This window comes from Candoia aspera, chromosome 2 (genome assembly GCF_035149785.1).
Source record: "Candoia aspera isolate rCanAsp1 chromosome 2, rCanAsp1.hap2, whole genome shotgun sequence".
In the NCBI taxonomy this organism is placed as follows: domain Eukaryota; kingdom Metazoa; phylum Chordata; class Lepidosauria; order Squamata; family Boidae; genus Candoia; species Candoia aspera.
In genome coordinates, this window is record NC_086154.1 from 39,673,044 (window position 1) to 39,907,336 (window position 234,293).

The 234,293-nt window shown below is 39.4% G+C and overlaps 9 protein-coding genes and 1 non-coding gene across 20 annotated transcripts; 5 read left to right on the top strand and 5 right to left on the bottom strand.

Annotated features, from left to right (window-relative positions):
* The first annotated feature begins 3,383 nt into the window (after positions 1-3,383).
* IRAK2 (interleukin 1 receptor associated kinase 2) lies at positions 3,384-27,284 on the top strand. 2 transcript variants are annotated; one of them, XM_063291627.1, is made up of 13 exons: positions 3,384-3,654; positions 5,846-6,025; positions 11,704-11,868; positions 13,234-13,343; positions 14,210-14,404; positions 15,279-15,325; positions 19,521-19,635; positions 21,412-21,521; positions 22,781-22,976; positions 23,473-23,535; positions 24,074-24,274; positions 24,448-24,898; positions 27,112-27,284. In XM_063291627.1, the coding sequence occupies exons 1-13, from the start codon at positions 3,450-3,452 to the stop codon at positions 27,222-27,224; spliced, it is 2,151 nt and encodes a 716-aa protein (XP_063147697.1). In that variant the 5' UTR covers positions 3,384-3,449; the 3' UTR covers positions 27,225-27,284. The 2 variants fall into 2 exon arrangements, with proteins under 2 accessions (XP_063147697.1, XP_063147698.1); XM_063291628.1 differs by having other exon boundaries at positions 24,448-24,905; positions 27,112-27,258.
* Positions 27,285-35,078: 7,794 nt separating this feature from the next.
* Positions 35,079-47,348, top strand: TATDN2 (TatD DNase domain containing 2). 3 transcript variants are annotated; one of them, XM_063291630.1, is made up of 7 exons: positions 35,083-35,190; positions 35,359-35,744; positions 36,569-38,635; positions 40,788-41,657; positions 42,754-42,881; positions 43,389-43,572; positions 45,864-47,348. In XM_063291630.1, the coding sequence occupies exons 2-7, from the start codon at positions 35,373-35,375 to the stop codon at positions 46,002-46,004; spliced, it is 3,762 nt and encodes a 1,253-aa protein (XP_063147700.1). In that variant the 5' UTR covers positions 35,083-35,190; positions 35,359-35,372; the 3' UTR covers positions 46,005-47,348. The 3 variants fall into 3 exon arrangements, with proteins under 3 accessions (XP_063147701.1, XP_063147700.1, XP_063147699.1); XM_063291629.1 differs by having other exon boundaries at positions 35,086-35,744; XM_063291631.1 differs by lacking the exons at positions 43,389-43,572; positions 45,864-47,348 and having other exon boundaries at positions 35,079-35,744; positions 42,706-42,881.
* A 9,207-nt stretch (positions 47,349-56,555) lies between these two features.
* SEC13 (SEC13 homolog, nuclear pore and COPII coat complex component) lies at positions 56,556-66,208 on the bottom strand. Its single transcript, XM_063291632.1, has 9 exons — positions 66,075-66,208; positions 64,888-64,932; positions 62,231-62,346; positions 61,430-61,581; positions 60,826-60,959; positions 60,394-60,527; positions 58,865-58,985; positions 58,232-58,378; positions 56,556-57,464 (listed from the first exon to the last, which is right to left on the bottom strand). Exons 1-9 carry the CDS (start codon positions 66,075-66,077, stop codon positions 57,354-57,356), a joined length of 963 nt encoding a protein of 320 aa, XP_063147702.1. The 5' UTR covers positions 66,078-66,208; the 3' UTR covers positions 56,556-57,353.
* A 1,863-nt stretch (positions 66,209-68,071) lies between these two features.
* On the top strand, positions 68,072-94,155 carry LOC134489143 (cullin-associated NEDD8-dissociated protein 1-like). Its single transcript, XM_063291635.1, has 15 exons — positions 68,072-68,363; positions 71,479-71,622; positions 73,594-73,748; positions 77,809-77,932; positions 79,688-79,944; positions 80,959-81,064; positions 82,131-82,279; positions 83,371-83,663; positions 84,788-84,929; positions 86,138-87,643; positions 88,016-88,111; positions 88,884-89,053; positions 89,429-89,593; positions 89,971-90,078; positions 93,445-94,155. The coding sequence occupies exons 1-15, from the start codon at positions 68,296-68,298 to the stop codon at positions 93,667-93,669; spliced, it is 3,708 nt and encodes a 1,235-aa protein (XP_063147705.1). The 5' UTR covers positions 68,072-68,295; the 3' UTR covers positions 93,670-94,155.
* A 1,779-nt stretch (positions 94,156-95,934) lies between these two features.
* On the bottom strand, positions 95,935-175,476 carry RPL32 (ribosomal protein L32). 2 transcript variants are annotated; one of them, XM_063291642.1, is made up of 4 exons: positions 175,471-175,476; positions 97,370-97,470; positions 97,043-97,224; positions 95,935-96,112 (listed from the first exon to the last, which is right to left on the bottom strand). In XM_063291642.1, the coding sequence occupies exons 2-4, from the start codon at positions 97,463-97,465 to the stop codon at positions 95,983-95,985; spliced, it is 408 nt and encodes a 135-aa protein (XP_063147712.1). In that variant the 5' UTR covers positions 97,466-97,470; positions 175,471-175,476; the 3' UTR covers positions 95,935-95,982. The 2 variants fall into 2 exon arrangements, with proteins under 2 accessions (XP_063147712.1, XP_063147711.1); XM_063291641.1 differs by lacking the exon at positions 175,471-175,476 and adding an exon at positions 100,837-100,941.
* LOC134492610 (small nucleolar RNA SNORA7) lies at positions 97,525-97,661 on the bottom strand. Its single transcript, XR_010067486.1, has one exon. It is a non-coding gene; the product is annotated as a small nucleolar RNA SNORA7 (small nucleolar RNA).
* Positions 102,664-122,556, bottom strand: EFCAB12 (EF-hand calcium binding domain 12). The gene is made up of 11 exons (XM_063292840.1): positions 122,204-122,556; positions 120,610-121,111; positions 117,751-117,936; positions 115,982-116,135; positions 115,185-115,399; positions 114,433-114,646; positions 110,386-110,527; positions 108,740-108,794; positions 107,525-107,715; positions 105,996-106,103; positions 102,664-104,270 (listed from the first exon to the last, which is right to left on the bottom strand). The coding sequence occupies exons 1-11, from the start codon at positions 122,554-122,556 to the stop codon at positions 104,012-104,014; spliced, it is 2,379 nt and encodes a 792-aa protein (XP_063148910.1). The 3' UTR covers positions 102,664-104,011.
* On the bottom strand, positions 123,826-131,979 carry MBD4 (methyl-CpG binding domain 4, DNA glycosylase). Of its 2 annotated transcripts, XM_063291633.1 has the most exons (8): positions 131,811-131,975; positions 129,786-130,043; positions 127,963-128,810; positions 127,117-127,191; positions 126,128-126,262; positions 125,331-125,480; positions 124,562-124,665; positions 123,826-124,026 (listed from the first exon to the last, which is right to left on the bottom strand). In XM_063291633.1, the coding sequence occupies exons 1-8, from the start codon at positions 131,846-131,848 to the stop codon at positions 123,946-123,948; spliced, it is 1,689 nt and encodes a 562-aa protein (XP_063147703.1). In that variant the 5' UTR covers positions 131,849-131,975; the 3' UTR covers positions 123,826-123,945. The 2 variants fall into 2 exon arrangements, with proteins under 2 accessions (XP_063147703.1, XP_063147704.1); XM_063291634.1 differs by lacking the exons at positions 123,826-124,026; positions 124,562-124,665 and having other exon boundaries at positions 125,337-125,475; positions 131,811-131,979.
* Positions 132,198-214,256, top strand: IFT122 (intraflagellar transport 122). Of its 6 annotated transcripts, XM_063291640.1 has the most exons (30): positions 132,203-132,355; positions 133,055-133,121; positions 134,723-134,807; positions 136,203-136,281; positions 138,230-138,306; positions 141,308-141,374; positions 141,681-141,827; positions 143,103-143,270; positions 145,876-145,951; positions 146,668-146,859; positions 148,074-148,212; positions 150,036-150,238; positions 151,198-151,335; positions 154,857-155,021; positions 159,357-159,554; positions 162,596-162,736; positions 165,736-165,789; positions 169,520-169,681; positions 173,286-173,452; positions 178,166-178,337; positions 180,266-180,368; positions 185,562-185,702; positions 186,744-186,841; positions 187,114-187,214; positions 198,585-198,750; positions 208,753-208,864; positions 209,544-209,672; positions 210,470-210,549; positions 212,110-212,274; positions 213,655-214,256. In XM_063291640.1, exons 1-30 carry the CDS (start codon positions 132,315-132,317, stop codon positions 213,739-213,741), a joined length of 3,720 nt encoding a protein of 1,239 aa, XP_063147710.1. In that variant the 5' UTR covers positions 132,203-132,314; the 3' UTR covers positions 213,742-214,256. The 6 variants fall into 6 exon arrangements, 4 of the variants coding, with proteins under 4 accessions (XP_063147709.1, XP_063147710.1, XP_063147707.1 ...); XM_063291637.1 differs by lacking the exon at positions 143,103-143,270 and having other exon boundaries at positions 132,204-132,355; positions 145,873-145,951; XM_063291638.1 differs by lacking the exon at positions 143,103-143,270 and having other exon boundaries at positions 132,204-132,355.
* A 10,537-nt stretch (positions 214,257-224,793) lies between these two features.
* RHO (rhodopsin) lies at positions 224,794-232,496 on the top strand. The gene is made up of 5 exons (XM_063291643.1): positions 224,794-225,154; positions 228,463-228,631; positions 229,270-229,435; positions 230,469-230,708; positions 232,374-232,496. Exons 1-5 carry the CDS (start codon positions 224,794-224,796, stop codon positions 232,494-232,496), a joined length of 1,059 nt encoding a protein of 352 aa, XP_063147713.1.
* The last annotated feature ends 1,797 nt before the right edge of the window (positions 232,497-234,293 follow it).

The window sequence follows — 234,293 nt, forward strand, 5'->3', positions numbered from 1 at the left end:
ATACTCCCTAGCCTCTTTCTCCCCACTTTGTCATTAAGAGAGTGTGAAAAAAATGAAAGTCAAGTGGGGCAGGGAGTTAGATGTGTTAACAGGCGTGGGGGGCACATTGGCACCCATCCTTTTAAGCAATGAAGTTACAGTATATCCAGGAGCACATCTAAAACAATCACACTGGCATCCATAGTGTCTTTCCACCCAGGACATACCTGGATTGGAACTGTAATTTTACTGATTTTAAGTATGAAAATGACATGCAGAAGCAATGTGTAATGTTTTACCAATTGTCTTAAAATTTTAAAATGTTTAAATACTAAGTAACTAAGTAATCTGTAATCTTACATTAGTTACACAGATGAAAACAAGATTATATTATATTCTGATGGATGGACCTTTTTTTTTTTTTGCTTTTGTATGTATATGCTTGTTCTTACAGTTGCTCCTACAAATGAACTTTGGACTCTACACTTGGGGAACTGTTACAATAATAAACTGTTTTCCTAGAGTTTGTTACAGATTCTTGCAGGGGGGGCACTGTCAGGGGAGATAGGCGTTCTGCTATTTTAGTGAATAGCATCGAATAGCATCGAAAAAAGAACAACTCCGCTAGCAGATAAGAAACTTCCTAAGGCTCTTCCCTCCCCTAGTTAGCTCTCTGCAGCTGGTATAAAAGGTATGATGGATTCCTTCTGAGAGACAAGACACATGCATCTTCCAAAGAACTGTCACTGGAACTGAATACTATTTCCATGTTCTATATCCCAGAGTCCATGAAGAAACTTTGGTATTCTCTAAAAAATTCAGGATCCTGAGAATCCCAGGATCTCCATCCAAGTTGTTTGTGGGATTTCAAAACATGTTGGGCTGACAATTCAGGTTCCCCTAGCTTGTCCTCCTCCTGAGATGACCGTTGAGAACAAGGGTGGGGTGTGTTGTCCAATACTTCTTGCAAAGGTTGCTTATGAACATGAACACCAGACAATTCCTGTTGGCCCTGCCACCTCTACCACAGTGCTCTCACTCAGCTCAATCCTCCTCCACATACAGGAAGGGTATCTTCCACAATGAAAAACCAGCTTCTCCTGTAGGCTCCCAGAGTGCCATAGAGTCTCTAGAGCTCAAATTTCAGGAGCCTTTCTGTAAGCTGCACAACAGGATTTTGGAATTTTTCAACCAACCATTGCATGTACTTTTAGGGTGAAGTGAGAGTGGAGATGTGCTTTGTGTCCTTCTAGAGGCAAAGATACACACCACCAGATGTACTGATCAGGCAATTCTTCCTCATGAAGCCATTGGCTGCAGTGAAGCATCTGCCATTGGTTCCTCTAATACCAGCCCAAGGAGCAAATGCTACTGGCAGTTCCTGGGGCTGAAAAATGTTTTTTAAATGTGTAGAACTGGAAGATTTTGCAATCCCCTAGACTGCAAGACCCTGTAGGCTATTAAAGTCTGTTGAGTTCTCCTTATCTTTAGAGTGCTGGTACTTCACCTGGCATTGCCACCGACCATTCATAGCTTTTATGTTAAGCAACTGGCGGCCTCCCATTGTGCTCCTCCACAGGCTGCAGAACACAATCTTCAGGTCTTGTTCTGGACCTGGTTACCCATCCCAAGAAAGTTCTACTCTGCAGCTTCCATGCTATCTTGTACAGGCTGCTGAAAGCAGGCAGTTGCTGGTGATAAGCATCTCTACCTTTTGGGATGCTAAGACCAGACTTAGCACGACCTCCACCTTATCCTGATACACCCCAGCAGAGGCAGCCATGCTTGCTTGGATGTGAGCATAGTGAAGGACTGTGGGCAGAAGGTCATTCCATGTCAGAGATCAAAGCTCATTAATAACTGGTTGACCAGAAAACAGGGCAATCTTTGCAACCAGAGGCACAGCAACACCCAGCAGCAAGGAAACGTATTTTGAGTCTCCAAGAATTTCTTCTCTGTCCCCAAAAACCACTGCCCCCATTCAGTCTTGCACACTGCAATTTCATCTGATTCTGCTGAATTTTATAGCTGGATTCCTTGCTGTTAAATTGATAATCCTGCTTTTTTTTTTTTTAAACCAATTGGACAGAATACCCAGAGTCACCAAGCAGTGGCCCACCAAACATTTTGGATAGCAGTTGGTGGATATTTTCTGCCACCTGGTGAGGATGGGCAGGAGTAAAATCAGCCAGGAAAATCACCAGTTGCTGCCCAGAGCGTGTTGCAAGGCATAGTGGTACTGTATAGGAGAACATCTCTAGGCCCATTCTAGATGCACATTAAGGACATGGCATGAGGGCAGCAGAATTTAGGTTGACACAATTTCCTCTTGGAGGAAAGCACAGCTCTTGTTCCCTTTTTGCCCACCACCAGTGTTAAAATCTTACATCTCTTATTTTGCTTGCCAGGGACAGAATCGAGTGGTGCAATATCCTTGTTGCGGTTAAGGCAGGAGTACATAAATTTGCAGAGGCAGCTGTCAACCACTAATCGATAAACCTAACCCTAATCCATGGGGGGGGGGGCATGACACTGCTGAAATAAGCAGATGTAATCGATTGGTATGCAAAACTCACTGGGGAATAAAAAGGTACATGAGCCGAGAACAAATTAAAACACCCTGTGGATCAGCTCTAAATCATTCTGCAATGTTTTTCCATTTATCTTCGTCATTCAAAGACTTAGATACTTCTTAAGAAACACGCAGTTTGACTCAGAAATAAACCCCGCTGCCTTCCTTCCTCGGGACTTATTCTCAGGGAAGTAAGACTGCAGCCCTACCGCCCTTGTTTGCTTTTTTTCCATTATCTAAGTAATGTTCAAGGCATGGAGAAATTTATTCAGAAATGTTAGGCTCCAGCCTTTTCCCAGGGGCCAAAAACAGCTTTTAGTTGGCACCTAATACGATCATTTGTTGTAAGTGAAGCGTCCTGCCCCAAATTCTGGCCACACGGAAGTGTTTCCTACCACGCCCTCGCCTCCTTTTCAACAAGAGATGACGTAGAAACGGTGGCGATCAAGACTTCCTCTGATGTTTTGCAATGCCCCACTTTGCTAAAAGCCAGAGGCTTGACGCACCGTTCTGCCAAGATCCGCACACAAACGCTGCCCTCGGGCCAGTCGGGGGCAAACCGTGGAAAGAGAAACCAGCTTGCGTCACGTGTAGAAACTGACGTCGGGGAGCTTGGGTGGAGTGGAGCGGAGCAGAGTCTCAGCCAGCAGCCTCTCTGCAAGCCGCGATCCGCGCGAAGAGCGGAGCTGGAGCCGGAGCCTCGCCTCGTCCAGCACCGTAGCGGTAGAGGTCGGCAAGGTGGAAGAAGCGGCTCTCGGCTTTCTTCACCACCGCCCGCCTTCCCGCCCGCGCCCTGAAGGGAAGTAAGCCCAGCGCTGCGGGGTCTCGGTGTCCGGGGAAAAAGCGCCAAGTTCATCTCCCCTTCCCACTTGAACCTCTCGCCCGGTAGCTCCTGTGGATGGCTAAAGGGAAAGAGACGGGGATTTCCAGGCCTGTGGCACGAGCGGAGAGCGAAATGGCTCGGCCGGCGCCGCCCTACCCGTTGTCCTCGTTGGACGGGTCCAGCCCCTCCTCTCCGTACATCCACAGCTTGCCCTCCTGGGTGCTGGAGGACTTTTGCCAGAAGATGGACTGTCTCAACGATTACGACTGGATGCGCTTTGGTGAGCCAACCGAGTGCGAGTGGAGGCGGGGGAGAGCCAGGGCGGAGGGCGGTCCCGAGCCCACCGCGGCCGAGGGAATGGAAGACGCTGTCCGAAGGGCCCTTTAGCAGCTGTACAGAACAAGGGGAATAGTTTTCACACACACACACACGCTGTAAAAACTCACACAAGTATATTATCGATTATATATCCACTGTAGATAATCGCTCTAGTTAACTACAATATTTGGTCTGGCAAATTCTGGCAGTGTGGTCCCATTCCTGAAGGAATCTGGCCTGACATAGTACAACAGTGAGGGAATCTCTAAAAGATTTAGAATCTACTAAAATAAATGTCCCTGGGCATTTCTCAAGAAGATGCAGCATCTATATGAGATGATGAGAGTTCATCTGATCTGTCAGTGAAAGCAGCTTACAGTAATATGATTTATGACTCCTTTGTCAGTCATTTTGACAAAAGGCATTTCCTGTAGAAAATTATTCACTTATTATGATCATGGTCTTGTTGCTTAACCCTACTGATAAAAGGCTTCTTGAAAGAATTGTACCTCTTCTTCCATCTATTGAAATAAAAAAGCTTAATGAAGGAGTGAACTCTGTGCGTCTGCAGGTATGTTCTGGCTACAAGGGTCCTCAGAATCTTTGGGTGCAAACCATTTTTTCAGTTTTGCCACATGGTTTTCCATGAATGAAAGTATTTCAAGAGATACGTCATACATTAGAAAGCCGGTCTTATCACTAGCTTTCTTGTTCATTCACAAACAATTGTGAGTCATGGTTATGAGTTGCTGGGTTGCATTCCTGAAGAATATGGGATTAACAGTCTGCTATGCAGTGATTTCCTATCAGTACAGCAGTTCAGATAAATGAGGACGAGTGCAGCTGTTCTGTGCATGGTGTTGCACAATGCAGGCATGGCAGGGAAAAAACACCTCTGTGGCTCCTAGATAGTCCCCCTTGCACTGACGCATGTTGAATCCCAATCTGTAAGGAACTACTTTCCTGGTCACCTATGGCAAGAATTACCTTCAAATAAACAGCAAAACTTGAAAATTATTTGAATAGTGGGAATAATATTTATTGTCTTTCAGTATCCCCTGGAAAGGCAAGAAATGTGTGTAGTTGGCCACTTGATGCACCACAAATGACTGTTTGTAAACATTAGCAGACAAAATGAAGAAACATTTAGCAACACTTACCAACTTCTTTGTAGTTGATTGTAAGCACAAAACGAATACAATGCTGCATTTGAGGCCCCTCCCTCAAACAGCTTTTCTCTCTTCCAAATCCTGTAGTAGCAGTAATTTATAGATTGCCAATCTCCTCCATCTTCATGGAGCAGTAAGTAGGGTATTGTATGGGCAATGAAGAGACTTGCAGAGAACTTTGGCCAAACCCTGTTTCCTTGCATTTGCCAATCATATGCCAAAAGGATGAGGAACTGTGGCGAGACCAACATAGTTACTACTACCTATAACCTTTCTGTTGCATTATACAGCCTAATGTTAAGCTGGAGTTGGATAGCATATGGCCTTCCAGATGATGTTGCCCTCCAGTTCCCATCAATTTTGGCCAGCATTATCAGAGTTGAGGGAAGATTAATGTTCAAGTCAAACAAAATCTGAAGAGCTGCATGTTCTTTTTTCTGGACACCCACAGGATTAGCTGACCACTGTTCTGTTGCATGGCTTTAAGCATTATTATTCTGTTTCATATTGTACCTTCTGAATTGTTAATGTGCAGGCCTGTGTCATCATCCAGAGAATGTCCGTAATTGAATAAGCTAAAAATAAAATAAATTCAGATACCTAAGTTACGCTATACGAAACCTCTCCAATCTAAGGAGCATCAAAACTGATTTCATGGCCTGAGAAAATAAAAAATTATCACAGTCAAAACTATCCCCTTTGGTCATGGTGGGGAACTTGTTGCATGACAGATGTTGCTGAACTTCAAATCCCAGCTTTCCTCATGATTGGCCATCCTGGTTTTAGTTGAGATTTGTAGTTAAGCAGCATCTAGAGGAAGTAGGTTCCCCATCCACAGCTCGATGATATAAAGCTGTGGATTGAACTCTGAGGTAAAATCGTATGAGTTTTCATGTCTTTCAAATTTAACAAGTTCAACCAGATGATAAATGTGTGTGAAAGGGAAGTGACCTGTTAATCAAAATTGTTTTGTTTTGCTTCCAGCATCCCATGTGATAACTGACCAGACTGAGCTGAGAAAAATCAAATGCATGGAAAAAGCAGGAATTAGTATAACAAGAGAACTGATGTGGTGGTGGGGAGTGAGGCTTGCAACGGTCCATCAATTGTTGGAACTTCTGCAGGAATTGGAGTTCTATAGAGCAGCACAAGTGATTGCAGATTGTGAGTGCCTTCTCTCTTTTCTTGAGCTTGGTAGCAGTAGTTCATAACCAGTCAGTCGAAATGTTGCTTGTCATTTCTTCTAATGGTCAGCTCAGTTTACCCACAGCTTTATAATCAAAACGGGGTAATGGAGCAAAATAAGTGCACCCCTCCCCCAACATCAGGAAGACCGTCCATGGCTTGCAATTGTGCAGAAAGAAGAGGAGGGCAATTGGATGGACAACCTCAGCAAGGCAATCAACTGAAGGCATTAAAGGTCTGATGAGGGCAAAACAACACCAGACAGTTTCCAGATTTTTCTCTTATGTCATTCTCTTATGTCATTCAAAAACAAAGACAAACGGTGTAGCCACTTTGGATATAAGCTCAGCTTTATCAGAGTAATACTTCACAGAATGCTGTAGCTTCACTTTTCACCAGCTTCAGTGGTGCTCGATGTTTGCATTCTGTAGAGGACACTGACCCCCTCTGAACTAAAAGAACCAAACAAGCATTTTTTTTCTAGACCTGCATTTCGTCTCAAAAGCATTCTAAGTAAGCAAATCTTAACACAGTATGATGTGTGCCTCAGGTAGATCTTCCTAATGTATATGTATCCTCCACCCTGGCCCCTTATTACAAGTCCTACTCCTATTTATCCTTCTAGGACTTGAAAGTGCTTGTGAAATTAATTTCATTTTAGCATCCACTCTCAAACTGTGGAGCTCTTGGTGACTGGCTGCTTAATTCTCTGGCAAGTAGACTTTTGATCTTTTTATTTTCCATCATGTTCAGTGCTAGTCAAACCTTAGGGTCATCTAGCTATGTGTCCTCCTCATCCCCTTTCTGTGTTCTTCTTTCCAGGGTTGAGCCCTCAAATGCTTTGGTGAGTCTTCTCCTGATTTCACCCAGCATCCTATAAATCCTAATTAGTGTCAGTCGTTCAGTCCACTATAGATTTCCCAGCCAACCTTTCTCTGGATAGAAATTACCATACTCTAACAGCAACTAGAGTTGCCTAGTCCATTTTAGCCACTGTGGAACTCCATCACTCAGCTCAAGGAAGTGTGTGTTTGGGTTACTTTCCTTCTTTCCCACACTTGTTCCAGAGTTGACACAGGTGTGCATAACTGCTGCCTTGTCACATTAATGTTAATATATCGCTCTTTGACCTAAAGATGCTCACAGCAGTACACAGAACAATACAAAATAAAATACAAAAAAGGTACATTTAGCTATGTAAGAATTAAGCATTTATTAACATTAAAGCAGAGAATAACAACAAACCCTAACATAACAAATATCTGTTAGGTAGTATTTTGGCAGTATTTTGGGTGAAAAGTCATGTCTTCAGCTGTTATCTAAAACTGGACAACTTGGGGGCCAGGGAGAAATGTCCACAGTGAAGGAGAGAAAGAGGCAGCAAAGAGGGGGTGACTGAAATAGAATGAAGGATGATGGAGAAAGAACAATGTGGATGTGTTGGAAAGGCAGGGGTGGGGAGACAGTTAATTGGGAGGAAGCAGGAATGGGAGAGAAGGGATGGGATGGATGGACAAGTGACATTACCTAGAATACAGAAGAAGGATGAGGGAGGCATAAAGCAGAAATGAGAACAGATGAGGATGGCAGGGGATGGGGAAGAAAAGTGGTGAAGGAGTCAAGGAAAGGTGGGAAAACAAGTGGAGGTAGGAAGGACAATTTTCATAAAGGGAAGGAAGCTGTTGTGGAGGGAGAAGAAAGCTGGATGAAATGAGGGGGTGGTGGCCAAGACCAGAGTGAGGAGCTGAGAGCCCAACATGAAAGAGCAGGGAGAAGAAAGAAAAGGAGATACAGGAATGGAAGTTGATGTGGAACACCGAGTCCTTCCATTATTTCAAGCAACATTTTATTGTGAGTCCATTTATGTTCTCAAAGAGTGAGAGGTTGAGTGCCAACAGAAGCACCCAGGAACCTGCCGGGGTCATTGCTTTTCCCTGTTGCGGGTTGTGGATTTCATTTGGTTGGCTATATTTCCTAATTAGTGCTTTTTCTATAGTTGTTTTTATTCTATAATTATTCTGTTTATTTTGTAATATTTAATGTTACTAAATGTCTTGAATACTTAATAGTGCAGCAAAATAAGATGGAACTTTAAACGCAACACATAAATACATAATAAAAAATGCTTAACCTGCACTGTGCTATACAAACATAAATGCTAAGCTGTATTCAAACTCACTGAAAAAGAAAGGGAGGGAGGAGAAATGACAGTGGAAGGGGGGAAAAAGACTTGAATTCACCAGAATTAACATAGCCATTGGAGGTGAGGAACCTGAAATATAAAATCAAGAAAAAATGAGTTTTTAAAGATATCTTAAGATGAATTTTTATGAGCTATTATTTAAAATGTTGCTGTTCTTATATTGTCAGCTCTGTAAGTGAAAATTGCTCTGTTCAGGTTTTTTAATATCCATCATATTGTATTTTTAATTTTTAATTGTATCCATTGATCTGGAATCCCTGTTTCATCCTTATGGCATTCTCTTACAGATTATAATCTGCATTTCACATAAGATACATTAAAAGATAAGTGCCCCTTCAACGTGCTGGTTGAGTATAAGTGAGCAAGAAACCACTTTTAAAAGTATAGTAACAGGGGGTGGGTGTAGTCTGTGAGTTTATAAACACATGTGAACAGGGAGAAAGACAGGAAGTCTTGTCTTTCACCAGCATCCAGGACATCTGCATCCACACCCTGGAATCTCCACCCTCCTGCTCCTTCTCTTTGTGGCTCCGGATGTGATTCTTCTCCCAGATCAGAGAGGCGCCGGGTGTGATTTTGCTGCCACCACCTCTTCTTGATTGAAGAGATGCTTCCCCCAAATATGGATGGAGCAAAACCAAAAATTCCCCTTCCCCAAACAACACTTTCCTGGGTTTTTTTACCAGGTTACCAGGCCCAAGCTTGTTTGGGGTATGTAGTGCTCGATTACAAACTCAAGAAAAAAAAATATTTATAATAATATTAATATTTATACACAGCCATTATGTTATTATCTGTGGGGGTAAGTGAAGATATGCAAAGAGCAGAAAAGAAGTAAGAATCACTAAGTACTAAGCTAAATAAAGACATCAGATAAGAGAATGGGAATACAGCTAAATCTAGTTTATACTAACATGTTTCTGTCCTTGCAAATCATCCTTGCTTCTGCCTCATTCACATACCTTGATACCTTGCCTTTTGTTCTTTAAACTTCTCACCTCACTGCTGCATTCCACTCTAGCAGATTCCACACCTTCTCAGTAGTATGAAATTTCTTTCTTCTGCATTTTTTTCAACAGATGATTGAACATGAACATGGTAGAAAGGATATGAATTTCCTGAAATACAATAGCAGCATCTGCAGTATTTCGGAATGTTTCCCTGAGGTCATATAAAGTTTAGCAAAAGAAGTATCAGTCCCTCCCACAATATTTCGGGATGTCTGTTGTTCCTATTTAATTTTCTCAAAGGAAATTTAGTTGGAATTGAATTGAATCAGTTCAGTTAAGCTGGGCTTTTCTGTTTAAGATACAGGGGGTACAAGGACGTGCTGATTCTTAATTATTGTTCATCTCGGTATTTTTAAACCTCTGGTGACAGAAGTGTTATGGTTGGAATGTACTTTGAGGTTTCCATAGGCATCTGGAATAAGCCACAATGATGTCACTAGCAATTTAATATGTTATTAAAAGAAAGTTTAAGCAAAAAACTGTCAGATCCACAAGTAAAACCCACAGAGTAGAAACAGAAGTTTAGAAGAAACAGTTAAAAAAGGAAAGGAAAGAACATGGGAAAAAATTGACTGAAAAAGCTCTTGAGCTAATGTTGGCCTGCCTGGATGCTGTACAAAGCAGGCCTTTCCAGGCCTTTTCAGTAATGTGTCCTAGGGAGTCCAGTGAGATTCACTGCTAAATCAATGACCCAGGATTCCAGTAATAAGAGCAAAACCATCACTAATGACAAGGTGACAAATTGTTATAGTCATTTGTTGACTATAATATCTGATTTTTTTCTCTCCAGCCACTAGGATTAGAAATTTGGTATGAGTCATTTGCATTTTTTATTTTAATTTATCTCCCTCTCCCCCTTCCATCACCAAATATGCAGAAATTTCAGCCATTGCTTCCATGATGCAATTCTGGGATTTCTGAAGTATGCTCGGTTTGGTCTCTTATTTCAGGAAAGAATGAGTCTTACAGCTGTTTGTACTCTCACATATCCTTTCCCTATAATTTTATTTATAAATACTTATTTAAATCACCTCCTTTACTTTTCTTCTTAATTTTCTAAAATGGCTTTTTTATACTGCATTATAATGTAAGATTGTGAAAAATATATAGCAGAGCTAAAAACAGTAAGTTAATTAAAACAGTGGATTCAGTCATAACTATTTTCGGGGCTAGTTTATGTGGTGAACTGAATTCCTGTTATTTACTACAGAGAATTCAGATATTTGTCTTAATGCATCTTACCTTGTTTTAGAAGTGGCCTTTTGTTTGCACTTAGTGTCCCACCCAGAAAGAAATGAAATTTAACTGAAAATTTTAAAAGATTGTTATAGAGAAAAAATAGATCTTGAAATCTGTATATTGTTATGGATGGTTCTTCATCTTCCTGCATACAACTTCTGAATCAGTTATTCAAACTTTTTAAGAGAATTAGGGTCTGCTGTCAGGGCCACAACTAGGGTCTGTGTCACCAGGGGCAAACATGGATTCCGCACCCATTTTGGCACCCCCCCCCCAACGCTCATTTTGGCACCTCCCCAGCACGGCGCCCAGGGCACATGCCCCTCTTGCCCCACCCTAGTTGCGGCCCTGTCTGCTCTAGATAAAATGAATTCCTTGCAAGCACCACTGATTTTGATGGACAGTTAAAAAAATACCTATTTTCAGCAAAACATCATCTAACTGGATCACTGTATATCTGATTCTCTTTTACTCCTAACATTGTACAGTAATTAGATAAGTAGCTTGCAAGAATCTGTTTGGTATAGTGGTTAAAGGTGCTGGACCCAGAGTGAGAAACCAGAGTAGATCCCTGAGCTCCTTGGGCTACAAGTATTAATGGGTAAACAGTGAGTACAATCTTATTCTGAATCTGAAGGAATGACACCACTTTGAGGATGCCACTAGTGGGTCTTCTTTATCAGGAAACATTCTCCAGGCAGGTATTGTCACATTTTTTGGTTGCCATTAAAGGAATGAGGTATCCCTTACCGAGAATGCCTTGTTCTCTAATGCAAGAGAAATTATCCTTGCACTGGGGTGAGAAAGGAATCATTTCCATTGGCATTGAACTTTCTGAAGTACAGTAGTCCCCTTTTAGCAACTGTCTTGTTTAACAATCGTTCACAGTTACGACAGTGATGAAAAGCAACTTCTCGACCAATACTCACATTTACAACCTTCAACGGTCTGTAAAGCAAAGGAAAGCTAAAGTAAAATCATAAGCACAGTCATGGTTTCACTCAATGATTGCTTCGCTTAATGACAGAGTTGCCAGTCCCAATTGTAGTCATTAAACGAGGACTACCTGTACGAGAGTAGAGGCAAGTATTCTGAGCAGAGAACCCATCTGAATTGGACTTGCAAGCCTCAATATCCTACCACTCTGGCTCTGCATGTGTACAATTAGGTATTTTCTATTCCATCAATGTGTTTTATTTTTACAGGGAAGTCACTCAATCATGATTCTGCCAGGGCTTCTTTAAAGCCCCCTGAACAGGAAGAGGAATTGCCACATCCAAGTGGGAAGAAAAATAGAGAGAAAATAGGAAATGGGATGGAAATACCACCGCTATTGCCAAACTTGAGACAGATGCATAGAAGACAGAATGGTACAGTACAAAAAGCATTTAGAATTTTTACAAAAACATCTTTAAGTTTTGTTTAGTTAACAAAGAGAAGTTCTCAGCCACTGCTAAGTGTGTATATGCAACTTATTTCTTAAATGTGCTATTTTGTAATGTTTCCTTTCTACAAGAAAGGAGGTGGTTTATTGTTTTCTTGATTCAGTCAAAAGTATTTAATCTCTTTTCCATAATGGTAATGGTCAGGCTTATCTCGCATAACCACTATCACCCAGATTCATCTGTTTCCTAGGCCACAGGAGAGTGATTAGACTCATGCATCATACCATCCCATGATTAATTCCACATAGTTTGTTGAACTATTCATAATGGCCTGATTCACACATAATACTAAGCTATAAGTTACTCTTTATAAAACACACTTTATAAACCATCCACCTGATGGCTTGATGTAATGCTCAAAGACATAGATGGCCAGGCACGTAGTAGTAGTGGGAAAGAGAACATTTCAGCAGTAGAATACAGAGTGGACTTAGTTCCATCTTCTGAAGGTCTTTGCAACTGGTAAAGGCATTAGGAGCCCTGCCTATAGTAGCATCTGGGTTCCCTTCAGAGTTGATTCATTCTCCTGTGCACAAAGAAGCCTTGAACTAGTTTTGTAAGACTTAAAAGTAGTGTAATTTTTTTCTCCAACTTACATCCCTGAAAGCTGTAAAAAGGACTGCATTATTGGTAGTCATGTTGGTCCCAGAAAATAATAAAAGCTGTGCTCTCTGCACACATACTTTAGAGAATATCCCACTCACTTCAACTAAACAAAATAAGATCACTAGAAAAGCAGTGAATCTGCTCTCCCAGGGCAATTTTCCCCATATTGGTGTCTGTCAAATATATTGGATTTCAGCTCCCATAAATTCTAAGTAGCATGACAATACTATCTATAGATAATTGAAATTTGAACTCCAAGATATCTGGAGAGCAGCAGGACGAGTGGATCTGCTTTCTAGCACAAAGAAGTAACGTCTTCATTGAGTTGAGCTCAACCTCTGATGACTATGTAAACACATCCACATAGTTTTCTTTACAATAATGTAGAAGTGAATTTACTATTTCTTCCTTCCATGATGTTTCATCACGTTCCCAGTCTAGCCTATAGGCCAGAATTGCTTAGCGGTCTCCTGTCTAAGTAGTAACCAGGTCCAATCCTGCATAGCCTTGTCAAGATCAGCCACGATTGGCTAGGGGCTGCAACCCAACTTAAAATGCTAGAAGATTTGTAACTCTGTTGATTTTCACTGAGCACAGATATCTAGAATGAAACAAATGTGTTTCTCCTGTGATTCCAAAGCTTCAGAAATAGCCTCTAATGTATTTTATTTTTGTCATTTTCAGATCCTCTTTTAAGAATAGATGCAGACATACTTCCTTTATCTCTACCACCAACTTCCATGGACCTCCCACATTCTTTACATTCAAATTTCTCAGATTTATCAAATGGAAAGGTAAAGAGCAGGAGAAGTTACCACTAATTTAAATGGTTTTCTGTGGATCATATTTATTGCATTTAGCTAAAGTCTTCTGCAAACAGTACACTTAAGAGCATACACAGTCAAAATAAAAATTAAGCTTCTGCAATATTTTTTACTTAATTGGCTAAGATGACCTGATGCCTGGAGCTGAGGTACCCTGCTTGCTATCCTGAAATTTTTTCTGACTTCCTGTAAATTTTCCTTTTATTAAGTTATTTCATAAAAGACAGCTTGTGTAAATATTATCTTCCCCATGTTCTAACTAGTCGCATTCAGCCATAATGCATAACAAAATAAAGAATTTCTAAATCAGAAAAGGGTTTAGTGATGTCAGCAAGATAAACAGACCCTGTAAAGAACTTGCAGAGAGTTTACGGGACTTCATTTAATATTAAAGAACAAAAAAGAATTAAAAAGGGAATGCCCACAACCAGGAGGGTATGTGACACAAAATAACTTTAAAAACCTAGCAGATTTGCAGCTACATCCAATATTATGCAGATGAACATATAACCTCTTCCAGTGGGACTTTTCTTTGCTTAATGCTCTGCCACGTGGCCCTAAGTGGCCATTAAACCTACTCCCCACAAACCACCTGGAAGACATTGTGAATGCACAGGATAATAGTGGAGAACCAATTCTATTGTTTCCCTAATAGAATTGATACCACTAATCAAATCAAATCAAAATGTACAGTTTTTGATGTGCAGTTCTAGTGGTAACCAGAATTAGGTATAGTTGTATTGTAACGGCAGCCTGTGGTCTGGCTTGGGATTGAATGTAATTTTTCTGATGTTTACCAAAATAACGAAGTCACGTCTTTTCTCTTAAATGTCTAGTTCTACTGTTCTTCCATTCCTCAGGAGGAGGCTTCTCCTAATCATGACACTGCAAGCCTTTTGTGGACGCCAAGGGAAGTGGAAATTGCCACCAGTGGCTTCAGTGAGGAAAACCAAATTAGTGAAGGCATTTTTGCTACTACTTACAGAGGTCAGAGAGACAATACTCACTGTGTTGTTAAAAAGCTAAAAGAGGTAGGTGTCTTTCTTCATTTATCTCATGAACTGAACAAAATTAGAAAGGCATGTGCAATGCTGATTAACAATAGAGGTGGCACTGAATTCCCATATTGGATTCCTGACACCGCCACTCCCACCCCTAGCAGTGTGTCTTTGGAAGAAGGCTCTTGGGGGACATCCCCCAAACTCTGGAAAAGCTCTGGAACAATTTCACAGGGCATCTCCTGTTTATCTGTCATGAACCCAGACTGGCTGAGTCAGAGGACAAGTTCAAAAATCTGATCCCCCAGTTATTGTTAGGAGTTCTGATAAATAATTTGGTGGGCTTGGATTATTATGATGGGGTTAATTTTTCTAAGCTAGAACCAAATAGCATTAGATTGTTGAACCTATCTATATTGGTGAAAGTTATGAAAGCCTTGTCGTTACTTTCTAGCCATCTTTTCTACTAAAAATTATTTATAACAAATTTAATACAATACAAATATAGACTAGAATTAACCTCCCACTTAAATCAGTAAAGCAATCTGATTTAAAATAGCAGAATTAAAAACACAGAAGCAAAAAAGAACTCTTCGAAAAGTATATTATTGAAAATGCAGGTATAATAATATAAAGGGATTTCATTCTACACAGGTAAATAGTGTTAGTGAAATGCAATGTATGAGCATATTGGGAGAGATCTCTTGGAGCTTGAACTACTGATGAAATCGGAGTATAGCAGAATAAACATACTGGCCTCACCTTCTCCAATCCTAATTGCCATTTTGAGTACAATAGATCTTTAATTACCTGTTTAAGAAAATGGCCAGTATATACTGTATACAGTATAGTATGTGTAATTATGCACTTGCTGTTCTGAAAAATAATAGGATTCTCTTTATTCCAGAATGAGACAAACATATTTTTTCATACAGAAGTACAAATCTGCTTTCGGTAAGTAGTCAGGCAACTGTTAAGGGGGAGGGGGGAAGCAGCAGATAACAGTGTTAGTTTACCTTGTGAGCTTTAGCATTACTTTCTGTTGAATTGTTTATCTTATGCTTGATATTAAAGTAATGGGCTTTTACTTGTAATTTAAATTAAAACATGAGAGTGTGTGGTGATATTGTTATTCCTAACCCCATGTATCGCCCTGAGGACAATTTACATTATCATTTTATCCTATTATTGTAAAGTCTAGCTCTCTCATTTACATAGGATATTCTCCGCAACCCATTCTTCTTTTTCTGTCCATATGTCCTAGATTTATTCAGATTATGTTTATTACTTTTTTCAGTTCTTTGTGGAGAATATACCAACATAAGTTGGTGTTGCTAACTTTGAAGTATTGTAATGGTATGGAAATTTTATACAGGTAGTCCTCTCTTAACAACCCTAATTGGGACCATCAACTCCATCACTAAGTGATGTGGTCATTAAGCGAAATGTCATGTGACCGCCCTGCTTAGCAATGGCAGTTCCAGCAGTCCTAGTTGCTGTCGTTGAGCAAATCCCACGTGGTGGTTAGGCAAGGAGCCACCCAGATCCAAGCCATTCTTGGAAGATGGTAAGGGGCTGCGTCCACTTCAACTCCCCCCCTGTCCCACCCCCATCTCTGCCCTTTTGGCTGCCCACCTACCTGCCGCTAGTTCCACCAGCCAGGGCCTTCTTTCACACCATTTTCTTTCGCCCCAGGGCAACCAGGTCCTTCTTTCGTGCGCCAGCCGGGTCCTTCTTTCATGCGCCAGCCAGGTCCTTCTTTCATGCGCCAGCTGGGTCCTTCTTTTGCAAAAGGCAGCCCCAGCCAGCACGTGAAAGAAGGCCAATGCGAAAGAAGGTCCTGGCTGCGCTGCGATGAAAGAAAGACCCAGCCAGTGCGTGAAAGAAGGACCTGGCCATGCAAAAGAAGGACCCAATTTTTTTCCTTCTCAATCCAGTCAAGCGAGATAGATTTTACACAATGCAGATCCACTTCAAAAAATATTACTAACTTAGGGTTTATATCAGAGAGCCCAGAATATTGATGGATCATGAGGGATACTTGCATTGTAAATGACCTCAAAAAAGTAATTTTGGGGTTAGTTAAGGGCAACTGCACCTCAAGGTTCAGAGAGATTAACAAACACATATACCTGCACAAACACAAATGCCAATATTCCCTTAGTTATGTTTTACCCTTTTCCAGAGTCAAATTCAACCACCAGGATTTTCTTGAGATCTAAATCCAAGTTCCTGGAATTTTCCAGGTCTGCTTTCTTGCCTGACCAAAAACTGCTAGCAATCTTCGACTTCTTACAAGCCTGACACCTTTAAACCTTAAATTTAAAATGCTCGTTCCTGTTACTATGATTGCTTAAATATTTATACTGCAAAAAAAATAATTGCTCTACAAATTTACCAAGGAAAGTTGCCTGGAATCCTTGTGAAATACACACTCCTGTCATCTGAAAGGGAAAAAAAGGTCTCCCTTTAATTAAGTGGCCACACAAGAGCAAAAATTTGCTAGACACAATAAAACTTCTTGTTTATATAACAGGCAAATCCCAGTGAATAAATCAATATAAGTAGCACAGCAATGAAAGGAAAAAGTAAAAGAAGGGAAAATGAAAAATGGATTTTCTTTTTAAAGCTATAGTAACAAAAAGGTAGTGGAATAAAAGATTCAGAAATACATAATTTCCACAGCAGAAGCACTTCCTAATGAGAATTATGAAAGCATGTAGAATCAGGAAGTGAATTTTTAATCTAGGGGAGAATTCTTAATTTAGTTGTGGCTTTGTGATGGAATGTCTAACAGACCATGAGAACATGGAGGAGGGAGTCCAGATTGTTACAGGAGAAAGGAGGGCCATTACAGAAGAGATTCTTGAGTCTAGGGGAGGGGAAAAACACAAGCAATTCATAGTAACTCTGCCTTAATTATGCTAGGTGTAAGTTGATCTGGAGAATTGCTTTGGCAGGCTTGCTAGATTCTGTTACAGTACCCTACTTTTCCTTTTTTTATTTTTGTTGTTTAAATCAAGGGCATCTGTGAGTAAAAAAAATCAAGATGGCAGCCATGATTGCAATTAAAGCCCTGCCTCTTGTTTATATGTACAATAAACAGTATTAATAGAGTGAAAAAAAGCTAAACATACTAGAACTAAACATAACTCAAAAAGCAACTTAATAAAAATCCATATGAAAAGTATACATACCTGTATGGAATTCAGTCATTGAGTTTATCATTAAAGGTGGACCACATAGGAACACAATGTGTCATCTAATTTTTTAGTGCAGAAAGGCTTTTTAAAAACAGGTAACAAAGGCATATCAAGGATCCGTTCCTTAAAAACAGAAGAATTACTTTCTTTCCAATTACGTAGGATTATCCTCTTTGTTGTGCCCCAAGATTGATAGCCAAAGCTCTTCATAAGATGACAAGTTCCATATTTTAGGAATATAATTCAACATCACATTTGTCATGGGTTCTTTTCTGAACCACAAACAATTAGATTGACCCAGACTCCATTACAACACAAAGCACTGCAAACGAACAGCTGGTTTGTTTTGCTTTTATATTTCCCTTCAATGGGTGGGGGAGACTTTTATTTTACAAACAAGGAAAGCTTACAAAAAATATTATAAATATAAATGCCTTCAACTATTTCAGAAATTAATATCTTATTGCTAAAACTATATTTTATTTTAACCATTACCTATAGGCTCTTTCTTTATGCTATATTGTTTAAAGTCCAATTTCATGGAATCTTTGTATCTGTTTCATATCTGTAATATATTTATTGCTGACCTCTATATTTATTTTGTCTTAAACCCTATATGTTGGCATTGTTACTCTTTATAGTCCTTTTCTGTAGGGTTCAGATTGTTTGTTTCTGTTTCCTATTCCTGTTCTGTCAAAGTCTTTGCTTTTTCTTTGCCTTTTCTGCCTGTTTGTTCCTAGCTGGGCTTCTGAGCTCTTTTCCTCTTCAGCTGAACTTTCAGCTCCATCTGAGGGAAAGGGCTAGAAGAACTTCTCCCTCGTACCAGGTCAGAGGGAAGGAAATAAAAAACCTCTCTCTCCCCGGTTTTCTCAGCTGCTGCCTCCTTTCCTGTGACCTCTTTCTCAGTAGGGCTGCCTATCCTTTAGTTTCATGCTTTACTTTGACTCCTGGGTTTTGACTGTTTATTCAGCCTCTTCTTCATGAGGCCTGTGGCTGAGCTCCCAGGTAGCCATCTTCTCTTCCCTCCTCCTTGCCCGCCTCCCCAGTGATGCTGTTTGATTGGCGGCTGCTGTTTAATTGGCAGGTGGGTCATGCTGACAATGGGGGAGGGTTGAAAAGAGAGAGGCAGGAAGGCACACAGGTGCTTATAATTTGCCCCGGGGAGTCTGTCTTTCCACAATATTGAGATCCTTAAATATTGTATTTTTTCCCAGAATTATGGTAACATATTAACTTGAATCCAAAAGGAAGCTATAACACAACAAGACCAAGTAATGTGAATTAAAGAACCTTCAAATTTCTTTCTTCACCAACATAAGAAGTCTAAAGTTCATCCTCTTTTAAACATTCTTTGTTACATTAAGCTCCTAGTAATAAAGATCTTTCCAGAAATCCAAATTTGCTGAGTTGTTTCCTAAGTTTGCCTGTTTCAATGGCTTGATATACTTTTTACATGCAGGAAGCAGCAGCAGAGAAATAAGGAAGTATATGAATTATAAATGTACAATGAATGTAGAGGAAGTATATACATGTGAGGCTTCACTCATGTTTGTGGCATGTGTTGGTGGGCATAAACACTGGATTGTAATTATAGTGCTAGTAAAAAGAATTAAAATGCTCTAGTTTAAATTGCTTATTAAGTCACATAACATTATCATGTATGTTTTTGATGTGGTTGATGCTGCATGATGCGGTTTTAGTTTCTTACCAAGGTTCATATGATATGGTTATGATTATTGTTGTGTGCTGGCAACAAATCAGCAATGTACGTATCATTTTTTCTGGATTGTTTCTCCTTTTTTTTGGATTTTTGGTTTGTTTTACGTTTTTTGTATCGGGTTGGATTGTGTATGTTATAATGTTTGAATTCTTGGAAGATTGTTGAGATTGCGATGGAGTATAATTGTAATAAATGAATAAATACAATTTCTTCAACCGCTTTTTAGATGTTGCCATCCTAATATTCTGCAGTTGTTGGGTTTCTGTGTAGAAAGTGGACTTCACTGCTTGATTTACCCCTACATGGAAAATGGATCACTGCTGGACAGGCTACAGTGTCAGGTAAACAACAAGGATGCATGTTCACATACCACATCTGTCAAAAGGAAGTACTTCTGTCAACTCAGCCAGCATGGGAGGAATTATGGGAGTTACATTCCAACTAACAACATTTGGAAGACCTCAGATTGCTCATTGTGGTTGCAGAGAAGAGGGAAAGGACGCCTTGGCTGCATCATTGACAGGAAGGCAAAGGGCTAATGAGGGATCACTCACTCCCAAGTACAGGGACATCAGTTTGACTCTAGCTATTGTTTAGCCTCAAGAATTTGCTTTCCTAACCCTTGCAAAAAAACCTTGGTTGCAGTAGTAACCCAGTGGATACTGTAGCTCTGTAACTCTGGTTGTGTTCAGACAACATGTTGTGCCAAAATACTTACCTAAAACTGTGTGTGCTTGACCATATGACCCTGTTAGTATTGCTCTTTGGCTTACTCAGTTATCCAAACTCAGTATGACTGTCAATAAATTTCCTAAAGTATGTAAGTAATACAGTATTTTATAAGCCACTTAGAGTTGTTATTGTGATTGAAGCAGCCTGAGAATTTAAATAAGACAGAAAGACAGACAGACCCCACAACTGAGGGGTTATACAATGGAGGATTTGTCTTGGCATGTTATTTTGAGGGCAGATTCTCTGGTGGGGGTGTGTATTATACATCTGTGCACAGACTGTATGTATGCGAATTGCTCAGAGTCTTTCCAAATGAAATGGAATATCGAAAAAGTGAATAAATAATATTATATTTCCAAGTGTTTCAAGAATTAATCCACATTAAGCTGTATTCTTGCTGAAAGTCAAATATATAGAGGCTTTTCTTCTTTTTTTTCTGATTTTTTCTGATTATTCTGATCTATTAGTCATAGATCTCTGAGCAATAGGAGTGAAGGGAAAATGAGTAAAAGTGTGTATCTACATCAGGTTGTAGGTATACGTTTAGAACAAATTTTCAGCTACAAAATTAATCAAAAGAGGATTATCTGCTTTTCAGTTTCTTTGTATGTTTTAAGAATCTGAATCTAAATTATTAGTTGCATAAATACTCTTGGGTGGCTTTAGCTTTGTGTTCTGTAAAAACAGTTTCAAAAGCAGTTGATGATATAAAATAGCAATCTGCTGACACAAAGAAAAATAAAGCTTAGAAGTCCCTTTGGCACTCATAAAGTTACCTTCCCCATCCAAGTACCCTCCTCATATATTGGGCTTCAGCATCTATAATTCTCTAAAAACCATTCTTGCTGTGGGACTGTGGGAGTTGGATAACCAAATTCTGGAAGGCTGTTATTAGATTTTGGGTACCTCAAACATGTTGTTTTTTTTAACCTGCTTGTGAGATCTGCCTAGGTATTGTAGTTATCTGCCAGACATGAAAATCTATTTTACACAGTGAGACATGACATCAAACCATATATAATAATTTTAGTTGTCTTCAGTATGTTTAGCTGTTGCTATATAGTTAGTTTTGACTTTTTTTTCCTAAGGGCCCAACAGTACCATTTCCACATCCTGTAATTCTGTTTAGGAAGAAAGTATGAAAGCTTTTCCAGAGCCTGGTGTCCTCCAAATATATTGAACTACGATTTCCATCCCCAATTGTCATGGAGATGATGGTAGTTGCAGTCCAGTATCAGGCTCAAAAAGGCTGAAATACATGGCTGCAGAGGAGTATGTGAGAATTATTCCCAATACATTATTCCTTTTCTGCAACAAAAGAGTTTTGACGTTCATTGCTAAACAGTCATGATCTTTTCAAAGAGCTGTTTATCTTTCTGTTGTAGGATGGTTCTGAAGCATTAACCTGGGAGAAACGCACCAGAATATCTTTGGGACTAATTAAAGCCATTCAACATTTACATCACTTTGGAATTATTCATGGGAATGTAAAAAGGTGAGGATCTGTATTTAAAATACCACTTACTTCTTCTTTATGCATCCCATTGTAAATTATTTAATGAACTACTTAAACTTTTATCTGATTAAAAATGTGCTTTCATAGGATGGCAATTAGCTCAACATTTATGCATGATCCTTCCTAGCAAGTTCCCTTACACACACACATTGCTTTTTAAAATATTTTTTTATTAAAAGTTTTACAAAGCACATAAAAACTAGCACAAACGAAATGGTAAAAAAAGAAAGAAAAAAAGAAAAAGTGCAGAAAGAATAAAAAAGAAAAAAATAGAAGCTTCTGATTTCCTTTGCAGCAAATATAAGTACTGTTACAAAGTTATCTCTTACTCTGTGATTACAAAAAAAGCTCATTTTTTCTATTATCCAGGGTTTTTTCCCCTAATAATCAAAATCACAAATCATAAGTGCATTTTTTTCCATTTCATGCAAAAAGTCTATAAGGGGGCTGCCAAAAGCATGTAGATAATTGCTTTTTCTCTAATTAAAGAATACAAACACACGTTGCTAGATTGGCCTTCATGACTGAAAAAGGAGAATGCAAAATATAACTGCAATGCATCAAGCCAGAACTAACGTTTAGAAGTGATTCGAAGTGTCAGATAAAAAATCCTCAAGAGGCATGAAGTTGTTAGTAATAAATGTAATCTTTTCCTACCTGCTGAATCTACAGTACAGCTATCCCCTCAACTGGTTTTGGCTCTCTTTCCCCTATCATAAGTAGGAGCAAGTAGGAGCAGAATAACTAGAAGAGAGCATTTGAAGGAAAGAATTTGTTTGTAACTCTGTTCTTCTGCCCATTTATTTTGCCTACGAACACCCAGCCTCATTGTTTTACCTCCAGATGCATGTTTGTGAATACATATTTTTAGAAGAAAGTCACTTGTCTGCCCTAATTTAAGAAATTGCCACTGTAAATAAAATATTGTTGGCTGACAATATTGGCATAATTTATACTTTGGAGTACCTTCTTAGCATTATGCTGTGTTAGAATTCAAATTTTTGTATTAAAGGTCTGAATTAGCTGCCATTGCTTATAGCGTAGGCTTGCCTTTTCAGATCAAGTTTTGGTCACAGGTGGGTCTGAGAGACCCATTTCCTGTTTGTTTGTTTAACTGCTGTTTATATTTGAATAATGACTGTGGTGTTTGACCTGTTTAAGATGAAGCTGTAATTCACATTCAAAGATCAATGTAGTAGCTGATCTTTTGTTGGTATTTTTGTCTCCTTTACAAACAGTTCCAATGTTTTGTTGGATGCAAACTTTGTACCACAACTTGGACATTCTGGTCTTAGGCTTCATCCTGTGGAAAAGAAATCAGAATATACTGTGATAAAAACTAAAGTCTTGCAAGCTTCACTAGCTTATTTCCCAGAAGATTTTGTCAGGCATGGGCAGCTAACTGAAAAAGTGGACATATTTGCTTGTGGAATTGTAAGTTGTTCTTCATGAATAATCTTACATAACTCTGATGCCAAGAATCAGACATGTTTTCATTTAATTAAGTTTGATATATTGCTTCCAGTGTATAGATTAGTAAAATGTCAAGGTATTATTTCATAAAATTATGTTTGGGGACTGAAAATCTATAAATAAACCCATATTTCCATGCCAGGGCACATTCTTTGCATGGCAGGCAAAACATTTGTGTTGGGTTCTGTCTAGGTGTCTTGAGGAAAAAGATTTTTGGATTATAAGACGAGGAAAGACCTCTGCCTAAGCTTGAAGAGAGAAGCTGCCTGTCAGCATAGGCAGTACTGGTCTCTATACACTTGGTTAAAAGCTGGCTTGTATCTGTTAGCAAGATCTTCTTCTATAATAGGACTGGATTGCACCTAGATAGTACCAGATGAACTATATAAATAGTCTGAAGGTCAGGATGCTCAGCTGGCAATTCTAAATTTAAAAAAAATTGTAATTATTTTTCTAGGTTTTAGCAGAAATACTGACTGGCATGAAAGCAATGGATGAAAGAAGAAATCCTATTTTTCTGGTATGTAGAAAATATATTTTTGGTGATTTAAATGCTTGAAGAAAGGCCCTAAAAATGGAAATTCCTCAGGAATCAGTTTTAGAATCAGTGCTATTATTTCATGCAGCTCACTTGTGCCACATGTACTGCTTCTTGTCTACTAGTAGGAATGAATCATCACTTCCAAAAACTTAGGCTTGCAGGTCCAAATGTCAGTTTTCCCAACATGATGCTGTCCAGATATGTTAGCCTTCAGTTCCCACAAATATTTGACCATGTTTACTGGGGTTTATGGGAAATGAGATTTTTAGATATTTGGAAGGCACAATATTAGGAAGGCTGCTCTACACAGTGATTTAATTTTTTCAGAAAATTTTGAAAATATCCAGAACATGTTTTTATGCATTGTTACGTTTGATTTGACTATGTTGATTTTGCTCCTGTGTAATAAGTTAAATTAAATTAGTATACCATAGTAATTTAAATGCTATATAAATTCTATGAATTTTTGTTCCTGCCTTAAAATATGTGGTGGTGAGGGTCCCTTTTTCTTCAACAGAAGGATGCCTTGCTTGAAGAGCTCAGAGTGGCAAAAGAATTGTCTTGTGCTAAGGAGAAAAACTTTGAAAATCTTGCTGCCATGGAAATATGTCACAAATATCAAGATAAGCGAACAGATTGTTTGCCGGAAACAACCGCTTTATGTTTGGCCACTTCTATCTGCATTTGCCTGCGGAAAAAGAATGCAGACACAACAGAGGTAAATATAATCAGCCTCCTAGTGGAGGTACCCTAGTCCTTGTCACTTAGTGCTTTTATTTTCTTTATTTTATTGTATGTAAGAGTCTGTTAGTAAAAGTAGAAAATAGGGAAACTGTGTTATTTCAATGAGGAAAGCAGAAACAATCTGTTTAACATTCTTGTCAAAAACAGGTGAATGAAATGATGGAAATTGCAGATCGTCAAACAAGGTCTCAGAACACGTCTGAAAGCAGAAATCTTGGACTCTTCATCAATACTCCAGAAGAAACCAATGATGAACCAGCTAGTCCCTTCAATGTTGACTTCTATAGTCACAGCTGTGAGGGTTGGGCCAATTCTGGATCTCTAAACTGTGCAACTACATTACCACCTGCAATAAACGTTTTGCCTCCTGAAACATACTCTGAGCAGATGTTAAGGGTCCCTTGTGAGTCAGATGAATCATGTAACTTTTCATGGGACCCTGTAGAACATACTCCCTGTTGTCCCTCAACCAAAAGCAATCTGGAGCCAGAAAATGTTTCTTTCACTAAGCCTGTGATGTTCACAGCAAAAAATACAGAGACTGACAGGAAAACAAATCAGGAGAGAAAAAATGATGGTGCTGCTTGTTCCTCACAAGGTAAAAGGTAATATTTAAATATTCTTTGAGGCTGATAGGAATTAATAATGTAGGAGATTCTATGGAAAGTTTGATATAGCATCATAGAAATAACGATGACACACAACTCGGTTTCTCCTCAGATCCAAGTTGGGAGAGTCTGAAACAATGCCTGCAATCAGCAATAGCTTAGAAAGGGTAAATAAGGTGAAGTAAATGGAAATACAGTACTGTATACTGGGAATATATTCACTCCAGTATATACTTATACTTGTGCTGATGGAATAGCACTCATATTTAAAAACCTACATAGTGCTGGATGCTCAGATGGCAGATATAGTGAAGAATATATTTTACCACCTTGGCTAGTTTGCCAGCTGTATTATTTCATGAGGATGCTTGCATTAGTGACATCCACATTAGATTTTAAAAGTGGTTGGAAATACCAGAATATGCTTGATAAAATTTTGATCAGAGCTGTCCATACAGAACATGTATTGATAATTTTATAACAGTTTGGCTAACTGGTTGGTTTCCAGGTCTATTGATTGGGATTATATCCTGCCCTTCCTCCAAGAGCTCAAAGCAGCTTGAGAGATTTCCACTCATTTTATCCCTATCATGGTAATCCTACATGTCAGGTTTAGTTGAAAGAAAGGGACTAGTACAAAGTCATGCAAGTCAGTTTCCATTGCTGAAAATAGACTTCAACCTAGGTCTCACCAGTCCTACTCCAGTACCTTAACCATTATACAACAGAGAGTTTAAAACGTAAAGTATTAATTTTGATTTTAAAATTCTAAACAGTTTGAGTCGTGAATACTCCAGGATCTGTCTGCTCTTATAGGCACCTACACAGACCATAAGATTTCTGTGGAATCCTTGATTTTGTGCTTTTTCCCTGGTGGTGCTCAAGCACCAGAGTTCTTCCCATATGGATATTCCCTTTGCTTTTTGCATTATTTGGCTTTAAAAAGCAAACTAGGGCCACTCTTTTTCCAGGAAGCTTCAGCTGTCTTGGGCTGGTCTTTTATGACAACTTCTGGATTCTTTTAATCGATGTTTGCATTTTTTAGTATTTTGTCTTTACATGGTAGTTTTCTTATGAATTTTTAAGCTGTTTTAGAAATTGTGTTGAAAAGCATCTTAATGAAATGGAGCCAAATGGGGTTTCTTGGAGCTTCTTGTTAACATGCCTCTAGTTCTCATTATTTCATATGCTTGTCATTCTATTTATTTTAAAGTTATTTTTGCAATTATAAATTAAGAAGCATTATTTTACATGAATGCTTCAGGATTCTAATTCTGCAAAATGCCTGTGCATTATTCACTTTTGCTCAGATATCTACAAAAGGAATTATGTGTCTTTCCTTAACTTTTGTTCTAATTTGTACATTAGGCTTTTGCAGATAGCTTTAGTGAGGGGAATTTTTATAGCGTCCACTCATATTTCACTGGACAGGTTACAGAATAAAAGCATCAACATAAAATCAAACATTCCAAACCAAAGCTTCTCCCTACCCCCAATTAAAATAACATAAAAACATTCCTAAATCTATTAGGTTGTTGTTGTTGTTATTGAAGGCACACTGAAAAAGAAGTATCTTAAGTGCCTTTTGGAATGCAAGGAATGAAGGAGCCAGTCACATCCCTGGGGACATTGGGGCCACTACCAAGAAGACCTAGCTTCAAGTACAGTTGAATGCATATTATTCCAATAACTACTTAAACTGTGCTTAACAGCAAGCATGGATCCTGGAGATTCAGTTCACTGTAGGTCCTTATAAAACAAAATTCACTGTAAAATTACACTGAATCATTCTGGGAATTTTAGAATGGATCAAAAAGACAAAATCTTATTTTTGTAACTCCATTTTTCCCATAATTTCCCCCATAATTTTTATTTCCAGATAAAACTTATTTTGGAAGATGGAATAACTGCACGATTGCTTTTGGCTGCTTGGACTTGGAGCCCTTTGTTTGGAAGTATTCTTAATTAAATAAAAAAGATTTTTAATATGTATTGGTTTATAGGATCTTTCCCTGAGAAGCCAGTTTTCAACATTCCCTGCCCTTCTAAAATAGAACATTAATCTGGAAAAGAAAAGTTTCACAGTAGTTCAAAGTAATTTTTTTATTTATTTGTTCCTTGAAAGGGATTTGTTTTTGATAGTGATAATTTGAAAGCAAGTGTATTTATTATGTCAGTGATACTACTTTGTCTTTTATTTCAGCTTTAATGAAAGAAATAAAGATCAATGATAAAAAGAAGCAGCTAATGGAAAAAATAGCATTATATGATGAAAATAAGATAAACAGTTATGACCTCTTTGAGTCTTCAATATAAATAAATTTCCATCAATTACGTCTTCAGAAGATGGGGCATTATTCAGCAGCAAAATACATTTTATACACGTAACCGCCCAAAGTTGCTCCTTGAGTAAGATGGGCTGTGAATAAATTTGAAGTATAAATAAATAAATACTTTTTTAAAAAAATGACTGTTGTACTTACTATATATACAAGAAAGCTAAATTGATGTTACATAATGAGATAGCATCAGTTTCAAATTGTATATCGGTTTCTCTTATTTTCTTGCTCTGATTGAAATTATTTTGATGGATCTAGCCAAAATAGTAGCTTAAGCAAAAGGAAGAAGAGATAATAGAACAGCATCTTGCAGTTGCGACTGATTGCTGGCTGGTGTTTTCTCTGAAAAATATTGTATTTTTCTTGTTTTGTACATGGTATTGAATTGGATGATTGCTAGGCCTACTGTGCTTGTAAGATAATGACTCAAAACCTGGGGTATGTATATGTGTATATATTTCTTGCTGCTTAAGGACTTATTGCTTGAGGAAAAGCATTCCACTAAAAGTATTAAGATGAAGGAACAGCAATAAAGAAGTTTTATCTGTTGTGCTTAATATATAAAAGTTCATTAGATAGTCCTCACTGCACTATGATAAGCACTGTAAAACATTTAATCATAATAGAAGGAATTCCTCAATTGGAAGGTAATACACATCTGAAAGGCAGATACTGGGGGTAAAAATATATGGTTTCTTTCTGCCATGTGGATGATTCAGTGGGCTTAGAAAATTCTCCTGCTGTTGAGATACTTCCCAAAGTCAGGATAGACAATTTTTTTCCTTCCATGTAGATTCTCTGTTATGGGCATAGATGGCCTTCAAAAAGTCCCTGCCAAAATTCTAAAAACTTACTGAGTTTCTTGCAACAATTTTCTGGTCCCGTAACAAAATTCCTTTCTAAATGAAAGAATGTCATTTAGAACAAGCACACCACCAAAAAGTGCTGGTTTCATATAATTTAGCTTTGGTAATTTCAGAATTCAGCTCCTCATATTCTCTACCCTGATTAAAATCCTAGCACGTATTGCACAGAAAATTGGCTTTAAGCAGGCCAACTTTGTTGCAGCAAAGAAAACTGGATGGCTATGAAGTGTTTCACATATTTAATGTATTTTCTGATGCTTTGGGGGGTTTTGTAGACAATATATAATACTGCAACTTCACGTCCATATTTGGAGAATTTGGGGATGGTTGAATGGTGTGATGGGCTCTCCTGACACTGACATGAATAGCCGGTGAATGAGTTTTATCTCATGAATAAATTCACAAATCTTATGAATATTGGAGCTCTTTTGGGGGATGGGGATGGGATGGGGGTTATATTAATAACATCCTATTTGTCTGGTTTAGTCCCATCAGTCTTTGTGTCTAGTCTCAGGTCATTCATCTCTTTCACTTGTCTGCCTACCTGCCAACACAAAACAAGAAGAAATCCTGTTATCTGCTAAATACTTTGCAGTTGACTGAAGACAGCACGACGTAATAGAATTTAGTCTATTTTTTATATTATGCATTATAACACACACACACACACACACAATTTGCCCAGCTCTGTGGACTTCTGGGGAAGCAATGGCAGACTGAAGATGGCTCTGCTTTCAGCGGAGCTGATGACAGCAGCAGAACAAGGATCACACCTCAAAATTCCTCTCCAGATAAAGGGGAGGCCTGGGATCACCCACAAGCACTCCATGCAGAGGCTCCCCTCAATGAGACTGTAAAACAGTCTCTGGCGTGTTTTAGAGCAGGGTTCCTCAACCTTGGTGACTCTAAGCTGTGTGGACTTCAACTCCCAGAATTCCCCAGCCAGCTTTGCCAAGGTTGAGAAATCCTGTTTTAGAGCTTTGGGAGCTGAGGGAAAGTCTGTTTTGCCCAAGCCGTAGTTCAGAGCCCTCAAACAAACACTGGGTTTCCCTACTTCTTTTCCTAATCCTTTCTGGAAATTGCTTGTTAACTGGTTTTTAGATATTAAGAACCTTCAGAATGACAAGTTTTATCACACTGGTGATTCTCCTTCAATCCTCAGCAAAAGAAGTTTCATGTAAGTTTAAGCAAGCTGGCTAGGGAATTCTGAGAGCTGAAGTCCACACATCTTCAAGCTGCCAAGATTGAGAAACACTGCTCTAATGCTAACCCTTCTGCAGGGCTGTGGTGTGTAATCTGGAACTGGTATTCCTTAATGTTTATTGTATCTCTTATTTTGATTTAGGAAATTCTATTATATAATTTAATAAATAATATCTATATGTAATAATGATAATTCAGAGGTTTTTAAAACTAGTTGCAGAAGCATCAAGAATGTACTACTAATCTACTTATTCTTCTATATCAGTGTTTCTTGAAGTGTGGTCTGAGTGTTGGAAGTCCTGGCAAATCCAGCATGCCTGTCATGAGTAAGGATGGCGAGCAGGGGGCTCCCATCCAGGCTGTAAGGCGCATGCGTAGTACTGAGGAATTAGGTATCCATTCAAAGAGACACAGATCGGGCCCGCCTTAGTCTTTGGGGTTTATATGTCTGGGTTTTTCCCACGCTTCTTCAGTTTGTTAGGATTTTCTGTTATGTAGCAGTAATAAAACACTAGAGACCTATTCCTTGTCTCAGCGTGGTTCCTGGCTGTTAGGACAATGCCTCATTAACATGTAAATTGAGTTGTCCCACAATGCAACTCTGAGGAAGCTGTTTGTTGCCACTCCCACTTCCTTTCCCTCTCTTCCTTCTTCTCTACCAGAAGCAAGCACAGGGATGTGTGCTGTTCTCCTCCATTCTGGGCACCATGTGGTGGGCCTGGAATTCCCCTTTCTTCCACACAGCTCTTTGCAGCTGTAGGGCTGAGAGTTTAGGGCAAAACTAAGTATTTAGAAAGAAAAGAAGAACAAAGGAACTTCATCTTTTCACCAAGATGGATGTACAGAAGCAACAATAAACTCAGTAAGAAATGCTTTTTCTTCTTAACCTATATGTCTAAGCGTGTGATTCTTTATGCTTGGGAGGGCTGAGTGTGTAAGATCCATAACCTGTATTTCTCTGACATGCTCATTGAAGCTATTTTAAAGATAATCTTTTTCTGTGCCAGCTTCTCAGCTGTGTTATTGTCATGAGTAAGGATGGCGAGCAGGGGGCTCCCATCCAGACTGTCAAGCGCATGCGTAGCACTGAGGAATTGTTCAGCCATTCAAAGAGACACAGATCGGGACTGCCTTAACCCTTGGGGGTTATATGTCTGGGTTTTTCCCACGCGTCTTCAGTTTGTTAGGATTCCTGTTAAGTACTAGCAATAAATATTAGAGACCAGTTCATTGTCTCAGTGTGTTTCCTGGTTGTTAGGACATCAATCCTAACAAACTCCTACTCCCATCGAAAGAGGGAGGAACAAGCAATTAAGGAGATACGTTTAGAAATGTCTTCAGAAAACCAAGAAATGCGGCTCGCCATCCAACAATTAGCAACAGCCCTCAACCCCAGGCTTGCATTTCCCAGGGGGGAGGGGGGCTGACCCTGCTAACTCTCTAGATGTTTTCCAGCAGCAGCCACCTGGCCCGAAGGCGTTATCGGATTGGGAGGGCAGCACTGCTTCGTCCTTGGAGGAGTTGTCCTTTGAAGACTTGCCTTCCTTGCCCAGTTCCCATGGGACTTTAGAAGCAGACGGCGAATCTTATCAAGACTCTGGAGGGGAGGGGGCTGAAATGGAATATGAATCTGGAGGGGAGGGTGATGTCATGAGTAAGGATGGCGAGCAGGGGGCTCCCATCCAGACTGTCAAGCGCATGCGTAGCACTGAGGAATTGTTCAGCCATTCAAAGAGACACAGATCGGGACCGCCTTAACCCTTGGGGGTTATATGTCTGGGTTTTTCCCACGCGTCTTCAGTTTGTTAGGATTCCTGTTAAGTACTAGCAATAAATATTAGAGACCAGTTCATTGTCTCAGTGTGTTTCCTGGTTGTTAGGACAGTTATAAGCTCTGCTCCATTTCAGTGGTTCCAGCAGGCCACTAAATTGGCTTCACTGAGGACCCCTGGGGGTCCCCAAGACCCTCTCAGGGGTCCATGAAATCAAAATCATTTGCCAAATATTGAAGATATTTGCAAAAATTTAAAATAATGTCACTCTTCTCACTTCTGTTTTTTGTTTTAAAAAATGCAGGCTTTTTCATGAAAAATATGTTATTCTAATAGTTTTAATATTTTTATTTTTTACATGATTCAATAAATAAATATTCTACAAATGCTTCAATTTTTTTAATATGGTAAATATTGATAAGTATAACCCCTACAAAAAAAACTATTTTGTGGTTCTCCATAATTTTTAAAAATGGGAAGGGATCCTGAGAGCAAAATGTTTAAGAAACTGTTCTACATGGCTTTCTCTTTTTTTCATTAAAGCTTTATTTTTTTTGAACATATACGTGAAAACTAGAAATGAAATAAAGAAAATGAAATAAAGAATACTACAAGAAAAAAACCCTAAAAAGTGTGAAAGTACGAAGACTGCTTCATACTATATACATAACGACTTCCAACATTCTACAGCAAAGATATACATAACTCAATCTCTTACTCTAATTTAAACTGAAATAAACATTACTTCTATAAAGCATTTCCGTTCTCAATATAACATTTCCTCTAAAGCAAACTATTTTTCCCTCAAGAAGAATATATAAAGAAAATGTGTTTACAATGTTTTTCCCACCTAATAAACAGATAATCAAATATCCTTCACTACAATTTTACTCCTCTCTGCTAAAATAACAAAGATCATTCTAACAAACCTATTTATACAATTAACCAAAGCATTTATATAGTTAAACATTATATCTCCACCATTACATATTTAAACAATAAACTTATTAGTATCCTTTTACCCAAAATAGATTCATTGTCCCCAAAACAAAAACATCTGTCTAAACCTTTAAAAAAACATCCTAATAAAACAAACAATTACCCCACTTCAAAATAAAAGTACCCCGAAGGGAGGAGATGGGCGGGGACAAATTGGATGGATGGATGGATGGTTGGATGGATGGATAAATAAATAAAGGCATTTACATCTCTCAGTGTTACAAACAGGACTTTCTCCTTGCAAACCTCATATCCAACCTGCCTTGTAAAGTCCAACTCATCTTCAATGACCTTCCATCCCTTGAAGCTTAAATCTTTTCTTCTGTCTTGATATTCCAGGAATGAGCCATTTCCATTCCCTTTACACCCAAAGCTATTCCTTCTTCAAAATTGACATTCCAGAGGTGACTTTTCTTCCCTTCACTTTTTGGTTTTGAGATGTTAATCCTCATTTTCTTCTTTAACAGGAACATTATTCTCGAAATAATTTTCACCCTTGTCATCCTTTTCAATTTGTTGGTAGACTTTAGTTTCCACAAGTCTGAAAAGTGTTCCAGAGTATGAATAACCTTGAGATAAAGTTCCTTGAAGATAGCTTTGATATCCTCCATGTCCCTCTACAGAACATTATGTTGCCCTCCAGTGCCTCAGGAATGTATTAGGCAAGAGACTGAAGAAGTCCTTTTATCAGGAAATGTTGAATAAACATGAAAGCAAGAGTGAAAATAAACAGAGCAGTTCCCACGGGAAAGTGAAAGCAGATAGATCAAAATTCAGCTCCACAGATTCAACAAAGTAGGTAATTCTTTTGTGATCCTTAAAACTTTAAAAAAAATAACAGTAAACAGGCAAAAATCTTTAAATCCCAACAATACAATTTAAATATTTAAACAAGCCAAATTGACAAATTAATAAATTCCAAAAATAATGAAAATCACCAAGAGGTTCCGCATTTCTTCGTTACAAAAAGCCTCTCCTTAATAACAAACAAACAAAAATTGGTGTTTTAGAAATGGAATGGGCAACTTTTGATTCTGTTTTCAGTTTCAGCAGTTTAGGAAAAGATGGCAACTTGCCTCCCAGCTGCTAACTCACCAGTTGATCACGAAACGCTGTTTTGTGGCCTTCTGGCTGCAACCAGCCATCCTGAGAACAGATGGGGCGATTCCTGGGGTTTTCCTTAATCTGGAGAACACTTCTGGGCTCTAAGGAGACCTGCCTGAGCCCAAAATCCAGTCTGTGCCATGCTGGCCGGTCTACTACAGAGATCGTGGAGACACGTCTCAAGTCACCAATCCCCCACCGCAGGTCTCTACATGGCTTCCTCTTATTCTAAATTATTAAACTCAAAATAAACCACACTGGCAGTCATGGGGCAGGATTGAGAAGGGAAAATCATGATAAAGCTGTTGCTCGCAAGCTCATCTGCCACTGGTTCTTCTGTCACCTTCATTAGAGACCTGAAATAAGTGCTGTGACAGACAATTCCCCTTATCTCAGTGCCAGCCGGAGGCATCATTAGTCCTATGGCACTGAGGGAGGCAGAAGAGCTTCCGGTAGGGGAGGACAACATTGCAGAAATAGAGAAACAGTGCTTGGAAGAAGAGGAGGAGGAGGAACTCTGAAATCTCCTTTTACTCCTGCATTTGGCAGTAGTGGAGTTCTTCCCATTCAACCTGCAGCATTTAGTGGCACCGAGGGCACAGAGGAGGCAGCAGGATTGAGGAAGCATGTACATATGAACTGATTTAGATCTTTTACTGCCATCTGGATTTATTTTTTATTTTTCTATATTTATATTTTGTATTTGTATTTACATTTTATATACTATTTATGGTTTTATTGTTCTTAACTTGTTAATTATATTGTAAACCACCCAGAGTCCCTCTTCTGGGGGGAGATGGGCGGTGGCAAAATTTGAAAAATAAATACATAAATAAATAAATAATACGATTACATGGGATTTCATAAAGCAGAAAGAGGATCCCTGCTTTCTTATATGTACCCACAGCAAGAGCAAGATTAGCTGGTGCAAAGATGCCCAGTGTTTGGGCCTAACATCCATGATGTGTGGAGGAGGAGGCTGGGTCTGAACAGAGAGACTCCCCACCCCGTTTTTATGTGGAACATACTGAACAAATAAAAGTACAAATTCTAGGGACTGAACACATTCCTTATGGTTTTTTGATGGCTGGGTTCCTACTGAACCCCAGCCAGCCAAACACATTTTATCTTAGCACGCTGTGCAGGTTCAGCCTTTCTCATAGTTAAGTTAATCGCAACTGCGTCTTAGGGGTCTTATTTTAAGCCTACCCTCTTGCCCTTTTAAGTCACATTCAGTTCCTTGGGGGAAGAACAGCAAAAGCATGTCACATACTGGACTCTCAAACTGACGCAAACAGAAGGCTTCCGACGTTTTCGTCTTCTAAACGACCATTACTTTCCCCTTCCAAGAAACCAGTTCCGGACCGGCAGCTCGGCTCACACCCATTTCCATTCAAGCACCCACGTGACCTGAATTTGAGCCCCGCCTTCCAGGGTCAGGCCTCCAGTCACGCGAGCTTCTCCAGCTTCGCGGCTTCCGAGCCGCCTCTGCCCAATCGGATGCCGTTCTGTCGGCAGCCTCCTCCCGACGCTTTGGGAGACGCTCCCCAGGCCCCGCGCGAGAGCGCGGGATGGTGCGCGGCGGGAGGAGGGCCCGAGAAGGGATCGAAAGCAGATCTAGCAGGGAGTCGCCAAGGGGAAGGTATGAAGGGCGGGCTCTCGGCGGAGAAGGCTTGAATCAGCCAATGGGCGGCACAGCTTAGCAGCGAGGGAGGCCTCCTCCAGGGCCTGGGAGAAGGTTCTCTACCCCGCCTCTTTTCCTTTCGGGCTCGGCCGCGAGGTACCTTTCCGGGTTTCCCTGGGAAGCCGGGGGCCTCGGCTTGTCTCCCCCTGCGGTTGCTGTTCTCGCAGAAGGAGGCTGGAGGGCGGCTGCGCGTGGCGCCCCGAGGTGGGGCGGCCTGTTAAGCGCTGCTGAGCAGGTCCGCGCTCCGTTTCCTGTATTTTGGCGTTGGAGGTGGCCTTTGTTGGCAATCGTTCATGTGAGGGCATGCGTATGAAGGTGGGAGAACTTTGGTGGAATATTCTGCAATATTCCTTTATTTGCATTTTCAGCGCGTGCAAGGTTTTTTTAAAAAAAATCCGTAGCATTTTTAAAATAAAACGACTGCAGTATTCAAGGCAGAAATGCGTTAAAACTTGACTTCCTTTTTTCTCTTTTAATGTTCAGATAATTTAGTCTCGATGCAGCCTAGCAGGAGACGCAAAATCGAGTGGGACAGCTTCGCTGTAAGCTCGCCTGCAAAATTCTGCAGGCTCACCGAAGCGCCGCCCCAGCCGTCTCCCGCTAGCCCTGGCGGCGGCGAGGCGGCTGCGTTCGGGAAGACTCAAGTCGTCTTCTCCCCGGCATCTTCGTGCAGGGAGTTCTCGCGAACTTCATTCGCTGCAGTGGACTCTTCCTCTGATGAATTTGAAGTAGATGATGGCATCAGTAGTGGAACTAAGCAAGGCCAAGACCATCCTGCCCTTAGCAAAAGCTTTCTTGTAAAGCCCACCGCTTCTGATATGTCTGTGAAAAATGTGGCATCTTCCTCTCAGAAATCTGTGAAACAGAAGGTATGTAAGCGGCAACCAAAACTGAGGTGTAAAAATAGTTGCAGGGGGAATTATAACATAGATCTGTGTTGATTCCGAGGTTTTTTTTGTTACTCTGCAATTACTTGTTATACAGTGCTACTTTGTAAGGACTTACTGATGAATGTAAGTCCTTACAAAATCCCTTATTTGACTAAATATATATTATGCTATGTGTATTTTGATAACATTTTCCTTTTGAGAAGGATTTTATTTTATTTTATTTTGAAGTATTTTTCTATAATTAATGACAGTTATGCAACCCCCCCACCCCACCCACATTTAGCTTTTAAAAATATTCTTAGCAATATATTTCCTGGATATTTTCTTTTTTTTACAATTGATAAATACTAGGTTATTTTTTCATGACTCCACTCCTCTCTTTGTAACAACTTTGTTCCCACCAGCAGAAACATTTAACTTAACCAGAATTTGATAGCTTATGATATCATCTAAATTATTTTGGCTGGTTACAGCCCTTGTAGTAAGGAATTATAAACTAGGAACAAATGCTTCCTTGCAGTTTTCGTTTGTAAGAGGTTGCCGGGAGTCCTGGTTCAGATGACATGGCAAGCTTTCAGTTTCTAGCAGGCTTAGTCCTGATGGTGTGAGGAGCCAAGTGAGAGGAGAAAGCATTTCTGTACCACCATATAACTTGTGGTCTGTAAATGAGAATTCATTCAAATCTCAGTTTATTATTGCTGATGAACATGGCCATTGCTACCTAACCTGGTGTCGGGTTAATATTTCTGTGAGTTGGCTTCTACTTAAAATTTATGAAGCTTGTGTTACTCTTTATTATTTAGATTAAGCAAGAAGATTACAGTGATACAGGAGCAAACATTGCACCAGTTCCTGAAAGAAAAAGTGCTTCAAAAGAAAGGTGGACTGAATGTGGCCAGAAGAGAATAAAAGACCATGATCAGGACCAGGGATCTCGAATAATATATCGTAAAGCTCTGCTAGGTATATTTGGGGGACAATTACTAGCTCAAAGAAAAACTGCATCTATAAATGGAATTCATAAAGAAAGGCCTTACAGAAAAGAGGAAATTGGATCAGTTAACAACCTGAGGCAACTTTCAGTAGTATCAAAAATTAAAGAGCAACAAACTGGAAACAATTCACATTGCTTGAAAACTACGCCAAAGAAACATATTAATATTTCTGTCAAGCAAGATAGTGAAGAGTCATGTTGGTCAGATGGCAATTCAAGACACATATCTGTAATCTCAAGTTCAGGAGAAGAAGAACAAGAGCCCAACATTCAGAAAGTTCCTTCAAAATCAGAAAATAACAATTCTAGGCACAGTGTAAAAGCAATTTCTGGGCCTCAGCCTAATTTAAGACACAGCTCTGCAGTACTGGGAATTGAAAAAAAATCAGAACTTCAGCAGGATACCAACTTTGAAAAAGCTACTACAAAAAAGGAAAATAAAACTTTGAAATACAGTATAAAAGAGATTTCCAAACCAGGAGTTGGTTCAAGACAAACCCCTACAGAATCAAGACTTGAGGATGAAACAGATCTTCAACAGGAGTCCAACATTCGGAAACTTTCCTCAAAATCAGAAATTAATACTCAATTCAGACATCGCGTGAACAAGATTTCTAGATCAGAATCTGATTTAAGACAGAGCTCTGCACTATCAAATTTGGAAAAGGACTTAGAAGTTCAACAGGATTCCGACTTTCAAAAAGCCAGTATAAAAACAGAAAATAAAATCTCTAGGCATAGCATAAGAGAAGCTTCCAAATTGATGGGTAATTCACAACATATCCATGCAGTATCAAAAACCAAAGATGAATTAGAACTTCAACAGGATCCCAATATTGAGAAAGCTGTTACAAAAACAAACAATAAAATTTCTGGGTATAGCGTAAAAGAAGTTTCCAAACCAAGGGTTAGTTCAAAACATAAACTATCAAGATCCGAACATGAATTAGAGCTTCAACAGGTTTCCAACTTTAAGAAAGCTGCTACAGAAACAGAAAACAAAACTTCTAAGTATAGCATAAGAGAAGCTTTCAAACCAGTGGTTAGTTCAAAATACGTTCATACAGTATCAAGATATGAAGATGAACTAGAACTTCAACAGGATCCTAGCTTTGAGAAAACTGGTATGGAGACAGAAAAAAAAACTTCAAGGTATCACGTAAGAGAAGTTTCTAAGCCAGTGGTCAGTTCAAAGCATAGTCATAGACTGTCAAGATTTGAGGATGAACATGAAGTGCAAGCAGATTCCAGTGTTGAGAAAGCCGCTACAAAAACAGAAAACAAAAATTCTAAGCATAGCATAAGAGAAGTTTCCAAACCAGTGCTTAGTTCCAAATATATCAATACAATATCAGGATTTGAAGATGAACTAGAACTTGATCAGGGATCAGATGACTTGCAGGATTCAGTAGAAGAGAAAACTGATGCTTCTGTTGGACAGAGTAAAAGGTTTTGGAAAGAAAATTGCCAATCAGAGCACAGATTTAAAAGCAAGCCTAACTTTTCACAAGTTGGAGAGCAAAAAGATAGGCAAGTCTCTCCTAAACAGCGAAGTAAAACCTCTGATGAGGATATTTTTGCTAGCCAAAGTAGAAAAGAATATTGGAACTCAGAAACCCACTTGAGATGTGTGTCTGAAGATTCAAAATATGAAGGTGAACAGACCAAGCAGAATAGCAACAATCAGAAAGCTCTTGTGAAAGGTGTTATTACTGGTACAAAACAAAGAAACGTAGCGAAAGACAAATGCATTTCCTCCACTTCATCTAATGCACAAAGTGATGCCGCAGAGAAGTTTGTGAACTTCCAGAGGACAGTTATTGTTGAACCCTCTCCAGAACCAGTGTTAATGGATGATTCAGAGACAGATAAAAAGGTGAAACATTAACCAATAGAGGGATATTTCTAAAAGGAAATAATTAATAAATAGTATTAATGCCACTGTTTTAATCAAAGTAAACTGTCAGAAACCTAAATTGAATGAAAGCACATTTACAACTTAGTCTGGAAATAGGCTAAATTGCCCTTAGATTGTCATTAATCTTTACATTGATAGGGCAAGAATTGTAGCAGTCTTAAATATCAAGGGAATCATTTTAATTGACAAAATATTTAGGAATTCTAATTGCATAGACTTTTAGAAGTGGCAACATTGTGGGAGATTTAAGTGATGGATGGAAATTTGATCTTCAAGAGTTTTTAATATGTGATTCCAGATATGCAGAAGATCTATATTTCTCAATGAAATATTTCACTGCTTTGCAAACATTCACATTTAATTTCATAACTTTTGAGGTTATGTTAGCTTTTCTGTTGTGCTTTTAACAAGTTGCATAATTTTTAACGTTTTCTGATACAGAAGTTATTAAGAACACATATATTTTAGTCTTGCAGACGTTTCATTGCCAGACTAAGCAACATCTTCAGTACAAAAAGAGAGTGGGCCTTGCTCTCTCTTTATATACTGTGGCTTGCCCTGCTTGTGCTAGTGAAGGTGGTGTTCTCTCCTTAGGAGTTCCTTGATTGGGCTGTTGTTTGCTGCTTGGTTGACTGACTGAGTTAATAGTTCCTTGATTAAGGTGTATTGTGTTGTTTGATGGTTCATCTGTTCCTTGATTAAGGTGTATTGTGTTTGATGGTTCATCTGGTGTTAATCCTAGTGTTGATTTTTGCATATCTGGGTGTTGATTGCTGGTGAGGAGGTGTTCTGGTCTTTTGGCTTTTCTATGGTCTCTTTTGAATGGTATGTAAATGCTGTTTACCTCTATGTGTCTGTTGATGGCTGCTTTGTCTGAGTGCCAAACTTCTAGGAATTCTCTAGCATTTTGGATTTGGCTTGGTTTAGGATGCTCATAGTTTCCCAGTTGAAAGTATGGTTGAGGCTGTCCATGTGTTTTGAGATTAAGGAATTTTCATCGTGCCTTCTGACCGCTAGTTGGTGTTTGTGGATGCACTCTGTTAGTCTTCTGCCTGTCTGTCCTACATAGTGGCTGCTACAGTCCTTACACTGGGTTGTAGTGGGTTGACTGGTGAGGCACTTTTTGATAAAGTTGAGGGGGTATCCATTTTGCTGGAAGATGCTGTATAGATGATCTGTTTCCTTTTTCTGATGTTCTGGGTTGCTGCAGTGAAACATCTGCAAGAAAACAAGGCTCAGAGAGCATCAAGAACTTCACAGTTGAACCCTGAGCTACAAATATTCTCTTTGATGGATAGATACATCTTCCTTATCACAGAACTATGGCAAGCCTAATAAATTAAAGATAGCTGTGTGCAAAATCAGCTGTAAAGAGCAGCTGGTTTTAGGTGCTTAGTGTAAACCAGCAGCTCAGGTGAGAGAGGAAAGGGAGGCAATGAGAAGATTGTGCTGGCCTGCTGGTAGAATGTGTTGCTCTGGGACATTGGGAGAAAGCCAAGGCTTTGGGAAGGTTAGGGGCAAGGCAGGTGGACCAGTGGAATACATTACACTGGAAGCTGCTAAGCGGGGAGAAGTTACAGACACCAACCTTACCTTCTTGTCCATTTGTATTTTGTTTCATCTGAAGCCAGGAACAAGAAAAGCATTCCAACATAGAATATTTTATACTCTTGTTTATCTCACTTTCTTGTCCTGTATGATAGACAGAGAGCCAGTTTGGTCTATTGGTTAAGGCAACGGGCTAGAAACCAGGAGTCTGTGAGTTCTAGCCCTGCCTTAGGCACGAAAGCTGGCTGGGTGACCTTGGGCCTGTCACTCTCTCTCAGCCCAATTCACCACACAGGGTGGTTGTTGTGGGAAAAAGAGGAGGAGGAAGGAGTATTAGGAATGTTCCCTGCCTTGAGTTATTTATAAAAATAATAAAGGGAGGATAAAAATTAAATAAATAAATAATAGACATAAATACATACAAAGGGAGATGGCTGTCATTTTAAATATAGTCAGAGAAAAAGAACTGGACTGGACTTTTGAGTAAGTCTCCTCATTAAGTTATTTTTATGCTCATCTTAATGTTTTTATACTCATCTTACCATTTCTCTCTTTTTTGCAGTGTATGGAGGACAAACAGCTTTCAGCTGAAAATGATTGGTCTAACATGGAGGATGGAGAATCTCTGGTTTCTTTTTCACAAGAAGATTCCATCCCTAACCACCATCTTTCAGAAATGATGGAAACATCACTGTCAAGAACAGAATTTGTGATGTATCCTCCTCATTTGTACAGTCAGAAAATGAGTGATTATGCAAAATACTGGACAAGCAGTCCAAAGCCAACACATTCTTTTTCAAGCACCACTGAAAACACTTCGTATTCTAATAGTCTCTGTGATATTTCTTTGGATACCCCAATAAATACACCAAAGGATAAAAAACGTTCAGTGGAAAGTACACAAGAGAGAGAGTGGTCATATGGTTCTCTACTGAACTATAAAGAGAGAAACAGACGCTGGGGTACAGAAATAGGAACATACGTTCCTATCTTCTCTTCATTGCGCAAGTCAGATTCTTTCACTAATAATTGTATAAACCAGGATTTGCCTAGGAGCTTGCCCAGATATTTAGAAGAGGGGTTTATTGATACGCACTGCCATTTGGACATGTTATATTCAAAAACAGCTTTCAGGGGCACCTTTTCTGAATTTAGGAAAACGTATAGTAGCACCTTTCCTGAAGAATTTCAAGGCTGTATAGCTGACTTTTGTAACCCTCGTACTTTGAACAACAACTTATGGGAAGATTTATTAAAGGAAGACATGGTTTGGGGGGCGTTTGGCTGCCACCCCCACTTTGCTCGTTATTACACAGACCTTCATGAAAGAAAGCTCTTGCAGGCAATGAGACACCCCAAAGCTATTGCCTTTGGTGAAATAGGACTGGATTACTCTTACAAGTGTAGTACAGAAATCTCAAAGCAGCATACGGTAAATTTTTATGCTACAGTGTATTAAATATTTTATAGTTGTGTAGTACTAAACAGTAGTTGAGTCGGTTAACTGGCTTAGAGAAAATACCTTGTCAGACCACTGACAAGGTGGTCTGTTCATCAGACAAGATAGTCTGATGAACAGAATGAGTGGTGGATTGTAGAAGTGTGCAAAATGTTTTGAACTCAAATGCCAAATTTTGAAATCAAATTGCTCTGCTCCAAGTTCAGAACAGCTGTTCTGGTCTTGCTAGAAGTGCCCAACATTGTTCAGTCAATTCAGGGAGTGTTCTGAGCTTGAAACGGTCCCTGTTCCAGCTCAAGCTACCAGTTTCAAATGTAAGGTAAGAACGTTACAAATTCAGAACATTTTGTACACCTGAGTGGGTTGCTGCATCTTTGCGAAGTGCTGCTACCAAACAAATGTATGCAGTGCTGTCCTAAAATGTTGAAAGTGATAGATAACTGAAAACAGCCTAGTTTTTCTTGTATCTAAATACACATAATATGCTTCGATTTGGATATATTTGTAAAATAAAGACATTTTGTCATTTGTAATGTTTATAGAATGTAAGCAGTACATTATTTCTGTATCCTGGAGGCAGTGTGTTAATACGAGCTCCGTACACATCACTTAGTTTTGTGAGGTTTGGTCAGTCTCATTTAAGTAATCAGAAGAGGAATATGTGTCAAGAATAGTATCAGCTGTATGGTTTAGTCTGTTAGGATTGTGCAAAATATTTGGCAGGACTGGCTGTCGTCAATGCAAAGCAGTGGTGTATGCACACTCATTCATTGATAACCTGCCGAAACCTTTGAAGCAGCCAGGGGTTTTCCAGAAGATGTGGCTGCCTCAGTGCATGAAAGAATGTTCTTTTGTAAATCACCTCTTTGTGCATAGTTTTTAGTGCGGTTGCTATGAAAACTAAGTGGAATCTGTGCTGCTAGAGAAGGCTTTTGTGTTTTGGAATGGATTTTGGAGTATAAATCATAAAGTCTCTGCTTAATGCTAGCATATTTCCCCCATGTCTTGCTTTTGTTCTCAGGGCATTTGTAATGGCCTTTGAAGATGTGCTGCTTTTTACTTGCTTCAGGTTTTTGAGAGGCAACTGCATCTAGCTGTTTCCTTAAGGAAGCCATTGGTCATTCACTGCAGAGATGCTGATGCTGATCTGTTAGAAATCATGAAAAAATGTGTACCAAAAGACTACAAAATACACAGGTAATTGTACTATGTTCCAAAGTTGTACCATTCCTTTTATTTTAAAAAACAGTAATAGAATGCTGAAGGCAATAATAGTCTGCCTGATTAGAACATTACAATGAGGTGTAGACCACAACATCTTGAACAAACTCTAGAAGCTAAAAAGAGATTTCAGTTCCCCAGATTTTAGAATTATGGACAGCTGAACAATACCTAATCATTTTTCAACGGAATCTTCTAACCAATAAATCAGAGCAAAAATGAAGCCATAATCTGAATGAAAGAATTCAATTTCACTGAAGTAAGATTCCATAAATGATTTATTTCATTCGAGATCATTTTGGCTAAAGCATTTGTATTGGAGTTTTTCACACCCAAAAAAAAAAAAAAGAATTACCAAAACGGCAACTATCATGCTGAATAACTGTTTTGTCAAGTCTTCAGTATAATCTTCCTTAATGTTTTCTTGTTACTGGTTATTTGTCTGACACTGTAGGATGACTGTTATTTTTGCTCTCTTCACAGGCATTGTTTCACCGGCAGTTACAGTGTCATTGAACCACTTTTAGACTACTTCCCAAATCTAACTGTTGGATTCACGGCGTTGCTGACTTACCCATCAGCAAATGAGGCTAGAGAGGCTGTTCGAAAAATCCCATTAAGTAGAATAGTGGTAGAAACAGATGCACCTTATTTCCTTCCTCGGCAGGTAAGATTGTTCAAAAAATAAATCCATTATCTTTCACTGTTTAATACTGTAGTAACATAAGTGGGTTTTTTGTTTTGTTTTTGAAAGGGAAGGTTTTAGGAATAGGAAAGGAGACTTTGAAATGTGTAAAAGCTGACCTGTTGTTACCTTTCCTTGTGACTTGGGATAAAATAGATGATGCATGTGATGTCTTGGAAAACTGTAACAAAAGATTAATAGTAAAGATACTACAAAATTAAAGGTACCAAAAGATTCCATTAGTTCAAAGTTTTGCATATTCAGTAAAACTGAATTCAGTGTTTTGTAAAACTTCTAAGTAGATCTAATTTAATTCTGTCTTCACTGCTGTATTTTTTATGATATGCAAAAGAAAAGAAATAAAGCAGAGGAAAAGTAGCCCTTAACAACTACATATTTTATGTATTAAAATTGTTCCTAGTTCGTGTTATAAATTCACTCATGCTGTTACTTTAGTTATTCATGTTATGTTACATAATTATTAAGTCAATTTACATAGTAGGAAAAAGAATTAAACATATCAACTAGTATTGGCAGTCCAAATTTCTGAATACTTCTCCAGGTGGGACACTTACCAATAGAATGCAAGCATTATTGGTGAAAGAACGTACAGTAGTCCTTGGTTAACAGTAGTAATTGGGACCAGAATTTCCATCGCTAAGTGATGCAGTTGTAAAGTAAGATGTCATGTGACTGCATCACTTAGTGACAGCAATCCTGGCAGGCCCTGTTGCTGTTGTTAACCGTATCCCACCAGTTGTTAGGCAAGGACCCACCCCGATCCAAGCCATTTCTGGCTTGGTCCGTCCCAGCCCCAAGCCTTGGTAAGGTAAGGGACTGCCTCCTCTTCAACTCCCCCCACCCACCTATCTCCCCCCCGCCATCTCAGCCTTCTGAAGCATTGTGAGGAAGCATCGTGTGGTTTGGAGAAGTGTGCGTGCAGCCTTGGGAAGAAAGCCTGGTGAGGCCAGCAGCTGCCTCACATAGGGCCAGTCAGCAGCAGGTAGAAGGGTCACTGTATAGGGCGGCCAAAAGGGAAGAGATGGGGAGATAGGTGGGGTGAGTTGAAGTGCCCCTGTGGTTGTAAGTGCAGGCAGGCTGCCAAGTGCCCAAATTTTGATCACATCATGAGGGTGCTGCAACAGCCATAACTTTGGGACCAGGCATAACTATCAATCGTTCAGCACCACTGTAACTTTGAATGGTCGCTGAACAAATGGTGGTTAACCAAGAGCTACCTGTAAGTGTTTTCTAAAACTAATGAGTCTTGAAGAACAAAAGTAGTATGCGAAATAACATCTATCAAAGACAGCCATGTAGTATGTACCACATCATATGAAGCTATGTTGCATTTTGAGCACCACATCTCTTAATGATTTCTTTCTAAAAAGACACATAGATATAATTATGAATCATAGTAACAATATAGTAGTAATAATATAGTAGTAATATAACATACCAGAATTTCCAATTCCTTATTCCATGCTTCTGTATACTGTTAAATATTTAATGTGTTCCAAAGCCCTTACAAAGGTTACACAAAGAAACTATTATAGGCTTCTTCGTTAGTAGAGAACAGGTTAACTACTGTATGCTCCTGCTAGAGGGGATCCCAAAGCACGTTTAGAATCCAGTCCATTTCTGGACTTCAAAACTATTTTAACTTAATACATTGCTATTACACTTTTTAGCAAATTATGCCTATACTGCAGCTCCTCAAATGGCATGCTATGTTAAGGCAGAATTTCAGCTGGAATAAGGAGAGGTTAATGTCTTGGAAGTAATAGTTGGATGACAAGCTATTTTGTGGTCTTAGGAGTGATGACTGTTCTAGCCGTGCTGTATATAGGAGATCTGGATTTTATAGGGATTGTGGGGGCTGAGAAATACAGAGAAGTTGGGGGTAACTGAATGTTGTAAGAGAAGTAAAACTTGAGGCTGAAAATGCTACCAGTTGCACATCTGTTTATTGATAATAACTTTTTTGGAGGAATGAAGAAAGGTAGACATCACTCTCTCTCCCAGATTAGGAGTAAATGAGATGTGTAGATCTGTCAGCAACTGCGTCCTTTTTTAGACTCTCCAGTGTTGCTAGACACATCGTTAGTCAAAGCAACTGTTTGTTTGCAGCAGTAGGAAGACATAACTTACAAAAGGTCTACATCTAGCACAAGATGTAGTAATTCTTGACTTCTTAAATCTACATTCTGATTGTATCTTGTGTATAAAATAGAAACCTGCTTTTTGTCTAAAGCTCCTTTTTTCCCCGCTAGGTGCCAAAAAGTGTAAGCCGGTTTTCTCATCCTGGAGTAGCTCTGCACACAGTGAAAGAGATTGCCTGTCTCAAGGAGGTGTCATTACCTGTCATGTTAGCTGCTCTAAGGCGAAACACCAACAAAATGTATAACTTGTAAGAAGATGCAAAAGAGGAGGAGGAAGAGCTGAAGAGGAAATGCTTCTGTAAAGTGATCTGATCCTTTTAAATTTATTTTGTAATGTAAATATAGATTTGGACTTCTATGCTAATACTGATACCCCTTTAATAGCTTTTTTTTAATTCCTCCAGTTCCATTTTTTGTTCCTGCTGTTTAAGGTGCCTCAGTGTTGATTTTAATTCTAATAGCTTTGTTTTTTAGTTGTTAATCCTTGGGGGCAAGAGGACAAACTATCAGTATTTGAATTTTTAAAAAAAGAAAATAGAGACAAACCTAAAGTGCTCTTAAAACTATCAAGCTAAATCTAAGTATTTCTTCTGAGCAGCAAACCACCTAAATGCTGCAATATTTTCTTCATTGTATACCACAGTTAAAACATTTCCCATTTATGTAACGTGTATATAGAAATAGCTTCAAAGAAGTAATGAAGTGTATTTCCTGTTTCTGATTGGGTTTTTTCAGTGTATTAACATGGTTCTTTTCACAGGATGGAAGTAAATGATGAATCATTTTTAAAGAGAAATTAATATTGTACAATACACCAATATTATTTACAGCACTGTTTGTGAAAGTCACAGATATTCTCTAGATGCATTATGTTGTAGTGAAAAACCCCCACATGCATGCAGGATAGTGAAACAAAGTTAAGGGAGTAAAGTAGGATGTTGAGATTATTCATGGAAAACTGGTTGACTTTTAATTTCCATTTGGGTTTGGTCATTTTTAATCTCTTCAGAGTTCTTAATTAGGGAAGTGATTATATGTTTCTATAATTTTATGTATTATTTTGACTTTCAACAACTTATTTGTAAATAAATTATTTTTACATCAGTATTCTTACAGTTATCTCAGTGAAGAAATTAATCTTGTAGTCGGTAACACTGAAAAGAAACATTCCATATCCTTCCTTTGTCTTCAAAATAGCTGTGTGTTTTATTAAAACTTATTTCTGTAGATACTTGTGCTCATGTTATTAAATATGTTCCCCAGTGTTTGTGAAAGTAGGTTTTTAAATAGTTTTTCCTTTTGCACACATGCTCAGGGTGTATGCTTTAAGAAAGAATAACAATATGATACTATCATCTTGCAAATGCTAAAGAAATGGCAAAAGATTAGGAACAAAATTGTCCTTTAAGGTCATACTTACCCCTTTGATTTTGTTGGCTTCCTGTTGAGCAGATACTTTTTTGATGTAATTGTTACCAGCATAATTGTTTCTACAAAGAATATGGGTATACTCACCTTTATATTATATACTTGCACGTAGATGTATACCATTGGGATTTGTAATAAACTAATACATTTTCCCTTTTTGGAACTAAAGATGAGGCAGGCATTATCCAGATAAATTCATTTTATAATCTTGTTTAATGGCTGCTTAGGGGGTTATCCCCTTCCTTTTCTGTCCTCCCCCTCCCCTCAATATTTGCTTTAATTTTTTGGCTTTCAAGAGTTAAGCTCCTGGGTTTATCATCACAAATCTTAGTTGCCAAATACATAGTTTTGCATTCTGGAATCAGATGATTTATTAGATGTTAAATAGCATAGAGCAAGATTTTGAGCAATTTAATTTAAAAACATTCAGTTTATTTTATGCTGAATCTTGTGCTTCCCAATTCATTTCTCGGGGGGTTGCTTGGCTGAGAGGTGAAAAGAGATGTAGTTAAATATTTTTACATTTTGCCTATGTACCCAGAGTTGTCAGTGTTACGTCAATATAAATATCTTACAGGAATATGCCATAAAAAAGCCAGCAATGTAGAAATAAGTAGTGATGGAAGGTTTGTTTATTAGTATGAGCAAGAGGTCAAACTTTAGTGCAATATGGCAGTAAAATTAGGTGATTTTGTGGTTCACAAGATAATTTTTTTTCTGAAGTTAGGTCCGATCAAAGGCCCTTTTATTCAAGCATCTTTCTCTTTTTAGTTGCCTATCAGAAACTGATGAAGCAGGGATTAGGAGATAACTCTGATTGTTGCTGTCTTGAAACTGGTATTCTGTAAAATGCTGGCTCTGAAGTGGCCCTCATAGTGATGCTCAAACAAAAGGGCCATTCAAAAGCAAATTCAGTGAGAATGGAAAAAAACATGTAAGTTAGCAATCATCAGTACTTATTATTATGCAATAAATTCCTGCATGAATGATGAGTTGGATCCAGTTTAAGTAAGTTGCACTTTGTTCCTTATTGGGATTGCAGATTGTAAAAGGAGCAAATGTGTCAATTGCTGTCTTCACCTTCCTGAACTGAGGTGGGCAAACCACAGACCAGTACTCAAGAAAACATTGTTTATTTTGCAGAGTTAGACCATGCCTTTGTTTTTAAAAAATTGAAAACTTAAAATTTGATACATAAAATATATGAGTCTTAACCAAAAGACAGTAGACCTGAGAAGAAAATAAACATTCTAACCTGGTGCCAAACATTTGTGCCTGTCATACCATCATCCCTTTTCAGAAGGATGCCTTCTGATTTTTTTTTTTTAACACACAGGTTAATATTAGGGCAGGTTTTCAGTTATCTGGGCTTAGAGTATCTTGGTGTTTAAAAGGTAAGAACTAATTCTTTGAATTGGGCTCAACAGTGAATAGTTTGGTCCTTCACAATTGGTAAAAAGCCATTTCACCAAGGCAAACTAGCTAGAATTGTAGCGGTTGAGTATTACAGTATATTGAATTTCTGAAGCTGTTTTTCTAGAATAGCATTGCAAAACCAAAGAGCAAGGTGATAGGTCAGCTCAAAATCCTTGGTTAAGAGTATTAGAAGAGGAACCCAGATATCTCATCAGTCATCTTACATCACTGTCTCATGCCAGCACCGTTCCCCTCTGCATGACTAATGAAATAGGTGAACACCACTTTTCTTGGCAACCTCACTTTCAGGGATTGTGGGATAAGGGTAAAAATGGGAACTTATAAGTATGTATATTTTGCCCCTTTAATCTGGCAAAATCCAATCCCACCCCACCCCAAATAGTATAAATGTGCCTGCCTGCTCCACTGAGGTTACATCTTGCCCTCTGCTGTCCCCAGGCCAAAACAAGCTGCCCGTTCCTGCCTTGGGTCTCCTGAAAATACCAGAACTATAATTGTAACTCTCAAATGTGAAACCAAAGTAGTTTAAGAATCTCAACAATCCCCAACCTGGGAAATTATGGAAAATCTGAAACCGCACCCCACTCCGCTTTGTATTACTGCCTCAACTCCTGTGCCCCTTAATTTTAAATAAAAAGACAGTTTGGTCTAGTGGTTAAGGTGCTGGGCTAGAAACCAGGAGGCTGGGAGTTCTAGTCCTGCCTTAGGCACGAAAGCCAGCTGGGTGACCTTGGGCCAGTCAGTCTCTCTCAGCCCAACTCATCTCACAGGGTGGTGGTTGTGGGGAAAATAGGAGGAGGAAGGAGTATTAGGTATGTTCGCCGCCTTATTTATAAAAATAATAAAGGCAGGATAGAAAATAAAATAAAAATAAATACGGCCATGTGCTATCAAAAACCGTTGTTCTAGAATCACAGGTAAAGATTATTCTAAAGTATGCTTCAGTTTCTATGTAAAAGCCCCATAGGTTGCCCTGAATTAGTAATACCCAAAGGAACTATCCCACTACTGAGTGTCCTGTTGGCAATAACACCTCCCAGGCCATTTTCCGTATTCTACCAATAGTGCAACTAAAAAAAGTTGTTGGGGAAAAAAAAAATACACACACACACTGCAATACTGAACAATCACAGTATTTACAGCTAACCAAACTGTTTCTTACCTATTCTGAGCCCCCACTTGAGTGTGTAGCAATGATTTACAGAGCAATGATTTACAGAGCTGGGAAGAGCTAGATCATAAAAGCAATAAAATTCCCATGATTACATTGTAATTGGGCCTTGGGTACAGTTTTGGTCTCCTTGAGACCTCATCTTGCTTTGCTAATTTTTATTGAAGAAATTTTCAACACCGTAAAAACCACAAAAGAAAATAAAGACAATAAAGAGAAGGAAGGAAGGAAGGAAGGAAGGAAGGAAGGAAGGAAGGAAGGAAGGAAGGAAGGAAGGAAGGAAGGAAGGGGCTTCTGATCTTCTTGACAGCAGTTATAAATACGTTTATATTTTGCCCTCTCTAAAGTTACATAATCATTTCCTTCTTTCCATAAGATACCCTTTCTAAACTTGAAACCCATAAATCACAAGTCTGTTTTTCTCTTCTTTCAGCAAAAAGTCCATAAGGGGTTTTCAGTCACTGATAAATGTAGTTGTTGACCTTTCTCTAATCAAACAAGTTAATTTTGCCATCTCTGCTAGTTCTGTCATCTTCACCAACCATTCCTCCATTGTGGGTATTTCAGAGCCTTTCCATTTTTGCTCATATAATGGTCTCACAGCAGTAATCATATATAAAAATAATCTTCCATGGCTCTTTTCTAATTGCTGTCCATTAACCCCAGCAAGAAAAGTTCTGGTTTTAATTAAATGTTGATCTTTAAAATTCTTTGTATCATTATATAAATTTGAACCCAGAAGCTTTTTTACAAGTCCACCAGGCACGATAAAATAACCCTTCATGTTGTCCACATTTCCAACATAAATTTGAAGGACCTTTATCCATTCTAGACAATTTTTCTGGAGTCATATACCAATGGTACATCATTTTATAAAAGTTCTCTTTTAGATTATAACTATGTAAATTTCAATCCTTTTAACCATATATTTTTCCACTGTTCCATCAGTATATTGTGTCCAAAGTTCTTAGCCCATTTTATCATACAGTCTTTCAGTTGACTTGTTCTTCCATTTCAAATTTCAATAAAAGTTTATACATTTTAGCAATTACATATTCATCATTTGTACATCCATTTGCACAGTATTCTAACTGGAATTTATTTAAGTACAATCACATCTGCATTGTTTATCTTCAGTCTGGTAGTAAAATACTGCTGCAAAACTTGACCTCTGGTCTTCTTCCTGACAAAGTGCACAAGAATATCCCTTGGTACATTTTTTAATTTTGCAAATCACGTATTAATTCTATAAATGTTATCAATTTCTGCCTCCATATCATCTTCATCCCATTCCAGAAAGTTTGTAAAAAGAACAACTTTTTCTCTAGTGCAGCATGGTGGGGAATTCTGATTTGGGAATTCTGGGAGTTGAAGTCCACACAGCTTAAAGTTGCCAAGGTTGAGAAACACGGCTCTAGTGTCTTCTCCAGGATCCTCTGGAACTGCTCTAAGTCTCAAGGAGAATTCTTTTTCTCTCAATTCCAGTAATGCCAGATTGTCTACATCCTTTCCCCCCGCTCTGTTTATTATTTCTGTTTTATTTTCTAACATTTCCACTTCATCATTAATTTATTTAACTTCTCCTGTCGGGTGCCCTATAGATTCTTCAACTTTTCTGTAACTTCTTCTTTCATCTCCTCTTTCATCTTTACAAACCATTTTTCAATTCTCTCTTCAAATGCAACCAGCTCACTTTTAACAGATTTGACAGATTCAGATACCTGCTTTCCCATCTCTTCAAACAACTTTTGTAATATTTCTGGAGTGATTCCCTTTTTGATTGGTTGCTCTAATGAACCTCTTCTTCCTTCACCCTGCTTTGCTACTTTTCTGGTGGTCATCATTTTTTTATTTATAATCCAAATGTCGAAGTAAATCAATTACAAAGCTGAAGGTAAAAGGCAGGCTCCTCTTATTTTTCCTTTGTTTGCTTTCTTTATACCCTCAAGGTTTTAGTCCATTCTGTCTTTCCATAGTTTTATTGACACAGTCCGTCTCCTGTTACACTTATCTCGTTTTGTAAATTCCACCAATTATCTTTTTCCTTTGACGTCAGACAATCAACGTTCCCGGGAAGATCTGGTCTGTTTAATTTATTTAATTAAGGTCTGGTCTGTTTAATTAATTAATTAAATTAATTCCATGTAATGCCAAAAGCACTTTGGTCAAAATCTTTATCTTTCAAATTAATACTGTCCCCTTTATCCATTTATAACTTTCTTAGTTAAAATCTTAAGCTCTTTGCTGTTGTTTTAAAGTCTTTTAAAAGTATTATTTTCCTCTTTATTTTACTTTCTGGAATTCAGAAGGAAAGCTGACTGTCCCCACTGCTTTCAAAGACCTCTTTTCAACTGTAAATTGATTATATCTCAAAGTAATTAAAAAAGTGAGAGCTGGCTGAACTTAGTATCCTTTAAAAAGCTGTGTGTTGTGAGTGTGAGCGAGATGTTTCTCCTGTGGCCCCCAGCCACTCTACTCAGGAGAAAACAGCAAGACTTCCATCCTGCAGTCTCATCCCAAGGAGCAGCTGTCCAGGGTGCAGGTGGGCAATCTCATTCTCTCCTTTATCTGGAAAGACTTGCTGGCCGGAAATCACCACTGGCTGGTGTTCGCTGTGCTATCTCTGCTACTTTGGAGACCTCTAGTCCACCACAGAACCTCACCCAGAAGCTCCTTGAAGGAAGACAACTTTATTATAAAATCCTCCGGCAGCTTTTCCTGTAGTTGTCCATACTGACCTTCAGATATATTCAAAAGGAACAGTACAGTGTGAAAATTGACAGAAAGTGATCTCCTACTCAATATTTTTACATTTAATAGGGTGAGATCATATATTTTAATAGTTCAATCATGTTTTTGGGAAACTAGAGCAGAGAATTATCAGAGTCATACAATATGTGAGTTGTGACTCAGAAATAAAAGTGATAATGTGAGATTCTAATTTAGGGATGAAATGTGAGAAAATGAATGACATACTGAAGCTTCTAATTATTATTTTTTAATTTGTTTTATTATATTATTATAAGACAGATTCTAATTATTAAGGAAAAAGTTGTATGTTGAGTGTTCCTTAACATTTGGTGCTTGATTTTTAGAATATAATCTGACATTTATTCAGAGTGTATAAAGATTGGATGAATCTTTATATATGAATACAACTAATGAAATGTGCACCTTTTTTATTTACTACAGTTTTGATAACGTGATCCATTAAGATCCTTGCATATATCAAGATACTAACAGACTTAATACTAAAGTTTATAAGGATGAAATTTGTTGTGATATTTAACAAGTTAGTTAGCTTGCTTACAACTTACAGAAAAAATGCAGACCATAAAATAATAGAGTTGGATGGAGCCACCTAAGCCAGCAAGTCCAACCTCCAATTTAGTGAAAGAAACCAAATGACAGTGTGTGTAGCCTCTGCTTAAATGCCTCCAGCAAATGGAAGCCCACCATTACTCTAGATAAGCATTTCTATGGTTGAACCACAATCATGATTAGGAAGATTTTTCTAACATTCAATCAGGATCTGCTGTCCTGTAGCTTAAATCGATTATTCCATGTTTTGCATTCTGGAACAACACAGAACAGGTCTTGACTGTCTGTGCAGCATCCTTTCAGATATTTAAGAACTGTGATCATATCTATCTTCTCAAGGCTAAACATTTCTAATTCCTTCACTCTCTTCCCAGAGGAATTTGTTTCCTTGATTACCACTTTTGTCCTCTGAATCTCTTCAAATTTCTCTGAGTCCCCCTTAAAGTGTGGTACCCAAGGCTGGAAAAAGTCCTTTGAGTAGGTTCTGGTCAGTGTAGAATAAAGTACAGTTATTACTTCCTTTGTCTGAAAGGTATATATGTACTGTACTTCTGCTGATGCAGTTTAATACTGCATTTGCTTTTTTTTTTTTGGCAAATCACTTAGCTTTCAGTATGTAGTCATCAATTATTCCAATACCTTATTAAGAAGTATTAATATAACCCAAGTATTCCCTATTTGATACCTGTGCATTGTATTATTTATTTATGTGCAGCCACATTGCCATTTTCTACTGTCCTCCAGTCTTTCTTCAGTGGCATTATTATAATACCACCTCCTTTAGGAATTCCTACCCATTTTTAGCTCCTTTTTCTATGAATTTGTCCTACTGTAGAATTCCTCTTATAATTACTCCAGTGACTGTGCTCAGTTAAAGTTTCCCTTAAAATCAAGAACTCCAGCATAGCATGGTTACTTTCACCCATTTTTCCTACTACTTCCACCTCAATTAAATTGTCCCTATGCATTAGTTTCAGGATGAAGATAGCTGAATCCTCTTGTGTTTTTCTCCACCTCTGAAGGAGAAAATATCAGCAAAACAAGTAAGGAATTTCCTGGAAGGACCCATGCTTGACAGAATTTGTCTCCCAACCTATGTCAGGGTAATTAAAGTCCCCCATAACTACTACATTAATCTAGAAATCTAAATCTGAACTTATATATCTTAATATTGTCTCCTAAATCTGCTTAATTCTAAACATTTATATAAGCATAATAGAGCAGCATTTACCAGGAGGAAAAACACACAAAACCCTTAAGAAGCAATACTTTTATAAAAATGATATTTATAAAATATTAGCAAATATTCTGTGTATCTAAAACTGACAAAAAATGATCCCATAGTAGAAGTGCCTAATACAAGGATGTAATTTTTGAGTAACAACATTAATAAGAAAATTACTCAAATCATATGATATCAAGTTACTGGAAAGAAATTACCTTTATTTCTAATTCTTTGCTCTGTTTTATGAATGTCCCAAAATGCTTCTGCGTCTTGGCAATGGAACTTCGCTGCAGATTTTTGGGGTAGTTTTTACTTGAAGTAAAGCAGATGTGACTCATAATATTCTAGAATAAAGTGTGTAAATAAAGTGTTGTTGAGGTGTTTTTTAATTACCTGTACCTTTGTTTAGGACTTAAAAAACTGGAGCCAGCTATTGTGATTTTGTCCAACCTAAAGAGATAAGAGCACTCCAGCTAATGTCATGGTTGTCTGAAAGATATCCCAGCTCACTCACCTGTACAGGTAAAACAAAGTTTTGAAGATGTTACTAAAAATGTAGATATGGTATCAATTAGCCTTTCACATAAACCTGTTTGTAAATTATTTTCTGAAGTTGTATATCTTAATGCGCATACCTTAATGTGTTCCATGTAAAGTGTTTATTCTATTGAGTTAATAGATTAAGTGAAAAACCGAACTAAGATTGAGACTTGTATGTGAGGCAACAGAAATAGCAGATGGAAAATACTCTTAATGTTTCCTATATGAATCAGTAGAATGGTATAGAAAGGCTTTATAGTCTTATCAGTAACATTTGCTTTGTGCATGTAACATCTTTTAATCCAAGTAATACTCAACATTTCTTGGATTAAAAGGATACTGTATATTCCAATGGTGTAAAAATAAAGATGAGGGAGAAAGCATTTTAATTTGGAGTGGGATCAGTTTTTGATAAAACTGATTGCTTACATTTTAAAGCATGGGTAGCAAGCATTGAATGAAGTCCCTTTATGGATAGGAAGTTACACATTGAAGGATAACACAAGCTATTGTCTCACCATTGTGCTCCAAATGTCATCCTTCTGAACCATAAAATGCTGGTTGATAATATTTGAAAATCCAGTTAAATGTTTATATTCTGGAAAAATGTATTTGAAATACTGCAAGATAAGATAAGCATCTCTTAATGCTGAAGCAACCCAAATCTGGACTTTTTCTTCCCTTTTATTTTTTTCTTTTCCTTTCCCAGCACTGATATGATGCTGTAATCTTCAATGAGGTATGACTGAAAGCTGAGGCTGTTGAGGCAAGGACCAGCAGATCCTAGGCTAAATAGAGCTGTTATGTCAACATTTTGCTTCCCAAGGCCACTAAGAAACCTGTCAAATATCCATTAATTCACAACGGTAGGAGGCAGAAGCCTGGAGTGTACGACCGCATGCTGGCTAGGGAATTTTGGGAGTTGAAGTCCACGTATCTTAAAGTTGCCAAGGATGAGAAAGGCTGCTCTACACAAACATCTCCAGTATGAGGACATACATGATGTTTAAACTTATGAACTTCAGAACTGGTATTTCAGCATGGCTCAGTACAGAACCTTGACGGAGTTATGCGAGTTCCATTACCAAAGCAACAAGTAATAAAACAAGTCCACAACATCAGACAGTGTTCATAAGCAGCTCTTAAGGTTGTGTTATTATAGCCAATCTCAAGAAAAGGAGTTATAGCCTTCCTGTGGAATTAATTTCTTAGTCTGGTCTAGTGGGGTTGACATCAACCTTACAAGTCATTGTGCTGTACATCCTCCCCTTCTTATACTTCAGTGAATTAGGGAGGTATTTGTCTGAGCTGCTCATAAACACTAATTTAAAAATTTTAAGTAAATAAAAAAGATATAACATCTGCTAACATAATCTAGCATAGGAAAAGCAATATGCTTTTGAATGCTTTTCTTTATTCTGGCACTATTTAAGAGCTGTCCCATTCCTCCTCATACATACTGCATCACATTTTGTTCCTATTACTTTAATTATCTAATCCTCTTAAGCCACAATCTGTAATCCATAGTTTGTTGAACAAGCCGTAATGATTTGATTTGTGATACTGCTGTATCGTAAACCAAACGCAAACAAACCACATTCTGCATTATAAACAAAGCAGATCAATAATTTCTTCCTGTTCTATCTACTGTTTTTAAGACAGGAGTGAATATGAGCCCAACTTAAACAACCTTTTGAATTTATTACAACTTACTGGAAAAGGTGTACAAAAAATTATACCAAATAGCATCGTTTGTTTTGAACAATTTAATGAATTTTAATTGGCCTTTATTTAATTCTCTTTCTGAACCAAAAGAAGAACAAAATGTTTATTAGGTATGCAGTATTTTAGAGATCAAATTTACATTTTCGGTTAAACACATGAAGGCAAACCAAAAGCAAAGATGATTCTGTATTGGATCATAGTGTGCATGAATTTCAGCTCCCATCTCTCCCTCTTAGATTCAAATTATCAAGTAGTTCTTGATGGAACAGAAAATGTCACATTTTAAAAATGTAATTACTAAAACATGTCCTCTGAGGAACTCTTAGACTTTTAACAGAGAAGTACTCACTGAAAGGTTGCCAAAATTTTCAAATAAAATGATGAAACTGGTATTTAAAAAAAAAATCACACCAAAAGGAACAGTACCTTTTCATGTCAATTTTGCCTTGAATTTTAAAAGTATCAATTAAGGCAAATTGTTACAGGGGCTTTCCCTAATCTGGTACCTTCTAAATGTGTTAGTTCACCCTTCTCATAATTCCCAGACAGTGCCTCAAGGAATTATGGAAGCTATAATCCAACGAACTATTGAATACCAGATTGGTGAAGGCATTCCATAGTACATTAATTCATCGAGAGAATATTCATAACAAATTAAATTTTACATGGTCCAGATTCAGTAAACCTGGATTACTAAGAAAAATAGAAAAAAATCATGTCTGTTTCTTTAAACTGAAAATCTTAATGACATGTATCACTGTTCATTCTGTTGTCCTTCTGTAATGGCAGATACTGCTCCTTGGCCCTTATTCACATCACTAATGCATGCCCACTGTCCATCTACTGATTCTTTCCATAGCGTTACCTAGAAAAGAACGAGAACATTTATTTTAGAATTCACTCTACAAACAACATGAATCTTGTCCTGAACACTTTTTCTTCATTAGCAGTCCTAGATTCTGTAGCTATCAATCAGCCTTATTATCTCTGCTTTTAAATGTAATTAAGTATATTTTGGTCAAGAAAAGCAATTCTTGCTGGCAGAACACAGACAAGGCATCCTGCAGCTTCTTCTCCTCCATTCCACAGCACTCTCAAACTCTGGTTTGGAGGCTTCCCCAGATTAGTAGAATCCATTTTGAGAGGATGGTGCAGGAAGGAAGAAATGCTGTTGCTAGACTGGATTTTTCCTCATCCAATATTGGATTCTGCTAAATATATTCAGTAAAATACACATTTAAATATGGTTGGATTTGTTGCCATTTATACTTGTTTATACTTCTCTACAGAAGTGTAGGCATGTGACAGAAGTTATGAAATTTATGAATGATATGGAGAGAGTAGGTAATGATCTCTTTCTTTATAAAAGGAAGATAATAATTTCGGTTAGATTTAGTTACCTCAGTCTAATAAACTAGGAACGTACATTACATAGCTCCCACTTTCTCACACCCTCATTAGAAACTTCCACAGAAACTGATTTACTTCCAACTATAAAACAGGCTGTCACTGAGCACTTGCTTCAGCTAAAACATTTGGAACTCTTAAGTAAATGAATCTATGAAACAGGTAACAGCAAAAGACCACTTGGACTGATAAAAGGGTTTAGGTATAAGCTGCTTTAATACTTACTTTATTATCTCCTCCAGACACAGCAAGAATATTTGCAGTAATGGACCAGCTAACATGCCAGACTACATCACTGAACTTATGGAGTAATTTTGGTGACCATGAGTTTCCAGAGGCATCATCACACATCCAGATAAACACTCTGCCATCCTAGAAGACGACAAACAAAACTGTCAAGACAAGGGCAAGGGTACATTCAGCATCTCCTATGGCAGAATGATACTGACATTCTAACAAGGAAATCCTCCCGTCAGAGCCGCAGGTACAACCACCCCATGACACATGGAGCTGATTCAAATCGTTCCTCAAGTCGGCAATTGCCAATCCGTAAGCATATCATACTTCTAACGTTAGCAGTTAAAACACCTTGATGCAGGTCTCATCTGGATGTACTTCTTCAGATTACAAATAGGGAACTGGGATTCTAAGTGCCTCTATCCACTCAAAAAATTCTACCACTCCAGTCATTTTACTAACGGTTGACTAAACAACAACTTTGCTAAAAACAAATGTGCCAGACAAGGTGAAGTTCAACACCTTCTCCTCGATAAGCTGCTTTTTCACAGCATGGTAGGTATTATATAATCAGACAATAACAGATCTGTCTTCACTGGCTAAACTTTAAAGTAAAATTACCTGTGAACAGCTGGCAATGGTACTTGTTGGCAAACCTATTGAAGGAGCCCAGGCTACATCTCTGACCCAATCACTGTGAGCTTCCAGTTTTTGTTCTTCTTTCCACTGGCCATCTTCTTCTCTGGAAATATTGGGAGGGGGGAAGATGAAGATTCAGAAAAAGCTGCCGCCACCCCCCAAAAAGGTAAATACGTTGTGATAAAGGAAATGGTCATCTTATAAAATCAGCAGCATTAGTACAGATGAGTGTTGCAACTATAGGGTTGGCCTGCTTGCTTTCTGATCAAAGTATGCAGTGGAGAAGAGTTTCAAATGGCTATGCTTTGTAAGCTATGCTTACAGATGTAAGTTTTTGCACCCTTTGCAAGGTATTATTTTATGTCTGCTTCGAACAACAATAATTCACAGACACTCACAGTTACAAGAGATCCGTTAGGCAGTTAACATCAATTCCCAGCAGAGTGCAGGAATCAAAGAGAAGCTTCCCCAGTAGAGGGCTGTCAAGCCTGTACTTGAACACATCCAGGGAAAGTGAACTTATCACTGCTCTGGGTAATTGGTTCTACTATTACAAAACTTGTACTGTTGGAAGTTTTTCTAAAATTCAGTTGGAATCTGCCTCCCTGTGTCACCCTTTCAGATATTTGAAAACACCTATCATATCACACCTCATTCTTTTCTTCTGAAGACAAAAAAAAAAGTCCAATTCTATTTGAAGCTTCTTGTGACTATCAAGGGAATTTTTGTAAGATTCCTTTGAAAAGGATCCAGAAGAACTGGTATTTGAATCACCAAAGGAAAAGTGGTTCTGCTGCATACCCATAGTTTTCTTCATTTAGGCACTGAATCATAACCACCCTAGGCCAACAAATGAATGCAGAATAAAATGGGAAAAATATAAAATAACTATTGGAGACAAACTAGGAAAGCTTTTAAACTATTTAATAATTTGGCAGGTGTAAGAAGCAAAGACGGTAGCTTTGTAACAAGGATAAGCAAAAAAAGTTCTCCCTCTTTTTTTACAAGAAACTATTAGATAATTTTGGGGGGCTAACATGTCAGTTTAAAAACAAAGGTGCGTCTGACTCATGCCATGGTCTTCTCAATTGCCACATATGCCTGTGAAAGCTGGACATTAAAAAAGGAAGATGGAAGAAGAATTGATGCATTCGAATTGAGGTGTTGGCGAAGATTATTGAAAATACCATGGACTGCCAGAGGAACAAACAAATCAGTTTTAGAAGAAATACAACCAGAGGCGAAGATAACTAGGCTTAGACTCTCATACTTCGGGCACATTGTCAGGAAAGACCAACTGCTTGAAAAGGACATCATGTTTGGTAAAGTCAAGGGCCAGCGGAAAAGAGGAAGACCTTCAATGTGACAGATTAATACAATTACAGCAACAGTGGATGCAAACATTGGAACAGTCAGGCATATGGCGCAAGACCAAACAGCATTTCGTTCTGTTGTACATAGGTCACCATGAGTCATAAATGACTCTACGGCAACTAACAACAACAACTTACCTCCAGATTTTGATAAGATTATCACAGCCACCCGATGCAAATCGTTTGATGTAGTTTGGTTTTTGGTTTGAAGGTTGATCTATAAGGCTTCCTGGTACAACAGCAGGTGCCCAGCTAACCGCATTGCAACCAATCTATGCAAAAAAAAATCTTTGCATTTCATTTCTAAAAGCCTCCTAGGGTAGCATGCTAAAATAATCCCTCTCTTATTATGTCATGAACAATAAAAATATTCCCTCTGTTTAATGGTGCATGGAACTGCTTATGCAATTAAAGAGGCATTATCTTTCTTTCCCTACACACATAAACGTTTATTTTGACTCAGGTTGTTCCAACTTGAGATTCTAGTGAAAAAAAAGGGGATTCTGCATGCTTTAAATCTTCCCATTCCTTTGCCACATAAATTGTTCAATAAAATGACTCTATACTCACTGTATGTGCATTGCTGATTTTTTTCACTTCCCACTGTCCATCACCAGTATAGTTCAACAAAGAGATAGCCCCATCAGAGCTGCCACAAGCCAGAATCAACCCATAGTCTTGTGGTGCCCAACATACAGAATTGACTGTTAGAAAATGTAGAAATAGATTACATTATTATATGAATCACTCAACTAAAAGGGGAAAACACAGAGATCTTGACTTTTTAGTCTAGACTACTTAAATGGGATGAAAGCCTACTACGCTATGGCAACAGCCTCTTTTTTTAAAAAACCTGCAGCTACCAAGCATTAAAAATTCTAATGGTACCAACAGCACAAATGCCTCCGAGGGCTGGTATTTAGTTTGTGTATCCCTAGGCTGCTTTATCCCAACAGGCAATAATATTATATTACTATACGGTATCATATTTACAATACTGGTGATGGCAACAAAATTGGTTTGAGCAGGGATGCACTTAAAAGTTGAAGTGCATGCACCATAAAAAGATGAGAAAGCAAGAAACAAACATAAACAAAGTAGCAGGTAAACTACTGCTGAAACATGGAAGCAATCTGTTCCTGTACCCAAATAGCTCGTAGAGGCATATCCCTACCTGAGGAATCATGCCCTGTATATTCATATGTCTTCTCCCATGTACCATTCTCTTCTTTCCAGACAATAACCTTTCTGTCATAGGAACAGGAAGCCAGGATGTTTCCATACATGGGATGAGCCCAGGCAACCTGCCACACAGGGCCTTCATGCCTATAAATAGCATAGAATTAAAAAAAAAGAAAAAAGAAATAATTACTGGATCAAGACCTTCCTTTTAGTTATTATATATTGAGAGCGTTTTGAAACCACTTTAATATCATGCATTATTTTAAGTGATTTATATCCTAAAATATCACACTAAAAGCCATCCTGATCTTTACTGACATATCAGCCTTCTTATCAAAGGCTTCAAAGCAGGCATCAGCATACTTTTTTTTAAAAAAAGAAAAAGTTATAAAATCTCCAGCTGCGAAGAAGATTCACTTCTAAAGTTTACACATCCTATCTGGAGTATCCTCCTAAAGAAAGACAGGATATAAATCAAACAAACTGTTGTCATGGTAACCAACATTTTTATCAATTAGTGTGTACAGAACTCAAGCTTACTGCTTAGTGTGTTTGTGAGCCCAACCAATTGTTGTTTAGTTAAATCACTATTTACATGAGATGACGCCTAAGAAATTGGATAACACAGAATATAGGATAGGCCAGATAAAAGTTTATTCACAAAAGCTGTCAAGTTAATTAAACATCAGATATGTAAAAAAAAAGCATCCTGCCCCAAAAGCCAGCAATTGTGCCTGTAACCAAAATGTAGAAATGGCTCATGCAACAAAGAACAATCTTGCCTTCAACTCACCCTCTTAAGTCAGCTATGAGAATTTGCCCTCCATTCCGGACATCAAATATTTTCACAGATCTGTCTGAAGAGCAGGTTGCCAATCGTGTGCCATAGTAATCCATCTGAGCATCATGCTAGGAAGTAATATAATAAGCTTTCACTAATCTCACAGTTCTGGTTCTATTACAACCATTTTTAAATCTTTAAAAATGTAATATTCATTCATTCAGTTTGTATGGCTGCCGACCTCAGCAAGTGACTCTGGGCAGCAAACAATCTTAAAATAAATTAAAAACAAATTCCCATCAAATACAAAAAAATTAAAATACACAGCAGCAGAGGAAGATGTCATAATCAATGGTTGTTAGCACAACCAGGATATATTATATTTATATACACACACATCTGAATCCGTATCCATATACAAGTTCAAGCATGGAACTACCATCAGGCACCTCTTCTACATGGATGACATCAAGCTCTATGCTAAGAGCGAACGAGTCATTGACTCACTGATCCACCTGACAACAGATCTACAGTGCGGACATTGGGATGTGATTTGGACAGGAGAAGTGTGGCTGGATAACAGTAAAGAGAGGGAAGGTAGTCAAGACTGATGGGGTGGAACTACCAGCAGGCCACATAGCTGACATACAGACCAGCTACAAGTACCTTGGTATCCCACAGACACATGGGAATCACGAGGGGGAGTCAATGAAGATAGCAACATCCAAGTACCACCAAAGGATAAGAGAGGACCTGAAGAGTCAGCTCAATGGGAAGAACAAGATCCATGCATATGCCCTGCCAGCCATCAGATACTCTGCTGGTATAGTGAGCTGGCCAAAGGAGGACATGGAGGCTGCCAGTGTGAAGACCCAGAAGCTCCTCACAATGTACAGAGGTTTCCACCCCAAGTCCAACATCCAGAGACTGTACACCAACCAAAAAGAGGGCAGACAGGGTCTGGTGAGTGTCAAAGCCACCGTCCTGAATGAAACCCAGAGCATCCAGGGGTATATCAGTAAGATGGCATCCAAAGATGAGCTGCTGACAGAATGCCTGAGGCAGCAGCAGACATGGGAGGAAGATCAAGCAGAGGAAGTGCCATGGAAAATCCTACCAGTGGCTGGAAATGGCTAGACTAAATCATAACAGCCCAAGAACAGGCACCAAGCACCAGATCCATAGAAGCAGGGGTCTACCACACTAGACAGGACCCGAGGTGCCGATTATGCAGAGAGGCTTCCGAGACAGTCCAATAACATAGTGGCAGGGTGTAAGATGCAGGCAGGAACAGCATACACTGAATGGTACAACCAAGTAGCTAGCGTTGTGTTCAGGAACATCTGCAAAGCTAGATGGGCTAGATGGGCTAGATCCTCCCAAGTCCAGATGGGGGATTCCACAGGTGGTCATGGAAAATAACAGGGCTAAGATCCTGTGGGACTTCCAGATCCAGACAGACAGGCAGGTACTGGCCAATCAACCAGACATCGGAGTAGTAGACAAGGACCAGAAGACAGCAGTGGTGATAGATGTAGCAGTGCCAAGTGACAGCAACATTGGGAAGAAGGAATATGAGAAGCTGGAGAAGTACCAGGGCCTGAAGGAGGAACTAGAAAGAATGTGGAAAGTGAACACCAAAGTGGTCCCAGAGAATGTGGAAAGTAAAGGCGAAAGTGGTCCCAGTGGTAGCAATCACTTGGGGCTGTGACTCCAAAGCTGAGAGAGCAGCTCCAACAAATCCCAGGAGCAACATCAGAGCTCTCTGTCCAGAAGAGTGCAGTGCTAGGAACAGCTAAGATACTGAGCAGAACCCTCAAACTCCCAGGCCTCTGGTAGAGGACCTGAGGTTGAGGAAGACACATACCACCCATAGAGGTGAGAAGGGAATTTTTTTTAAATATATAATATAAACTCTTTGGCATCAATGAGTTTTACTGGAAGAGAAGTTATAGGCAACAATACATCATCTTAGCAGCTAAAATTATAGCCAGGGAACCAGAAAAATGTGACTAGACTCCCAAGAAGAAAAAAGCAATCATACTGTCACAGCTCCCTGTGCTAAATTTTCACTGGGAAAGCATTTCATTTGCCTTAGATATATGGCTAGTATATATCTAAGGCAAATGAAATGTCATAACATTTTTCAAAACCTAGTAACATTCCAATATAAATTGTTACAGTGGATCTTTTTTGAAAAATCGTTTTATTTCAGTGCAAATTCCAGGGTATTTATTTATTTAAGGGATTTATAAGACCACCCAACTCATAATTTATGACTATGGGCTGTGTATATCGATTTTTTAAAAATTAAAACAACTAAGAACATAAAAGCTGAGTCTGGGCATAACAAGCACTTACTCTCACAGCAGAATGTGCTCAATTATGACTGAACAGCTGCCTTACTTAGAGCATGTTCATCATCTAATGCCACCTTTCTTGGATTCAACTATGTCATTCTATCTTTCCAAAGGAAGGGGAAAACTTTCAGCCTTAGCATCAACTTTTACCTTCCAAGTGAAAAGTAGTTGCAGCATATAGGTGTTCCTTTGAAGTTTTCTACAGAATATCAGACAACATCCATTCTTTGCATTATCCTACTAAAATCAACCTCGTTGTACTTGTTTTTTGGAGAGGAACATATTTTTAAAAAGAGACAAAATACTTACTATCATGTCCTCATGGGAAGTGTCCACTGTGTTAATTACAGACACCTAATAGGAAATACACAAAAACTGTAATGACACTAATAGATCCTGACCTTATATTTATAGTCAAATATTAAAATATGTAGGATTGTTTACAGTAGTATATGTACATGAACATGATTAATTGTCAGATAATTCTGCAGCATCCTGTATGCATTTTGACTTCTTTATCCTCAGTTAATCTCTAGAATCTCATTGACATATTGAAACTGATGCTGGTATAAGGTAACACAAGGAGCTGATCCTTGTGCCTCCTTTAGCTGACAGGAAAAAAAAAGTGGTAACAGAACATCTGGTTTGAAAACTTGATTCTTATCCTTGCTGACCACCTTGCCTGCAAGTCCATGGCTAGCTTAGGATGCAAATGTATTTTAGGCCCAGGGCAAAGGCTTCTGTGAACAGACAGTTTAATTTTAATAGTTTTATGGGCCGTTTAAGCACATCTATTAGTACTATAATCTGTCCTGGTCTCCAGCATAGTCAACATGGGTTAAGTGTCCAAAAGGCTAGTATAGCATTTAGCATAAATATACCTGAATGAAAAAAGGAACCTGCCTTTGCCCTGGGTGCTACCCAGCTTCCCATCTGTCCTCCACAAGATCAAATTAGGTCTGTCACCAAATCCTAATAACTGGTCTGGATCAGAAACATCTAAAATCAATAAGTAGACCTTTGATGTGGCCTGCTCTTGAGAAATACCTGCTTCTGTTTTCAGTTCAGTGCAAGACAACCCCCCAGAATTAAAAACAAAATTAAATGAAAAACAGGAGGTGAGTGAATTGATTAGACACATCTCCTGCAAAGCGTTCAGCAATTCAGGACGGGCGCTTTCAGGGTCCCAAAGGAATGGCTTGTAACAACTGCAGGAGTCTTAGACGTGGCCGGGATCAGAGAGGAGCTGGGGTGGGGGAATGGGCCTCGACCCCGCCTCACTCGACCTTCGGCATTCCCGGGAAAATGTCCAGCTCGGTGCCCAGCTCAGCCCTTCACGAACTGGCGAAGGAACCACCACCACCCGCTACCCCCGCGCTCCTCACGCCCGAAAGACCGGAGGGAGCACCAGGTACACCGGGGCGCCAATCCGAATACCCTACGCAAAGGGAGCGAAGCCTGAGCGTCCCCCCGGTCCTCACCCCTCTCAATCTCACCATGGTGGCGACGACAGAAGAATCCCCGCGGGACTAGCCCAGCTCCGCGATCTGTTCCCCCAGCCGACCGCTCTCAGACGTGGCAAGCTACCACAACCCGGCTGCGCGTACGACAGGCAAAGCCTCCCGGCCGGAAAAATCCTCTTCCTGCGAGGCGCATAAAAGTTCCCGCTGCTGCTGACGCCTCCTTCGTTCCTACCTTCCTTCTCCCGGGCGAGGGGCGCGGCGAGTTTCGGGCCCTCCGCCTCCGTTTTGTAAGCTTAAAGTCTGACACATCTGGAGGTTCCAAGTTTGATAAAGATGCACTATTGCATAGTAGTATCGAAAAGTTAATAGGTTACAGGGCTGTTGAGAGGTTCAGCAAGCTAAATCGTGATTTTACTGCAAGTAAAATGCTTCCCGCCCCCAACATTAAAAATGATTATGCATTTGTAGTGTTACGTGTTACGGTTATACCATGTTACCAATGTTGACATGTATCAATATTGTCTACCAGTTTCCTTCAAAGCAATAAAATTTTAGATAAGAATTTGGGAACAGGACAAAGCTGAAAAATAATTTCGTTCTGTGAGCTGTGTGGCAAACACATGTCTGGAGCGGAGAAGGATTTTAATACAATCGTTACAGATCCAACTCTCACGTTGATGGTGGTGCTGCTTTCTTTCTCTCCCTTTGCCAGAGCTTGGTAGAATGACTATTGAAATCTGAGTTTGTAAATACTTTTTTCTTTAAATAAAGTGGTTTGACTCTTGCATGTGGAGGGATCTAGTGATAGATTAGTTACTGTTACTTAATGCTTGTTACATTGAATGTATTGATTGTGTCAATCATTAAACAGTTCTCATTTGGTAGCTGTAAATTGCAGTGAGAGAAAAAGTCCTGAAAGTGCTGGAAAAGAACATTCTTGTACAGGAATTATATACAGCACCTGATGCCAGTTAATAAGGTTCTAGAAATATCTAAAATTGATTTCAGAGACCTTGGGTGTGTCATTGCTAAAAAATCAGACTGGCTGCAATTTTGTGTCATCATCTAGCAGTAATTTTAAACAGAACTCAAGCAGACTTATTTTTTAGTAGATATGCATTGACTTGTCCTGTAGTTCTGCATCTGCCCTAGATGCATTGGCTGTATTCACATGACACATGGAAACAAACCACATTTCAATCTAGTATATTGTGTGAACCCAGCCTGGATGTGTGTTGTGTTGTGCAAATAGTTCAGTTAACCAGGAATAAATGTGTCATGGAACATAACTATTATGCAGCAGTGGGAATTCTTTTAACCTTGTTCATTGGAAATAATACTGTAAAGTTATGAGTAAAAGCAAACTGACCTAACAGCAGTTTTAGATGTTATGAAGAGCATTTGGTAGCCAGAACAAATTTACTGTAACAATTCCAGTTCCTGTAAGTGAGAAGTTAAAGCTTTTGTAATAAGCTGTTTTCTCAAAAATGAATACATGCTTATCCAGCATATATTTTAGAATTTATGATGCTGCATAAACCTCAAATTAATTTGCATGCCATTCTTCAAAATTGAAAAGTACTCTGCAAGCAATAACCGCCCAGCGTCACCCTTTTGAGGGGAGATGGGCCGTAATAGAAATTTGAATGAATAAATAAATAATAAGTAGGAACAGCTGCTCTTACGCTTGGGGGTGGGTTGGTGAATTTGAGAGAACTTTGCCAACGAACTGATGCTCTTCTATGTTGAGTGTTGATATCAGCTGTCCACAGCCAGAAAGAGATGACTCATCACTGGTCTCTCTTTCATTTCAGGGTGATTTGCCACTTGATTGCAGTGTGTCAGCAAACACCTGCAGTTCTGCTGCAGCACTGGCCAAATAGCCGCTGGGATGGGGTGAGAAGAAAAGCAGCTGCCGCTGCACGGTCCCTCCCAGAAAACTTGAGAGGCTGTAGATGTCTGCCAGTAGGGGGTGCCATTAGCTCAGCCACAGCTCCAACTACAGGCTATATATATCCTATGATAACAGTCCAGGGGCTTAGCTTTTCCAGTGACTTCTAACCAAGGGGTGGGGGGAGAGGAAAAACACTACCCCAGTCTCACTGTGTCCCTTCTGTCGCCATATTCTCCATGCAGATTTCCAATAGGCAGTGCCCCCTGATTAGGGCAGCGACAAACTTGAACTCTTTCTTGAAATCTCTGTATTAAAGCAGGCTGTGTAGAAGAGATCATCTTCCAAGACCAGCTGTTCAAGATGACCAACATATCCTATCATATCTCCAACCTCCTGGAGAAGATGACTTCCACTGACAAAGATTTTAGGTAGGATCTCGGGTTTTTTGGAGGGAGGGCTGGGTGTGAGAGCTGCAATGCCCAGTTTGGAGGTTTGTGTTGCTTTCGTGGACTGTTTGGTGAATTGCACACATGTGTCTGTATTTGCAAAGGGGAGGTGGGGGGAGAGGCAGTTACGGAGGAAGGGGTGATATTTTTAATAACGGCAGCTAAAAAAGGAAACCTTTATCATGAAAAAGATACTTAAGCTTAGCTGGAATTGATAGCGTACAGGAGGCAGGCAATGCTAGCCGTAGTTGTTTTTATAGATAAGGCAGATAGGAAATTTACTGCAGGCTTCCACACGGGGGGGGGGAGGGAAAAGATTACGTTCTGCAATTTCTCATGCGGCTAACATTATGGTAACCTTTTATGCCCTCCTCTGAGACGGAGTGGAAACACGTAGGGAAAGAAAACCATCTTCAGCTGTTACAGACTGGTTAACTTCACTGGGTTGTTTAAAGAAAAACAAAAGTAATCTCTGCTAATAAACTGGAAAGCTAGAGTGGTCACTAGGCACTATTTTGCTGCATTGGTGAAACAATTCAAGTATAATCCTCTTTAAAAGGAGCTGCATTTAACTGGAAATATTTATTCCAAAATGAGTAGCTGTAACCTATGAATTAGATGTACTGGTATATGTTGTACATTTGGAGGTTATCGAATGGTGAAATTAAAGAAGGTGAAATAGTGCTGTCAAATATATTAAAGTGGATAAACTCAGAACAATCTAATGTTTCCCAATCTACTTTCTTCCAGATGTTCAGGGTGGGGGAGTGTAAATCCCAGAATTAGCAGCCAGGAATTCTGGGAATTGCAATCCCAACACATCTGGACAGCAGCAAGTGAAGAAGGTTGAATTAGACAAGAAGTACAGAAACTGATAGAGTTCATTGTTTCAAGATGTTAAACTCCTTTTGATTTCACAGCATATATGGCTTACACTGGCTTAAATCTAAGCACATTGAGTCTGTTTTACTCTGCTTGTGGACTGAACTGTAACAAGATCACTGACTTGCTAGACACAAATGTGTTGCTTTTGTCCCTTGTTTGAAATGTGGACATATCTCTATGTCACTACAAAAACCGTCAAATTCTTACCAGAGAATATAAAGCTTTCAGGGATCAAAAGATTGTGAGATCAGGCAGATATTACTGATCTAGTTAAAACATGTCTCCCTAATTTCTTACAACATTCGGGAACTCATAACTTTTTCTTTTTTGTATCCCATACCAGATAGGTTTGCTTTGAATAGGCAGTAAATGCAATTGAAATAAGTTATTATTAATCTCTGTGATGATCTAATGTATATTACATGTGACAAAAACTCAGGAACATCTATTTTATTTTTAATTTTTTTACAAATATGTCTCATATTTTTTAAAATGTTCTTATTCTACAGATCAGTCTTTATAAAATCTTTAAGAATATGTCACTGATAAGATCCTTAGTTAACTACCCCATATTTTCTGAATATTGTTTTAAGTATAAGGGAAGACAATAGAAAAAGAAACTAAGTAGGAAGTGGCTTACAGTAAGACAGGATTTTAACCATATTTTATTGATTAAACCATAAAGGTAAGGCAAGCCTTGATTAAGGTAAGCTCATAGATCATACTAAATTGAAAGCAAAGAAACCACATTAGAGTTTGGGATCTGCGTGAATCATAGTGGCACAGATCAAATATTGGGAATTCACAAGCCAGATATGGCTTATGATTCTTAGCCTGAGCTACTTCATTACAAGTCCCTAATTAGTGACTGACTTCATAGATAATGCTATACTATTTTTTAAACGTGGATTACTGAACAAACCATACATATAATTAAGCTATAAACCATGATTTATAAACCATAATGGTTGATTTCACACATTACACTGAGGTAAATCTAAGGAAATCACATTATGGCTTAGGAATAGGTTGAACCCAGGAAAGGTGGCAGGCAAAGATATAGTTATAAAAGTTTGGTGTTCCTGTCCCTGCTCTTGTACCTCATGATTCTGTTTTTACAGTGCAAACTCTTACGGGAGTCTGAAGGACTTTTCCCCATTCCAGACATGTAGAGAATCTTGTCCCGATACTCAAGGTTGATCTGACATATCCGAGTCTGCCAAGTATTGATGACTAGCTCTGCCCCAATCTTATGCTAATGAGATCCAAGACAAGATAGATCTGTATTAAAATTTGCCTTGTAAGTGCATGACAATTGTGCTCATAGTTTTGGGGTAGCAATTTGGAGTACTGAAATCTACAAGCTCTACAGTTGTCTCTGAAATGTGTTCCTAGGCAAATAATATTTTGGAGTCAGTAGGGTTAAATCTAGGATAGTCCCCCCCATCCTTCCAAAATTGTTGAACTACAGTTTCTTTCATGCCCAGCTAATATAGTTAATGACCATGCAGGCTGGAAAAGTTGGGAGTTTGGGTCCAACTTATCTGTAAGGGCAGCAAGGTAGAGAAGGATCATTTAGAGGGATGTCAATTTTAAATTCTGAGGATGTATGTGTGTTTCTGCTTTGAATTTACTCTCAGAAGATGAGCTTAGAAACAAAGTAATAAAGATTTTCTGGGCTTGGGTGCCATAGGCTGAGAACATCAGTTGTTCCATTGGTGTTTGCTGTTGTCAATGATTAAGTCCAGAATGGCATGCAAAAAGTGGTTATGGGAATCTACCAAGCACAGGCTTGGGGGATGTGGGCCATACCTGCTTAGCATGGTGAAAACTCTCCTCACTCCCAGATACATAATGAATGAAGCGCTTCTCTGGAGAACAACTAACAATCTTCCTGGCCATACATTGCTGGGAGCAAAAGATATTCTTCACCTTCAAGTCAGATGACTTGCAGGGCCTTTGAAAAACAAGGAGTTCCTGGAACAAGCAAAAATTGAGTGACTCTTCAAATGTTTTCATATTTCCATATTGTATTTTAGTTAAGAGGATTCTTATTCCACATTTAACTGTCAAATTATTAATTCATTACTCCTAGTAAAGAGTTAGTTTTACTTATACTTTGGGTCGATAGATGTTGATCTTGCTTTCTTCCACAGAACATGGATTTATGACTCCCCACTGGCCAACTTATTACTGATATTCATTCTTCCAGATTTATGGCTACCAATGACTTGATGATGGAACTGCAGAAAGACTCCATAAAGCTAGATGAAGACAGTGAGAAAAAGGTTGTGAAAATGCTCCTAAAATTGCTTGAGGATAAAAATGGAGAAGTGCAAAACCTGGCTGTCAAATGGTAAGATCTTTTTACATTAGCTATGAGAGAACTCAACACTGCTCCGGTCGGACCCCAGTTGAAATACTGTGCCCAGTTCTGGGCAATTCAAAAGAAGATTGTGATGAAACTCTGCCATGGCCCCTACTGTCTCGAACAGCATCCCCCCAGAGAACAGTATCCCCCCAGAGATACAGACAACTGTCTCTCTTTTAGGGTTCCAAAAGGCCTGAAGACCTGACTTTGGATTCAAGCTTGGGGTGAATGTATTTGTGGGGGCCCTGGTCTAGTTTGTTATTGTTATGACGGTTTTAGTCCTGGTGTATGTTTTTCACTGTTTTTATTGTTTTTGTATTTGTAAGCCACCCAGAGTCTACTGGAGTGGGGTGGCTATAATAAAGTTAAAATAACAACAATAATTTACTAGGAACAAGTCCAGAGGAGGGCTACAAAGGTGGTCAAGAGTGTGGAAACCAAGTTTTGTGAGGAACAATTATTTTTGTCATTTTGGCAAAAGCAATGGATCAAAAGACTATCTCTACAAGTTTGTTCAGTATTTGGTGGGCTTACGAATTTTGAAAGAGTACTGAACCTATGCTTTCCTAGCTGAAAGCAGGAGACCATAGAACTAGCATCTTTCAAAACTTGCCACCTCCCCAAGAATGCTAGACTTGCAGAATTGATGAGTAGATCTTCTCTCTTTTGCATTGCTGCACAATGTGACAGAGGAGAGATGAGTTGAGCCACTGGGCAAAACTTGCCATCTTCCCAGCTCCTGTCTGACCCCATCCTTGCATTGCTATCATGATTGGTAATGGTTTCCTGTAGTTAGGTGGCATTTGGAAAAGGGAGGGCAACAAAGCCAGAGTGATCGAGCAGTCACTTTGTATAAAACACCTTGCACATGAAAAGTCCTGATGCCCACCGTTTAGGAGCAAACCAAGCCACTTAAACTCAGCAATGGAGAAAGGTCCTTAATAAAAATATTGAGATAACCTTTTTGTTTGAAAAAGGTTGTGTGTCCAGGGTTAGGATCTGAGATAGAAAGGCTAAGATGCGAGGAAGCTGTTTTGAAAGGATTTGTAATTACTGGGTATTCTGATTCCTTCCGTAAGAACTTCAATTTCACACTGTGCAGGTTTAATTTCTGTTTTTTGACTTTGCTGCTTGTTAGAGTGCTGGAAAGCGTTTGGCCCGAGAGATCAGAAAAACACACACACCGGGCATTTCTATAAAAATAAATGTATTTACAGAAAGCATAAAAACATAAACAGTTTCATATCCAGATATCCTGGATAGGCACAAAAGCTTTATAAGCTCATACGCGCACACACGCTCTGAGTAGGACTGAAAGGAAGGCTGTGTAAAAGGAAACTAAACAAGTCCAGGCAAGCTCCCTTCCAGGCAATTTCCCCAAACAGTAGCTTTTCCTTATATGGTCATTCTTTTCACACACCAACCTGAGGATACTTAAGTTTGACCTGTTCACCCTGCCAAAGTGATTTGTTACCGTAGTAACTTAGTGGCTTGCTCTTTTCAAAACAACCAAATATCAACACTGCTGACTAGCCAACAGACTCATATCTGGGAAGAAAGGGACCAAGTTATTAGAAAAGCACTGTTATGTGTGAGTAGGCTTGATTGGCAGGGCAGAATATCTTTCATCCTGGCCCACAAAGGCAGCAGAGACCCACTTGAAGTGCCAAGAGAGAAGGATATATTTTTAAGAGATCAGCTTCAGTGTTAAAACCTTTCCAGTGGTGTGGGCTTCCACAGCAAAGGATAAGACACCAGGACGTGGGTCTGTACTCCTTTCCCTTGATCATTACTTTCCAGTCTTGTATTGTGGAGGATATCTGTCAGCTGAGAGACATCTGTGCAAGGCGGGAAGGGGCAGGTTGGTTTGTATTTAGTCACAATTCCTAACTTCTATTGGGAAGGCCTTCTTTGTTTTTATATGGGATTTCTCTCTCTCTCTCTCTCTCTCTCCAGTTTAGGTCCTTTGGTGAGCAAAGTGAAAGAATATCAGGTGGAAACTATTGTTGATACATTGTGTACAAACATGCTGTCAGATAAGGAACAGCTTCGGGACATTTCTAGCATTGGGTTGAAGACGGTCATTTCTGAGCTGCCTCCCCCATCTACAGGTAAAAGCCTTGACCCTCCGTTCAAACAGTGAGGCTGATTCTTCCTTTGCAGTCAGGCTATACATTGTTGAATAATTCAGCCTGCCAGCCTCCAAATGTGATTGGGAAGCCTATGCTGGGTGGAGCTTGTTTTGTGGGTTTTATTTTCCAAGTGCTGTTGATTATTAAAGACAAAAATTTCCATATCTAGACTGTAGATGGTTTTTTAAATCAGTAAGTTAAAAATCATGTCAAATGAGTTGAGTTTCATACTGAGAAATACAGCTAATCTCATTAGAAACATAAGAGAGGAAGCAGTCTAAATGAAATGAAATTCACATTTTGCAAATAAATTCTGACCTTGTTCTGAAGAGAATGCTATGGTGAAATGATTTATAAATGGTGCAAGTTATGTTTTTATTTATTTATTGCTCAAATTTAGCCACCGCCCATCTCCCCCAAAAGAGGGGAGAATGTTCTAGTGATGGCAGATGCAAGTGTAGATTTAAAGGGATGGTCGCTGTCTGGTCGAAGTCAATTTTATCAGTACAGTGCCCTGTCAACATATACATGCACACAGTGCTTTTGACAATATGAATAACCTGTTTAGCACTGTGATTGAAAGAATGCTACACGTGCATCCCTGATATAAGGGCCCTCCTTTCTCATCACAGACACAGAAGTTGTTTTACTAGTGATGGGAGCATTCTGGATGATAATCTATTTTTGTGTGTGAGTTGTGATCCTGTGACTGACTTGGTGAGGGTACCATGTGGAAAGAAGTTTGTTTCAATGCCTCCTTCAACCTAGTCATTCTCATGTAGTTCTTCCACAAATGTACTTCATATTGAGTTGGCTATTCACTTGATGAGCATTGGAACTGAATTCTACCAGACTCATCAGATCAGATTATTTTTCTTTAATTTACTGTTATTTTTTCTTTAACTCTGACATGAGTTAGAGAGAAACCAGCTCTGGTAGACATGAGTAAAAAATCCAAAATTGCAGATTCACAAAGGTAATAATGTATTTGTCTGAAGTGGCAAAAAGAATCTGACCAGCCCTAAGGGGCATACAGTCAACAGTACATGCAACATACAATAAAAATAGCAATTACAACTTACAATAATATGTTAAATGTCAATCTCCAATACAGCGTTTCTGCTTGTTATCTCATCTAGGCAGCAAATCGATACAACTAGTCTCTGAGTGCCTTCAGAAATAACCAGGTCTTGACAGTATTTTGGAAGATAATGAGGGAATGGGTCACCCTTGCCTCAGGGAGAAATTGTTCTGTAAGAGGGAGCCCCTGTCAACTTTCAGGCACCTCCAGCTGGATTTCCCAGTAGGAGGAAACCTCATTAGATACCTTCTGTTTGTGTGGGTGCATTCTATCTAGAATAGGTAGTTTCAAAGATATCCAGGTTCCAAGCCATATAGGGCTCTACAGATGATATCACGGGCCTTGAATTGTGTTTGGAAACAAACCAGTAACAAATGTAGCTCCCAAAGCAGAGACATAACTGATCAGAGCCATTATTGCTATGTTATCAGATGGGCAGCTGCAATCTGAGCCAGTTAAAGTTTCCAGGTGGTCTTCAAGGGCAGCCCCTTATAGAGTGAATTATAGTAATCTAATTAACAGGTGACAAGGGTGTGAGAGGCTATACTATAGTGCCTCCGGTTCCAGGAAAGTTTGCAACTGGTGCACTAGCTGCAGCTGGGTAAAGACATTCCTGGCCATGGCCTCCACCTGTTCTTTGAGCTGGAGCCATGAATCAAGGAAGACTCCAAGATTGTGAACTTGCTCTTACAGGGGGAGAACAACCCTTCCAGAGTTAAAATTGGTACAGAGCTGGAACTGGCTGGCTTCTTGGGTTGAGTCGGAGCCTGTTTTTTTCCTGCCCAGAGCCTGACAGGCTCCAGACACTGAGTCATGACTTCAGCTGCATATCCAGCTCAGCTCAATGTAGAGATATATAGCTAGACATCACTTGTATATTGATGATACCTCAACCTGTGCCAACAGATGGCCTCCCCCAGTGGCTTTTTGTAGATTCTAAAGAAAACTGGGGGGAGAACTGAATCCTAGGCTGAATTGCTTGACAGTTCAGTCTCTTTTCTGGTACAACCACCAACTGGAACTGCCTACTCAGGAAGAATCACCATAGCATAGTGCTCTCCACTCTCAAACCTTGTAGGTGACTCAGATTACTACGATTGATGGTGTTAAAGGCTGCTGAACAATCCAGCAAGAGAAAGATGCATCATACTCCCATCATAAGTCATCCATGATTGTGACCAATGCTGCTTCTGTCCCAGGCCCAAATTCTGATTGCCAAGGGTCCTGATAATCTACTTTTCCACGGTTTTTGGAACTGTTGTCCTACCATCTTTACCACCTTCCCCAAAACTGGAAGGTTGGAGATAGGGTGACAATTATCAAATTTTGCTGGGATTTACTTTATTAGGCCAATTAAAATAATCAAAATTTTATAATTAATATAATGTCACAGCAGGTAGGGACGCGGTGGCGCTGCGGGTTAAACCGCTGCGCTGCTGAGCTTGCCGATCGGAAGGTCGGCGGTTCGAAACCGCGCAGCGGGGTGAGCGCCCGTTGCTAGTCCCAGCTCCTGCTCACCTAGCAGTTCGAAAGCATGCAAATGTGAGTAGATCAATAGGTACCGCTTTGGCGGGAAGGTAACGGCGTTCCGAGTTGTCATGCTGGCCACATGACCCGGAAGTGTCTATGACAACGCCGGCTCCAAGGCTTAGAAACGGAGATGAGCACCGCCCCCTAGAGTCGGACACGACTGGACTTTACGTTGAGGGAAACCTTTACCTTTACCTTTTACACAGCAGGTAACAGGTCCTAGCTAATCTTGGATAAAAAAAAGCTAAGTAGGTGCTTTCATATTGTTACCAACATTGCAAGATGGATGTTTCCGAAAAACACTATCAAGCTGAAGTCTGAGGAATCTTTATTTTAAGTGCTATATAACTAATTTATAAAAGGTAGCATGGGAGACAACGGCAAAAAGTTTAGGTAGGGCTATGGTTGAAGGGAGGAAGAAGGGTCAGAACATGGCACCCTGAATGTCATTGTTTCTGCAGACACCTTCCTTGGCGTTCTACCTGATTTTCTATGGGTTCAGAAAATGGGAAGGTGTGATGCTGTAAAGATATGCATTAGCCTCTGATAGCATCATTTCCAAAAATTTCCTTGAGATTCATATGGATCTCATAATTTTTGTCAAAAAATCAAAATGATGATCGGCTGCGGTTCAGGGCTTCTTAGAACTGTACCCACCTGCCCTGAAAAAGAACAGAGGGAGCAGGAATAGAAAGAAGCTTCCTGGGAGGAAGTAGAATTGTTTGAAGCATGAATCAGTAATAGGTTGCACTGTAGCATTTGGTCCATCCACATTTTGTAACTGGTTATGTCCCAATGGGATCTCTTTTGTGAACCAAGAAGTCTTCCTAGGAGGCCTTTTATGAGAACACTGACAGAAAGCAAGCTAGGTGACCTTGGGCCAGTCACTCTCTCTCAGCCCAACTCACCTCACAGGGTTGCTATTGTGGGGAAAGGAGGAGGAGGAAGGCATATTAGCTGTGTTGGCCACCTTGAGTTATTTATAAAAATAATAAAGGCAGGATAGAAAATATCTTTTAAATCTGTTTAATAAATACTAATATTTCGATTGCTGAAATCTTGTGTAACAGGTCTGGCAAACATTCCTCTGTAGTTTTAGAGAACGCCACGTGTTGTGATAATTGCACATTGTGCTGCCTTCTTCAATCTGATGCCTTCCATGTACTTTAGAACTGAACTTCCTAGTTTCTAAGCAGCATGACTCTTGGTTGTATTTACTGAGGAATTTGGGGACTGTAACCCTAGCCCACCTGGAGGGTGTCACTTTGGGAAGACTGATATAATATGACCATCCCTGTTGCCTGAGAACAGTCTATAACTTGAACCACTGCTAGTTAAAGTTGCTTGATCTTGATCAAAACATTGCAAGCAGTAAGGATTTGGTTGAAACTGCCACTCCTTTTTCTCTCGAAATTCCCATCTTGACAGGTTCCACCATGACAGCCAATGTTTGCAAAAAAATCACTGCTCAATTGACTGGAGCTATTGGAAAGCAAGAAGATGTGTCAGTACAACTTGAGGCGCTTGACATTTTGTCAGACATCTTGAGCAGGTACAGAAAAAAAAGTTGTTTTCAAACCATGTTACTTAAAAAAGCTTTAACGTGTTCTTCCCTGGTGGTTCTCTCTAGATCAAGGTTTCTCAACCTCAACAACTTCAAGATATGTGGACTTCAATTCCCAGAATTCCCTAGCCAACTTGCTGGGGAAAGCCAACGTAGCCTTCCCCACCACTGGTCCTTTGAGATTAAATAGCCAGGAGTTTGTTGGAGGCTTTTGTTCTTAGATTCATCCTGAGAGAGCAGCAGCTAACAGCCAGGAAAGGGAAAGGGAGAATTTGAGCTGCTCTGCCTTATCAAGTGGATCCTTCCAGGATTTAGGAAGTAAAATCTAAGAAGCAGTAAGTAATCAGTGAGAGTATGTTAGAGATTTTTATTTTATTTTAGATACACTCACAATTCTGCCCCTTTCTTTAAAATGAGGGTCAGTCTTCATTTTTGATGAGCCGACCTATTTTACCCACCTATCCGCTTATAGACAATAACTGCTGAATCCTACTGGGCTACTCTGGTTGGGTAGAACTGGTCAGCATGGCCAAGAGCCATAATTGCTAAAAGTGAAAGTCCAGCACCTCTGGAGGTCATTAAGTTGGGGAAGGTTGCTTTATGAACTTTTAACATTTCTGGGTTCAACTTCTAAAAAATAAGTGTCATTAATTCAGTCAGCCTTACTCCTGTCCATATCAAAACACTAGATTATAGTTGAACATGTTGATTGACAGCTTTGTGCCAAATGTGCAATCAGAAACAAATGCCTTGATATTTGGTGTGTAAATCACCTTGATCACCTTGATTGACCAGACGATCGCCAGACAGAGTCCTGCTAGTCGCAACTCGCTTTCCATTCGCCTCGAATCCTGGCTTTTCTTCTTCAGGTTCGGCCAAAGTCCCTGACTATTGGATCTTCCCATCTCTTTGGAGGTCGGCTGATCAGTCTTTTTACTTCTCTTGGATACCATTCAGCAACTGCTGCTGTCCAACAGCCATCTGACATGCGCGCGACGTGTCCTGCCCAGCATAGCTTCCGTTTTCAGTATTTGACAATGACATCATTTATTCCACTTCGTGTTCTAATCTGGCTGCTTGGGATGTGGTCTCGGAGAGAAACTTTCAGCATGGATCTTTCCATAGCCCTTACTACTCTTGAAAGCTCTTCCTCTTCTGCCTTTGTTAGTGACCAAGTTTCACTTCCATATAGCACTGCCGATAAGACACTCATATTAAAAAGATTAATAAAATTTATTAAAAATATTAACAAATATTCTTAGATATTTTCTAAGAAGTTTATTTAGATTTGCAGGTGAAGCTTTGCTTGCACTAAATGGAGAACTGCATATTGATGATGGAAAGTCTTATTTCAGATCCCTCTTTTTGCATTACAAAATGTATTGAGTTCCCAACGTCTTCTTTTAGCTGGATATATTAGATGTGGGGCTCACGTGCACTAAGGATGTGTTTTTATCAGCCTCCTGAGCCTTTAAAGGGAAAACAGCATTAATATAAACTGTAGCTTTTGGGTTATACTGTGCTGTACAAATAGCTTATTTTTTGCAGTGTTCTCTCTCTCATATACATCCCGCATGGTCCGAAAAGCTTATTCTTGTACACGACAGAGCGTGTTTTCATTTGTTTTAATCATGGAAGAGAAGCAAAGAAATGTATTGAAATGGCTTCCTTAGGAAATTAACGGTTAAGTCCATCTCTGTCTGGAGAACATTTGGTTGAAGTAAGCTTTGTCTATGGTTTCAGGTTAGGGGGAACTCTGTATTCCTTCCACTCCTCCATCCTGAACTGCCTCCTTCCTCAGCTCGTCAGTCCCAGGTTGGCTGTGCGGAAGAGGGCCATCCTTGCTCTAGGTCACCTGGTCTTGACGTGCAACGGGAACATCTTTGCAGAGCTTATGGAACATCTCTTGTCAGAACTGAAGAGGAACGATTCCACTTCTAGTACAAGGACGTATATCCAGTGTATCGCTGGTATCAGCAAGCAGGCTGGACACCGCATAGGTAAGTCCTGTGCTTTGGATTTTTGTCTTGCTTTGATCTGTGACAGCTGTTACCACCACTGCTGTTTTATGCCTGTTGCTTATCCCAAGAATCTCCCTCCAGTCCCCCCTTGTATTTTTAGCGAGGTGTTCACCTTATTCTGTCCTTAGTGCACATTTTGCTTTAAATTTCTACTGTTGCAGAAAATCTTTGGAGTTCCTTAGAGGGTGAGCTTAGTTGGGTACATTAAGAACTTTTTATATACGGTGATTGGCGGGTCTTAATGAGGGCCAAGCATAAGAATGCCCAGAATTGTGGCCTAAAATAATTCTCCAGAGATGGACCTCCTCCATAATCAATATAATGCTTATTCTGATAGGCCACAAGTTAAGAATAGAAGTGAAGAAGGTATTCCCTTCCAAAGGTATCTGCAGAATAGATCCATCCAGATGGCTCGAGGCAGTGAGCCCAACCGTGGGTGATAGGGAAAATCTTCATGTGGAAAATGGTAGGGCTTAAGAACACCTATGGGAGACTTCAGGTGGAACTAAAAGCGGTCTTCTTTCTCTCCTGTTGACACTATTTTCTTGGGTGTCTTGGGTCTTGAGCTTTTACCTTCCAAGACGCAAATTATGGCTCCACCCTTGGATGTGGATATGGGCTTTCATATCAGAGAAATTAAGTCATATTATAATATTTTTGATATGCTGGATGTTTCTTCCAATCCTGCTTTGTAAAGGAATAGAAAAACACTGTGGTGGATTTCCTATGCTGCAACCTCCACGTTCCGACTGAAACACAAGTATATTAACTGAGTCCATCAAGCAGCTCTAAGTGGAAAGGGCGTTTCTTTACCAAAACAGAACCTGAGCAGACATTCTGCTCTTCTGTGATGCTGCTTGTGATCTCTTTCCTGTGGGACAATTGGGTCCATGCCCACCTCACTTCAAAAGTGTTATGTTTTCAGGAGCCCCGGTTGTTCAGTGGACCTGGGAAAGTATTTTGTGGATGGCTTACTCTGTCCCTGTCTTCTAGGGGACTACCTAGAGAAGATGATCCCATTGATAATTCAGTACTGCAATGTAGAGGATGATGAGCTGAGGGAGTACTGCTTCCAGGCCTTTGAGTCTTTTGTAAGAAGGTTTGTACCTTTTACTCCAGTGTTATATGCTGTAGACTTGGCTCTCATGTTTTTGTTCTAACGTTTGGAAGGGAATCTGTTTTCTTGTCACCTGTGATCTGCTCCAACTATCTGTACTTGATCATAATTACCAGAAAAGTGCAGTTTTATCTATAGGCATCATGGTTTCTTAGGTGATAGACCTGCATCTGCTAGAAGAGTGACCTATCTCTAAGTGAGGACCTGTAAGGATTAGTAGGATTCTAGGGGGATTTAGAGGGCCTGGGCAAGCCTGTAGCATCTTGTAACACTTTCTTAAGTCAACTGTAGCTTTTCATAGGGTCATATGGAAGCAACTGCACAAAACCCAGAAGAATTTGCAGTAAGTTTATGAGTTGCCAATAGATGCAACACTGTGTTGTCCATCACACTCCACATCCCCCTTTCCTTCCAAATCTGGATTGCTGTACGCTCCTGATAAAGAAGTCTCATCTAGTGGCTCTGGACCATTGAAATTATCATTACCATTTTCTGCAGTTGGGATTCTTGAGATTGTGACTTTTTAAAATGGGATTTTAATTTTTTTAAGGGTCATAATAAATAAATGAAAGGGTTACTTCTGTTAGAGAGGACGAATAAGTGTAAATTGAGTAATGGGGGATGGAACATAGCTGTTGCAAGGAAAAGCAATATGATTAGATTAGCTGCTTCTGGGCTCTTGTCCTAAATCTGGCCTGGATCATGATTTTATGGGAACCCCAGGCTTCAGATGTATTTCAGTAGAATTATCCAGATTGCCTGTATAATTTTTTCAATAAGCTTTGATAAGGAGCTTTAACAGAAATAAATGAAAGATTACATGGCGATGATTACGTGTGTATTTAGGACTCCATACTTGTAAACACTCACTACAACACAATTAAAGCATTGGGAAGTATGCTAAATCTTGAGACTGATGCATCACTGTGTGCTGAACCTGGGGATTATCTCCAGAGATGAATCATCAGTTAATTGTTTAGAAAACACGATTAACAGAATTAAGGATTATATTCTATGCTAATCTATGATTATCTTGCTGTTTCTAAAGGTGTCCAAAAGAAATTGGTCCTCATCTTCCTAGTGTGACAGGATTGTGCCTCAAGTACATAACATACGATCCAAATTACAACTATGATAATGAAGAGGAGGATGAAGAAGAAATGATGGAAACTGAAAATGGAGAGGATGAGGAACAAGGTGTCGCACAATTAGGATTATGATGATATTTAGTAAAGCTGGGTCTTCTCTGCCACCAGTTCAGGCAGCTCTTTCAAACCATTCTGCTTCTTTCCTGAACCAAAATTTCTGGGACAGAAGAGCATGTAAATTATACAGACATCCATTTAACAATTAGTGAAAATCTCAAAAATATGTTCAGATAGCACTCTGATACATATAAAAGTTGGGTTTAAATGAACTGGTAAGGGTATGTGATAAAAGTTGGCAATCGTTTTAGGCAGTGGCCACCACTGTGTGATCTAAGGTTTCTATACATTAAAAAAAGGGTTCTGAGGGTACTGTTTGTGGCTGTCATATTATCATTCTCTACTATAAATGCTACTTAAATAGGAGAAGCACTGTGACCTGACTTAAGGAAGACATGGGGCAATTTCCTCTTCCCACTCCCCACTTTAAATTTGTAAAATGAAATATGGCAGCATGGCTCTCCATCCTTTGTTCTTGTCATTCTGAGAAGAAAATGCAACTCTCATAGGAGCCAAGGGCTGCATTTGACATTGGATTGGCATGCTAGGAGGAGAGCTGAGCCACAGTCCCAAAATTAAAGGAATCCAGGACAAAACCAAGTTGGAGTTAATTTACATTTAATTAAAATCGCTATCCTGTCCCACCAGAAGTACTTTGCTAATGTTTCTGAAACAAATTGTTTATATTTCAGTGAGCCTTTAGCCCTGGTTGACTGGTTGTGGAGCACCTATCTTGAGTTTGCTTTTGCTTTTGACAATGTTTTAGTGGGATATGAGATCTCTGTTTTTGTCATTTAATGCTGTCAAGAGTCCTCCATGATTGGGCAGGTTATAAGTACTGTTAAAGTAATAGATAAGGTTCATTAATAAATATAGTTAATATGCCTTTGCATCATACTCAAAGCTTTGGAGGTGAGCTGCATAAGGTTTATGGCAGTGTTATGTGAGAATTTGACCACATAGCCAACCTGCAAAATAGCCACACTAGAGTTTTCTTTTGAAAGAAGAAAATGAGCTCTGTCAGTTTGTGTGCCTACAACAACTCTCCTTTCCTCCCCTTTGTATTTGCCTCTTCCTCCTCAGAAAGTGATGATGAGTATAGTGATGATGATGACATCAGCTGGAAAGTTCGTAGGTCTGCTGCAAAGTGCCTTGAGGCCATTGTCAGCACCAGGCATGACCTTCTGCAGGATTTCTACAAAACACTATCACCAGCTTTAATAAGCAGGTTCAAGGAAAGAGAAGAGAATGTTAAGGCGGACATCTTCTCGGCGTATATATCTTTGCTGAAGCAAACTCTGCCCATTCAGAGCTGGCTGCAAGCTTCAGATGAAGCAAGCAAAAAAGACATACCTCTTACCATGCTTCAGAACCAGGTGAGTTGACCTTAATCACATGTCACTGTTTTGCGTGATAAAGACGCAACTGCTGTCTCAAATATTGTTTCAACTGCTCCAAATTGAGTTATTCTGTAAGATATCATGGCTCTTTCATGAAGTCTCATGAGGTTTTGATCATTTTAACTCTTCGTTGATAGACTTGGCATTATGCAGCTACTTGAAAAGGTTGCTGACCCTTGTCCTATTTGGTGTTCTGAAGGGATAGCTGTACCTAGTAGATAGGACTAAGAAAATATGCCTGACCTGCAAGATGCTGGGTCCACAAGACATCTTCTTGTCTTAACCTTCAATTATTGTTTCTGGCTCTGTTGCCCTTAAAAAGGGAAGGGGAACCGATCTTGCAAAATGACCGCCATATTAGGGAGAATTCTTCAATCAGCAGTGAAACACTCAGTGCTGAAAGAAACAGGTGAGCCACTCCTTGTCACCTCTGTAAATGCTCTGTATTGTCCCAGATTATCTTAGTGTTTTGTGGCTGACATCAGGAGCCTCGCAGATGTGAGCGGCAATATTTGTAGGCATCATTGCCTGTCCAGATTTGTTTTTGTCGCTCATCTGTTGTGACTTTTACAGTGATGTTCTGGGTTGCTGAAAGCTGATAAAATACTTTCTGGACCAATTCTAAATAGCCATCCAAATATTGGGTAGGATATAAGATTATGTGAATAATCCTAACTAGGTGGTAGTAATTTGCTCAGTGGTTTGACTGCACTGTGTGGGTTTTGGAGAGCGTGGTGCTTGTCTGCCCATTAAAAATAGTGGTTGCTTAAGTAAAGGTCCCAACACTAATTGTTAGAAATCATTACAGAGTCCACTGGAGTTGGGCAGCCAATGAATTTAAATAAATAAATAAAATAATAGGCTGTTGGGGGAAAAAATTCTTGCCTGAAGACAAAAATATTACAGGGTGACCATTTCTTCCCTTAAAAAAAACTCACACGATTTTGTGTGCCTATCAGTCTTCATTTATAACTGAACGCATTTTCCAAATGGATGATGTTTCTTTTTTGTACCAAATAATCAGTACAGATTTAGGCTTGGATTTCAAGTTCTTTTAGTTTTGAATCAGATTACTAGTGAGCTTCTTTCTAACCTCATAGGTTCCAAATATTATTAAGGCTTTGCACAAGCAGCTTAAAGAGAAGAGTGTCAGGTCAAGACAGGGATGCTTCACCCTTCTGACGGAACTGGCGAATGTCCTCCCCGGTTGCCTTGCGGATCACATTCCTGCGCTCGTGCCTGGTAAAGTTTGTCTCTTGGCTAAACAATCACAGGACAGTTTTCAGCAAGGAACACTTTTCAGTCTCAGAAGCCGAGCAGTGAATAATAAAGCAGCTTCTGCACTACTTGTATTTTCTTCTCTATATCTTCCTGTTCCTCTGCACACATCAGTGGATGTTATGCCATTGGTTTAACTGAGGCTAATGGCTGTGGATGCTGGGTCATGTTTTTCATCTTTAAAAAATCCATTTGAGCAGCCAAAGACTGGCTGAATTGAACTTGTGCATCTGCTTTGCTTAATTTCCACATACCAGAATAAGGAGAATTCTGAAAGATCGTATCTGTTTTTCTTTTCAAGCCAGTATTCTACAGAATTCTGTTAACTGAGGTACACTATTCTTCTGTGGGAAATACTGGAACACATAACTTTTTCTGCAGAATATCATCTGTTCTTAATTTAATATCATCTTAAGGTCTCATATTGGCCTCTATTGAAATGAATGAGAAAGTGACTAACTGGGGTTTATTCTGTCACCTGCAATTTCTCAAAATATGACAGAAAAAGTATGCTAGTATTTTAAGTCTATATGATTTCTGGTTATTTGCAGTTTTCCTTTTCTTTTTGTAGTTCTGTATTCCTAGGTATGTTATATAAAATAATAATTGCAAAGTACTGCAGAGGTTCAGTGAAAAGCTACTCCAAACTGGCTTTCTCTTGACCCAGAGGTAAACTCTACGCAAATGTGCGACACGAACTTTTTATTTGATAATATCCTTTTCAAACAGACCTTGTAATTCATAACCACTTTCTGAAGTCAGTGGAGTTTTTTGAGCCCCAGCAGCCATCTGAAACTTCTGTAAAGCTTCTTAAAATAAATCTGAACCACTCAATAATCACTTTGAAGATGCTGTGAATGGTATCCAGTGGCATCTGTCTACCAGTGTAGTAGATACCGCTGAGGAAATAGATCCCTGTCCCCAGTGTAACCTCTTGCAGGTACCCTAATCTTTTATTTATTAGATTTTTTAAAAAAGAAGGTGATTACGAAAGTTTCTTGGCAGCTTACAATGCTCCAGAAGTTTGGGAAATCCTCTGGAGCAGATCTGAGGGAAACATGGGATGTGCAGAGTGTGGAGATAGCAAACCTTCTATTGTATAAAAGTCTGTCTGTCTGAGGTTGGATGAGGTGCAACTGCAAAGCAAGCTGACCAATATCTTCTTGGCACAGGTATTGTTTTCTCCTTGACGGATAAATCCAGCTCCTCCAATATGAAGATAGATACGCTGTCTTTCCTTCATGTTGTTCTTTGCAACCACTCCCAAGAAGTGTTCCATCCCCATGTTAAAGCACTACTACCACCAGTTGTGATTTGCATCGGGGATCCTTTTTATAAGATAACTTCAGAAGCTTTGTTAGTTACTCTGCAGCTTGTGAAAGTAATTCGTCCCCTGGGTGTGCCTTGTACGTTTGATGCCAAGCCTTACGTAACAGACTTGTTTTCTGCAACTTTGAAGAGGCTGAAAGCAGCCGACATTGACCAGGAGGTGAAGGAACGGGCTATCGCTTGTATGGGACAGATTGTTTGCAATCTGGGGGACTACTTAAGCAGCGATCTTCAGCCAACCCTGAAGATTTTCCTGGAGAGACTGAAAAATGAAATAACTAGGTTGACTACAGTCAAAGCACTTACTCTGATTGCAAATTCTCCACTCAAAATAGACTTGAGGCCCATTCTGGCAGAAGGCTTCCCCATTTTGGCTTCCTTCTTGCGTAAGAATCAGCGTGCCTTGAAACTGAGTACTTTGACAGCTCTGGATGTCTTGATCAAAAACTATAGTGATAGTCTCAAGCCAGCCATGATTGAATGTGTTCTAATGGAGCTTCCTGATTTAATTAGTGAGAATGATATGCACGTTTCTCAGGTGGCCATTGTGTTCCTTACTACCTTAGCTAAGGTCTATCCCTCATCCTTGTCCAAGATCAGTGGTACAGTTTTGTCAGAGCTTTTCCAGCTTGTTTACTCGCCTTTGATGCAAGGAGGGGCCCTGAATGCCATTGTGGACTTCTTCCAAGCACTGGTTGTAATTAAGGCAGTCAACATGAGCTATGCTGACCTGATGAAGCAGCTAACTAGTCCTATATACTCCTCAGACCCTAGTGGAGTCTCCACCACTTTGCACAAGCAGGCTTTTCACTCTGTTGCAAAATGTGTGGCGGCTCTTTCTTCTGTGTGTCCCAAAGAAATCCCTGGCATAGTAAACCAGTTCATCCAGGATGTGAAGAATCCAAAGTCCAGCGCTGCTATCAAAATGTTGGCTTTCCTCTCGCTAGCAGAAATAGGTCGCACCACAAACCTGAGTGCTCAGAAGGAACTCAAAGCTGTGATCCTGGATGCATTTGCGTCGCCCAGTGAAGAGGTGAAATCAGCAGCCTCCTATGCTTTGGGCAACATCAGCGTGGGCAACCTGAAAGAATACCTTCCCTTCATGCTGAAGGAGATTAGTGGCCAGCCTAAGCGGCAGTACTTGCTGCTTCACTCCCTGAAAGAAGTCATCAGCTCCTCCCCAGCAGAGAGCCTGAAACCTTACGGGGAGGACATTTGGGCCCTGCTTTTCAAGCACTGCGAATACACAGAGGAAGGAACCCGCAATGTAGTTGCTGAATGCTTGGGGAAACTGACCGTGGTAAACCCTTCTCAGTTGCTGCCCAGGCTGAGAAAACAGCTGTTTTCAGGTAAGGGAAGGGAAAGGACAGGACTGGGGCAATTGCTCAGCTGAGTTGAGGGCTGTGCTCTTCTCCTTGAGCCATGCTGTAGATGTATGGGATCTTGTAGAGTATGTTCACCTTCCAATGTCCATCCTTACCAAGCTGCTTTTGGGAGATGGTTTGTATTCTGCTATGGGCTCCTTCAAGAGGATGAGCAGTATAAAAAGAGAGCTTATAATAATAACTTCCACACAACGTGTGCTGGTGTTGTTTGTGCTTCTTCGCTATTGTCTGTGTTCTGGAGAAAATGAAGAAAAGCGATCTTAAGGGGAGAAAAGGCAGTTGGAATGATCTGTGTTCTTTTTAAGGTAAACCATTCTTTCCCACTTCTCATTGTAGGCTCCCCGTATGCTCGGAGTACAGTTGTTACTGCAATAAAATTCACCATCTCGGATCACCCACAACCCATTGATTCCCTTCTTAAAGGATGCATAGGTAATTCTGTGTTTTGATAGAGAATTCCCTGGGAAGTCGGAATAGTGGGCCTTGTTAAATTTTTAAAAAACATACACAGAGTTACAAAGTAGAATTAATGAAAAAGAGAAATGACCCAGGGTATTGCTATAAGAACACGATAATTAACTTGTAGCTGCATTCTGTGGCTTTAGTATCACTGTTGCAACCATATCATCCAACCCTTTTCTGCTGCAGTCTGGAAACTGTTCAAATTCTAAATTGTTATCTGATGTTATCTTGTTACCAAAATGGATTGGGCGAGGGCAAACAAATTGAAGTTGAACCCAAAGAAGAGCTGCTTCTGACCAGTTAAAAGGAAAAACCAATATGTATCCAATGTATGGAGAGTTACTCTTCCAGTTACTGAGAATTAAAATCCAAGCAGATCTTTAACCAATTCCATTCTCAATAAGCATATTGGCATTGCCATACTGAACTGAACACACAGTTGTGCTCTAAAATAATTAATTAGAGAACATATCTGTTAAATCACCTGTATTGTTTCTACATTGCTATCTTGAAAGACCTGTATCTATGACTGAGTCCAGATGTTAATGCAACTTGAGTGTTGATGCAGGCTCTAGGGAAAAGATGACAGAATAGCATATCCATTTGCTGTCTCCTACTTGGTTTGAAAATATGAAAATTTTTATCTTCTTTCTGCTTTTTGAGAAATATTATGTGCATCTCATAATGTATTTAAAGCTAATTTTGCTGCCTTTTATACTGTTGTCATGCTATAATCATGCAGGTGACTTCTTGAAAACACTTCAGGATCCTGATCTGAATGTTCGTCGTGTTGCTTTAGCAATGTTTAATTCTGCTGCTCACAACAAACCTTCCCTAATCCGAGATCAACTCAGTACAGTCCTACCCCACCTATACAATGAAACCAAGATTAGAAGGGAACTCATACGAGAGGTATGAACCATGTTCTGTTTCAGTATGATCCCTTGCTGAGGTTGGGAGGTTCCCCCAGTACTCCTAACCTATGGTGGTGGTTATGAACGAGGCCCAGAGATAGCACTGCTTGACCAGATCAAATGGGAATGATAAGCAACATAGATATAGACGTGTGTGAATATAATTGAGCCAATGTTCTTATGAGATCTGAAAGTAAACTAATCCCACAAGTGTATGAAAATTATTACTGAGCCTATAATTTAAAGCCTGAAATTGGAATTTAACTGGGAATGAACCAAGCAATTCTGTGGTTTCACGCTGGGCCAGATAAAGTTGGCATGTGAATGTTTTCCTTCTTTGGAATTTCCAGCTACTTTGAATTTCCCCTTTTAGGTAGAAATGGGGCCATTCAAACACACAGTAGATGATGGCCTTGATGTGAGAAAAGCTGCTTTTGAATGCATGTACACACTTTTGGAAAGCTGCCTTGATCGACTGGACATCTATGAATACTTAAATCATGTGGAAGATGGCTTGAAAGACCACTATGATATCAGGGTAACATTTATTTTTTTCATTAACTTTGGAGCTCCTAATTTCATTATTTCACTGAACGTAGGGCTGTTTTGGATTAGGCAGTTACCCTCGTGCAGTGAGGCCAGGCTTTTCTTCTTCCACGTACAGAATGCCTGAACTGGATGGGTCCTGTACGAGCTAAATAATGCCCTTCTATGTTATGTTCTCCTGCAATGTAATCCAGGGGGAAGAGCAACTCTTTTAAGATGAAGGAAGCGTTGTTGCACTGTTGTTAACAGTCCATGTTAAAGCTGAAAGTTGTCACAATAAAAGTGATCATGAGTTAGTGGAAAGCCTGAAAGTCTTGCTTGAAAAAAAATACTACTAATGTGAACCTTTTTCCTCTCTTCATTATGAAGATGCTGACTTTCATTATGTTGGCTCGCCTGTCCACACTCTGCCCTAATGCCGTTCTGCAAAGATTAGAACGGCTTGTTGAACCACTGCGAGCAACATGTTCGACTAAGGTAATTTATTTTTTGTTTTTCGAATTTTGCCACTGCCCATCTCCCCCCAGAAGAGGGACGCCGGGCGGTTTACAGTCGGATGCCCTGGGAAGGCTTGAACGTATCTATATCTGGACAGTCCTCCTCCTCTTTCTTCTCTGGGGTACCTAATCATTCATGTTCTAAGACCCAGGGGATTATTGTTATGTGTGTATACATAAACACAGCTACCTGGGTTAATAACTGCATAACCACTGTTATTTAGGAACTACTGGCATAACCACTGTTATTTAGGAACTACTGTGTGCTTGCCTTCTTACTGCAGCAAGACATTGAACAGTGTGCTTGGGGTCAGCTGATGTTCAGCATATTTTAAACTTTTTCATGGTCCTGATGATTCGTTTGTTCTCCTGAAAGGTGAGCCAGATGAAGAGCCTATCAGTTCTAGTGTACAGAAAAGGGAAACCTTGCATCAAGCTGCACGTGATACAATTCTGTCTTTGAAACTATTACCTACATGGGTATTCCCTCTTCCTTTCCCCCTGCCCCTGTTACTTTTTGAGAGAAAATAAACAATTTTCCTTTGATGGAACGTATTTAAATATCACTATTGGTACGCAAGCTCTTTCTATATACATTTGTATGCAAAACTTTAGGCCCACCTGATCAAACAGTATGTTTCAGTAAATCCCATAGTTAACAGAAGTTAACACAACTTCTCCATGGTACAAAGTAAAATATGAGATTGTTCTGCAAATTGGAATGCACACTTTGGTTGGAAACAAACATCAGCAAAATCTTGCTCTTTTCAACTGAAAATTCTGTTCAGCTTTGCCCTTTCCTGTTTACTTCTTTTAAACTTTAGGGTATGGGTAAGTCAACACTATATTCACTTTCTTCATGAATCTGAATTAGAGTATGCATTACTTTGTGCACTTTTCATCCCTTTAATATGTAATGCATTGAAGGAACTGAATTAAACATTGCACTGAGGGTTTTTCTTCTATATATATATGCCAAAGCACACTCCTTTGAGTCAAGGTCTGGTGTGCAAAGGCTGCACTCTATGGATCACCATAGCTGTTGCTCCTCTCCTTAATTATTGTACAGGTGAGCCCTCACCAACAAAAGTGCTTGAAACAACACTGGAAGAATGCACACCTTTTTAATGTGGTTTGTTTGGGACAGCAGTTATGGAAATTTTTTTAAAGGACTGCAGTCCATTGCATCCAAGATAGCTGGCCAGCAGTTCTGTTTCAGGTGCCCAGATCCCTTCTTGGTAAGAAGTGGTTGGGGGAACACTTACAGGACCAATCTAGGCATCTGTTGAACAAAGTTACATGAATCCACTTGGAGTTGGACTCTAGCTGGGCAGGTCCTGTGGAAGTGACTGAGGTACAGTCTTACCTGATTATCTGGGATGAATTTCACCTGATTAGTCCAGAGAAAGTGGACAGGGTCCTCAAAACTGTGAACTCTGCCATCTGTGTTTTTGAACTGTCTCCCCTGGTTGGTCAAGACTGGTGGCATGTAGTTGGGACCAAATGGTGGTGAACACTTCTTTGCGAGCAGGGGTAGTCTACCCCTCCTTAAGAAGCCATACTTGGACTCAATAGCATTGGACAATATTTGCCCAGTCTCCAACCTTCTCTTTTTAGAGAGGATTGTTGAGAAGGTGGTGGTATGCAGCTTCAGGGGCCCTTGAAAAAGTGGATTATCGGGAGCTTTTAAAGTTGCTTTTCAGGATGGGTTGTAGTACCAAGACAATATTGGTCATGAGTGTGGATGACCTTTGGAGGCCTCAAAATGGAGGTCGTACATCCATCCTAGCTCTCTTGGATCTCTCAGCAGCTTTCAGTACCATTGACCATGATATCCTTCTTGATCAGCTTTGGGGACTTGGAGTTGGGGGACTCTGTTTTGCAGTGGTTCTCCTTCCTCCAAGGCTGATTCCAGTAGGTGTTGGGTGTGGAGGGAACAGCCCCAGCACTGGACCTCTCATATCTGGGATACCTCAAGGCTTAACTGTCTACTCACTCTTATTTAACAATTATTAAATGATCTCACCTAGCAGTTTTGTCAGCACTGGGTGAAAAACCATCAATATGGTGATGATACTCAGCTATACATCTCTACCCCTAGCTATAGAAGCAATGCTCTTGAGGCTCTTACCAGGCCTGGTGGCTTTGAGAGTCTGGATGGGGAAGAACAGATTGTGACTCAACCCTTACAAGACTGGGTGACTCTGGGTTTTTCACCCCCTTGGATCTAAAGATTTTTCATCTTTAACTCTTAATAGGGTTGCACCCCCCTAGAGGGTGTTGGTGCTCAATCTGGGGGTCCTTCTGATCTCATAGCTCCTACTTAGAGAGCAGGTGGCAATGGCTAGGGGTGGCCTTTGTACAGATACGTCTTGTGCACTAGTTGTGCCTGTTTCTGGAGCAGGAGGCTCTGCTGTCACTCTTGCCTTGTATCACTTCCCAACTGGGTTACTGCAATGTGTTCTACATGGGGCTGTTCTTGAAGAACACTCAGAAGCTTCAACTAGTCCAGAATGTACATGAAGTTTTGTGTGCTTCAAAGTTCACCCATGTGACATTACTGCTTCCAGTATGCTTCTGGGTGCAATTCAAGATGATGGCCATCACCTTTAAAGTCCTGCAAGGCATGGGGCTTGGTTACTTGTGGGACCACCAGTCTCTGAGGGTTTCTACCTTTTCCACCAGATCTGACAAAATGGGGCGTGATCAAGGTCCCATCTATTAAACAGTGTCATCTTGCAGAACTGAGGAGACATGACTTCTGTCACAGCATCTGCTCTATGAAACAGCCTTCCCACCAAGATTTGGAGTGGCCCAATTCTCTTGGCCTTCTGGAAGGTTGTTATGGCTAGAATGTTAGGGGAATCCAATATGCACACATTTTTTCTGTGAATTTGTTATATGGTTCCCCCCCCTGTAGTGGATTATTTTAACTTTAGTTATAGGGTTCTTTTGGTTTTTTTGTGTGTGGGGGGGTTAAAATTGTGTTAGCTGTCCAGTTACATATGTATTTAAGATTGGCAATCTAGAGAGACTACAGTACTTAAATTGCTGTGTGACTTCCAGAAATAGGTGCAAAACAATTAGAAATTTGATTTTGTATTTGTGAGCTTCTAAGTGCAGTGTTTAATAAATGTGGTTGTTCTATTTAGACTGATGTAACATTTCCTAAGTGTTCTACACATGGGAAGATATGTAGTCATATTTCCTTTTCTTGACAACACAAAAGGTCCCCAAACACAGGCTTATTAGTATGATTAATTGACTGGTATTTTAATTTTGCCTGAGGATCATTAGAGGTACCTTACAGCATTCTAATCACATTCTTCATTTTTTTTTTTGGTAGGTAAAGGCTGGTTCTGTGAAACAGGAATTTGAGAAGCAAGATGAACTGAAGCGTTCAGCAATGAGGGCAGTAGCTGCTCTACTGACCATCCCAGATGTAGATAAAAGCCCTGTAATGGCTGAATTTTCTTCCCAAATCAGAGCCAACCCAGAAATGTCTTCCCTCTTTGAAAGCATTCAAAAGGATCCCACTTCATTATCAACAGAATTAATGGACCTCAGTTAGAACTCCTGGACATTTTTGTTGGCTTCCTACAATCCACTGTGTTTCCAGCGCAGAAGCTAGAAATGATTTTAGAGACAGGTGTCATTTTAAAAATGACACCTATTTCTATTGAAACAAGCAAGGTTTCAGATATGATAAAGTAACAGCAACCTTATTTTTCAGTTATCACTTATTCCTTAGTTCCAAAACACAATCATGCCAAAAGATGAGTCAATCTAATGACAGCACTGACAAATATATTTTACTGTACCTTCTATTATTGTTAAAGTGAAAACAACATGAATTCTTAAAGCAGCGATGACAGACTGTCATACTATACCCCCAAATAAATCAATAGCTAAAGCATGGCAATTACATCAGTTAAATACTGGCGTTCATGCGTGCTAATATTACAATTAAGTGATTTTTCATAGTGATATAAGGAGATTTTACAGCTATTGCCCTGCCTCCCTCCTTTAAAATTATTAAATTACAGAAGTATCTCAACTGTCTTCCAAGATAGAATGCCTTATGCTTGATTAGTGTGGTTTGTCTGCCACTATATCGTTTTTTTCTTGTATGGACCCTCTTGTTACAAGTCAGTTTTTTTAAAGAGGAGCTAATACCAAAGCATTGATTATTTCAAAGTATATAAAGTTAGCATGTTATTATCAAGAGCCATTCATCTGATGTGAAGTATGTAGTAATGAACTGGCACCGTTCATTTATCAAAATGGAAATACAGTTGTAGTGTTCTCAACAAGCATATTACTACTAGATTTTTCTGTTCAGCAAAGATCATGTTGCCGCCTTGCAATTGCTGATTACTCCACTTCATTGGGGGGGGGGGTGTATTCCACTTAATCTGTGAATCACTTAAGTGCTCTATTTATAAAACAGGGTGTCACCTTTGCTCTACATGTGTCAAAAATAAAAATAAAAAGTCATAAATATGTAAGCGATGGTATTTGATTAGTTACTGGTAAAGATCTTTTCTATCCAACTAAACCTTTGTGTGGACAAATGTAACTCATGAGAATTAACTTACTTTGAAAACTCTGAATGAACACAGACAAGGAAACGTTAAGGTTACTAATATTCTAACCAACTGACTAGCTGGACCCTGGTGTCATTCTTCTATCTGGTCCTGTGGGGTAATTTTTAAGAAGTTGTATGATTTTACTTTCCTCTTCTAAACATCCTTAGTATTAATCCCTTAGATGCTCAAGTAAACAAAAGCAAGAATGGTAACATACAGGAGCCAAACAATGACAGTGAAGCCTAATTGCTTCTAAGGCTGAAATTGCATCAAGTACCTGAGTTACAGCAAAATAACCCATGTGGCACAATTCACAATACCTTCAGGTATAGGAACATTGCATATATGCTTTATATGAATTTGAACTTGCTACTCTATACAAAGTAATTTTAAAATCTCTGATTTTAAGCACGTATTTAAATGTTAATGAAGCTATTTTGAGAGTATAGAATCCTAATTGGCAGGAGGCATTTAGGTAATTGAGTTCAATGCACAGCTCCATCATCTTTGCAAATACCATTGCCAAGCCAGGCACCCCCCATGCTATAAGCACATTTCATTTCTGTTCTCTAAATGAAGCATTTTTCATTCATGTATATTCATTTTATTTATTTACTGCCATAGCTGTTTTCAGGCCAGTTCTCTAAGGTATCAAGAACATATTAAGTTTTATTTCTGCCTTCCAGGGCTTTGGCTTCTAGGGTTTTGGCTATACTCCAATTTGTGTCACCTGCACAGTGAGTCAACATTTCCTTCAAATCTTCATCCAGGTAAGTAAAATGTTGAGCAGAGGACCCAGGTCTGAACCCTGTAGTACTTCCATCAATAACTCTCCTATCACTCACAGTACAGTTTTCAAACCAGCTATATATCTGTTTAATTGTAATTCCACTAAGCCCACACTAAACTAGCTTGCTAATCAAAACAATGGGATGTTGTCAAATGATTTCTGGAAATCAAGATAAATTATGTTCTATAGCATTCCTACAATCTATTGGAACTTAAATCAATGAAAACTGGGAAGATTTTCTCTTGACAGATTCATGCTGACATCTGGTAATTACTGATTTCCAACTGCATGCTTGACAATGCATTCTTTTTCAATATTTACAACAAATTATGATCATATATTTGTGGGAATGCATTGCTTATTAACAATTTCGCTAATTTTAGAGTTGCTTCCCTTCAGAAATTAGGACTTCTTTCATGGGTACACCACCTAATTCAATTCATGTCAGGAACATAAATTTTCCAACAAATGTCGTACTTTATTAAATATAGTTGTACAAGTCCAACTATTCATTTTCTTCGCTGCGCAGTCTGGCATTTGGATTGGTAACTTTGATAGCAAGCTGAGCTGCTCTCTCCACAATTATCTTCCGATTCTTGGATGAAACATTATGAGCAATTTCAGCACAATATGACCTAAAAGCAACCACAAGAGGATGTTACAAGCTCTTTATTAACACGCTATATCTATTTTTAAGGAAATTTTCCTCAATGTGACTTTCACATTCTAGGCAGTGAACAAGTGCTTATTCCGTCTACCCTAAGCAGATCATAAACTCATCTGTGTCTCTGGGAGAATCATGTCCTCAAGTGAGCATACTACTGGTGCAGCTTCATGGTATCCTTGCCCTGCCCTTGACAGGCGTGAAGGCAGCAGTGGATATGGCTTGGGCACTGCAGCTAATGTACTGCAGCCTTGGCTACAAGCTCTGTAATGAGGAAACTTGCTGTTCAGCTGCTCTTTTTCCTTAGTTTTTCTTGGAGAATTAGGTATGCAGAATGGGCCAACTGCCTGGATTCAGTATGCCCACAGTACAACTGACTGCACGGAGCCAATCCTATACTGTGCCGGACTGGACCTGTTTGGGGTAAATACATCCCCCACCGCCCCTGGGATTACTCTTCTAGATCATGTGGAATATAGCAATAGGAGCTGGTGAAGAAAATAGAGTAAAATGCAGTCACAGTCCAGGATTTTTAGTTTTCATTTGTATTTTTCCATTTTTTAAATAAGTTCAGTCAACAATGATGATACAAAGACTGAATCTTTCCATTTTTCTCAGCCATCTACTTTTATGGTATTATTTATCTTGCAGTAACACTAATGGATTCTGTAAAGTTAGTGAAGCTTTCAACAGTAACAGAAAAAGGACTAATCTTAAGGCAGGAAGAACAAAACATTCTGAGGAAGAGAATAATAAAAAAGGATATCTAAAAAGAGGCTTAAACCAAAAAGCCTGATTTGGTTGATTTAATCTTTTATTTCAGAATGACTTAATTTTACCATATAGCAACACAACATGGCAGATCCTAAAGAACAATTACAAAATACTTTTTCCAACTTACTTGTTGCTCATCATTAACACCTCCAGCTCTTTGACATTATGGACAAGAAACTTTCGGAATCCCGATGGCAGCATGTGCTTTGTCTTCTTATTGCTACCATAGCCAATGTTGGGCATCAAAATTTGGCCCTTAAATCTTCTGCGAACTCTGTTATCAATACCTCTTGGCTTGCGCCAGTTACGCTACAAGAATTCAAAGGCAATGGAAGAACTTCAATATAATGTTTTCAGAGACTGTCAATTTACAGTGTTGAAGACCCACTATAAGCTACCAACCAGGCTATTTTAAAGTTAACTGAGGATTTACATTCACCAAAAGAATATCTACCTTGATTTTGACATAGCGATCAGATTGATGACGGATGAACTTCTTGGTCCTCTTTTTGACAATATTAGGTTTGATGAGAGGCCTAAGAGCCGGCATAGTAACTACAAAAAAAAAAAGTAAGGAATCATGGACAATAGGCAATAAATGAAGTATAAGCTTGTTGCAGAGTATCTTCCATTTGCTAGCAAGTTTCAGAGCCAGAAACAGAATGGGTATTTTCTGCAACTTATATCCCTCCTGTGTCCAAAGCTGGAAGAGTACAAAAACTCTCCAGATGCGATCCTGGGAGGTTACTGGTTTAAAATTTAAGCTTCTGATCTATTGTTCTTCCATATCTCTTTAATGCACTGCACTCTTAAAAATTATACAAAATGTCCATTATATAAAGCAACTAATAGCAAAACCAAAGGGCGATCTATTACAAGTGGACTCATCACCAGTAATGGAAAGTGGAAGGGTTGTGTAAGTCTGTCAACTGGACTTGCCTTTGGAATTGTGAGGCTTTCAACTGCACAAAACATATATACTTGGAATCCATTTTCATCTCATGCTAAATATGCAGATATTGGGGAGATCAGGAAATAATAATTCTACATTCTTTCATAGCTGACTGAAAGATAGGAATATGAAAATAATCTTTATATATAGTACATAGATATATAAAAGGAAGAAGCCCTATAAAGTTAATATTTCATAGAAGGGACCAACTGGTTTCTATAAGCTAAGGCTATGAATAAAAATTTTGCTACTGCTTTTCAAACACCATTGGTCATTTAATAAGAATACCTGCTTTCTCCCCAATCCTTTTTTTCATTCTAGTTCTGCTAACTTTTCTGGGTCAACCTCAGTTGGACAGATCCAACACCTAGAATGTGTTGATTCCTTGAAGTTTCAGATGAAACAAAATCCAGATAGAGAAAGGAAGACAAGGAAAGGGCACTTTATGCCATCTCTCCTCTCCATATCTCCCAGTGTTATACAGCCAATAGGCCACCCACTCCTAAACTTCCATTGCATTCCGTCATTCCTTCATCATTCCCTTGATTTTCCCAGAGCCTTCTCTTCTTTCCTTCCTTCTTCTAGCCACCAATGACCTGGGATTCTCCCCACCCCACACCCCAAATCACTTCATATGGACCAAAACAGACACATTTTGCTCTGCACATGGACCAGTTTGTGCATGGATCATTTTGCACATCTTGTAGTAATAAAACTCATAGTCTCTAGCCAACCTTCTCTGTATGCCCAGTAAGAAATCTTATAAAATGTAGGCAGTTTATATTGCTCTCAAATGATATTATCTGTTCCTTCCTTGCTAACTACTGGAGATTTTAGCTGTTACAATATAAGTTATTACAGCTTCCTTTGGAAAACCAATTAGTTGCCTTAATTAGGCAATGTCAAAAATCACAATAGCAAACTGTCGCTTGTCCAAAAACAAGGCCAGATATCTCATACATCTAAGAGTGTGCTTCCCAATATGGAAGTCAAAAAGCATAAATGATTAGGTAGATGATACTCCAAGTGTGTAAGTGAACTGTATTTCATTTAAGCAGAGGCAAATGAAATGAGTCATTACGGTCAAGTTCAACTCCTGGGGACATGACAAATCATATAGGTTTTTGGCAACAATACAGAAGTCTTTCCCATTTTCTTCTTATGGGATTATTTCTGATTTTCAGGTCCAACCTAAAACTAGGAGGCACAGAACAAGGAGTTCACTTCTTTTCTCTTGCCCACGAAGGCAGGACCAGAACCAGTGGGTTAAAACTACAAGGCTAGACTTTAGAAGGAATTTCCTGACTGTATGAACTGTCAATAGTGGAACAGGCCGCTACATGAAGTGTTGAGTTTTCCTTCATTTAGGGTCTTCAGAGATTGGGGGCCATCTGTCAGAAATGCTGCAATGGACCTTGTACTGAGCAAGGGATTTGACTAGATGGCCTCAACGGATTCCTAACTAAGCCCCAAGCAGGCCTTATCCTGATTAGCCTTTTCAAAATTTCATTCATTTTACACAATTTATTAAATTTCTAAGGTAGTCTGGCTCCAATGCAACTCTGGGTGGGTGGCATACAATATTAAAACAGTTGTTCCAGAAGAGAGGTGCTGCAACAAAGGTGGCAGACTCCCCAGGTTCCATCAGATGACACTGTTTAATGGATGGGGCCTGGCACGTGCCAACTCTAACTGTACAAGATGGGCAGAAACTATGGAAGACAGATGGTTCCTCAGACAACCAGGCCCTATGCCGTGAAGGGATTTATACGTAATATAGATTATTATAGGTAATAGCTACCAACTTGAATTGCACTTGGAAGCCCAATGCCAACAAGCACAGCTCATGAAGGAGAAGTGTTACAAGGGCATGCCATGGCATACCCTTAATTGCTCATGCCACTGCATTCTGGACCAGCTGGACCATTCTGGACTTTGGAGTGTTCTTCAGGATGGAACATCTCTAATACCCATAGCCCCTTGGGTCTTGTCAGAGTTAACCAAAAGTCTGTTCCTACCTATCCAGATCCCCACAGCCTCCAGACATCAAGATAAGACCATGGATCGAGATGTACAACTAGATATCATCAGTGTACTGATGGTTCCTGATCCCAAACCAACAGATGACCTCACCCAGCCACCTCATGTAAATGTTAAACTGAGACCATGAGACTGGGGCTTCATGCTTGAGGTCTCCCCCTCTGCCAACACCAAATGGACCCAACCACAGAGAAAGGAGAACTACCATTCTTAATCCCATAGACGGTCCAGAATACTATGGATGGTGCTGAAAACTGCTGAGAGAATGAGAACCAGAACAACTGCATTAACCCTATTCTGGTTCTGCTACTTCATCCCTAAAGACATGAATTTCTGGCTCTGCGAGAGGACATTTGGGGAATGTTAGTCTTTTTAGGATCTAGCCCCACTGGTTAGCACCAGTGTAATGTATGCTTTTTGCTCCCTTTTCTGTGTTTTCGACCCTTGTTTTCTGCTGTAGGCTGGCTGGGGAATTCTGGGAGTTGAAGTCCACACATCTTAAAGTTGCTGAGGTTGAGAAGCACTGGTTTAGAGTAGGGCGAAACAGAAAAGTCACAAATACAGAGATAGGACTCGGGCCTCTTCAACTCCACAAGGCAGCCGCCCAGTGTAGCCTCAAGCTCTCCTGCCGCCTCTGAAACAGCAGATCCAAAATATCGTTTTCCAGCCTCTCAGCAAGGAAGGATCCAGGCCGGCAACAACTGCGCTTGTCTGCCTGCTTCAGTTCCATTCCTCTGCACGGGCTGCCCGGCAGGAGAAACCGAGCCCCGCAACCACCCTCTGCAAAATGCAAGAAAACCCGCCGTTTACTCCCGCGCCGAAAAAGAGCGGCAGGAGTTAACGGGGACAGTCTCCGAGCAGCCCCGAAAAGGAGCAAAACTTTCCTGCAACTCCCCCCCACCCAGGATGGCACCGGATTCCCGCCTTACCGACTAGCGAAGTACCACACGAACGCACCCAGAAGGGACCAAAGGAAAGAGAGAAGCCGGAAGCCGCAACGCTTGATGGGACGCTCGTGGAAAGTCCTGGAAGGTCGGTTGAGAACTTTTCGGAATGGATGAAGAGCCAACGGAAAGCTATGCCTCCTATCCAGTCAGTCTCATTAACGGACGATCAAAAGAAGTGCAGCATAACATAAATCATTATTTAAGCAGAAGTCACATTTAAATTCAATAACAGCATATGATGTCGGTTGGCTATAGCGAGGACCTGTACACATCACTTCCGCCAATAGGTGCAAATTGTAGACGAGGAAAGTAGCCCACGGAAATAAGAAAATGTAGAGGGAGTCATACCAGCTGCCATAGCGGGTCAACTGAGAGCTCCTTCTAGAATTTAATAGAGAATGCCGGACTGTGACTGGGCAGCGGCAGAGCCGTCCGGAAACAAAGTGTCGCTCCCAAGCTCTTGTAACTCGCAATTTCTTAATGCTTTTTATAGATTTTTAAGTTAATTGCGTTTAAAGTAATTACATTTAAATAATATAATAATTAATTACAGCGGCGCGGGAGGAAAAGAGTGGATGATCTTAGTATGAATTTCACCATAGAAAAAACTCTTCTGATTGCAAGTAACTTTTCCCCTCACGGTTTCTCAAACTCCAGGTTCAGTGCAAGCCAAGATCCGGTGTGTGCGATTGAATCACGTGCAAGCCAATTTGAAAGCATTATGATTATTAAAATGAAGTAAGACTGGATTGGATGGAAACATTTTTGTCGCCTTCTCGATTACTGTCTTGTATTGTTGGTTTTATTAAAAGAGTGGCAGGGTTGGAAGAGGATTGATTTTCTATCTGTTTTCTCCTGGAACTCAAGGCGATGCATGTATGTAAAGAGACGCGATTTCCTGTAATTATATTTGGTGGACGGTTCTGCAGGGAGGATCTCAGTGGAAGAGGGGCGCTAGAAGCTGCAAGCGACTGGCGCTTTTGTGAGCAGGTGACACCCTTATTTTGAGCCCCTAGAAAAAAAGATTAAGCTGGCCGAGGAGGAGGGGCGGGGCGAAGATCTGTGCCCAAGCAGGTCTTGTAATCTTGCAAGTTCCATTAGGGTTTCTCAATCAGGGTGCCTGAAATTGACAAGACCTTAATCAGTTACACGCTGGTGAAGGCTTTTGCCTCCTAGCCGGCTCTAGCACATTCCTGCGATTGAAAAAGCAGTCTTTCTGATGCTGGAAAAAGTAATTTCATATACATTTAGGTCTAAGTACATTTTTTTGCAGTTTTTCACTGTAATTTTTGTTGTGGATGCCAAGAAAGTTAAACAGTGTGTCTTCCTTCCCCCCATCCCATTTGTCCTCCTTTCCAGTTATCCATGTCCTCCTTTGCCTGTTCAGGCACCTGGTAACCCTAGACATCAACACATTGAGATATGTAAATAACAACACTTCTTTAGCTGAAAGTAGAAAAGATTCAGGAGACCTCATTATGAAATTTTTTTTAAAAAGTGAAAAATCTAGTTATCCACAAGACAATCATTTATGGTTAAATATCAAGAAGACAAAGTTGGCCACCTACACATGCTTAGTGACTTTACCATTGATGGCAAACAGGCCTGAGGGAAGATGGAGAAGACAGCAGATGAGGTGGACAGGACCTTTTTAAAGAGATTATTGGCGTTACAAGTTACTGTTGCCTAGAAACTCAGGCACCCTAAGTTTGGTGTGGGGCTGATAAAAATTTGGTCCCTGAATTTGGGAAAAAGACTAACTTTGCAAAGTGGCTTTTTGCCTACCTGAAAACATGAATCACACAGTAATTCAGGCAAAAGCAAAAACATTTATTAAAGGGGGGGGGTCAAGTCCTTTTACAGGGTACAGAAACAAATGATACATTCAGTATACGTGATACATCATAAAGCAAGTAATCAAACAATAAAAGACATTGCTTACATGTGAGAATTGAATGGAAAACATTGATTCTAGATAACATTCCAGATGTGGCAAATTTATGGGCTATGTCACTCCCTTTCCCAGCCTGGTTTGCATCATCTTAAAACTTGCAAGTGTATTCAAGGACTTTCAGAATATGCCTTCTATTGTTTAGTTGCTGAAAAGGTTAGTTTTTGCACATAAAAGAAAGAAATGGTTTTGGGTAAAAGGAAAACATGGTTTCCTGAACTTCAAAAGAAGGCATGGATGCCTGCTAAAATGCTAATACCACCTTTATTAAAAAGCTAATAATGAAGCCTAAAATTCCAGGTAACAATTATAAACACAAAACAATTGTTCAGAGATCTGATGAAACCCATGATGCATTTTAAACCAAACACTGAAAGAACTTTTAGGCATGCATTGCATAGTGTTAAAAATGAAAAAGATCTTAAAGCTATAGCAAGATTTTTTTTTTTTGGTGAATAATTTGCCACTGACAAGGGTGGAATATGACATAGGTTTATAAAACTATCTGCAGTGTAGGAAGATTATAAACAAGGGAATTTCCTCTCTTCACGTAAAGGGAGAGACCAGGGCAGCTTAGAGGCTTTCCAGATGCTTCTTGCTGATCGCACTGGAAACAGAATGCTTAGCCAGGGTCCTGTGGCTTGATCCAGCATAGCTCTTTTGCCTGAAGATGCTAGGACGTGGAATTGGGACATACTGCAACAAACAAAATATGTCTTCTCCCACACAGCTCTTGCCTCTCCCTTAACCTTCTCAGCAGCACTGTTGTTATAGTGTCTACACAACTCCTGCAATAACAGTGGGGAATGTGCAACCAAACTGGAAGAGCGTGTTTGACTGTCAAAGCTAATGGGAACGGTAATCCCACATTTTAGAAAGCTACCAATTTCCCACATAATGAAGATTTTGCATATTCCCTGTCTTTTGTGCCTCTCAGTGCTTTTAAAGAGGTAATAGAAGCAAAGCTGTTCTTGTACTTCCATAATACAGATTTTCAAACCTTTCACTGAAAATCTGTAGTATAGCAATTCACACAACATGCTGACAGTATATACTAATAGATTTTTTGAAAACCCCTTTTGGCAAGTCATAATTTTGTCATATATAGGTGACAATGACTTCTTTCTCTGTGTGTGATCATTTTCTTTTGCTTACGTTACTAGCTCAATGGAGCTGACCTACTGGTCAAGTTCTTAAAAAATGCCATCAAATATAATAGTAATGCTTGCGAGATTCTGAATCCCCAAAGGTCATGTATCCCCTGTTGCTGACTGGCCAGTTGCGGTGAGGATAGTAAATACCAGGACAGGCCGGGCGTGTGTGAGAAACACGGCTGAACAGAACTTCACTTCCATCCTGTCTTGATTCAGGTAGACACAGGCACAGCTTATCAAGAAGATGCCCTGGCCAGAAATTATTGGGGTTGGTCAAGGGATTCAGCAAGCAAAACATTCTCCTGAGTTCTCTGCAAAGAAATAATATTATAATGAAAACAATATACAGGAAAAACAAGGTAGAGGTTTAATAAAATGAAGATTTGTCATTTTGCCAAAACAGAGAGAAAAGGTTTGCACATAAGCTACAATGTAGCTCATCTTATTTCAAATTAGCCTGATGTGACAACTCAGCCACTATGCCTTGCAAACCATGGCTTAGGTTTAATATGTTGTGTTAATGCAATTAATATGAAATTCCTATATGTGCACAAATGAAAAAATCAAAGGGGAACTGACATTTCACTACTGTCAACTTAATAAGAACAAACCCTAAGTCAAAAGAAAAAGAAAAACCTAAAACTTAGGTGCAAAGTAAAAGGCTCAGGCCCAGTTGATCTGAAGGAGTGTCTCCTGCTGGAGCTCACTTGCATCTGCACTTGTTATGTATCATGAGAAATTTGATTGCTGAAGCAGAAACTGCTTGAAAAGATAATATAAGTACATTTTAAATTATGTTTTAATTTAAAAAATATATGCCAAGAAAAGCAACAAAAATAATTTCCTTTTATGAACTATAAGAATAGGCAATTCTTTGCATGTATGGATTGATTAAGCAAAAGGCCCAACTTCTAATACAATACACAGGTTTACATTTGCTTTTACTACCTTACATCTATTTGGGTGCTGGATTTGAATTTCTTTAGTAAATATTTTTGATGTGTGTGATTCTTAATAATTAGGTTTAAATAAACTTTCCCAAATCTGGGCATTATCCAGAGATATAGACTAACTTCCCAGAATTCTCCTGCCAGCATAGCCATGGATGAGAATTCTGGGAGTTCAAAGGAATCTAGGTTGAGAAAGTCTAGGTTAAATAAATCAGATTTAATTACTGTCTATATGCCATTAAAATATATTATTTCATAAATGACTGCCATATGAAAAAAAAACATCTCTTTCTCTGTATTAAGCTCTAGAATTCAGAAAGATAAATGTTTGTCAATTGAATCTGACTTCTTCAGAGCTTTGTAGCTGATTTATACAATTCAGTGCTAAAGATGAGATGAAAATAACTGTCTTTGTGAGTTTATGAATGTCTTAGGCAAAGAAGATAAATTTATCAATGGCTAATAGTCATGAGAAATTGAATGGAGCTTTTTCTGTTTATTTGGGGGGTGTTTAAGGGCAAAATGGTTGCCTTAAAAGGGAGGGGGAAATTGGCCTTTTCAGATGTTCATGGCTTTGAAATGGCACTATAAGTGTCCTGTAACGCTAAGGGCAGCTATTCTGCCCCTTAAAACCCACCCCAAATACCACAAAATTGGGAGGGAGGGAGGGAGGGAGGGAGGGAGGGAGGGAGGAAACAAATCTAGAATCTCCCCGCCCACTGTAAGAGGACTGCAGGGTGTGCAATCAGGCATTACATACTTGATTCTTAGCATTGTCCACTATGGCCTACCTGATATTAAGAAACAGAACATAATGCTGAAGTCCTCAGACTCATAATCTTTTGTTTAAAAATATTATTTAAGAGGAGAAGGGAAGGGAGTTGAAAGAAATGAGATTAAAAACAGAAGCTGGGGGTGGGGGAAGGAGGAAAGGGTTAAAAAAACAGTAATGAACAGAAGAACAGGAAGAAAGTGAAGTATCACATGAAAAAGAAGAACCAAGAATTTCTAATAATCTCTGGGCCAGTTTCTAGATAGGTACAGATTTTTAATGCCAAATTCAACCAAAGAAATGTGGTGTCATACCTTTCCACATATTGTTTTGCAAGCACATCTGGACTCTCAAGCAAGCTGTCATCAAGAAATTTCTCATTCCAAATCTCCGGTGGAGGAAGTATTTTTTTGGAGTGTTTACTGTAAAGTGTAATGCATTTCAAATTTAGAACCTATCAAGCAGTATATAAAAAAGCTGATGCTACAAAGCTGGATAGCAAAAAAAGTAATGCCATACTGGCTGAATGTATATTGGTGAATGAAAATAACGGGCTAGAGCAGTGTTCTTCAACCTCAACATCTTTAAGATGTGTGGACTTCAACTCCCAGAATTCCCCAGCCAGCATGTTAGCATGCTGGCTGGGGAATTCTGGGAGTTGTAGTCCACTCATCTTAAAGTTGTTGAGGTTGAGGAACACTGGGCTAGAGTAATAGCCTCTGCTGTCAACATAAAGTTGCTGCTAAGCCATCACTGCCAATGTCTGTGCTAGTGATGAAAACAAACCCTCAAAAATAGAGGATGGAAGAAAATTGATTCGGATCAATGACAGACTTCCAAGTAACTTGCAGTGGATTCCTAATTATTTAACAGTGGCAAAACTAAAAAGCTTTTCCACCTCTTTCCCCAAATTAGGTAGCTCAAAAAGAATTTTAGCACAACTAGACTTCGAATAAAAGCACTATAAGCTAAAGTCAGTCCTGATGCTAGCTCTTATCACACTGAACTGGGACAATGAGGATGTATTTTTCACAATATGTTGTGAAAAAACTAAAAAAGAGTCAATGGACCCTGCCAGTTAATCACCAAGGATTACATTTAACTAAGCCATGGACAAGCTTAAACTAACTCCACCCAGGATTGTGGGAACACTTAAAACTTACACAAAGCCACTCAACCCATTTTATATATCTGGTTTGGTGGACCATACTGTGGGAACTGGGCCTTTGTTTTTAAATTCTACGTGCATCCGCTTTTCATCTCTGTGGATCTCATGAGTCTATCTCATGGAAAGATCTCCCCACCTTCTCTAAGTGCCCTTCACATGGAAGAATAAGCCAAATATTTAAGGTGTTGGGAGTTTTTAATAGATGAAATGGGTAATTCAGATGCTCTAAAACAGTGTTTTTCAAACTGGGCAACTTTAAGATGTGTGGACTTCCCTATGCTGGCTGGGGAATTCTGGGAGTTGAAGTCCACACATCTTAAAGTTGCCCAGTTTGAAACACACTGCTCTAAAACCTCCAAAATGCAAAAATAGGCTGAAAACTGGAAAATAGTCCACCCTACCAGGGGTTTCTGGGGGCTATAAAGAAACTCCTGGAGGGTACATGTTGCCTGTGGGCTCTGATGTTTCTTGACACAAAGTTATAGTCAATTATTTGCTCTCTCCCCAAATCCAAGTTTAGAACTGAATATCCCAACAGCAGAGACTACTCTTAATTTTCTCTCCATCTGTAGGGAAGATCTGCAGAAGGGCACCTTTGTATGCCCTTAAGGTACATCATCCCAAGAGCTTTTCAGATAATACTCTATTTCCTTATTTAACCTACTGAACACATACCTCATCAGTTGCTTAAATTCCTTAAATGATCCCCAGCGGCAGGTCAGAGCCTGTTTTTTGACTTGTTTCTTAATAGCCACTGGTTTTGGCTTTCTAGAAGAAAGAAACAAACAAACAAAACGGTAAACAGGAATCAAGAGAGAAAAATCAGACCAGCTCTCCCCAAACTGATGTTTTTTAGATGTGTTGGACTATAATTCCCAGAATTCTTAGATATTAATGGGGATGGAGGCACTGCATATGTTCAGGAAAGCTGGGGCGGGGATCACCTATTTGTGGGTTCCTGAACAAATAAACAACAAAAGACCAGATAAGAAAAAGCAAAACGATGTTGAATCAGAATTTTAAAAATGTATATATGTGAACTTTAAAAAATTAGCAAAAAAAGAGCATATTCCATGTTGTTAGAACTTATCACCTGATGCAAGGAAACAAAATCTGCACAGATGAATGCATTGCATGTTTTCTTAAGCACTTCTAGTCCAGCATTATGTTTCTATAGTGGCCAGTCAGATGTCTCTGGGGAAACATACAGACAAGGCATGACAGGTAGCAGCCAATCCCAATTTGTTCCCACTATACTGTTTACCTCTGAACACTGTGGTTTATTCAGTTATTATTACCACTACCTCCATCTACGAAAGTTTCCTCATGCCACACTGAGGAAATGAGGGCACTGAGGGAATGTGAACTGCCCAGAGTTCCTCTTTTGGGGGAGATGGGTGGTAATTAAATTTGAATAATAAATAAATAAATAAAATAAACAAAACTTCAACTCCTGAGGGAAAGAGCAGATACATTCGTTAGGATTTAAGCCAGTCTTGATCTCAAGCAAAAGGATCCTTACTAGAAAAATAGCTGGATCAGAGGGTGGTTAGTGGAACTTGAGGAAACAATCAATTAAGCATTAATGTGTTGGGAACTTGGAGCGTGCAGGTATATCTCAGTTGTGGTAAATCAATGGCAGGAGGCACTGGAGCAGCCATTAAAAACTTTGGTCCCCAGTTCTAATCTGGTTACCTCATACTGGCTCTTGGGGGGTCAGACTGCTAATGAGCTTTGCCTGAAGCTGCTGATGATAAATGTCAGGTTCATATGCAGGAAGACCTTGTTTATCCATGACTTGGTACTGGGTGCACATATGGACGTGACATGTACTACCAAGACCTGGTTAGATTAGGGTGGCAATGATGTCTTCTTGGGCTTGTTCATCACCTTAGAGAAGGCCAAAGAGGAGTGGCAGTGGTCTTCAGAGACACCTTGTCCGCTCCTGAGGTGGTAGAGTGTGAATGGGCTACAGGATCAAACTGGGAGTCGTGTTGATACATTGGCTGCCCTCCTGCATGACAGGTTCCCTCCCTGAGCTGCTCAGTCTCTCTCCAGGAAGGTTTTAGAGTCCCCTCATCTAAGCTTCACTTAGTCCCAAATACAGCAATCTTATTGGTTGACACTTGTCATCGTATGGATGTTATGTTGGTGCTTCAGGCCCTGCACTGGCCTTCTATTGCCTCTGGGTGCTATTCAAAATATGATTTTAATGTGTAAAGCCCAATATGGCTTGGCAGTGAGGTATCAGCAGGACTGCCTTCTCCAGCCAGAACTGACACACCCGATCCATGCATCCTGGGGGAAACTGCTTGAGGTCCCCACTATTGCCAGGTGAGGAGGGCCAAGGGTTGCAGATGCTGCTTTTTGGTGGCTGGGCCTATGTTACGGAAGTGCTTCCCAGCTGACATCAGACTGGCCTTCTGAAAGTTGTTAAGGATCAATTGTTTTAGAAGGCCTATGGTGACAGATGAAGCCTACGTGAGGTTGGTGGTTCTTAGTGTTATTTTATAGTTGTGTTGATTTATGATCTATTTTATCTATTTTTACAGTGCATGTCTTATGACATTAATATGTTTGCTATGAAGTGCCAAGAGTCCGGGTGATGGGTACATAAGTAAATTAGCATCCCTTCTGCCCAGTTTTTAATAACTGCAGTGGCTGAGAAGAGAAGCAGTTATCTTACACAAGTGGGGTAGCCGAAGTCCTCAAGATATTGCTGGACTATAATTCCCAGCATCTTTTACCACTGTCCAAACTGGGGAAGGTTACTAGGAATTGTAGTTAACAACATCAGGAGGACGTGTGCTCTCTGCCAGTGAGGGCACATACCTATTTTGGGCCTGAAGGCTGCACTTGCCTTTTGAAAAGTGTGTGTTCCCCTTCTGTCCCATTAAAAATTATAATTTCCTGACAAGTTCTGGAGGCTTCTGAGGACCACATTCAAAGCTTGGGAGGGGCCGCATGACATCTCATTTTTTGTATACCTACCCACAGAGGCCATTTGCTCTATGTCAGGTTTCTTATGAAACTTAAATAAATGAGGACTTGGAGATTTCTAAATAAAAATAAAGCATGAACATGAAGAGGAAATGCTAAAGAGAGAAAATTGCAGTTGGTTTGCTATTGTAGAGGAAGTTCACAGCTAAAGTAAAAGCAAATCCCATCAAACTTCCAGCTCTGTATCCTACTAAATTATGCCAGCTGTGGTATAATTATATACCATAGAGAATACTAAATTACGTTCTCTGTGGTAAGATGTATACCAAATATACCGGTGATACCTTAATTTTAGATTATCAAAAAATTAGCCACTGACTGGTCCACAATAAGCATATTTGTTTGCCTACATGTACCCAACTGGAAAATAATTACTGTAATAGGAGAGTAATCCACAGGTTTATTTCTGCTCTTAAAAAAACTAATTCTGGTTTTAACAATGATGTGCTAGACCAAGGATTTGTGTGAACATGTATGCTGGTTATATCTGTTTATCCCTGTGTGTGTGTGTGCAATACACGATACATTAAACAAACCTTTTCTCAACCTTGGAAGGGCTTTCCCCGTCAAATGATTCTCTCAGGCTATGAGCAAAAGTGTCCCCGTGACCTCCAGGCTGCCTCAGCTTCCGAACGTTCTTCCCGAGTCTCAGGAGCCTGTCTCCTGGGTAAAGCAGACCTAAGGGGACAGGGTGCTTTGTTTTAAAAGGAGATCAACGGTCACATACCACACGGTCTAATAGCTTTGGACTTTGTATCCAGGCAGGACTTCAGACATCCAAATGGGACTGGAAAGGCTCAGACAGCTGCCTGACGGGTTGCCTTCACTCACAGCTATATGCATGGTTTATTGACTGAACCAGCCAGTCAGTTGTGCAGATGAGCAAGACAATGTATGTGACAAACAGAAATCAGGTTGCAGCTACTCCTTTTACCAGCAACTGGCAAACTGCTGATAATGAGGAAGCTAAAGAAAGATGCAACATCTGCTGAGTACAGTCTGAATAGCCTGCTACCTTGGAACCCACGCGGGAAGCAAAAACTGGCAGGGTGAATTGGAGATAAGCCCTGTCCAATTTATCTTAACAAGAGATCCAGAAAGAAAGAAATCAGTCAGCTGCAGAGAGCTACTTCCTTATGGCTACAGCAACTCCTATAATTCAAACTACAAAACTCAAAACTTGAAAAAAAAAACAAACACCCTCTTGCTTCTCATATTGTCCCGTCCACATGCCTCTCTGTTCTGCCTGATCATCAATGCATAGAAACTATACAGTAGCCCAGTTGGTGTTTACTCAGAAAACTACCATGTACTTCAATGGGACGTTGCAGGTGTATGTTTAGACTAGTGTTTCTCAACCTCAGCAACTTTAAGATGCGTGGACTTCAACTCCCAGAATTCCCAAGCCAGCATGTAGGCTGGGGGATTCTGGGAGTTGAAGTCCATGCATCTTAAAGTTGCTGAGGTTGAGAAATGCAGGTTTAGAGGATTATAGCCTTAACTTCAGAGCCTACTCCTCCAAAACAAAACAAAACAAACCCTGACATATCAGCAAACTGGATAAACAGAATGGGCTAGTACACTGGAAGCATATTCTATCCTACTCTCTTTCCTAGTAACATGGAAATGCATTGTTATTCCCACCATTCTTTTGGATTGTACTGTACTCTAACATCTGAGAAACAGAGGAAGACTTCTGGGGAAGAAATGGTGAACTGAAGACGTCTCCACAAAAAGTGGGGCTGACAGCCATGGCGGAAAGAAGAGCCGGCGAGTAGACTGGCTGTTTGGTAATTCCTCTCTGGACAAGGAGAGGACCTAAGATCGCTCACAAGTGCTCCAGACAGTTGCTCCTTGCAAGGAGACCACAAGACAGTGGTCTCTGGCAGGTTTAGAACTCGGGGGGATGAGGGAATAGCCATCTTGCTCAAACAGTGGCTGGCGCCTTTGAAAGGACACTGGGTTCACATACTGCCTTTTCAATCACTTTTGGAAATTGCTTGTTAACTGATTTCAGCAATTAGGAACCTTTGGATCAACAGGTTTTACAGCACTGGGTGAGTTTCCTTCAATCCTCAGTAAATGAAGTTTTAAATACAAGTTTAAGGACTTAATTTTTTTTTTAATAAACAGCAAAAGCAGTTAAAGCAAATAAAACGTTGATTTTAGAAAATTATAAACAGACTAAGGGTCCAGATAAATTTAAAATAAGATTTTGGAATTAATTATAAAGTATCCTTCCTGTGGGAAAATGCTTTTGTTTTGAATTCTTAAAAAAAATACATAGTAAAACTAAAAATTGGACACTAGAGGGAACTAGAAGGAAATAAAGATTGCTATTAAAGAATGCTTAAACTTGACTTACAATTACAGAATGAACAAACACATTTTAACATTAGACATACTGACAGATATTTTCAAACCATGGACCCAGAAGTTAATTTTAAGAGTGTCTGCCTCTGTAGATGGACTGTGTTTAAAAGATGTTATGAAAGAGGAACAAGTTTTACCAGACAAGACTGAGACTGATCTGAAAGTAGATTAAAAATGACAGGCTACAAGATTGATATGGAAGAAGATGCTACACTGGATATACAAATGAAACCACCTGATGTCTTAATAATTAAAATAATTTAAAAAAACACCAAAAGAGTGACCTGGATAACATTCCTATATTGGATTTACAAAAGAGACTTTTAAAGCTTTGAAGAATTTTGTGAGAAGGGACAAAGAAAAAATGAAAAGAAATAAAGCTCTAGGACATAATTTGAAGGAATTAAAGATCAAGATTGTTAAAAGGAAGGTATATAAAATTGGTTTATTTGATCAAGGTTAAAATAGATAAGTTATCATCTCTGGTAACCCTTAATGGACTTTTGCTGACATCAGGACCAAAGCTGACAAGGCTTTAAGGATTTGTTTATAGATAAAAGATGGGATATGGGAAGGAGAGATCATTTGTTGTATTATAAGAGAAGGTGATAAAATACTAAAATTTTTTATACTTGTGATGAAGGGGGAAGTTATTTCTTTATATATTTCTTTTCTTTTTCTTTATTGTATTTTTTCCCTTTCTTTTCTATTTTTTTTTCTTTTCTGCACCTTCTATTTTTTCTTTTTAGTATTTTCTTTTTTTAGTTTGTATTAGTTTGTATTGTTGTAATTGTAATTTTTAATAAAATTACTATAAAAAAAAGAGGAGAGATTAAACGTTATTCTCCTACACAGCTGCATAACCTATGGTTACAGCTGAGGTGATGATGATGAAAGGTCCCCTGTGCAAGCACCGAGTCATGTCTGACCCTTTGGGGGGACGCTGCTTTCGCGACATTTTCTTGGCAGACTATAGCGGGGTGGTTTGCCACTGCCTTCCCCACTCATCACCTTCCTGAGCAAGCTGGGTACTCATTTTACCGACCTCGGAAGGGTGGAAGGCTGAGTCGACCTGAGCTGCCTGCCTGAGAATCCAGCTTCCGCTGGGATTGAACTCGGGTCTTGGGAAGAGTTTTTGGTTGCAATCCTGCCGCCTACCACTCTGTGCCACACGAGGCTCATGGTTACAGCTACACTAGAATTTTGAGTTACACTGTTGTTTTCTTAGAGCAGCAATCACTGCTTCTGAAGAACAGACCAGCAGCTGGATTCACAATCGCCCAAGATCATCTTCCTGCAGACCAATGGGTCATTCTAAACTTATCTTTATAGATAGCATCACTTACAAACTGTAAATTTTATCCACAATTTCGCCAGTTAGCACACTGATTAGCAGAAAGATTCTCCAAAAATAATGGAGCAGAATAATGTCTATGTATAATAGACAATCTGCAGCATGGATTACACATTTATTCTTTTGTATATGATAGCTGGGACGTGGGGTTACTTATTGGGTCTAAGGAAATGAGCCTGGGACAGCAGCTTCAACTCAGTGTTTGAGACAAGGCCACAAGACAAATCCTGGTTAGAGTTATGTACAAGCTGAGATTGAGCTGTAGAAATCTAGAGAAATGATGAAAATATCGGAAGGAGCCCAACATGCGGTAGATTCTTTTCTTATCAGTGTCCTTTTGGTTAACAAGCCTTTTCCTCTATTTAGGTGGATGTTGCTAATGCAACTTTATAGGAGGGTAACATTTCATCTTGGTTTTTCTCAGATGTTGGACTATTAGGTACTGCCCATGTCCTTTAGCCAGCCAGCCTGCCTGCCTGCCTTTCTTTCTTTCTTTAATTCAATTTCTAAGGCTGCCCTTCTCAGCAAGAGACTCAGAGCGTGCTTTTGAAATCGTACGGGCTAAAAAATTATTTTTATTTAAATTCACAGTCCTGCACTGAGCTATACAATCTTTAGCATCCTTATTTAGACATGTCATGAAATTTAATGAGGCTTGATTTCTAGACACTATCACAACACTACTAGACGTAGTTTCCCTGAATTTAGAAATACAAAATAGTCTTCCACTTAAGCATTTTGACTTTTGTCTGCTAGCGGCTTCTGTACTGAGTCTATACAGCTGGAACACAAAGTAGAACTTTGACGGCGCTGTTTGATATAAGGCACTCCCTCCAATTCCCTGGTTTTATCATACCCCTTTTCAGCACTTTTTCCGAAATTGGAATCCCATATTTTTCGCAAAGCTTGACACACTGAACGTAGACATAGTGGCAAGCCAGTCGATGCTGGTCCACCAATTCTCCCATTTCACCCTCTAGCGTGCTTGGCAAGCAGTGACCATCCACAACTGGGTCTCCGGACCTCACCAGTCTACATTGTTCTGCAAAGGCTAATGGATTAGTTTTCCTCTGCAAAAATAAGACAATGTTTCTGTTATAAAACAATACTGTTATGCAAAGTTGTAACATACAGGTAGTCCTTGACCTATGACCATTTGTTCAGTGACCGTTTGAAGTTATGACAGTGCTGAACAAAGAGACTTACGACAGTTCCCCAAAGTTACGGTTGTTGCAGTGCCCCCAATCGCTACATGATTGTGATCTGGAGCTTGGCAACCCATTCACACTTAAGAACCGGTTGCCAAGCACCCCGCGATCATGTGATGGCCATTTGCAATCTTCCCTGCTGACTTCACCAGAAAATCAGTGGGGAGAAGAAGCTGGCAGGGAAGATTGCAAGTCTCTGGTGTAAATCTCTCCCACCCACACACCATTCCCAGCTCCTTGTGTACCTTCCCTGACCCACACAGTGCCTCTTGCAGACCCTTCCTGACCTGTGCTGCACCCCCACGCATTCACCCTTACTTTATGCAACCAGCTAGTAGTCAGTTCCTATGATCCAAAGCAAATGACTCGAGGGTAGAATCACGCCACAAAAATACAGTACCCTCAGCCGTCGTCTCATTTCCTTGTATCTCTTCCCAGCTACTTCCATTTGGTTATAAGTTAGGTGCATGCGATCTGGTTCAGTGTTGACAGGAGGAACTTGCAAATGGTTTGACTTGGGTTGACATGCTACATAAGAAGTTACACTGGGCTTGGTATGATGAGTTAAATCTCCTTTTGCAGTGGTGGATGCAGTTTTTACCATAGGTAATGGCTCTTCAGCATCATTATTAAAACAGGGAAGGGGAAGAAAACAGACACCACATTACAAAGCCATCAATACTTCTTTCTCACCAACCGCCCCATCCACACCCAAGCAGCTATTGGTTTTATCATGCTGGCTTCTACTCTTAGTTCAGGAAATACAGTACTTCCTTAGAAATTAGAAAAAATGTACTGTCTTATGTTGATTTTCAACACCGAAATTCACAATAATTACTAATCTCCACTGTTTTTAGACCTCTATTAACGTAACCAAAGTAAAAAAATACATATGAATATATATGGCTGTGGCTTATTTTCTTGTATATCTTAAATTACCAAGCTATAGCCAATCCTATAGCATTATGTTACTGACCGGAATGTCAATTTTTCTTAAGCTATTTAAGTATTTCCCAACTTGATATCCTTTAAATATGTTGGGATTACCACTCCAGAATTTCCAACTAACTTCAGAAAACCTTAGATATTTCTTTAGGATGCCATCAGCAACTAAACCTGTAAATTAGATCTTCAGGGTTAAAGATATCATGATCAAAAAACTATTCAATCATTTGTATTGATTTGTTTCCTTATTACCTTGCTTTGGCTGTTTCCAGTTCTCCCTTACATTATCCATCCATATTCTCTGACATTCAGCCAAATCATCAGCAGTTATAATATGCCCTTTCTTTGAAACGGTGAGATAGACAATGATTTCTTCCAAGTCAGTTTTACTGATAGGCACCTTGGTCTGGAAACAAATAGAGAATAAAAATTGCAATCAGGTCTGGGACTCGAGATGGTGATAAACATCCAAGGGGAGAAAGCTGTTTCAAAGATAATGATTCCTGACATTGGTATCTTCTCAGTGTAGCAAGATATGTACAGACCAGGGCCCAGTTTCAGCTATTACTATGTGCGTAGGCCCTGATTTAATGAGCAATATGCGTATGGAAACAGAACATGCAGTCTCCTATGAGAAATCATATAGTCCAATGATTGCAATACAAGCAATGTGCACCTTGGACTTCAGCATGTTGCAAGATGGTGATTCTCATGTGATTCCCTTAACTAAAAAGTATTATGAAGCAGCTGGAATTATTACTTTTTACTGAGACTCCCATGCACATACTATATTTGCACACACAAATATCCTCATCCAGGTAGGGACATGTGAGTGGAAAGCTAGTTTCATATTACATGTTTCTAAAGAATTAGGGTTTATAAGTATTCGTTTAAATGTAATGAATGATCAATTATCTCTTGTCAACCATAGATGACAAGAAGGTGAAATGTTACATCAAAGGTCTAGTTAAGGATCCCAAGAATTAAGATTTCAACTTCAATTTTTTTCATCAGACTTCTCTTTACTGTCCACATGTATTTATTTTTTCTCTTAATCTATCTGCAGGAAGCCAACTCAGGAACAAACTTTACAAGATTAATAAGTAAATAATAAAATCCTCTAGTCATAGAAAATGTATTTGTCTTATACCAGTCTACACAAAGCTTTTAGAACTTTTTAGGTTTTTCAAATATATGAAGCCAGTTATTGTATTTGTAAACTATGAATTTAGGACATTATACAAACCAAACTAATTGCGATGTATTCAATGAACTACAGTTAAACAACCATGCAACCACATTTTAAAATGCTTAAATTGTTCTCTGAAGGCTAGTATTAAGCCTTGTTATACACATTATGAAACTTATAAGCCACTGAAATGCACCCCCCCAAATCACAAAGCTGAAAATTGGTGGCTTTACTGTTGTATTTTGGCAACGTGACATGGAATTGAATTGGAGACTGCAAAATGGGGGTTGTATGTGTCCCATAGGCTTCCCACAATAGTGTAGCACTTCTGAATAAATTACAGTGGATGGGCGTTCAATGTACTAAGCTAAAATGCCCCTTCCCCTCAAATCCCAATTTGAGAACTAAGCCTTTGCATTTATCCTTAGCCAATTTCACTATCTAGGGAATAAAAAAAAAAATACTGTCAATGAAGAGAATGACCAAATAAAGCACTTTCCCCCCAATGGACAATTTTCCCCTATTAAGAAAGAATCCCTATATTTACACTTATCTAATTAGGGATGAGAGTCAGCTGGGGGTAGTGGTCACAGCACTACTCTAGAAACTGGGAGACCGCAAGTTCTAGTCCTGCCTTAGGCATGAAGCCAGCTGAGTGACCTTGGGCCAGTCACTCTCTCTCAGCCCTAGGAAGCAGGCAATGGCAAACCACTTCCAAAATTTTGCCAAGAAAACTGCAGGGACTTGTCCAGGCAGTCGCCAGAGTCAACAGTGACTCAAAGGGACCAAAAAACCCAAAAACAACTAGGGACTATAAGATTTCTCCACCTACCTCCTGTATAATTCTAAGGAAGTCCGTTCTTTTGAATTTCATTGTCCTGCTCTTGTCGGCTTTTTTGAAGAGATCCATAAGCTTGAGTTTTTGCTTGTGCAGAAGATTTTGTAGTGTAATAATAGATGGAGGATATGGAGCATGAATCAAAGGTGTGCTTTTCAATGGTTCACTCTTTGGTACCTCCTGCGGAAAGACATCCAACATTTTAAAGGATTGTACTCAACTTTGTTTTGATGAAGAAGAAATGCAAAGGCTCGCTTAGTTCTTCAGTCAATCAACTATCAGTTGTATTGCAAAACACAAAACAGATTGGTGAACATATTACTGAAGGCAAAAAACGAACAGACAAGTGGTCTGACATATGTCCTATTTCTACCTCACTCTTCTGGCTTCATTGGCTGCATTCACAGGTCAGACTTGCCAATCTTACCAAGTTAAACTATAATCTACTCAATAAATCTAATTTTCTGAGTTTCTATGACACATTGAACACTAAACTAACCATACGAGCTGGGTTTGAACAACATGCAAGGCTATAATGTGCCACTGATTGCCAGTGTTGCAAGCATCTTTTGTCATAATCCAGCTATGATTATGTCTTATTCAGGCAGATTCTGGATGGAGATGTAACTAACTCTCTATCTCACAATAATGTACCATGACTGAACAATTTCTATCTCTAGATGTATATAAAAAAACACGTCTATCTGTATTACCTGACCTTCACAGTATGCATGACCCCATCTGCATTCTAAAAGATTCTTCAGTTAGTTAACTACATATGGGACAGATCTGGCCCAGTTGCATTGCTGATGCAGAAACATGAAGTGTTCCTCTATTTAAAATTTTAATCCTTTGGGCCACTGCTCCACTTTAGTTCAGCACTAATTTTGGAACTCAAGTGGCCAAAATGCAGAGGAAAACTATGCTTTTAAGTGGCAGTGTGTGTATCTAAATTTCATCTCCTTAAGCAAGCCATTCCAAACCTGGTGCCTTCAAGAGGTTCTCCAGACTGCAGTTTTCAGAATTCCTAGCTGTAGACCCACATGGCTGGAGAACATCAGACTGGAGAACCTGATTTAAGTATCCTGAAAAATGGAAGTTTGCAATGCCTCAGTTCTTTTAACAATCATTGCATCTGATCAAAACAGAGAGCTGAATGAAAATGTGCAGCTCCCGAGTCTAAGAGGCAACAGTAAAAAAAATTATATATATCCTAAACCCTGTAAAAGAGTTGAATAATTGAGGTAAGTGAATGAGTTCTTAAACAAACTGTTTAGTTATAGTAATAACAAAAAAAGAAGCCTCATCCCATATTCTTTTATTTTTACATTTTATTTATTTATTTTATAAATTTATTCACCGCCCGTCTCTCCCCTATTATACTGATGGTCTAAGAACATTGCCAGAAGTGTTGTTACATATGTACAAGGAGAAAATGTGAGCTCATTCTGATACTGAAAAACTATATCCAGCTTTGATCATTTTTTAAGATTAATTCGATGATCTTTGTTTCAGACTTCATTCAGTGGATCTCAAAGTTCTAGCACCCCCTCCCCCCAAAACCCTGGGACCTGTGAGCCTGAAGAGAGATAACACATAATGTACCTACATATATGAACGTGAGCACGGAAACTGTCAAGACAGTAATTTTCAGGCCAGATAGAACCATTATATAAACACCAACACTATGTAGAGTGTATTTGCTCTCAAGACCAGGAACAGAATATTCCAGTCTGTTGACTCAAAAAGGCAGGAGGAAAAGGCTTTAAACTCTGGAATAGGCACTACATAAGGCTTGATCCCTGGATTCTGCAATAGACAGATATTCTCTGCATGTATGACTTCTTTCTTGTCTGCAATAAAGTAATTTATGTAACCATGTCTGTACAGCTGCTGCTATCAGCAAGTTCCAGAATCCAGTGCCCATAGTGCCAAGATTTATTGCTGTGCCTGGTGTGAAGCACCAGGCTGACTGAGAAGCAAGGTTTATTTTTCAGGCATGACGACAATCCAAAGGATTTGAGTTCCTGGGATATTGTAATCATCTATGTATTAGATTTTTATCCTGTCCTTCCTCTAAAGAGTTCAAGGCATTTCATGTTCTTCTTGCCTTATCCCCACTACAGCACTCAGAGGTAGGTTGGGCCAAGAAAGAGATTGGATATGCAGCTGGCTCAAAGTCACCTCATGAACATCAGGGATAGCAAGGACTTTTAACTGGCTCTCCCCCATTATAGGGCACGTTACGGACCCTGTACATGAAGGATTGCTGATTGGCACGGTTCAGGAGGGCCTTCTCTGCCATGGCCCCCGCCCTTTGGAATAACTTACCCTCAGAGGTGAGGCTGGCCCCCACTCCCAGCCTTTAGAAAGGGAGATAAGACCTGGCTTTGCCACCGTGCTTGGGGCGAGAGGGAGGACAGTAGATCGTGGAGGTGGCTGGTGCAGTGATGTGGCCCCTGTAAATTCCATCATGACCATCTTGGATTTTATATTTTATATTTTATATTTTATATTTTATATGTTATATGTTATATTTTACATTTTATATTTATTATATTATATTATATTGTATAATGAATTTTTATTCTTTTCTGTATTGTAAGCTGCCCAGAGTTGTCACTGAACAAGACTGGGCAGTGGATTGATTGATTGAATAAATAAATAAACAAACAAACAGTCCCAAGCTCTAATCCACAAGTGGAGAACCTCTAGCCTTCCAGATGTTGAAGAATAACTTACATCATTCTTCCTACTGGATGGGCCTGCTTGCAAATGCAGTTTAGAAACATCTGGAGGGTCAAGTCATAGATTCTGCACCATGACACAATGCTGACTTCCTGCTAGGCTTACCTTAACACTGTGGAGAGCCAGCAAGTCGGCTTGAATTTTAGCCTTCTTCTCTTCCCTTTCTTCTTTTATTTTTCTCAAGATGCTTTCTTCCTGCAGAGTGACAGCCTTCTTTTCACTCAACCATTCCTCAAGATTTACACAGTTGTCCAACAGATAATGCAGTTGTTTTCTCTCCTCAATCCAAGCTTCCAACTTTAGCAGGTCACTCTCCTCAGTGGAGGTGCTGTCCTGGTCCTCTGGAAGTACTGTCAAGTCCTGAACCTGCTTGACATCACTGGGAACAGGTGGCTGAGGCTTGCGACTGCTAGAGGCCACCCCACTCATGGGTGGTGCAATAAGAATACGTCGTCTAGATTTAGGTGGGCCAAACCTATTTGCTTTCAATTTAAGGGAAAAATATGGATATGCATTTCTGAGTTTGTACTGTTTAAAGCAATGACTTAAAATTCCATCTAAGGATTCTTCTTTACACAAGTCTTCATTAGAGGTGGAGTCACTTTTACTGAAAAGAATAAATTTGTGATAGAGTCAAAATCAATATCACTCATCCATCCATCATTTTTTTAAAAAATAAAAATACCTAACTGTACATCTAGCAATATAAAATTTTTGTAAATATTATTTTTGGTTTTCTTGAGGATAGAAAAAAATAATATAGTCAACCTAAGTTTTCAGCAAGATATTGCAGACCTTTACAGATATGAAATTTTTCAGAAAATATACAGATAAAATAAAATCTATGAGAAGGCAGCTTTCATTTCTTAGGTAAATGGGAGGCCAGAATACAAAAGTGATGATTTGCATATTTCTCCCAATGACCAAGTGAGAAAGGGACACAGCTTATGGGACACAGCATTTAAAAGAGCCCAGGTAGATTCCAGAACAGTGTTTCTCAACCTTGGCAACTTTCAGATGTGTGGACGTCAAGGCTGGCTGGGGATTTCTGGGAGTTGAAGTCCACACACCTGAAAGTCGCCAAGATTGGGAAACACTGTTCCAGAGTGTCTCTCTGGCAGGACTGGGACAGAAGCCTAGGGAAAGTTCCTGCTCTGGCATTGAACTTGATGGGTCCAAGCATATGGGCTGTGGCTAACAGAATGCTTCCAATCTTGGTTGGCAGGGTCTGAAATTACAGTCTCCCACAGATAGAGGGCATCTGGTCAGAGGCAGAACATTCTAACCTTTTGCTACCATCTAGCGACCGTTCCGATTTCTGTACCCCACATCTGATAGCCCTACATATTACCCCTCAGAAAACAAAGGAAAATCTCCCTGACGGCCTATTTTCTACAGCTATGTAAACCCGGAGCCCTTTACTGCATTCTACAAACCAGGAAATCGAAGAAGTGGGGTCGAAAAAGGGTTGTGATGTAAAACTAGTTCCTGTAATTTCACTCCGGTTTACTGTACTTTGGGATAACCAGCTAAATTGGTCCATTGTGGTCGACACTGGAACGTTCTAGCGCAGAAACTTCACCGTCGGCGTCTTCGGACCAGAAAAAAAGGTTGCCTGGTGGGCCCTGCACAAGACAGGAAGAGCCCTCCGTTCTATGCAAATCTGGAATCGGAATAAAAGAAGCAGGGAGGGAAGAACCCGTTTTCCTTTCTCCAGCGCTTAAACACTCCCCTTCTCTCACAGCTGCGAGGCGAAAGGACCTCACAGCGATTCCCCGCTCTCGGCTTACGCAGCACCATTAGACCACTCGGCAAAATCTGGTTCTGGCGGGCACCAAGGCAACAGGCGGGCTCTCTTGCAGCTGATTGGCGCAGCGGGAGCAGATCGAACGTCGTGTCGCAAAGCAGGAGGCCGTCGGTGTCAATTTTGTGCCGGCCATTCGCGCGTCGGCATCCGGCAAGAGACCTGCTGTTGCGCCTGCTTGTAACCCTTTTTGGGATGGGGCGAGGATTAATAGCAGCACAGCAGTAATGGAGTAAATAGTAGCTCATGCGTTGATGACCCTCCATTCATGACGTGTGCAGCTGGATCTTAGCGAATAGTCATTTATGGGGTGGCTATGGATACCGCGCTAACCAAGGTTCGTCTAAACCATGGTTTTACTTCCAGTGCCAAGAGATAGCTTTCTAGCCGTCTTAAATCATGGCTTACAAGCCACAATGGCCGGTTGGTACTATACTGTATAACCTGACACAGTGTGAACCTAGTAAAGGTAAAGGTTTCCCTGACATTAAGTCCAGGCGTGTCCGACTCTAGGGGGCGGTGCTCATCTCCGTTTCAAAGCCGAAGAGCTGGTGTTTGTCCGTAGACAGTTCCGTGGTCATGTGGTGGGCATGACTACATGGAATGCTGTTACCTGCCCGCCGAAGCGGTACCTATTAATCTACTCACATTTGCATGTTTTCGAACTGCTAGGTTGGCAGGAGCTGGGTCTAGCAATGGGAGCTCACCCCATCATGCGGATTCGAACCTCTGACCTTCCGATTGGCAAGCTCAGCGGTTTAACCCACAGCGCCACTGCGTTCCTAGTAACTGGATCAAAATTTACCACAAATCTCTTGTCTTACTTAAACTAAGCTTTTCCTGGTTACTGCCAAACCATTAAGCTAAATGCCTTTTATTTTAGGGCAAAGTTGGCTGAAATAATAAATCACACCTAAAGACAAGATGCGGCATGAAGTTAGAGATTTAAATACTTTTGCTGCTCAAAATGGTGGTAAATACGAAAGAAATATTTGATTTGATACCTATATAGGAGATTAAAATGAGGACAAAGCTAATTTGGCATTTCATCAATCCTCCCACTTCTTAAGAAACAGACAGTATTGAATTGTGATGCTTTCTCCCACAAGCCACAGAATAAAAACCCTGTTTTACATTCAACATGGCTTTCTATCTTTAATGTGATTTGCTGTCAGAAATCCCATGAGTTATAGTCCTATCACAGAGAACACCAGATTTGGGTGGGGGCTGTCACGATGGCTGGGTTCACACATTGTGGTTGGTTTCTGTTTACTGTCACCACCTTCCTGACCAGTCTGACCTAGAAACGGCAACCAGGAATCAGTAGAGGGGGCCTCCTTTGGAGGGGGTGGTTCGGCAACCCGAATTTGAATCCCTAAAGTCAGACAATTTGTAAATTGTATACTGCCCTGGATTATTGTGCTCTGCAGTATTACACTAAACAAGTTTAGGCATTTAATATTTTTTTATGATCAAAGGAGTGAAGATGAGAAGCAAAATTAGATAAATAGAACAATGGCATTTAATAGATTCTAAACAGGCATATAAAAAGAACATTTATATTTATAGTATCCAAATGAGATAGGAAAAAAAGCAGTTTAAAAATGAGAAAGGAGATGCCAAGAGATTATAGAGAGCTAATAATTAAGATTTAATTTCTCATGATTTTCCCACAGCCAGGAATGATAAATGTTCAGTTTATGGTCTTGCGGCTGTACCTGAAAGAGAAATGAACGTGTTTTACATAATCAGTGCATCAGTGATCTATTATCACCCTAGTGTATTTTCACACACAGCTGAAGTCCATTTTGCACTTTTTATTGTAATTCCCCATGTATTTATTGAAGTATAAAAAATCTCCCTCCCCTCTATCATAGAGCAAAAGTGTTTATTAGCACAAGACCTCCCAGATAAATCTGAGGATTATGGAGGATCCTGTTTTATTTCTTAGTCCGTGATCTTAAAAATGCCTTGTAGAGTTAATTGATGCTGCATTTTAAGACGTAACAAGGACAAATGGCAACAAGGCAGCAAGGATATTCAAGTCTCATAATAGTTTAAAAAATTTTGCTATCTAGAAGAGTGTAAGATCTTGTTGTTTTCTGCAGCTCTAATTCATATGAACTAAGAAGGCAGCTGCAGTTATAACTCTTGCATCATTTCTAGGTTATGGACCATTTCTTTGACACTGCTGAATTTATATTAGGCTCTCAGTAATTTTCATGAAATTAAGAACATGTTAGTCTCTGTTACCTCTTTCCATTCATTGACACAGAAGATTCTATAAGAATCATTTCCGTATTTTCCAATCCCATGTAATTCAATAGGATATTTCCACTGCTTAACCAAATATTCACCTAAGGAACAAAAGATCATGTCATAATAAAAAGCTATTTATTTTAAGTTTGTGAAGAATGACTTAGAAGACTTAAAGATGAATTGCTCATTTATAAAAATGAAAACAACAAGGAATCAAAACCTTGATAAATCACTTTGATTTATCATGAGCTTTCTCTACTAACAATAACTGAAGTGAACAAAAACAAAATACTCATAAGTAACACATGTGGCTTTGGCACTTCTTCTGTATCAAAGCAGTTATTTCTAAGTAAATCCAAAAAGGATGCATTGCTAAAATATTCAACTGCAAATTCTCCAAACTGTTTTAAGACTGGCAAAAGAATCAATCTTAAAGGTATGAATACGGAAATAAAACAAAAATCAAAAGAAAAATAAGTTCATGAATAGAGATTATAGAGCTTGTGTATACATATTCCTTTAGATCACAACCTACAATGAGAGGTGCTATATGGTAATGGAAGCAAATTTCCACTTCTTTCGCTCAATCATGAATTTATTAAGAGGTCCTTGGCAAACTATCATCCCTCAGTTTTGGTCCCCAACCACAATAAGGAATAAAAATATTGATGTATATCAAAGAACTGCATTAAGGATTTAAGAGACAATGTACATGAAGCATTTGGAATATTGATTGATTAATTGATAGATAGATAAAAATTACCTGAGAATTTGACAATGGTCTTTGCTCTGAGTTCATATAGACCAAGAGGTTTAAGCAATTCTGACATCTCTTTCCAGTTGGCAATTCTTGCTACATTTGGTGAAGGATATTTCTTAAAAAATTCCCACAGCACAGGGATAGCCATCTTTCCTAGGCAGAAATAAGAAACTGTGAACAACAACATTTGCATTGAATTTGCTAAATTGGCTGCAATTTCTCAAAAGACAGATTTTCCTGCATAAAAGTAACTTGGCACAAACCTGTTGACAGTTTTAAGCCATATCGATACATGTTACAACTTAGGTACAGGATTCACACAGCTTTCTACATGCAAGTAATTCCAGTGACAGAAAATCAGTGTTGTGCGAAGCAGCCCTACAGTTTGTATTATCAATATGGTCATACCTTCATCAGCTAATTTTTAAACCATATGTATGATCCTACCAAATGTGCATGATACATTCAGCAAATGTCATTGTTGAATGTCTCTACCATTTTAGTAGCATTAATTCACTTTGCATAACTTAAGTTCAATTCTACCCTCTTTCTGGTTCTCATCATCCAGCTGCATGATAGCCACCTTCTTAGGGAGCAAACCCATATTCCCTAGCAATACATCAAATCATAATTTGGATAGAGCCGCTTACATGAGTCTTTACAGCCTGATTAGCACTCCCTGGGAAACTTATGTTTGAACTTCTCTGCAAAACAAATTGTACATGCCCCAACAGCATTGGACTGTACTACAGGGAAGCAATTCGAACTCAAGAAGTGGCCAGGATTGGTTCCTTATTTACCTGAGGTTTTGTTCAGAAAAATGGTTGCAATCAGAAGTTTCCATGGATCATGGAACAGTGTTTCCTGAACCAGATTAAAAGGAGAGCGAGGTGGAGTCCATTTCCTAAAGGCTTTCCTTCTTGGTGGACTTGGAGCTAAACATGCACACAAACAAAATGTGACCATAATTTGCTTTTATTGTCTGCAATTATTACATTCTACAGAGGCAAAGACAGTCTGGGTTGCATTTTCAAGTTCTAAAGAGACCAGGTACATCAACAAATCTGCTTCCCTCTGACAGTGTTTAGAAGCTTGTTAGACTAGCAATACATGAAGCAAAATACGCCTGACAGTGTTGAAAACTTCCTTTTTCTCTTGTAAAGGGTAAAAGTATTAAGAACTATGGGTTGTTAAATTTGGCTTAATGAGAACAATCACAAGCTATGGTCTAATCCTCAGTCAAGCTCAGTAGCTACAATTTTACATAAATCACAGTTCCCAAAAGTTTTTGATTAGTAGAGAATGATAGTTTGTTTAAAATCAAAATAAAAGTTTTCTATGTTCTCATAATTCATGCAAAAAGAGTACATATGCCAGTGGATTACTCATGTTGGAAACAATGGTTTTCCATTACATCTGAACCCAATCAATGTAAGCCTGACCAAATCTCTTTAGGAGGCATGACTTAATACTCAGAAAGAGATTACTCCCTTAATTCTATCTTCACTGGAAACTGAACAGCTATTGATAATAGTGTAACGCACTTCGAAATTATTGTTGTTGCTTATAAGTCATTCATCCTTTAAACTTAATTTATCCATAAAGAAGACGACAGGTATTCGTATTTCTTCCAGAGCAACTATGCATAAATTTTACTGTGCAAGTATAAAAAGTTTAATTTTCTTCCATGTAAATATAGTTAATATCAGACTGCAAATGCTGTTAGAAAAGCTCTTTAAAAAACCTGCTAGTTTTCCACAAAACATTTTCATATAAAACATTTTTTTACCTCCTTTAATTAATTTTCTGGAAAAATATGGACTGGTTTTCCTCCTTTCCACTTGGGTTCTTTGAGTATGGTTCTCTAATTGTTAAAAGGCAAAATGAAAAACAAAAGCAAGTAAAAAATGTAACATTTCCAGTTATGCTCTTTGAGGGCAGAAGGTCTGCACAGAACAATGTTCCGTTCTTCCTGCAATACTAGCATCGCCCCTTTGACTGCATGGAGGTTTTCCAGATCTGGTTTTCAGGAAGATGGGCTATGGGGGAAAAAATGATAAATATTGCTTCCCCTCTCTTCAATCCATGCAAGCAGAACTCCTACTAAGTATACCCAGCCTCTGTAGAGTATAAGAGCAAAGAACCAGGAAGATCCTTTCTCTTTTTTTATCAATAATTGTATTAGTGTTATAAAAGAACCTGACTATGAAATACTATTAATGCTCTACATGGCTGGGCTCTAGGTTACCTTACAGATCATTTCCCCCAGGTGGAATCTTCTTGGCCTATACAGTACATTCTGAAGGGGTGAGTGGTTGTTTAGGGTCCCACCGCCACAAGGGATCAAAGGGACGTGGACCTAAAGGTAATCCTTCTTCGTAGCAACCCTCCACCCTCAGGAACAACTTTTGCTTTTTCCCTGAAAACGCAGCAAGCATCATCTTTACTAGCTTTTCACAGAGCTAAAAAGAACAGCTGTTCTTTTTATATGAGGGATTTATATGTGGTTTTAGATGGCTATTTTTTATTTATACATGTAATGCTACATTAGATATTTGTTTTTAATTTGTAAATCAACTGAAGGGGGTAGGTGATGTAGACATTCTTGAAAATAAATAAATGCATAAACACATACCTTTCACTGCTGTAAAATGTCCCTCCTCACACATCTGGGGAACAGCAACATCCGTAGTGGAAGCGCTCGGTTCACTTTGACTCTCTGAAGTCATCCAGTTTCTTTGCATTTCCACTACTGAAAGGTTTTTATTAGCAGCTGCAGTGTCTCTGCTACTAGAACTCTCGTTACATTCTAACATTTCCCTGCTTGTCTGGTGTTTTAAGAAAGCTACAATCTGCTTGTCATTCTGCTCTGTTTTTGGTTCAAACAACAGTTCATCCTTAAAGCATATCTTCCTTTTCCTTGAGCTTCTTCGGCATACTTTGTTGTCACTGGCATCACTATTAAGTACACACATGTCATTCTCACGCATGGCATGTTTACTGTTTTCTGTCTGTTCTTTACACGATGATATGCTCTGTATTTTGTTTTGACCATCAGTGAAATTCCTTATTTCAAAACAGTTTTTAGGTTTTCTAATTTGAATCTTCCTTGTAACAGTACTGCTTTTATCACTTTGGAAAAAACAACGCTTAGAATTATCTCCAGTAGTGGGCTCATCCTGCAAACAGGTAGCAGGATTTTCTGGTTCTCTAATATTGGATTGAAGTTCCAAGTTATTTTGTAGAGAAGGTCTATAATCTCCTTCACTGTTTTCTAATCCCGGGAGGGAAACTGGACTCCTAGAAATGCAACTCTCAACTTCTGTACCTCCATTTCTGGTAGAAGATCTTTGGGTTCTGAACTGTGTATTCTTCTGAACAGATGCAGTAAAATCAAAATCCTCTGCTGTAAGAATAATTTCTCTGTTCTCTTTAAAGTAATTCAAAAGAGCACGTTTGGATCTGAACTTCAGTCCCTGAGGACTAAGAGAAAAACAGTGTCACCAACAAATTAAGTTTATAATTGTAAAAAAAAGAGAGACAATTTTGTAAACAAAAACAATCTAAGCTTCATCGTGTTTGCCATCTTTTATCTTTATCTTTAGGTAAAGGTAAAGGTTTCCCTTGACGTAAAGTCCAGTCGTGTCCGACTCTAGGGGGCGGTGCTCATCTCCGTTTCAAAGCCTTGGAGCCGGCGTTGTCCATAGGACACTTCCGGGTCATGTGGCCAGCATGACTCACGGAACGCCGTTACCTTCCCGCCGAAGCGGTACCAATTAATCTACTCACATTTGCATGTTTTCGAACTGCTTGGTGTGCAGGAGCTGGGACGAGCAACGGGAGCTCACCCCGCCGCGCGGTTTCGAACCGCCGACCTTCCGATCGACAGCTCAGCGGTTTAACCCGCAGCGCCACCGCGTCCCATCTTTATCTTTAACCTTATGTTTATTGATTTTATTCTAATTCCTTTGTTTTGTTGTGAGCCACCCAGATTCATTGAGTCAGGTGGCATACAAATTTTAAAAAGTATTTTTAATAATCATAGTCATTATGGAAAGGATATATATATATATATATATATATCAATAAACTACTATTTTGGAAAAAATAAAACTGAAACAGTAATATTAGAGCAATTTATAAGCACATTTACCAAATAGTAGTGGTGCCGGGGGAGTAGCCTTGAGAAGCACAATTAAAAGATAAAATGTATATTTTGCAAACAATCAAAGAGAAATGGAATATTTGCAAGTATTACATTTGTGAGTATATTATGAAGCACAGAATGGAACACCTTAAACAATATTCCTGAAACACACACTTTTTTAAAAGTAGCATTACATTTTAATTATACTGTACATAGTTTTCTGTAGAGAGTACTTGCAACATTAAATGCTTCCTCTACACTGCAACAGGCTCTATCAGAAGTACAAATGCAAGAGAGGCAATTGGTATTACCTGACAAAGCAAACATCATATTTTCCTGCAGTTCTACCATTTCGTCTTTGCTTTATTATCTTCTCCCATCCTTCTGGAAGTGCTTGATGATACACTGGAAATTCTAAAGGTACTGCTGCTTCCTGCTGATTACCTTTTACTGGACTTTCAACGTTGGCTTCAGGCTCTTTCCTGGGACCAAAGCTTTCTTCTACTACTGTTGTAAGTAATTCTTTTTCTTTGCTTGTATCTTTGGTCATGTATGTATCACTTATATCACTGTCAATAAATATAAGAAATCATAACAGACCCTATTTTTGTAACCTTTCTTTTGTATGGAATCTTATTTTAATCTTTTCATAATTTAAATTGCATTTTTGGGTACTTCTTTCCATCCTCCTCCTCCTCTACAGTATTTTTTTCCATTCCAAGTAAAAGCATTCACTGATAAAATGTAAGTTCCTGTGTGGTCACCTATGCTTATGGCAGAAGGTTCTCTTCCCTTCTCTAATGCAAACTCAAGATTACCTAGTGAATTCCATAGCAACACACTCTAAGTGAAAAAAATAGTTTTCCATACAATATATAAACAATGCACCACTGTGATCATAATCAAATAAAATGATTTTAAACAAAGGATTAGACAAATCAATAAATCAATAGTAGCACCAATGGCTAAAAGGGGGGCCTCTGATAACCAGATACTAGATTACTATACCCATCCACCCAGCCTTGTAAACTTCTCAGGGCTATGTGGATGGTACTCATTAGACCGTGTATCAATTTTAAGCCTGTAAGAGTTATTTCGTTTTTTACTAGAATCCAGTGGTCTGCTGACAGTGGCTGATGCAAGAAAGGAACATGTCTGATGCCCAAATAGAATATTAGAAAACATACTTTACAGTTTTATGAGCACATTTGCAGCCTGGAAACTTATGATCAGAAGTGGATCCTTTCACCCACATTTTTCCTTCCAAACATTTGTCAACATGTTTCTATGACACAGGCGTCATAGAAAATTACCTAGCTCTAATAAGAGATCCTGATCTAGTTTTATTGATTTCATTATCTCCCTCTGTGACTGTGTTTCCCAACCTGGATGCCCCCATGGACTTCAGCTCCCCAAAATCCTTTGCCAGTATGGCCATTGCTGAGAATTCTGGGAGTTGAAATTCAGATATGGAACAAGCCAAGGTGAGGAAACACTGTTCTAAGGAATTCAAGGTAATTATGAGGGGACATGGTCTCTCCTATCATTTTTCTCTCAGCTCAACCTTAACAATTCTGTTAAGGCTGAGCTGAAAGAAAATGACTAGCTCAAAGTTGCACCGTGAGCTCCATGGCCATGCTGACACTTGAATTGGGTTCCCTACTCCTATACAATATTTGTTCTAACTACATTATACTGGCTTTCTGCCCAGGGCTGACTGACTCTTAGGCTCTATGAGTTTTGGTCAGATCAATCTCAGAGTGCAATTCCTACTTTTTAAGGGCAAGCAACTTAGCTTCTATCTTCCAGCATCTTGCATTCTCATATATAAATATAGACATGCAGCCCAATTCTATGCATTTCTGCTGGCAGAAAAAAATATTTTGTTGAATGGGGCTGTTATACGAAAATGATCACAGGAATTGCCGCTTATTTTACAGTTTTAGCCGTACACAGCATTTTTGCCACGCTGCAGCTTCAGCTCTCTCCCCTTCGGGAAATCGAGAAGTACTTTGCAAAACAAACAGGCAGTCTTTTCTGAAAGGGCTGCCTTTTATCAGTACAAGACTGAGCGCCACAGACTAACAAGTAATCTATTAAATAAGAGTTTTTAACCCCAAAACGACCTGGGAAAACGGCATCCAAGAGGCCACCACAGCACAACATGGTACGCGGGGAAAGATAACACGCATCATTGTCAAGGTATCAGTTGACAGAACGTAGACGGGTTCCACTTTTATTATGACATCACTGAGGCCAAACCAATAGAACAAACAGATTGGCACAATCTAATGACTGTTCTAAAATCCCATCAATCTCCAATGAAAAATCCTTACCTGATCTCAAAGAGTTCCGTTTTTTCCTGTTCTAACATCCTGAATTACTTCCCACAGAAGGCGCCAATTCTTATCATACATATTCATTAAACGCATGCGCATTCTAAACTCTAGCAACCCCCGTCCCGGAAAATAGAAGAGTCTAACGAGATTTTCATTGGAAGGTGATAGGAAACCCCCCCCCACAGCTTCTATTGACCACGCCCCCGGTGACGCACGCGCACTTTTGATGTCGTCTCCACCCCTTTTCGCGGCACTAACTTTCCCCTCTTCCACGGGACGTTGGAAACTAGCTGAAAAGCACGGCGAAGAAGTGAAGACATGCGCAGACTAGGCTGCGGAGCTGAAAGCGCGTGCGCACGGGGCACCTCCTGGGTCTTCGCGGGCGCTCAAAGAGGAGTGCGCATGCGTGTTGCCTTGGGAGGCCGGCTGGCGTCTTATGTCAATAAAAAGGAAGAGTGAGAGTTGGGTGCTGGTGAGGTGGAGGCGTAGAAAGGGGACAACATGCGAGCTGCGTTGACTTGGAGGGATAAGGTTGAGCAGTGGTAAGATGCGGTCCTCTCTCAGTAACCGGGCCGGGGAGGATAGCAGGGAAGAGGGTTGTATTTAGCAGAAGGATTCTGAGGGGCCGCTGCCACAGTGTGTTCTTTCATCTGACGCATTTTCCTTTTCCAGTCTTTATTCTGTTATAGCTTACTTTAAATAATAATTTCAATAGAGGAGAATATATATAGCTCAGGGTTGAACTGCAGAGACTTTGGTGCTCTCTGAGCTTGGTTGTTTGCTTGCAGACATTTAATTACCCAACTATGTAACATCATCAGTGTGAGTGAGTGTGGGGTTTGCTCCCTGTTTATATACATAGCTTAAATAATAATGTATGCCTCTCCTGATCTTCTGTTACATGACAGAAGCATAACTGTAAGGCTATAGAATAAATGGCTGAGAGTTGCAAGATTTCAGCAGGGTAATCGAATAAATACATTAAAAAATGGAAAGGTATGCCTAATGCAGTATGCTAATCCATGATTTGCTTAAACAGAATGAATAAACTATTGGTTAGTTATACAACACTAAGCCATGTATCATAATTTGCCACCATGCTTGTTGGGTCCATACAGTATCCTGAACCAAAACCAACCATACCACACTGACGCAGTGTGGAACTGATGACTTATCTCTTGAAAAAACCAAATAAGTAGATAAGAGAACTTGCCTTTTAACAGTATTCTTTGTTTTCACAGTGTCTATGACCTTGCCTTTAAGCCTGATGGAACACAACTAATAATTGCATCTGGAAACAGATTACTGGTATGAGGTTTTTAAAAATACAGTATGTGACCTAAAACAGATTTCAATCAGGAAAATCATTTAAAATGTTGGTTAATAAGAGACCAAGAAATTCTTTGCTTGGGAAGTGGGGATGGGGAGGTGGTTCAACTGACAGCAGTCGAGAGATATTACAAAACATCCTAGAAAAAGTGGCTTATCTGGATGTTGAATTCAGTCAGAATTCAGGCCTAGGCACATGATGGAGATGGCATTGATTGTGCTAGTGGATTACCTCTGAAGGGATTGGGGTGAGGGTAATTCTCAGTCTGCCAGGGTTGGAGATCGGAATCATTGTTCTGCAGTGGGTCCATTCCTTTTTAGCAGGTGGTTTCAGTTAGTAGTTTTAGGGAATGTGAGATCAGCCCAGTGGACATTACTATGTGGTACCACAGGGCTTGGTCATTTCTCTGTTTGTTGAACATCTATATCAGGGTTTCTCAACCAGGGTTCCATGGAACCCTTGGGTTCCATGAGAGGTCACTAGGGGTTCCCTGGGAGATCATGATTTATTTAAAAAATTATTTCAAATTCAGGCAACTTCACATTAAAGAGCTAAGTTTCATTCTTTATTTTTAGTTTAAGAACACTGTTAATGCATATACAGTGAACTACACATGAAACGAATATAATTTTGTAACTTCTGGCCTATATTTGAGCCTGAATGTGCAGGAGTTCCCTGAGGCCTGAAAAATATTTCAAGGGTTCCTTCAGGGTCAGTGGTTGAGAAAGGCTGATCTGAATGCAGCCATTGAGAGAAGTTATCTGTCAGTTCAGGATGTAGTGTCCTCAGTATGCTGATGACCTTTACATTGCTACCCTGAGCTACTCTTGGCCATGATGTGGAAGTGTTGTCCTGATGTCAAAAGGCTATTCGGATTTGAATGAGACAAAATGGGCTGAAGATGAACCCAAGCAAGATATTGTTGTTTGTTCTCCAGGTTTCTGGTTGTTTCCAGTGTTGTCTCTCAAGTGGGAGATGCTGCCCCTCAAGAAGCAAGCCTGCAAGCTGGGAAGTCTCTTGGATTTGTGGCTACTGCTAGATGAGCAAGTGGACATCTGTAATGTGCTTTGCATGGGGCTGTCTTTGAAGACCTCCAGAAGCTACAATTGATACTTTTGTTTTGCTGGCAGGTCTTAACCACCAGAGCATATTACACTTGTGCTCAAGGCCCTGTACTGGTAGCCAATAAATTTCTGAGTACAAGTTGGAATATAAAACAGATGAACAAAGAATGTGGAACTGTGAATTGTGCAGTTGTGCAATTTTAGTGTATGATTATTTGAATTAATGATTGAATTATTGATTAATGTTTTGTATTATACTCTTACTATGAGTTTTATTGTTTCATATTGTGTACCATAGGTGTCATTGTTTATAATATTTACGGTGGATGTTTTGGGGTATTATGTTGTTATGGTGGACCTTTGCTGCCATGTAGGGCCACTGGAATTTTGCAATATAGAAATGGAGACCTAAGAGCATTCTTGTGCAGGTTATCTTTGTTTTAAAAGTGGCTTGTCTTGAAATATTATTTTTATGCACCTGTACCATTATACTTCCCTTTTTATTCTATCTATAGGTATATGATACTTCTGATGGGACATTAATCCAGCCCTTGAAAGCACACAAGGATACAGTATATTGTGTAGCGTATGCAAAAGACGGTAATATGAAATCCACTGTTTCCATTTTCTGTAATTACATTTGCCTTTATTTATGTCACCAATACAAGATCTATATAATCTCTGTTGTTGTCCGAGGCAAGGAATTGACCCAAATTTCTTAAGAAGTAAAGTTGTTTGGGGTGTTCAAAACATTGTTCATAGTTTCATTTCCAAGCAGTACAGTATTGGAATTATTGTTGTTAGCATGTTTCACCAGACAGAATCTGCTACATTTGAATAAACCATCATTGGGGACGGTTAAACCTGTATTTGAAATGATGTGCAGAAATGATCTGGTCACAGGTGTCTCTACCTGTTTTATTAAAATAAAATGCTAACAATCCTAGTCTCAGATTTCATAATTATTATTTTTTTAATTAAAAAAACCCTTACCGCTTCTTTTTTCTTTGACATATAAAAACCAAAAATACTGCTCTTGATAGTTGGGGGTTTGTGTAGAAGGTACTCAGGACTTGTCAAATTTATTTTACTTTAGCACATAGCCAAGACTTTTCATAGCTAAGCTGCTGACTAGCAATACAAAAGAATATAATAAATATTAATAGTTATTGTATGCTTTTCATAATCATATAAAAGTTACTTTCTCAACCAGTTTTGAGTTACTGGGTACGTCCAGTAACAAAAATGTACGATAGCTCTCAAGAACACATCTTTTAAAGTTCTTTCAGTGAACTGAGAAAAGGATTGATTTAACAAACCTTGTTTGAGAAATTTTTAAATCTGGTAGACTGCTAAACAGAGATAGGTGCTTGCCAACATTAGTAGGTGCATTTGAGATCATAGTCATTACTAATATATTTGTACAAATTGTACTCCAATGAAAACAATTCCAATTAAAAAGACAATTGGAACATTTGTTTTTTTACAAAATGATGTAAATTATGGTTATACCATAAATGTTCCTGTAAAATATGGTTAAATAGTGGTAAACCCTGGTCCCATTTATAGCAAGATTAAGAAAATGATAATCTAAATTATCACAGAAGACAAAATACTGCATTTTTCACTATATAAACTAGATGTTTTATGACATATTATGAATGAGGACTACCTGGACTTTGTAATTATAGAAGAATAGTACAACAGTTTTAGATTTCCTGCCAAACTTTTGGAATGTATTTGACTTCCTTCAAAGTGACAAAACAATAAAGAAGAAAATACTATGGTAGCTGCCAATACTTGACATAGCTCATAGTAAAGGCAACTGAGCATCATGTTGGGTCATAGCATATGAAGATTGTTACATAGAGAGTGTTTTGATTTTGAGTAATCTGAGAGCACTCAGTTAATAGAAAATAATGTCATTACATTTCTGTGTTTAACCGTTGGCTGTTAATCTACTTCATAATTACTGGCTTCTACAAATTTTCCTAGGAAAACGCTTTGCATCAGGAGCTGCAGACAAAACTGTCATTATCTGGACTTCAAAGTTAGAAGGTATCCTGAAGTACACGTAAGTGATTATGGTTTTGATATAGGAGCTCTTAAGAATTGCTCTTAATATAAACAGAAGGAATCTGAGCACAGAGAAGAAAATAGTTTTACAGAGGCTGGATATATTTGAAAAAGACACTCAACATAGTAAGGTCTTAAACTGAGGACGGTGGAGGGCATACCAGTGGCAGGCATAGAACATGGGGCAGCCTGTGCAATCCTGGCCTTCTCCCCATAGCAGCTTGCACCCCTCACATGGTCAAGTAGATATCTGAAGAAGGCTTTAAAAATTCAGTATGGGATTTGTGATGCTATGCTTCTTGTCAAGCAATATTACAGAAGGTGATTAGCTCAATATTGCCATGATATAGGATTCAACTATTCAAGGGCTTTTTATGTGCTTCCATTTCATCACTAAAAGGAAAAGCTGTTGAGCTTGGTAAGTGTGCATGGCCCACAGGTGACCCTCAGGATATAACCCCTACACATTTTTTTTTTGCTGGCCAGTTGGTGGCTGCTTTTTAGCCAGTTGACTGGCAGGAATAGCACCTGGCACACGTTTTTCACCACTAGCTAAGCAACCTAATAAACTTGCTGATGGGAACAGGTAGTTAATTTCCTGCTGGGAGTTGGGATGGGGAATGGTGGTCCTGAGCAAAATCGGTGGGAGAAAGAAACACAAAGCTGCCCTCCCTAAATTCTTTAGAAGAGGGAAACAGGGAGCTGAGTTGCTTCCTTCTTTCTCCCAACAACCCTGATTAAGATCACTGAAGAGACGGATTCAGTGACTATGCAAGTGGGTCTCCTGGAAAAGATTATGGATTCCTGTCCTACCTAAAATGTGAGTGTAGACAGCATTACACATATTAAGTCCATGTGAAGGGCCATGGAACTGCACAAAATAAACAGTTCAGAGGAGATTCTTGAAGTTTTGTTGACTAACACCTGAATTGCTTTATCTCAGAAGTATCCCATTACTTTTCAAAGAGAAGGAAAAATTTTCTATTGCTTGTTAATGAGTTGAACATATAGCCTGAATATCAGCATTCATAATTCTCATTCAACATAGGCTAAGCCATGTTTCAGCATTTGTGGAAGGCATCTGTGTTGTCAATGCCTGAAACACGTTCTCAGTATAACATCTATGAACAGAGCTAGCTACAGCCTTGTCACAAGTACAGTAAAACTTCTGGATGCAACAGACCAAATTTATGGCAAATATCCACACATACCCCCCCCCCAAATAACAGACAAGTCCACTGTATTCAGAGTAGTTGGATGAGGCGGTTAAATTTGTATAAATATTCCATTATTTGCAGCAATTATTCAAATTATGTAAATTGTTGAGAAGTACGTAGTTTGCAGTTTAACAGATATTCTAGGAATAACAAACACTCTTTCCCCTCAGTTGGCCTGTTAAATTGAGATTTCACTGTCTGTTCACTGATACAGTGTGGAGGGTCAAAATTTACAAAATATTTGAACATTCACCAAATCCTTAAATAAAAACATAAGCTCATGAGCAGTTTCCTGCTGGATCAGACCTCTGACCCATCTAGTCCCGCAGTCTGTTCTTCTAGTGGCCAACCAACTCCTCAAGGACGTCCACTGGTTTCCCAGCAGATGGTCTCCAGAGGCAGTCAAACTGCCATCAAGGCTAATAGCTACCTAAATGTTTAGACAGAATCCAATTGAATCCTTCCACTAATGTAACTTTTGTCAGTGGACTAGATAGGGGATATTACCCCCTTCTTTCTGCAGCTGCCACATGAATCAAAATCTAGATTAATGGCAGCAAAGAGATATAGCAAATCCTTACTTACTGCTGCTGTCTAGGGATTGTCCAGATTTCTGCAGCCCATATTTATACCTTTACTTATAAAAAGCTGACATAGCTATTCCATATTGATTAAGCTTGCCATTCTTCCAATGCGTCTGTTTCACTGTTGTTTATTAATGTATTTTAGGCACAATGATTCTATACAGTGTGTGTCTTATAATCCTGTTACACATCAACTGGCATCCTGCTCTTCCAGTGATTTTGGTATGTTTTCCCCATGGCTGAATTCTTTTTTCTGATTTTTTAAAATAAGAATTTTATTAAGTTTCAAGCAAAAATAAAAGCTACAGAAAAACGAAAAACTACAAAGAAAACAAAACTAAAAAGGTGTGAAAACACAAGAGAAAATGTTTTCAAAGTTACAAAAAGAGGTGACTTCAACTTTTAATAGCAAGGATATACAAAAATTTCCAAAATCAATCCCTTACTCTATATTAAACCAAAATCACATTATTTCTATAAATCAGTCCATTGGCACATTGTAAAAATCACTAGATACAGTTGTTCCCTCCCCTTATATTAAAAGAAAAAAAGAAAAATTACATAAACCAGTTTGAAAAAATGCTAATGTGAGTAGATTAATAGGTACCGCTTCAGCGGGCAGGTAACAGCGTTCCATTTAGTCATGCTGGCCCCATGACCACAGAAGTATCTACGGAAAAACACCGGCTCTTCGGCTTTGAAACGGAGATGAGCACCGCCCCCTAGAGTCGGACACAACTGGACTTAATGTCGAGGGAAACTTTTACCTTTACCTTAAACAACTCCCCCCCCAAGATAACATTTATTTATTTTCTTCTTACCACTATTCTATACATTTCTGTCTACTATAATAAAGATCAAACTAAAAAACATATAAATTGTCTGCCATTATACTTGATAATACAACAGTCTTAATAATCTTAATTATATTAAACCTAAAACCATCCAAATAGACATTTATTTTTTTCTACCTTAATAATCTTAATCCAAATTATTAAAGATAAATGAAATCAATCCAGATAAATATTCTTTAACCTTTATCCCACTTCAAAGTAAACCAGAGCATTTACATATCCCCACAATGAACACAGAGCTTTTTTCTTGAAAAGATTAAACAGCCCAACTGCCCCCCTCAAAAAAACTGACTTCTCTTCAGGGAACCTCCCATACATAATACCCCCTTCTTTTTCCTGGCATTCCACCAGAAAAGCAATTTCACTTGTGGCTTGCAACTTGCTCTCTCCCTTAAATTTCTTCAACTCGACTATCCAATCTTCATCCAGCATTTCAATAGAAATCCTGATCTCACTCTCAGAAGAGACATTTCTGTCACTATTAAAATATTATATTTCTATTTTTATTGTATTATTGTATTTGTAATTGTTCTGAATTTTAATCCTGTTTTACTGTAAACCGCCCAGAGTCCACCTGTGTGGGGGAGATGGGCGATGATAAAGTTTGATAAATAAAAAATTAAAATTAAAAAAAAATCCTTAGTTTCATCCATGATATCCCCAACCAGATGACACATTTTAGACCTCATATTTTCCACAATGTCCTGAATTTCTTGCATAAAAACTTGGTAAGAGTCAGAAAGAATCTGTTTAAAATCTCAGTGGAAGTCAGAGAAAGTCTGTTTAAAATCTTCTATGTCTCAAGCAGTAGATTATGGCGCCCCCTAGGAGCTAAACCAGTGAAAGTCAAAGGTATGACTTTTGCCACTTGGACTTTTTATCTTTACTCTTATTTATATTATTTATTTTATGATTGTTGTTTTAACTGATTGTTGTAAACCACCCACAGTCCCCCGATGGGAGGAGATGGGTGGGGACAAATTGGATAAATAAATAAATAAAATAGGAAAGAATTCCAGAATATGTTTACGTAAGCAAAAGTGAGGTATGCAGACAGTTTCCCAGGGAAAGTAGAAGTGGAAAGCTGAAGGTTCAAATCAGCTGATTCAGTGTGTAGGGAAATACCAATATCTTCAAATTTATTACAAAAATAATAACAGGGAGAAAATTATTTACTCCCAATCCTTCTTAATATTTAGAGGGAAAACAGTCCAAAACTTAGAAAGAATTTTTAGAAAGTAATCCCAAAAGTAATGATAAGTACCAAGAGAACCAGCTTCTCCTTGCTGTAGAAAGTCTCTCTTAGGGTACATGTATTTAAAAGAAATATAAATTGGGTGATTTTGGAATGGAGTGGCCGGTCTTAGTGTCCCTTTAAGGCTACAGCGCAGCTTGGAAATGGTGACGTCCCAGCCTCCTGGCTAGGTCTTACCAATTGAACGCGAACACTGTTTCCAATCTTCTGGCTGCAAGCAGCTGTCCGAAGGACAGATGGGGTGATTCCAAGTGTTTTCCTTTTTTCTGGAAAATGCTCCTGGGCTTCAGGAAAACCTGCCTGAACCCGAAAAAACTGCTGCGTTGTCAGTTCTGCCCGCTTAGCTCACGGGCACAGCTGTTCAGTCTGCCATGTCCCCACCGGAAGCCCCCATGGCTGAATTCTTAGTATCAAATTCTAATGCTTCATGTAGCAAAAGAAAGAAATCCAGCAAGAGTTGCAGTCATTACTGTAATATTGGTTTAAGCAATCCAAAGTTGAAATGTGATATGTGAGTAAAACTTCCCCCTCCTTTCTCCTGCTTGTAGTTCTCTACGTGACAGAATCTGCTCTGATATTTCCCAAACTCCAGAGCAGATTTTGAATACAAAAGTGGGAGCTATCTTCCTCCTTGCTCTTCTGACAGGAATTGTTTGTTAGTGGGAAGGGCAGATTGGATAAAATTCCAAGATACTGTAATATTTTATTAGCAATGTAGGAGGTCGGTTTCCAGCAGGTCACACTGCTTGTGCATCTGGCCCAGTCTTGTTGTTTAGCATCAGGCTCTCAGGTTCTCATATAACTGGCAATGCCAGAGGTTGAACCTGAATGTTGTGCATTTGAAGCAGTACCACTGAGTTACAGTCCTCCCTGACCATTGTAGCCCCTTCCTTGCAGATGGTGGGTGATGACATTATGAAATGCTATTATGCAGTGCAGAAACGAGTACAGATAACGGTGAGGACAGTCAGATTGAAAGAAATCTTACTAATTAAGATGAATAACGCAACTAATATGATGAAAATTAATAACATTATTTTTAGCAGTTATTGTATAGCTGCCTTTGAATTATAACAACTTTATTTCTCTGTTTTGATTCTCTGTTGTTTTTAAGGATTGTGGTCTCCTGAACAGAAGTCAGTCAACAAACATAAAGTTAGCAATAAGATCACTTGTTGTAGGTATGTAACTACTTGGCTCAAAGATTATTATTTTGGTTTTCAAATGATAGATACTTAAGTTTATGAGTTGCCGCTCCACACAAAACATGATGCAGTTGAAGTAGGAATGGGGCATTACTTGTGGTCTTGGAATAGGAACTAGTCCTTCCTGCCTGAGTGGCCAGATTATATTGGAGGCAGAACTGGAGGAAGGGTGGCCTTTCTCCCTCAGCAAAATCTCTACCCCCCAAATATCCTCCATTTCATGCTGTTAGTTCCCTCCAGCACTGAGAAACATTTAGCCTACTGTGTTGTACTTTTTTTCAGTTGGACAAATGATGGACAGTATCTTGCTTTGGGAATGTACAATGGCATTGTCAGCATCAGAAATAAAAATGGTGAAGAGAAAGTCAAAATTGAAAGACCAGGAGGATCTTTATCTCCAGTTTGGTCTATTTCTTGGAATCCATCAAGGTAACATTTTTGTGTCTTGAGTGAAAACAAAGTTTCAGTCATTCGGTGTGTTCTTTTTATCTTTAATAAGTATCATTGCAGCCTAGACTGTAGATTTCAGGTGGAAGCGTATTACTGCAGATCTGTGATTAATTTTGGAAATAAATTGTATGGGTTTTTTTAAATGTAAGAAACAAGATACTGTATTTCCATATTACATTTGGGCATATGTGTGAAAGACCATATTTTTCTTCACTCGGTTTGGATTGCTTAACATACAGATTTTCTGTTTCTAAGAGCTGAATGGTTAAGTTGCTCATGATTGCTACTAATTTCACTCTGGCATTTTCTTTTTTTTGCTTAACCCAAAACAGTCAAATATAGGAGGCATCACAATAATTAATGTTCATTATTTTTTTATTTATTAGTTTATACTTTTTAATCATTTATGTGGTGTATGAATGTCCTCCAAAGGTGTTTATAAAATAACCACAAAATCCTTATCACTGTACAGTAAAACCATTACAAACCAAGCAGAAAAAGAACACTTTTGCTGCAGGGGCGGGAATTTCATGCACAGGAGAGACCTTTACAGAGAAAGCTATATGCCATTTTTCCCATTCCCCATACCCCAAGGAAAACATGATAAATATTTAAGAACTGTTTTACATAGTATATGGTAGCATATTCATCTACTTATATAGTAGTTCTATATATACATGCTACCAGTGTCTAAAAACATGTAAAATGAATACCTGATCAAGCTTCTTGGAAGGAAAAATATTTTTTTAGAGACAGGCTGCTTAAGAGTCTAAGAAGCTAGGAGGCAGGATGCTTATCTGAACTTCCCCCCATTCTTCTCACTGTATCCTATGCCAATACACTTACTTTGTTCACTGATTTCAGTGGCCCAATAAATGGGCCTGTATGGGAAAACTTTGTGGGAAAGTATTGTAATGATAATGTTGGAACTCTATATTAATTGATTGGTTTTACTATTGACTGAGAAGTATTGATCCACCTGATCATTTCAAATGATGTATGTGTCCAGTGGTTTCTATTACCCTTCTCCCTAAAGTCTCTGATTTGAAGAACTGTTTTTTCTACAGCCTGATAAAAGTTTTTTTTTTTTGCATGGAACAGTGCATTCTGTATATTCTAGAAAATTTAAGGGAAATTTCAAAGTCTGTGTGGGAAAAATTCTTTAATTCCAGGGCAGCAGATCTTGAACTAATATCTTTTGAAAGTTGACTTTTGTGGCAGTAGTTCATGTGAACAAACAATTGGTATTTGCAGTCGCTGGGAGAATCTCTGGAGTGCTAGAGACAGCGAAGAAGAGGAGGAGGCAGGTCACACCTGTTTAGAGGATATACCAGTTCTGAAGTCCATCACATGCAGTAGTCAGGGTAGTGAGGCAGAGGAAGAAGAACATGAGGAAGATGAGAGCCCTAGGAATGCCAGCTCGTGAGTGAAATATCAAGGACATAAAGCTATACTATTTTAGGATTAATATAGATATGTATAGAATCCTAGCTCAATGACATTTCATTATCAAGTAATCTATTTCGTAATGTAAGAGTGGTATGATGACTCACAAAAATTGCCCATACTGATTTTTGCCAACCAGTCTCTCCCTCTCTAATCTGGCATGGTATACTAAAAGTTGGGTTCAGCACAAGCTTCTGCAAGAGGCAGATGTTTTCCCATACTCAAGAAATTTGTTACCACAAATTCTCAGAGCTGAAGGAAGTTGGGAAAATATTCACTGTGTACGATTGCTTGCTTCTAGGGAACTGCAATCTACCACTTGGTGTTGCTGTAAAAGCTCCCTAAAGTTCCAGAAAATGGTTGAATGGGAAGGGTCATGCAGGTCAACAGTGCTACTAACTTAATCTGGCTAATCCAATACTCTTTGTTTTGAATAGATTGATCTCATAGTAACATGCAAGAGGACAGCAGTGTATGCCTAATGGTCAAACAAAAGCAATTTATTTATGTGTAACTGAAAGGTGTAATCAGAAAAGTCTGACTTGGAAAAAATGGTAATCTTCTGAAGATGGTGAGATAGAAAATATATTTCAGTTGCAGAGTAATATACAGATGTGAGTTATGCTCTGTGACAGAAAATATATAGAGAGGAATAAATGAATCAGGGAAGTATTTTACAGACAGAAAGATGAAGAGCTGGGGATTCCAAAATATTAGTTAATAGAAGATTAGGCTGACTGGTAGACAGAATATACTACAGAAAAAAGAGTGGACTTTTTTTAATAGCCCAATATATGGACAAGAAATAGAGAATGTTATAAAATAGCAATTTACAGAAATATGGATCTGCACATCCAACCATTTATAACATCACCAGTGACTATTAAATCAAACTTTTCACTATTAATATAAATAAGAATATTTCAAAGTAAAATGCAGCCTGCTCTTTTCAGAATGAATAGAACAGTGTTTTTTAACCTTGGCAACCTTCAGATGTGTGGACTACAGCTCCCAGAATTCTTCAGCAAGCCTTGCTGCCTGGAGAATTCTGGGAGTTGAAGTCCACACATCTTAAAATGGCCAAGGTTGAGACACACTGGACTAGAATAATATATAAGCTAAAATGTTGTTATAGCTCAGTAGTAAAACACATGGTTTAAAGCAATTCCTCTTCAGAGAGAGTGGGGAATGCATATTCGGAAAATCTGAAAAGCTATTGTGAACTATTATAGACAATGCTGAGCTAGATGCACCAAGCATTTCAGGCAGCTACAATGGATCAAGTCATCAGGTCAAGCATCTAAGAAATAATGAACACGAAAGCTGTCCCAGAGAAGGTTTTGATATTACTCTCTGGGCAACAAAATGTGTTATTTTAGTACATAAGAACATTTGATGTGATTATTAAACTTAAATTTATTTATGAAAGTAGAATAAGAAAAAAGTTACATGAATATTCATCCCTGACCAACTGTTCAGTTAGTCTTACAGATACGCTTATATGCATTTAGTCTGTTTACATTTAAGTTAATTTACCTAATATTAAAAGAGGGAAACAATAGAAGATTTTACTCTCTCTCTCTCTCTCTCACACACACACACACACACCCACTCTCTCTCTCACACTCACTCACACGCACACATATATATAAATAAAATGCAGACCAAATTTCTAAATAGTCCTCCACTCAAGACTCCTGATAATAAAAATGCTTGTTCAGTTTTGACAAGAATAGTGAGTTTTTCAGGCTGTTGTGTAACTGACAGTTTTTCAGGCTGTTGTGTAATGTCTGTCCTTCCATTTCTATAATATTAATCCCTTCACAATCCTCAGAGCATGCAGTGTCTGTTTCCTTTGACATCTTGTTAGTTATCATACCATTGGGTATACAGCTGAAAAAAACATGATAACCTACAAAAAACAGTGAGGCTTCCATGAAAAAATTAATATAACTTCTAGCCAAAAAGGAGCTGCCGTGGCACAAGATCAAACTGTAAGAACCAGTACTGTGTTTTGAAGACATTTCCAGCTATTGGCTAAATCTCTTTTAACTTTTTCCTGAAAACATGCATAGGCATCCAATGTACATGACATAATAATTTTTGTTCAGTTAGTTGACTCATGAATGCAAATTAGTTTTCCATTGGCAAGGATATGTTAGACACTCCAGTTTTCTAGTAAAATCTTCCCTATACTTTTATAAGGACGTATAATTTAACCAATGTTTTTAAACAATATTTGTAGGCTTATTATTTTGTAGATGTTCTGTTGAATCCTCTATGAATCAAAGAGGCCCTAAAGCCCTTAGAGCTGCTGGCCTATATCTAGATTTCAGAAGATGTTTTCACTGGAGATACTGCCACTGACAAATGACATTTATGTTGCAGCTCCCCAAATGGTGAAATTCAGTGTCTGGTCTGATTAAGTGATCTAAAGTATCTTCAAAGCTTAAAGATCTTAATATTTTCCCCAACGTATGTCACCAAAGTAGAAAATAACAGAACCAGCTAAGGTTGTACTTTAAGCGAACTGCTTGCTGCACTGTTGCTACATAATTGCTTTTCCTTTTATATTCAGTAGAGATGAGCATAATGATATTTTAGCAGTGGCAGACTGGGGACAAAGGCTTTCTTTTTATCAACTGAGCGGCAAGCAAGTAAGTTACTTGTTAATTGAAAAGTGTGTATATTTTTTCTTCCTCCAGAAATACCGAGTTTCTTTTTTCTGAATTTTTTAAAGCCAGTAGTATATTCTTCAAAATCAGAGACCCCTTTATTTGTCTTTTTGTAGAAAAGCAGGCATATATATGTATGTCTATGTATGTATGTATGTATATGTGGGTGTTGGTATGTATACACACACATATACACACACACACGTATATAAACTAAACTTGTATGCCGCCCATCTCTCAATGACTGGGTGGTTCACAACAATCAAACAACTGGGTGCTAACAACGATCAAAGATAATACAATAAAATCAATAAAACATAAAAGAGAAAGAGAAAAGATGACAAGCATGACCGACAAGATGGAATGAAGTGAGGGGTCTGTACCAGTATTACAATTTATGTCTGAACCAAAAACTGTTAAACAGAATTATTCTGGCTGAGCTTCCTTCTTTTTCTTGAATAATAGAAATGGGCTAATATGTAAATATCATATACTGTTAGACCTAATACTAACCATAATATTTCATTTTTATAGCACATTTTCTGAAAATGAAGGAGCTGTAGTAGCTCAAATGAAGATCTATGACAAATCAAATACAAAAATATATGTAATTACTTTCCTGTCTACAGATGAGATTTCTTATTACAAAATCAAATGTTATTAACTTTTTTTAAACATATTTGTCCATATTCTTATAGATTGGAAAAGACAGAGTCCTGAACTTTGATCCATGTTGTGTTAGCTATTTTTCGAAAGGAGAATACATCTTAATGGGAGGCTCAGACAAACAAGTGTCCCTTTATACAAAGGATGGAGTGCGTCTTGGCACCATAGGGGAACAGAGCACTTGGGTGTGGACATGTAAAGCTAAGCCAGATTCCAATTATGTGGTAAGGGTGAATTTCTAAAAGCCTTTCAAATAGGTATGCTCAGGTATTTTCAGATACTTTTTCTCTCACAAATATCTATTTCTGGCCTCCATCTTCTCCATATGGCAAAGCTATCCAAATGTGTCCAAATCTGCTGTTGTTTTGCTAGGAAATTACTTTTTACAGCTTTTAGAACTCTGTCTTTGCCAGGTTACATTTTGTGCATCACAGAGAGGCAAATCTATGTCTATAGCTGGGACTTACTTAGAATTGCATTGTTGGGTGTACACCTAAAAACATAATGTGAAAACTGATGCTGAGAAGCAGTTAAATCAGTGCACTTGAGTTGGGTTGAGGCTTAAACCTCTTTGCTTCATTGTTTGTCAGCTGCCTACCCATCACTCCAAGTTCCCTGTTTCTTCTTCACTTGTTCTTGTCTCTATTCATCTTCTTCTCCCCTCATTTACTGTTAGTGGTTCACATGCCCTTTCTCATCTTAATTTCCCCATATTTCCTCACAGTGTATATATTATAATACCTGTGATTGGGCTATGTAAAGCGTCTTTGTATTGAGATAATCAGAATAAATTTACTTCATCAAAATAATTGCAAAGGGTGTTATATGTGAATTATAATTTCATAGGGCAGGCTTGTGCAGAGTTAATAACAATGCACATTTTGTCAAGTACAGCTGACAGCCAGAGTATGTAGTATTTGCTAAGAAAAATGACTGACTTCTGGAGCAATTTTCTTTATTAATATTGATTCAAGGCTCATTTCTCAAGTGCATAAGAATAAATATATAAATCATGTCTTAAACTCCTTTGTCTTTCTTTTTTAAAGTAAAGTTACTGTATATTTAAAAAAATTCTTTTAGTTAGTATTGTGACCTTTAAATAAAATGCAAGTAATCTTACTGTTGTTACCTGATAAAAAACTATTGTAAACAGTGAAATGATATCTAGCAGAAGTATTAAACTGTAAATAACTAGTTCCTACCATGACATTTGTGAATTTTGATTTATATGGCTTTGCTGTGGCAGAAGGAACAGGCCAAAATCTTACGCATGTGAAGGAAAAAAGTTCCCTCAGATGCACATTTTCCAACTGTAGAAATTAGAATAAATTAAAATTAAAATTCCAGCAAGACTCCAACCCCTTTTTAATCTACATTTCTACTTATGGTCATTCAGGTAAATAGACACACTTTTGGTTAATTCTTCTTTTCTCTTCAGGCAGTAGGAAGCCAGGATGGAACCATTTCATTGTATCAGCTGATTTTCAGCACAGTCCATGGCCTTTATAAGGATCGCTATGCTTACAGAGACAGCATGACAGATGTTATTGTCCAACATCTTATCACTGAACAAAAAGGTAGTATTGAATTATGTCTTCAGATAACCCAGTGGCCATCTCTTTCCTGCTCCAGTAAACAATGTTTGTCCACATATTGAACTAGGCATGATATCTTTACAGCAGAAAGACTGCTGTGCCTTTTTGCCAGAAACACTAAGTGTGTCTTCAGAAATGCTTCATATAGAATTTTTGATGTGGAGAATGTTGTGATGACAACCTGTTTGATGGCCTTTTGTCAGCAGTCAAAAATATATTGATGTAGCTGGCATTTTGTCTTTTTGTTGTTGCCCTTGGTGATTGTTCATTAATCGTTTTGATTAGTTTAATTGCTATGTAAATGTAAATGGCTATGTAAATTGCTGTGAAGCATAATGGAAGCTGCAGCCTTAACTTGTAGAATAGGATTTATTCATACATTTATTCATTTGATTTATATCCTGCTAGAAATTGAAGGCAGTGTATCTAGCACTCTTTCTTCCAATTTTATCCCCATAATTAGTGTGAGATAGCTTGGGATGAGAGAGTGACTAGCTCAAAATCATTTTGCAGGCCTCTATGGTACAGCAAGATTTGAACGTAGGATTTCTGAGGCCTAATTTAATACCTCAACCACTACAGTTGATCTAGTTAAGTATTTGCTGGTGGTGGCCTTCCTCCCTGTTGTAAGAGAAAAGAGATTGGAGAGAAGACTCCAGAAGACTCAGTGAAATGGAAGAAAAAAAATAGTGGGGAGAAAGAGATACAGTAGTAAAAAATAATTAGAGGGTGCGATGGAGAGTTGGTAGAAATTTAGCTAGTTCTGTTTATCTAAAGCAGACTTTCTCAATCTTTTGACCTTGGAGGAACCCTTGAAATATTTTTCAGGCCTCAGGGAATCCCTGCACACTTAGGCTCAAATATAGACTGGAAGTTAACAAAATTATTGTATTCGTTTCCTGTGTAGGCCTGTATATATGCATTAACAGTGTTCTTAAACTAAAAATAATGAAACTTAGCTCTTTAATGTGAAGTTGCCCAAATCTGAAATAATTTTTTAAATAAATCGTTATCTCCCAGGGAACCCCTAGTGACCTTTCGCAGAACCCTAGGGTTCCATGGAACCCTGGTTGAGAAACCCTGATCTAAAGGCTATTCTTTCAAAGTTACAACAGGTGGCAGCATGTAGCCATCCTTGGCTGAAGTAAAAAAAAAAAAAACTAAGCAAGAATGGAGATACTTACTTTTTTGGATGGAAGATCACCAGGAAATCCCCAGGCTATAAACTGCATGTGGAAGTTGAAAAAACATCCTGGAAGAAGGCAGAACAGTTTCATATTGTTGCTAAAATAATTATGTGTTAATTGTAGTCCTCAGAATCAAACTGACCTAGTGGAGTGTTTACTTTAATTAAGTAATAATGAGTACTAATAATATATTAGGATGGTTGTGGAGCCCCTGTTGACTTTCTGCATGTTTGGGAGTATTGTTTTGATCCAGGCAATTATGTGATTTTTAATGTGTTTTTTAACCTACGTATTGGACTTACTGTGTGCTACCCAGAGTCTTCCTGGAGTTGGATGGCCTTAATAAAGCCAATAAACAAACAAACAAACATTTATTTATCTATCTATATATTTATTTATTTTGCAGGGCTTATATGGCCACCTATCTCATGTGATGACTCTAGGCGGCTTACAACAATCCATAAGAAACTTAGTGAAAAACAAAAGTACCCTTCCCCCAGGTGAAAAATGATTCCTGCCAACCAGCAACCCAAAAAAATCAGCTTTGTTATTTCTAAACATTGATAAATCTTGTAATACCATTTTAAGCATTTTAGTTTAAACTTGTATTTTTCACAGTCAGAATAAAAAACCGAGAGCTTGTAAAGAAAATTGCAATCTACAAGAACAGATTAGCAATCCAGTTGCCAGAGAAAATCCAGATTTTTGAACTGTATTCTGATGATTCATCAGATATGCACTACCGAGTGAAGGAAAAGATAGCAAAAAAATTTGAATGTAACTTACTAGTTGTGTGTTCTGAACACATTATCTTATGCCAGGTAAGTAACTGATAATTACATTTAAAAATAAAATAATTATGTCTAATAATGAAATTATGTTTTCTAATACTACACTTAGAAAGAGTAAGGAAAAGGTTCCCTGTTTAAGATAATTTAAGGTGTTTCACATAATAAGGGTAGGTCCACAGAAGCAACTGTTACATCAGGTGCATATGCATTGTTTACCTGTTTTCAGATTTCATATCAGGAATTAAAACTACTAGAGCAAATATTAGAGCACAGTTGTCCCCAATTCTGCATGGTTCTGTAGGCTGCATGGTTCTATTTGAGAATTGTGGCCACTGAACTGTGTACACATGAAGGTTGCCTAGAGTGGGGACGGCTCTTCTAGAGGTTTGCATTCCTTATCATCTTTCCTGTCACAGCAGGGTGAGCATCATTCTCAATTCTACCGGCATTAGCTAAAGATTGAATTTAGAGGTTCCTAGAAGAAACTCAATTTTCTCCATGGGGAATGGTATTTCCTGAGTTCTTACAACATATAACATACTCACTTTCATTTGATAATTGGAATAAATTGCTTCCAATAAATCACCTGTCCTTGTTTTGGCATACCATTACCCATTACATAATAACGTAGTTTGCATTTTAAAAAGAAGTTACCGAAAGTCTGAAATGTTGAATAAAATATTCTAGAAAGTACAATAAAAAATAGTTGATAGCACTTTTATTTAGATTCTTTAATGGTTGATGACTTTTCTGAGCAGCCACATTTCATTAATGCACTCTTGGATATTAAAGTATAAGGTGTGGTTGTAAACAGTAGACATGAACATTGGTAAGAAATTAGACTTTTTTGTTTGGTATTATAAAATGTTTACCACTTGCTTATGTCTTGTGCCATGGAAACCTAATAATAAAAAAGATTTGTTAAATATGCATCAGATATATGAAAACTGCTTATAGCAGAATGTGATGGGTTTTTTTCTGCTTTTTAGGAGAAAAGACTCCAGTGTCTCTCTTTCAGTGGTACAAAAGAACGGGAATGGCTGATGGAATCTCTCATTCGATATATAAAAGTAATTGGAGGACCTCCAGGCAGAGAAGGCCTTTTAGTGGGTTTAAAGAATGGTCAGGTGAGGTTTTCTGATAAAGCAAAAAGGATTTTTTTGTAGTGATGATTCAGATGCTGTTAAGACTATTAAAAAAAACAGCATTTGAAAGAAAATTATAATCAAAAGCATCTTTTATAGACATCATGAAAAATGGGATTGATAGCAATTATTATTCTGTACACACATACATACCCATCACATTATTCCCTTCTGTGGTATGCAACATTATGCACACCACAGAAAATTAATAAAAAAATAGTAAGCCAAAGAAATTAAAGGCAAGAGATAAGGAAAAAAGGAAATAGAGATAAATCACTTCCAAACCATTCTACTATGTCTACACACTGCTTTATACATTACCTTTTGTTATTTAAACTTTTCACTTTATTAGTTTTTTTGGGGGGGTGTCTCATCAACTCCATTAACTACAATTTTCTTGATATTCCTATTTCTCTTAACCTTTCTATTCTTCCAAACTGTACTTGTTTACATTGCCTTTTGTTCTTTAAATTCTTCACCTCAGTTTTTTGAGTATCTTGTCAACTCCATTGATCCACAATTTTCTTGATATTCCCATTCCTCTGAATCCATTCACTTTCCCTTAATATATCTGTTTTGCAATTTGATCCTCATTCATTGTTTTTATGTGATGATATCACCTCAACGTACTTGTTTCATACTGCCACTCACTTTTTTTTCCAATCCAGATTTGTTCAGCACTCATTTATTTTTTACCCTATTTCTTCCCATTTTACACTTTTCACTTCTTTCAATCACTGTTCATACCTTACAACAGACCATATACTATCCACTATGTTTCCACCAGCATTTGCACATTTTAAAAATTCTCAGTTTTCCCATTTTTAGTGAACGTTCTGAAAGGTAAACAAATCATCTACTTGTTCAGGTTTTTCACATTTATGTAGAACTTGAAATTGTTCATTCCATTTTCCCAAGGTCTTTGATACATTAATACATACTCCTTGTTGCATCACGCAGTCTGTCTAACATTTGCTGCAAATCATTTTAGATTCTCAGCCAGCAACATGATATCATCTGCAATCACAGCTGCATGTACCTTTATGTGCCAAACCGACAACCCTCTAACATCACCAAAAGTATTCCTTATACCTATAAGTTAATTAAATAATCAAAGTGAAATGGCACAACCTAGGCTTATTCCATGCTCTAAATTGAACCATTCACTAAGCATTCAATTTATTTTCATGTATGTTTTATTTCCATCGTGCCATTCTTATAACATTCATCAACCATTCTTCATATTGTGCAAAACAATTCAAACCTATTCATTTTATCATATGCTTCTCCAAAGCAACAAATATTCAATAAACTTTTTTCTCATATTCATACATTTATCATTGACCTACTGAAGAGCAAAAATATGGTCTGCACATAAAGCCACATTCCACTTCTGAAATTTTTCTGACTGTAATCTCTTATATTCTTTCAGTCAGAATTCTTGCACTCATAAGCATATGTAACAAATTAATCCTCTTGCAGTGTTTACAGTCATTCTTGCTACCTTTCTCTTTGCATAGTGGAACAATAAATATTCTTCCAATTTTCAGGCATGAATGCAGTCATCACATACACATTAAACAAATTGCACAGCTATTCCATAAACAAACTACATATATATTTTAATATTTCTCAAATGATACTCTCCACATTTGCAGCAGCATTCTTTTTCACCTTCTCACAGCATTTGTGATTATTTTTATTGCTATTTTCTTAGACACAAGGATTTGTAGCATTCACTTCTACTTTTTAAAAGTATTACTATAATTCCCATATTGATCTCTGAAATATTCTTTCTGGCATTCCCTTATTTCACTCTAAATAATTTCCTCACTCATACTTTTATTTCATTCACTGTGCTGAAAGTTATTTGTTTAGTCCTTATTACCCATTTTCATAACAATCTTTTTATTTCCATAAAAATTGTTCTGCATTTTCTTTGCCTCTTTTAATCTTAACTATTCCTTGGTCTCTTTGCACGTTTCTTTTTGTCTTTATACACAAAAATATCTCATTTTTTGCAGCAGTATTTTCTAACATGCATTTTTCCTCATCCACAATCTTGTTCATTTCATTGTTCTTCCAAGCTTAATGTAATTCCACACACTACTCACATTCTGCAGTGTAATACTTTTCATTCTATTCCAAAGAGTTTCCACATTCTCTTTCCCTGTATACATTTTTCCATTCACTTTTTCGGGAGTTTCATCTTCTAATACTTTTTCATACAGAACTTGAACAGTCTGTTCCTGTAGTCCTTTTATTTTTATTTTAATCTCTTCTTACATCTTTCCTTTTCTTTCTTATCTGTTTTATTCCCAAGATCTTCTCTTGACACTATCAAAAAAATTGTCTTTTTTTTGGAGGGGGGTGTTGCATTATTCAGAATATTGCACAACCTTTTCCAGCCCTGCTTCTTAACTATCATCATTAATTGGAGTGTACGTATAACTGTCCAACTTATAGATTCTTACTTCCATATAAAGTATACCAAAATAGCTTAGATAACACCAATTCATACCAATAGATCCCTACTTACATACTGTATATACCAAAATAACAATAGATAATTGATATGATGTTAGCCCTTTGGTTGATAATTAAACATATACCTTGTCCATGTATTCCGTCCTTCATATCTGTTACATCCTTCAGTTTTCTGTTAATTTCATAAACACACAGGATATCTATTTTTCTTTCTTTTCACTTTTCATGCTATTTACCATTTACTCCTCATGCATTCCAAGTTGCAGTTTTTGATGTCTTGGTTGTCATCTGCTGTTCTTCATGGCTTTGGTTAATCAAGACTTATTAAATATTTTCTGGTAAGATAGAGAAAGGGTAGATTAGGTTTCCAGTCATACCAGTACCACATGCAGCGTTCCTTTTAATAGCGAGAACAATACTGGTTGATTTCGGCACATTCTTACCAATTTGCCACAAGCACAGCCAAAATCCAGATCTGGAGATGACCACACAAAGCAACATACTGTTGCTACATCCTATCAACCTGGGGTAGATGTTGTGTATTGACACACACTTGGCACGTATCATTCTGTAAACTGGAAAAAAGAGTTTAAATAAGATATTTGATGAACAATATAGAAAGTGAGGCATCTAGGATTATTTATGAATTTGATAAAATTAATCAATAGAACAGTGTACTTTATGGGCTTTTTAGAGACCATATTGTTATATTCTGGTTTAATATACAGTATTTGAAAAAGACCATAGAGTTAAATGTTGCTCATGTTTTTTATGGAATAAGCTCTATGACTGTCCTTTCAGTCAACCATTATTTGTCCCCATGTCTTTTATATATAATCATGTATACAGAAGTAATTGAGGCAGAAGCAGTCAATTTATTTAATTTGTCTGAATGATTATTCCCTGGGGTCTGAATTCCATAAAATTATAACTGCTGTATTTCTTCTGACTAGCAAATGAGAACTGTAGTTTTCCAATATGGGCTTTATTAACTCTCTGGATGTAATTATATCCAGATTCTAAAGATCTTTGTGGACAATCCCTTTGCAATAGTCTTGCTGAAACAATCTACAGCCGTGCGTTGCCTGGATATGAGTGCATCTCGAAACAAACTGGCAGTAGTTGATGAAAATGACACCTGTCTGGTCTATGATATTAACACCAAAGAATTACTGTTTCAGGTAAACTTTCTAAACATTCATACGTCACCCTGCATTTCAAAGAAAATATAAGAAAAGGTTTTCTAAAACAGTGAGAAAGGAGCCATTGGCTCTTGTTCCTTTTTTGCCTGCCAAACATTTTTATCCACCAGTGAGTTTTGCACAGCAATTGATTATACTTGATTATTTTGGCTGTCTCATGCCTTTTCCTCCCACCAAATGGGTTAGGGAGAGGGCTATTGTTTGATGGGTGACTGTTGTTGTTGTTAGTTGCTGTCGAGTCGTTTACAACTCGTGGCGACCCTATGTATAACAGAACGAAATGCTGTTCAGTCTTGCGCCATAATGCCTGACTGTTCCAACGTTTGCATCCATTGTTGCTGTAACGGTATCAGTCCGTCACATTGAAGGTCTTCCTCTTTTCCGCTGGCCCTCGACTTTAGCAAACATGATGTCCTTTTCAAGCGGTCGGTTTTTCCTGACGATGTGCCCAAAGTATGAGAGTCTAAGCCTAGTTATCTTCGCCTCTAGGGAACATTCTGGTTGTATTTCTTCTAAAACTGATTTGTTTGTTCTGGCAGCCCATGGCATTTTCAATACTCTTCGCCAACCCCACAATTAGAATGCATCAATTCTTCTTCTATCTTTCTTTTTTAATGTCCAACTTTCACAGGCATATGTGGCAATTGAGAAGACCATGGCATGAGTCAGATGCACCTTTGACAGTTGATAGTTACCGCTGCTAATTTATATACTCACATCACACTCACAACAAGGATATTGCATCAATCAGTTATGTTCATGGCTGGCAAAACCTTTTCAGGCATGAGATTTTAACACTAGCTGCAGGCAAAGAAGGAACAAGAGCTGAAGTATCTTCCTTCCAACTATCCAGTAGTTGCACACTGAGTGGGATTAGTATCTGCTTATAAATCAAACTTTTCAGGAAAACAAGGAATTGACTATATAGGACTATAAATCTGAAAGAAATCTTAATATGGACAAACCGAAAACTGGAAAATGTATAATTGTGGGAAAAAATGTAAATTTTTAAAAGAAGCACTAACTGTGTAAGAGATGCTGCGTAAGTTGGAGGGAGGGAGAAAAATGGAACCTTGTACATACCAGGTCATCTCTGTGTGTGTTTAATTATTATGACTGAATAGGATTTTAAATGTTTTATTTTTTATTTTTTTATTTTAAATGGTTATTTTCCAAGTTGTTGTAAGGAAGCATACCTCCTCCATCATGCAGATAAAGCTGGAATTGTGGGCTGTTTTTGCACAGCCGAGTACCACAGGCTCTTCATCTGTTACTCTCTGTCTTTTCCCAGGACAGGACTTTCCTGTCTCTCCTGCTCCTTTACATATCATCTACTTGATTGAAATTACTTCTCTTGCCGTGATTCTTGCTATTAAGTCTCACCTTCCTTTATAACCTTCTCTTCCTAATGAAAAAGCTTGTTTCTGTTGTTTGTTCTTTTCTGCTTTTAAAACATCCATTTACTCCTACTTCCTTCACTTTGCTCAGTCACTTGATCTGAAGCCTGGAAGCAGAAAGAAAACTAAATTAGTTCTATAGCACCACCAGAAGATCAGGAACACCCACCACACAAACAGGAACTTATGTGGCACAGCAGCTAAAAGTTGCAACGGGAGTGTGCCCATTACTGCTGTTCAGCATCAGGTGTTTTGGCCGTGCTGCAGTGGCAATCCTCTGAATCCAATTTAGCATCAATATATGGAGACTTCTCTGCAACCTATTAGTGCAGGTAGATGCTGCTGCTGCTGCTAAGAATAACTATCAGATGCACAGCGGTTGCTACGTAGACCTACTGGGATTATTCAGGCTGACCAGTTTAGCAGGAATGCAAAACAGGGCTGCTCAGTCTGCCAGTTCTTCCACAGCCTTTTTCCTTTTGTATTGAAACAAGTACCATTTTGAGATCAGGAGGTTCTTTGTGAGGTGATATATGGCCAGCAGGTGGTGCTATTTAGCAGGGAATATGAGCACAAAAGGCCTACTGGAGAAAACTTTGTCTTTTCTCATTCTACTCTACTCATTACTGATCTCCCAAGGCTTTCCTCTAGGCTTCAGATGATTAAACAGGCAGCTTTCATTGAATTAGCCAATCTGTTGTTAGAGCAGAACAAAGCAGACACTACTATAATAGACCGACGTCTCCTTTCCTTAGACAAAGAAGCTAAATCAAGAGGTTTGCTTCTTGGGGAAAAGACCCTAACCAATACAGGGCAATTTCTGTCCATTCCTTCGATGAATCTGTCACTGAATTCCTTCAACTAGCAGCATAACCAAAAAAAAGGGATCAAACTACAGTAGCCTTTTGGATTCTTCACAGGCTCTCAGGTGCTTTCCAAGAATGCATATCCTCAAAAAACCTGTCACAAGGAAGTTAACAGTTGTGATTCAAATAAAAGCAAGTATTTGGGAGACTATTTTCCTTTATTCATATCTTGGTGACAAACCTCCAAGCTCTAAGTACCACTGCAGAAGACTGAGTCATAAAATTTGAGAGTCAGATTCCTGCCATCTCGTCCTCCTGATTCTGGACAAAAGAAAACATCAGCAAATAAGCCTTAAGCCACCTTTTAGCAACTAGAGTTAAAAAACCAGTTTCTTCCTAGAAAGTATGCAGTCTGCTGAATTTTCTCTGTCAGTCTGAAGAAAGAAATTACATCCTAAAGTTGAAGCAGTTCAACAAATTGTTGAATGGAAATTCTCCTCTCAGAGGTCTTTTTCCATGAATCTGTAGTGGGTCCATAGAAGAGATATCTGATACATGGTTACTAATAGATCTAGCCTTGGTATAACACCATCCCAGAACTGCTTTATGCCTCCCTTGATTCTCCACCGTTCTAAGGAAAATCAAGGAATCCTTAGACATTCTCATTGCTGTCACTGAGGCTGTGGCTTTTGGAGATCCTGCACATGCCACAGGCATTTCCTCTGTGGGAAGGGTTAATCATCCAGACCCACAATGACTGCCTAGCTATCAGGCATCTAAACAGGAAGCTTACATCAGGATCAAGTAAAGGTAATGACAGATTTTGCTTTTTTCAAAAACAATCCATGCCAAAGATATACAAAACAGTTCGGAAGACATTCATATATGGATGTAAATGCAAAACAATAGATTTCTAGAGAATGGGCAGAAAAGAACTACTGCCTTTTCAAATAGGTCACAACAACAGCCCTCACCCCAATGCTCTGAAGCTTCTCAGTGTTGTCCCATTATACACTAATTCCCTTCAGATTCCCTCAGGGTTGTCCCATTATACACTAATTCCCTTTCTACAAGGCCTTCATAATCTCACTCAGGATGCTTTCACCGAAAGTGGACTTTATAGTGGCAATTACAACTGCTCAAGAATCTTCAAGCTAAATTGTGGTTTCTAAAGAATCTGTTATGTTGTTCAAAGACACTCTAGTATTCTCTTGGTATTTTAAGATTCCTTACCAGTTTGGTCATTGGATATTGACACACAGTAATAAAAAGATCTGTATCTCATATTCCCTGCTTTTAATGAGCAATTAGAAGGAATTAATCACAATTTCATGTCAGGTGTTCAGGTTCCATTTTTAATGATCACTTGCTTATGCCGTATATGTATTTTAGTAATGATAGAATCAAACATCATGCAATTCTACTAATTTTGAAGTAGTGTTCTAACAAGTCAAAACAATGACACAATAGAAACAGAGCTTCTATATCAACCCCTCTGAAATGGAAATAATGCTTTTTATAACTACTATTCATTTCATTGGTGTTTTAGCCAATAAATTTTTATTACTGCAAATAGTTTCTGTTTTGTTTTTTAGAATCTAGTTGACCAAAAGTTAGGTGTTTTGCAATATAAAACTCAAGAACACACAGAAGTGTTTTAGGCTCTGTTGCGCATGCTAATAATCTTCCCTAACCCTGGTCCTCTAGATCAGCCTTTTTCCACCTTTTCACCCTGGAGGAACCCTTGAAATATTTTTCAGGCCTTGCAGAACCCCTGCACATTCAGGCTCAAATATAGGCCAGAAGTTTCAAAATTATTATATTCGTTTTATGTGTAGTCCTGTATATATGCATTAACAATGTTCTTAAACTAAAAATAAAGAACGAAACTTACCTCTTTAATGTGAAGCTGCCCGAATTTGAAATAATTTTTAAAATAAATTGTGATCTCCCAGAGAACCCCTAGTGACCTCTTGCGGAACCCCGGTTGAGAAACCCTGCTCTAGTTATATTAGTGTACCAAATTGGGGGAGGTTGTTTTAGATTAATGTCTGCTTCTTTTAAAAATAAGTTTATTGCATAATTAATAGTTTGTTCAACATTTCCATTAGGAACCCAATGCTAACAGTGTGGCTTGGAACACACAGTGTGAGGACATGCTTTGTTTCTCTGGAGGGGGATATCTCAATATCAAAGCTAGTAATTTTCCTGTCCATCAGCAAAAACTTCAGGGATTTGTTGTAGGATACAATGGCTCCAAAATTTTTTGTCTTCATGTTTTTTCTATGACTGCTGTTGAAGTTCCCCAGGTAATGTTACCTCGTTAATTTCTTATTTGCACTGTTGATATCAACATTATTTTGTCTAATGTTCCTAAAACATTTCTAAGTTATATTCCAAAATATACTATAGTCCCACTAGTTTGTTTTTTTCTCATATGACTCATGCCTATAGTAGTATGTTTGGGGGAGAAAGCAGAATGTGATGTGTTTAATTTAATTTAATAGACCAAAAACTGTTTATCATTTTATTTATTTATTTATTTAAATTTGTATTACCACCCATCTTCCCCAATGGGGGACTCCGCAAATTTCTATCATATTTCCTATTTGATAATCCTATAGTGTATTTATTACTGTTTCCTCTATTTTATGTTTAAAAAATTGAACCCTAGGAAATCAATTAACACTTTATTCTCCCAACACATGTTTTTATCCTGGTGAAACACCAGCCAAGTACTGATTCTCTGCAAGTTTTTGCTTACTGATTTGTTCAGATAACAGGTGTTAAACATTTTAGGGCAATAAAAAATATTTGTTTCCAAGAAACTTACATTGTGAACAAAACAATTGTTTAGGCATGGTTGGGAATACCAGAATCAAAACAGCTAGCATATTTAGCTGATTAGCCAAACCTAATGGTGACAGTAATTATTTGTTTCCCAGTTCAGGTGAGTATATCATGGCTTAATAACAAAACAGGTTAGGATTCTCAATCATGATTAAAATTGTTTTTGAGATTCTGACTTGTCCAGATTATTTCAGGAAACTAAGTTAATTCAAGATTGCCAACATTTATTGTGACACGCTGAATAAATAAGAGCTAGCTGGCACAATGAGACTGGAACACAGAGGCACAATGGTCTTTGTATTAAGTCTAGTTATGAATATTTCAACCAGACAACTTATTTCTATGAAACCATGAAGTCATGTTAAATGATTCATGCACATATTTAGAGTTTTTTGTTAAAATACCACTTCTGCTGGACCTTTTATTCCACACATGAATGTATATTTTGTGTCCATTCACAACTGACAAGGACTAGCAGAAGGTATTTAAATTTTAGCTGCTTTGAATATACAGGATGTTATTCTTAGACCAAATAGAATTTGGAATTCACTTATGCCCCACTTGTCTTTTACTCAAAAGAAGAGAAACCAAGGAGATATAGCAAGGTTTATAAAAGATTTGGGTTGAATCTGGCTTAAATTGGCTTGGCTTAAAAAATAGTTCAATTAAGAACAAGATACTGCCTTACAAAAATTACTGATGACCCAAAAGTCGGGATTACAAGCACTTTAAAGTAAATGAAGATACTCTGTTGTAAGACTGCACAGCATTTTAGACTCAAAGGCAGACAGGTGCTGTGGAGCATGCAGGGCATGCACCTAACACTAATCTGCAGCTCCATGAACCAAATACATCTTTTCCTGGGATTGCATTGCAGTCATAGAGGGCAGTAGCACAAACCTAGGAACAGACAGCTACTCTAAGGGGTTACAGAAAAATGCTATGTAAGTGCCCCTATGTATTCCAAAAATCCTGTCTTTAAATTCCAAAATGCTGCACAAACATTACTGTCATCTCTTAGTAGAACATTTGTTCTCCATTCTGCATATCCCACAAGTTGCTTGAAAAAGTTAAACCTTTCATAAGAATTTTGAGAGGTGTGCTAGGAAAGTGAAAATATGAGAGTATGGTGCCTCCTGTTGGATAAATAGAATGCTGCTCACTTAATTTTGGATGTAACTTGATGATAAATTTGGTAAAATTCAGCAACACTGGATTATTTGTGGTTGAGGAGAAGCGTGTACAGTGGTGCTTAAAAATTTGTGAACCCTTTTGAATTTTCAATATTTCTGCATAAATATGACCTAAAATGTGATCTGTTCTCCACACAAGTCCTAAAACTACACAGAGAAAACCAAATTAAATGAATGAGTCAAAAACATTCGTACTCATTTATTTATTGAGGAAAATGATACAAAGTACTAGAAGGATACATGTTAAGTTTTGAAAATCATCTTTAAAACTGTCACACAGAAGATAGTAAAATTCAGTAGAGATGAAATAAGAGAATGCAGGAGGCAAGAAAAAATGTTGACTGTAATGGGCTGCATTCATATTTTCCATTCTACCAATTTATTCTCTCTCTCTTCCATCCTACACCATAACCATCAGGAGCAAATTTTGGGCATGTGGGGGAGGGAAGCTTGCATTCCATTGACAGATGCCATTTCATCATTGGAACATACACTGTTGGATACAGGTTAATGTCTTTATTAGATTAGAGAATATTCAGACTTTATAAAATTAATTTCCTGCTATTACCTAAATAATGGACTTGATATAGCACAAGAATGATGGGGTGTTTGATAAAAGCAGTAAGGCAGTAAGTCCAAGAAAATATGGATATAATTAAGGATCGGTGCAATCATGGCCTTAAGATTAAAAAGGATAAATATGTGGGAATCATTTTTAAACGTTAAAAGGCTGCTGTAAATGAGGATAGAGTAATTACATTCTGTTGCTTGTATGAAGGAGAAAACAAACTGCCATCTGTAAGAACAGTTTGGCAAAAGAACAAGATAGCCAAGGGATAACATTGTGGAATTCATTCAGTTTTTCTACAAAGCTCAGTTTATAAGAAATGGCTGTCAAAAATATGTTTTTAGTGACAATTGCTACCAGAAAAAGATAACCTGATCTAATGAGGCACATATAACAATATGATTTACTATTCCAAAATCTTGACAGAGATCGACATTCAGATATGCATCCAGGATTTCAGTGATGTACAAACTACATCATCAACCTTTGTATTCCACTGGGATTTCCTTGAGTTGATCAAGGGCTTTAGTTGAGTTACATACTGTAGTTTTACATGCAAAAGTAATAATGACTGTCATATTATTTATGTTGCTTCTACATTTCTGATGGGAAGGGCAGAAAAATCATTTTGCATTATACTCATATAACCAGATATGAAGGTGTTATTTTGCTTCTTAAAATATTTGAAAACAGAAGTAACATCTTAATATTTTATTTTGCTTTAAATGAAAATTTGCAGTCAGCACCTATGTATCAATACCTGGAAAGAAAAATGTTCAAAGAAGCATATAAGATTGCTTGTTTAGGTGTAACTGATACAGATTGGAAAGAACTGGCTATGGAGGCTTTAGAAGGACTTGAGTTTGAAACAGCGAAAAAGGTAAAGCCTCATCTGTGCATTTGTATCTTCAGTAATTTCTGTTAATAGAGTGCATGTAACTATTGTGTCATTATGAACTGAGTGCGGTATCTTTTTGAATTACAAATGATCTTTTCTAAACTTAAAAAGTTCATGATAAATATTTATAATTTGTTCTCTTTCGGTTCAGAATGTAGAAGAAATATTTGACTGTCCAGTAACGAGACATATATTTTATTCTCAGTCCCTAAAATGCAAATCAATTCTCTTAATTCTAATCAGTAGCTACTTCTGCAGTTTAGATAGTTAAATCAAGTAATGTTTTTCACTATGGGAAAAATTACCTATATTAGTCTATGTTGATCGCTATGGGGCAGAATATATTTTATTTTGCTCTTATGTGTAGTAAGGCCGCTTCATTTATTAACTGTAGATTTGCTAATCAACCTTCTGCCTTGTGAATTCTTTTAAGCTTTGAAAACTCACATTCTACTTTTACTACTTACTTATCCAGAATAGCTTTGAACATCCCCTTTCAAGCGTCTTGTTGACACACAGGTTTCACATGTTGAGCCAGTATGTGCCTTTTCACATCTGGAGCACAGGTGTTTCCCGCAGTAAAGAGGTACATGGACACAACAGTGGACATTCTAAACACACCTGAGGAGAGAAAGAACACTGCTTTTTCCTTGCTATTAGAATGTGATAGGATGTTTATAACTTTTACACAGGCCTCTGTTCTCTAATTAACATTGAAATAGCTGGGAAAAGATATTTTTTACGTGACACTGAATATTGTGACATTGCTAGGAGTTTCCCATCACAGGCACTGCTCAGGCTTAGAGCTGCTCAGCTTTATCGGAGTTGCTATAATCTATCCCTTCAAACCACATCCATGATCATTTATTAATTATTGGTCTTTCACCTTTGATAGGCTTAAAAAAAAGATTCAAAATTATTGCTAGGTATTATTTAAAATATAGAGCTTAAGTGAACTGAGATACACATCCTTACTTCTAAACTGCCCATTTAGGCAAGCTGAGAACAACCACTTTTAACTAAAGCTTTCTTACACTTTAGAAATAGCCTTCCTCCAGATAGTTTGGGACTATAATTCCCAACATTTCTGGATAGGATATCCATTTCCCTATCAGAGGGGTATTCTGAGAATCATCATTCTTTCTTCTCTCAACTGCTTCAGGTTCAAGAAGGCTATTTTGGAGTTCATAGAAACTGTGTAACCCAGAAGCACCCAGCTGTTGGACTTGTGCATCCCATAGGCTTTGCTTCAGCTACCAGATCCCCATCCCATGCCCACAGTTCTTTCTATGTTTTTTTCCCTTCCTTTTGAGCAACTGTAGTTATAGGAAGACAAAGTAGAATTTTTTTCCAAAATAACTTTCCTTCTAAAATGAGATGGTAATGGAGACAAAGAAGGGTGGTTGTTTTTTTTTGGTCTAATATTCTTTTGAAGGGAGAGGGGATTTAGGGGTGGCTTCTTTTTCGGGATATCATACTTATTTTGCCACAACTTCCTGGTCTAGCTTCTTCACTCAGTTTCCCTCTGCAGCAATCCGTGAAGAATGCTGAAAATTCACAAATGGCTTTGCTGCTATCTTGGTGCAAAAGAACAGGGCAACACTTCCTCCCCCTGTTACGCCGCAGGAACATTGCTATGTGGAAGCCCAGCCATTCCTTTCCTTCAGTTATTTTCCTGCTTTAGATCCCTCTCCTACACCCTGCAATCTTGCCAGTCTTCTGCCTTGGTGCTTCTGACCAGGAGAGAAGATGATCTGTGTGTGTGTCTGTGTCTGTCTGTCTGTGTGTGCGCTTCCCACCCTTGTCATAGCAGGAGTGATTGCCAAACCCTAAATTCCTTTTTCCTGTTTTGAAAAGATGCATGGCTTTCTATATCGGCTGGCTGATTAGGATGAAGGGGGGTGGACCTCGCTTCCATCCTCCACTACATCGATTCTGATTGCAAAATGTCAGGTTTCCAACAATGTATGAGCAGCGCCAAGTACTGCTGCCCTTTGCCCAATTTATTTTAAAACCGGGGGAATGCTGGAAGTGGCTGGGAGGAGGGAAAGAACAGTTTCATTATTCTAAGGATAAGAGATTCAAGATTTGAGGAGAAATCAGTTTATCTGAATAATTTTAATGAACTTATTTTTCTTGCTTCCCATCCATGTCTTCCTCTTGTTCTGTTCACTCTTTAGAATTTAATCCTCAGTCTACCATATAAAGTCTAATGTTGCCCTACTATTTGACAAAGGTTATATATCCAACTTTTATACATAAAGAATAATATTACTAATTGACCACCTGTAGTGGTCCATTTGAGCTATCAGAAATGATTTATATTTATTCAAAGTGAGGGACCCAATGTTACCAATTTGTACTCCTAACACCCTCATACATACCTGTAGTGCAACTGCCATCCTACTTAATTTCTGGGCACACCCCAACAATATTTTGGTGGCACACAGGGCTATTCTGCCAAAGAGCTAATAGTTGTACTGCTGCTGAGAATCTTTTCTTTTATTACAAAGCTATCACTAAATAAACCTCAGCAACTTGCTTGTATCCTCAGCCCTGATGCTGATCAGGCTGCTGAAAAATTTGCATTTCCTTTTTTCAGTTTCTGTGTAGCTAGTTGCCTTTCAAATTATAATGACAAAAACAGCATTGTGCTCTCTACCTCCATTCCCAATTGAACATGTACAATGCATAGCTTTTGGTAGTGCTAATGCAACTTTTTAAGCTGCTCACCATAACCTGAATCTGTGATTCACCTTACATACAGTAGTCATACAGATATGTGGCTAATAACTGCATTTTGTCTAATTAAAAAAAAGGTGAAGAGCATAGAATATAATCTTAGTTATTGCCAACTGCATCTAATAGTAATTTTTGTTTCGTATTCATAATAATAGTTGTGAGATGTAAGGAACTGTGATTGATTATTTACTATACATGATATTATATTATTGATATATTTTCTTCCTGTGTTTCAATAGGCATTTACTAGAATGCGAGATCTTCAGTATCTAGAACTGATAAGCAGTATTGAGGTAAAAAATAATAATGGCAATATAAAGATGAGTTATGGTCTTACATGCTGAGTATAGAATTGATCTAGTAGAATGTTGAAGGGAGAATAGGTCTTTTCAGGGTAAAAAAGGGTTAAGAATGTTTTGATTTGTGGTAATGATTGATATATACAAATAAAATGGTGAAAAAAAGGAAGAGGCTTTGAAGGATTCTTTGAAGCGGACAACTGACCGCCTTTAATCTGTGTCCTATTTTTCTCATGGGGAAAGGGTTGCCTTTCATTTCCCGTGAATGATTACTTCTGCGTATCTGGATTTTTTTTTCTTGTTGTAGAGGGTAAAAGGAAGAAAGAGAGAAGGAATTTGACAGTTTTCAGAACCAAATAGTTGTTGCTGCCGAAAACACAAAAAAAGGAAAAGAGAATAGGAGTTGTTGGTGCTGGGTGGATAATTGTGCTAAAGAGGGATCTCTGTTTCGATCTCTAATGTCCAATAATAGGACATTCACTTCATGGCAGATCACGACTAGTTAAGATTTCCATTTCTTTCACTGTGGAGAATGCTGGTGTTTGACGGTTTTTGTAAATTTGTTTCCTTCAATTGAGGTGGAGGGTGAAATCCAACCCAAGAAGGAGGGTAATTCTTCCTTCTTCTTCAACCCCAGTTGCCCCCAGAATCTGGACCCTCCTAACTTCTAATGCAAATCTTAAGTATGCATGGGGAAATTTTAGGGGAAGGAGAGGGAAAACAAGTGGTTGTGTAAGTGGAACTCTGCTCATACAATGTTGTATTTTACTTGTTTTGTTTCCATTATAGTAAATTTGAAAATTCCTCATTGATATTTATTCTTTGCTGTCTGCCAGAGATGATTTAAAATTATGTTTGCTTCCATGCTTTTGAACAAGAAAATAATTTTTAATGTACTCAATTAAAAATTATGAAAATTTCTATGGGGTTGAATGCCATAATCACAAAGAAACAAAGCCGTCACAGACAGTAACTGTTAAATTTAACATCCACTATTTATAGAGTTTATAATCTTGGTATAGTAAAAGTAAAGCCTCTTTTGACTTGTGCTTGACCCCCGGTGACTTCATGGATGTGTCTGTGCAGTTTTCTTTGCAGCAGTATAGAAGTGGTTTGCCACTGCCTTGTCCATCATGGTCGTTTCCTGGCCATTTGTTTTTCAAGAGTTGTTTCTTCCCTATTGTTTTTCCTTATCCTGCCAGAAAACACATTTTACTGTATATGGTTGAGGGATATTTTAAAGAAGTGTTACTGATATGTGTGACAAAACAAATACATGAACCCCCAGAGAAAAGGAAATTGCAGTGCCTGGTAGTCTTAGATTTTAGAGCATTACATGGAAATTATAATTATTGGCTGCCCAACTCCAGTGACTCTGAATGTGAACAATGAAGGTGGAATTGTTTAAGGTTTTTTTTTTTTGACAACTAAAATGGCTGATAGGAGAAGACAATGAGGACACAAGCCTGATGGATCAGTATTTTTGCTTTAATGGTTATTCTGGCATTCTTCCAGGAACATTGCCCAACTGTGCCAAATTAAGCCATGGTCACTTTCAAGTGTGAGTATTTAATCTCCTGATTAGAGTACAAGTTATCAGCTACAGTTGATCTTAGGAAATAGTTGATGAACTCCTGGAATCCTGTGGTCCAGTTTTCTCCCTGGCTATTGTGTAACATGTGAGATTGACTGAGAAGAATTTGGTTCAGGGGTATGTTCCACCAAGTATCACGTGTCTGTTTATTGGTGATCCATTCACCATGAAGTGCCTTCAAGGAGTTGACACTGAATATTGTCTTAAATCCGTCATTTAAATCAGACCATTTGTGTTTCATGGTACATGGTGTTGAACTGCAAAGCATCAAACTCTTCTGTATTATACTCTTCACTGATGAGTTTCTCAAGTATTTTTGATATATAGCTGCTTCTGCCCATGGCTGTTTTAAAAGGGCTTTAAAAACTTGTGTTCTCTCTGGCTAGTTTTTAAAAAAGTTTTTAATTATTTTTGTTCCCTTAGATATTTCTATTTTTAATGGACTTATTTTGAAATCGTTTAAAGGTGATTTTGTGATTTGGCATTCATTTTTACTCACTTATATTATAAATCACCAGGGAAAGATCATAGTCATGAAATGGATGGTAAATAAATAAAAAAATCAAATGCATTAAGGAGAGTGTCAAACCAGTTTTTGTGACTTTTTTAAAAAAAACCTGATGGCTTACTCTTAAAACCTAGTTTGTGAAAAATGCTTAGATGGCTGAAACCATTCTCTTCTTAGTTAGTCAATAGTTCTGAATATTTTTCAGCCTTTCATGTTCAGTCAGTTAATACATATATATCATGTATATCAGTGTGGATCATATTTCTTTTCAGATTCCCCTTGGACTCTGTTGTAGACAGGATCAGCATTTCACAAGGGCAAATTGGCTGGAGAGTTATATTTCTGATTACTGCTAATATTGAGCTGATGTTTTTCCTTAGGGCTTAACTATCATTAATAAACCTACATAGGCTGATTACCTATAGTTTTACACATAATTTATATGAATACATTGTCTACACATATACCAGTGCTAGGCTGTAGTTCATTCCATATGATAAGTGATGAAATTGTTGATCCCAGAGGGACAGAGATTGAGACAGCCTCTGAATCCTTTTCTCCAGTCAATATCTTTTACTCCAGATAAAATTGGTGCCTGAAATTCATGTTTCAGGTAACAATTCTATTTATATATTGCATATGCTGTTGAAAAAGGAATATATTTGGACTCCATTATTTTTTTGGCATTTAGATTTCAGCTATACCGAAACTAAAAACATTTTCAAAATGAAATTGAGATATTTTGTTATAATAGGACATCAAGCATTCCTTTAGTCTAAAAAGTATTTGTTTCTGACTCTTAGCTCAGGTGAACCCATGGTTTTATTAACAGAAGATTTGTAATGCTTTTTGATCTGTTATGTTGGAATATGATGCAGGTTAACATTTATTAGGATTGCAGCTTAAAATTAGTGAATTTTAAGGGAAATATATAGGCTTCCTAATTAATATTGAATGTCAGCTCCCATCTATCAGCCTTACTGGCATGGCTAGCAGAGAAGAAAGCTGGAAGTTGTGGTTAGCAATTTCTGGAGGGCAACAGATTTTCCAGCCCTGACTTGACTTAAAGAAGTTCACAAAAGGGTATTTTCTATTCATACTCTCCACTGCAATCTCCAGACAGCTTCCTAAAACTATTAGGTCTAGTAGAATATAGAAGACTGCTGAGAGAAGGGAATTCCTAAATGCATAGTATTTATTCATTTTGTTAAAGAAATAATATTGCTAATAAAATCCTCTGAAATATATATAGATTGGACCAAATATTTGAAAGTATTGTTGCATAATTAGTAATATGTAAATTAAATGTAATTTGAATTTTCTTATAAAAAATGTTTCAAATAAGTTTCTTTTTTGCATTTTCCTTATTTTTATAGTGGGGTGTTTTATGAGTTTTTCTGGAATGTTATGGGTAGGTGAAAAGAGCTGGAAGACTTAGTATGAAAAGCTTTCAGGCAGTGCTGTTGATGTCAAAAGGTCTAAGTTGGTTTAAACGCAAGTAATCAGTTTAAAAGCTTTGTGAAACATAGCTTAATATTTTCAGACACTCTAGCCTGTCATGTTTCCTGCCTGATTATGTTTGCTAAACTATTTCTGTCCTTTATTGTTTTATTTTTTTTAAGGAAAGGAAGAAGCGTGGTGAGAACAACAATGACCTGTTTCTAGCAGATATTTATGCATACCAAGGAAAGTTCCATGAGGCAGCCAAATTGTACAAAAGAAGTAGCCATGAAAACCTGGCACTTGATATGTATACAGACTTGCGCATGTTTGAGTATGCGAAGGTATGTGAACGTTCTTTCCTGAATGTTTATTCTTACTTGGGGTCCAAGAATCAAACTGCTTGGTTCTGTTGCGCACATCTTCTCTTATGGCTATTCAAAACTCTAAAGGAATAACGTTGACCTCTAAGGGTTGATACGGTTGTATTATTGTTTCATATGCATCACATAATATTTGCATCATTGTTATAGCATGAGTACAAGACCACTGTTGCAGTCCACTGCCTAGGACAACACGTGACAGAGAAGCATTGTCACTTCATCAGTTGAATGAGATTTTGCCTTAGGAAGGCCGGGGCTGGGACCACACTTTTTAAAATTTTTGATGCCAAGGCCTTTAAAGATTGGAGCCAGACCAGGACTTTTGGAGGGTTTGAAAGGGTATTATAAAGAATTCTGTAGAATTCTGTAGCACACGTTCCCACCAAAGAACACCCAGCTTTTGCCCCTAAAGAGTTCACTTATATGTATGTCTGTTGATTATTATATATGAAGGCTAAATTTTACTTATTTATTTCACAAGCAGGAATTTAAGAAAAAACAGGACCTGAAATATTATTACATTCCCACTTTATACCCCAACACAATTGCTTTTGTTCAAGGTGTCAATAGGCATATTTTGTCCATCTAGGATACTATACCCAAGCTCACCCATCTTGAAGCCTTTTAGACAGCTCCCAAAATTCTCACTAAAGCAGATTAAGAAAAAAAGATCTCTGCATTGTCTATGTTTTTTTCTTCACTTTCATTTCATCTTGATATGTGTAAACAAGATTTGTCACAAATCATGATTCATAGCTCTGCTGGACATTGTAAACTCGTCTTTGAAGGTGTGACAATCCATAGCACTGTGAGCTTACCTAGAAATACTTCGCAAACAGAAGTTGCTCTGTGGTCTTCTGCATTGACGTTTGTGCTATACAGGCATCTTTATTGCATTTGAAGCATATTCTCTATACTTAGGTGAATAAAGACCTAGATTTGCATGCAACTGTATGTATGCAACAGAGTTAGATGAACTGACTTCATTTGCTTTTCCTGAAGTATTCCAAAATGAAATTATTCTTCGTTTTCCCCATTACAGTAAACTCTGCAGTGCACTTCTCAATTATAGCATTTTAAGAAAAGACTGTATCAAAACGTGTGTACTTTTTCATGCAGAATATATAAAAAGTGGGGAAAACTTGGTTGAAAAAATATGAAGAAAGTATTCAAAGTATTGATGAAAACATTTGTATTATTACACAAAAGTGTAGTTAAACACACAAGAATGTACTTAAAATCCCAATGTATCTCATGCAGTTTTGCAATAGCAACTTTGAATTAACAGTCTGCAATGATTTTTGTTTCCTGTAAATAAGCCCTGAAGTTGTTTTTATGTATGTCTGAAAATTGAATTCCTAGGGACAAATAAAATTGTAAGGTATTTGAAAAATGTGACAGTTTTATGTGTGGATGAAGGGACTTTGGAAGTTTTCCATGATATTTTCCTTATCAGAATCTGTAAAAAGCTGTCCACTGGATAGTATCACTAATCACTCATTAAAGATTAAGCTTATCCATTACTGAACAAAAGCATTTCCATGACACACATAGATTACTGAATTTTGTTTCTAGGGGAAAAGAAAACTGACATTTGAAATGCAAATTGCAGTTATATATTGGAATAACATTAACTTCTTACAAGTTCCTTTTAAAAGTTTGGCTTAAAATTAACAGGTCTGTATATGGTGAAACATAAATTTAATTCATGAACTAGAAATCTTCCATTATGCTAATATAGGAATGTTAGCTTTTCTAATGTCCACTGAAATTTTACACACATTTGTAAGCTTCATTCAGCTCAGAGAAGCTTAACTCTTGGCAGACATGTTTAGGATGTAAAATGAAATATTCTGGAAGGTCTTGCAAATAAAGTTTCATATAGGAACTAATGATACATTATATGTATGAAAAACTGAGTACTGGACAGGAGATATTATTTATTATTAAAGAAAAAGACACAGTTTGACCATTCTCTGTATTTTTCATTCTCCAGACCTAATTGGAGCTTAGTATATAGATTTGCATATAATAGGTGCTGAATTTTAGAGCCTCGTGTGGCACAGAGTGGTAGGCGGCAGTATTGCAACCGAAACTCTCCCCACGACCCGAGTTCGATCCCAGCGGAAGCTGGATTCTCGGGTAGCCAGCTCAGGCCGACTCAGCTTTCCATCCTTCCGAGGTCGGTGAAATGAGTACCCAGCTTGCTAGGGAAGGTGACGACTGGGGAAGGCAATGGCAAACCACCCTGCTATAGTCTTCCAAGAAAACGTCGCGAAAGCGGTGTCCCCCCAAAGGGTCAGACTTGACTTGGTGCTTGCACGGGGGACTTTTCACCTTTCACAGGTGCTTAATTGTAATTTTGGGGCCAATTTAGAATTACCTCTGCATAGTTGGATCAAAGTTCATCTGTTCTTTCAAATTTTGTACCGTTATTTATTTATTATTTTGCCAGCTAGTCCTAGGCTGCTGAGATTCGGTGGTTACAAATGTCCCTGGTCAGTGGGATATCCTTTAATCTGGATATAGCTCCAGAGACTATGTATGCATGTGACTTCAGTTTATTTAGCAATATCAATTACACGTTATTTTCAACTCACAAGTAATTGTAGTCCATGAAAGTGACATTTCTCCTTGTAATTTATTTGATAACCTCAGCTACCAAATCCAATTATACAAAATAAACATTGTGTCTCATTTCTTGATTTAGCTTTCTGACAGTCAAAGAAAGGCAAATGCACTTATCCTTGTTAAGTGGACCTCTCAGAACATCAAAATCTGCTAAGCAAAAATCAATTTTGCAAAAACTTTTCTATAGTTACTTGGATCAAAGGTGCTCCATAGGGTTATACTTGATTAAGTCACAGGGTTCTCTCCAGTGTTTGAGCAAGGTGTGCTTCCCATTCCATCCCTGGGTATGGTAGAGATTGCATTTGAGACTTTGGCAAGCTCTATTTTTGAGCTACCATCTTTTGGGGAAAAATATTCCCCCTCACAGTCCCAGTACTCTTTTGAATCACTGTTAAAAGCACATCAGTGAAACATTACATTACCCTAAAATTCATGGGTCAGATAGAACATTCCAGTCCTCTTAGTTTGCTAATCCTTTCCATAAGTTGTATTGAATATGCTGTTAAGTAAGCAATGTGTTTTTATTCAGATTCATGATAAATCCATGGGCATATTGTGAGATTGAGCATTCTAAAGGAAAATATCACCAGTCTTAACTTTACTCAGAAAAGTCATCTTTGGCAAATTACTGAAAATAATCAAAAACTGATGTTTCATTTGCATTTTCCCCCTCTAGCATCAAAATGAGATCCTGCTTTTCTATAGATGAATTTTCTTCTCTGTGTCTCAACTTTGAAAGGCCCCCCACTCCTTGCTTTATGATATAAGTCATGCTTAAATCTATGTAATCAAATGATTTAGACATTTCAGCTTTTCTTGTTTGCCCTGGTATATTGTAAATTCCAGTTTAGTTACCAAAAAAATTGAAACTGTGTTGCAACTGCTAATTGATGCAAATGCTTAATTAAGAATATCATTTTGTGTACTTCCACAGGAATTCCTTGGGTCTGGAGACCCCAAAGATACAAAGATGCTAATCACAAAACAAGCAGACTGGGCCAAGAACATCAATGAACCAAAAGCAGCAGTAGAGATGTACATGACTGCAGGGGAGCACTTGAAGGCCATAGAAATCAGTGGAGATCAAGGCTGGGTTGATGTGTATGTCTTGCTGTCTTTCAGAGAAAATATGCTATTATGTTTTCAAGAGAAATATTGCTATTTGTTTTTACTGTTTCCTGTGGCTATAGTGTATAAGTACCTCATATGGGGCGGGGGAACATCCTATGTGGTAGAGACTCAGATTTTACACTTTGTGAGGAAGTTCAGTAATCTTAGAATTAGAACTTGGCCAAATGTGTTACATGTTATACAAATTAGTAATATAAAACTGTTGAAATCACTGCCCCTATGTCCTGATTTCAGGAAGAGTCTGGTAACACCTTTTCAGACAAACAGAATTTATTAAAAGGCATAACCTTTTGTGAGTTATACCTCACTTCATCAGATACAATGAAGTGGCTATAGACTGATGTAGGATTTACATTTGACTGAGGCAGGCTACATGTGAAACAGATTACAAGTATCAATTAACAATTATAATGCGTTCAAAACCCATTGTATTTGTTGAGACCTTCTGAGATAGCCTGAAACCTTTTGATGTATATGAGTTCAGCAATCTCTTCCAACAACCTAAGAGACGGCTTTATACATAGACTTCACCAGATGGACAACACCAAAATCAGATTGACTGCATCCTTTGCAGCCAAAGGTGGTGGACATCTATACAGTCGGCAAAAACAACACCTGGAGCTGACTGTAGTTCAGATCACGAACTTCTTACTGCACAATTTAGGATCAGACTAAAGAGATTAGGGAAGACCCACAGACCAGCTAGATATGAGCTCACTAATAGTCCTAAGGAATATGCAGTGGAGGTGAAGAATAGATTTAAGGGACTGGATGTAGTAGATAGGGTCCCGGAAGAACTATGGACAGAAGTTCGCAACATTGTTCAGGAGGGGGCAACAAACTACATCCCAAAGAAAGAGAAAACCAAGAAGGCAAAATGGCTGCCTGCTGAGACTCTAGAAGTAGCCCAAGAAAGAAAGAAAGCAAAAGGCAACAGTGATAGGGGGAGATATGCCAGAGGTTAGCCAGAAGAGATAAGAAATTATTTTTGAACAAGCAATGCGCGGAAGTGGAAGAAGACAATAGAATAGGAAGGACAAGAGACCTCTTCCAGAAAATTAGAAACATCGGAGGTAAATTCCAGGCCAAAATGGGTTTGATCACAAACAAAGATGGCAAGGACCTAACAGAAGAAGAAGAGATAAGGAAAAGGTGGCAAGAATATACGGAAGACCTGTATAGGAAGGATAACAATATCAGGGATAGCTTTGATGGTGTGGTCAGTGAGCTAGAGCCAGACATCCTGAAGAGTGAGGTTGAATAGGCCTTAAGAAGCATTGCTAATAACAAGGCAGCAGGAGACGACGGCATCCCAGCTGAACTGTTCAAAATCTTGCAAGATGATGCTGTCAAGGTAATGCATGCTATATGCCAGCAAATTTGGAAAACACAAGAATGGCCATCAGACTGGAAAAAATCAACTTATATCCCCATACCAAAAAAGGGAAACACTAAAGAATGTTCAAACTATCGAACAGTGGCACTCATTTCACATGCCAGTAAGGTAATGCTCAAGATCCTGCAAGGTAGACTTCAGCAATTCATGGAGCGAGAATTGCCAGATGTACAAGCTGGGTTTAGAAAAGGCAGAGAAACTAGGGACCAAATTGCCAATATCTGCTAGATAATGGAAAAAGCCAGGGAGTTTCAGAAAAACACCTATTTCTGTTTTATTGACTATTCTAAAGCCTTTGACTGTGTGGACCATAACAAATTGTGGCAAGTTCTTAGCGGTATGGGGATACCAAGTCATCTTGTATGCCTCCTGAAGAATCTGTATAACGACCAAGTGGCAACAGTAAGAACAGACCACGGAACAACGGACTGGTTTAAGATTGGGAAAGGAGTACGGCAGGGCTGTATCCTCTCACCCTACCTATTCAACTTGTACGCAGAACACATCATGCGACATGCTGGGCTTGAGGAATCCAAGGCTGGAGTTAAAATCGCTGGAAGAAACATTAACAACTCAGATATGCAGATGATACCACTTAGCGAAGAGGAACTGAGGAGCCTTATGATGAAGGTGAAAGAAGAAAGTGCAAAAGCTGGCTTGCAGCTAAACCTCAAAAAAACCAAGGTTATGGCAACCAGCTTGATGGATAACTGGCAAATAGAGGGAGAAAATGTAGAAGCAGTGAAAGACTTTGTATTCCTAGGTGCAAAGATTACTGCAGATGCTGACTGGAGTCAGGAAATCAGAAGACACTTAATCCTTGGGAGAAGAGCAATGACAAATCTCGATAAAATAGTTAAGAGCAGAGACATCACACTGACAACAAAGGTCCGCATAGTTAAAGCAATGGTGTTCCCCATAGTAACATATGGCTGCGAGAGCTGGACCATAAGGAAGGCTGAGAGAAGGAAGATCGATGCTTTGGAGCTGTGGTGTTGGAGGAAAATTCTGAGAGTGCCTTGGACTGCAAGAAGATCAAACCAGTCCATCCTCCAGGAAATCAAGCCAGACTGCTCACTTGAGGGAATGATATTAAAGGCAAAACTGAAATACTTTGCTCACATAATGAGAAGACAGGACAGCCTGGAGAAGATGCTGATGCTAGGGAGAGTGGAAGGCAAAGGAAGAGGGGCCGACCAAGGGCAAGGTGGATGGATGATATTCTAGAGGTGACGGTCTCGTCCCTGGGGGAGCTGGGGGTGTTGACGACCGACAGGAAGCTCTGGCGTGGGCTGGTCCATGAAGTCACGAAGAGTCGGAAGCGACTAAACGAATAAACAACAATCTCTTGCTCAATTGTGCTATTAAAGTTTTATTTTTCCAAAAATCTACCCTGAGATCTATAATGGCATGTCCTGAGAGGGTGAAATGCTTCACTATAACTTTGTCCTTGTTCTGAGTCCTGTTGTCAAACTTGTGTCCGTTAATTATTTTGTGCAAAGGTTGTCCCATTTGTCCTATGTAGAATCCAGAGGGGCATTGCTGGCAGAGGAAGGCACCTCTAATCTTCTGTATGTAGTTGTTGGGACTATGATATGCAAACATCTTTATAGCTGACCTGGGACAATGCTTTCTCAACTCTTATCCCTGGAACCTTTCCTTTACTTGAGATTCATTACTGACATTTTCATCTGGACCCACGGAAATGCATTTCTCATTGAATTCCATCATGACATCAACAATTTTCACCCCATCATCAACCTTAGCCTTGACCTATCTAGGAACAAGTCCACCTGGTTGATATCACTGTAAAACTACACAGTAGAACATGAATACCACATTATACAGGATATTGCAGATCAGAAGGCATATCTACATGCTTCCAGTTTACATCCTGAATACATAACCAAGTCTATCATCCACAGCTGGCTCTATGCTACAACTGCTTTGTTCTGATGCACTTGACAGAGATACTCAACTGATGGAATTAAACCAGGAATTCAGGAGATTGAACTAGCCACTCAGTAGTAGGTCAGTAGACAAATCAAAAGAGGAATGTGATTCCTAAGGAGAAAAGACTATTGAAAGACACAACAGAACACCACTTGTCACCTACTTTTCACTGACAGTTTATGGCTCAAACCACTCAAAACACATTTTTAATATGCTACAGCCCATACTGGACAACAACATTACAGTTTCTCATGCATGGGGTGGCAGACCTTTGCTTTCAAACAGACAGCCACCCAACCTAAAGCAGATTCTCACAAGCAACAAGAAACAACAGGGCAATGATGCTAACATGGGAACCAGACCCTGCAACAAACCCAGACATCTACTTTTCTCCCATGTGTACACCAACAGCACCATCACAGGCTATCTCAGAATAGGTTTTTTAAGATACTACAGTTGTTAATTGATAAGGTATTTGTAATCTGTCTCACACATAACCTGCATCTGCATAACCACCATTCCTTCCCTTCACCCCACCCAGTCTATAGCTACTCCCTTGCATCTGATGAAGTGAGTTATAGCTCAGAAAAACTGTGCCTTTCAACAAAATGTACTGTAGTCTGAAAAGCTGCTTCCAGACTCATCCTGATTTTTGGCTATCACAGACCAACACAGCTCTCCTCCTACGGTGCCTATATCCTGATGTGATTGAAATGTTCATGATGTCTCTTTTCAGAGCATTCTGTATGTGCTTCTTTTCTAAAAGTGTAAGTTCAAAGTTGCTCACAGCGTTTACACAGCTGGTGCCTAGGACGACCAAATAGAACCATTCAGAAGCATCATATAACAGTTGCACTCTTAGAAACAAATTATGCTATTCAAGGTCAGGCGTAGTTAGAGAGTATCAGTTGTTCAACGGATAAAATGCGCATTTGCTTAATGTTGATTTCAGAGGCTTCAGAACACATTTCTGAAAATGTGGCATACTTTGATTGCAAGATGTAGCTCTTAAGATCTTAATAAGATTCCATGGAGTCCTTTAAAAAGGCTCAGAGTCTTCACTGAGCCTGCAGACTATGGAATCTATATAAGGAGTCGCTGCTACAAACATTAGAATGTGAATTTATTTAGTTAAGGGCTTTTGTCCTCCAGCAGTTCCAGGTTTGTGGTTTGGCAAAGAACTGTTGGAGTATAAATGTAAACAGAACGGTTCAGCTGTTTGCTTGCATCTCTGGCAGCAGCAGCCTCCCCACCCCCTTCTCTGTATAGTAAGAATTAGGAAGACTTACAGACAATTATGGGGCTAGATTTCTTCTTCTTTTTTAAAAATTAAGATTGATTGATATTGCTCGAAAGCTGGATAAAGCAGAACGTGAACCTTTGACGAAGTGTGCCTATTATTTTAAAAAGTTATTGAACCATGGGTATGCTGCAGAAACCTATATGAAGATTGGTGATCTGAAGGCCTTGATACAACTCTATGTGGAAACTCAGCAGTGGGATGAGGTAAATACAACTCACTATAAGGGAATCATTTATCATTTCTGGGTATTGGTGCCTATTTAGTCTTAATTCCTTACATTGTGTAAACAAAATCCCCCTTTCTATTTAAGTGCATGCATTTTAATGTGCTTAAATTTGCAAACAAATGTTTCACTGCAGAGGGCCCATGTTCAGGATTTTAGCCGATCTGCATGCTCCCATACAGAATACCCCATTCCATTCTCATCCTTCTGGTTTTCTATTCTGTTCCCACAATATTTATTGCACTATTCAGTTTTTAACATAAAGATTGGGGTGAGGGTCATCCATTGTCAGAATCCTTTTTTGCAAACTAAGCCAATAAGACAGCATTTAAATACTAAAGTAGAGCAGCCAACATCCCCTCCCTTTAACCATGAAAGGAAGATGTTTCCAAGACTACAAGATGCTAAACATCCTGGGAGTGAAAGGCCATCTAGTCTGCTTCCATTCATCTTCTTTAGGTAGAATTAACTAAACACAGTAAACGTTTCCCAGCAATTTAAGCATTGGGAGAGATAATCTTTTAGAGGTGTGAAGAAATCAACATTAATATAGTAACCTAATTGTAAGTAAAGATTTATTGAAGAAATGATAAGAAAGAGGTCTTGTACTGCACTTATAGTGCATACCAAAAAAAAACATTACTATACCGGTAGACAGAAGAGAGGCTGCAAGGTAGACAGTCATAAAAATTAATAAAATCCTGTACCAGAAATCAGGTCTACTAATTTTTTACACTGAAATAAACTATTCTAATCCAATGAGAGAGCCAGTTTGGTGTAGTGGTTAGAAGCACCAGGCTAGAAACCAGGAAACTGTGAGTTCTAGTCCTTTAAGTGCTAAGCCAGTTGGGTGATCTTGGGCCAGTCACTTCCTCTCAGCCCCAGGAAGCAGGCAGTAGCAAACCACTTCTGAAATCTTGGCAAGAAAACTGCAGGGACTTGTCCAGGCAGTTGCTAGGAGTCAACACTGACTTGAAGGCACAAAAACATAATTTTTTTAAAAAACCAATAAACCTTCTTTGAGTTCATGATTCAGCAGCATCTTATTTGGGCTAGTGAGCTAACCAGAGACTTCAGGACAAGCAAGTACAACCAAGAACGTACGAGAACAAATTCAAAGGATCCTGTTCAAGCAGGATGACGCTGCAAGACAGCTATCTCTCTACTGGCCAATGGGCAAACAGTACATGTAAACAGAAAAAAAAAATGATGGCAGTTGTCAGAGTTTACATACGTAGCTTTCAGTGAACAAGGAAATGGCTACCTTCCTGCCAAAGAGACTTGTGTATTTGCAAAGAGATGTTGGCAGGAATGTGACAGAGGGAGATAGGAAATAGACCACCTGTCACAGGCAGTACAAAGATGTTAAGCAGGGCAAACTGGTCACAGTCTTCATTGGTTGTTTGGATTCCCTTCCTTGGGGATTTTTGGAGGGAAACTTTGTTTTGTATTTCTAAATACATAGGGTATCTCTAAGCCTGCTAATAACCCCTCCTCATCCTTACATGGAGATGATATCCATTGGATTAGGTAAGAATCAGTCAAGGAATAAATTCTGTCAACATATGCAATAGCACAATTAAGATCTATTTTGCAATAATGACATTTTAAGAATAAATCAACCAGTTCCACTGGAAATTTGCCACCTGAGAATTCCTTTAATCGTGAATGATGTAGGTAACCTACTGAGTTGTGACATGAGTGTGTTAGATGCCAAGGATGGCATCTTAGGGCTTGATTAATAAGGCACTATTACTGGCTGTCACTAAGATGCACAGCAAACTAATTTAAATATCTTATTGTCTTCTATCAAAAAATCCTGAAGTCTGAATTTGAAAACATTAATATTCAGTTATTTTTTTTAGGATGAATGTATTCTGCTAAGCATGAACTTATTCTGTATTTCAGGCTTTTGCATTGTGTGAAAAGCACCTTGAATTTAAAGATGATGTCTATGTTCCTTATGCTCAGTGGCTGGCAGAAAATGATAGATTTGAAGAGGCTCAGAAAGGTAGGACTACATTGCTACTGCTACTGCTGTTAATACGACTGTTATTTAAGTTGGTAATAATGGACCTCAAATTGGGACGCGGTGGCACTGCGGGTTAAACCGCTGAGCTATCAATCGGAAGGTCGGCGATTCGAAACCGCGTGGCAGGGTGAGCTCCCGTTGCTAGTCCCAGCTCCTGCTCACCTAGCAGTTCGAAAACATGCAAATGTGAGTAGATCAATAGGTACCACTTCGGCGGGAGGGTAACGGCGTTCCGTGTCGTCATGCTGGCCACATGACCCGGAAGTGTCTACGGACAACACCGGCTCTAATGGCTTAGAAACGGAGATGAGCACCGCCCCCTAGAGTCGGACACGACTGGACTTTACGTCAAGGGAAACCTTTACCTTACTTAATGGACCTCAAACTTTACTAGGTACTTCCCTGAAATAAAAGCAAGCACAGTGTTTATTTGGGAGATATGAAATCTATTTGAATAGCTCAGGGTTGAATGGTGGAGTTCTTGGTGCTCCCTGAGGCTGGCTGTTTGCTTCTAGATGTTTAGGTAACATAATGCGAGTGAGTGTGGGGTATGCTGCTTGTTTATATATAGTAGCCTTCCCTGCCAGTTTTGGTTGGGGTGTGGTTTCCTCCTTGGTGCTACCTTGCTTAGGGTTATGTTTTCTACCTGATTGTTTGTCTGGGGTTTATCCCAGCTTATTTGAGTGTTGGCTGCTGGTGGGGATGTATTTATTTATTAAATTTAGCCACCACCCATCTCCTCCCAAAGGGGGTCTCTGGGCAGTTTACAACAAAGAGAAAAACATTAAAATACTCTAATAAATATAAATACAAATATGACATAAGCATAAATACAATATAAAATCCAGATGACAGTAGCAGTTGGAATATCATTCACGTGTATCTAAAGGGGCCATTTAAGGCGCTAACCATCTCCAGGCGTGATTACTTCCCTTCCCGCCCCAAGCGAGGTGGCAGAACCAAGTCTTCAATTGTTTTTGGAAGGCTGCAAGAGATGGAATCTGTCTTATCTCTGGAGGAAGAGTGTTCCAGAGGGTGGGTGCCACTGCAGAGAAGGCCAGCTTCCTGGACCCTGCCAGATGGAATTCTCTTACAGATGGGGTCTGTAACATGCCCCCTCTGCATGATCGGGTGGGACGGGTTGATGCAATGGGGATGAGATGGTCCCTCAGGTACCCTCTCAACAAAAAGAGGTATTCTACTCTTTGTTTCTTTCCTAGGTTTTTTATTGTCTCTTTTGAATGGTATATAAATGTGGTTTATCTCTATGTGCCAATAATGGCTGATTTAACATTTGATAAAAGGATAGGAATTATCTAAATGGATCTGATTGACATATTAAAATTCATTGAGAAGTTTTTATTTTATCTTATTTTATTAAATTACTTAGTTAAGAACAATTTGTATAAAAGAATTTATTACAATACTATATTTACATTTTGAAAAGTACTTTTAGTGTTTCTGTGCATTCACATAGCAAAACTTCTTATTAAATGGACTGAAGTCTTACTGTCTGCTCATACTTTCTGTGATTGAAGGGTATCATAAGTATGAATATTCATATTCTAGCTTATCAAGAGACTACTGTACTTGGGAATAGCTTCCATATCAGTAAAACACTTCTGAGCTACATTCCGGAATCCTATTTTATGCATTTTATAGTGCAGCAATTTTCTGTGCAGCATACATTGTATATATGTGTTATAAGCATGCCATACGTGTCTGGAAGAAGTTGAGAGATCTAAGCTAGGATTTTGAAAATCACTTGGTTTTTTTCTCTTTTAAAGATAGAGATTTTTGTTTGGTTTGGTTTGGTTTGGTTTAAGGTACTCTAAGCTTACGTCAAAGGGTTAATGCATTTTATTTCTTTACTTTTCTGATAATGTTGGGTAAAAAAGGATGCTGCTGATGTTTAGCACTTTGCTGCTAATTTGAAGCACTGTCATCCTGAGAGCCATGAAAACAATCCTACAGCTCATAAAGCTATCTCCATTTGTATGGGATACTGTGACAGAGTTTAAATTGTAAAGTGTATTTTTGTAGCAAATTTGAATATGGATGCAAGGCATAAAGTTTAAGGGAAAATAAGATAAGGCATTGCTGCTGTGGAATGCTGTGTGCCCTAAATTCCTGGGTTTACTTTGGAGAAAGGATCAGACCCATTTTTCATATTTCTTGCAGGAAAGCTGGCCTGTGAAACATAGTCTGCCATTCTCTAATTGCTAGGGACACCCAAATAGATTAGTCATTTCACTTTTAGTTATGAACGCAGTATAGGATAAACTTAAGTGTGTTTACACACATTTTTCACATCAAAGTGACTTTAGTTTTCACAGATTACCTATAATATTGCTTTGTGAGAAGACATTAATACTGATTTTATTAGCCACTTAGCTTGAAATATCCAATTATTGTTTTCCTGGCTTTCACTATTACCGTAATAGCAAATACAAACAATTCATACTTATATTCATCCTTCATTTGTTTCAGTGATCCTTGTTGGGAGCATGGAAGAGCAGCTTGCACATGGCTAGAAACTGTGCAGCCAGCTTGCTTGATACATTATGCCCTCAGGGTGCATTTAGGAAGCTTGGGGTACTGTAAAACCTACAAGACATGTTTTTAAAAATATAGTTGTTTATTCGTTCAGTCGCTTCCGACTCTTCGTGACTTCATGGACCAGCCCACGCCAGAGCTTCCTGTCAGTTGTTGCCACCCCCAGCTCCCCCCAAGGTCAATCTATCACCTCTAGAAAGTCATCCATCCATCTTGTCCTTGGTTGGCCCTGCTTCCTTTTGCCTTCCACTCTCCCTAGCATCAGCATCTTCTCCAGGGTATCCTGTCTTCTCATTACGTGGCCAAAGTACTTCGGTTTTGCCTTTAATATCATTCCCTCAAGTGAGCAGTTTGGCTTCATTTCCTGGAGTATGGACTGGTATGATCTTCTTGCAGTCCAAGGCACTCTCAGAATTTTCCTTCAACACCACAGTTGAAAAATGTCTATCTTCCTTTGCTCAGCCTTCCTTATGGTCCAGCTCTCGCAGTCATATGTTACTATGGGGAATACCATTGCTTTAACTATGCAGACCTTTGTTGTCAGTGTGATGTCTCTGCTGTTAACTATTTTATTGAGATTTCTCATTGCTTTCCTCCCAAGAATTAAACGTCTTCTGAATTCCTGGCTGCAGTCAGCATCTGCAGTAATCTTTGTGCCTAGAAATACAAAGTCCGTCACTGCCTCTACATTTTCTCCCTCTATTTGCCAGTTATCAATCAAGCTGGTTGCCATAATCTTGGTTTTTTTGAGGTTTAACTGCAAGCCAGCTTTTGCACTTTCTTCTTTCACCTTTGTCATGAGGCTCCTCAGTTCCTCTTCGCTTTCAGCCATCAAAGTGGTATCATCTGCGTATCTGAGATCGTTAATGTTTCTTCCAGCAATCTTAACCCCAGCCTTGAATTCATCCAGCCCAGCATGTCGCATGATGTGTTCTGCATACAAGTTGAATAGGTAGGGTGAGAGTATACAGCCCTGCCGTACTCCTTCCCCAATCTTAAACCAGTCTGTTGTTCCATGGACTGCTCTTACCGTTGCCACTTGGTCATTACACAGATTCGTCAGGAGGCATACAAGATGACTTGGTATCCCCATACCGCTAAGAACTTGCCACAATTTGTTATGGTCCACACAGTCAAAGGCTTTAGAATAGTCAATAAAACAGAAATAGATGTTTTTCTGAAACTCCCTGACTTTTTCCATTATCCAGCGGATATTGGCAATTTGGTCCCTAGTTCCTCTGCCTTTTCTAAACCCAGCTTGTACATTTGGCAATTCTCGCTCCATGAATTGCTGAAGTCTACCTTGCAGGATCTTGAGCATTACCTTACTAGCATGTGAAATGAGTGCCACTGTTCGATAGTTTGAACATTCTTTAGTGTTTCCCTTTTTTGGTAAGGGGATATAAGTTGATTTTTTCTAGTCTGATGGCCATTCTTGTGTTTTCCAAATTTGCTGGTATATAGCATGCATTACCTTGACAGCATCATCTTGCAAGATTTTGAACAGTTCAGCTGGGATGCCATCATCTCCTGCTGCCTTGTTATTAGCAATGCTTCTTAAGGCCCATTCAACCTCACTCTTCAGGATGTCTGGCTCTAGCTCACTGACCACACCGTCAAAGCTATCCCCGATATTGTTATCTTTCCTATACAGGTCTTCCGTATATTCTTGACGCCGTTTCTTGATCTCTTCTTCTTCTGTTAGGTCCTTGCCATCTTTGTTTTTGATCATACCCATTTTTGCCTGGAATTTGCCTCTGAGGTTTCTAATTTTCTGGAAGAGGTCTCTTGTCTATCCTATTCTATTGTCTTCTTCCACTTCCGCGCATTGCTTGTTCAAAAATAATTCCTTATCTCCTCTGGCTAACCTCTGGAATTTTGCATTTAATTGGGCATATCTCCCCCTATCACTGTTGCCTTTTGCTTTCCTTCTTTCTTGGGCTACTTCTAGTGTCTCAGCAGGCAGCCATTTTGCCTTCTTGGTTTTCTCTTTCTTTGGGATGTATTTTGTTGCCGCCTCCTGAACAATGTTGCGAACTTCTGTCCATAGTTCTTCCGGGACCCTATCTACTACATCCAGTCCCTTAAATCTATTCTTCACCTCCACTGCGTATTCCTTAGGACTATTAGTGAGCTCATATCTAGCTGATCTGTGGGTCTTCCTTAATCTCTTTAGTCTGATCCTAAATTGTGCAAGAAGAAGTTCATGATCTGAACTACAGTCAGCTCCAGGTGTTGTTTTTACCGACTGTATAGATGTCCGCCACCTTTGGCTGCAAAGGATGTAGTCAATCTGATTTTGGTGTTGTCCATCTGGCGAAGTCCATGTATAAAGCCGTCTCTTAGGCTGTTGGAAGAGAGTGTTTGTTATGTAGAGTGAGTTGTCTTGGCAAAATTGTATCAGCCTATGTTCCGCTTCATTTTGTTCTCCTATTTTAAAAATATATCTAGCCCTATATTAAACTTCCCCACAGAATGTAGAAAAACACAAGGGTATAATCCCTTTTTGGTGTTTTTTTTTGTGCGGGGTTGATTTAACGTTGGTGCCTTTTCTTAATTTTAATCAAGCTCATTACTTTAATCACAGTTTTTTTTTATTTTGACTCCCCTTTGCAGCATTTCATAAAGCTGGCAGACAGACTGAAGCTGTAAAAGTGTTGGAACAATTAACTCACAATGCTGTGGTAGAAAGCCGATTCAATGACGCAGGATATTATTACTGGATGTTGTCCATGCAGTGTTTAGATATAGCTCAAGGTAAGGAAATGCAAAAAGTTTACTTTTTGTCTGCTCATGCATGAAAATGGAATATTCAACACACTCTTGAGGTCTTCAATGAACATTCTTTGTGAATTGCACTACTGAGGACCTTTGGGGTGTGTGTGGGGGGGAGAGGCTCTTTCATGATCCAGTACTTAAATTATATGTATTATAATCTTATTTTTTTTCATTTATGTTGAAAACACCTGATCAGTACAGACCTCACTTTCTACTCAAGTTCAGGCTGTGTTCCCACACCTTCTGTCCTTCCAAATGTGACACAAGTTCATTCTAGACATAGTTCTTTCCTTATTCATAATAACAATTTTCCGAAAGAGGCAGTAATAGTTTCTATAGGTTCTATATCACAAAATTGGGCTCCAGCCAGGACAGAATAATTTGCCCCATATCTCTTAACTAACCTGTGGCTGAACTTCAGCATAAAATAAGGTCCAGGTATGTTGTTTTTAACCACTGCAAGATACATAGATTAAAGCAGAGGGGATGTCTTTTATTATGTGACACTACACAAACATTCCTTTAGTTTTGCAAGTATACATAAGATACAGATCAGTAGTCTCTAGTACATTGAGCTAAGATTACGGCTTTTCTTCTATTCACTTAACTGGCAGTAAGCCCCTCTGAACTCAGCAGGATTAGCTTCCAAGTAAACATGTGTACCAGTGTGCTACAGGATAGCAGATAATTCCAAAGTGCTTGTTAAATCCAAATGTTGAATTGGATGCTGTTCTCTTTGCTTGTAACTTCTGCAGCTGGAATTTCTAGAACTGGAAAGCAAATGTATTCCATCCTTAGACATAATACCTGGCTATGTTCAAATGATGTTCCAGAGCCATTTGCATTCTGATTTCCCTGTTTTAAAATACAAAATTTCATATAAAGTTAACTACAAAAGCTGTGGTTGGAGGCACACTTGATCAGTAGCGTTAATGCAAGGTTCTTTCAGTGTAAGTCTCTCATTGCTGGGTTGGCAGCTGTTCAGGGGTTTTATGCTGATATTGCCTTTCCCTCCCTCAGACAATGAGGAGCAGAAGACTGAAATGTTAAAGAAGTTTCACCACTTCCAGCACTTGGCAGAACTTTATCATGCCTATCACTTCATCCACAAATGCACTGTAAGATATTTACATATTTGCAGTTCTCTGTTTGCCCCTCAAACCATTCATGAGTTAGTTAACTGATGTCATATTTGCTTTTAAAAGCCTGCTGTCATGGGGAGACTTTGGTGGGATTGTCCTACAACTAACTTATTTTGTCTGTTTTATGATCATTTGTTAAGACTCTTACCATGATATTGCTGCACCTCAGCATGTAGTAAGATAGAAATCTGGGAATGCTTTATTATGCACATTTATTATTTGTATAAACTTCTATTTTCCCACTGTAGGAAGAACCCTTCAATCACTATTTACCTGAAACACTCTTCAATGTGTCTAGGTTTTTACTTCATAGCCTTACCAAGGAAACTCCTCTGGGAATTTCTAAAGTGTATCCTTTGAAAGGTAAAGGCAAAGGCAAATGTCAAATCCAAGACTTATTTGGTGAGCAAAATAGAAGGCTCAGTGGTGAATTGTACGTTGACATCCTGCAAGAATATAGGGTTCTTATATTGTGTGATTATTCATTTTCTATAGTTCACAGCCTACAAATCTTTTAATACTTTATGTTTTATGTTTGATATCATAAAGCAGTTCCTAAATAATTTTGAGACACTTATAAATCATAGAAACTTGCAGCTTAGAAAATATGCCCTTTAGTTGGTCAGAAGTAACGTCATCAGATCACCTGATAAAGTGGGCTTTAGCCCAGGAAAGTTTATGCCACCATAAATATCTTCGATGTGTCATGAGGCTCTCAGTTGCCTTTGCTGCAGTAGATTAGTATGGCTACTTCTCTGGACTCCAACATTGGGAAAAATATGAAGGTTTGTCTTGCCATGCTGCATCTCCTTTAAAAAAAGCATTACACTTATTTTTTTAAAAAAGAAAGAAAATTACATATATAAACAGAGTTAATAAAATAATATAACATCCAAATTTACCTCCTCCCTCTAAATAAGGAAAGGAAAGGAAGGGTTTACATCCTGTGCAAAACAACTTCAAATACTTTGAACAGATTGTTTGAACATCCTCTTCCTTGCCTTTTTGTAAGATAAATCTTGTGTTGACTGATCATATGTTTACAAGAATTGATTGCTCCAAATCAGGTGTAGATTTGTCCTTCCGATATTGTGTAATAATAATTTTTGGACACACCCATTGCTTGAAAAATCGACACTTCTTGTTATGTTGATTGATTCCATATACTAGAGATATAGCGAAGTGGAACATACCCACTCTTAACCCGCAATAATTGATTTAAAGTCACGTTAACATTTCTGTGAATTTCAAGCCCAAATGTGACAATATGTGGCAGATCCAGATTGTGAGAGTGAATCTTCCAATTTCTAAATTACATTTCAAGCAACAAGATGATTGCTTCCAGTCCTTATTAATCACTTTCTGAGGTACCCAGTACATGATATAGACTTTGCTACTGTACTAACCTCATTTTAAGATAAATTAATCTCACATTATTTAAAGCAATCTTCCATTGGCTCACAAACATAGAGCATTCAAGCTCATTATTCCAAAATTCTCTGAAATAATTAATCCCAGTTCCATAAACTTTCTTATAAAAGTAAATTCCAGTATTTAACCAAAAGGAACATGATCCTGAATCTAAACCATCTTCCCCCACCCCCACCACTCCAGGAAGAATAGACAGACAAAACACATGTACACACACACATGCACAACAAAAATCCTATGCAAACCCCATTATTGGGCAACTCATGCTTACTAACACCTTCTAAATCTAGTTCTAGAGATTTACCTTCCCCACTGCCCAAAAAATGTGTACATGTAATTGATTGATCGGTTTAATTTTATTTATTTGCTAAATTAACATAGCCGCCCATCTCACATACATGACTCTAAGCATCATAACAAAGTTAAAATCACAAAAGAACACAAGAAAATAACCAAAAAACATAACAACAAAAATAATAATTAAAAACAATAAAAACCATACAGAAATAAGTAGAAAAAAAACATTGAGTGCGGGAGAGTACGCTCAATTTCCCTAGCAATAAGCCACTTTGCAGGCTCCATACCCACATTACTGGATCCCCAAGCCAGATGGAAACGCCATGTTTTCAGGCCCTTCTGGAGGGCCAGCAGTTTATTGTGGGTATCTATATGTGCATCTATATACAGTATATGTGTGTATATACTGGACAGAAGCCATACTCCCCCCCCCCCCGCAAAAAAAGAGCAGGGCCAGAGAAACTTTTTAAAATTGAAATAATAATTGTTAATTAGAAGTAATTGCTTGTAAAACGCAGTACCTCATTTACAAGATTAATTCCTCCACATATCCAATCTATTCTCTCCCACAGATACAGTGTACTTGTACACATTCTTCTCCCTCCTTTCAGCAGAAACAGAATGAAAAGAAAGAAAGAAAGAAAATAGGATGGAAAGGGGGTAAGAGGAAACATTAACTTTACTGGGAAAGAAAGGAAACGACGAGAACACAACTGGATAAAGTTGAGGCAAAGGGAACAGGTATCTGGATAGGGAAGAAAAGAGAGAGGTTTATTTATGTATTTCATTCACCAGGCACGTTCCTCTCCAGTACCAGCTAATCTTGAGACTAATCTTCAGAGATTTCTAATTTCTAATCTTCAAAGATTTCTAACTAACTTCTTGAGACTAATCTTCAAAGATTTCAAACATTTGCACCTCAGTTTTATTACTGTGGTTCTAACAGCTTCTTCTCTTCTTATGAGCAAACAATATAAGATGGCCCTGCAGCAATCCACAGGTCAGGGAAAACCTCTTCTCTTGCATATATAATGGCACAGGAACCAGTCTTCAAAGGTTCTAACAATTCTGGAGCTTCAAAGGCAACCATGGCTAGAGGATTAGGACACTCAGTACTGACATAGAATAAAATGCCAAGAAGCACTCTTAGATGAACCAAACTCTTTTTTTAATTAAGTAAAGGTTTTAAAAATAGCTACTAAATTGGTCCAAATAATAGCATCCAGCTCACTGATGGAGTGCATAGAGAGACCTAACAGGAGTTTCAGATTCAGTTCCTAACACAGAAATTGTACTTTGGCTAAGGTTCCCTTTGAGAAAGGAACAAGAAGAAATAAAAACCTTTCAACGGGCGAGTGCCTAATGTCCTGTTCAGACTAAGGCAACCAGGTAGATTAAATATCAAAAATACTTTTATTAAATAACTATTTACAATAAATAAGTCCTTTGAATCTAGGAAGAACTGGGTTCAGTCAAGACCAACTGGGCAGTGGCAAGGCGACCGGCAAGATTGCAGGAGGAAGTGACAACAAGGCAGTGGAACAGGACTCTTCAACGGAGACTGGGAGGCTCCAGGAAGATACTGGAGTGCAGGATGCTACTGAAGTCAACATATCTCAAACTGGAACCTTACTCGAACTAAGCTGACTCTGGAACACCGGATGGGGCTTACCGGAGCCCCCTGGACTCTTCTGAAGACTAAGGACCAGACTGGAATGGACTCGATGACTCTGGCTGGACTGGATACTGGAAACTGGAGGCTCAAAGCAAGACTGAGGACTCGGAACAAGGCTGGACTCAGCTGGAAGCCCTGAACTAGACTGGATACTCTGAACTAGGAACTCGGAGCAAGGCTGAGAACTCGGAGCAAGGCTGGACTCGGCTGGAAGCCCTGGAATCGGCTGGAAGCCCTGGACTCAGCTGTATTCTCTGGACAAAGAACTTGGAGCAAGACTGGGAACTCAGAGCAAAGTTTGACTTGGCTGGAAGCCCTGGACTAGGCTGGATTCTCTGGGATAGGAACTGCGGACTGGAGGCACGACAAGGTGGGACTGGAGATGCTGGGCTCGGCTGGAATCCTAAAACAGGGTGAGAAGTGTGTCTGAAATGCACACAAGATAACCGCAGAGGGCCAATACTGGAAGCAAGGCTGAGGTTGCTGGGCTCGGTGATAAGAAGATCCTCGATGGCAGCAGAAGCAGGATTTAAGTCCTCTTCAATGGAGAGTAATTGCACTGATTCCTCTTTGGTGACAGACACTGACTCCGATGCTGGTAGGGACTCTTCTGCAGATGCTGCAGGTTTGTAGGATCAGTTGTCTCTGGCAGCTTGCTCCTCGCGTGTCTGCCTTTTATGCCAATCCTTCAAATGCCTGGACCCTTCTGCAGCCAATCGGGCTGCCTTCTCCTTTGCATGCTTTTCTGCCCATTGTTGGCGCACGCTGATTGGAGGATTCAAATCCTCCACCGAATCTTGGCCAATCAGCGCATTAGGTTCTTCCGTGCTGCTGATTTCCCGGTTTCAGCCTGGTAAGTTTCTATTTCCTCCTCTGACTCCGAAAGAGTTTCGATTTCTGAGTCAGGCAGGCTTGATTCTCACACCTAAGAAGCAAAAATGAAGCCAATTAGATAAGACTCTGCAATTCTGACCTGCAAAGTTTGTGGCATGTTTGACTTCCTGTTCGAAATTAACTTGCATTTGAAACAAATGCAAGCTTGTAGAAAAAGTCTAAGAATTGGAGCAGTGAGTAGTTGCACTTTAGCTGATGACAAAGGCAAAGGTGTATCCATTCAAAAAAAAAAGAGCTCTACAACCTGCTAGTGGAAGCAGCCTTCTTGCAGGATGATAGAATAATCACCAAGGGTGAAATAATAACCAAAAGCAAGAGATACAGAAGACACCCTGTACCTCTGGAACTTTCAAACAATTTGTAGGCCCTTGTAGATGAAGCCGGTTTTGAGCATTCAGAGAAAAAAGAAGAGACATCACAGAACAGGAGTTACTGTTGTGGATCCTTCGAAGACAGAGAAGATGCAACTACTGTATGCCTTCTAAGAAGACAAAAAGAATCATGATAGTTTGTGAATCAATCCTACAGTGTACTGAAATAACTGTACGCCAAATGGACCTACATGGTCAGTATCAACTCATGAAGTGTGCTGTCAGCCAGGGTCAAGGATCAAAGACCTGACAGAACAATTTCCACACTTTATCAAGTCCACCAACAGTTTCTTCTTCCCACTGTTGGGACAAATGATACTGTGAGGAACAACTCCAACTTTTATCACCATGGAATATGACAAATTTAATAGGAAGCTCAAAACCCTGGGGCTTAAGAGTATTCTTATCCATCCTTATTGTCTATAGAAAATGACTGGAAAGGAAAAGAAGAATATTGTAAATTAATAACTGGCTGTGCAGATGAGGCCAACAGGAGTGATTTGGTTATTTTAGATCATGGTCTAAGTTATCCAGATGATGGATTGCTGGCACAAGGACAGGAAAGGGTGTATTGGGACAAAGCATAGCCAGTTTGATTAAGAGGGTTTTAAATGAAACCCTGTCTGTGAAAGAAACAAAAATGCTAAAGTAGGGACTTCAGGAAAAGAATTGTGCACTGTTAAAAGTAGGAGTGTTGCTGAAATGGGGCCTCTTAAACCACTAAAAGGAAAAGAAAAAACATTTGCCCATAAAGTTCATGGCTTTCATTGTCTATAGATTAATGCTGTGAGTATGGGAAATAATCGAGGTTCAGCTCTTAATACAAAAGACAAAATATGATTTAATAGGTGTAACAGAGACCTGGTGGGATGGCTGCAAGAGTGGAATATAGCAACTGAAGAATGAATGAACTGAAAGAATAGAAAGGCAAGAGGAATTGCCCCATATGTTAAAAATATCTATTCTTGTTTAGAAATCCAAGTAAATGTACTTGGCAATGCTGTAGAGAGTACCTGAGCTAAAATTACTGGAGAAAAGCAAAACAAAACAATACAAAAAAGTAATACTGTTGCTAATGTCTAATATCACCCACCCACCCACCCAACCAAGCAGCAGATATGGATGAAGTCTTCCAAAAGCAAAGTGAATCTTTGAGACATGACATTATTGTGGCAGGAGTTTTTAATTGCCCTTATAGTTTTTGGGAGACAAACGCTTTCAGGCATGATCCTTCTAGGAAATTCCTGACTTGCCTTGCTGATGGAAAAGAAAGGATATGGTGTATGTATACTTTACTTCAGACTAGGTTGCACAACATTTTGAGGGAAAACCTTTTTGTCAGAGGAAAAGTGCTGTTAAAACAGCATTTATAAATAGCAGTGATAAATACTGTAGGATCTCATGGCAGGAGAACGTAATAGGAAAAGGAGATAAAGTTGGGGATGTTCCTAAAGAAGCAGACACCATAAGCACGGTTGCAAGCTGTTCTGATGAGGAGAAAAATGGATGACAGTAAAAGCCAATGTAGAAAAAAACCTTGCTGTGGAACTGAAAATCAAAAAGGACACATAGAGGAAAATACTGTCACATACAGTCAGGTTTCAAAGAAAGTTACAGGCAGGTATCCTGGAACTGAAGAGCTGGTATCAGGAATGAGCTGAGGTTACTGATGGATGCTAGGAATTTAAAAAGTTGTCTTTAGACATGTCCAAGTAAAAAGAAAAGAATCACTATATCCACTGTTCAGTGAAGATGGCAACATGCAAACAGGTATCAAAGATAAGGCAGAACTATTCAATTCCTATTTTGGTTCCATCTTCTCTAACTAAAAATGTATGTTCCACCCGAAACTTTTAAAGATGGGATGAATCTTGAGATTGATAGAAACATAGTTGGGAATACCTCTTTACTTGGAATTTAAAGGCCAGATAAATTGAAGTTGTTGCAAAAAGGACAAATGCATTTTAGTATGTATTAACAGAATTATACTTTCCAAATTACTGGAAATACTTGTTCCACTTTATCCTGCTAGGATCAGACCACACTTCGAATATTACATAAAGCTCTGAGTTCTTTTAGAAGGATTCATAAGAAGTGGAATAGATTCAGAGAAGAGCAATGAGGATGATTATAAGACCAAAGAGTATGTCTAATGAAGGGAGATTGAGTGATCTGGATATGTTTTACACTGAGAAAAGATGACTGAGCGGGGATATGATAGCACTCTTCAAATACAGAAAAGATGTCACGTAGAAGATGGTTAAAACCTATCCTCTTCCAGAGTGCAGGACACAGAATTAATTATGTGACATTAAGTCAGTTTCAGTTCTTAGCCATGTCGATCAAGTCTTCCTACAGTGTACCCATCACCTCTGTAACTGAGTCCACCCACCTTGCTGCTGATGGTCCCTTTCTCTTTCCTTCCACCTTTCCCAGCATTATAGACTTCTTCAAAGAGCTGGGTTTTCTTTTTATTTATTTATTCGAAAGATTTATGTAACTGCCCATCTCATTACGCCATAGTTCTGGGTGGCTTACAATGTGTCCAAAATATGACAGTTTGAGGCTGGTCATTTGTGTGAGAACTTTGGGCTATTTCATTCAGTGATCCATTTGTTTGCTTTCTTAGCTGTCCATGGTAGTCTCAGAAGTTGTCAGCCTTGCAAACTAATTCTACTTTATTGTAGGTTACAGTAACAGAATCTTGCAAGTCTGAAAGTATTTTTCTCCCCCATCGCCTTTACAGCTGAAAAAATTAGGGAGGGTCCCTTCTGAGATGTTTGCCACACCCACATCCCTTTTGCAGGCTAAGCTACCTCTTGTCTGACCATTCCCCTGGATGTGGGTCTTCCCCCTGTCTCCCTAGGTCGTTCCCACATACCATTACAGGAGTCGTCTTGAACACCAAAGTTCAAAACCATCAAGTAGAACACAAAATGCTGAATGTTAGAGAATTCATCTAAGAGCAGTTTAACAGGTGAACAAAAATATCCATAGAAGAAATTGCTTTCCCTTCAAGGGACATGTTAAAAGGGAGTCTAAATACACATCTGTCTGGGTTGTTTTAATTTGGAGTCCCACAGTAGACAGGAGAATGGAGTCAGGGGCATAAATAAGCCCTTCCAATTCTATGATTCTAAGTTATAAAAGACCTAGTTTACTCCTTCCACTCCTTCCATTCCCCCCAACCTCTGAATTATCCCCAAGTTTTAACTGGAGTTAACCCAAAATGTAAACTTTCATGCTAAAAGGTAAGTGGTTAAAATTTTGTCTGTGATCCATACTTTTCACATATACAGTATCTTGCAGGATTAAGTGCAAGTATTGAAACTGATCCACAAAGAAAGAGCCCAATACTTGCCAGGATTTTAGTGGGGTCACATAATAGTGTTCCATTTTAGCCCGAAGAGGAGCTTAATTCAGAAATTCCTTATTCCAACCAATAATGAAAACTAAAGTAAGTATCTCATGATAAAACTGAAAGTATAGAAAATTAAATCCACTTTTCCCAGGTTGCTATAGAATGAAGATGGCCCAGCCAGAGAAGATTATTTAACATCCTATACATGTGTTGAAACAGTATAAAGAAATATAGAAAGACCTATTAAAGTTTTAATCAACACGAGTTAAATTCATCCTGATCACATTTATCTTATGCTAAACGTATCAAAGAAAATCTGGCCATCCATCTTTATCTTCTTTCCTATCAAAATTGGAGACATATTCAAATTCGTCAGTTGAGAAAAATTCCTAGGAATCCTTATATTGAGATAAACAAATGAATCACAACACAGCATAAAATCCTGGCTTCCATGAGAGACCAGCCATATACATTGATTCAGAATAAACAAACTCCATGTAGACAAAGTTAATATAACCAAGGTTTCTTCTATGCCTCCAAATAAAGAGGCGTGCTTTTGCCTGCAGGCCTGAAATTCAGTAAATCCAAGGAGAACTCATTATAGAAGATGCTTCATCTAGCTGGACCAAGAATCTAAGGATACTACATCTCCTGATTTTAACAACATAACAGTTCTTTTCAGAATGACCTACCTGATCATTTGGCTTCAGCCTGTATAGGCTGATACATCTGAGTGCCCTCTGGACAACAATGTAGATTGATTATGTGCCATCAAGCCAGTGTCAACTCAGTATCTACATAGATAGACCTTTTCCAGGATAATCAGTCTTCACCCTGGCTCTTCAGGTGTTCCAATGGTGGTGTAATCAATTCCATCACTTTACTGCTAGCTATCCTCTTCTTTTTCCTCCATCTTCCCAGCATTATGGACTTCTCAAGAGGGCTGAGTTTTTGTATGTGTCCAATGATGACGATTTGAACCTGGTCATTTGTCCCTTGAATAAGAACTCTGCTCTCTTACCATTTTATTTGTTTTCTTGGCTATCCATGGTATTCTCAAGAATGGTGTTTGGAGAAGTTCAAAAGCATCAACTCTTGCAATTCCACTTAGTCAAACTCCAACTTTTATTCCATAGATTATCACAGATAAAATAATTGCCTGCATGGTCCTGATCTTTGTAGGTATAGACACATCATGGCCATCTGAGTATCTTTTCCAAGGCTTTCATTTCTACCCTACCAATCGCTAATCTGCAGATTGCTGATTCCTTTATTGTTGATAGTCAATCCTAAAAGGCAGAAACTATACACCACTTCATTTCTAAGACTGGATGCTGTACCTGTTGTCGTTACTTTGGTATTCTTTATATTTAATCATAGTCCCATTTTTTAAAATTCTTTGATCTCTGGCTCTCTGAGTTATCCAGCAGACATCTTGTTTTGTTGCTTACCATATTTCTTTAGATATTCTGTAAATTCCTGTATCCTTCCAACTTGGTAATGACCAGAGTGCTGATCTAGTTTCATTTTGTAGTACTAGAGGTGCTTATAAATAAGGAGTATCTTCTAAGGCATCTTGGATGTTGACTTCCCAGCTGTATAGAATATCAGTCTGTTCCTTCCATCTTTCTTTGATCAGTTATCAGTTGAGATCCTTAACATACCAATTTGAGGTTAGAACCACCTTCTGAGTTCAGAGTTCTGTCTGTTTCTATTTTTGATATCTTTACAGATGTCATTGTAATACTACATCTTGTTTCACTCTGAAATTCTTTGTTAATCCTTCCTGAGACCTTTGTCTTTCTTGGCTTTGGCTTAGCTTCTCTTAGCAATTTCCACCATCTGTTCTGTCATCCAGTTTGCTTTCTTCTGTTTCTTAGTCATTGAGATTCTCTTCGCATTCATTCTTAACAACTTATTTGATTTCATTCCACAGCTCCTCTGGTTCCCTATCAATGAGGTTCAGGACTTGAAAGTAATTTCTGATGTTCTCCTTGAAAATGGTGGGTATATGCTCAAGATGATACCATGGAAACTGGCTGGCTTTGTTTTTTTGCACTTTAGCTTGACTTGGAACTTGCACCTGAATAGTGTGTTCTTCTGACTGAAAGTGTTCACTTTCAGGGCCATTTCAATTCACTGATGCCTGAGATGTCAATCTGTTGTCAATTCATTTCCTCTTTCACTGTGTTGCACTTTCTCATGTTCGTATGTCTTACATTCCATATTCCCATTGTAATTCTGTCTTTGTCGTTTGATTTTTCTTTTTCTGTATGGTAACTTCAGCAACTGGACATCTGGTAGGTGTTATCTCACTGCATCATAAACACCATTAGTACTCTGAAAGATTCTCAGCTCTTCCTCAGTAACACATTGCATGCCTTCTGACCTGAGGGGCCCATCATCTGGCATTGCATCTTCAGTTACTTCTTTTTGTCTGCCCATGTGGTTTTCTTGGTAAAATACATTATTGCAGTGCTTCCCAAACTTTTTCTTTCATTACCCAAAACTGCTTATCAGAAAGTCCTTTTTACCCAATGTAGGTAAAACAGTTTAAGTCAATTTAAATGTCCCTGTTGTGATTGGGAAAGAAAAACCACTTTTACCCAATTTTGGGTAATTTACCTAGGTTTGGGAACCATTGCGCTAGTGGTTTACAGTTGCCTTCTCCTGCACTGTTGTCTCCTGTTGTCACTAAAATGATCACCTGCTCCCTATATTGCTGCTGTCTGATATAAGTGCCTGTTTGCTTTAGCTGGGTAACTGGAATGACCTTCACACTTTGGGTGACCCTTCTGGAAGGATATACTCTTGAAGTATACTCTCGGTATTCTTTGATCATCCCTCCCAGAAATAACCCCCTCCTCTTCTCCTGGTCATAATGGGGTAGCATAGCAGGACTTAGGAGTGAAAGTAGGCTATAAATAAATAATAATAAATAAAATAGAAAATTGAATCCAGAATAGTCTTTATCAGGCTTAAGCTAAGTACACTTTGAAGTGTAAGTGATATGTATCAATGTGTCTGGTGAAGAGGGCATTGAAGGTTGCAGATAACTTGGTCTTTTGTGAGGAGAGTAGGAGAAATGCAGTAGTGATGCCTGATAATTTGCCCCTAATATTTTCCTTCCTGATACTGGGTGAAAGGTTTAGAATCCAATTAAGCAAGCTAAGAGTAAGTGTTCAAATTTAAGCCTGTGAAGCTGAATTTATTTGATACAATTTATCTAGACAGTACATTTATCCTCTTGATGGTTGCCTGGTCACCTGTCAATTGAACATAGCATGTTTGTTTTATACTGCAGATTGGAGCATGAATTTGAAAATCAGAACTGCCTGTTTGCTGCTTCTTGCAAGTAACATTTTCTGCCAGGGGACAGAGGCCTTTTTGTCCCCAGAGAAGTACAGTTCTTTCCTTCCTTAAAAAAAGTCATCATTGTCTTCTCTATGCAGATATCACTAAACCTGGCCCTAAATTAGGGAGTTAATCTCTGAATCACTCCTTTTCTCTTGTTCATTCATTCAAAAAGCCATTGGTATTCAAGCAGTTGTTTTGTATTTTGTTTATGTAAACAGCCTTGCAAGTTGAGGCTTTGGTTATGCTTTAGTGCATAACTCGCCTGATTGAAAGCAATGATGTGGTTTTCTCCTGCTTGCCATATGTATGTTTTGTTCCTTGATTTGATTACAGCAATACATTATTTGCCCTGGCAAAGCAGAGCAAAGCTCTGGGCGCCTATAAATTGGCTCGACATGCCTACGACAAGTTGCAGGGGCTGCAGATCCCAGCTAGATTTCAGAAATCAATTGAGCTGGGGAGCCTGACAATCCGATCCAAGCCTTTCCATGACAGTGAAGTAAGTTCTCTTTTTATTGCAACCATGTTTTAATATTTGACATGACACAGGGGGCCATGTTGGCACATGCCTAAAACCTGAGAAGCCTGCTGAGTGAATTCCATCTTTCACAAAAGTTCAGAACTTGTTACCTTTTGAAAATCATTTTTTAAAAGTATGCCTTCCTCTTTTGAGTGGTTGTCCATTTCCTCCCAGGGTTCTGTAAAATTCTATCTAAAGGGGCTGGCAAATCAGAATACAGGTTAAGGTATAAATGCTCAACCTTAAATGAACAGGACAGAATTCATTCCATCTGGACACCTGAAATAATATCAACACAATAAGGTCCTAACGGCTTCAGAGTTGCCTGAGGTAATCGTGCAATTTAAAAGAAGTTGAAGTGAATGAATCAAAGGTCCTATTTCATCGGGCCTCTGAGCCAAAAAAAACCCCTTGCTTTACTAACCTTTGTTCACTCTTTCTGACAAATGAGTATGTTGCATAGGATTCATTTGATGCTACACAGATTGAAAACAGAATATACAATATCTCAGACAGTCCTGTTTTAAAAGATTATGGAAATTTAAAGGTCCCAATTTCCCTTTTTTATGTCTAGGTCTATGCTGATATAATTACACTGGTGTAAAAGAAAAGTAGGAAGAAGAACACAATGTTTATTTGTATTTGTTTTATACCCTGCCTTTCTGCTCTAGGGAGCCCTCAATTTTTGTTTAATAAAAATTAACAAAAACAGGATACAAAAAGTTAAAAACACAAGATTAAAATTAACAATAACATTTAATACTAAAATCATCTCACGGTTGAGAAGGTGCATTTTTACCAATTTTGTAACCACTGGGGGGGAGGGTAAGTATAACTCCTGAGGGTGCATATCCCATTGCCTGGGAGCAGTGTGGGCCTTCTCTTTGCAGCCCAGAAAGATGAACCTTGGATGGCAAAGGCATTTCCAAGAAAGTCTCTTCTGCTGAATTTAACAGTCAGACTGGTTTGCGATGGGAAGGTCAGTCATTTAAATATTTGGGGCCTAAGCCATTTAAGTCTTTAAAGGTCAGTACCTATAACTTAAATTGTGCCTTTGCAAGCAGTTGGCAGCCAATACAATCTTTCAGTATAGGCATCATATGATTTCTGTACCTTGTACTGGTTAACAGCCTATTTTACACCAGCAGCAGCGTTTCAAGGGTAAGCCCATACAGAGTACATTGCTGTAATCAAGAGGTGTGGATAACCATTACCAAATCTGGTTGGCTCTGGAAGTGTCAGCACTGGCACTCCAATCATAATTATGTCTAGGTGTCCTCACTACAGCTGCTACATGCTAATCCAGTGACACCTGGGGATCAATCAACATCCCCAATTTGCAAACCAGATTTTTTGCTGAAGTGTAACCCCATTTCCTATGTACCAGCAATACTTCTGTCTTACCTGGATTTACTTTCAGCTTGTTATCTCTCATCCATTCTCCAGTTGCTATGCTGGTTATCAGTACAATTTGGAATCCAGTTCAAAATGCTGTTTTCAGTCTATAAAGCTCTACACTGCTTGGCCCAGGATGCCTTAAACACTACCTTTTCCAAATGAAATCTCTTCCAACCATTCATGTATGAAGGGGAGGGATGCTTATTGTCCCATCCCTACAAGAATTCAAGGGGATATGCACCTGATGGCTCCCTTGTAGTGGAGCATCTTGCCCCACTAGATACATCTGGGACTCTTCTTATTGAACTTCTGCACAGCTGTGAATATTGTTTTGTTCAAATGGAAGTTTGGAGTTTGACTTTTAGACCTATTAATACAAGATTTTCTAGTGACTAGGCTACTATATTTTATAGGGTTGGTTAAGGGATAACGGAGCTTTTGGTTTTGGCTGGTTAGGTTGACTTTTGTTATGTTCTTTATTATTGTAAGCTGCTCACAATCTTGGGAGCTGGTTGGTATATAAAGTGACAAAAACAAAGAAATACAGGTAGTCCTTGTTTAGCAAACATAATTGGGACTGGCAACTCGGTCGTTAAGCAAAGTGGTCGCTAAATGAAACCACAACTGTGCTTATGATCTTACTTCAGTTTTCTTTTGCTTTACAGACCTGCGAAAGTTGTAAATGCAAGAATTGGTTGTAAAGTTACTTTCTCATCACCTTCGTAACTGCGAACATTGCTAAATGAGGCAGTCTGTAGGCAAGGACTACCTGTAAATCATTAAACAGATTTAATGATCTAGCCAATTTAGCTAAGAGTGTTCACTGTTAATTTTGGCCAAGCAGGTTGCACCCTGGGATACATATGAAACTTTTGGTTTTTGAAAATTGAAGGTGGCAATTGTCACTTCCCACAGTCCTTTCTGCTATTTGTGATTAGAGTACATGACCTGCTGGACAAAGAATAAGTAGCTTTTCCTTTTCTCTATTGTGAGTCTTTTCACCTTGGTAAAGACTATTCCTCCAATAACTTTAAATGCCACTCTAAACGTTGAAGCTAAACTAATTGTGGCTTAAACAGCTTGGATCTGGAGCATCAAGAGGATGAATTACTAGCCTGCTGTGTTTTTCATAATTCTATTGACTGAGAAAATCCTTGAACATAATGTGATAAATAAGAAGTGTACACATTTCTGAGCTTGTACTGTATTGGTAGTTGCTATCTGGGTCTGGAATACTCTTCTAGAGGTTCTCGGAATATAAGACTTGTCATGCTTTAAGATATTAGTTAGTTAGTTAGTTAGTTAGTTAGTTAGTTATTTTCTATCCTGCCTTTATTATTTTTATAAATAACTCAAGGCGGTGAACATACCTAATACTCCTTCCTCCTCCTCTTTTCCCCACAACAACAACCCTGTGAGGTGGGTTGGGCTGAGAGAGAGGGACTGGCCCAAGGTCACCCAGCCGGCTTTCATGCCTAAGGCGGGACTAGAACTCACAGCCTCCTGGTTTCTAGCCTGGAGCCTTAACCACTAAACCAAACTGGCTCACTGTCATGCGCTGCCTACCTCTGAATAACACTCAGACACTGGTTCGCGGATCAGGCTCTGGTTTATTTGCAGGGCAGGTACAGCGTTGGTAGAAAAAAGCTGAGAGTGACAGGAGCGCGCCGGTGCGGGGTTTAAATACCCCGCGCCGGTCAGCGCCCCCTCGCTCACGGTCACGTCACCCCCCTTTGTCCAATACGTTGCCCTGCCGGTGGGTGAGGGTTTCCGGGATCGCCCATCATCAGGTTTCCCATTCCTCTGCTGATTGCTTTCAGCTGGGCGATCCCCGTTGTATTGCCGCTGATGGCTTGGGTGGCTCCGTGATCCGTTTAGCTATTGTTTGTTAGCCGTTAGTCGTTGTGGGTTGATGGCTACTTATCTTGTACCCCTTCACCTATTTCCTTGTCATTGTCATGTGTGCCATTGCGCTGATGACTTTAGCTCAACGGCACTCATGACATACTGCCCCCTTTTCGAATAGTGTTCTCCCCCGGTTTTCTGGGCTTTCCTCGTGGAGCTGTCAAAACGCCACATTTTTTTTTTTTTCAAAGTTCCCGCCGGAGTAGTTGTCGCCCCTCCCTTTGCTCCTCCCTCTACCACGTGCCTTCCCAGGGTGTGTCCATGGTACGCATGCTCGGGTCCTGACCTGGCGTGCGCATGCTCCAGCCACACCCTGTTTGTTTGGCTCAGTTCGGCGAGGAGAGAGGCGTGGCTGGTCGGGTGCTTCTCAGCTCCAGGTAGGGCCCTTCTTTTTCTTATTTAAAGTGCGTCGCCTTTGTTGTGTCTCCTGGGCGTTGCCCCCAGGTTGCCCTGTTGACTTGCTTGCCACTCCCCCGCGGCCGGGGGGCGGGGGGAGGGTGCTGGCGAACGTTTGTCACCACCCCGTGGGCCCGGGGCGGGGGGAGTGAGTCCCGGGGGGGGAAGGTCCACCCAAGTCGCGGGCTTGGGGGGGCCCTTTCCCTTGGGGCACGGGAGGCGGGGGGGGCCTGCGGGGGGGGGGTTTGGTTTTGCTGACCTTGGTTGCGGTTTGTCAGGGTATGCCCGGTGAAATGCTCTGGACAGGTCAGGCGCGTTAACGTTGTGCGCCGCCACCCATTCCGGGTGGGGGAAGTGTTTCCACCTGACCAGATAGTGTAGAGTTCCTCGTTGCTTGCGGGAGTCGAGAATGTCCCTTATCTCGAAGTGGTGTTGCCCGTCGATCATCACCGGTGCGGGCTGTGGCGTGCTTGGGTGCCATCGGGAGGTGGTTGCCGGTTTCAGGAGGCTGGTGTGGAACACCGGGTGGAGTCTCCGGAGGTTGTGTGGCAGGTCCAAGCGTATTGCTACCGGGTTCACTATTTGCGTGACTCGGAACGGCCCGATGTACTTAGGCCCCAGTTTTTTCGAGGGTTGGGTTGACTTTAGGAACTTGGTGGATAGATAGGCCATATCCCCCGCCTGGAACGTCGGCTGTTGGCGCCGGTGCTTGTCGGCCTGCTCTTTGTAGGCAGCCTGTGCATCCTTCAGCGCCGCCGTGATTACTGGCCATGCTTCCGCGATCTTCCGTGCCCAGTCGCTAGCGTCCACCTGGGGTTCCGGGGGTTGAGGTAGCTCCGGTATGGGGACGAAGTCGCGCCCCGAGACTACTTCGAACGGAGTTTTCCCCGTGCTCGTGTGGACGGCGTTGTTGTATGCGACTTCGGCGAACGGGAGCAGTTCAGCCCAGTCGTCTTGGTGGTAGTTAGTATATGATCGTATAAATTGCTCTAAGGTGGCATTAAGAACCTCAGTGGCTCCGTCCGTCTGAGGGTGCCAAGCCGTAGATAGGGCCTGTTGGGTCCCCGTCAGCTTCAGGAAGGCCCGCCAGAATTTGGAGGTGAACTGTGTGCCCCTGTCGGTCACCACACGTGCGGGACATCCGTGTAGCCTGTACACGTGGATGAGGAAGAGTTTGGCTAGCTGTTGTGAGGATGGGACCGACGTGCAGGGGATGAAGTGGGCCTGCTTTGAGAAGTAGTCCTTCACCACCCAAATGGCCGTTTTCTTCTGGCTGGGTGGGAGGTCCACTATAAAATCCATAGAGATTTCCTCCCATGGGCGGGAGGGTTCTGCCACCCGTTGCAATAGCCCCGCGGGTTTGCCTGGTGCCCGTTTGGCCCTAGCGCACGTTGGGCAGGACGCCACGTAGGTTTTTACGTCTCGCCTGAGCGCGGGCCACCAGAATTGACGCCGTGTTAGGTGTAGGGTCTTGAGGAACCCAAAGTGTCCCGCTTGCTTGGCGTCGTGTGACCTATGCAAGATCGCCTGGCGTTGCGAGTCCGGGACGTAGATTCTGCCTTCCCCCCATGCCAGGTCTTGTGCCATCGTTACCTTGTCGGGGTTTGCCAGGAACCAGGGGTCGGTTTTGAGGGCGGCGGCGAGGTCCGTGCGCATTCCCCCTGGTAGTTGCGGTTGGCTTCTTTCCGTCGCCGGTTGTCCCGCCGTCGGCTGCGCCGTAGAGTCGAGCTGCCTCCGTGCGCCGCTTCGGGTGGTCACGGCCATCCCCAGTTGCGAGGCGGATAGGACCGTCCCAATGGTGTCTGGGGCGGGCTCTTCGTCTTGGGGCAGCCGGGAGAGGGCGTCGGCCAGGAAGTTCTTCTTGCCCAGCATGAACTTCAGCTGGAAATCAAAGCGGCTGAAGAATTGGGCCCATTGGACCTGTTTTGGGCTAAGGCGTCTAGGCGTTCGTAGGGCCTCGAGGTTCCGGTGGTCAGTCCAGACCTCGAATGGTTGGGTGGCTCCCTCGAGTAGGTGTCGCCATGTCTCTAGTGCCGATTTCACCGCGAAGGCTTCTTTCTCCCAGACATGCCATCGCCTCTCTGTCTCGGAGAACTTCCTTGACAGGTAGGCGCATGGTTTCAGGAGTCCCGTGGGGTCTTTCTGTAGCAGGATGGCTCCCAGGGAGAAGTCTGAGGCGTCGGCTTGGACCACGAACGGCCGTTCTGGGTCCGGGTGCGCGAGGATTGGCTCCGTAGTGAACAGCGCTTTCAGCTTGTCGAATGCGGTCTGGCACGCGGGAGTCCAATTCAGCACTGTGCCTGGGTTCTTGGCGCGTCGGGTGTCCCCCACCCCTTTGGTTTTGAGGAGGTCCGTTAAGGGGAGGGCTATCTCAGCGAACCCCCGGGCGAATGACCTGTAGAAATTCGCGAATCCAAGGAAGCTCTGTAGTTGCCGTCTGTTGCGGGGCCGCTCCCAGTTTAGCACCGCTTCGACTTTTGCGGGGTCCATTTCGATGCCGTCCCCGGAGATTCGGTACCCCAGATAGTCTAGGCGCTCTTTGTGAAACTCGCACTTTGTAGGCTTTGCATAGAGCTGCGCCCTTCTGAGCTTGTCGAGGACTTGCCTGACTAGGGTTACATGTTCCTCGTGCGTTTTTGTGTAAATAAGGACGTCGTCGATGTAGACCAGGACCCCTTTGAACAGATGTTCATGCAGTACCTCATTGATGAGCTGCATGAACACCCCAGGGGCCCCCGCGAGTCCGAAGGGCAGTACCTTGTACTGGAAAGCGCCTAGGGGGCAGTTAAACGCCGTCTTCCATTCGTCCCCCTCCCTGATTCGGATGCGATAGTACGCCTCGCGAAGGTCCAATTTGGAAAAGACTTTGCCCGTGGACAGGTGGGCGAGCATGTCCTTCACCAGGGGTAAGGGGTATTTGTTGGACAGGGAAGCCGCGTTTAGGCCCCGGTAGTCGGTGCAGAGCCGTAGGGTCCCGTCTTTCTTCTCCCGGAATAAGACGGGGGCTCCGACCGGTGAGCATGCTGGCTCTATGAATCCCCTGTCTAGGTTTTTATCGATGAACTCCCGGAGGGTTGCCATCTCCTTCGGGGTCATCGAATAGATCTTTGGTCTAGGTAAGGGGACGTCGGGCAGTAGGTCGATCCGGCAATCCGTCTTGCGGTGGGGGGGTAGTTGGTCAGCTTCTGCCTCTCCGAAGACCTCGGAGAAGTCGGCGTATTGTTCTGGTAGGTCTGCTGTGGTAGCGGCGTTGTCTTGTGTGGTCGCCTCCGCTCGTCCTACCGTGGGGTTGCTTCTGCCCGCTGGAACTGGTGCTCGATACTCGCCGTCGCCGAATGTGAAGGTGCGGGTCTCCCAGTTGATCCGCGGGTTGTTTGTCGCGAGCCATGGCATCCCCAGGACTGCAATGGGCCGTCCGATGTGCGTGACTACGAACGATGTGCGCTCGGTGTGAGTGCCCATTTGCAGGGTGACCGGCTCGGTTTGTAGCGTGGCTGGTTTCCCTCCCGCTGTAGAGCCGTCCAGCTGGTGGAATGCCAGCGGCGTGGGGAGGGGGAAGCAGCGGAGGTCGAGTTTGGCGACTAGGTCGGGGTGGATGAGGTTTTTTGAGCACCCCGAGTCCACTAGTGCCGCGGCCGTGGTGGCTCCGTTGCCGGCAGAGAGTTGAATTGCTGCCAATATTACGGGGCTTTCGTCGTTTCGTTGAGGTGGTCCGCGTTGCTGTCCCACCGCCTGCCTCGCCACGCGTCTCAGGGCAAGCGGGGAGCATTTCCCGCCGGCTGGTTGGGGTCTGTATTGTCCTCTTCCCCCCAGTAAGCGTCCCAGCCCTCTTCTGGTGTCGCTGTGGCCACGGTCATTCGGCGGTGAGGGGGCGGCCCCGGGTTGGGTGGTTTGGGGCTAATTTTCGGAGTGGGTTTGGGTGCGCTGGTCGGCGGTCGGTTGGCGAAGCAATCCGCCGTCTTGTGCCCTAATTTGCCACACCTCCCGCAGGGCTCCCGGTTGAACTTCTTTTTTGGGTATATGGGGCTGGCCATCCCCCCGTGTGGTGCGGGTACCTTTTTCCCGGCATAGTTTGTGTCTTCCGTGGTTGTCATGAGGAAGGTGCGGTGCGCATGTTCGGCTTTCCCCGCGAGGTGGATCCACCCGTGTAACGTTTCTGGGTCGTCGCGGTAGAGGGCCCATTGGAGGACGTCGCGGTTGAGCCCCCTTTTGAACATTTCCAGCAGGGTGGTCTCGGACCAGTCGCTGACCTTCCCCGCGAGGGCTTTGAACTCCAGGGCGTAGTCAGGGACCGTCCGTGTGCCCTGTTTAAGTCTTTGGAGTGCGCTTTTCGCCCTTACTTTGGCTAGGGGGTCTTCGAAGTAGTTTTTCATCTCATTGATGAAAGCAGGGAAGGTGGCGAGGGCGGGGGAGCTGGACTCGTACAGTTGGACGTACCAGTCCGCCGCCCTGTCTTGGAGTTTGATCGCCACGGCGGCGATCTTGTCGGCCTCGGAGTCATAAGAGTGTCCGTGCCTCCCCATGAACTCCCTAGCGTTGGTCACGAAAAACGAGAGTTTTGTGAGGGTCCCATCGAAGAAGATGGGGAAGTCCTTTGGGGCCCGGGCGTTTTGTGCGGCCCCGCCTCTCGCTTCCCGGGGTGTGGTGTCGGCCGCCTGTGCCGTCTGCTGACCCTCCGCTGGCCCGTGTGGGTTCGGTGCTTCGCTCGGGGTGTGGGCTTGTGCGGGGACGTCGTTGGGTGGCGCGGGGGGCATAAGCGCCTGGAGCATGGTCCGGAGTTCCGTCAGTTGAGCCCGCATGGCCGCGAGTTCAGCTCGTGCCTCCTCGTCCACAGCCCGCGCCGCCGCTGGGGCCGGTTCCGTTGGCGCGTCCTCGGGGGTGGGTTGCCGGCGGGGTTCATCGTCCCTCTGCCGCGGGTCCGCTTCCTCCGCCGTCTGATGGGTGTCTCCGTCGTCCTCCTCCGTGTTGACCGCCGTGGGGCTGTCGCTCCACGCCCGTTGCTGGGGTGCGATGTGGGGCGCGGGGTCCTCCGCTGGTTTCGGAAGTCGTGCTGCTCCCTCCCGCGGTCGGGTTGCCTCCGTCGCCATCTCCCCTTGGGGTTGGAGCTGAGGCTCGGGTCGGGTGGGGTGGGCGTCCATGGCTCCGGGAGTCCGCGGTGCCTCTGGCCTTGGTCGGTCCTCCTCTGTCTCTTGCCGCGCGGCTCGCCCTCCTTGCCCGCGCCGCTCCGGCCTCATCTTGCTGGTCTTCTCGCCGTCTACTCCTCCCGCGGCTCGTTGTCGTCCGGTGGGGCTCGGCGAGGCTGAGTTTATGACTCTCAGCTTTATGTCATGCGCTGCCTACCTCTGAATAACACTCAGACACTGGTTCGCGGATCAGGCTCTGGTTTATTTGCAGGGCAGGTACAGCGTTGGTAGAAAAAAGCTGAGAGTGACAGGAGCGCGCCGGTGCGGGGTTTAAATACCCCGCGCCGGTCAGCGCCCCCTCGCTCACGGTCACGTCACCCCCCTTTGTCCAATACGTTGCCCTGCCGGTGGGTGAGGGTTTCCGGGATCGCCCATCATCAGGTTTCCCATTCCTCTGCTGATTGCTTTCAGCTGGGCGATCCCCGTTGTATTGCCGCTGATGGCTTGGGTGGCTCCGTGATCCGTTTAGCTATTGTTTGTTAGCCGTTAGTCGTTGTGGGTTGATGGCTACTTATCTTGTACCCCTTCACCTATTTCCTTGTCATTGTCATGTGTGCCATTGCGCTGATGACTTTAGCTCAACGGCACTCATGACACTCACTTAATTTAATTGATGTTTGTAATTTAATCGATATTTAAACCACCCAGAGTCGCTCTTTGGGTGAGATGGGTGGTGACTAAATTTGAAATATAAATAAATAAATAAATAAATTTAAAAAGTCATTGTAAGGCAATAGATATGTGTTATTTTAGGTGCTTTCCTCACTTTTGTAAGTTTTGATGTGCTGCTTCATCCAAACAAATGGTGACTTACATTTATTTCTATCTTTATCACATAACTTGACTGATTGGCTAGAGTCTTGCTTCCTACTTGCATCAGGTTTGGTAGATATCCTCCTTCTGATTAGAGGTCCTGCACCGCCAGACACTGTTGGTGGTCCCTTGATCTTTTTAGATTGGCTTCTAAGATGTGGGATAAGGGGTTGAAAGCCAAGGAGTGTTCAAAGAATAGCCATTCACCATTTCTTGGATCCAATTCAGATGTTTAGATTGTGCTGGCTGGCTTGCGGTGACTTTGCTTCTCTGTATTTCTTTGCAGGAGCTGGTACCTTTATGTTACAGGTGTTCCACCCACAACCCCTTACTGAACAACCTGGGGAATGTCTGCATTAATTGTAGGCAACCTTTTGTCTTTGCCGCTTCCTCTTATGGTGCGTTGGAATGTTAACATTTTCTCTACAATATTACATCTTTGCATTTTTTGAATGGGACTCATAGTTTGGTACCTAGAAAACCTTGCCTTCTCATTTAGTACTGATTGTAATAATATTTGCAGAAAGAAGTCTACTATCACATTGATTTAATCTGACCGCATCTTAATGGTGCTCTTTAAAGAACTGCTATATCTTCTCAGGGCCAGCTCCAACCTACCTCCAAGAATCAGAACTAGAATGGCTTTTGGTATACGAGAGCCAGTTTGGTCTAGTGGTGAAGGCACCAGGCTAGAAACCGGAAGACCGGGAATTCTAGTCCCGCCTTAGGCACAAAGCCAGCTGGGTGACCTTGGGCCAGTCGCTCTCTCTCAGCCCTGGGAAGGAGGCAATGGCAAACCACTTCTGAAATCTTGCCAAGAAAACTGCAGGGACTTGTCCAGGCAGTCTCTGAGAATCGGACACGATTGAACAGATAAAAAAAAAAAATCCTGTACGTGGGAGGAGTGTATGGATGATTTCAAAATAGTTGGATTTTGTTTTATTTGTTTCCATTTTGTGTGTGATTTAAGTGTATGTGCAGAAGTGTTCTGCTTATCTCTAGAACAGATGTCATGAGCTTTGCAGCTGTTCTGAGAAATAACTGTTCTCTTCTTTTTTTCCCCTGCATCCATTTCAGATGTCTTGCATCTGGTTGAATTCTACTTAGAAGATGGAATAACTGATGAAGAAGCTGTTGCTCTGATTGATCTGGAAGTACCCAGACTAAACAAGAGAGGCAGTGAATGGCAAGAGCAGATGAGTGATAGTATCCTTCCACTCGTAGCAGTTACTTAGGAAAAGCACGCTGTTCTAGCAAATCTGTAGTAATGCTATATAATTCTTTTTTAAAAAAATTTAGTACTGTAAACACAAATGTTAAGCATAACAATTATTTGAAAAAAACATTTTCATTTTTTCAAAGCTCCATTCTGCAGCCTAGGAGAACCAGCTTGGGTTTACTTTGAAGCTCATCGTTGTGGGTAATATTCCAGTTCTAATCATAATTACAGGTTAAGTGCTGCATTGTCTATTGAAGTCTGGCTGCATTATAAAGGCATGGAGCCAAAGAGGTAAAAATCTGTTTTTTAGAGGAACTGTATACAGAAAAAAGCGAGGTGCAAAGAATAAAAATTAAGGTTAATAAGGGCAGAAAAGATGGGAGTAACAGTCTTTAGGTTCCTCTTGAGGTTTCTCACCTTTTTTGGTTGGTGGGATTTTGGGGTTTTTCAGAACAAGTCGTGAAGTGCTGTTGTGAAAAGACGGGGGGGGGGGGGTTCTCCATTCACAAAATACCTGCCATGCGGGACATAGTCCCCTGAAAGCACTGATATACCAGAATGTTAGCTGCCCTTCCTTCTAGCCACTTTCTCCCTTGCAGGGGCCCCCTGCTGTCCTGCTCACCTTTTTCTTTCCTGGATGTTCACATTTCTGAACAAATCACTGCATCAGGAAGTATGAAAATAAAATATGCATTCATAGTTTTTCTACTGCTTGCCTCTGCACCTCCTGTGGTTGTATAATGTATCTTTTAGAATTTGTTTTCTCCCTAACACAAGTTTCTAGGTGTACAAACAATGAGACTTCTTTATAAAGTGGATGAGATTGAGGAAGATGATCCATTTACAGCAAAATTGAGTTTTGAGGTTGTAAGCAATTTCTTGTTTTTCCTGAACTGTCTTGTTTGTTCAATTGTTTTCTTTGAGCTGCTGATTAGTTACAGAAAAGTACAGCAAATGTGCTTTTCATACCATCATTTCATTTCATCAGTAAATATTTTATACTTTTTTACCAGCTCACTCCCATAGAATATGAATGTTGCTTTGATTTATCTGACATTTTTTAATTCCCTTGATTAATCTGACAGGAATGGCTTATGTAGTTGCTGGTTTTGCTGAATCACTGTGTTCAAACCAGGCAGCTTGAAATAAGTTGTGTGCCACATTGCAAAAATAACCTAAAATTCATTAACAAGGAGATGGTATTCATGTCTGCCATGATGATCAGTGTTTATCTTGTGGCTTATTTATGAAATGCTTGTCCTATTTATCTTTAACTCATCTTTTAAGGTGAGTAAAAAGCAAAAGAAGCAGCTGGATATCCTACAGGCAAATACATATTACTGTTTGTTAGAAAAATAGGGTGGCCTGAGAAGTTATTATACTAGGAAGGAATGTGTTTTTAAGATTTGTAGAACATATACTGTATGTTTAACAAGTTTTAATCGTAGCTATAGAAAAATTAAGTGTAAAAAATACTATTACAATTGATTTTACTATTTCTTATGGTGGCTGGATGACTCTGAGACATAAAATAACTTTCCAACTCCATAGATGGGGAAAGTTTTCATTTGGGGTATTTCATGAGGATCTGACCCCAACTTTACATTTGTCAGTTTACTGTCATCTGTCTGTGTACATAAAGATGTAGTTGCAGCTGAACCTTAAGTGAAGGGATCTCTGTATAGAGGTTAATAACATTTTCAAGTTCTAAAAGATGGATAACAGTGATTACAAGGCTTCTGTTTCTAATTAGAAAACTTATGTCAGTCACTTTCAAAATGAAGTGTGGTCCATCAAAGGCAGCCCCAGGACTTCATGAAAGCCTGGGGGGAGGTAAGAGCTTTGTGGTGGGATAGAAAAGCACTATCTAAAAATTGTGGCATTATAGAGCAGTAGTGGAATGACACTACTGTTCTAGTGTAATAGCTGTGTGACTGCATGATGTGCATGTGCAAAGCTTAGCTTAATATTTGTGCTGCTCCAGTCATCTCCCATCTCCTAAAGGAAACAAGAGTAATTGTGTCATTTTTCTTGTATTATACATCCATAACCCTTAACAGTTGTGTCATAACAAAAGCAGTGGGCATATTCCAATCACGTATCTGTATCTTAGATGACAGAACAGATTTCTTCTGGAGTAGAAGACGACTAAGCTGAAGTGAACCCAGCACCCCGTCTTCAGCACTTCCAGTTTTCATTGCAATAGGACACATGCACGCTCTTCAAACTAGGAGTAGCTCCAGGGCTAAATACAGAACTGAATAGGAACTGATAATTCAGAATAAATACGGCCTCAATATATGCAAATTAAAATAAAAAATAATAATTCTTACATACTTTCTGAAGCGATCTTTATCATTCCAGTGGCCTACCAAACTCAAGCATTTTTTTTTTGCTTTCTTCGATCATTTTCTTTTGCTGCAGCAAGGGGGCTCTGAATTTGTTCCTGTCATAGTGAACCGTGCAATTCTCAAATCAATGAGCAGGAGAGATGTGCTGATTAAACGCTGGTTAAAGCCATTACAGTGGCAGTACTTCCGGTCCCTCCTTCCAGACAATCCCATTACCATGTGCTCTTTCTGCTTTCAGGTATGAGTAATATTTCCTGGGGGGTGGGGTAGGGAAGAGGGGGCATCTGTAAAAAAGACATTCCTTGAATGTAAATAGTCGGGATTTGGAGGGGCAGATTTGCTGGCTAAAATTGAAAAATGCCCTTGGGAAAAAATGTAATGTTTTAAGATAAATTTTCTGCTGCACATGAGAAAAAGTAACAGGCACGTGATCACTGCAGAGCATTTTGCAAGATGAAGTGAAGCAGCTGCTGAAAGACAGCTGATGAGTCTGTTATTTGAGCTAAAGAGGAGAAGAATAATTACATTTCTCTTTGGCGGTTTCTTCAGATAGTAAATGGCTTAGTTCCTTCTGAAGGAGAGAGCGCTTAGTATGTAGGAGTAACATCTATGGATAAACAGCAGAAAGATGCAAGACACTTAATGGTTAAAAGGCAACTAGTTTGTATTCAACGATCTTGCACATAATGTTTTTTTTAACATGCATGGCTTGCAAAGGTTTTAATCTTTTAACGGAAAGTTTTGTGATATGCTTGAGAATGTGTGCTTAAGATATTTCAAGTACTGTCATTTTTTCATGGAGGATAGCAACTGTGTATTAATATTTAAAAAACAACCCCAACACTTTGGTACAAAGACAAGTCATTCATGAAATTATAGATTTATTGTTTCAGGAGGGATGATTGTGTTAGTCTGCTTGTAGCAGAAGTAGCCCAAAATGCCATAATGCCTTACAGAATAGCAGACGTATACATTTTCTGGTCTAAAGCCTATTTCATTAGATGTACCAGGCCAGGGTAACTCCAGCTATATACACGTACTCATACAGTATGCAGAAGGAAATGTCTGTAAATAGAAGGATCAAAGGCTCTGACATATAAAGAAGTGTGGAAGTTCTGTCACATTTCTTGGCAGAGATTCAATGTTTGCAGCATAAAAGTAGAATGACCCATTCAGAATTAATAGTTCAAGAAAGACTGTTCCTTCCATAGTAGGTATCATATCCCAGTTTTGATAAAATCCAAGTGCAATATAGTTAAATTTGCAAATAACTCCACATTTTACTCATTGTACATTCTAAATTCATTCCTTTTTTTTTTTTTTTTGAAATCTTACCATTTTAAAATTGGCAATGTACTATCCTAAGATATTGACATATTTTTTTCATGGGTTTCAGTATGTCGCTGTTTTTATTTCATATCCATGTGTCCCATGGAAAGAACAGAAGGAGAGTGTGTGCAAAGGAATAAGTCTGCGATGGTCTGTACACAACATGGTATATATGGATGATAATGCACTGGAAGGAAGCACCAGAAATTGTCTTTAGATAATCCCATCTACTCACTTTCTCAGTACGCTGTTACATCTATTGAGTCTACCTTGTAACTCTCACTTACAGATGTTTCATTCAGAAGATTATGAGCTCCTAGTGCTCCAGCATAATTGTTGCCCATATTGTCGGAGAAGAATAGATGAATCCTGCTAATAAGGGAAGCAAGACCATTTGGCGGAGAGCAGTTCTGCTGTTGGGACTCTGAAGCATTTCTAAGTTTATTAGAATTTCTTGATAGCCTGTTCTTTGTTTTTTAAGAGTGGGTGGACGTGCAGAAAGAAAATTATATATGAAGAAAAAAGAATACTTTTCTATTCATTGTGAACGAAAATACTAAATGCCAAGTTTTGTTTTGCTCCCCAAAGAAATATATGTATATACGTTAGTATATACTGTACAGTAGAATTTGTATGATGTTGTATGCCTTGTCAGTTTACAAAATGAGAAAGAAGGGCTACATGGAGATATTTTTTTTAACAAACTTCCATGTATACTTGACATTTTGATGAAAGTCTGTCAGTTTGTCACAAATGGAACAATAACCTTTAGGGTGAAATTCTGCTTGAAGAAAAAGTTGCTGGATTTTAATGGTTGGAATTAGTTCTAAATTGGCATGTAATATTAGATTTTTATTACTATTCCCAATAAAATATGTGGCTTTTTTTTAAGTGTGCTTTTTCTTTTGAAATGTTATCTCAACCTGTTTCTTAATTGCTGTTATGGAAAATAGGCATCCAAAATTTTGAGTAAATCATTATAGTTGAAGAATATTACTTTTTGAAAGTCTTGTTTTTTAAAGAAGTGATTAAACTTCTTAAAAGTTTAGCATTCTTAAAAATGCTATTGTAATGAGTCACATAAAATATAAGAATCTAGAGCACCAATGGGTGAGTCAGAGTATCAGCACTGCTAGACTCTGTCTACAAGACCAGAAGATCTGACATATGGCCACGTATGTAAGCACATTAATTACTAGAAAAATCTGAAAATACTTAAATACTTCAACATTATGAACTTTGGTCTATGTGTAATTTTAAAATATTCAGAAAATTAGAAGCATATGCTATGTGAAATTTCTCTTTCTTTCTCCCTCCTAATTATTATCTAGAAAGCTTGAAATCTGATATATAAAGAGTTTAAATGATACACTGATTATTACAGATGTTTAAACATGCACTTCTCCCTTAAAAAAGGAACATACTTCAAAATAGTGAAGTTTAGTTCCATGGCAATTGCAGAGTCAAATGGCCTAGAAATGGAAAAATATCCAAGCCTATAGCTATACCAAAACAGGAAGATGAAAGAGAATGTGCCAGTTACCAAGTGATTGCACTAATTTGTCATGCAAGCAATGTTTTTATTTAAAGTAAAGTGTTAAAAAGAAGGGACGTGGTGGCGCTGCGGGTTAAACCGCTGAGCTGCCGATTGGAAGGTCGGCAGTTCGAAACCGCGCGGTGGGGTGAGCTCCCGTTGCTAGTCCCAGCTCCTGCTCACCTAGCAGTTCAAAAACATGCAAATGTGAGTAGATCAATAGGTACCGCTTCGGCGGGAAGGTAACGGCGTTCCGTGCAGTCATGACGGACGGGTCCTATGGACAACGCCGGCTCCAAGGCTTAGAAATGGAGATGAGCACCGCCCCCTAGAGTTGGACACGACTGGACTTTATGTCGAGGGAAACCTTTACCTTTACTAAAGTGTTAAAAAGAAGACTACAGCCATACATGGAGAAATAAAATCCAAAACAAGCAGGGTTTAGAAAAGGCAGGGGGATGTGAAAGATTGATAATGAAAGATGGATGATGGAAAGAGCAACACAATACAGGAAAGCAGGTTTATCATTGCTTCATTGGTTATTGCAAGGCCTTTGGCTATATAGCTCTTGCAGAATTTGGAATATTTTAAAGCTAATGGGCATTCCAGAATACCTGATTATTCTTCAAAGAAATCTTTATAATGAACAAAAAATATGGTAAGAAATAAATTTGGAGGAACAGAATGGCTCAGAATATGGGAGGCAGTGAGACAAAGATGCATATTGTCTCCACATCTGTTTAGTTTACACAGTGAATATATTATACAAATGGCAAGAGTGGAAGAGATGACAGCTGGAATCAAAATTGGAGGACGAAACCCTAATAGTTTGAGCTATGCAAACTACCACATCATTAACTGAAAGTAAAGAAGACTTAGATGGGCTCATTATAAGAGGTAACATTGAAAGCGAAAAATCCAGATTAATGCAAACTATTAAGAATAAAGTTATGTTGCCTTGCATACTTAGTGAAGGTAATACATTTGGTTCCTTGAATTCAAACGTAAAGGTGGACAGTGTACCAGAGAAAGAGGAGGAAGACAATGATGAACTTAAGGTCATGAAGAATAAGGACATTTCAATGACAACAACAATCAGAATAGTTAAGGTGATTAACTTTCCAGTGGTACACAGCTGTAAAAGCTGGATATTGACAGAGCAAGAGAAAAAAAAGATGCCTTCGAATTATTGATCTGAAGACAAAAAGCCTGTATTGCAAGAAGAACCAGTCAATCCTGCATCAGATAAATACTGCTCCCTTGAGGTGGTGCAGCACACAGAAACTAAATACATTGGGCAAGTGATGTGAGTGGATAATGGACTGGAATGATTATGCTTGGCAAGGTTGAGGGGAGTGGAAGAAGGGGAAGGCAACAGATAAGGTGGATTGACGGGATCAAAGGGATTACTGGATTGTCTTTGGAAGAGCTGCAGGTTATTACTGGAGACAGGTCAAGGTAGTGAGCATTTGTTCATGCAATCACCAGGAACTGAACCCAACACAGAGGCACCTTCACCAACTAGCTAGCTAATCAACCAACCAACCTCAAAAGGCCTGGTTATTAGAGACACTTTGTAGTAGGTTGTTTCATTATAGGCTTGCAAACAAAATTACATGTGGGAATGAGTATTAAGATGAAGGAGTTCCATTGTTTATCATTTTTCAGATTTTCATTTACCTATTTTCTCATCCTACAGTGTGCAGGTGGGCAATAGCTTAATGCTATAAAAATGTAGAGCACTTTTTTACCCTCACTCAGCCTTCCATGATCGAAGCCTGTTTCAGTCTAGATGAAGCCTGAGTTTGAGCATTCCTCTTAGGACAGAGCATGGTTCTGCTTTAAACTGTTTATCAGCTGGAAGAGCTCTGCACTTCAGCAGCTGTTTTGGCCCCCAATCTGTAGGGAGAGAAGTTCTCTGGCAATCATTCCAGGAAAGTGAAGCAAATAGTATGTGTGGTCACACAAATGTGATTAAATAGATATAAAGTATCTATATATTCCCCTCGTTCTGCTATGCTGCCTCATTATGGCAGAGGTGGGGGGGGGTTGTTCCTGAGGGATAATCGAAGAATGCTGGGAGTGTATGTCAAGAACATATATTCTCAGCAGGGTCACCCAAGGCATGAAGGTCGTCCCACCTGTTCAGCTAAAGCAAACAGGCATTTATATCAGGCAGCAGCCATATAGAAAGATGCTGGAGGCAGATGATCAGTGACAATGGCAAAAGCATCTATTCATACTGCAGAGGAGAAGGCAATGGTAAATCACTCCTGTATTTTATGAAAACACACACACACATGGACAAAGTAAAATGATTGATCATGTAGTGCCAGATGATGGGCCTCTGAGTGCAGCTCTCACTTAACATACTAATGAGAAAGATATGAGGATCTTTCAGAGTATTTATAGTATTTGTGGCTTAGATTAAATCCTTCAGGATGTCTAGCTGCTGTTATTACACAGGAAAACAACATCTGAAGCTAGAAATACAGAATTACATCGTGAACATGGAACATAAGCAGCATGAACTTGGGAATGTTCAACAGTGAAAAAGGAAATGAACTGATTAAACACTGGCATCTTAGGCATCAGCTAATTGAAATGTATTGGAATTGAACACTCAGTCAGAAGATCATACTATTTATTACTCAGGGCATGAAAAACAAAGGCACAGCATTTCTTTCATAGGAAGACAGTATTTGTGTCCAGTGCAGTCAACGACTGAGTAATAGCATTTAGACTTCACAGGTAAGCCTTTAATATGATGATTTTTGAAGTTTTTGCTACAAATTCAGGTGCAGAAGAAAAGGGAGTTGATGGATTTTATAGTCAAGTTCAATCTGAAATTGACAATATGCAAGCAAGAAGTGCTGCTTGTGGCTGGAGATTTGAACGCAAAGTTGGAACTAATGAGAATCATGAATTGCTCATGTGTAAGTTCCAAGTCAAACTAAAGCAGAAGAACAATGCAAACCAGTTTTCACAATACTGATCTTGAACATACACAAACCATTTTCAAGGAGAACATCAGGAATTGCTTTGAAGTTCTGAATCTCATTGATAGGAACCAGAGGAACTATGGAATGAAAGCTAAGTTATTATTAAGGATGAATATGAAAAAAGACTGCCAAGATTAAAAAAACAGAAGAAAGCAATCCAGATGTCAGAACAGATGGTGGAAATTGCTAAGAAGAGAAGGAAAGCCAAAGCCAAGAAAAAAACAAAGACCTCAGGAAGGATTAACAAAGAATTTCAGAGACCTGTCAGAAGAGACAAGAAGCAGCATTACAATGACATCTGTAAAGACCTTGACGATGGAAGCAGATACGGACAAAAGGAAAATTTTCAAAACATCTCCAACTCAGAATGAGGTTTCAACCTCAAATTGGAATGCGAAATGATATCAATGGAGAGATAATGACTGATTCAAAGATCAAACAAAGTTGGAATACAATATAGTGAAATTCTGTACAGATGGGATGTCAACATCCAAGATATTCTGGAAGATATTCCCTATGTACAAGAATCTCTAGTACTAGAAGATAACACTAGATCAGCGCTCTAGTTATCATCAAGTTGCAAGGCTACTGGAGTTGATGAAATACCTACAGAAATATGAAGCAACTGAAGAAGAATCAGTAAAGATTCTAAACAAACTATGACAGCAAATATGATGGATTGGTAGTGGACAGTCTACATACCAATATCAAATAAAAGAGACTTATCAGAGTGTGCAAACTATTGCACAGTATTCTTAATTTCATATATTAGCAAAATAATGCTTAGGATTATCCAATGTATATTAGAGCCTTACAGTATATGGAAAGGGTGATGCCAGGTGTTCAAGCTGGTTCTAGAAAAGGCTGAGGAACATGAGACACCACTGCTGATGTGCACTGTATAATTGAGAATGCCAAAGAGTGCCACAAAGAAGTCAGCATGTGCTTCATTGACTGTAGAAAATCCTTTGATTGTGTCAACCATATCAAGCAATGGAATGTCCTTCAGAAAATGGGAATCCCAAAACATCTCATTGTCCTCGGGAGAAACCCATACACAGAACAAGCCGCCGCAGTCTGGACAGAATATGGCAAAACAGACTGACTCCAGGTCAGCAAAGGAGTGAGTCAAGGCTGTATACTCTCTAGTTATTCAACCTGTATGCTGAACATACACTGAGAGAGACTGGATTGGAAGATTACCACTGTTTTAATATTGGAGGAAGAAACAACCATAACCTGCACTACACTGATGTTACCAGTGTGACTGCAGAAAACGCACATGATCTGCAAGCTCTAGTAATGAAAGTCAAGGAGCACAATGAAAAAAATGACTGATTAAATATAAAGAAGACCAAACTAATGACAACAGGTACAGCAAGCAGCCTGAGAACTTACTATGAAGACAATGGAAAGGAAATAATTTCTGCTTTTGGGGATTGGCTATCTACAGTAAATTAAGGGCCAGTTTGGTGTGGTGGTCAGGGCACCAGGCCAGAAACAGGGAGACCGGGAGTTCTAGTCCTGCCTTAGGCACAAAGCCAGCTGGGTGATCCTGGGCCAGTCCCTCTCTCTCAGCCCCAGGAAGCAGGCAAGGGCAAACCGCTTCTTTCACCAGTACATGAAGGGGTTACGTGTAAAAAGTGGGCAGGGCTTCAGTTTTGTGGTTGTGGCTGCCATCTTGATTTTTTTGACAACTCTTCCCCCTGCAGATGCCACTGGGTATAGCTGGTGCGATAGTCAAAATTGCACAAAGGTCTCATAGGTGGTGTTTGGGCAGAATGATGAGATATGAATGGTAGAAAGCCCTGGAGCACAATAATATCACACCTTGGTATGTTCAGGAAAACATTCACATTCTGCATTCTCACTCCTATCTGCTGGAATTATAGATCCTTCATCAATAAAAAAATCCTTTGATACTCCAAGGTGTTGCAGCAACTGGCCAGCGGGCTTCCAGGGAATAGCTATATTAGCATCCCCTAATTTATAATGTTCTTTTCAAGGGAAGTTTTAAATGACCCCTGTTCGGCCAAAGGAGTCATACCACTTGCCACATGCATGTGAATTGGAAAGGCAACCACTGTTGTACATAAAAACAAAAGCGAATATGATTTTGTTACAATCAAGACAGCCCTTTTGAGATCAGCAGTCACCTACCCAGGGTCCCTGTTTCCTCTGTGAGCGTCTGCAACAGCCGTGCAGCTGCACCAATGACTCGTAGCTAGGCTTTACAGTTGTTAGGCAGGGAACCTTAAATGCAATCACTGTTGTCCCAACTAAACAGCTACTATATTATCAGCAAACAGCCAAGACAAGGGCAAGAATCCCAGGCCTAGCAGCTCATGTGCAGGTGTGGTTTGCTCATCCAGCTAAGAATGTGTACTTGGATTCTATTCTTGCTAGTTCCTCTTCAAAACATCTCTATAGGATAGATCATTATGACAAACATAACCATGCATAGGCATATTACTGCAGCATCTGGCCATAGTGGCTGGGAATTCTGGGAGACAAGGGTACCAAATTGGGAGAGCTGGTACCAGGAACACTGAACTAGATGGGTCAATGAACTGACTCCTAAGGCAGCTCATATATTCTACGTAGGCATGAAAACAGTTAAATGGAAGAGACTGCTGAGAATAGGTAGTGTTAACCATATGCAGATGTAGCAGGGACTTTGACAGTGATCTTGACAGCAGATTTTTCATGCCAGCAAAGGAGTCTCTTTATGTCTCTCCATTATTGCTCAAAGCCTTCAAGGTTCTGATAAACACACAATTAATTCAGAAATGGCAGTTCAAACAAATTGGTTAGAAAGATAACCTTTGCCTTACTGTTACAGATCAGAACAGTTTTAAACATCTCACACTTCTCTTTTGCTGTTTTTTTTTCCACCCGGTTGATGCATGTGACATACTTTTGCTGGTAAGCTGTGTCCACCTCAGCAATGGCTTATTGAATCAGTGCTTAATATGATCCATTTCTTTATCTGAAAGATAAACCTTTAATCCAGCAACGCCAAATCCATGCAGTACTTAAGAAACTATTAGCTATTTAGGCCATGTCCACCTAGCAGTTTCCCATGTCCTTGGATGAGCTTGGCCAAGTGGGAAGCATTCCTAATGAAAAATCTGTGTATTTCTCACCAAGACATCTCCTTTCAGGCATTCAAGCTTGCTTTCCTGCACTGGATCTGCAATGCCTTCCCGTCCTTCCTTCCTCCCTCCGTTCCTTTTGCCTGAATGACTTATTATTTTGTGCATTTTGGTGATCGGTTTGGTCCCCCAAGACAAAGGGATGTATTCAAATCATGATCTAATGTTTATCAAATACATCTGCATTTCTTTGCTTTCCATTATTAATATATTTTATTTATAGTTTAGACTTGGATGGTAATATGCATAAAATATGTGACTAGATGGATTAAAGCCAAAGGCTACTTATGAAGATAGAGTTAAATGAGAAGTTGCTCTGGAAATGCTTTCATTGTATTCTGGTTTTGCATGACCATTTTTGTCCTCATGAACAAATTAAGTGAAACGTGGTTTGGGAGGTCCGCAGCAGAATCGGCTATGCACAGCTTTGATTGGCTAGCGCCTGGTGTCGTCATGATTCTACCTCTTTCCCCACCCCTGGCCCCTGTTCCTTGGGGCAGTTCTGGAGTTTTTTGAAATAAAAATAATAAGGTAAGAAATACAAGCTTAATTAAATATGTATGTATCATGAACAAAAACGAGTCAAATATTCTAACTATGTTTTCAAATTAGTAAGGCCTGGAATCAGTGTCATTTATGTTGTGGGCACAACTTCCTTCATGAAGAAAAGATGACAACTGCCTTACGTAATTTTGTACATAATTCAGTGGCAACTAAATGATATTGTCACGGTACATTTCTATTCTTTTTTGCCACTCTTCCACTCAGCCATACTTTCCCTGCTGCAGCCAATATTCACTTGTTAATTTTTGATTGGGTATTGCAGCTCCTCCCAATATTCTGCAAAGGAGAAGGCAGTATTTAAGCCTTGATGGACGAACCATAAACTTTGTATGCAGAAGGCCCCATATTTTAAGCCCTGGAATTTTCTATTTAAAGGACTTTGGGTCAAAAAGGATGAGTAAGAATTCTGCTTGTCCTCCTTTTCTCTAATGGTATTTGGAAGTGTAGTATTTTCCCCCCAAAAGACAGTTTGGAGCCCAAAATAAAAGCTGCAAGGTTTCTGTTGAGGCCACATTTCCTCGGGGGTAATCTGTTGGGGACCTTACCCTCACACAGCACAACCACAACACAGATGCTCAAATTGTTCTTTACTTCAGATTCCTTAATCTGGTCTTTAGGACCCAGCACTAAATGAGAGCAGTGAGACTGGGAAGCTCATTTGCTGATAAGACCTGATCTCTTCCCTCTGCCTCGTTGCAACCTGGCTATTGCCCCCCACCAGATTCACCCAGTTGATTTGCCTAAGCATAATTTTCATACTACCTTCACATTTTAGTTTGATGACTTCAAAAATAAGAGTAGCAATGTAGAAAATGTTCTTGATAAAAATAATGGTCTAGGATGCAACATAGCGACTATTTTATTACTTCCTGTAACTTTTAAAAACCTTTAAACTATGTGAATATAAATGTATACACAAGACAAATAATTGAAATATAAAACTATGGTCTAGAAACAATTCTGTGTGCATGCAGAAGAAAAACCAATACATGGATCACCAGAAATTCTAGAATGTTCCCTCCCTCCCTCCCTCCCTCCCTTCCATTTTCCTACATTCTTCATTAGATTAAATATTGAATTGGATCCAGGTTCAGGCTGTGCTAAGCTAAAAATTACACATGTAGCTCTTTAAGCAAGCTTTGTGGCTTACTTCATCGTTTGAACTCCAAAAACCTGCCATTTCAGGTTTCTGGAAATTGGGAACTGCAATTTATAATTGAATATAATCCCCAGATTTAGGAACTTCAAATATCAGCCATTTTAGATTGTGATGACATCCTAAACCCTAAAGCTGGCTTAAAGAGCTGTCAGACATGGGAAGAGAAAATGGTGGTGCACACACATTTGCTAAGTGAACTGTTTATTTTATTTTATGGTGTGATCATAACCACTATGTGAAATCAATCAGAAGACCTATTTTAGTCATGATTAACCTGTCCAATTAATGTCAGTGTAACCATTGGCTATAAATACACCATAGAATAGATTTCCTTCTAGTAATGTATGTTTTGCTACCACTTTATCGGGAGACACTTGACAGTAATTATCCCTGGAAATAATAGGGGATCATTTGAGTACCTGGGAATTTCAAGAATGGCTTTGGTTTCTTTTTCGGTTCTTTTTGGCCACTGTCCAGAATGATTTCTGAACATTTGAATCAGTTGAAACAAGTTGGTTGTGTAGCTAACCTAAGTACATACAGCCAGTTTGGTCTAGTGGTTAAGGTGCTGGGCTAGAAACCAGGAGACTGAGAGTTCTAGTCCTGCCTTAGGCCTAAAAGCTGGCTGGGTGAGCTTGGGCCAGTCACTCTCTCTCAGCCCAACCCACCTCACAGGGTAGTTGTTCTGGGGAAAATAGGAGGATACCCAACTCTGTGTTGGGTAGTGATAGGATTACTTAAGTGGTTAACAGAGCAGAATGAGGGATTCTGTACTGGAGGGTATGTATTAATTTTAGAGCTATTGCTTAAAAGCCATGAGTAGGAGAATGATATATCTGCACAAAGAGTGGAGAATTCTTTACTTTCAAAAACAGTAGGGAACGTTACAGTCACATTACAGTTACAGTAGCACAAGGCAGAAAAAGAGGATTGGTTAATGATTTGGGAGGTGTGGACAGACTTCTCTTTTCCTCTTCCATTTCTCATGGTAAGTAGAGCACATGGGCTCTCCCAGGTTCTACCATAGTTCATCTGTTAACCCACGTCCGCCTCACCTGTGCTTTATCAATTGAAGAATACAGGCCTGGTGTACCTTTTTAGAGATGCAATCAGGCTGATATTTATTGTTTTCTGTTTATTGTTACGATGGTTTAATGCTGTTTTGCATTACATGGTTTTGTGCTTGGTTTTTAATTGTAAGAGATGTTCGAGTTGGGAGACACATTATAAATGATGGTTGATGATGCTCATGTTGAAATGCAAGTTAATTCTCTGGTATAAGTGTAGATCAGTTTTATTCCTATTCCACCATCATGAGGACTAACTGCAGGAATTTGGGATTGTAGTTCTGTAAAAGCAGTGGGCATCTGTAACAAAAAAAAGAAAAAAACACACACGTGCACACATCCTCAGTGTCAACATAATTCCCAAGATTCTTTCAAAGAAGCCACTTTCAAAGTAATTTCAACTCTGTATATGCCTATTCTCCTCACCAGACAATGTGAATGAGGAAACTAGCTTCCTAAAGGTGCTGCACTATCATTCTCAGTATCCCTCACCACTGCCCATGGGGCTGTCTCCTTCCAATACAAATGAGATCTTCCAGAAGGAGCATGTGATGTTTTTGTACTGGTAAGAGTAGATGGCACAAAGCAACCTCTTGGAACAGACAGAAGCTGACCACTCTGTCCTTCACCCTATTTTACACCTCTGTGTGGTTACCCATGCTGTGTATCTGAATATGCTTACAACTCTTTTGAAAAGAAGTACAATGTGAGTGTCAATCCAGTGTGTGGAATTAAAAGGACCAATTTTTATCTTGGATTATTATGATTGATGTTGACCTAAGTCTGAGTTGTGCTGACACTGGTAACATAGTCTTAACTAGGGTCACCTTTTATAAAGGTAGCAGTGTTAGCTTGGAAGGAACAGCTCAGCTAATAGCTGCTCAAATATAAGAAGGGTGTTAGAAAGACATTCTTGCTGGAAACAAGATACCTAAGAAGCTGCCACCATGAATGGAACAGAAGGCCTTAATTTCTATGTCCCTATGTCAAACAAGACTGGCATTGTTCGGAGTCCTTTTGAGTATCCCCAATATTATTTGGCAGATCCATGGAAATATTCTGCCCTGGCCGCGTACATGTTTCTTCTGATTTTGCTTGGATTTCCTATCAACTTTCTAACTCTGTATGTCACCATCCAACACAAGAAACTCAGAACACCCCTGAACTACATCCTGTTGAATTTGGCAATAGCCAATCTATTCATGGTCTTAGTTGGCTTCACCACCACCATGTACACTTCCATGAATGGATATTTCATTTTTGGGACAGTAGGATGCAACATTGAAGGCTTCTTTGCTACATTGGGCGGTATGTATTTTGCTTCCCCCTCCCGTGTCATTTTACTATTAATGAACCTATAGACTGTAATCGCATGTTTCAGATTTTCACTGCAGGGTTCTTGGCATATTCTTCATAACACTAAAGGTTCCTCAGAATTTCAAAAGCAATTAACATTAGGAGATTCTAGTTATATCTTGAAGTTAATAATCTGGACCTGAATGCTAGCAGAATTGAAAAGGAGGCAAGTTTTTGATTTCCTATGAAATGGTGAAAATCAAAAGCACTATATAAAAACTTTGTTACTTTGTTCATCAACTTTCTTCTTTAGACAAAAATTGTTATTGTGATCTTTCTCTGGTTCAGGTAGAGGAACTTAGGAAAGCCTCAATAGGTGTCTCTTGCAAGTTTCACTTCTTAATGGACTGGCAAAATTTTACTAAGTCACTTTCAATTCTGCATGTCAGTCTGTAGTAAAGCATTAAAAATTACTTGTGTGTTCAAGTCAGTTTCAAACATCACCTTGCAGTGATTTGAATCCAGTTTGTTATTATACATTTAACTGCTCAAGTGTACTGGTCTGAGGACAGCCCTAATCTTGAAATAAAATAACCTAGGAAAAACTAGCAAATTCTACCAAAGTCTTCCTCGCTTTAGACTGCCTTTACACATAACCAAAGAAAATGGGTAAATCCCAGTTTATTGCCTTTTATGTTGGAATGTAAAGTTCAGAAAGGTGGGTTTTGTACAATCCCGTTGATTTCACTGTGGTTTATAAGGAAGCAAACTTCTAAAAAGTGTCTGCTCCAAGGTCATTCCTTGAGTGCAGGCAGAGAGCAGAGTAAATAACATTTAGGTTGAAAAAAAATGTTTCAAGAACTCACCCCTCTAACTGTTCTAAGAGGGAAATCCTACATGCTATCTACTCTCCAAGACATAAATAGGAGAACTGCTGAGGTGTCGTTTAAGACATAAACGTGGGATGTATTTGAGACTGAAAACTGGACTTGGTGCTGGCAAAGGGCTGGGAGGAAAAATGATGCGTTTTTAAATGTACTCTTGTTCCATTGATATGGTTTTAAGAATGGTATAGGAAGTTCTGTTGTGTGAGCTGAAGGGGAATGGGACAGTGATGTCCCTAATCATAACTTAGTGGCTAAGGTGCTGGGCTAGAAACCAGGAGACTGGGAGTTCTAGTCCTTCCTCAGGCATGAAAGCCAGCTGGGTGAGCTTGGGCCAGTCACTCTCCCTCAGCCCAACTCACCTCACAGGGTGCTTGTTGTGGGGAAAATAGAAGGAGGAAGGAATATTTGGTATGTTTTCCGCCTTGAGTTTTTTATCAAAATAATAAAGGCGGGATAGAAAATAAATAAAATAAATAAAAATAAATATTTTTTCTCTTGATGACAATTTTTCCTCTCTTGGACGTAAATACACCTGTCTAGGAATTAACTGACTGGAGAGAAGACTTGCAGAGATTGAACTATTTTAAGAACAAAATATAAAAATATAAAAGCCATATAGAAATGTTATGACAGGCAGGAAAAGGGGTGGGTTGGCTGCTTTATTCTTTTGCTTCTTAAATTCTCATCCACTCCATGCATATGACTGGGACAGCTCTGAGCAAAATTACAGAGATTTTCCACTATCATATGTGGGTTGAACTTCAAAAACAAGGACACTTGACAAGAGTCTCATCCAGCATGGAATAAGATGCTGGGTAAGCCATGGGAGTAGTTAGCTAAGACATAGCCCAGTATTTCCACTTTGCATCCAATTCTGGATCCATTCTAACAGCAGGATTATCTCTAGGGGCTTAGGCCAAGGTTCCTCTTGTGCTTGATATCTATTGGAAATGCCTGGGACTGACCCTGGACTATTTTGTTTCCAGTGTCTATATTCTATTACCAATCTGAATATCCCTCAGAAAAATGTCTGGCATTTATTTATTTAATTGTTTAGACATTTATTAAGAATTTTTCCATACAATAAAAGACAAATTGAAAGAAAAGCAAGAAAAAACAAAGAAGTGCAAGAAACAAAGAAAAGAACTAAAGTTTAAAAATATGACTTCTGACCTTCTTTTCAACAACAGATAGTTACAATTTTATAATCTCTCCTCCTTCTTATAAATTCCTTCAGCCCCTCATTTAGTCCAAGTCTATCTTAATCTTCAACTCCATAAACCATCATTTAATTTCTTTCTTCTTTTAGCAAAAAGTCCATATAAGGTTTCCAATCTTTCAGAAAAGTTTGTGTTGTTTTGTCTCTGACCAAACAGGTCAGTTTTGCCATTTCGGCGAGTTCTGACATTTTCACAATCCATTCCTCCACTGTGGGGATTTCATTGTTCTTCCATCATTGTGCATACAATAATCTTGCTGCAGTTACCATATAGATGATCAATCTGTCACAGAAAAATGGCTGGCTTTTAATGCCTTACCAGCTCTGTCCTCCATCTACTGGTAAACTCTTAGTATGGATTATTGTAATATGTTATATGTGACAGAATGTTTGGAGACAATTAGGAAATTAAAGTTAGTGAAAAACAGAGTAGAAAGACTGCTTATTGGATCTGGCCATTTAAAGTATGCCACTCTAATTTTATACCTACACTAATTCCAAGTCAGTTTTCCAGCCCAGTTCAAAATGGTATTGATCAGGGATCTACGTTTTTTTTCCAGACCAAAGGCTGTGAATGTGGCTAATGCAAAGATTTCATTTCATTGACATGGCAGCTGTAGTTGCCACATCTATGATTTTCAGGGATGGGGCCTCAGAGTGCCCCGAGTTGTTGATATTTAAAGCCCTAAACAGCTTAGTCCCTGTTGACCTGAAGGAGCACCTTTTCGCACATATCCCTGCTGCTTGTTACAACAGTCTCCAGAGGTCTCTTCTCCGAGTGCCACTGTTCCTGAGGATGTAGTGGTTCTCTCTGTTCTGCAGAATATTATCTTTCCTAAAGAGATCTGGCTGGCAGATTCACTGTACACATACCAACATTTTGCCTTTTGGCAGGCATTTAAATGTTAACACCTTTTTGTTACTTACAGCTCTTTAAATTTTTAAATGTAGATTAATTATACGATTGTCTGGATTTTTATGTTATGTCGTTATACTTTATTTTACTGTTATTCCTTGTTTTATTATTACAAATCATTCTAAGGAAATTTTCTGACTGGGAGACACATAAATGCAATGCAGTGCAACAGCATTACAAAGGATCACAATAATGGAAATCAGAAAATAATGTTTTCATTTGGTCAAGGAAATGTTTTCCCATCTCTCTGTTTTTTCTTTTAATATCTACCCAAGTGGTTGCTTTTACTCTCTTACAGGTGAGATGGCCCTTTGGTCTCTCGTAGTCCTGGCTATAGAAAGATATGTAGTGGTTTGTAAGCCCATGAGCAATTTCCGTTTCACAGAGACTCATGCCATCATGGGACTGTGTTTCACTTGGATCATGGCCTTGGCTTGTGCTGGTCCTCCTCTGGTTGGATGGTCAAGGTGGGTATCTATTGAATTCCTGACATGAATTGATGTACAGACAGGAGAGCGCTAATGAGGCTAGAAATAATAGGCAGTACCAGGTATGCCAATCATATATTTTGCATATTGTATCAAAGGGCTCAATTAAATTACTCCTGTATTGACTTATCAGGGATAAATCCCTGACATATCCTCATTCTTTTAATGTGCACATCCACATTCCTTTCCCTTCTGCTCGTCTTATTCTCTTCCTATGTTCTGCCTGTAAGTTTGCAAATAAGGTGACTATTCAAATCAATATCAGCAAACCCGGTTGGCTAAGAATCCCCAGCAGTTCCAAGCCTCTAAGACTGGTACCAGATGCACAAACTTGTATGTTAATGAAGAAACAAATAAATAGATAGATAAATAACACAATAGCCAGTATAGTGAACTAGTTCTGCTTACCTAATACTATCTTGGAAATAAAAGTAAATAAATCTTACCAACCTCAAATAAGAAAAATATGTTCCCAAGATCTCTTCTTTGAAAGACACAAAGCCTACATAATTTTTGACTCTAGGGAAGTAGTTCACATATTAACAATATTAAAAGTTGAGTATGGCTATTTAATTCTGCAAACTGTAATATTCCACCTACATTTTATTTAAATGCAGGTATATCCCAGAAGGTATGCAGTGCTCATGTGGAGTTGATTATTATACACCAACCCCAGAAGTCCATAATGAGTCCTTTGTCATTTATATGTTCATTGTACACTTTGTCATTCCATTGACTGTTATCTTCTTCTGCTATGGACGTCTTGTCTGCACTGTTAAAGAGGTAGGTGATTCTACAAAAAGAGGACACTTTTCTCCATCAGGCCAATTCAGGCTGAAAACATTTAATTCACACAAGGGGAATAAGAACTAGAGGTGTTAGGATAATAAAAGTTTTGATTGCTCAGTTCTCTTTGGAAATAACATTATAGTCATAACCACCACCAACTGCAGTGTATCTGCAATTTCCCAGGCTTTTCCAGCTGTATCAGTGCTAATACTTCACTAAGTTCTAACAGTTTTTGAGATATCCTTCTCTAGCATCCCAGAATAGATATGAGCTTTGCTGCAAAGAAAGACAAGTACTGTATATATTTAGAAGAGCTTATGGGAGCATATGTGTTGGGGCATAATGTAGATGGGGACAAGAGGAAAATAGGGGTGGGCAAAGCCCAAAATGGCCACATCTGAAGTAAAACCAGATTGTTCTCAAACTTCCTCCATTTATTTTCATAAGTTTATTTTCATTAATTTATTTATCAAACTTTATCACTGCCCATCTCCCTCCCAAGGAGGGACTCTGGGCAGTTTACAATAAAAAACAAAATTACAACCGGAAACATTTATAAATACGATAAATACAATAAAAATAAAAATATAGTGGAATCTAGATGGCTGAGAGTTCTTTATCAGTCCGTGAGTGTAATAGGTCCATCGAGAATCACTCTAGGGTGTTAGCCATCCCCAGGTGTAGCTATTCCCCCTCCCATTCCAAGCCTGCTGGCAAAACCAGGTCTTTAATCTTTTTCGAAAGTCCAGGAGCGAGGGGCCTTTCTCACCTCTGGGTAAGTTGTTTTCCTTACCCAGACTTCCCCCTAAAATTTACTACATTTAATTTTAACTTAGTCACAAAAAATGGTGTCAGCTGCTGGTGGGACTGAAGGCCACACATGTATCTTAAGGAGCTGTACATAACCTAGAGTTCCTTCTTTCCACAATTATTACAATGTACAGAGTCCTTCCTCCAGTTAACAGCTGCCCATTCTGAACAGCACCGTTACAAAGTCTTCATCACATCCCCTCATCATGTTTTTTAGGCTGCTGCTCAGCAACAGGAATCAGCCACCACCCAGAAGGCTGAGAAAGAAGTCACTCGCATGGTCGTCATCATGGTGATTGCCTTCCTTATTTGTTGGGTCCCTTATGCCAGTGTGGCTTTCTATATCTTTACTCATCAAGGATCTGACTTTGGCCCTGTCTTTATGACCCTCCCGGCCTTCTTTGCCAAGAGCTCTGCGATCTACAATCCAGTGATTTACATCGTATTGAACAAACAGGTAACTTGGAAATGTCGCCACAGCTTTTCAAGAATGTAATGATAATGGGTGTTTACAGCATTTTTCCTAAGTGCTTAAAGTGCTCCCTATATACATCATCATAATTCATGTTACAAGCCCTGCCAGGTAGACTAATTATTCCCTGTATTATAAATATGACTGGGGAAGGCCTGTAGAACTTCTGTGGTTTCACTGCTGGATGGCAAATGAAACTAGCCCATGACGTATCCTTTCCCTGGACTGAATGTTGCTCCTTCATTACATGCTTAGCAGCAGTGCATCTTGCTGGGGTTGACATGTCAGTCCAAAAAATCCCAAAATACCTGTTCAAAGTGTAAGGGGTGGGGTATGGTTAGGGGCCAGATAAGAAGTTTTTACACTCTTGAACATGCACTACTCTTGTTGCCAAAGGCCTGCTCCTTCTTTCATTTGATCAAAACAACCAGCTGCTGATGAAACTCAGTGTTTGTGAGCCTTTCAAGGCAAGATGGCGAAACTCAGACATTTTAAGCAGACTGAATGATAGGTTTATGAATTATTTCCTTGGTGGCTGGGCTGTGCCAAGGATTTTCACTTACCTTGAAACACAGGGACAGCCATGGAAGGACAAATACAGTGAAGACCTAACCAACTGGTGCCTGCCAGGCACATTAGACTACAAACCCCATCATTCCCAGTGGATCAAAGGGCATGTTGGCCGTGGATGAGGGATTCAACAGTCCGTTCTGAGGGAGCCAGATGGTGGGAGGCTGCCCGTACAAATGAATTCATGCAGCAGTGTCCAGATTTTTATTCACTTTATTTAGTATTAAATTTATATCCCACTTTGCAACACTCAAGGCAGCTTACAGGAATAAAAAAAATACAGAGTAATATAACAAAACATAACAGTAACACTGATGCAATTTAAATCAAGCCCAAGTTAAATTGGTTTTATGATTAAAATTAATGGCTTGAAATGGACTGGAAATTAAAGTAATCATTAAAATAATTAATAATTAATAAAAGCTTGCCCCAAAAGCAGTGCCTTTGCCATCATCCTAAATACTGGGGGAATGGGAGCTAAATACCTCTCCTTAGGTACTGCATTTCATAGCTGGAGCTTCTCAGAAAAAGCCCTTTGCTGTGTATCCAGTAGCCAAGTTTGTGGCATGGGGAGCATCTTCAGAAGGGCCTCTAGCGCTCATCTAAGTCCCAGGCAGGCTTATACCAGGAGAGGTATTTGCAGACCACCTGATTCTAAGCCATTTCGGGCTTTATAAGTCAACACTAGCACCTTCAATTGTGCCCAGGAGGTGCGGATCTTTCAGTGCAGGCATCATACGATCCCTATATCACGCACAGATCAGCAGCCTGGCTATCACTGTTTGTGCATTTTCTGGATGCTCTGACAGCCCAAGATAAAGCACATTGCAGTACTTGAGAAGGGTTGTAAGTAAGACGTGGGTAACCTTCAGTGGATAACCTTCACTAAACCTGCAGCTGAGGAAGGGCTGAAGTTGGTGCATTAAGGCCAATTGTGAAAACGCATCTCTTGGCAGAACAGCCACCAGCATGTTCCAGATGCTAGAAGTATTGTGATCTTTTGATATGGTTATTACAGCTTGTTCCTGAAGGTGTAGATTCCACATGCTGATGATCTTTTAAAATTATTTTTATTTGTAGTTCCGCAACTGTATGATAACCACCCTTTGCTGTGGAAAGAATCCTTTGGCAGAGGATGACACTTCTGCTGGCACCAAGACAGAGACATCTACAGTCTCCACAAGTCAGGTTTCCCCTGCCTAGATCCTGTACGGAAGCCTTTGATTTCCAAATACTTCATTTGTGTGGCAGCATATTTCCCCCTCTCACCACTCCTTATCGTTTACAACATACCACTTCCAACTCACCTGGCAGCATAACCTCCACATTCCAGGTTGTGATTACAAGAGAATGAGGCCATACATATTCAAGTTGCAATCCTATTTACTTTTATCCTAGAATATGGGATTCAGTTTGTTTTATGTAGCAAAATGGGACTTACTTTTTTGCTGATACATTGTATAGGATTGCAGCCTAAGTGGTGCAAATCAAATCAGCACCATGAAAGAACAAGAGGGTTAATGGCCCCAAACACAGTTAGATACCCTGAGGCATTGGCTTATATTGCTACAAATGCATTTAATTCTTATCTTAAGGCTGTTTGGCGCTCTCTGTTCCTAAGCATACATTGCTGCCTCTCTTGGGTTTCCATTCTTTTCCTGAGTTTTGTATACAATGAACATTTGCACATTCATGGTAGCAATCAGACCTGGATTTTTTGTTTCCTTATTTCTTATGATACCTAGAGACTTAACTGAGCTTAATTTACAGAAGTATTATCAAAACATATCACTACAACTTGATGTTTATGTACTAGGAGAGTGGATAAAGAAGACAGTCAGAGCATCTACTTCATAATGATTTGATATCCTCAGACAGTCTGTGGCATGAAGTGGGGTGGTTCCATTTTGTCTAATCAGTACAATTTTCAGCAAATAAAACTGCAGTATACTTCTCCCAAGATCATTGCAGATATACCATTAGTGCAAATGATCTCAGTCTAAAAATCTGTTGCATTGGACTGAAATTATGTATTGAACTGATTTATTTCCAACATCTATATTCCAGTTGTTTGGTGGCAATCAGCATTTTGGGGTATGGAAAGCATAAAAATATATTAGCTGGGATCTTCAGATAAATTGAGGACAGAAGGAACACTTTCCGTCCCTTCCCCCTCTGCCCAGCCGCCTATGCCCTTGGAAAAGGGCTAAGGCTCCACTGAACAACACAGAGGAGGAAGGAGGCAGGAACTGCTAAGGAAGGAAGGAATTGTCCTAAATCTGACTTGGATCCATAATAAGTTAACGAAATTCACAGAAGGAGCAACATCCTAACGGTGATCAGGCTGCAAGCAAAACAGAATTCTCAGCAGCGTCAAAGGGCATAGGAAATAAGAATAGCCAATTTCATCAGGTGAGTTTCCTTAGGAAGGCGCAATAAAGGTTGAGCACCAGCACTGAAAATCTTTCTTTTTTTGGCCACACCTGCCTGACCTGAGAAGGTGGAGGTACGTGCTCCCAGCACATGAATACAACGGTAATTGCCTAGTACTGTAAATGCACACACGGGTTTGAAGGAAAGAAGAGCCATGCTTCCCTTACGCAGAGTGAAGTCATGTGACAGAGTTTTCTGCTGTGAGAGTATCACAAAATGTGAGGGAAAGGCCTCATATCAGACTATGTCACAGCTGCAGAGGGAAGAGAACTATTTCCTGAACCATGGCTTCTTAGCTTTCCTACACTGTATGTACTACGAAACTCCAAAAGCTAGCTAAATCTTCAGGCTCATGAATGAAGTTCTGGTATACTGAGCAAAACTTGAGGTGAAGCAATACTTCTGAGATAGCACCCGAATCTCTGTACCCTTGCCAATTAAAATACGCTCTTAGATTTGATCATTAGCATTATCTCATTGGTGAATGACCTTTTAAAGTCACCTAGAACCAGGAGTTGCTTGCAAGCTCCTCTCCCTTCTAGACAGCAATTGGCTGAGCTATTGTGA

Coding starts and splice junctions, on each gene's coding strand:
- RPL32 (XM_063291642.1), bottom strand. CDS start 97,465: ATGCCGGCTCTTAGGCCTCTCATCAAACCTAATATTGTCAAAAAGAGG. Junction 97,225..97,369: donor ATCGCTATGTCAAAATCAAG/GTAGATATTCTT, acceptor GAATTCTTGTAG/CGTAACTGGCGCAAGCCAAG. Junction 96,113..97,042: donor GTGTTAATGATGAGCAACAA/GTAAGTTGGAAA, acceptor GGTTGCTTTTAG/GTCATATTGTGCTGAAATTG.
- EFCAB12 (XM_063292840.1), bottom strand. CDS start 122,556: ATGAGCTACTATTTACTCCATTACTGCTGTGCTGCTATTAATCCTCGC. Junction 115,400..115,981: donor CTGGAAACAGCCAAAGCAAG/GTAATAAGGAAA, acceptor ATGATGCTGAAG/AGCCATTACCTATGGTAAAA. Junction 106,104..107,524: donor GAATTTAAGCAACTGATGAG/GTATGTGTTCAG, acceptor TACACTTTACAG/TAAACACTCCAAAAAAATAC.
- MBD4 (XM_063291633.1), bottom strand. CDS start 131,848: ATGTTAGAACAGGAAAAAACGGAACTCTTTGAGATCAG. Junction 130,044..131,810: donor ACGGAACTCTTTGAGATCAG/GTAAGGATTTTT, acceptor ATTTATTGACAG/TGATATAAGTGATACATACA. Junction 127,192..127,962: donor ACATTTTACAGCAGTGAAAG/GTATGTGTTTAT, acceptor TTTAACAATTAG/AGAACCATACTCAAAGAACC.
- IFT122 (XM_063291640.1), top strand. CDS start 132,315: ATGCGAGCTGCGTTGACTTGGAGGGATAAGGTTGAGCAGTG. Junction 159,555..162,595: donor CTGCTGTTGAAGTTCCCCAG/GTAATGTTACCT, acceptor GAAAATTTGCAG/TCAGCACCTATGTATCAATA. Junction 209,673..210,469: donor GCAAGAGCAGATGAGTGATA/GTATCCTTCCAC, acceptor ACAAGTTTCTAG/GTGTACAAACAATGAGACTT.
- SEC13 (XM_063291632.1), bottom strand. Junction 60,528..60,825: donor AAATCAGCAATGCACATACA/GTGAGTATAGAG, acceptor TTTTTTGCATAG/ATTGGTTGCAATGCGGTTAG. Junction 57,465..58,231: donor TGTCTGGAGGAGATAATAAA/GTAAGTATTAAA, acceptor GTTCTTTTCTAG/GTAACGCTATGGAAAGAATC.
- RHO (XM_063291643.1), top strand. CDS start 224,794: ATGAATGGAACAGAAGGCCTTAATTTCTATGTCCCTATGTCAAACAAG. Junction 225,155..228,462: donor CTTCTTTGCTACATTGGGCG/GTATGTATTTTG, acceptor ACTCTCTTACAG/GTGAGATGGCCCTTTGGTCT. Junction 229,436..230,468: donor TTGTCTGCACTGTTAAAGAG/GTAGGTGATTCT, acceptor CATGTTTTTTAG/GCTGCTGCTCAGCAACAGGA.
- TATDN2 (XM_063291630.1), top strand. CDS start 35,373: ATGCAGCCTAGCAGGAGACGCAAAATCGAGTGGGACAGCTTCGCTGTA. Junction 42,882..43,388: donor AAAGACTACAAAATACACAG/GTAATTGTACTA, acceptor CTCTCTTCACAG/GCATTGTTTCACCGGCAGTT. Junction 43,573..45,863: donor CTTATTTCCTTCCTCGGCAG/GTAAGATTGTTC, acceptor TTTCCCCGCTAG/GTGCCAAAAAGTGTAAGCCG.
- IRAK2 (XM_063291627.1), top strand. CDS start 3,450: ATGGCTAAAGGGAAAGAGACGGGGATTTCCAGGCCTGTGGCACGAGCG. Junction 11,869..13,233: donor GATGCATAGAAGACAGAATG/GTACAGTACAAA, acceptor TGTCATTTTCAG/ATCCTCTTTTAAGAATAGAT. Junction 19,636..21,411: donor TGGACAGGCTACAGTGTCAG/GTAAACAACAAG, acceptor TTTCTGTTGTAG/GATGGTTCTGAAGCATTAAC.
- LOC134489143 (XM_063291635.1), top strand. CDS start 68,296: ATGACCAACATATCCTATCATATCTCCAACCTCCTGGAGAAGATGACT. Junction 83,664..84,787: donor TTACCATGCTTCAGAACCAG/GTGAGTTGACCT, acceptor CTAACCTCATAG/GTTCCAAATATTATTAAGGC. Junction 87,644..88,015: donor GAGAAAACAGCTGTTTTCAG/GTAAGGGAAGGG, acceptor TTCTCATTGTAG/GCTCCCCGTATGCTCGGAGT.